This window comes from Schistocerca americana, chromosome 1 (assembly GCF_021461395.2).
Source record: "Schistocerca americana isolate TAMUIC-IGC-003095 chromosome 1, iqSchAmer2.1, whole genome shotgun sequence".
NCBI classification, from domain to species: Eukaryota; Metazoa; Arthropoda; class Insecta; order Orthoptera; family Acrididae; genus Schistocerca; species Schistocerca americana.
This window is the reverse complement of record NC_060119.1, coordinates 693420463-693708820: the sequence shown is the minus strand read 5'-3', so window position 1 is coordinate 693708820 and position 288358 is coordinate 693420463. Positions and strand designations below refer to the sequence as shown.

At 43.6% G+C, this 288358-nt stretch overlaps 1 protein-coding gene and 1 non-coding gene across 2 annotated transcripts; both read left to right on the top strand.

Annotated features, from left to right (window-relative positions):
- Positions 1 to 4457: 4457 nt before the first annotated feature.
- On the top strand, positions 4458 to 4530 carry Trnaa-cgc. The gene has a single exon. It is a non-coding gene; the product is annotated as a tRNA-Ala (tRNA).
- A 51173-nt stretch (positions 4531 to 55703) lies between these two features.
- LOC124592197 (potassium channel subfamily K member 18-like) lies at positions 55704 to 273039 on the top strand. Its single transcript, XM_047131817.1, has 7 exons — positions 55704 to 55710; positions 56119 to 56307; positions 220479 to 220634; positions 244099 to 244229; positions 244290 to 244345; positions 257599 to 257872; positions 272701 to 273039. Exons 1-7 carry the CDS (start codon positions 55704 to 55706, stop codon positions 273037 to 273039), a joined length of 1152 nt encoding a protein of 383 aa, XP_046987773.1.
- The last annotated feature ends 15319 nt before the right edge of the window (positions 273040 to 288358 follow it).

The following is a 288358-nucleotide window of genomic DNA, read 5'->3' as shown; positions in this document are numbered from 1 at the left end:
TTTGTTCGTCCTTGAGATCAAGAAGGCTGTAGGAAGCAGCTCCCAGGTTGATGCTGTGTTCCTTGATTTCCGGAAGACGTTCGATACAGTTCCACACTGTAACCTAGTGAAGATATTAGATTTTACAACACAGGACCAGTACTGTGGCTGCTTTTAGAATGTTATAGCAGGTAGAAGCTAACATGTTGTGTTTAAAGAGCGCGATATTTGTAGATGTAAATGCAACTTACAGAGTATGACGCGGAAATGTTATGGGCGATCTCTTTACAAGATATCTATAGCTGCTCAGGTGGATAACACCGATAGCTCCGCGAGGCCTTTGCGTATGGGAGCATCGCTACATCGGAAAACTATAGTGGGTAGCAATGACCTTCAGACGATCGACACTTGGTGCAGGGATATGCAGCTAACGCACAATGCCACTAGCTGTAGCAAACTGAGCATAAATGGAGGGGGGGGGGGGGGGGATTTACTACTTTTCCACCACATTGTTACTGGTAATAGAAGCAATTGTAAAACATGCGGGAGTAACAATCCATAGGAAACTTCACAGCTCGACGACATAACACTAGGCGTAGGAAAATCAGGATGAGATTCATTGCAAGAATCTTCAAAATTCCGTTTGACTGGTTGGCGAGTATTACTCGTCAGTCTAGGACCAATACTAGATATAATTAACAGAGAATATCCAAGGAAGAGCATCGAGATTCGGTAAGAAATCGATCAAGAGCGCGAGAGCATAACACAGATGTTCAGAAACATTTTCATGTATGTGCTTATACCAACAGATGTTTCGAGCTATCGTCCATTTCATTTGGTGTAATACATATACACGCCTGTGAATGCGGAAAATAAAAGCAACAACAAGGAGAATGAAAAGCAAGTGCATCTAACTGGTATTGTATTAGCCTTTTCTCTGTGGCGTTACCCAGGTATGTGTTTGACACATATATTGCAAGTGTCTCCTCCTCCCTCTATCTGTCCACCTCACTCTCCCACCTCTATCTGTCTGCCTTCTCCTCCCCACTCTCTCCATCTCCTACCTCCTCTTTTTGTCCATTACACCCACCCTCTCCATCTGACCATATCTTCTTCCACCTCACTCTAACCATATCTTCCTCCCTTTCTCTCTCTTTCCATCTCCACCTCCCTCTCTTTCTTTTCCACCAGCCCAGTACCCTTCTACACCTTCCACTTGTCTCAGGCATCTGCCCCTCCACCTCCCTGTTAGTCCAATTCATCCTACTGCTAGCTCTGTACATCCTCTCATGTCAACCGTTCGCTAGGCAGTCTCATCAGCATGTGTGGTCCCAGCAATATAGTTAGATAACACAGGCCAACATTACTCCCACAACATGCCCCTCATGCTAACAGGCTACTTATTAGGAGCTTGAAAATCATTTATTTGCCCCTGATGTACAGGCCGCCAAGCAAAGCAAACCTATGAGGCAGACTGATACTACTGCAAAACAACACATTCATCAAGCAGGGCATCCTATATGTCATGGTATGGAAAATTGTTTCTTAACCCTTGACACATAGGCTGCCCTGCAAAGCAGGATGATTTTTCAGACCGGTACTGTTTCCACACAATTGCTTGATGTGCAGGACAGCATACACTATAGGGGCAAGTGGAACAGAAAATAAGTAAATCTAACAAGTAATATATTGCAAATATACAACTTGCAAAGTGTAGAGGATAAATAAAATCGTTTACACAGAGCTGCTGCAGCATCCAGATTGCAATCGATGTTCTTAAATTTATGCCAATGGAAGATGTAACAATGCATTACACCGACCGAAGATGAACGAAAGTCCGAAAAGAGTATTAGTATAAACAAAAATATATTCGTTTCTACATGTTCAGAGGATTTTCTGAATCGGCAATCATTCCTTTAATCAAGGTAAAACACCTGAGTTGCTGTTGAGAACTCTACTGAGTACACTGTCAGTTTCAGCCTTTATATTAAGTCATTTTCAAGTGGTCCCGAAAAAGTTGTGCTGTTGAGAAACAGCGCCATTGTTTTCAGAACCACTTGAAATTGATCTAATGTAAAACTTGAAACCAGTACCGGAGACCAGGTGGAGTAATTTTCATTAAATACATGAAAATATGTAAAAAGTTCTGGTTGCTGTATTTCTTAAGGTAATATAATCCACAGCCACAGAGCTCACCAACGAGTAAAACAGATAAGTTAATGCTACAGAAGAAAAGAGGTTTATGGTTGCAGTTACAAGAGAGTATTTTCCAATACGAATGAAGTGACATATTACTTACTGCCATATACTTTTGTGAAAGAAGCACGACAGTAATACGAGGCAAATTGTAATTGAGATGGAGGCTTCCCGACAGCAATTCTCACTACCCATTATTTGCGGATGGGAGAGGAGACGAATGAAGTAATAATGCTATCACAGGTAACCTCAGAGATGATAATGTGCTTTTCGGAGTCTAGGTTCAGATATCAGATGGAGATATAGAGAAATTAAACGGGGCAGGCAGAAAGTGAACGACCAGTAATGGAGCTCGTTTTAAGCCTGTAACTGAGTCCCACCTTGTTTATCGAAATGATTCGTCACCCAAGGTCAGGACAGTCTGCATTTATTTCTTTTGTATCACAGCCACAACGGAAAGACAGATTTTTAAGAGACTATACAGGGTGAGTTATCTAACATTACCGCTGGATATATTTCGTAAACCATATCAAATACCAACGAATCGATTCTACAGACCGAACGTGAGGAGAGGGGCTAGTGTAATTGGTTAATACAAACCATAAAAAAATGCGCGGAAGTATGTTTTTTAACACAAACCTACGTTTTTTAAAAGGAACAACGTTAGTTTTGTTAGCACATCTGAACATATAAACAAATACGTAATCAATGCCGTTTGTTGCATTGTAAAATGTTAATAACATCCGGAGATATTGTAACCTAAAGTTGACGCTTGAATACCACTCCTCCGCTGTTCGATCGTGTGTATCGGAGAGCACCGAATTACGTAGGGATCCAAAGGGAACGGTGATGGACCTTAGGTACAGAAGAGACTGGAACAGCACATTACGTCCACATGCTAACACCTTTTTATTGGTCTTTTTCACTGACGCACATGTACATTACCATGAGGGGTGAGGTACACGCACACACGTGGTTTCCGTTTTCAATTACGGAGTGGAATAGAGTATGTCCCGACATGTCAGGCCAATAGATGTTCAATGTGGTGGCCATCATATGGTGCGGAATCATTGGCGACCACCTCATTGGTCCTCATTTCATTGCAGGGGCCCAAACAGCTGCAGCATACACCACGTTTCTACAGAATGATCTGCCAACGTTGCTCGAAAATATCCCACTGGAAACGCTTCGACGTATGTGGTATCAGCATGATGGTGCACCTGCACATTCCGCAATTAACACTAGGCTGACCCTTGACAGGACGTGGAGGACGCATAAATTGGCCAGCCCGTTCTCCTGATCTTACACTTCTGGACTTCTTTCTGTGGGGTACGTTAAACGAGAACGTGTACCGTGATGTGTCTACAACCCCAGAGGACATGAAACATGTGCGGTTAAAGGCGCTGCAGTCTGGAACCGCAAGACCGCTACAGTCGCAGGTTCGAATCCTGCCTCGGGCATGGATGTTTGTGATGTCCTTAGGTTAGTTAGGTTTAACTAGTTCTAAGTTCTAGGGGACTAATGACCTCAGCAGTTGAGTCCCATAGTGCTCAGAGCCATTTGAACCATTTTTGACATGGAACAACGTATTGTGGCAGCCTGCGGCGACATTATACCAGATGTACTGCGGCGTGTACGACATTCATTACGCCAGAGATTGCAATTGTGTGCAGCAAATGATGGCCACCACATTGAACATCTATTGGCCTGACATGTCGGGACACACTCTATTCCACTCCGTAATTGAAAACGGAAACCACGTGTGTACGTGTGCCTCACCCCTCGTGGTAATGTACATGTGGGTCAGTGAAAAAGACCAATAAAAAGGTGTTAGTATGTGGGCGTAATGTGCTGTTCCAATCTCTTCTGTACCTAAGGTCCATCACCGTTCCCTTTGGATCCCTACGTAATTCGGTGCTCTCCGATACACACGATCGAACAGCGGAGGAGTGATACTCAAGCGTCAACTTTAGGTTACAATATCTCCGGATGTAATTAACATTTTACAATGCAACAAACGGCACTGATTACGTATTTGTTTGTATGTTCAGATGTGCTAACAAAACTAACGGGATTCCATTTAAAAAAACGTAGGTTTGTGTTAAAAAACATGCTTCCGTGCATTTTTTTATGGTTTGTATTAACCAATTACACTAGCCCCTCTCCTCACGTTCGGTCTGTGGAATCGATTCGTCAGTATTTGATGTGGTTTACGAAATATATCCAGCGGTAACGTTAGGTGACTCACCCTGTATATCGTATTTTCAATTCTGCCTCTACCAAGCCAGGTGGCGCAGTGGTTAGCACACTGGACTCGCATTCGGGAGGACGACGGTTCAATCCCGTCTCCGGCCATCCTGATTTAGGTTTTCCGTGATTTCCCTAAATCGTTTCAGGCAAATGCCGGGATGGTTCCTTTGAAAGGGCACGGCCGATTTCCTTCCCAATCCTTCCCTAACCCGAGCTTGCGCTCCGTCTCTAATGACCTCGTTGTCGACGGGACGTTAACCACTAACCACCACCACCAATTCTGCCTCTCTTATAAGTTGTAATAGGGAAATCGTTCATTCGTGATCTACATCTGTAGTCAGCCAGGCAGCTGACGGTGTTTGCAGAGGGTACTTCTGGCATCATTATTTTATTCTCTCCTCCCCTGATCCATTCACGAATGGCAGTTGGGCAGAATGATTGTCGGTAAGCTTCTGTATTAGCTCTAATTTCTCCAATTTTCTCGTCGTGAACATTTCGTGAGATATGTAGTAAAAGCTCTACATGGTGTGTGTTAGGTCGATGTCACCTCATACTGTGGTGGTCGCTCATCGTAGCCGTTTTCTGTTTGGGATGAGACGAACCATTCTGACGTGAGGCCACGGAATGTTTACCGATCGCAATTTATCTGCTTCATTTCAACTAAATTCACATTACTCAGCTACAGTATTAAAAACCGCGAGCGACACCACAGGGTAATGCGAGAAGCGATGTGTTGATAAACAGTCATCCATCTCCGTCTTTCTCGTCAGGACGTGTATCTGCATCATATAGATCTGCATATGCCATACTCTATGTATTCGTGCCCTTAAGTACATTTTATTCACAAGAAATATTTAGTGGATATTCGATGACCTCGGCCAAGAATTCATCTCGAAGCGCATGGCCACCAACAGAGCTCCCAGCATACGCTGCGAGCTTAGCGAGTAGCCAGGGCAGCCCTACACGCAAGAATCGCCTGCGTTCAAAGGCAAAGGCCGTATGATGTTGCGGGCCCCTAAGGGGCTGGACACTGTGGCGAGGTCAGGCCACAAGCATAACGATAGGAAGGAGTACAGGACTATCCACATCTCTCAAACGAAGAAAAGCTAAGGAGTTGTCAATTATTTCGCCATTTTTGGCTGTAGGGAGAAAAGTGAGTCCCGAGGAATGGCCAGGGAATACGCCAATGCACAATAATTACGATGAAATGGTGGTGGTGGTGGTGGCTCTGAGCACTATGGGACTCAACATCTTAGGTCATAAGTCCCCTAGAACTTAGAACTACTTAAACCTAACTAACCTAAGGACGTCACACACACCCATGCCCGAGGCAGGATTCGAACCTGCGACCGTAGCAGTCCCGCGGACGATGAAATGACTGGATGCATTTAGTGCTGAAGACTAGAGACCGAACCCCCTCCCTCCCCCCAAAATCATGCGAAAATTCCTGTCACAGTGCTCAGACAGTCATTGTAGAGAGGGCACCAAACTTTCTTCAGGGTTAGCACACAGTGGAGAAAGCTAACTGTGTTAGCGCAGAGATCCTCTTACTGTAACTATTCCTTATTATGTCTCCAGTGTCCACTATATTGTCTGCTCTTCGATGTTCCTACAACTAGCTAGCCTGATAACTCGTACGTGCTGCTGTAGAACCGTTTCACTAAATGCAAGAAGTCGGACAATGTTTTTATTTTCGCAGTACGAGTCTGTAGTCACCATATCTGCCTTGTGGACTGTATCGCTAAACATGCGAAATTTTAAGAATATTTGAATGGTATTCGCTGTGGAAAGGCCTCTCTGTTGAAAAACAGGAAAAGAATGGACGAGATTACGACAGCCCAAGAGTTTACCGGTCGAAGACGCGTCAATGCTGACAGACGACGGGGCACCGGAGTTGTAATCCCATTACCAAGACAGGCCGAGTTTTGTTAGCTTGGGAGCCTTCACACAGCTGGCGCTCTGCGCCGAGTTTTTCAGCCGTAAGACGTCTACGAAACTGTACAGTGTCATAGAATGGCGCACTACCACCTTGGCAGTGTACCTTGACAATATGTTAATTCACTTAAGATACAAATATCTTAGAACAGATTTGATCGTGACATAAATATGAGTTGAAATAATTTATTGTGATCACTTGTAACACCGTTACCGATTGTAAGTAGTTTATACAGTGTTATTATGTGTATTTAACTATGGAATGATTGTTCTGTACTAGTTAAGATTTTGAATTGTCAGAGAAAAAGTGGAAGTTTATGATGTATATATTGTAAAGATTTAATAATGTTTGAAAATAATGAAACTTCATAAAATATGTATGCTCGTAAAAGACAAATTGTACTTTGAATAGCCAGCCGGGGTGGCCGAGCGGTTCTAGGCGCTACAGTCTGGAACCGCGCGACCACTACGGTCGCAGGTTCGAATCCTGCCTCGGGCATGGATGTGTGTGATGTCCATAGGTTAGTTAGATTTAAGTAGTTCTAAGTTCTAGGGGACTGATGACCACAGCAGTGCGTCCCATAGTGCTCAGAGCCATTTGAACCATACTTAGGGAAGTTGTATTATATAAAGGAAAAAGTGTAGGGAACCCCCTCCGCTGCGAAAGGGGCTTGGCACGTGGGAAAAGGTGGATTTAGCGGTCAATCTGGGCGACAAGAGAGAGAGCACATTACGCAGTCTGTGGCCAGCAGTTGTACAGTCAACACGATGGGTGCCAAGTGAGGCATTCGGAAGCGAATTTACGTTGAAATAGCCTCGGATGTGGTTTCGGGTATAATATGGTGCTCTTGTACAGGGCTATTGCAAATGATTGAAGCGATTTCATAAATTCACCGTAGCTCCATTCATTGACATATGGTCACGACGCACTACAGATATGTAGAAAAACTCATAAAGTTTTGTTCGGCTGAAGCCGCACTTCAGGTTTCTGCCGCCAGAGCGCTCAAGAGCGCAGTGAGACAAAATGGCGACAGGAGCCGAGAAAGCGTATGTCGTGCTTGAAATGCACTCACATCAGTCAGTCATAACAGTGCAACGACACTTCAGGACGAAGTTCAACAAAGATCCACCAACTGCTAACTCCATTCGGCGATGGTATGAGCAGTTTAAAGCTTCTGGATGCCTCTGTAAGGGGAAATCAACGGGTCGGCCTGCAGTGAGCGAAGAAACGGTTGAACGCATGCGGGCAAGTTTCACGCGAAGCCCGCGGAAGTCGACGAATAAAGCAAGCAGGGAGCTAAACGTACCACAGCCGACGGTTTGGAAAATCTTACGGAAAAGGCTAAAGCAGAAGCCTAACCGTTTACAATTGCTACAAGCCCTGACACCCGATGACAAAGTCAAACGCTTTGAATTTTCGGCGCGGCTGCAACAGCTCATGGAAGAGGGTGCGTTCAGTGCGTAACTTGTTTTCAGTGATGAAGCAACATTTTTTCTTAAAGGTGAAGTGAACAGACACAGTGTGCGAATCTGGGCGGTAGAGAATCCTCACGCATCCGTGCAGCAAATTCGCAATTCACCAAAAGTTAACGTGTTTTGTGCAATCTCACGGTTTAAAGTTTACGGCCCCTTTTTCTTCTGCGAAAAAAAACTTTACAGGACACGTGTATCTGGACATGCTGGAAAATTGGCTCATGCCACAAATGGAGACCGACAGCGCCGACTTCATCTTTCAACAGGATGGTGCTCCACCGTACTTCCATCATGATGTTCGGCATTTCTGAAACAGGAGATTGGAAAACCGATGGATCGGTCGTGGTGGAGATCATGATCAGCAATTCATGTCATGGCCTCCACGCTCTCCCGACTTAACCCCATGCGATTTCTTTCTGTGGGGTTATGTGAAAGATTCAGAGTTTAAACCTCCTCTACCAAGAAACGTGCCAGAACTGCGAGCTCGCATCAACGATGCTATCGAACTCATTGATGGGACCTGCTGCGCCGAGTGTGGGAGGAACTTGATTATCGGCTTGATGTCTGCCGAATCACTAAAGGGGCACATATCGAACATTTGTGAATGCCTAAAAAAACTTTTTGAGTTTTTGTATGTGTGTGCAAAGCATTGTGAAAATATCTCAAATAATAAAGTTATTGTAGCGCTGTGAAATCGCTTCAATCATTTGTAATAACCCTGTATTATAGAATGGCTCTAATGGTGCTCGGAACTGTTCCAAGGGTCGGCCTGAGAAGGTAGCTCAAAAGTAAGTTGAGGTGAGACAGGTACCCAGCAACTTAGTGACGCCAGTAAATCAAATAAGAAACGGGACGGCAGAACTGCAAAGACAAGATGTCAAGCAATAAACGGCCCGAACACGAGCCGCGCACGGCTCATTCACTACAATGTCTGGTAAGAACCTTAACCATGAACAACACTACTGTATTCTGGTAGCCGTTCTACCAGTCAAAGAGAAATGCAATTCTAATCATGTACATACCCGTCGATGGTGTGTACGTGTACGAAGTTAATTTGACATCCGACCTTGTCTTCTGGGTGCTTCACGTTTCTTCTCAGGCGGTTTAACTTCGTGTTGATAGATATGTCAGCTGCTGCAGAAAAGTCGTAAACTGGTCCCAAACCTTTAAAATCAATTTGAGCTTAACGTTCTCCTTCCCCGTTGAAGTGTCAAGCATATAACCTACAAAAAATTCAGAATGACTTTTTCGTCATTGCGCCCAAAGTGACGGTTACACTTTAGAGATACCTGATCTGTGACTGAAGGTTCATGATTGAAATAAGTGTTTCACAAAAGGTTTGACAATGTATTGTATCTAAAACGTTTCCTCCTCTTCCAGTTATCAAAACTGTTAGTGAATTTCTCTATAGAGCGTCTACAGCAGTCATTAGTACCTGATCTACTGTGTTACAGACCGGCGCTTACATATTATGCTGGAGCTCTGTAATGCAACATATGATTAGCAGAAATTTTATTTATTTTCTACTAACGAGACTGCTTACACTGCGCTTGTTCGTCCTCTTCTGGAGTGTTGCTACAAGGAATATTGGGACTCAGTTACATAGGGAGGAATGACCATCGCAAAAAATTGCGATAAATCGAAGCTCACACTGAAAGATCTAAGTGTTCGTTTCTCGAGAGTGCCATAGTAGAAAATAGTAAGAAGGTGACTCGATCAACCCTCTCTCAAGCACTTAAATGTGAACTGCAGAGTAGTCATCCAGAAGTAGATGTAGTTGAAGCTATTTACAAAATATCTTAGTTTATCTGCTTTGTTAATTCTTTAATTTCATTTTTCTTTTCTTTCTTCTTTTGCCTTTTAGCCCGTAACTTCACGTGGTCAGCACGCTAATTCATGTATCTTCCTGTGGCTCTTCCTCCCGTTTCTCCGGAAGGAATTTGTGTACTCTGTCTGTTTGTATCTAGTGTTATCCCATTCGAAAGTATGTGAGCGTTTTCTAAATGTTTGGGAATCGTGTGAGCGAGGCGGGACGTGGGTGCCAGCCCGTTGTTTATCTGGTCGGTTTTGAAAAACAGCTTAAAAACTACGTCCAGACCGAATAGCAGACCAGCCCTCATCGTTAATCCAGTGGGCAGGCTGCAGCAAGGACCGGTGCATCTTACGGAAACACGAAAGCGGCGGAATAACGGGCGCAAAGGAAGCAAGGAAGGAACGATGTAAGATTAGGGATAAACGTCCCGTCGACACAACGAGCGCGGCCATCCAGGCGGTTCTCATGACTCTCATTATGAGTCTTGAAATACACGTAGTGAATTTTGCAACTGACGGTCTGAGCTATGCCGGTCACGAAAAGCGACAACGGCTGGGAGAGCGATGTACTGACCACATGCCCCTACGTATACGCATCTAGTGACGTCTAAGGGTGAGGATGACACGGCGGCCGGTCGGTACCTTTGGACCTGTTCGGACGGTGTTTTTTCTTTGGTCCGGAGTATGAGAGACTTCTTCATGGTTATAGGCTTTCCTTCTACTGCATTGATGAAAATATATAAAAATGAAATTATTTCTTGTTGAATCCTAATAGGTTTGATTCCAAAAAAATGTGCTAGATGTCCCGTGTCATAAATATGTGAAAGAAACTGAGAGCAAAACAGTCATGATGCAAGATCTGAGGCGTTGGAGTTACGCATGGAAACTAAGGGTTCACATTAGTACCAGTTGTAAGTCAACGATTCATGTCATTGACGGATTCTACGATGACTCCATCCGTTTCAGGCACTCACTGTTTTTGTATGGCGAAATCCGCAGGTACCCCCAATGTTCTCGCTCAAGTCTTAAAGCGCATACGATGGAGTTTTGTGTGATGTCCATAGAAGTTTACTTGTCGTGCCAGAGGAGTGTCTTTGTTTTTTTTTTGTGGGCATGCGACTTTGAAACTACACAAATTCAATTACCACAAGCCTTTCATGATTGTCATAAGTATTTGTGGAAAGTTAAGGAGAACTTTGATCTTAAACGTGATAGTAAATAGGACTTCAAGATTTTCTGTGCATGCAAGTTTTTTTTTTTTTTTTGAGTCGCCATTGTTCTGACTGGTTTGTACAGCCCGCTACGAACCTCTCTCTTGCGTTAAACTCTTCGTCTAGAGTAGTATTTGCACCCATACGTCCACAGGTATTTGTTTGATTTGTTCCAATCTCTACCTTCCCCGAAAGTTTTTATCCTCTACAGTTCCCTCTAGTACATGGAGGGTGTTCCAAGATGTCCTGACCTAAGCCCTATCATCTTGTCCCTTTCTCTCGTCAGCGTTTTCCATATGTTCCTTTCTTCGCCGATTTCTCAGAGAACCTCCTCATTCCGCATCTTATCAGTCCACTTACTTATCAACATTATTTTCCAGCACCACATCTAAAACGCTTCGATTATCTTCTCTACCTGTTTTCCAACCGTCCATGCTTCAGTATGATGCAGTACTGTGCTCCAAACGTATATTCTCAGCTATTTGTTCCTCAGATTAAGGTCTGTATTTGATTCCAGTAGACTTCTCTTGGCCGCGAATGTCCTTTTTTTTCCTGTGCTAGTCTGCTATTTTTGTCCTCCTTGCTTCGTACATCAGAGGTTATTTTGCTTCCAAGGTAGCAGATTTCCTTAACTGGGTCTACTTCGTGATCACAAATTCTCACTTCATATGTTCCTTGACTTTAAATTTCGTATGGTACCAGGTTTCTTGAGAAAGACTCCAGAATGTGACTATACTATATCGAATAACTCTTTCCTATCTATTTCAGAAGCATCTTCTGTCTATTTTATGACGTGTGATTTCAGAGATATCAAAAGACTGTTTCATTTCCTAAAAAGTACTTGATCTATGACTATTAGCTCCAGTGGAAGGTCGTGATTTTGACGAAGATAAAAATTTCAAACATTTGATGTCTTCTTCCTCTTATGAAATCCAGTCCTCACAACTGCAAACAGACTACCTTGCCATCGACTTCAGCTTTCGGTTCAGCCTCATTAAAGTTTAGAATACCCTTATATTTATCAAGAAACCAACGCCTAATATCATTTGTGTAGTAAGAAGGAGCACAATTAAGAAATTGGCAGAGAACTGATGACCTTGGCAGATGAAATCCGAACGTGCTTGGTTTCCCACCTGTACAATTTTCCAGGATGACTAACTTAATGTCGGTTCATTGCAATGGAAATTTTGGACAAACAGTTAATTCCTGGCATTTACTGAAAGCTGCGTCACTGATAATCGGAACAAGATTACCTGAGTACAGTATTGCTGATAAAGAAACTTTTCCAACAGTAACTGACGTTATGGGGCAGTTTAAGATGTTTTGATTGTCTACCTTCTCCGCCAACAAGGTGTCTCTAATATTATCAAACATAATTTATCAGTCTCTCCTCTGAACTCATCTAACAAAATGTTTTTCCTACGAAATTGTCACAAAAGTTCACTACCACATCATTTGTTATGTTCCCTATTGCTTCTGAAGCACATCTGTTTCGCATTCACTGTCATCATCTGACCAAAGCATGTAATTAGTTACTCAGTGAAATACACTAATTTCTTTTAAGTTCTGCACTTTGACCTCATAAGCCCCGATATTCGCAAGATTTTTCTCTTTTTTAACAGACATTCCTCCTCTCTTTCTCATTCCGGCTATTAATACTATCACAATATATAAAATTTATGATGTGAATAGGGACTCCCCATGTCGACAAACGAGTCGTTTGCCGTGTGCGCCATCTGTCGTTTTTGTGATGGTCCACCACCCTTACCATTTTCACTTGGGTTTGGTGATCTGACCTCAGTACCTTCAGTGTTCCACTATAAAGTTTCTACTATTTCGCCTCTCCTGATTATTTCTTTCATCGTAATTGTTACGATCACACGAACCATCTCACTTTGATTGTAATGATAGTCAGATACTCTGAAACCTTTGTCCTCAGTTTCGCGATCCGGGTTAAAGTTTCGTCTTTCAAGCATTGCTACTATTACTTTTATTATACTGATTCCTGTTATGATCAGATCACGGCTATTATAAAATTGATAATTCTGTTCATAATTTTTGTTCCGATTCGCAGAATACCCATCATCTGATTCGTTGTGATTGGAAATTTTGTCTGTTGCCGTCTGTGTTTTAATTTCACGAGTAAAATTCCTCCTTGTCAACTTCGATTATTTGCAATAAATTTTGAAAAGCCCCAATGTCATGTTTACAGCAGCCTGTTAAAATAGCTTGTCGTAAGCGTATCGTAGTTCAGTCAAACAAATTCTTATTGATTCAAAAGGACTGTACGGATTCCCTAAGAAGAAATTCTTGCGTATCGTATGCTGCAAATACTCTGCCGTGCTAGAAAATTATGATTGTTAAAAACTATTTAGTATGGTATACTGTTTTCGATTCTGTCTTCAGTTGCTTCAGACCAGTCTGCCGATAAGAACGTGTGGTAAAATTAACCTTCCGTTTGTCATTCTTGTGTGGTTTTCTCATTCTTGCGACTGGTTCGGTTTCTAAACAGTCACACATATGTTCAAGTTTATGGCCAATTGTCCATGTAGATGGGAGACAGTACGGGAATTGTTGTACCCACTCTCTGGGATGCTTGTCATTGGGAGAATTTCGAAAACCCTTAAACTCTCGAACAGTGAGGAAATGTTTGTGATCAAATGAATCATTATGGTGGGAGGACAAATTACTTTTCGCGCTTTGTGAACCATCCGCACTATCTTGTATGTGAAACGCACTGCGTTCGCGTGTCAGTTCACCTACGTGGCACAAATTAGAAAGTTTGTCAGGAGTATTAAAACGCGAATTATGTTTATCGGTATCATCATACTCGTGACGAATTTTCCGTTCAGTTCGTAAAGATCAGTCATCTAGTTTCCTTACATCAGACTTGTGCTGTTGATTAATGGTCATCTGTCTCGGTTTAAAAATATGAAGAGAAAGATATTCTTCCGACTCTACAAAGGGAAACAGGGTGTATAACATCAGAATTTTTGTTTACATTACTGGTCAGTTGGGTCAAAGATACAGAAAGTTCATCTACCTGTTTGGTAACTGTATTTAACTGTTCTTGTGTAGCAAACTCTCCCTCTTTAGCCTTAAGCGATGCACATTCCTCTTCAAGACCTTGTATCTGGGTTTCAAACTGACTGCACCGCTGTTTCAACTGTGAAATTTCGGCCATTTCAACGTGCTCGACGCTTGACTTTAGATAATTTATTACAGGGTTTCAAGTCCCCACGTAAATCTTGCTTAACCTGTTTACTTTTCTCATTTAAACTGGCCAAAAGTTCCTCTCTAAACTTTTCATTACTCAGTTCTAGATTGCTAGCAATATCCCTTAACTTTTCTTTAACCACTTCTTTAAGAACTTTGTCTTCCATAATGTTTTGAAAGTCTGATAATAATATCTGAAAAAGATCGTTGTCCTGCCGCAAGGATTAGAGACTAGCTCAGTCTGATTATCAGCTGTAGGTAGAAAACCTGAATCTTGCGCCACAGGGGCTGACTGTTGTATCAAATTACGTCCTACAGACTCAGTATCCGAAGCAGAATCCCCAACTGCACTTTCTTGTTCCATGTTTGATATTGAAATATTACCCTGGTCATTCCTTTCACGCATTGTCCTGTTTGTTTCAGTTGAAACAGTATTATGAAAGGATTCGTATTCAGCTGTCCCTTCTCTGTCCACAGAATTATCATAAGATGTATCAACTACAGCTCTAACGTTTGACCTAGCTCTGTTAGCTCTTAACGTTTAATGCAGTTATAGTGAAGCAGCAAATAGAAAAGAGATCTCTCAGACACAGAACATCTACGCTACATAGACAACAACTAAAATTACTTCCGATGAATATTAATGAAAACAGGAAAATATTTAAGTTACCACTGACAGAATTCACTGAATAAATTCTAATCCAAGCTTGGGGTAATGTCATTGTGCAAAGAAATACATACACCTCAGTAAAGGACACAAAGTAGCATATACCATAAAACATCACTATCTGTCTCACCATACATTTCAAGACTCAGAAAACACAATATATATCGTTAGCAATAGGAAAGATCAATATCAAAATCACTTATTCTAAGCACAATCTGTAACTCTACTAATCCCCGAAAAAGAAAGAATCTGAGTTGCACTGCTCGCTGTAAAATACCTGTCACAGATCGGTGTTCAAAATTACAGAAAATGCACAAGACTGTATTCATGCTCAAGCAAGCCTTAACTGTTCTCCACAAAATTTATCAATAGTGTTGACTGGTAATAAATTTGAAAACAAACAGTGTATAATTATCAAATAACTTCCGGAAATTCAGCCAGGTAACACTATCAGCCATCGCCGATATTTCGGCGGGAGAACACCCCGCCATTTTCAAGGCAAACTACATAAACGGCACACACGATTACAGCAGCTAAGTAGATCTGCTGTTGCCGAACATTGCTTGGATACTGGTCACCCCACGTTACATAATAACACCGAGATATTGGCATGCACGTCCAGCTATTGGGACAGTGTTACTAAGGAGGCAGTTAAGATTAAATCAGCGAGCAATATGGATGGAGGTTTTTGTTTAAACTCTGTTTTGAGTCCGGCTCCCTCCCTTGTCAAAAAACAGAGGGACAGAGTCAATGCTACCTTACCTGCGAGTTCGTAGTCTCACTATCGGTATCTGACTTGGTCATCTTTGGTGGCACTAGTGTCCAACGTGTGTGTTATCTTTCCTGCATCAGTCCGAGAACCGAGGTTTTAAATTTGCATGTACGCCGCCTGTCCGTTGCAGTTTGCCTTGAGAATGGCGGGGTGTTCTCCCGCCGAAATATCGGTGGTCGCTGAAAGTGTTACCTGACTGAATTCTCGGGAGTTATTTGAAAGTTGTATACGTCAGGAGAAACTCAGGTATCACAGTGTATAATTACTTTAAGCGTTGCGTCACAAATCTTGAAAGTAACTGCTGAGTCAAAGCCTACAACTGAAATTTCAATATGTATATGGTTGCAATAGGAAAACTTATGCGAGTGGGAAAATCAGCAGACTACCATAAAAATACCCATCCTGCCAGGGCCGCCATGTGGTAGTTTCTTGTAGCTGGCATCTGAGAAACGTGTAAAACTTATTCTGATACCGAAATATATAAATCTCAGTGTAGCGCAACAGAACTAAGTGAAAATTTAATTTTTAAGGGAAATATGTGGAGGTCACACAACACGATGCAAAATCCAGACCCGCCAGTACATCAAACAAATCGTCCGCAGAAAGCAATCCGTTTTCAGTGAAATTTACATATACTATCTGACTGAAAAACAAATGACTCAATTTAAAATGTAGGCCCCCAATGTTGCTAACGTTTATCTATAGTCTCGCAAACAATCACAGTACCAGAACTGTCATTGTAATTACGCAGCAAATGAACATAAGAATTAACACATCTGACTTGACGATAATACTGCTTCAAAATTCACAAGATAGCAATTTACTTTGATCTTCTACCACAAATAAGCGTTTGAACTGAGGTGATATTTTTACAAATACACTCTGACAATCACTGTACCTTACATTGGACATAAATGTTGATTAATGCTCGTCTGCTCTGCAACTTGTTGTTATTAGGAATAATGGTGTTAATGTCAAAAATCAAATTTCTCTAGCCATATTTGCGATGTGCAACGCAAGACGGTATCTTACCAATTTTCATGAAAAATACTTCTCAGTTTACAACTCGCGATGTGCATTATGAGTGTGCATACAGAGTCATGGAAGCAAATGAAAATGGGGTACTGATCTTAATGACTGCTAAATGAAAACATAGACTCCAAGTTTAACTATGGTTTATTAAGCCATGACAACAGTTCACCTTTCATAAAGTTCTCACCCCTGGACAAGTTAGCAAAATATTTCCTGTGTACAGGTGCCTTTCTTGACACTCGTTTCAACTATGACAAAAAATTATGTTGCATTATAAAACTTCTGTAGCAAACTTCAACTATAAACTATGTTCTAACAATAAGAAGCTACACAGTTACAAATATGAAAAACTTAGATTACGTTAAAAGTTGCCTTTTATCACTCTTCCATTAATATAATTTTATTTCTTCAATATCTTTTCTGAAAACAGATCATTACAAAATTCTTTTTAAATAATACTGCCTCCACTACATGGCAGGCCAGCTTCCAGCCTTCTCAAACCAAGTACATTTCCAGACTGTCCAACGCACACTGTTACAGCACACTCTCTGACTTACTCTGTCCGACATCTCTCGGCTCAAACAAAGACCTACAAAGAATGTGGTTATATCGATACTACAGAGGTTGAGTACATTTATCAGTATCGCAACTTCATTCACATTTATGCCCAAAAACTTCCTGAAAATCGTTATGGCAAATAGAACAGCCCCCTTTCACACCACATACTTCAGTTCTCATCTTGTTTGAAGATTACACTCGCGAACATTATCTTCAGAAAAGACTGCCTAACACTTGTATTTATATTAGTATTATTGAGAAACGCTGTTCTTGCTGTTGCTAGTCTGCATTTCACTTCCTTTTTATTTCGGCTACCATCAGTTAGTATTCTGTCCAAATATAAAAAGTGATCAACCACTTATAGCGTGTCATTACCTAAAATAATTTCTTCTGGATCGCCTGGTTTAATTCGACGACTTTCACTTGTTTTACTCGTATTGATGTTCAACTTGTAGTCTCTTTTCAATACACTGTCGATACTGCGCTCTTACTTTCCCATGTCCTTAGACTTTTCTGATAGAACTACATTGTCATCGACAAATATGAAAGTATTTATTTATTCTCCCATTTCCAAATTTCTTCTTGTTTTTCTTTACTGCTTGCCACAGGTACAGATTAGGGTAACACTGGGGATAGGCAACAAGCCTGTCTTAGCTCCCATCACAACCACTGCTTCCCTTTCATGTCCGGCAGTTTAGGTTCCGTAATAGAGGTAAACAACCTTTCGCTCCCTGTATTTTATTCCTTCCATATTCAGTGTTTCCAAAAGTTTAGACCAGTCGACAATGTCCAAAGCTTTCTCTAAATTAGAAACGCTATAACGTAGGTTTACTTTTGTTCAACCTATCTTCTAAGGCTGTCATAAGGTCTACATCAACATCTACATCTACATTTATACTCCGCAAGCCACCCAACGGTGTGTGGGGAAGGGCACTTTACGTGCCATTGTCATTCCCTCCCTTTCCTGTTCCAGTCGTGTATGGTTCGCGGGAAGAACGACTGCCGGACAGCCTCCGTGCGCGCTCGAATCTCTCTAATTTTACATTCGTGATCTTCTCGGGAGGTATAAGTAGGGGGAAGCTATATATTCGATACCTCATGCAGAAACGCACCCTCTCGAAACCTGGGTGCAGAGCGCCTCTCTTGCACAGTCTGCCACTTGAGTTTGCTAAACATCTCCGTAACGCTGTCACGCTTACCAAATAACCCTGTGGCGAAACGCGCCGCTCTTCTTTGAATCTTCTCTATCTCCTCTGTCAACCCGATCTGGTATGGATCCCACACTGATGAGCAATACTCAAGTATAGATCGAACGAGTGTTTCGTAAGCCACCTCCTTTGTTGATGGACTACATTTTCTAAGGACTCTCTCAATGAATCTCAGCCTGGCACCCGCCTTACCAACAATTAATTTTATATGATCACTCCACTTCAAATCGTTCCGTACGCATACTCCCAGATATTTTACAGAAGTAACTGCTACCAGTCTTTCTTCCGCTATTATATAATCATACAATAAAGGAACCTTCTTTCTATGTGTTCGCTATAATTATATTTGTCTATGTTAAGGGTCAGTTGCCACTTCCTGCACCAAGTGCCTATCCGCTGCAGATCTTCCTACATTTCGCTGCAATTTTCTTATGCTGCAACTTCTCTGTATACTACAGCATCATCCGCTGAAAACCATATGGAACTTCCGACACTATCTACTAGGTCATTTATATATATTGTGAAAATCAATGGTCCTGTAACACTCCTCTATGGCACGCCAGAGGTTACTTTAACGTCTGTAGACGTCTCTCCATTGAGAACAACATACTGTGTTCTGTTTGCTAAAAACTCTTCAATCCAGCCACACAGCTGGTCTGATATTCCGTAGCCTCTAATTTTGTGTATCAGGCGACAGTGCGGAACCGCATTGAACACCCTCCGGAAGTCAAGGAAAACGGCATCTACCTGGGAGCCTGTATCTAATATTTTGTGGGTTTCATGAACAAATAAAGCGAGTTGGGTCTATCACGATCGCTGTTTCCGGAACCCATGTTGATTCCTACAGAGTAGATTCTGGGTATCCAGAAATGAAGTGATACGTGAGCAAAAAACATGTTCTAAAATTCTACAACAGCTCGATGTCAGAGATATAGGTCTATAGTTTTGAGCAATCGGCTCGACGACCTTTCTTGAAAACTGGAACTACCTGTGCTCTTTTCCAATCATTTGGAACCTTCCGTTCCTCTAGAGACTTACGGTACACGGTTGTTAGAAAGGGGGCAAGTTCTTTCGCGTATCTGTAGAATCGAATTGGTATCCCGTCAGGTCTAGTGGACTTTCCTCTGTTGAGTGATTTCAGTTGATTTTCTATTCCTTGGACACTTATTTCAATGTCAGCCATTTTTTCGTTCGGGCGAGGATTTAGAGAAGTAACTGCAGTGCGGTCTTCCTCTGTGAAACAGCTTTGAAAAAAGGTGTTTGGTATTTCAGCTTTACGCATGTCATCCTCTGTTTGAATGCCATTATCATCCCAGAGTGACCGGATATGCTGTTTCAATCCACTTACTGATTTACGTAAGACCGGAACTTCCTAGGATTTTCTGTCAAGTCGGCACATAGAATTTATTTTCGAATTCATTGAACGCTTCACGCATAGCCCTCCTTACGACATCGTTTAGCTTCTGTTTGTCTCAGAGGTTTTGGCTGCGTTTAAATTTGCGGTGAAGTTCTCTTTGCTTTTTCAGTAATTTCCTAACTTTGTTGTCGAACCACGGTGGGTTTTTCCCGTCCCTCACAGTTTTAATAGGCACGTTCCTGTCTAAAACGCATTTTACGATTGCCTTGAACTTTTTCGGTAAACTCTCAACATTGTCAGTGTCGGAACAGAAATTTTCGTTTTGATCTGTTAGGTAGCCTGAAATCTGCCTCCTATTGCTCTTGCTAAACAGATAAACCTTCCTCCCTTTTTTTATATTCCTATTTACTTCCATATTCAGGGATGCTGCAACGGCCTTATGTTCACTGATTACCTGTTCTGCGCTTACAGAGTCGAAAAGTTCGGGTCTGTTTGTTATTAGTAGGTCCAAGATGTGATCTCCACGAATCGGTTCTCTGTTTAATTGCTCGAGGTAATTTTCGGATAGTGCACTCAGTATAATGTCACTCGATGCTCTGTCTCTACCACCCGTCCTAAGCATCTGAGTGTCCCAGTCTATGTCTGGTAAATTGAAATCTCCACCTAAGACTATAACATGCTGAGGAAATTTATGTGAAATGCATTCCAGATTTGCTCTCAGTTGTTGTGCCACTAATGCTGTTGAGTCGGGAGGTCGGTAAAAGGAGACAATTATTAACCTAGCTCGGTTGTTGAGTATAACCTCCACCCATAATAATTCACAGGAACTATCCACTTATATTTCACTAGAGGATAAACTACTACTAACAGTGACAAGCACGCCACCACCGGTTACATGTAATCTATCCTTTCTAAACACCGTCTGTGCCTTTGTAAAAATTTCGACAGAATTTATCTCTGGCTTCAGTCAGCTTTCCGTACCATAACGATTTCAGCTTCGGTGGTTTCTAACAGCGCTTGAAGTTCCGATACTTTACCAATGCAGCTGACAATTACAATACCGATTGCTGCTTGGTCCCCGCATGTCCTGACTTTGCACCGCACCCTTTGAGGCTGTTGCCCTTTCTGTACTTACGCGAGGCCATCTAACCTAAGAAACCGCCCAGTCCACGCCACACAACCCCTGCTACCCGTGTAGCCGCCTGCTGTGTGTAGTGTCAGTGTATGCTTGTGTGTTCCTACATTTCTCCAGAACCGTAACAGATATTTCAAAAGGTGGTATATAAGATATAATCGTGTAGAATCGGATGAATCTTTTGAGCAGATGGTGCTGTAGCAGATGGTGTTGAAGAGTTGTGTTTCGGAACGTGAGAAAGAAAAGTGCAATAATATGTGATGCGTTACAGCGTGGAATGACAACAGTGGCTCTGTGCGTCGTGTGATGGATCCACCCAGCTGTGGCAGAGGCCGGGCCTGCCGCTGCAGTCGTGTGTTGTGGGCTCCCTGAGGCTTTGAGCGCCGGCCTGGGCATTCATCACGGGGCGCCGTGTGGTGTGGCGCCAGCAGCTTCCATCGCCGCTGCTCGCCGCGTGAGGCCACACGCAACAGCGGCGGGATTCCAGCGCTGCATTTATTCATGCGCACTTGTCACTGGCTAGCACAGTATTCGTATTTCTAGGCGAAAGCGCTTCTGCTCGTGTCCGTATCCACACGTGAATAGCTCGCTTGTTTTTACTTCCAAGATAAAACAATTACAGCTGCGAGGCAGACGATGTTTCAGCAACTTTATTTATGACTCTCAAACTGAAAGACTGGCATCTTTCATCCAGTACTTTGCGAAAGGACTCACGGAACAGTTTCCAGTACTTTGCGAAAGGACCCACCGAAGAGTTTTCGGCCTCATAGTGATAACGAAAAATTTATCCTTTCAAAGAATTTTATTTTTCCACATAATTTCCTCTAGCACCAAAACATATCATCCAGCGGTGTTCCAATGGTATTACGCCGTCTGTACAGTGTTCCACCGGAAGTGGTGCGTCAACAGCGGCATGGTTTCTTGACTGGACGAAAAGCGCAGACCAGTGAGGAATTTCTTCAGTTTTGAGGATATATTGATCTCCTAGGGAGAAAAATCGGGGGAACAGTGTGGATGTTCAAGTCTCCATGGTATAAAACCCTCAATTTCCCCATTACCAACACACTTCTGTGGGCAGATGCATTGTCCTGATGAAATACGGTTCCGTCTTCATTAAGCCAGGTCTGTTTTTACGAATGCTTGCATCAAGTTTCGTTAGAAATTGAGAGTAGTATTCTCCAGTTATGGTTTTACCCTTTTTAAGACAGTCTGTCAACAAAATTCCTTTTGCACCTCAAAACATCGACGCACAAATTATATTCCGCAAATGTCGTGCGAATGCGTTTGTGATCCACAGTGAGCACGCACGGTTTCCATCTTGCACAAAGCTTTCCCATGCTCAGTTCTCGGTGCTAGATGAGACCAACACGTTCCTTTGCTATCCCTAGGGCATTATCAGTTTCACACACCTCTACACGCCGATCAAAATCATATCATGCAGTTTGTCGATAATTTCCAGTGTGCTTGCGCGTTTTGAACGTCCTTCGTGTGGATTATCTTGGACTCTTTCACGGCCACATTAAAACTGGACCGCCAATTGGATATTGAAGGTGAAGAGTCGCCATCCACATGTACAAGCGACAAATGAAATTCACTGTTAAACCTTCTTTTAAGAAGAATTTAATCACTTTAGATATCACCACTTTTTCCATTTCAACACCACATGCACCACAACTGCTTCAGACAACTGCCTACAGTTGACTGCTGCTCGGAGTGACTTCCAATTTTACGTGATATCTATTAACAGGGGAAAAATTCATACGAGTAATGCTGAAATCTATGGTTGATGCCGAGAACTTTTTAGGCAGCCCTTGTAATTAACCAGAACTACTATTCTTGAAACGTCCAGACACATTAAAACAGTGAATTGAACCGGTGCTCGAACCTGGGACTTTTGCTTTACACATGCAGGTGCTCTATGGACGAGTCATCTAAGCATAAATCATACCCTATCCTCACAGCTCTATTTCCGCCAGTACATCATCTTCTACTTTCAAAATTTCACAGAAGTTCTCCTGCGTGCCTTGCAAGACTAGCATTCTTGCAAGAAAGAATATGTGCAGACATGGCTTATGCCATGTCGGTGGCTCTCGCCTAATACATCGGCAACTCTTCCGGCAGCTACATCAGGTGGGTAGCCAACATAGCTCATGTATGCCTCGGCATAGCAAGTACGACACGACACGACGCCGTCGAGACCGGTGTCTGCAGACGTAGCCACCAGCAACGAACCTATTCGCGTCCACGCCCTACATGACAGAAATCTTTCCAACAGTATTCCGCTGGAGGTAGCTATATGAGCTGGCCCCGTGACAGCACGGGTCACATCGGATTCGGGAGCTTCTCCTGGTCCAAGCCACGAGTGCTACTCTCCCCTTCGCACAGGATTGCTATCGAGATCCACCCTTAAGGACCCAAGTTATCGGCGGTTCTTCTTCCGGACTCTCACGCGGGCTAATGTACAGGAATGTTAGCTTCTGCGGCAGCACAGTGTGTTCATAATTATTGACGTTATTCTGAATAGTGCGTTCTGCCTTCGACCTCAAACTCTAAATGCTATCTTATTGAACCTAATCCAGAACAACAATCATTCTCGGGCTCATACTTACAGGCTACGAACTCAGCATACAGTCAGTGGCCATTCCTGAACGTAGCTTTCAAAAAGTGTGCGTAACCTACTTGGCTCCAGGCAGTGTTTAATTCTGAAAGGAGCATTCCGCCACCATTTTCTCTGCGAAATTTAGTCTCCGACAACTGACCTCAGCCTGACCTTATTGGGATCGGTAGTTTGCTTCCCAGTATCTGTGCCAGTACTATTGGAGCTATAGTGTTTCTCTTTACATTGTGTTCTTTTCCTTTATCTCCATACCGTTGAAACAGACGTTTTTGTGCAGTAAACCTGTTATATCCCGACCGGGACTTTAAGTGGGACCGATCGAGGTGGCTCAGTGTTTAGCACACTGCACTCACATTTAGAAGACGACGGTTCAAACCCCCGTCCAGCTAAACAGATTCAGGTTCTCCGTCATTTCCAAATATCTCTTAAGGGAAATGTCTCAGTGGTTTCTCTGAAAGGGTACAGACGATTTCTTTTCCCATTCTTCCATAATCCAAATTGAAGCTCCGTCTCTAATGACTCCATTGTCTCCGGGGCATGTAATCTTCTTTTCTTCCTTCGAACCAGGGACCTTTACCTTTCACTCTACCAAATGAGCTATCCACGCACGACCGGGATGGGGTATTGGCCGAAGTAAATTTGTGAACCTGGGGTGTGAGTTGTGCTTGGATAATTCATTGGTAGCGCACTTGCTTGCGTAAAACACAGGAACCGGGCTCGACTCCCGGCCGACACACAGTTTTAATGCTGCAGGGTATTTCAAATCAACGCACACTGCGCTTCAAAGTGAAAAATCATTTTAAAGTTCTTGTCCATTTTGCTATCTGTGGCCACCCTAATGATTGGCAACCGCTGGTTCGCGGTTTTACAGTTAATTTTAAATTTGTGTCTGGATTGGATGCATTCACTGTTGCACCCAAGGGTAACTGGTGTTCAGTATGTATTCCTTGGTGGAATTCATCATAATTTTTTTCTCGAAACAACAGCTTCGTTCATTAAATAAATGCTTGAAGGAAGAATGATCTACTTAGAGGTTTTAAGTCACTCACTTTAGTCCAGGAAGATGTCAGTTATTCAGGAACAGAAATTTATAACAACTTGATACCAGCCATAAAAAATTTAGACGACACTATAGGATTTGTTGGTGGCCAAGTCTTCCTGCTCCGTTGACGAATTTCTTAGTGGAACCAACTGATGTATCTATTATTAATAATTTAATATAATAAGAGAGGTATTAAAAATGACTATTTCACACTCTTAATGCAGTAATTTGATCAGTGTAAAAATGTCATAACCTATATTCCGGTAGTTGATTGTGGCTACAATAACCTAAGAATTGTCTTGTGTGTCTAGGTGTATAAAATTTACGTCTGTAAAAAGTTTTGTGCACCTCTTAAATGTAAATATACGAGGGTTGTCCAGAAAGTAAGTTCCGATCGGTAGCTAAATGGAAATCACAGTGAAAATCAGAAACATTTTCTTTGCTCATTTAGCTATACCTTCCAGGTACTTCTCTACATAGTCGCCGCTCTGACTTCGACATTTGTCGGAGCGTTATACCAAATTTCCAACACCATCGTCATGGAAGGCAGGCGCCTGTGCTTTCCAATAATTCTCTGCGCTGTTATAAAGCGCGTAGTCTGCGCCCACGTGCTGTCGTAGTATCCAGAGTTTCATGTGAACAGAGATGTTACTCAGGACGAGCCAATTAGGGCTGTGTTGTGGGTGATCGAACACTTCCTATCGAAAAGGCTGCAGGAAGGTCTTCACTGCCCCTGCAGAGTGCGGCTGAGAACTGCAATGAAGAAGAAAGTGCTTGGCACTTGTGTTAGGCGGGCTGCATTCATTGAGACGAAACCTCTCATCGGCCCCTCCAACTTGGCCGTAGACATCGTTGTTCTACGCACCTTCACTCGCTCACAGTGCGCTCACAACAGAAAAGAGCGTCTTGATGCGATCGACGGTTATATTAGCGACACTGTCCAATACATCTGTGCAAAGCTTCATCGGGTTTTCACTGTGGTGTCCATTTCGCTCCCGATCGGAACTTACTTTCTGGACAACCCTCTTATTTAAGATTTTTTGTGATATACCACAATTTAACTCAGGATCTGTGAAAGGAACGTAATATATTTCTTATTTTTGTTGTAAATAGGTTTCATATATTCATTTTTTATATTTACTGCTTCCATGAGGATCTCCTCGCTGGATATCTAACCTAATGGCTTAACCGGCGGTGTGAATGTCGCGTGAACCGTGTAAATTTTGTTCTGTGAGATGTGTACGTGAAAAACAATACGTGTATTTTGTTCCTAAGGTGACAGCGCGGAAATTTTGATGTGTCGCCAATTTCCGATTCATGTAATATGCGACAGCCCAATGGTTATAACATGATAACGCTAAGAAAAGTGTTTACACGAATTTCACACAGATGGCGCACATGACTTCTGTTCTTCAGGTAACCATAGACCACTAAACCATCGTAAAATTTACGATTGCAGGTGGTACGGATTCGTGGTTCCCACTAATGTGGTGTTCTCAGTATAGGGAGTAAAACGGAACATATTTCAATGTGACGTATTATGGAACATTATGATTTTAATGAACTAGTGCATAAACTGTAAGTAATGACATCCTTTGAATAAAATATGAAGTATGGAAGACCGGGGCACATTGGCCGTAGGTGCATGATGGCTAAGTGGTATTATTTCATTAAACTGGCGTGCGAATACGCCACCTACCAATGAGGATGGCGTCAACGACACCATAGCCTTTCCGCAAACCCGTGTGTGCAGTTAGATGTCGAGCGAAGAAAGGCATGCATTTTATATTTTCTTGTTAGTGAAAGATACTTTGTAGTGCATGAGGAGACAGCGGTGTTAGTTATCAAGTAAGTACAAGGATTTAAGTCCATAGATTAAGGATGATTTTGGCACTTAATACAGCGATGAATGTTTAAAACGTTTCCGAAAACGATCTAAAATAATTTCAGTGTGGTGATGGGGTACAACGGCACACTTAGGTAGGAGCAGGTTGTTGCACTTGGCCAACATGACCCTCTGTACTTTGTAAGTAATCTTATTTACTTCAATTTATCCAACGTCAAAGTCTAGATCATACCGAATACAATTTTTACTTCAGCAAATTGTGTCCTGCATTAATTTTAAAGCAGTAACCCTACGTTGTTCTACTTTATAATTCTTTTAGTTTCACCGATACCTTTGTACATAACAAACAGACTCGACCCTAATGCGGGCTCTTCAATTGCTCACGAACACGATGATGTGCCTATACTGTCAGTGACACTGCCTCTTCAGTTAAACGTCACATCACCTGACCAACCGAGCCTAACAGCACCTGAAGAAGTCAGACCATTTGATAAATAGCAAGGAAGGTAAAAACAAACGAAAAAGAACTTCAACAGTGCTGACAGACAGACAAGAAAGAAAGCATTTTAAAGAAAAATACAGATGTAAAAAAAGAAAGATTCCTCAAATGAAACTCAGAAGGGAAGTAGGCTTTCCTAAGAAGATTTTTCAAGCTGAAGAAGATGAGGATGTGGATGCCCTGTGACGTAGGTGCCTTTCGCACACCAGTACAGGTGTGTATGGATTCAGGTGTTAGAAATGACGTTGAATAAGTTTTTTATGAATGTTTTAACTCTGAAAATCCTGTTGCGCATTCAGGCGAAGACTGCTAAAATTAGTCTTGACGTACTTTCATCTCTTATTACAACGATTATAACACAATTTATGGTTGTAGTTTTCGTCATAAAACTGTAGGAATTTGTATTAAAATAAACTTTGAAAATTAAATTCGATATATTTTCAGTTAAAGAAACTAATGCCGTAACGAAATTAAATGACAAAATCACACCGCCAATTTGTCCCGACAACTGAGCCGGCTTGCCATGTAGGTGGGGTAGCTTGGCCCAGGTAGCATTACTGTACCAAATATCTTTTATGAACGGACAAGCAGGGAGACGACGTAATTACTTTGTTATGAAGGTGCTGAAACAATATATGAATGTTTCCACATAAAAAGATTAACACAAACATTTAAAATACAAGCTGGAAAAAGTCAAAGGAAACATTGGTCAGCATGCCACAGGCTCCCCTACTACAATTTACGATGGTTCAGTAAAAATGTTTGTGGATTAAGGGACCAAACTGCTGAGGTCTTCGGTCCCTAGACTTATACACTACTTTAACTTATGCTAAGAACAACACACACGTCCATGGTCCATGCGAGAGGGAGGACTCAAACCTCCGGCCGGAGGGGCGTTCAGTAACAGTGTAACATATTCCCCATTTAATGTTCGAGTTAAAGAAATTTTTACAAATTAGGAAAAAAGCAAACTCCCTAATATGGGATGAAGGTAAAGGAAGCGAGATTTTCACGTAGAGTAACGATGTCTCAAAGCCATCTAAAATAGAACCACTGTGTTTTTCCATTCTTCTTCTCTTTCTTTTGTCTTTATCCCGTACCTACACACGGTCGGTAAGATTATTAGCGGATTTCGCATTGTTAATCTCATAGCGTGGACGAATGCCCTTCTTGTCACCACATCGTCATTCGTCGTATCGTGTGACTAGGGCCTCCCGTCGGGTAGACCGTTCGCAGGGTGCAAGTCTTTCGATTTGGCCCCACTTCGGCGACTTGCGCGTCGATAGGGATGAAATGATAATGATTAGGTCAAAACAACACCTAGTCCCTGAGCGGAGAAAATATCCGACCCAGCCGAGAATCGAACCCGAGCCCTTATGATTCATCGTCATCAAGAACATATATTTATTTAAAAGCTAGCCGCGCGGGGTAGCATTGGGGTCTAGGGCGCTTTGCCACGGTTCGCTCGGCTCCCCCCGTCGGAGGTATGAGTCCTACCGCGGGCAAGGGGGTTTTGTGTTGTCCTCAGCGTAAGTTAGTTTAATTTAGATTACGCAGAGTGTAAGCCTAGGGAACGATGATCTCAACAGTCTGGCCCATAGTCCTTACCTCAAATTTCCAAATTTATTTAAAAACTGATTGCCTGCAAAAGAATCTAGTTTTTAAGCGTAGTTACATGAGTAGGACTAAATATGTTCCTTAGTGTTAACAATAATCACGTATACATATCCTGTTAACTGCTTAGTTCCACATCATTTCGATAAAAGATGTCGCTCAAATGATCTACGGAACATATGACTATTATTGTAGGAGTTTTGTTGGTTGGTAACGCTCTTCATTGGGTATTCCTCAAAGCTCTGTGCATAAACTTATTCATCACAGTAAAATGAACACTATCGGTTTTCAGCAAGCCTCTGTACCACGTGATTGACGGTTGAGTGAGAAGTGTGGCTTACTTTGTGTGACGTACAGTTTACAGGAAGTAAATATGTTGAAAATAATTTTCATGTATAAAACTGACAATCTTAGGAGTATATAAATACAAAGTCTGAATTATTTGGTGAGTAGGTGCCATAATGTTTACAGACATGTTACAGCCTTCGAGTTCTCTAAGGAAATCAGAATTTATATTATGCATCACGTCACGTTTGACGGAGACCAAATGGATATATTTTGGACAGTTGTAGCCCCTCTACCGTCATCTTACACTGATAACAACTGATACGTGGCCGTGCTTGAAAACCGCTATTTTCGCGTAGCTACCAATTATTGTCTCCAGATCAGTGCGTGTTATGACAATGTGTTACCTGTCGTACCTGTGTCACAGACACTCATTGTAGACAGTGTGCAGATACTTTCAGTTCACTTTGTGTAATTCCAACACCAGGTGAACAGAGTATAAGGCGCTGTAACCTGCAATGTGTACTCCTCTCAGAATATAATCCTACAAATGCTGAGCTAAAATTCTTACAGCCGGCCGCTGTGGTCGAGCGGTTCTAGGCGCTTCAGTCCGGAACTACGCTGCTGCTACTGTCGCAGGTTCGAATCCTGCCTCGGGCATGTCCTTACGTTAGTTAGGTTTAAGTAGTTCTAAGTCTAGGGGACTGATGACCTCAGATGTTAAGTCCAATAATGCTTAGAGGCAATTGAACCATTTGAAAATTCTTACAGATGGCTTTAGAAGGTCCGGTGTTTAATATCCATCACTTTGAATAGCGATCCTAGCACAGCGTTATTGTCGTTCAACGCTTCTTTTACGGGTTGCTAACGTGATTTATGCTGACAGGCAGACTACTCGCACTGCTGGGTGTAACATGTGGGGAACACCTGACTATCGCTGCGCTTCATAGAACAGGATGAAGCTACTTAGTTTTGCTAGCCATTCCTCATTGACGCTTAACACGCCGCTCTCATTACACGTACTTTAAATTTACCCGGAATCGTACCAGTAATCCAACCTGCGCTGCCTTTGTAGTCGAATAAAGTAGCCACTTGACTTCTAAACGACCTTGTTAGCAGAAAAAGCGATACGTTTCGTTTGCACTGGTCATAAGGCTAGTAATTCAGAAGAAAGGAAGGACAGGGTGGGCTCACAGAGTTAACATTGTTGAATATCAAGTTCATTTGCTAAAACTATCACAATTATTCCAATATGTTAAATTCCGCACTAAATATGAAACATACCGTAACGCTTGAGTCTGAGTTAATGTAATGCTAAAATGTGAAGAATGCTCAACTAAATGCAACGGAGGGATTTATGACATTATTTTTGCGATGCTAAGTAAAAAATATAAATTAAGGTAAGTTCGTCACTGTTACCAGGTGCGATACAAATATTTTTACATTGCTCAAAAGTAATTTGGATGTCAGTAGATCAACCCAAGCAGGACGGCATGTTTCTTGTCACTAAACTCTGAATACGTAGAAAGACCATACATTCCTCTGTCATTTAGATTGCACGTTAAATACCTCTTCCCCCTTCTTCCTTCCTTCCCCACTTCGACCACCAGTCCCACCAAATAACTGCATGAATCACGATCTGCGGTGTAGAGCGACGGTCACATCTCTACTGATGCACAAATTTTGTAACTGAAGCACTGTGATGATCAAAACTACTTTTTACTCTCATCAACGTGTGATGAAGCATATGTATAATTTACTCAGTGGTGTCATACATAACGAAAATATAATGTTCTTTTCTGGTTACTTCTTGTAATCCCTACGATATTAACTCACAGAAGAGTGGTAACTTTATTTGACATACATTTCGACAATATATTATACGCTCCCCTTTGAAACTTGTGTGTGACAGTGTACCTGCAATAAGATTAAATACTTCTTCGTAGAAAATGATGGATTATACTTTACTGTTCTGAATAGGTCTGAAAAAGCGGAGCAGGGCTAATAATATCTACAACAAGCCTGATATAGTGACATAAACACCCGGCTCGAATAGCAGTTTCAAAAAAGTAAAATACGTTGACGTGCAGAACATGTGAATTTATGCTGCCACACAAGGGAACCAACAGAACACACAGCCAAATCTGTTCTCAATATCACAATTATTCAGAATTTATGCTTGGTGTTTTAATGAAGCTGTATTCATCTGCAGAAATTACATTATTCGACCATATTAGTGCCGGCACTGGTTTTGATAAACAAATAACTCTTCATTAGGACGCTTTATTGATACAAAATCACTGATTACCAATGTCTTGCATTTGACAGTTGCGACACGCTTTCGGGTAGAATTAAACTGTCGCATCGGTTTATGAGCAAAAAGGGAAGTACGTAAGGCCTTGCCGTTTTGTCCATCATTATTTGGATTTTCTCTGCAAGACCGAGGTGGTTTCCTCTTAACGTATCTAATGGGAATCACTGCTTAATTTGATGTAATCTTCGTTAGTTTCGTATCATTTTAAGATAGCTCTGCTTAACGTTGCTGGACTGCGCTACCGTTCTGTTACTGCTGACTCTGGAAATAATTATCCATATTCTGCGGATATTACGTTGCAATGCACTTTTGCCAGATTAAGAGTACACAGACGTGTGTAATTCGCTTCGCGATCACTGCGTTTTCCGGGTGAGGCACCCAGGAACCTCATAAAGACTGGCTAAGGATGTCAGCCTGTCAGTGCTTCACCGCTTCTTTTCGGACGCTGAAAAAAAAATCTTTCCTACAGACCTTAACTACCACTCTAGGAGAAAGGATATAGGAAACGATGATTTACCACATCCAACGCATCGTTTTCAGAATAAATCCTTCACTATACAACGTAACGAACGGTGAAGTGAAAATTCATTACAGATTAATACACTCATTCGTCAGCGAAACATCTTTTGGCGGTTAGTCACAACCATTTTTTATTTTTTAAACTTTTTTGTTTGTTCTGAACGAGTGGTTTTGCCGGAAAACCGATTGTCATAATATGCAAAGATGACCAACGATGAAGTTCCTGAATGTGTTTAACTTTGTTTTGTACAACTGTTTGCTTACTGCTTGTAAATGATGAACAGAAAGTATGGTAGAAGGAGCGAAATTTGTTCCATGTTCACTATAGGACTGTGTAGGATTTCAGAATCTGCATGTAGATTAAATCTTCTTTTATTAATGTCCTCCATCATCCTTAACGTTTCATCTTAACATTTCAAATTACGGAGAACGTTTCTTCAGCTTGACTCATATGGAGTTTTCACACTCACATCAAGGTCACGACGACACCGGACAAGAATGGCGATAAAGAAATATTTATGCATACGTTAAAACACGCACAGTTCTTCAACAGATGAAAGTTCCTAAAACAATTAGGTAAAGCAAGAGTGCTTAAATCAGACACGACAGACATTTTGATGTATTTCAACGAAGAGAAAAATTTACGTTAGGGGGAAAGTATTGTACTATCAGTTCAAGTCTACCGTATCTATTCTTTCGATCTTTTAATTATATCGCAGGTTTAATAGAAATACGGAAATTGTTGTTAGATGCTTCATTCCGTCAGACCGGTCTCCGATTACATTCAAAACAGAAATGAATAAATTGCTGTTAGCCATGAATGTTGTAATGTTTCCTTTAGAGAGACGAAGAAATACGACTGTTACGAGAATTGCAGCCCCTCAGCTCTTAATTAGGAACGTTAGCATTTTCAATTCGATGTTATTCCGCTCGTTAACAAAATTAATGAGCTCGCTAGCATAGTCGTTTTATGAAATTTTAATGGGCGGCAGAGGAATCCCAAGATCAATTCCTAATTAGGACCTGACTGTGGCGCGTCGTTGTCGTCGTCGTCGTCGTCGTGTGCACGCAACACTCCCTGCCCGGCGCATTCTGGTATTATTATCGATGTGGCGCCTCCAACTCAGGGGAGCCACGGCGACAGAAAAGTCTTAATAAACGAGGCCTCCACGGAAGCTGCGCATTCCGCAGCGGAAGAAACCGTCACTGGCGAGGAGAACGCCTTTAAGAAACGAACCTTTAATAACGTTTTCTCTCTCGCTGCCAATTGTGCGCTTGTAGAATTTTCGCACGCCACTTTTAGCTTACGGAGCGACTCGTAAAGTGGTACTTTAAAGTGATCTTTTGTAATTCTAACTAATTTCTGTGCTTTCCAATATTACTTTGGGCTAAAAGTCTTAAGAATAATTTCAGGATTCAATTATTAACGCTGGTCCTTTCAAGCTGGAAATTTTACTCAATTATCTGTGCGTAATTTCTATTTCTTAGGGAGAAATTTCCGTTAATAGCTGGCAGCACTGAGGCACAGCCCTCTGACTACATTAACCCATTGCTCCGTCTCCGAGGCAAGAACGACTAACACTATAGTTATAAGTAAACTGTTTTCTAAATTAGATGAACAATTTCAGGCCGATATGAACTCACTGCGTCGCTATCCTTTAATATTCTTTTCTATTTTTCACTCATTTCGAACAACACTAACAGCAATACCTGTCATAAAAGATTTATCCAAGGTCTACCTCAGCGGATATCGAGTGGTCAAAAGATGACGTCTCCACTTGCAGTTCACATCGCAGAGTTCTGACATATTGTTATGAAAAACTGAGGAGGAATTCGTCCCATTCCATTGATGTAGAATGTTAAATATGTGTTTAAATTATGAGTCTGTCTGTGACTGGTGTTTATGCAGTATGCTATTATCTTACTTAGTGTCTCTAATGACACTCCATGGAGTTCCTCTACGCGGTACCAACGTTTATGCTCCTCTACAATTTTTGTGTAAATCCTCCACCAACAATGGGGAGTATATGGACAACTGGAATGTATGTGGCAACGGTATTACTTTCAGAACAGCAGTGGAGAAGACAGTTACTAAAGCTTTGTGTGGGGTACTATGGAATGATAATATCCGGCAGGACACTAATAAAGGAAAGTTTCCAAGTGTGGTGGAGAACACAGTCCTGTAGGAGCAGAGATGTGGCCTTGAACAAGGAAAGATCTAGAACAGCGGAAATCGACTGTATGACAAGATATCTCCAGGTAACAAGGCAAGGTAGTATACGAAATGAGGAGATATGGAGTCGAATGGAGATAACGCGCTCCATGACAAAAACTTTGGAGAATAGGCCTCTTCTGTACCACGGGCAGATACTCTTTTGCCTAGTCAATATGTGGCCAAGGAAGACTAAACTGAGAGCCGTCCGAAAGAAGGAGAGGAAAGCCACTGCCAACAGAGGAAAAGCAAATGCAGAAAGTATGGAAAACAGAAATCAAAGATCGAATTACTGGAATGAAACAGTTCTGTTAAAAGGGTAGCAAATGAAGTTCTGTGCACTTTGCTTAAAGTTTCCTATGAATGATAAATATTTCACTTTCCTTTCGAGATCACGATTGTAATATTATGCTCAGACTATACCGCTGATAGATCATCTGTAAAACGTATTCAAATACCAGAGGCCCCATTTTCATATCCTACAAATCGTAACTAACAATGCTGTGTATAATTTAATGAGTGGATTCACCGGCGTGCCATAATTTCCAGTCGGAGAAGAAATCTGATTTTCAACTGCGTCGGTAATCGAAACAATAATTCACTGTTTGTGTTGAACTACGTTAAATCTGGAACAACTCAGAGTTCAAAATTACTGTTGCTATTCACGCTAACATTTGTTGCAATTTCGGCCACATGATTTACAGTTCACCAGCGGTCTATAACGGCGTGCATGTATGCATTTCTGATAGGGCTGTCAATACCGGAACACGCCGCATATGTACTGGACGCTCCGATTCCCAGCCGTATTGACGGGTACCTGGTGACCCGTAAATATCACAACTATAAACGCGCGTGCATATACCAATATTTTCCTTATGAGGCTAAAAACTACTCGAATCCTGGCAGTGAATGTATAAATAACTTTCACAACCAACCGCACTTTTCTTGACTTCACCGGCATCTGTTATAAATGTCAAAAACTCCAAATACTCTTAATATCAAGTCGCGATCTCAGAACTCAGTCCTGTGCATTTTACACACTCTGAAAGCTGACTGTATGGTTGTGCCAACTGATGGCCCTTACTTAACCACAACACTAGTTACGTTACCGTGTGCATACGACCAACTCGTCGTGTGGCGCTATTGGGGCGCAGATGAGCTGTAAATTATCTTTCCAGAGTTTAGCTGCCGGCCGAAGTGGCCGTGCGGTTAAAGGCGCTGCAGTCTGGAACCGCAAGACCGCTACGGTCGCAGGTTCGAATCCTGCCTCGGGCATGGATGTTTGTGATGTCCTTAGATTAGTTAGGTTTAACTAGTTCTAAGTTCTAGGGGACTAATGACCTCAGCAGTTGAGTCCCATAGTGCCATTTGAACCAGAGTTTAGCTCACTACTTCAATATTTACCCTGAGATGGTAACCATACTGTGACAAACTGCCATAAGTTTCCATCTTCAACATCGAGAATGAGATTTTCACTCTGCAGCGGAGTGTGCGCTGATATGAAACTTCCTGGCAGATTAAAACTATGTGCCGGACCAAGACTCGAACTCGGGACCTTTGCCTTTCGCAGACAGGTGCTCTACCAACTGAGTTACCCAAGCACGACTCACGCCCCCTCCTCACAGCCATAATTCCGCCAGTACCTCGCCTCCTACCTTCCAAACTTTACAGAAGCTCTCCTGCGAACCCTGCACAACTAGCACTCCTGAGAGCAAGGATATTGCGGAGACATGGCTTAGCCATAGGCAAAGGTCCCAAGTTCGAGTCTCGGTCCGGCACACAGTTTTAATCTGCCAGGAAGTTTCATCCAAAATGACTTTTTCACTCTACAGCCGAGAGTGCACTAATACGAAATTTCCCGGCGGATTCAACCAGCATGTCCACGGTGGGACTCGAATTCGGGACTCTGCCATTTGTGAGCGAGAGCTCTTGCGACTGAGTAACCTATATCGGACCGACAGATCCTCTGCACAGCATTTCTTCCGCCAGTACTTCGTCACCTACCTTCACCACTACTGTGCAACTTGGAGGTGAGGTGGGCTACTGCCGGAAGAAAAGCTATGAGGAGGGGTTGTAATTCGTGCTTGGGTATCTCAGACGGAGCACTTGCCCACGATATGCAAAGATCACGAGTTTGAGACTCGGTCCGGCCCGAAGGTTTAATCCGTTTGTAAGATTCACTTCTCCAGCATTACTTAATTGATATACAACTCATTACAAGTATGTAAAGGAAAAGTAAGTGAAAAGACTGATAATTACAGTAGATGTAAGCAAATTGGAGCTGAATGTGAAATTTAGAACGGGGGGGAAATACTTGTAATATAACAATCGTTTTATGATTAATTCACATTAATTCCATGTATATGTAGTATGTTTGCTGTTGCACTTTCCTGTTATTTAATATCCAGACCGTTTTCGACCCGAGGCCATTATCTTGTATTTACATAGTATCAAAGAGTAAAGCAAGCGCATTTACTGCAGACATCCTGAAACCATTACCACAGTTGCGGAACCACCACCAAGATGTTATAAATGCAGGACAACAAAAGTAGTGTTATACCTGCAAGTCCTTCAACTATTTTGTATTGGTGTGACACTCATCTGCTAACCACGTAATAAAAGTCATGGAACTCTGAGCTGCTAAGAAACATGTAACTAATAAAAACAAAACTGCATATGTAAATAATGATAGGTAAAATATAAGAAAGGAAGATTAAGAACCATGAAACCATTAGTCATAAATTAACATATTAACGTCGACTAGAGATGGACGAGGAAGGAAATTAGCCGCATATTTTCAAACGAACTATTCCGACCTTGACATTTGTCAGTTTAGCGAACCAATGGTGGACCTAAATATATAAATATGGCTGGTGATTTAACACCTCTCGTTCCGAATACCGGCCCCTCCCGCCGCAGGTTCGAGTCCTTCCTTGGGCATGGGTGTGTGTGTGTGTGTGTGTGTGTGTGTGTGTGTTCAAAAATGGCTCTGAGCACTATGGGACTTAACAGCTGTGGTCATCAGTCCCCTAGAACTTAGAACTACTTAAACCTAACTAACCTAAGGACATCACACACATCCATGCCCGAGGCAGGATTCGAACCTGCGACCGGAGCAGTCGCACGGCTCCGGACTGCACGCCTAGAACCTCGAGACCACCGCGGCCGGCTGTGTGTGTGTGTGTGTGTGTGTGTGTGTGTGTGTGTGTTGTTCTTAGCATAGGTTAGTTTAAGTAGTGTGGAAGTCTAGGGACCGATGACCTCATCAGTTTGGTCCCTTAAGACTTCACACACATTTGAACAGTTGTTCCTAATGCAAGTCCATTGTCCTACCAAAGAAACAAGACGGAAAGTATGTACGTTTTGGCGTTAAGCACGCAAATGAAAGTGAGAACCAAAGATTCTGCACCAACACTCCAGCGATATCATAAGAACCTCGTATTGTTTGAGATAAATCTTTAACAAACTAATATACACTAATGAGGCAAAATATTACTACTGCACGTTGTGAGATCGAATTGCCGCTTGTCGAGGTTGCGGGCACAAGACGTTGAGAGAAAAATGCAGGGTGGTTATAACTAAAGATCCAGTTTCAAAAAGCTGTAAAGAAAGAACACTGCCAGAATGACGTCTAATTTGAACGGAATATTATAGTAAAAGACTGAAACGTTATGGGAAGAAAATTAACGAAAATTCTCTAATTAAATGGCGCTGTATGCGTTACAACGCAAATGTGTTCAGCTATAAATGATACGCAATACGACGGCTACGACATGAATTGCACATAAGACCAACCATACTATGAAATGTACGTGACCACACAACTCTGACGAGATTGCATCATGAATCAGTGGAAACGTGTCACCTCTGGGGGTGAATCACGTACCTCGGTACACAGGTTGGTGGTCGTGTCGAGATTGATCGTCGTGCAGACCAACTGCTATTCGAAATACGCGGCGCGCAACTCACACTGCCAGTAGATGCAGTGTCATGCTGAGAGAGACATTCATGTGAGTTTGCATTGGACCTGTGGTAGTAATTGAGCGCATCATGAAAGCTGTGTATTTGAGAACAGTATTATGTGGACAGTACCGCCAACCATCTGCATCCTTTGATGCTTAATGCCTTCCTCTACAGCAATGGCGTCCTCCAGCAAGATAGCTGCCGTGTCAAAGACCTGAATTTTCTCATATTGAGAAATTAGAGAGACCGACCTGTTTTACTTGGTAAAAACTTTCTGAAGCCTAGATTGCATAAATATTTCCTTATTTACCGATTTTACCAGACTTTGCTGTCATCTTCAGGTCATCAGAAATTTTTGTCGTAAATCGGGTTCATTTTCAATTGGTGGGAGGCTCCAGCTCAAAATGAACATGTTTCATAACAAAAATTTTTGAAGATTTGAAGATGGCAGCAAATTGTGTTGAAACCAGTTGTTGTAAATATAGAAATTTTCATGCGGTTTTGGCTTTGGAAAGTTTTTACCCCGTGTAAAGGCCATACAAGTGCCCCAGTGGTTTGAAGAGCATGACAGTGAATCGTATTTATGTTTTGACCACCAAATTCATCCAACTAAGCCCGATGGAACACATGTGCTTGCCAGCTCCGTGCCCATAAACCACCTGCTCATAATTTACATGAATTAGTGTGACCTATGTTTAGTTATCTTGTGTCAGGTACTTCCAGAAACATACGAAGGACTTAACGATCTGTGGCACACAGAATCGCTCCTGTATTAGTTCTGAATGTGATCCAACCTACTGTTAAGATCGTGGTTATGATGTTTTGGTTCATCAGTGTACGTACTAGTTGATCATACGTACAGATGATGGAAGATGGTGCAGATCTGTACATGCCTGTATCAGTGCGAATGATAATCCTATATGAAGAGCACGAGGCAAAAATGATGATAGTCAATTTTTTCCCATTTTCAGGTTAGGGCAGGAATTTGTAGCTCAAATACGGCCGAATTTGTAGGGGGTGTACACGGAAGAATGCTGGCAGTTACTAAGTTATTTGTCATTTTATTTTTGTTGTGCACGGTAAAACCGATGAATGTCATCTGTGTTCACGGCACATATGATGAGAGTCATTTCATAAGGTTGGCAAAACCTGATTGATCAGGAGTTCAACATGCTGTCTTCATTCTTTTGTTTACTTTGTGTTTGTGGTTAGAAAATTGCCAAAGTTTATAGCTTGTGTTCTCGGTAGTATGTTTTGTGAAAATGACTGAATTAAGTGAGTCAAGTGTGGATGAAGATTGTGAAAACGTCAGTAAACCTAGCACAAAGAAGAGAAAATCCCATGGAGGGGTAATAAATGTGATGAAAAAACTTAAAGTGTGTACTCACGAAACTGGGCCCGATTGCAGATGTAAAAGACTACAGTGTTTTGATAGAGTTTGTGAAGGTGATGGTTGGTTGGTTGGTTGGTTTAGGGATGAAAGGAACCAAACTGCAGAGGTCATCAGTCCCTTTTTGCAAAATGCTAAAAATACCCACAGAGAATGAAATATGTTCAACAGAATAGGAGACAGACGACACAGAACAAAAGAAACGTAGACAAGGACCAGACAAAACAAAATAAAATCACACGGAGTGGGACGGTGGTTGGCCGACCATAGGAACAAAAAAAAAAGGAAAAGCCAACCACCGAAAACACATTAAAAACTGAGTTTAAAACCGTAGGCCAAAGGCCAGAATCAACACAAAACAATCAATTAAAACAGAAACACTCAGATTAAATGATAAAAACGCCCTGCCCGAATAAAACGTAAAACTAAGTCAGCCATAGCAGAGTCATCTGTTAAAAGGGCAGGGAGCGAGTCAGGCAGTGGGAACGACTGCCTGAGCACAACTAAAAGTGGACAGTCTAATAAAATGTGGACCACTGTCAAAACGGAGCCGCAGCGACATAAAGGTGGGCCCTCACGTCGCAATAGGTGGCCGTGCGTCATCCATGTGTGCCCAATACGCAGCTGGCACAGGACAACAGACTCCTTACGAGAGACCCGCAAGGAGGACCGCCACACATCGATCGTCTCCTTAACAGCCCGCAGCTTATTCGGGGATGTCAGGCCACGCCACTCATCAGCCCACATCCCAAGCACCTTACGGCGCAACACCAACTGCTGATCGCGAGCCGTGAGGCCGATCTCCAAAGCCGGGGCGTCGATCGCCCCTTTGGCCAGCCTGTCAACACGTTCGTTCCCCGGGATGCCCCCTGGCGTCCAAACAAAGACCACCGAACGACCAGAACGGGTAATGGCGGAAACAGACTCCTGAACAGAGGACACCAGAGGAGAAGAGGCATAGCAACGGTCGATGGCCTGGAGGCTGCTCAGGGAGTCACTGCAGATGACGATGGACATACCTGAGCAGGAACGCATATGCTCAAGAGCGCGCAATATGGCCACAAGCTCTGCAGTAAAAATACTGCAGCCAGCCGGCAAGGAGCGCTGTTCAACATGTGCAGCGTGAGCAAAAGCGTAGGCAGTGCGACCATCAACCAGGGAACCATCAGTCTCACAGCCCAAAAATGAGGCGAGGAGCGCAAGAAAACGGCGACGCAGGGGTCCCTGTGCCAAGTCCAGACGGACGGTCGGCCGGGGCAAACACCATGGTGGCGTAGGTGCACGGACTCGAAAGGGGGGCAGAAGAGGGAATGACTCCAGTTCCGACAGCAGGGACTGGACGCGGACAGCTATGGAAAGCCCAGACCTAGGTCGCCGTTCGGGCAGATGGAGGACCATGGCAGGGAAAAGCAGGCGACGATTGGGATGGCCCGGCGAGCAATGCACGTGGACAGCATAGTCGGCGAGCAGTCGATGGCGGCGAATCCGCAGCGGGGGAACCCCGGCCTCCACCAGGAGACTATCCACGGGGCTCGTACGAAAAGCGCCAGTTGCAAGCCGAACGCCACAGTGGTGTATGGGGTCTAACAACTTCAACACTGAGGGTGATGCAGACCCATAGGCCAGGCTCCCATAATCAAGCCTGGACTGCACAAGGGCTCTGTATAATCGCAACAGCATGCAGCGATCCGCACCCCAAGAGGTGTGGCCCAGGCAACGGAGTGCATTGAGGTGCCGCCAGGACTTTTGCTTCAGCTGAGTAATATGAGGAACCCATATGAGCCGGGCATCAAAGACGAGTCCTAAGAAGCGGCAAATGTCCACCACGTCAAGCAGGTGGCCGTCGAGGTAAAGTTCAGGATGAGGGTGGACCGTCCGACGCCTGCAGAAGTGCATAACTCGAGTCTTGGCTGCAGAGAACTGAAAACCACGAGTCAGAGCCCATAATGCTGCCTTGTGAACGACTACTTGCAGCCTGCGTTCGGCGACTCCCGTAGCCATGGAGCTAAATGAGATGCAGAAGTCGTCGGCATACAAAGAGGAGACACCGACGACCCCACGGCTGCAGCCAGACCATTAATGGCCACTAGAAATAAGGAGACGCTCAACACCGAGCCCTGCGGCACCCCATTTTCCTGTATATAAGATGAACTAGAGGCGGCACCCACTTGCACCCGGAAAGAGCGGCGCAATAAAAAGGTTTGAAGAAAAGCCGGGAGCTGACCACGAAGACCCCACCCATGCAACGTAGCAAGGATGTTATGCCTCCATGTGGTGTCATACGCCTTCCGCAGATCAAAAAAGACAGAAACGAGATGCTGACGTCGGGCAAAGGCCGTACGGATAGCGGATTCCAGCCGCACCAAATTGTCCGCTGCAGACCGGCCCCGACGGAAGCCACCCTGGGATGGAGCAAGGAGACTCAAGGACCCAACACAAACGCCGCCCCACCATCCGTTCGAGCAATTTGCACAGAACGTTGGTGAGGGTAATGGAACGATAGCTGTCCACCGCCAGCGGGTCCGCACTGGGCTTCAAGATGGGGACAATAAGATCCTGTCACCATTGCGACGGGAACACGCCCTCACTCCAAATGCGGTTAAAGATGGTGAGGATGTGTCTCTGGCAGTCCCTGGAGAGATGCTTCAGCATCTGTGCGTGGATGCAGTCTGGTCCTGGTGCCGTATCAGGGCAGTCGGCGAGGGCAGCGAGGAATTCCCTCTCGCTGAAAGGAGCATTGTATTTTTCAGAACGACGCGTGTGGAATGATAACGGCGTCTGCTCGGCTCGCTCCTTGAGAGAGCGAAAGGCGGGGGGATAAGTTGCAGTCGCAGAGCTCTGAGCAAAGTGCGCAGCAAGGTGTTCAGCAATGGCGGCAACGTCCGTGCAGACAGCGCCGTCCAAGGAAATCCCAGGGACACCCATAGGGGCTGGTATCCATAAATCCGCCGGATCCGGGACCACACGAGCGAGGGGGAAAGACAGGAGCCCAAGGATGAGACATACCTCTCCCAGCACTCCTGCTTACGCCGTGTGGTAAGGCAACGGGCCAAGGCACGGAATCTCTTAAAGGCGATGAGGGTCTCTAGAGACGGGTGCCGCCTATGACGCTGGAGAGCCCGCCTACGGTCGCGAATAGCCTCAGCAATCTCTGGCGACCACCAAGGGACAGCCTTCCTCCGAGGGAGTCTAGAAGAGCGGGGGATGGCAGCCTCGGCCGCCGAAATGATTGACGTGGTTAAGACACGGACCACCGCGTCAATGTCACCCTGTGGGGGAGACTCAATGGTTGCAGCGGAAGTAAAAGCCGGCCAGTCAGCCCTGTGGAGAGCCCAGCGGGGCAGGCGCCCAGAAGTATGACACTGGGGCAGTGACAAATAGATGGGAAAATGGTCACTACCACACAGGTCAGGATGCACTCTCCAGTGGCGGGATGGGACAAGTCTGGGGCTGCAAAGAGAGAGATCGATGGCCGAGAACGAGGCGTGGGCCACACTGAAATGCGTGGGAGCACCGTTGTTCAAGAGGCTAAGGTCGAGCTGAGCCAACAAATGTTCCACGGTACGACCGCGGTCATCAGAGACAGTCCCACCCCATAGAGGGTTGTGGGCATTGAAATCGCCCAGCAACAAGAAAGGTGGCGGCAATTGGGTTACGAGTGCAGGCAGGACAGGCAGCGTGACATCACCATCCGGTGGAAGGTAAAGACTGCAGACGGTAATAGCCCGTGGCGTCCACACCCTAACAGCGACAGCCTCTAAAGCTGTTTGTAGAGGGACAGACTCGCTGTGAAGAGAGTTAAGAACATAGAGGCAGACACCACCAGACACCCTGTCATAAGCTGCTCAGTTCCTATAATAACCCCGATAGCCATGGAGGGCGGGGGTTCGCATTGCTGGAAACCAAGTTTCCTGCAGAGCAATGCAAAGGAAAGGATGAAGGCTGATAAGTTGGCGGAACCCAGCTAGATGGTGGAAGAAACCGCTGCAGTTCCACTGGAGGATGGTATTGGCCATGGATGGGAAAGGCGTGAAGGGACTGGGGAGGCAGATTACGCCTCCGGGGCCCCTGCTGCTACTGAGTCACCACCTGTACAACAGCCATCCATTGCGTCCGAGGGACTGGCGAGATCCAGGTCCTCTGCGGACGCCAGAATCTCCACCTCATCTTCGGACGCAGAGTGAGAAGGTTGCGGTGGGACAGGTGCCACCGCAATGTCAGTATACTTGGGAGCCTTTTTCTTGGTTTGCTTTGCGTGCTGTGCCTTAGGTGGTTCTGGCTGGGAGGGCCGCACCGGGTCAGTCTCAGGGACTGAAGACGACTGCGACGCCCTACAACCAGCGACCGGTGGTTGTTTCAGATACTTGTGGGTGTCTACTGTGCCGCTGGTCGGAACTTGTGAATGAAGGTCCCCAAGGGACCCCTTCCTTGCGAGAGTAGCCGAAGAAGTCTTACGCTTCTCCGGCTGGGAAGGGGGAACTGATATCCCTGATGGTTGGGGGGGTGTTGCTCCTGAAGTAGATGGAGCAGGAGCAACAGTGCGTTTAGTGCCCCCCACCATCAAGGGGGCAGGGGTGGGACTGCGACTCTGCGAGCCGACTGGAGCGGATGGAACTGTAGCAGGAGTGACAGTTGCGGCATAAGAAGCTGTCATGCGCGCTGGATGAAGCCGATCATATTTCCGCTTCGTCTCAGTGTACGTCAGGCGGTCGAGAGTCTTGATTTCCATGATCTTCCACTCCTTCTGCAGAATCGGACAGTCTGACGAGCAAGGCGGATGGTGCGCACCACAGTTCACACAGATTGGAGGTGGGGTACAGGGATGATCAGGATGGGATGGCCGACCGCAATCGCGACAGACGAGGTCGGAAGCACAGCGTGAAGACATATGGCCGAACTTTCAACACTTGAAGCACCGCATCGGGGGAGGGATATATGGCTTGACATCACAACAGTACACCATCACCTTGATCTTCTCAGGTAACGTGTCACCCTCGAAGGCCAAGATGAAGGCACCGGTGGCAACTTGACGATCCCTCGGACCCCGGTGGACGCGCCGGACGACATGGACACCGCGGCGCTCCAAGTTGGCGCGCAGCTCGTCATCGGACTGTAAAAGGAGATCCAAGATAATGCCCTGGACAATATTCAGACTTTTATGGGGCGTGATAGTGACCGAGACATCCCCAGCTTAGTACAAGCGAGCAAGGCCCACGACTGGGCGGAGGATGCCGTTTTTATTAACACTGATCCGGACCGCATCTTGGACAAGCCCTCCACCTCCCCAAACTTGTCCTCTAAATGCTCTACAAAGAACTGAGGCTTTACGGATAGAAAAGATTCCCCATCAGCTCTGGTACAGACAAGATATCTGGGCGAATACGTCTCACTTTCATTCAATGCCTTTCGTTCCTCCCATGGTGTGGCGAGGGAGGGGAACGATTTGGGGTCATAAACGTTACCTTTAAAATGGGCCCTCGAACGCTTAGAGACTGCTGGTGGCTGGCCACCAGCAAGAGAAGATGAGCCACACTTCATTGCGTGTCATCCACCCTGATGCCACCTACTCCGACCAAGGGCCCTCCTCACGGGCGCCACCCAGCTGCAGCAAGGGCCACCTGGCAGGACAGCCATTGCCGGGAGTCCCGATGCCCCAGGGAGATGGGCATCTACTCCTTGGCATACGTGGGGAGTTAACGGCGCAGGCATCAGTAGAGCGATCCCTGTGTTATCAGGGGGCTACAACCAAGAGGGTACATGGCGGCCCCACCACAACGGACTGGCTACCGTGCTGGATCTTAGGTGCAAAAATGTCCAAGGTCGTCGTCGCAGTTAAAAGCAACACCGCAGAGTGCAGCGTGGTAATCGCACCCGGGGACGTATCCTCGCCCAAGAGATGGAAAACGAGCGGGACACCATTGCAACGACGAAAAAGCCGGGTAAAGGTCTCAATGCACGACGGATACAGTGCACCATGTAAGGCGCCCTTCCCCAATTGGCTCGCTCTTCGGAATAATTTAGAAGGATGGAGGTCAAACCCGAGAGGGGACCATCATATAAGGCCGAAACATTTGAGACTCCTTTTAGTCGCCTCTTACGACAGGCAGGGATACCGCGGGCCTATTCTAACCCCCGAACCCGCAGGGGGATGTGAAGGTGAAAGAAAAAGATTAATTTCTTATTTCAATTGTTTAGAATCTAATGATGCTCAGTCTACATACTTAGCTGGGCTTATCAATGTTTATGACGTCAAAAATCGCAGACCAAGAACCCTCCCCTCCCCCCCCCCCCCCAGACAAGAGAGGAACGTATGACCACAAACATTGTAGGACCTCAGAAGAAGTTAAGCAAAGTTTCATTGATCACATTGCATCGTTTAAGGGCCGTACAAGCCATTATAGTTCTGATAAAACTAAAAAAACACACTTGCCAGACACTTTAAATCTGAAAAAAATGTACACATTGTACCAGACAGGTAGGCCTAGTGGTAAGATTGTGTCCTATGAATATTATAGACAGATATTCGTATCTAAGCTTTCGGATATCCCAGAAGCGACACCTGCAGTGCATGTGACAGGTACCAAGCAGAAATGAAAGCTCTAAACCTCCAGCTGGAAGAGACTAATGATGACAAGGAAAAAACAAATATTTTAAGCAGCATTAAGACAAAACAATGTGAAAATGAACTACACTTGAGGAAAGCTAACACGTTTTATGACAAAGAGAAAATGTAGGAAAATTTCAAGGAAAATGGAGGATACTGAGGCACTTACCAATGATTTTCAAAAAAATTTAAGCTTACCTAATTTGACAACAAATGGCGTTTACTACCCCCGTCAATTGTCATTGTATTTGTTCAATGTCCACAGCCCATCTACGGGAAATGCAACTTCTTTTGCTTACCCAGAAACAGAAGGAGGAAAAAGATGCAGACGAAGTAGTATTTATGTTGCACTATTATATCTTCATCATGTTACAGTCCAATGTCAAAAACTTGTACATATTTTGCGATTCTTGTAGCGGACAGAACAAGAAGTACACCATGTTTCGCTTCTGTCATTATGTGGTACAAATCCTAAAAAACTAGACTACATAACAATAATATTCCCTATTCGTGGCCACTCTTACCTAGAATGCGATAGAGATATGGCCCTGATAAACGGCAAATATCCTGCAGAGATACCAGAACATTGGGTGAATGAAATAAAGAATGCCAGAGTAAAGCCTTCGCCTTTCACTGTGATTGAAGCTGACCAAAACCTATTTAGAAAATGGACTGCTTTTTTGGAAAATCAATATCACAAAAAATGCCCATTTGCTACACGACCAAGTCGTGAAATAAAATTTTCAAAAGACCATTGTAGGTTAGTTGAACACAGATCATCTAACACTGGGTACTTTCTTATGTCACCGATCCTAACACAATACTACCTTACCAAGCTTTACAGAAAGTCAGAAGACCCTGGTGAAAATACGTCCTTCTCTTTACCACCAATTCTGCGTGAAGGTAAGAGAAAATGACTCAACACATAACCTTTGCTTTCACATATCAATAATCTACAGACCTTTAATGAGTTATAGAAAAATACCTCATAACAATAGTGTAACCTTGAAAGTAATAAAAACTTATTAATACAGGAAATATTTTTGCCGTTATTGCAACAGATATTTAGTTTGGTTACTAGTTAAATTCATAATACGCTATGTAAGTAGGTAGGTTACTGTTTTATGACAAAAACCACCAGCAGGTTCCCTTGTTTTAGCCCATAAGTTTGATTATTTCCAGATCTGATTAAACTAAAACCTGGAAAGTACCAAGACCTGCAGTACCTGAAGCAGTTTGGCAGTCCATCTGCTCAAAAGTACTTTGAAAAACTTGCTCATTGACAAAACATAAGTTGCAAGTAACGGTATTAAAATAAAATCAATATGGGCCTAATGTCTTAAAATCTAGAATATTATAAATCTTATAAAATAAACATTAAGCAGAATCTGTTTACAGGTTACAAGATCCACTGAAGAAGTACAGAGAGATAATGGACTTTCATCGTTTTTACCAAGTTTTTTATGACTACCATCACTTTTACCATGTATTTTGTGTACCTATTTAAGTTCATAATTAATAAAGTACCTTAAAATTGAATATGTGTTTACTGTATTACATTTATTACCTAAACAAATAAATAGGGAACAACAAAAATGTTGTTGTGATAATTATACGATGAACGTTTATGATATACGAGAGACTAGAGCAGAAAATTCGTCGTCCTAAAAAGTTAGAAGAAAGTGACTATCATCATTTTTCCCTTGTGCTCTTCATATAGAAATTGTTCAATGTTAATATGAGTTCAACTCTTTCTTACATGAAAACTTTTGTAATTCTCTGCCGTCCACTGTACCACTGAAGACTGTTTTAGCTCATTAAAGTGTTCTCATACAATGCCCGGTTCGAATATCTTCTTCAGATTACTGATATTTTGACTGTTGTAAGCTATTTAGTTTTATATATGGATAGTCATACTCCGCTTTTAATTCTGAAGAATAATACGATTTATCAGTTAAAATTTTATTTTTAACACAATTTTTAACCAACTCACCGCACAGTCTGTACCTCATACTCCTACAGGTTTTGTCTACATAATAATTTATGTGCACATCTGTTCCTACTCAGTCATGGAGCGAAACAGCGCACTGGACTCCCCTTTGAGAGCGTGACGTTTCAGATCCACCAGCTGAACTTTAACCCTTAACTTCCTTGACCCTTCCATTTTTTGGGAGTCAGTCAACATAGTGTGTCTGTAACGCCATCAGCTACGAAAACATCATGTTCCCAGAGATGATTCGACTCAGTTATGTAACGTTAATCCGGAATTTACACATTTATAAAACTGAATAATCGTATGACTTGTGGTCAATGTGTGTGATTTCCTATTATTTCTGGAACGCCGGAAGGCGGATCACCGCCCTTTCACGGTAAAGGTATTCAACTGTACGCATGAAATGAAGCTTTACCGTTTGTGTCAATTGGAGATGTGATATGTATTTCTTTTGATACATTTTACTCATCAGTATTGTCAACAAAAATATGTAATGGAGTATACTCTAATCACTGACGGACTGAACACCGGTTTAAACACATACACGCCCATAGTTCTTCAAAACATTGTAATGTAGAAGTAGCATGTTTGAGATGCCAACGAATGAACTCTGCTCTAAAAACGTCAGCTTAATTCAATCCCTCTTTTATCCATGATTTGTTTTTCATGTGTAATTTCTCCAGAAAATATTCCAGACTTAGATTGTTCAAACTAGGCGCATTACACGTTTTAAGTGCAAGTAAAATATTTAAAGGGAGACATCGGCTTATACGTTATAATTTGTCTTTCTGGCATCTGAGGATGCTCGAACATAAGAGGCTACCCATGTTTCTGGTGGTTGTGAGTCTATAATCAGAAAGTTGTTTCAGTTTCTATATTGTGCCAAAAAGGGGAGTCATTTTTTTACCGCGATCTATCTACACACATCAAAAAAAGGTTTGCATCACCTCGGTTCCAAGAGTTCCGGAACCTGTACGGAAAACTGGAATAGAGATCAACATAAACATCATTTCCGCCCTTTTATTTCCTCATGAAAACCACACATTGCAAGTTGTACCACCATACAGCGAGACCTTCAGAGGTGGTGGTCCAGACTGCTGTACACACCGGTACCTCTAATACCCAGTAGCACGTCCTCTTGCGTTAATTCATGCCTGTATTCATCGTGGATACTATCCACAAGTTCTCAATGCACTTGAAACGCCCGCTAAATCACGCAGGGCTAACAGGTAATTAGGATTGTGGAAAGGGCCAAGGGAGTTGCGGTCGGATTCATTTCACAATTGTAATTTAGTATCATTTAGTTCACAAATACACTTTTGAAAGAATTAAATTTGCTACGCGGCTGAAGGCCTCCAAACACATACTTTAGAATAAGTTCAATTTTGAAATGACATGACACAGTTAAATTTACGAATAAGATCAATCGTATACACATACGAGATCAGCATGCGGAGCGGCTAAAGGCCGCCGGATCAAAATTCCAAATATACTATGATGATTACTGAAGGTAGAAGGCCACAATGTTTTAAGATGCTAACAGGGCTGTGAATTTTAAAATTTTCCCGGCGAATTGACTGTTCAATCAAATTTCGGGCTTGCAGCCGGTCGTCGTTCAATACTTCGCACGATATTTCAACTGGGCACCTGCCAGTCATCTTCAGGTGAGCCAGCGACGGCTGAAGATGACTGGCAGGTGCCCAGATGAAATATCGTGCGAAGTATTGAACGACGATAAGTATTGAACAACAACCGGCTGCAAGCCCGAAATTTGTTTGAACCGATAACAGGGCTGATGGCACAGAAGGTTAAGGAAATATTTATTGCAAAAATCGGTAAAACAATACATTAAGTTTAAAAATTTCCTTTGTGCAACACCAACGGCGGAAGGCCCACAATAACTTGTAAAATCTTTCAGAGGAAATTACAATAACATTTCAAGAGCAAAAGGCGGCAATGTTTGGACTTGAAGGAAACTCTGAGAACATGTTTCCAGGGCTGAAGGCCCACAACTAACCTTGCCATATTAAAAAGGATAATGAAGAGAACGGCACTCAGGAATCTCCAGGTGATCGGACTACACTCCTTCACTTAGGCGAGACAGGCGGTGAGCCCAACTACACTCGATTCGTCCGAACCCAACCATGGGACAGTCACGGACCGACCGACCAACGGCTTGCTTGCTACGACGGAGTACACGAGAATTCAAAGCCCCAAAATAGTTACAAGTATCATTATACCCAAACAAACGTGTATGTGAATTGAGCTGCCAAAACTACTCACCATGTTGGGCAGCAACAACCGGTGCGGAAAAGCCACTGCCTAAAAATTACGTTAGCGGCTAGTGCAGTTAACCAGAACACTAACAGCCACAAGGCATAGAATTCCACTGGTTCACTTAACTACGAAATATAATACTGTTAACTTCACCCTAAATGAACACTGCCTGAATTTACGTTAGGGGGCCGGGGCAGGTAACCAGAACACTAACGGCCACAAGACAGAAAATTCCGCTGGTGCACTTATCTATGGATAAATTAATTTAATCAATTCCACCTGACGGCGGCTAACTCGAACACTTCACTCGTTCTTGCTCACAGGAAAACCTCCACAACAGCAACGCGTCCTGGGTCAGCGAGTGACGATGCTCGTACCGATCGGACAGCTCCAGACAGACTCCGACACTGCGCAGAGACCGCCAGCGGCCCAGTCGACTACGCCGCACGGAGATGTCCTCGGACCAACCGACCGACCAACAACACCAAAGGCCATGCCCGGCTTAAGCTACACGTGGCGTCAACGATCGGGCGGGCGATGTCCATGCAGGGCTCGCTGCTGCTGCAAGCCGGCGACTGGCTGGCCCGGGTTGAGCTCCAGACGCGCTGCACCTCCCTGACAGGGCCCAACTGACGACGCGAGCTGCCGCCGTGAACTCTCCTCCTCGAACGTTCCGACTCACTCCACGCCAGATGACAACCGGGAAATCATAGCAGCACAGCAAAGATCCTATCAGAGGGGATATATCGATACGCGCTACTAGCGCCGATGACGGTCGGGCAAAACAGCAACTCAGTAAAACGCTAGTAATTCAAATCAACGTGGTGAGATGGAAGTACGTAAAACAGGGTGTAAAATACCAAATGGTGGGACGGCGAACCACGCACGGCTCAGCACTGTTGGTCCAGATTGCCGATTCGGCGACGATCCCTCAGAGTGGTTGGTGGGTCCCGTCGTCCATAAACAGCCGTTTTCAATCTATCCCAGGTATGTTCGACAGGGTTCATGTCTGGAGAACATGCTGGCTACTCTGGTCGAGCGATGTCATTATACTGAAGGAACTCTTCACAAATGTGCACAATGGGGGCACGAAATGTCGTCCATGAAGACTAATGCCTCACCAATATGCTGCCGATATGGTTGCACTATCGTACAGCCATTACGGCGCCTTCCATGACCACCAGCGCCCTACGTCGGCCCCACATAACGCCACCCTAAAACATCAGGGAACCTCCACCTTGTTGCACTCGCTGAACAGTGTCTAAGGCGTTCAGCCGGACCGGGTTGCCTCCAAACACGTCTACGACGATTATCTGGTTGAGGGCATATCTGACACTCATCGGTGAAGAGAACGTGATGCGGCCGGTCCATTCGACATGTTGTTGGGCACATCTGTACCGCGCTGTATGGTGTCGTGGTTGCAAAGACGGGCCTTGCCATGGACGTCGGGTGTGAAGTTGCGCATCATGCAGCCTATTGTGCACAGTTTGACTCGTAACACGACGTCCTGTGCTGCACGAAAAGTATTATTTAGCTTGGTGGCGTTGCTATCAGGGTTCCTCAGCCATAATCCGTAGGTAGCGGTCACCCGGTGTAGTAGTAGCTCTTGGGCGGCCTGAGGGAGGCATGTCATTGAGAGTTCCTGTCTCTCTGTATCTCCTCCATGTCCGAACAACATCGCTTTGGTTCACTCCGAGACGCCTGGACACTTCCCTTGCTGAGAGCCTTTCCTGGCACAAAGTAACAATGCGGACGCGATCGTACTGCGGTATTTGCCGTCTAGGCATGATTGCACTACAGACAACACGAGCCGTGTACCTCCATCCTGGTGGAACGACTGGAACTGATCTGCTGTCGGACCCCCTCCGTGTAATAGGCGCTGCTCATGCGTGTTTGTTTACATCTTTGGGCGGGTTTAGTGACATCTCTGAACATTCAAAGGGACCGAGTCTGTGATCCAATATCCACAGTCAACGTCTATCTTCAGGAATTCTGAGAACTTGGGTGGTGCAAATTTTTTTTTGATGTGTGTATATATTCAGGAACTTTAAGTCGTCCATATCGCTACATGTTTTGGACACTAACTCGTTGGAAGTGCCTTTGCAGTCGAAGTTTGTAATCTATAGAAATGACAACGCAGTATGCAGAGATAATTGATTGGAGGTTTTTGCTGGAAAATATTTTCATCGGCAGCATTCCGATGCAAGAATTTGACACGGTACCCAACTGCAGCCTGTTACGGAAAAGGTTCCCAGCTATGCGAAGGCTAGAAGCTTTCTTAAGTAATAGAACCTGGTATGTTGTTCTCAATGGGGAGTACTCATCAGAGGCAAGAGTATAGTCAGGAGTGCCCCAGAGAAGTATGATAGAACCGCTATTATTTCCTGTATACATAAATGACCTGGCGGCCAGGGAGAGAAGCAACTTGCGGTATTTTGGTGATGATGCTGTGCTGTACGGTAAGATGTTGGTTGGAGAGAGTGCAGGATGATATGAGATGACTTAGGCAAAATTTCAAATGGCAGCTGCCTCTAAATGTAGAAAATGAAAGTTAATGCAGACAAGTAGGAAAAACAAACCCGTCATGTTCGGATAAAGCATTAATAGCGTACTGCTTGACCACATATAGGAGCCTAGGGCGACATATTGTGTACTACTCGAGTGTTTGGGATCCACAACAGACTGGATTAAAAGAAAATGTCGAAGCAATTCAGAGGCGAGCTGCTACATTTGTTACTGGCAGGTTCGAACAAAGCGCAGATGTTATGGAGATGCTTCGGGAACTCAAATTGGAATGCCTGGAGGGATGGTGATGTTCTGAGGTACACTACTGAAAAAATTTAGAGAACTGGCATATGAAGCTAACTGCAGAACTATCCTACTGCCGACAATATACATTTCGCACAATGAACACGAACATAAGACACGAAAAAGTAGGGCTTATATGGAGGCACACAGTCGTTTTTCCCTCGTTCTATCTGTGACTGGATCCGGAAGACGAACGACTTGCAGGGGTGCAGAGTACCGTTCGCCATGCACCGTATGGTGGTTTGTGTATGTAGATGTAGATGTAGAAGGCGGTGGAAGGCTGATGTACCACAAGCCCGAATCAGGGACCGTATTGACGGCAGTCTGTCAGTCATGTTAAATAATACAAATGCTTGGGTGCGTCAATTTATGGGGACTGATAACATACGCTCAGAAAGATTTCGGGCTTGCAGCCGGTCGTCATAGACTTCATTGCACTATATTTCGGCTGGACAGCTGCCAGCCATCTTCAGGTGAGCCGAACGAGGACTGGCGAAGACTTTTTTTTTCTTTATTGAATTTCAGTTCCCCATTGGGACGGGCTGGCAGCAGCATATGCGCTGCTCTTCAGCCAAAAGACATAGAACATACAATAGAAGACATTTAAAAATAACATAAAGGAGAAAATATGGTGTACATAGGTATAAAAAAGGGGGAAACTTTATGGAAGACAATAGACAAAAAGGGGGTGACTGTAAAATGGAGATTGTAAAAAAGTAGCACGCACAAAAAGCCACACGCTGCGACACTTAAAAGAACACGAGGCTAAATATGACCAGAGCATAAAAGTATCGACGGACTGCGTAGCACATAACAATCACTGACAGTAACACTATGCCCAAATCCAACACACTATTAAAATCACAGCTCTCGACGCACAGGAGAACAGCACCAAACACAACACTGATGTAGCACACTGATGATCATAAACAAAACACAGCATATACCAGGGGCATGGAGGTGAGGGGAAACGGATGAAGGGTGGGAGGGGGGTAGAGGGGGGTAGATGGGCAAGGGTGTGTCGAAGATGGCTGGCGAGGGAACGACGTGGGAGGACACAGTTGAGGAGGGATTGCAGGGAAACGAGTAAAATCCGCTCTGGGAGAAGGAGGAGAGAGGAAAAGGTGGCTCTTGGGACGGGAGGGAACAAGGCCAGGTAACAGTTGGAAGGGTAGATGTCACAGCGAAGTTCAACATCCAGGAGGGGGAGGTGCTGGAAATTACCCTGATGAAGAAGATGGAGGGTGTGAAGGTGGAGAGAGGGAGTGATACAGCGATAGAGGCGCGGCAACGGGCGGGGGGAGGGGGGGTGGAGAGGAAGGAGGAAACCAGAGGGCGGGGGGATCAAGCCTGCAGATAGTGTAAAGGATGCAGAGATGTTGGAGGAGGTGGGGGAAGGGGATGAGGTCGTACAGGAGCAGTGTGGGCGAAGGAAGTTGGATACGGAAGGTAAGGTGGAGGGCATGGCGTTTGAGGATTTGGAGGGCCTTGTAAAAGTGGGTGAGTGCGGAGATCCGGGCAATACTGGCATAGGAGAGGATAGGATGGATGAGGGATTTGTAGGTGTGGAGGATGATGGAAGGATGTAATCCGCATATCCGGCTAGACAGGAGCTTCAGGAGGTGGAGGCGGGAATGGGCTTTCTGCTGGATGGTCAGGAGGTGAAGGGTCCAGTTGAGATGGTTGAGAGCGAGGCCAAGGATCTCAGGGTGGGTGTGAGCTGGATGGGACGACCTTAAAGGGTGAGGTAGAAGACCACGTTCTCCACTCTGTCTTATATGGTGTGCTGATGGTACTGCCACACAGGCGTTACTGTCGCAGAGACAGAAGGACCACACTGCCCAGCGACAGCGCCCTCGCTGGTGGAACTGCAAGACTCAGCTGCCGTCGGTATTGTCGCTGGCCGCAGCTATCGAAGTCTTCTGGCGTCTTCGTCTCGAGCAAATTTCGGAGATGTCGAGATTTCACACGTTATTCAACTGGTAACCACTGTCACGGTTCATCAGATTTTCCGCGATGCGTATTTCAACGGATTCTTTGATAATAGAGGCCCAAAAAGTTGCTGCTGTGGCCAAAACCGAAGTTTTGTCGTACTCCATTGAATGTCCGTTGGAAATACAATGTTCTGCAATTGCAGACTTACTGGGCTACAGTAGGCGAGTGCAACGTTTATGTTCCGTACAACGCTCTTCCACTGTACTCTTTGTCTGTCCTATATGGGCCGTACCACACTGACACGAAATTTTCTAAATTCCCGTCTTCCGCAGTAACAAATCGTCCTTCACCGATCCCAGCAAATCCGAAATCTTAGAAGGTGGACGAAAAACCACTTTCACATGAAAATTATTAAGAATCCTCGCTATTTTGAGGGAGATATTTCCAACGAAGGGAAGAAAAGCTAGGGACTTGGCTGGCACGTTCTCGTCTTTATCCCCGGTTCCTGACTCTAGTTGAGAAGGCCCTGTTAATTTGCCGGGTCCAGTATCCATTGTCACTGAACACCGTCCTTAAAAGTGCAAGTTCCTTAGGCAAATTCTCTGTATCCGACATCGTATATGACCTGTGAACAAGGGTTTTAAGTACACTCATGGTGTGGGATGGGTGATGGCAACTTGAAGAGCGCAAGTACAAATCAGTGTGAGTGGGCTTACGATAAAGAATGTCCTATCGAGCCGTCACTCTTCCGTGAGACATTAGCAAAAGTTTGATCTCCAACCAACTTTCTATACTGCGATAACAGGGGATAAAAATCAAACTTATCGTCTGCAGACCTGATCTTCAATGAAGAACCCGCTACACATATCATAGAACTACTAGTAGAAGCTACGTTCGAGTCACTGGGAACGTAACTTCTACGGGCACTTCTTGCTTGATCAGATCTGCAGACCGAGTTCAGTTTTTAGCCTTTGTTCTGGCAGCATGGAAAGTTTGTTATAGGTCCAATTTTGCCAGTAGAGGGGCCGACGACGGAGCAGTGTGTCGCTGAAACCAGTCGCATTTGAATAACGAGATTGAAACACACAGCTCACACAGAACCTTTAAGCAGATATTCTTCCAGCGCTGCATACGTGAATGGAACGAGGAGATACTCTAATGTGTTTTACAAAGGGAAGTGCCCGCTACCATCCACTACATAAAGGTTTGGAGAGTATAGAATCAGATCTAGAAACAGTTCGAAAATTGGTCACGAAGTTTGGTTTTCAACTAATTACGCACACGTGAAACAGATCATGACCTGTGAACTTTCATGTATCGTGGTGTAGGACGCCCACGTTAGTAACAAAGAGCCAGGTTTTGGTGCAGTGAGAGTATGTTGTGTGGTGTTGTGTTGCAGAGCGCCTCAACGTGCTGTACGAGAGCAACTGGACGCGGCTGGTGCACGAACAGCTGCGCAAGTTCGAGAGCCGCGTCGTGGCGGCAGCCAAGATGGATGGCTACGAGGGCAAAGACCTCACCGACTCCGACCTCCAGTGGTCCTTCAGCGGCGCGCTCCTTTACTCTGTCACCGTCATCACCACCATCGGTAAGTCGCACTGTCGCTGGCGTATCGTAGCTCCCACGAGACGACGGTTGGGCGACAGCCTTACAGAGTGGCCAATTACTGATCGTTCTACAGGTCTCGAGTAGTTTTCAGCCAGTATGTTCTTTGGGCTGGAGCATATTACCGTACTTTCTGTGTTAGCACCTCTACAAATTAGAAAATTGTGTCTGTTTGCTAAACGAGTGCACGATTGGAAATATTTTAAGGGGGGTAGGACGTCAAACAGGCCGACTTGGAGCAGGAGAGGCACCACAGGACATTTTAATTTCCACTGTCTATACTTTTGCAACTAAATTCACAAAACTGTGTCAGCATGACCAGGAAAGATTCACGAATCACACTCATCGCAGTGGAAATTCGAAAACATAATAAAGTAAGTTCTTTTACATGTGAAATTTAATCATTTTTTCACTTACTATTGACTGCATTTGTTGTTAAAGCTACGCTTTTCTTCATAAGTAAGAGAGACTCTTACATGAATTTTGCACAGCATACAAACCATACTTACAGATGTGTGAAACACTAGAATTAATTTAATTTATGGAAAAATGAATGAGCTGTTACATTTCAAACATCATGTTTACAAAAAACTCAAACTTCATAGTTAATTATCTCAATTTTCCCACAGTTTCAATAGATTTGGAAAATTCTAGAGCTTCATACACCGGTATGTATGGTTTGTATGCTGCGCAAAATTCATCGAAGAATCTCTCTCAGTTATGAAGAAAAGTGTACCTATAGCAGCAAATGCAGCCAATAAAAAGTGGAAAAATGATGCAATTTCACATGTAAAAAAAATTATTTTGTTCTGTTTTTGAAGTTCCACTGCTATGTGTGTAAATTCTAAATCCTTCATGGTCATGCTGCCAAAGTTTTATGAATTTTTTGGTAAAAGTATAGACAGTGGAAATTAAAATGTCATGTGTTGCCTCTCCTTCTCCAAGTCGGATCGTTTGACGTCCTTTTTTTTTTTTGGTCATCAGTCTACTGACTGGTTTGATGCGGCCCGCCACGAATTCCTTTCCTGTGCGAACGTCTTCATCTCAGAGTAGCACTTGCAACCTACGTCCTTAATTATTTGCTTGACGTATTCCAATCTCTGTCTTCCTCTACAGTTGTTGCCCTCAACAGCTCCTTCTAGTACCATGGAAGTCATTCCCTCATGTCTTAGCAGATGTCCTATCATCCTGTCCCTTCTCCTTATCAGTGTTTTCCACATATTCCTTTCCTCTCCGATTCTGCGTAGAACCTCCTCATTCCTTACCTTATCATTCCACCTAATTTTCAACATTCGTCTACAGCACCACATCTCAAATGCTTCGATTCTCTTCTGTTCCGGTTTTCCCACAGTCCATGTTTCACTACCATACAATGATGTACTTCAGACGTACATCCTCAGAAATTTCTTCCTCATATTAAGGCCGGTATTTGATATTAGTAGACTTCTCTTGGCCAGAAATGCCTTTTTTGCCATAGCGAGTCTGCTTTTGATGTCCTCCATCCTCCGTCCGTCATTGGTTATTTTACTGCCTAGGTAGCAGAATTCCTTAACTTCATTGACTTCGTGACCATCAATCCTGATATTAAGTTTCTCGCTGTTCTCATTTCTACTACTTCTCATTACCTTCGTCTTTCTCCGATTTACTCTCAAACCATACTGTGTACTTTATTTCCATCATTGTGTCTTGATTTTATTTTAGCCTTGCTTCCATTATTAGCCGTAACTTCAGAATTGCCCCTCTCGTCCCTTTACTTTTCCTAAAGCCAAACTGATCGTCACCTAGCGCATTCTCAATTTTCTTTTCCATTCTTCTGTTCATTCCGTTCAGCAGATCATTTAATTCTTCTTCACTTTCACTCAGTATAGCAATGTCATCAGCGAATCGTATCATTGATATCCTTTCACCTTGTATTTTTATTCCACTCCTGAACCTTTCTTTTATTTCCATCATTGCTTCCTCGATGTACAGATTGAAGAGTAGGGACGAAAGGCTACAGCCTTGTCTTACACCCTTCTTAATACGAGCACCTCGTTCTTGATCGTCCACTCTTATTATTCCCTCTTGGTTGTTGTACATATTGTATATGACCCGTCTCTCCCTATAGCTTACCCATACTTTTTTCAGAATCTCGAACAGCTTGCAACATTTTATATTGTCCCTTTACTTTTCCTAAAGCCAAACTGATCGTCACCTAGCGCATTCTCAATTTTCTTTTCCATTCTTCTGTATATTATTCTTGTAAGCAGCTTCGATGCATGAGCTGTTAAGCTGATTGTGCGATAATTCTCGCACTTGTCAGCTCTTGCCGTCTTCGGAATTGTGTGGATGATGCTTTTCCGAAAGTCAGATAGTGTGTCGCCAGACTCATATATTCTACACACCAACGTGAATAGTCGTTTTGTTGCCACTTCCCCCAATGATTTCAGAAATTCCGATGGAATGTTATCTATCCCTTCTGCCTTATTTGACCGTAAGACCTCCAAAGCTCTTTTAAATTCCGATTCTAATACTGGATCCCCTATCTCTTCTAAATCGACTCCTGTTTCTTCTTCTATCACATCAGACAAATCTTCACCCTCATAGAGGCTTTCAGTGTATTCTTTCCACCTATCTGCTCTCTCCTCTGCATTTAACAGTGGAATTCCCGTTGCACTCTTAATGTTTCCACCGTTGCTTTTAATGTCACCAAAGGTTGTTTTGACTTTCCTGTATGCTGATTCTGTCCTTCCGACAATCATATCTTTTTCGATGTCTTCACATTTTTACAGCAGCCATTTCGTCTTAGCTTCCCTGCACTTCCTATTTATTTCATTCCCCAGCGACTTGTATTTCTGTATTCCTGATTTTCCCGGAACATGTTTGTACTTCCTCCTTTCATCAATCAACTGAAGTATTTCTTCTGTTACCCATGGTTTCTTCGCAGCTACCTTCTTTGTACCTATGTTTTCCTTCCCAACTTCTGTGATGGCCCTTTTTAGAGATGTCCATTCCTCTTCAACTGTACTGCCTATTGCGCTATTCCTTATTGCTGTATCTATAGCGTTAGAGAACTTCAAACGTATCTCGTCATTCCTTAGTACTTCCGTGTCCCACTTCTTTGCGTATTGATTCTTCCTGACTAATGTCTTGAACTTCAGCCTACTCTTCATCGCTACTATATTGTGATCTGAGTCTGTATCTGCTCCTGGGTACGCCTTACAATCCAGTATCTGATTTCGGAATCTCTGTCCGACCATGATGTGATCTAACTGAAATCTTCCCGTATCTCCCGGCCTTTTCCAAGTATACCTCCTCCTCTTGTGATTCTTGAACAGGGTATTCGCTATTACTAGCTGAAATTTGTTACAGAACTCAATTAGTCTTTCTCCTCTTTCATTCCTCGTCCCAAGCCCATATTCTCCTGTAACCTTTTCTTCCACTCCTTCTCCTACAACTGCATTCCAGTCGCCCATGATTATTAGATTTTCGTCCCCCTCTACATACTGCATTACCCTTTCAATATTCTCATACACTTTCTCAATCTGTTCATCTTCAGCTTGCGACGTCGGCATGTATACCTGAACTACCGTTGTCGGTGTTGGTCTGCTGTCGATTCTGATTAGAACAACCCGGTCACTGAACTGTTCACAGTAACACACCCTGAGCCCTACCTTCCTATTCATAACGAATCCTACACCTGTTATACCATTTTCTGCTGCTGTTGATATTACCCGATACTCATCTGATCAGAAATCCTTGTCTTCCTTCCACTTCACTTCACTGACCCCTACTATATCTAGATTGAGCCTTTACATTTCCCTTTTCAGATTTTCTAGTTTCCCTTCCACTTTCAAGCTTCTGACATTCCACGCCCCGACTCGTAGAACGTTATCCTTTGGTTGATTATTCAATCTTTTTCTCATGGTAACCTCCCCCTTGGCAGTCCCTCCCGGAGATCCGAATGGGGGACTATTCCGGAATCTTTTGCCAATGGAGAGATCATCATGACACTTCTTCAATTACAGACCACATGTCCTGTGGATACACGTTACGTGTCTTTAATGCAGTGGTTTCCATTGCCTTCTGCATCCTCATGTCGTTGATCATTGCTGATTCTTCCGCCTTTAGGGGCAATTTCCCACCCGTAGGACAAGAGAGTGACCTGAACCTCTCTATCCGCTCCTCCGCCCTCTTTGACAAGGCTGTTGGCAGAATGAGGCTGACATCTTATGCTGGAAGTCTTCGGCCGCCAATGCTGATTATTTATCAAAATTTAGGCAGTGGCGTGGATCGAACCCTGGGCCGAAGACGTTTTGATTATGAATCAAAAAGACGCTACCCCTAGACCACGTCCTACACCCCTTAAATAATTTAAAAGTTGTGGCTCAGTCGCCTAGAAGTGGCCCAGTGGTCAAACCGCTCGTTAGTATCTTAATTCGAATTGCTGTCTGACCATCCCGGTTTTCGTTTCATGTAGTTTCCCAGGGCAATATTGGAATGCGCTTTCCGACAAAGCCTGCGTTGTTTTCCAATCTTCTTTCATTGAACTCGTGCTTTCCCTCAAATAATAGCAACGTCGAGTGTACGTTAATTTTCCTTTTCTCTAGCCTGGCAGAACTACAAGGGCCGCTACAGTGTTAATACACGTTTTGCAACCCAATTCTTGTGGTTATACAGCTGCTGACCACCAAAAATTACAACCACGTAATGTCTTAAACGACTCCTGAGTCTGACGTCCTGCTCGCTGTTGCTTCGTCAGATCAGTTGCAGTCTGGGGGCAAGGACCAAATTATTTCTATCTGAAAACAGATCATTGCTTTTTTATTATTGGAATGACTGGTCACGTCACAACCAGTAATTCGCGTCTGCGAATTATTAAAATAGCTGCCGTAGGATTAGGAATGTTGCGAACTATGGGTTCCAGTCCATATGGCTGAACTATTCACTTCATACGAACATACATATCCTATGATACATTTATAAAATTTGTGTCGAGTAATGCACACCCACGAGAAACGACAAAGGCGACCAACTGGTACTGTCCCCACTTTTGCTCTTTAAGCATGCTGTTCAATGCTTTCAAACGTGTCTCCCTGGTGTCCATTGTCACTCAGGTATACGATTCTAAGGCCACACCTGTTCCCGTCAGATCACCGAAGCTAAGCGCTGCCGGGCTGGGCTAACACTTGAATGAGTGTCCATCCGGTCTGCCGAGCGTTGTTGGCAAGTGGGGTTCTCTCAGTCCTTGTGAGGCAAACTGAGGAGCTACTTCATTGAAGAGTAGCGGCCCCGGTCTCGGAAACTGACATACGGCCTGGAAAGCGGTGTGCTGACCACATGCCTATCCATATCCGCATCCAGTGACGCCCATGCCGAGGAGGACACGGCGGCCGGTCGGTACCTTTGGGCCTTCATGTCCTTTTCGGGAGGAGTTTAGTTTTATACGACTCCAAGGCATAATCATTTCCAGTAGCTCGATAGAACTATTAACCATTACAGAATACGGCGTATCAATAAAAATGTTGCGGCACTCCATATGTCGTTCAGGTGTGTTGCTATTGTGACCGTCCCTGTACCGATAGGAAGGTCACCCCTGACTTTATTTGTAAACACACACACAGTTACCAAGAGCGCTATCTACGTGTGGACTGCCGCACTCGAATGGATTACAGGACTTTATTCGAGGTAAAGCGGAAGTACCAGGGACACACTAGGACAGTTCCGATCAGTTATCAGGTTCGTACCATCACGTTAAGCGCAGAATGCTTGTCAACCTGGGAAGTTTCTCGATGTGTGCATTGCAGTAAAATTGATGTGTTGCGGCCATGGAATCAGTTCCAACTGACAGGGAGTGTTGAGGACTCACACCGCACAGGCCAGCCACGTTCGAGAGCGGCACGGAATGACCGACATCTACAGCTTAGGAGTGAAAGGAACCGTGAAGTGGGTGCTCCAGAACTGAATTTGGCGTTCGGGGAGGCTACTGAACGGGAGGCTACTGGACGTCGTGTATCGCATCGGACTGTTTGCAGACGACTGCATGATTCGAATATTCGTTCGGAATGACCATGGCGAGTAAGAGGTCGTACACCAGAATATATTACAGATGGATAACAAATCATGCAGAATGGACGCCAAAGGTTGGCGTCGTGTATTGTTTACGGACGGAACACGGATCTGTTCTTACCCCGTCAATCGCAGACAACGTGTTTGGAGGCATCCCGGTAGTAGCGAACGCCTCTAACACTGTCCCACATGTCCAAGGTTTGAAGCCACCGTACACGTCTCGTGGTTATTGAGGGCAGTCTCAATGTTCTACGGTACAGGGCAGAGATGTTGCAACCAAAAGTGGGACCGTATTGTTAACATTTGCTGGCAGTTTCATCATGGTACATGATAGAGCGTGTGCTCATAGTGCTGTACAAAATGAAGAAATGAAAAAAAAAGTTTATCTCTTATTACATTGTCGCTGTTAATAAAGTAAAATTTCAACATCAGCTTGACGTTTTTTTAGTAACTTCTTTACCACCGACGACATTCGCAACACATTTTCGGGCAGTATCCACATATATCATTGAATATTCAAGAGATAAGACGTCATAAACATTAAGATGCACGAAAAACCAGCTTCTGGTTAAGCTGTAACGCACTTTATAACTTAGCGACATCCAACAAACTTTAATTTCAAACTTTTATACAGTTTTTCTCGCTTGTATCCTTAACATAAAATATTTAACGCATTACTTCGTTTTGTAGTAAGAAGTGTGGAGCTCTTTTATACATAGGAGTTCGATTCTGTAAGGAATCGGGTGACGGACAGGTCATAATTCAGTGATCATTCAATATATATGTTAATATACTTGATCTGAAAATGATAATTTACCAGTGGATGAAGAATTTTGTGAGGCTGAAATCGCCTATGTATTGACAGGTATACAAACAACTAGTGTCTAGAATGAGATAGTCAGTCTGCAGCGGAGTGTGCGCTGATATGAAACATTCTGGCAGATTAAAACTGTGTGCCGGACCGAGGCTCGATCTCGGGATTGTGAGTCGTTCTGGGGTAGCTCAGATGGTAGAGCACTTGCCAGCGAAAGACAAAGGTCCCGAGTTCGAGTCTCTGTCGGGCACACAGTTTTAATCTGCCAGGGATTTTCATATCAGCGCACACTCCACTGCAGAGTGAAAATTCATTCTGGAAACACCCCCAAGCCTGTGGGTAAGCCATGTCTTCGCAATATCCTTTTTTCAGGGGTGCTAGTTCTGCACGGTTCGCAGGAGAGCTTCTGTAAAGTTTGTAAGGTAAGAGACGAGGTACTGGCAGAAGTAAAGCTGTGAGGACGGGGTGTGTGTCGTGCTTGGTTAGCACAGAAGGTAGAGCACTTGCCCGAGAAAGGAAAAGGTCCCGAGTTCGAGACGCGGTCCAGCACACAGTTTTAATCTTCCAGGAAGGTTCACATCAGCGCACACTCCGCTGCAGAGTGAAAATCTCATTCTGGAAATATCCACAGGCTGTGGCTAAGTCTTGTCTTCTCAATATATTTTCTTGCAGGATTGCTAGTTCTGTAAGGTTCGCAGGAGAGCTACTGTAAAGTTTGGAAAGTAGGAGACGAGGAACTGGCAGAAGTAAAGCTGTGAGGACGGGGGGTGAGTCGTGCTTGGGTAGCTCAGATGGTAGAGCACTTGCCCACGACAGGCAAAGATCCCGATTTCGAGTCTCGGTCCGGCACACAATTTTAATCTGCCAGGAAGTTTCAACAAGCGTCTAATTACGTTGTGTCCTGCCGAACAGTCCTCAAGAAAATCTATTTACTAGTGCTATCTACCTGGTCGTTATTTCTCCCTTCTCCCTGTAGAGTTAATTTAAGAACTGTTCAAGTATGTTTAGAAGTGGCTGATTGCCTGCGGAAAAGTCTAAATCAAGATTTTCGGTCCTCACATGTACAGTGTGAAGATTTTTAGGAGTTCACATACGTCAAATGGCTGTACTCGTAATAATAGACAAATCAAGGAAGCAAAGTTTTGATTTAGAGTTCAGTAGACGGCTTCGGAGATTAAATCAACCGGACAATAAAAGGAAAGAACGTCGCTCATATCCCAGTTGTAGTAACAATTCTGGCACACTCCTCAAGTGATTCAGTGGAACCAGAATCAGAATAATCGGACACCAATTTGCAACCCGTTCCGCTTATTAAACTGCAGACGTAACAATAATCCAAAAATATTATCGTTAAAGTGAGTCATTCTGCATCACTGTGTTTGAGAGTCAGACAGGGAATAATTCAAAAATTTATGGAACGTTCTTGCAATTTTGCAAACTGTTAAGGGCACCGGTGCGCATCAGAAAAGCGGAGAAGTTGTCAGGTGCAGCGAAAGGCTACTAAATGTGGGCGTAATCGCAACGTAAATGTTAAACATCGCAGAAGCGGTTTTACAGAAACACGAGGCTTCGACGTTTCATTAACGTACTGCAAATTTTTATGTTATCTGGAAAATGTCATCTGGGACAGACCTAACGCAAATACCAGGCTCCCGATGACGTAAATGAAGGAAGAAACTATATTTAGCAGACTGTGTAAGGAAGTACATGCGCTATCTCTATGTGAATCATATTTTCCTTCCAGAACGTCTGTGCTCTTAATATCTCAAGAAGTATACTGTAATGTAGGCACCCATTTTCGAATTTATTCTTGCGCAGAGAATTTCATTTCATAATGTTTCAGAAATTTTTTAACCGTGAACAAGAAAATACTGAACAAACGCTATTCTAACACTTCTTTTCATGTTTGAATTCAGAGTTTATCCTTCATTCCTCGGTTTCTTTAAATTAAACACACAATCACAATACACATAGCAAACAGAAATAAAATTTGAAGAGTGGATTGATAGATCAGTGACAGAATGTATTTAAAAATATACGAGTAGCGCTTCAGAAAACGATGTTTGAATTGTGCAATACAAAAACATAATCTGTTGTGGACTTGCAAAAAAGAAAAAACCGGTTTTTTTTCTACATGTATTAACTGACTTTGCGAGGACAGAAATATCGATTGGTTCAACAACAGTGACGGCATTAGTTTCGTTGCCCCTCCTTCCTTAAACGAAGTAGATCGTTCCGTTAATAAAATATAACGTGTTCTCCCGAGATAACAGAAGCTTCTAGTTTACTGAATATTTCACAAATATTTTTCCTTTCTTATTTTTCTCACAGCTCAATTCAGTGTAGCGGTATCAGTTTACTGAGAAATAATGTACTTCTGAAATATGAAGTCAAGATCTTTCTGAGGGTGAGATCAACATTGATTAAAATAAAAGGACAGTAAGGTGAATTCGTTTAACAATCTTATTATTATATTACTTTTATATAGAATTTAAAATTTGCATCCATACAGATTCGTTTTGTGAGTGAATGCTAATTCCAAAAATGTCCATTTTCCTTGTTAAGTATGAAACACTTAGGACTATGCCTTCCCTGCTTTGTAACTTTTCTCCTGAACGACCACTAAGCGCCATGGGTGTGCATGAAAGGATTATCATACATTGTAGAAGATATCTTCTTGAACTTGTAGGCAGATGTAGACGTTTCGGGCCATCGACTTGCTAATGCACCACATGGACAAAGACACGGTTGGCGACGAGAAATAAGTTCCGAGCTTCCAACGTTCTTCAGGGAGCTTCTACATAAATCGCAGATTAATTTTCTGAACCATTAGCTCTGGACAGAGCACATTTTCCTAGACATGGTGTCATTCATGGGGGCGGAAGTAACTGTAGTTGTGCTCCTAATAATTTGATAACAATTTAATGTTACGCATTATCGATTTTCTGCACGATTTACATCCAAATTAAGAACTCTGCACCAGTTAAAAACGTGTTGTCTATGAGTTATGGCTATAATTAGAAGCAGCATACAAATACTTGAAAAGATCATACGCAGGAGTGTGAAAAGACAGATGAAAATTAAAGTAAGCAGCAAGTTTCAAATCCAGTGAATTTTGCCATGAAGAACGGAAAAATTAGTTTCAGGTTTCTTTGTACCGGAGGAGAATATAGCACAATCAAAACAGGCAGAAATTCTAAGAAAAATTAATATCTGGGGAATTTCTGGATCCGGCTTCAAAAGCGACACCTATAATCTAGTAAAAATGTCTCAGAAAAATCCAGTGGATTATTTTCGGGAGCAGTGCGAGAATATCTTGCATATATCAACATTCCACGTATCTGGGTGTCATAAAGATGTAACTACAGGTTGTTACGAATAAATAAATGCCCCTAAATTTTACCAATTCAGATGTCATCTAAATTTCAGTTACTTGCATGATACTTACTGGAATTGTCACATCAAATACAATTTGAAAGCGTAATTTTCAAACCTCTTTTTTTTCATCTCGTATCTTGGTTTGTCAATAGTTCTAGCTAACAAGAAAATTTTAGCTGAAATTGTTTTCCTTTGTAATTTCACCTGTGATTTCACACACATTCAAAGCCATCCACAAGAACGTGAAACATCCTCCCGGCGAGGTAATAGTGGTGCGAGCTACTGTGCAACGTTGGGACCATGTGGACAAATGTTTGTACACAAGACTATCATGCCACACGGAATGAAACGCCCTGATGTCCTGATGATACTTCCAAGAGCACCAGGTCAAGTTACTCACGACACTTCAGAGCTCCCATTGCCTGTCCATCAACTGCAGCAATAAGACCCTGAGTGGCCACTCTGGAAGTCAGTCAGCTTGTCTGTGATGAGACCCTACCCAGTGATGTGTTGAAGGAGCCGCATGTTGTAAAGGCTGTCAAATACATTAGAGAGGGAAGGACGCAAACTGAGTGGCCAGTAGATCCGCACCAATCGAGGATCCTTGCCACTCTTTGGGATGGGAAGTATTTTTTTATGTTCCCACATGAAAGGGTAGATGCTGAAAGTAGTATGCTATTAAAAATGGTGGCAAGTGCGTGGTAAACATAGCAGACAGTTACTACAATCATGTTGTGGTGCCTGTCAGATTTCTGTTGTCTTGGGTTTTTAGACACTGGAGTACCCCGACCTCTTCCTCTCCGATAAGCTTAGTCACACGTTTTTCATCCCGGACCATGTGAAACCGTGGCAGCTGCTCCTCCACCAGACAGATATGCCCGTCGTCAACTGCGTCTGTTATGAATGTTAAGTTATCTACAAAGGCGTCAGCCAAAACACTGGCCTTCGTGTCTGCCTCATAAACATCGCTTGCCCAGTCTGCAGGGGTAGGATACTCTGTTTCTGCTAGAGGAACTGCTAGTAATTCTCCAGGCGCTGTCACCCCCGAAACGGGGCATGGAAAGTTTTCTAGCCCAGTCATGGTTGTGGGGCTCTTCCACAGCTGCCTAGAAGTGATGATGCAGCTGGTTATGAAGGCGCTTTGTTGATGAGTGATAGGTGACCTACCATTGGTGGAAGACACAGTTCTCCCTCACAGTAGCCTCTAGAAAGGTGCTGTGAGAATACCTGCATTCTTGGTGGTCGTCTGGGAGCACATTCAGCCACTGCTCATAGTGTCTGTCGGGTTTGGGGGGCAGAACTATTCAGCGCCGACGATGGTTGGATTCGGCTCTATCTCGAGTGTGTCGAGCACCTGGACATGGAAACGCACCTGCTCGATGCTAGATGGTCCTGTGCTGTCGACGTCCATGCTGAATACCACTGGAAGATGGTCTGAGGATAACACACAGTGCACTGAACCATAGGTAAGCTGCCTGACTTCCATGGTGATGATGAACGCGAAATCAGACAGACCTTGGCTAGGGTAGATGGTGGATTGGTAAGGCCCCACGATGATCTCGTCATCTGGTGGCATGCAAAAATGTTTTGGGGACCCATGAACTTCACTTGGCGTGCTGTGCTTTAAATTCACCAGTGACTAAAATTTTCTCATGCATCAACAGCAAAACTGTTGAAGTTCAGCTCCGCAAAGGTACCTCTGTGTGGTCGATAGGCCGCTGTAAACTGCTTAAACCATAGGCTGGCTTAAGTGTTGTACACAACACCAGTCGCTTACAGTGTGGTCAAGTCTGGCAGCTGCATCCAGTGGTGACATAGTGACCTTTAATGTAGGTCACAGTACCATTTCCTAGTGATAGCCTGTTGATGTGTTACCAGCTGTACTTTACACAGTGACCCAGGTTTCAAGTGAGCTTCACAGGTGAGGCAGATGTCGAAGCCTCACTGCGAAAACTCACCAGCCTTGGTGCAGAGTTTATTGGCATTCCAAGCACAAATGAGCTGCTGATCCATTCTGCTGCTCGTGATGTTTTGGAGTGATGTCCTGGACTGCCCAATGACTGCGGATCCAAGAACCCTTTAGCTTCCGGATAAGCTCGTTAAGAGACCACAGGAGGGAGCGGAGCTCATTGACATCGCTGCTACCAGCAGGTCCGACAACACATGCTTGGAGAGCGGTTGTAGTCACGTCAAGGGTCGAAACGGTTTGCAGTCTGTAAGGGCGGTTTTGGTCCAAGCCTGTCCTTGCAGTGTGCCTGCGCCTGGGAGTCACAAACCTGTGCTGGCTCCACAGCTCGGATGGTTTCGTCGTCTTCGCGTCTTTCCTCGAGACCTATTTCGCAAGCTATAACTTGAGGGCTCGAGCAGATGACCTGAAAGCAGCCTATGAGGAGTCCTCGTCATCGTACCCGGCGTATTCATCCACATTGTGAGCGACCCTCTGCCAGTCACTTAAATGTGATTTGCAGAGTATCCATGTAGACGATACGGTTGTGGGTGGCCTGTAACTCACCTACCTCAATGTCATTGTATTGACCTAATGGAGGTCCCATGACGAAAGCCAAGTGCAGGAGTATGCTCGGGTGAAATACCAACAACATGAGTTGCTGCGCAGGGAAGAGCAGTTTCGTCCGAATCACGGCGGCATTGTTGTCCACCGGTGGCGAGGCAGTGAGCAGTGGTGTTCATCATTGTTGACATGTGCCCACCATCTTCCGCTGGAAATGTGCTGCTGTGCCAGCGCATGCTGTGAAATAGCAGTTTGGTTCGCTCACTGTTCGAGGGATTATAATTGCGAATTCAACTCGTTGTTCATGGCCGAATGATTGTTCGCCGAATAATGTCCGGGAGGGGAGGTGGAGGGTGGGAGGTTGTGTGCGGGGGTGCAAAATCATGGACCGCTGGACGGCGATCCGCTACACCTTTCGCTTCCTTGCAGCAATCCATATTCTTCGTAACAGTGCCACAGTGCCAGTGTGTCTCAGTCCGGTCTCCTTATACAGAATATCGATGGGGAGCATTTAAATTCCGCAAAGCCCGCCCAGCAAACGTTTAACAGCGGCAGGGCCGATTGTATACGTCGCTGACAATTAGTACCGGCCACATCTCCCTTGGGCGTTGCAGACTGCTGCCTCTCCCGTTTTGTTACTTCAAAGGCTGGATTCCAAGCTGTGCTGAGGGAAAACCCCCTACGTCGGTTAATAAGCTTCTTCGACGCTTGTATCCTGATTGCCATCTTAATAGTTGACGACGTATGGAAGTTTGCATCTGACCGCGAGGCGTGTTCGGATAGCCAAATGGTAAGGCGACGCTCTCGATAAGCGAGAAATTTTGGTTAGTGTCCCGGTAAAGTACAAATTTTAACTGTCGACATTCCATTGTACTGCCGATGGTTGTCCATGCTCGCTAATACGAATACATTTAACGTGTTAATAAAGTAGTACAATGGCCGAAAGGTCGCTTGTGTTATGTGCTAAAGACCAACCTACTTTTATGTCAGTAGCGTAGAAGCAGGAATACAATAGCGATCTGTGCTTCCTTTGGCTGATAGCAATGTCCAGACACTAGCAGTCTACCTACACAGCCAGCAACGACCATTAAAATCGTATCTCCCGCCCTAGGTGTAATCTGAAGAAGTATAACTGGAGCATATTCTTTACGGAACTAGCCAACTGCTTAGTTTGAGTTCTCCCTGACGGCAGCAATTACAAAACTTTTGCCGGTGCCATAATTAGGACTGCCAAAAAGTTCATATCAAGACGCTATCGACAGTAGTTCATTCCTGACTGGTGCCAAAACAGTAACGAGTTGTACCAAAACTTCCTCTAAAATAGTGATCGAGAAACAGCAGATGGACTTCTATGCAGTCTAGAAACGGCGAGATGGCAAAAGTTGGTGGGAACAACAGAAAACCTGAATTTTAAGGCATCGAGCAGGCAACCGTTAATGTTATTGAGAAAAGGGCACGGCCAACTTCCTTCCCCATCCTTCCCTAGTCCGATGGGACCCATGACCTCGCTGTTTGGCCTCCTCCCTCAAATTAACCAACCAACCAACCGTGTTAAGCCAGCAATTGCTCCAGCGCTTGACATTATCCACTCTGTGTTGCTAATGAACTACGGATGGCTGATTTCTTCTTAGGCATAATGCGGTACCAGGTACTGATACATGCTGAAACACCAATATTAGAACGCAAAGGTACCTCTGCCTCCATGAGCGAAAATGCAGGCAGTGACTCTGGCATCCAGTCGATCGCACAGATGGCGAATGCTGTCGTGGGATACGTTATGCCACGCCAGCTCCACCTGTTCACGTAGTTCTGTAAGTTACTGGTTGATGAATGGCACGAGTCACTTCTCGACCCACCATATCCAACACGTGCTCGACAGGAGACAAATCCGGAGATCGTGTTGCCCAGGGAAGTTACTGCACATCTTGCAGACTGCGTTGAGTTTCACAGGCATTGTGTGGTCGAGCATTATTTTGTTGGAAACTTCTTGTTGTAAGAACGGCAAAGTAACGGGCCTAACAACTTTCTGCGCGTACCGAGAGCTGGCCAACGGACTCTTCAGAAACACTAAACGTAAATTAGAGCTGCAGGTTATCACACCCCAGTGTGGTGGGGCCAGTGTGTCCTGGACAAATGCGCTTTATGAGGGAGCGCTCATCCGGTCTACGTCGTATTAGCGAACGACCATCACTTGCGTGCAATCAGAATCGGCTTTCATAGCTGAAGACCGTGGCGCTCCATTACATCTTCAAAGTGATCCACTGGTGGCACCAGTAGTACTGTGCACGTTGATGCTGTGGCTTGACTGGGAGACGGGCTAATAACCGGTTCGCAACAGTTCGTGCTGACACGTGTGGGCCCACAAGCTCTCTTATCTGTGATGTGGTGGCCTTTCGAGCCACTGCTGTTTCCCTCACAATGCGACGATCCTGGAGGGCCTCTATACTTGGCGGAGGTGCGGAACCTCGTCTAAGGGTATGACAATGTCTGCATGTCCACTGATACCAGCATCGTTGCACAACTGAGCCATCACGTCCGACTTGTGTGCACTTCTCCAAAAAGACGATCCCGGTACTTGGAAGGCCACAATTCGACCCCTTCCAAACTCATTCATTTGGCCGTGGGAAACACGAGTGCGTCTCCGTGATATGGTTGCCTGCTTGCTTCACACATCTGCACCACACTGGGCCTATTAAAGGGTGGACACAAACGGGGCTCTGGTAGCTACGCGACGACGTTGAAATCATTATCAGTACATCTACTATCCTCCAGGTGGCATATATCGTCATTGGATCAAACTAACTTTTTACCCGTCAGTGCATCTTTGTATAACTCTTTTTCTCTTTGGTGTTAACAACTATTTAGAAAAAAGTTGGGACGTCTTACTTATTTAACTTTGAGATATATCACACACTTCGGTGCTGAAATGCGGGAGAAAGGTTGCCGCAGCCGACACGTGGAAGAATTTCTGCGAGCAACACTTTAGTGTTTTCTGACATGCCCCGAAATCATACTAAAGATTGATTCTGAAGAATAAAGGCGTTAAAATCTTTAGTGGAAGACGTCAGCGCCTATTACTGAGTCTTTGTTCCGGAGATATTGACCGCCTTTCCGGAAGATATGTGTCGTCACTGGATAATTCGCGTAAAAAGGCATAGCACCAGCAAAGAACACATTTGAAAGTTAATGTAGCTTTTAACGGAAGAAGTATATGGGCGGTCGTTACTCAGAAGGTCCACGGAGAAGTGCAACCAAATTCAAACTGGTACCATCCACTTCAATTCTTAACATTTAGTTTATAAAGTCTTCCGCTAAACGCAAAAGTAATAATGCTCAGGACTGCCAAACCCTACTCACGGTACAGGAACACCTAGAGATATTGAAGCCGTATAACCGCTGTCACCTTCGGCTCAAGCGCGGCCATATTTTTAAAAGTTGCATGAGGGAAGGGAAGGTTTTTCTGTTCATTCTTTAAAGGCAACCATCACATATCTATTTGTGGCCACATAGCATCTGTATATTCTGAACCACAAAAGAGTATCAGTTCAGTGAGCAATGTGAACACAGAACGCCCCAGCTTCACGCTCTGTATGTTGGCAGTCAGTCTCCCTTTGTTAACAGATCTTTGATTGACGGACTGAATTTTCAAGTGAGTCACACACGTGGCATGACGGTCAGTGCGTTTGACTCCACCTTACCGTATCTGAATCATGCAGACTCATAAGTCTGAATTTAAGGATTATATGGAATAACGAGCACATCTAAAAGTGGTTCAAATGGCTCTGAGCACTATGGGACTCAACTGCTGTGGTCATAAGTCCCCTAGAACTTAGAACTACTTAAACCTAACTAACCTAAGGACAGCACACAACACCCAGCCATCACGAGGCAGAGAAAATCCCTGACCCCGCCGGGAATCGAACCCGGGAACCCGGGCGTGGGAAGCGAGAACGCTACCGCACGACCACGAGATGCGGGCAGCACATCAAAGATTTCACATTCCCTCAGCAGCCTCCCGTATGTACCTCGATGATGATGATGATGTTGATGTCTGGTTTGCGGGGCGCTCAACTGCGCGGTTATCAGCGCCCGTACAAATTCCCAACCTTTTCTCAGTCCAGCCTCACTGCTTTCATTAATAATGATGAAATGATGAGGACAACACAAACACCCAATCATCTCGAGACAGGTAAAAATCCCTGACCCCGCCAGGAATCGAACCCGGGAGCCCATGCTCGGGAAGCGAGACCACGAGCTACGTACTGGGTTCCTGCAGATGCCACAATTAAGCAACACGCATGTAACGTATCACTTGCTGATTCATACGAATATCTTCGTTTCTTGTCTTAATGACCACGAGGCGTTTCAACGATCCACAACGCTATTAAACTTGTTAAGCGCGTGTCACAAGAATATACGTTAACGGCAGAATTATACCACTTAAGTTTCGCGCCAGAGACTATTACTCACTCGGAGGAGACGTTAGAATCACCTGTCACTCGATGCGGCAGCCGCCGTATTGATGACATATTTAGCTGCTTTGTATTACAACTTACTGTATGCCTTTTCAAAGTAATGGCGCATTGAAGATTAATAATGAACACATCAGTTTTATGATTAAATGTCAGTTGATGGCTCGTCAAGGATATAATCCCTCAAGAGATACTGCGATAACCGACATAAAAGGCGAAATTGGCATGTCGTCGGTGTATCTTTGTGGATACGGATGTGGACTGCAGAGTTGAAGGAAGTATGTTGATGTCATGCTATAAGCTAACCGTTTTTTTCATCTTAGCGTTCTTAACACATAGTAGGACTTTCTTGTGAATGTAATACAAGTATGTTATGCTGTATTCGATGTTATTTACATACAAATGTGCGATCTCTGACGAATGAGCTTTTTTCGATTTCATGACTTCAGTCTGATTAGAAAAGGTGGAATGAAACAGATATTTGGTTGTTTCTTTCCTAATATTTGGTGATTTCTAAGTGTGTGGCCAGGCATGAACTTTGGAGGACAGCTTAAATTGCTGCCAGCGAAACGAGCTATGTTTAGCGAACGCAAAGGACATGAAGAGACAGACACTTCACATTTTGCGAACGAGTACCGGCTCTTGCAGATGATACAATTATGCCACTAACGACATGTCATCACAGGTGTAATCGGATGAATTACTCGGGAGTTTCAGGGATTTGGGATCAATAAGTATTGGTTCTGAATAAGTACCATGAACGAGCACGACAGACATAGCAAATCTGGAATCATTCAGTGCATATTATCTTGTGCCAGATGGGTCGAGGGTCGCTCGTCACCCATGTAAATCCACGTTCGGTCTTCCTAATAATTTACGAAGCGCTGAAAGACGATTTGCTGCCTTACAAAAGCGTCTAAAAAACACAACGAGTTGAGAGACGCTTACGAAGCTCAAATGTTAGAATACATCAGATAACATCATTTTGGGTTAGCTACTTCTGAGGTATATAAAGACACATTTTATCTGACACAGTAGAAAAAGAAAGACAAGGTACTACAAAATGACAATTTGTTTGAAGGATCTGCTCATGAAGCTGGCGCGCCATCGCTTAATGATATTTTAGAAGTTGATCCTAACCTCCTACCAGTAGTAATGACTGTGCCTCTAGAATTCCGCCTCCGATGCTTTGCCTTTGTAGCCCATATCATTCAAGCTTTTCTTCAGCTTGCTCTTTACTCAGATGACCGAGGCCTTACGAGATTCCCTGTCACTGAAACTTTACAATCAGCCCCTATTATCAGCTACTCTCAGGAAACTGGCAGCCACTTACAATTAACGATTCCCCACAGCTGCAGCCTTTGTACATGGATGATGTAGCGACTGGAACCGCTGGCAAGATGGACTGATGTGTATGTGCTATGAGCGGATTTCGTTGATGCAACAAGTACAGTTTCCATTGTCAAATTGAAAACAAGAAATATCATTTTTTAGAGATGTGCGTTATAACCTGGAAAGCATCGGTATACACACTAAATTCTTCTTCACTGGATCTAGTCTTCCCAATCTCTGAATATTGTGCCCCAGTCAATGTCAGAGAACAGACATCACTCATATAGATTCATATGCTCCATGAAGGCTAAAGTGGTCATTCAGTGCAGACCAATATTCGTCCGACCTCTTGCGGGACTCCACGTGATGCGACGAGTGAAAACAGGAAAGAGGGCTAGGGGATGCTACTTTGGTAGTATGCGGCAAATGAAAACTTGGATTGATGGGGGAAGCGTACTGGGGTAGGCCGCGTAACTGTGTCTGACGTCGTCTCTTCTCCCGGCCTTAATACAAATAATCATTTGTAACCAATCAATTCCTCCTTTGCCCAAATGCGGCAAAGATAGGAATTTCTGCTTTCTGAACGTACTGTATCTCCGGCCGCGGGATCAAGCACAGAAATGTTCTTTTGAACATCAAGCACAGAAATAGTGTCTATTCTTTTGGACTTGTCCGAAAGATCGGACACCAATTATATAGTCGTAACGCCATTACAATGATTAGTAATGGTATCAAATCAGCACCTACGGAATGTCTGGCAATACCAAGCAACATTCCACCTTCTCAACTACGACTCGTAAATTCTCTCACGATGGAATACAAAAAGGCTATGGATAATAAAAATCTATAAATCAAGCAAGATATCGATGATGCAGGCCATAACCGACACCTCTATAGGCGACTACCAACAATAACAGCAAAGATCGCCGTGGCAGATGAGTTCCACCGTACTAGTGCATGGACTCAAGAATAGGCAACGAAATAATAATACGCAAACGGGATTGAAGCTGCAAGCAAAAAATGGTGAATGCTAACAGAACTAGAAACCGTAAAGGCAGAAGTGCATCATTTTTTCAAACAAATGAGGAAAGCAACTATCCAAACTTGTGATTGCGGAGCACCACAGACCTCCAGACAAGCCACACGAGAGTGTCCCACAAGATCATACTATGGCAGGCCCGAAGACTTCCTGTTGGCGACTCCGAAGTCGATAGATCACATAAATGTCTAGATATTTGTCCATAGGATTTATTGTAAATATTATGTTCTGTATTCTATGTACTTTCTTCAATGCATCGAAAAACCATGGGATAAGTAAATAAAGATAAACAAAACTGCGAAGAGAGATTTTCAATCGTTTCTACAGAACACAAACTGGAGAATTTCTGAAATACTGTAGCTAGCGAAGATCTGGAAGTAGCAAGGTACCAGTCCACAAAAATTAACATTTCGACAATTTTGTTTTTAATAAGATACCGCAAATGGTTATGTACTTCTTCAAAACGTAAAATTTGTAGCGAATACGAGCAAACGAACAATACAAATTTAGAAACAGAGATTGAACAGTTTATCTTGAGATATGAAACTGTTGAGATTCAGCCCACTGCGGTGGCCCTGTCGCAACAAAAATTACCCAAAGCACTGTATTAGGTAAAACAGAGAGCAAAATATTTGAATGAACAAGCGTTGCACAATAATAAATCCGAAATGAATGAACAATCAGATCATAACAGCCAATGAGCCACTATAAACAGTAATATGAAATAAGGTAGCCAACGATAAAACATTTGTAAATGAAAATTAAGAAACAAGGTCCAGCTACCTTCCTCAACAAGTAGTAAAATTAACCCTTCACAACAAAGCCAGAAAAAATTATATAGAGTAAATTACAAACTAGGCTCGAACCCGATGGACAGGAATGTCTGTCCCATGGACGGACATAAACGTTTAGCAATGAACATAGTCTGGTTTTACACTGGAGTTACTAATGCTGGTTGCGTAAAAGAGTGTAAGAGCCCACATGGCTTGCACTGAGGGAGGAAATTGAACTCGCATATACGCTGAGTGACAAGAAAGGTTCAAAATCAATAGCGAAATAACAGTGATATTTAAAAAAAGTATTTGCCAAGGTTAATGCGACCGTTAAACTCGTTTTAAAAAGCACCAGGGCTATCTCACCCGTAAAACAGACAGTAAAAGGAAAACTACGGCACAGCAGACAGTTCCGAATAGCACCGCGTGCAGTCTGCGCATTACGTTACTCACCGAACAAGCCCCTACTGCGCAAGCATTCCACTTTGCCCGTGATTCCTGTCGATACTGAGCAAACGTAAAACAACGGCCATTTTCCTAAAAATCAAAGGGATGTGTTTCTCAGGCATGTAAATTGAGAGATTAATATTCACACTCGTACTCAAGGTGTTTCATCGTGGAATTAAATAAATGCTAGTTAACCTGAAGCGTTCATTAATCTTGCTCTGTGACCCTCCACAGGGAACTTCCGTACCTCTGTGCCACTCTTTCGTGCTACAGTAGGTCCACATGAAGCTTCCACAACATTCGAGAAGGACTTCTTTACCTCTGTTCCACTCTCTCGTGCTACAGAAGGTCTTCATGAAGCATGCATAGCATTCAAGAAGAATACTATTTTCCCGGCCCACCCTATGCTGAAACCCATTTTGCACATGTTCGCTTACGATAGCCTTTCCACGTTTTAGCAGCATAACGCCTTCCGTACTTAAAGCTCCGTGCGTACCTACATCACACGGCTTATTTCGCTCTAAGAAACTCTCTTGGGGGAGAATTAATAAAAGTATTAATCTACAAAGCAACAACTGACATTTCTGACTCACCTCGCCTTATATGAACGTGATTCCTATTGTGTTAGGTTCAACTAAAGCCTTTAGAAACCTATTATTAATACTTGTTAATCAAAACAATTAGAACAAGATCTGTAGGGGAAAACACGTGTACAAAGGTAATTACAAAACTAATCGTAGTGTATATGGTACGCTACTAGGTGATAATTTTAATGTGAGAGCAGCATGCTGTTTCACGAAATCGAACAAGCATCTCAGCATAGGTTCAAGATCCAGTGGGATCAGCTGTGAAATTTAACGCAGTGATTTGGTTCAAATGGCTCTGAGCACTATGGGACTTCACAAGTGTGGTCATCAGTCCCCTAGAACTTAGAACTACTTAAACCTAACTAACCTAAGGACATCATACACATCCATGCCCGAGACAGGATTCGAACCTGCGACCGTAGCGGTCACGCGGTTCCAGACTGAAGCGCCTAGAACCGCACGGCCACGCCGGCCGGCACGCAGTGATTTGCCGCAGGTTAAATTAGTCACCTTCTCCATTTGTGGGCCATTGAAAGCAAGCACCAATTTAATGTTTATTTTCTCTTACTTCATCTGAGCAAACCATTGTCGCGTAACTTATAAACTAGAAAGAGCTGCAGAAGACTATGATACATCAACATAAGAAAACACAGTTAATATACGAGGGGTCTCCAGAAAGTAATGCACCGCATTTTTCTTTTCTCAGCCGAAAACAGTGCTACGAATGCGATTACGTATGTATTATTTGAAGTAGCCTAAGTGAGCGCGCCTAGTTTCCATCACTTCCGACAGATAGCGTAGCTGCAGGATGGTTTCAAAATGGCGTTTGTAGGTGACGTACGTTACAAGCAACGTGCCGTCATTTAATTTCTCAGCGCGGAGAAAGAAACTGTTGGGAGTATTCACAAACACTTGTGAGAAGTCTATGGAGCATCTGCTGTCGACAGAAATACAGTTAGTCGCTGGGCACGGAGGATGAAGTCACAGGAAGCGTTTCGGCGGAGCTCCACGATTTGCAGCGGTCGGGGAGACCATCCACTTCTGTCACGTGACATGTTGCAGCGAACTGATGTCGTTCAGGAGGACGGACGCACTACTACTCAGCAGTTGGCGCTGCATCTGTCAGTCAGCAAAGGAAGTTTGCGTGCAATTATCCGCACTCTGGATATTCAAAAGTGTGTGCAAGATTGGTCCTGCGGTACCTAGCGGTGGATCACAAATTGCACAGAAAAACATTTGTCTTGATTTGTTACAAAGTTTTGAAGCCGAGGGGGAGGCCTTTTTGTCCTGGATTGTAACAGGTGATGAAACCTGGCTTTACCATTTTTTGCCCGAAACAAAACGACAGTCGATAGAATGGCGCCATTCCATCGACCTACAGAAGAAAAAATTCAAAGCAAGGTCATGATCACCGTTTTCTGGGACGGTGAAGGTGTGGTTCTCATTGATGTGATGCCAAGAGGCAGTACCGTTAATACAGAAGCGTATGCCAGCCTATTAACAAAACTCAACTCGCGCTTCTGGTGACTTCAGCGCCAGAGCAACCCAGATGTTTCGTTACATCACTATAGCGCCCGGCCCTACACAAGTCTGAGGACTGCTGAACACTTGGCAAAACAGGGTTGGACAGTGTTACCCCGTCCACCCTACAGCTCTGACCTAGCCCCGTCGGACTTCCATTTGTTTGGGCCATTAAAATATGCCATTCATGGAAGACATTTTGAGGACGATGACGAGGTGATTCACACAGTGAAGCACTGGTTCCACCACCAGGAAAATGTTTCGCACTGGAGAAAGGCCACAGAACGGGATGGAGGTTAAGTGGAAAAATAGGATGTGTAGATAAAACACCATTCTATCGTGTGTGTAATTCTCATTATCTTCAATAAAAAACTGTCGAAAAAATGCGCTGCATTACTTTCTGGGGAACCCTTCTAGTTACTTTATCATCCATTGAACATGTTCAAAAAAACTGCTTTTAATGTGAAATATGTGAATTGCTTTTGTAAAAATTTGTACATGAAATCAATTTTTTTTAGGTTTATATTTATGACAGATTACTACAAACACTGCCTGCACCCGGCCGGGAGATTTAGGAGGCAAGCCTGCACCAAATCGAAAACACCTCACGGTTTAACGACGTTGGCTGGGCTGGTGAGCTGGCCACACCAGAATGTGGTTTTTAGGTGGTTTCCACATCCAACTAGGTGAATATGGGATGGTACCCAGCCTAAAAATAATTTAGAATACGATCTCAACTTGGACAAGAGATTTACTCTAAAAACAGACATATGGGATACACATATCTCTTCCTTGAGGGAGGTTGGGGAGGGGGGCGGGAATGTTAAGAAAAAGAAGAGCTGTAAATACTGCCTGTACCACTTTTCATATACATGGAGTGATTGAGCTGCCCCTACTGCTGTCATTTTACGCAACCTGCTGGCCATCATAAACCACGTGCTAGATTTTCAAATTATCTCATTCACTAAAAACGAACTATTAATCTTGCAGAAAAAATGAACAGGACCTTTCTGCAGAAAATTTAATATTGTTGAATTTTGAGCTGGGATACGTTTTCGCTAGACGCCTTAATTTTCGAGTTATTCATTAGAAACGTACAAAAGTGATCTTCAAACGAAGTGATCTTCAAACTCACCTCCACTCCCATATTCAGCCACCATCGGTCAGACTTTCTGGTATGTACTCCATGTCACCCTTCCTTCCACTGTACAAAAATTTGCGACTGGACGAGTTATTTCCCACATTCGGAATTCTTTGGTCTCTGGTGACTGACCTCATTAGGTCTCTTACTTAGTTGAGCATTTACACATTGTAAAACTTACGTTTGTGTAAATTTTATCTAAGAATTTTGTGATTACAAACAGCATAAAATAAATATTTACATATATGTATTCGTCAGGCATTCTGACTAGGAAACTACTGTGCTCGTAAGGATTAATATTGGATCGAATTCCCAACGTAATTAGTTCTAGCGTAACGGTTAAAAAAGTAAATTTTTTCGTTCATTACCCTCGAGGGCACTTTGAAATTAACATTTACGAGGTAACTATGCTAGTGGTATAATAGCCCAGTCAATATAGACCCAAAAATTTCGAACATCGGGAACACTTTGTACAGCTGGAAATTTTTGTACAGAGGTTGGACGGAGTGTCACGAACAACATACTAGGGATCCTGACTGGTGAGGGATGACTAGGGTTTAGGTGCATTTGAAGGTCGTTTTTGTACGTTTTTCTTGAATAACTCGAAAACTGTGGGCTCCCACAGAAATGTATCCTAGTGCAAAACTGAATTTCCCTCGACAAAGTCCTGCTCATTTTCTCTGTAAGACTAACAATTTCTATGTTGCTAGCGGGAGAATGTGAAATCTTACTCGTGGTTTATGAAGGCTAGCCATAATTTTGCGATATACACTACTGGAAATGGAAAAAAGAACACATTGACACCGGTGTGTCAGACCCACCATACTTGCTCCGGACACTGCGAGAGGGCTGTACAAGCAATGATCACACGCACGGCACAGCGGACACACCAGGAACCGCGGTGTTGGCCGTCGAATGGCGCTAGCTGCGCAGCATTTGTGCACCGCCGCCGTCAGTGTCAGCCAGTTTGCCGTGGCATACGGAGCTCCATCGCAGTCTTTAACACTGGTAGCATGCTGCGACAGGGTGGACGTGAACCGTATGTGCAGTTGACGGACTTTGAGCGAGGGTGTATAGTGGGCATGCGGGAGGCCGGGTGGACGTACCGCCGAATTGCTCAACACGTGGGGCGTGAGGTCTCCACAGTACATCGATGTTGTCGCCAGTGGTCGGCGGAAGGTGCACGTGCCCGTCGACCTGGGACCGGACCGCAGCGACTCACGGATGCACGCCAAGACCGTAGGATCCTACGCAGTGCCGTAGGGGACCGCACCGCCACTTCCCAGCAAATTAGGGACACTGTTGCTCCTGGGGTATCGGCGAGGACCATTCGCAACCGTCTCCATGAAGCTGGGCTACGGTCCCGCACACCGTTAGGCCGTCTTCCGCTCACGCCCCAACATCGTGCAGCCCGCCTCCAGTGGTGTCGCGACAGGCGTGAATGGAGGGACGAATGGAGACGTGTCGTCTTCAGCGATGAGAGTCGCTTCTGCCTTGGTGCCAATGATGGTCGTATGCGTGTTTGGCGCCGTGCAGGTAAGCGCCGCAATCAGGACTGCATACGACCGAGGCACACAGGGCCAACACCCGGCATCATGGTGTGGGGAGCGATCTCCTACACTGGCCGTACACCACTGGTGATCGTCGAGGGGACACTGAATAGTGCACGGTACATCCAAACCGTCATCGAACCCATCGTTCTACCATTCCTAGACCGGCAAGGGAACTTGCTGTTCCAACAGGACAATGCACGTCCGCATGTATCCCGTGCCACCCAACGTGCTCTAGAAGGTGTAAGTCAACTACCCTGGCCAGCAAGAACTCCGGATCTGTCCCCCATTGAGCATGTTTGGGACTGGATGAAGCGTCGTCTCATGCGGTCTGCACGTCCAGCACGAACGCTGGTCTAACTGAGGCGCCAGGTGGAAATGGCATGGCAAGCCGTTCCACAGGACTACATCCAGCATCTCTACGATCGTCTCCATGGGAGAATAGCAGCCTGCATTGCTGCGAAAGGTGGATATACACTGTACTAGTGCCGACATTGTGCATGCTCTGTTGCCTGTGTCTATGTGCCTGTGGTTCTGTCAGTGTGATCATGTGATGTATCTGACCCCAGGAATGTGTCAATAAAGTTTCCCCTTCCTGGGACAATGAATTCACGGTGTTCTTATTTCAATTTCCAGGAGTATATATATATATATATGACAGCGTTAGGGTCAGCCGACTGACCCTGCACATAAAGATCTCGAAATGACGATAACTGCCAAAACTGTAAAGCGGTGAATTCTATGTGATGCCGCATTCATATTGCTAGGCTCTTAAACCAATGACAGAAGAAGTTAGCGTCTCTCCACCATAAGTTTATTTTTCAATGAATAAAATACATCTAACCTTAGCAATATGGGTATGCTCATGTGGTGTAGGTAGAAATATTCAAGCAAAATGAAACATGCAAAACTGGTGTCTAGTGTTAGTGCCTAAGCCTTCAATTTCCTGCAGTAATCTCCAGAGAAATACTGAACACGTCCTTGCGAGAGGCGTTGTTAAATCCTGGCTTAGCGTGTAACGTCCATTTGAAGAGGCTCAGGTTGTCGATATGGAAGCCATTAGCAGTTCGCCTCCGTGTTAAGGCCGAGGTTATAGTCAAGCAGTGAAAAGGGAGCAGTGCGCCAAAGGTAGAGCCCGAGAGCGAAGGGGCGAAGGCACGAGAGCGCGTCGTATCTGTAGTGCCGGCAGGGAAAACTGGAGAATTGTAACCCTTTAATGGTTATTACAACGTTGTGCTCGTGTGCTAACGAAACCGACACCATTTTACCTGTAAACCACAGTACTGTATCTCTTCAAACATGCTGAATACACTGTTATCAACTTCTTGTAATATTTTGGTCAATAACTCACTCTAACATTAACACATATCGCTAGTTTAAACGACATAAAAGCTAGAAGCTTATTCTTCTGTCGCTCTCGTCTTACATTGCTTCCAGAAGAGTTCACTATTAAACTCACTTTATTAATACGGACAAATTTTCTCTACTTTCGATGTAAAATGGTCGCTCATGGTAACCTCAGTGTAACTCGTTACAAATTTTTCATATCTATCTATGAGACGGTTTTGTTTTTATTTTGTAGTTATGCTGAAACAAAGGACAGAGGTATAAGTGAAGCAAAGCCGGAATTGTTTCTTAACAGTCCAAATTTACACTACTGGCCATTAAAATTGCTACACCACAAAATGACGTGCTACAGACACGAAATTTAACCGACCTCGTGTAAGGAGGAGAAATGCGTACCATCACGTTTCCGACTTTGATAAAGGTCGGATTGTAGCCTATCGCGATTGCGGTTTATCGTATCGCGACATTGCTGCTCGCGTTGGTCGAGATCCAATGACTGTTAGCAGAATATGGAATCGGTGGGTTCAGGAGGGTAATACGGAACGCCGTGCTGGATCCCAACGGCCCGTATCACTAGCAGTCGAGATGAAGGCATCTTATCCGCATGGCTGTAACGGATCGTGCAGCCACGTTTCGATCCCTGAGTCAACAGATGGGGACGTTTGTAAGACAACAATCATCTGCACGAACAGTTGGACAACGTTTGCAGCAGCATGGACTATCAGCTCGGAGACCATGGCTGCGGTTACCCTTGACGCTGCATCACAGACAGGAGCGCCGGCGATGGTGTACTCAACGACGAACCTGGGTGGACGTTTGGCAAAACGTCATTTCTTCGGATGAATGCAGGTTCTGTTTACAGCATCGTGATGGTCGCATTGCGGCGAACGCACATTGGCAGCGTGTATTCGTCATCGCCATACTGGCGTTAACACCCGGCGTGATGGTATGGGGTGCCATTGGTTACACGTCTAGGTCACCTCTTATTAGCACTGACGGCACTTTGAACAGTGGACATTTCAGATGTGTTACAACCCGTGGCTCTACCCTTCATTCGATCCCTGCGAAACCCTACATTTTAGCAGGATAATGCACGACTGAATGTTGCAGGTCCTGTACGGGCCTTTCTGGATACAGAAAATGTTCGACTGCTGCCCTGGCCAGCACATTCTCCAGATCTCTCACCAATTGAAAACGTCTGGTCAGTGGTGGCCGAGCAGCTGGTTCGTAACAACACGCCAGTCACTTCTCTTGATGAACTTTGGTATCCTGTTGAAGCTGCATGGGCAGTTGTACCTGTACACGCCATCCAAGCTCTATTTGACTCAATGCCCAGGCGTATCAAGGCCGTTATTATGGCCAGAGGTGTTTGTTCTGGGTACTGATTTCTCAGCATCTATGCACCCAAATTGCGTGAAAATGTAGTCACATGTCATTTCTTGTATAATATATTTGTCCAATGAATACCCGTTTATTATCGGCATTTCTTCTTGGTGTAGCAATTTTAATGGCCAGTAGCGTATATTTACCACAGAGCTCCTGTGACACAGAAATTCAGCATTCTTCATGAAAAGGAAAGAAGCTGAACAATACTGCGACACTCTACGAAAAAATGTAAGTGGGTGCCTGTAATGAGGCTCAATATTTTTAAGGTCAACGTTATGAAGATGGTAGTGAATTATAGACTGATTATTTTGATATAAGGAACTGACAAACAATCCTGTCACATATGGCTCTTGTACGGTGACTGACAAAATAGATTTTACCAATCCTTCTCTTTGTTTCTACTGATGTTTCATAAACCAATGACTTCATGTAATTTCAGAGGGAAATCTCCATAATACTGAGATCCTGCGGTAGTGCTGTTCATTTGAGAACCGTTTCCTTTCCGATCCAATGATGAGCATATCTTTTGGTCAAGTGCTCACGAACTTTACAGTTCAATAGGATTGATGGACGGTCGCGTGGTAAAGATAAAAGAAGAAAACATTCTCTCGCGGACAACAAGATGTACAGGTTTCGACGGCAGTGGCAGCGTATTTCAGAAGAGTGACAGGTAATTGCACCTGTGCTACAGGGTGGGATTAAACAAGCTTCTTGTAGTCGATCATGTACAGTTTCAACCAACAAGCTGATAATGGATTCTTTGCTCGTGATAAAACGAGCCTGTCGTATTAATTTCCATCACCCCTGAAATTACTGTAGCTATTGCAAGACGCTTCATATACAAACAAAATAAACTGTAAGGCAACTTTCCTCAAATCGGGAATCATAGTTACAAATTAATTAAAAGAAAATTGCATTTTCCATCTGGGCTGTATTATACTACAATCACAGTCATTTGTTCCCCATTACCCGCATATTTCACCTGTGTGCCATTTCAAAGTGCTATTTTACTCATTTTGTTCGTAACTGCCGACAGTCGAGTTTGCTACGTGTGCATTTAAATGACAAAGGTACAGTGTAAACGCCCACACAGCGTGAGAGAAAAATTACGAGTATATGAGTGAGTAGTTGAGAATGGCACACTACAGAAATCATCTCAACGTGGGAAACAAATGACTGTGATTGTAATACAGGAATTGTGCTTTATTTAACTGTAAGAATTTTTGCACTGTGGTATTGCTATGAACAACTGACAGAGCTGAATGATGGTTGCAGTACTGCCTGGCAACACTGCCTGCGCGTGTTTACCTGAGGAGTATAACTGTTGCCCCACCAGTACTCTGCTGCCCCGCCTGAACCCTCCACTATGTTCTTTCAAGAGTGTACTGGAAGTGCAATTTGATTGATGATTGCTACCGAGTGTTCTCCCACACGATCCAACAGAATCTCCGCAAATTCAACTATGCGAACAATTGTTTGTGGGTGGATAACCTTGTCCAATTCTTTGTGGCTCGTACAACCCACATTATCGTAAGTATCTATCCAAGGCGATACATTGCTTCCAATTACGATGATGCTGACGCGAAACTCTTATTTTGCAACATTACATGTTCCGAGATCCATGTATCACACGAACTGCGCGTTCGAGACGAAAAATTCATTTGCACAATTAATTATTTGTATCAGTTGAGGATCCTCTAGTGTCCGCGTAATTTTGACCCTAATGGCTTGGGACACTCAACAAATTTGACTTTCTGTATAAACTTGCTGATATTATCCTCCCTATTTCCATAGCCACAGCAGTGAAAACGCATTCCATCCGAACATGTCCCATGATATTATATCCTGGAATAATTCTGTATATTGATACTGGACATTTTAGGAGGAAAATATTGCCATCAGAGCGATATGCGGTATCATTTCACAATTTCCGTGTAGTCCTGTTCTCAGCAGTCTCTGAACTCCAACTATGTCCTACCAGTACAATCGATTCTTAATTGAGTATGTGGGTAATAACGTGGTCTCATAGTCACTTTGTGAACAACAAAGAGAAAAAAGTTTTAGTCTGTCCATAACTTCACTTTAGCTATTATCCAGAAAAGGTGTACGGGTTTCGAAAGGCTTGCGCCAGAAAAATAACTTTGGGTTATAAATCTCCTGTGTTCAAAAATAAGATAAAAATCTGATATGTGACAATGCCATTTTGGTCCGGCTCAGTATGTATTGATATGACGCACGTGTTTTGGTATTATATATTATTTAGAAACTAATTAGTCAGTGTTGTTGTCATCTTCAGTCCGAAGAGTGGTTTAATGCTGTTCTTTATGCTAATGTATCCTGTGATTGTTTCTTCATACCTGCGTAGTCGGTTCTGCCAGCCTTGGTCTCCCCTTTCAGTTCACTGATGCCTCAGGGTGTGCCCTACTAACCCAACCGTCCTTTTTGCCAACTTGTGCCGTAAAGTGCAGTACCTGTATATCAGTTATTAGATCGACTTGAATAATCTTCAACATTTTTCAGCAACATCACATTTCAAAAGGTTCTAATCTCCTCTCTTCTGTGCTGTTAATATTCAGTGTGTCGTTGTTATTGTACGCAAAAAAAGACTACAAGTAAAATTTCCGTAGTTGTGAATTTACTAGTTCCTACTTTAACTAAAATAGAAATCACTGTTGTAACAATCTTGTACACAACTGTACAAGAGTTACTTTGCAATCATCAAAGAATATGACAGCTTAATAGCCAGATAAATTTAAAACAAATTCAGGCGAAGAGATAAATAAATATTTATCTTTAAGAAGGACGTAGCCGCTGGTTATTGAACAGCTCATTCTCTCCCTCTGAAGTCGAATCTCATTTAAACATGAAGGCAACTTACCGGATCTCTCACACTGGTCATTCCGGGTATAATTACGAATTATAAAATACTTAAAATGTTGAAATACTAAGATATTCCTCTTTTCGACCATGTTGCTGCGACCTTCCTCAGGCTGACAATGATTCTATATATTTATCTTCTAGGGACGGGATATCTTAGATGTTTTTAGCTCTTCAGCACTATACCAGTAGGAGAGGCTATTAGCATTCTTTGGAAATGAATGCTGCCTGATATCAGTTGCGTGGTGCGGTTATATTTGTCGTCGCCCTAATTCATCTGGCTTGGCAAATGTTATGAGCAAACTCGAAGAGAAACAATGGGATCCTCTCTGTCTCCGATTGCAGTGGACATTTTCATACAGTCTTTACAGCAAACTGCGTTTAGCTTCGTGCTATTCCGTCAATGTCGCTGTTATTTAGCCGCATGTAGAAGAAGAGCTGCATAATGTTCTTTCAGAAATTCAACATCCTGCGTAAGTGAGATGGTGGAGATCATGGGCTTGGGAAGTATAAAGTGCTGGTTTTTAACATGGGCATATAACGAAGTCAAAAATTTATTAATACGAACCAATATGACACTTCGCTGCAGGAACTAGGACACAATCACCGAAGAGTACGACAGCTTAATAGTGAGATATAAGCCAGCTGGGGCGACAAGACAAATAAATATCTTTAAGGAGCATTAAAGATATTTACAAAGCAGGAACAAGCATTTCTCAAATGTCTTAAAACTAGTCTTTAAAAAACTCCCTTTTAACATAAATTACAAAACGTACATGAATTTCCTGTACATATGCAGGGCTGCGCATGGCAGTGTGGTGCCAATGCCTGTGCTCGTCTTAACGCACTAAGAACAGTGGGACCATGGGAGAGGGTGAGGGGGGGTGGGGGATTAGCCATTGTTTGTTTAAAACATTTAAAATTTGTTGGGTCACAAAATTATTGTTATTACAAAAGCAAATTTGAGCACAAGAAAATTATTATGAATTAAAGTGATTTTAACACGGGAATCACTAGTTCATTGGAAAGAACATAAAACAGAACCATTAAAACTTACAAGATAGTTTACAGATTTGGATGCTCTTTCAACATTCGTTAAGTTTCATCCAAATGTCCTAATAAACAGGTTTAGGATTCTTTAGTTAAGAAAAAATAAACACACACATACACACACACACACACACACACACACACACACACACACACACACACAACAGCAAACTTTAAAAAGGCAAAAGATAGAAATACCAAACACAAGAGGAAAAATATAGACAGAACTGGTGCCTATAAGGCGTGCTCACCAGCAGCGTGTCCCAAGATTGGTCAAGGCTCCTAGCCGGCAAGTCAATCAAAACAGGCGTGCACAAGGTCCACTCAGGCAGTGCGGGCACACGCCAACGCTGGCGTGAGGGACCAGATTATAACTGATTTCTATAACACACCAAACCTCTTTAAGACGATTCAGGAAACACGTATCACACTTCCTCCTTTTTAACGTAATTAAAAAAAAGAGGGGTGCCTCGAGATGGGTTTGCAACTTTTAACAAATTCAAACGTGAAATACCAAAAGATAGCTCAGATGGCCAAACTTGCTAAAATACAACAGCTGAACACAATAAATCAAAAACGCCTGGCAATAGAAGCCAAAAGCGAAAACAAATTACATCCAAGAGGAAGGCTGAGTGAGCACAGCGATGCGAGATTCACATGAACACGCCAGAGGCACACTAAATAAACAGTACTGACACATATCGAAATAAAGAAGTAAGTGGTGCACCATAAGAGGGCAAACGGGCTAGCTGCCGAATAATATTCCAAGAACTGTTGAAAGTTTACCGTCATATCTCCTTGCCTGAGGATGAAAGTTGATGTCAAGCCTTGAATCAAAATTGCGCAACGGATAACTTGGGAGAGGAGCTTGAGAGCGCTACCTAGAGAGCGTGTCCTTCCTGTACGATACTAGGCAAGGGGCTGGAGGGCTCACACGCTGATGTGTGGGTCCCTGCATTCTATAGCTTTTATTTTAAATAAATTCCATTAACTTGACTTCTTTGTGATTTTTAAGGTATGTTAAGGATTGATGACAGTTGATTTCCTATTTATTTTAAACATTATCACTCGACTTTACAGAGATAGCAGCAATTGTTTCAGTTTACAGATATTACAATATTACAACTTATAGCTCGGTTATATTATATGCTAATCTGCACGCACATTTCTACGGGTAAGACGGAATTGCGTTGGCCAAATGTATACCACCAAAGTCTGCCAATATTTTACGTAGGACATTCACTATGTGAGGAGGATAACGGGCAAACTGGGGACCAGATACTTTAACACAGGGGGTCAAATTTCCGGAATTAAACGAGCACATTCATTACCATACACAATACGAAGCTGGAGATAAAACAATTAGTACAAATATTCAAATACCTCTCTTCCATGCGTGAACATTGAGACAGACGCACTGGGGGCACGTCTGCTCACTTACCCGTCTTCTGTAATACCCGAAGAATATGGCGGGCACCCGGAGGTCTTCCTGGGCCCCGGTGGAGGGGGTGGTCGAACCACTTGGCCATGAACAACCTCTCCACCCCAAATCTTGTGACACTGGAACGTCTTTGACTTTTACCTGTCTGTGCTGTCTGTCTGTTCCCCTACCCAGGAGTAAGGTTGGCACTACTATACTACAGAACTACTTCCCAACAAAGATGTGGCCACGCTTTACGGAAAGGTGTGAGGAGGATTAGGAAAGTTCATGTGCAGATTCACATTCACATACAAGAAATGCATAGTACACGACACATATAAATACGTATTATGAAGCCTGACACATTTCTTTCCACCCGTCCACATGGGTTCTGTTGCACCCGCGGCCGGCCGCGTCGTGTAATAAAATTGGCTGCGGAGCCGCCTCTGTTTCTATTTCCCGGTGCAAGCGAGCAGCGAAAGGTGCTGCTTATAGAGCGGAAAGTACTGCACCGTTTCACTGTGCTATACACTCCACTGCTCGGACCTGAACAAAAACCACCAACGCACGAGGGATGATTGCGGCGATCACCGAGTCTTAAGTCCAGCAGCAGCAGGGCTTCATCCTTCCGATAGACCAACAGCGACATCTGGAAAACAGAAATTGCCTCAGGTGTCGGCGCGTCCCTGCTGCAGGACTGTCCTTGGTGTGTTTACGCTATTTCTCCATACTCCCCTAGCGAGCTTTCGCAACGAGCGCCTCGTAGCCAAAACAGACCATTATCGATCTCTTTCAACGGGAACCACCAGAAATTTCCTCTGTTCGCTGACCCAGCCTGATCCGTCTAAGCAACCCATAGAGAGGCTCACATCGCGGCATCACAAACATAGCCGCAAGACGTGCGTGAGGTATCCATCTTGCAACACGCTCAGCCTCCTCCCCAAAACCTCGTCCACCAGGGCGAGATTGGCCCAACAAGCTTTGATCGGTTGGAGCCACAACTTTTGTCTTGGCTAATACGTACTCTCTCGACTTGCCCAGTCTCTTCGTTCTTGGTGCGCAAGTTGACAAAGATGCGCACCCCAAAGATGCTCTAAGGACTGATGAAGTGCGGCGCTAACTTCCTCGGTATCACACCTTCCTGCTTCTGTCCTCCAAAGTTTTTAACAAAAGCAATGTCCCTCTTTGCCCTTCGCCATTTATCTTGAAGAACATCAGGTGTTTTATAAGGGAGTAAACCCCCAATGTCCTGCAAGTTGACAGACTGGGAGTTAACTGGGTGGGTGAAAAGGAAGCGGTCTGATGGGACTCATGTCTTGCCGTGTTGAAAGCAAAATTCAACCTTGGCAAGGGCATGCCTCATTAACATTCTGACAAAGGTGCGACAGACTTCAGAACTCACTCTCAACGGCAGCTCTTCGGCCTTAGCCCACATCAGTTTGGTTTTCGACCACATAAATCCATCGACGATGCAGTAAAGGGGGCCATTGAATTGACACTGAATACATCACAAATAAATAGTAGCAATCCCAGCTGGTGGACCTCTGGTGGCTGGCACTGTCTTAAATTCTTGGAGAGATGAGATGAGTACTGCCCTGGCTCTGTACAATAGTCTTAGAGATTATTGTAAAAGCAGGGTAGTGGAATGGAAGACTGGTCGCGTAAGGTTACAGAGAGCGTAACAAGGGGTTGTCCGCAAGGATCCGTGTGCAGACCGGTTCTCTGGGACAGCCATAGAATCACTACTGAATGCATTTAAAAACAGCGACATGGCAAATTGGATGGCTGCGTGCGCTGATGACCTTATGCTTATGGTATCTGCAAACTCCAGGCCCCTATTCGAGTAAAGCAACGCGGCTCCTCGTGTTCATCGGTGAATGGTGCACCAGCAACACACTCACAATAGCAACTAACTAAACTGTTTAACTACTTCTAAGAGGCACACTGAAAAGAAATCCAATTATAAAGTCAATCAACAACATATCCAAAGAAAGGAAAACTATGTCTAGATACCTTGGCATTTATACTGACGTACATTTACACTTTAACGAACATGCCAGGCTAACAATTAACAAAGCTACGAAACTCATGCATAAACTTGCTAGACTGAACGCCTTACGATACAATGGCACAATGAGGACATATTACACTGCACTGTATGAGTCAATTATTTGTTTTGCGACTAGTGATTGGGCACATCGATTGCGCTTAGACACGCATGAAACTAATGTGAGGCGCGGCCAGAGGAGTGTTCTACTCAGTATCTCGGGGTCTTTCTGAAAGATCTCGATTAAAGCACTGTGTGCGGTACTGGCATTTTTCCCTATAGACGTTACATTTCGGCACAGAGCAGAGCTCTACTGGCTACAGAGCGGACGACGAGACAAAATAAGAGAAATAACAGGACAAGACATAACCAACAAATGGAAATTAAACCAGTGGAGAAGTTATACATGGCAGACGAATGGGACGTAATTGATAAGAAAAGACGGGTCTACTCTTTCTTTCTCAGTATCCGAGAGCGGATGGCTCAAATGGTTCAAATGGCTCTGAGCACTATGCGACTTAACTTCTGAGGTCATCAGTCGCCTAGAACATAGAACTAATTAAACCTAACTAACCTAAGGACATCACACACATCCATGCCCGAGGCAGGATTCGAACCTGCGACCGTAGCGGTCGCTCGATTCCAGACTGTAGCGCCTAGAACCGCACTGCCACTCCGGCCGGAGAGCCGAGAACGGATGAATTTGAAGTACATAAACCAAAAACGCAGCATGGCGCTCTTTCTCATTGGCCAGGGCCCCTGTCCTGTGCATCTCCACATGTTTGGCCTAAACAACTGACACTTGTGCCTGTGCTGGGAATCGCACACCTGAACACACAGTGCTCGTCTGCGATTCCCTAGGACTTATAAGACAGAGTTTAAGTAACCAAGACATAGGACAGTTAATGAGCAGACAAGATGACTAGTACTCTACAAAAAAAAAAAAAAAAAAAAAAAAAAAAAAAACCATCGCAGACAAAGTATCGTGGATGCTACATGTGGCTTACAAACAGGAGAGACCATACGCTAGAATAAGACAGGTTCCTCAACTGACAGATAAACAGTACGTAGTAAACGACACAGGTGCACTGTCAGATGCTATATCCACACACATGAAGTAAAGACGAGATACACACACAAACATAGCGAAAGTAAGCTAAGCTTCTCCAACACTAAATCGAATCAATGTGAAAATGCAACTCTCTATTTAGTTGGTTTCTATACCATTTGATACCATTTGATAGCAGTAACATTTCTTTCTCTGCTTCAGATGTGACTGGCTCGAAGTTTTACCGAGCCCTCGCACCTTATGCACCTGACTATCACATATGAAATCAACTCCCAATCTCCACTGTTACCTTATGTTCGGAAACACATTGTAGCGTACTTGATCAATACATTATTAATTATTACCACAGTGAAGACAACATATGCATCAGATGTAACCAAATAAATAGAAGGTATAACGAGAAGAACTGTCACATCGTATCTAAATCAAATTGCCATCTCGTATTTATTCCATTAAATACCCTTTTAACTCTAATTTAAAATACATCCATAGCCTATTAAGAATCTTATTTATCATCATTATCTAAGTTAACAACAAATTTAAACAAAATTGTGTATATACATTCGGACATTGTGTTTTTTGTTTTTTATCCTTTTATAAAATCCTCAAAAAAATTAGTAGTAATAAAACTGAATTTGTATTATCTAATACGTAAAATCACATAATGTACGACCTGCAATATAACTACAAGTAGCAGGTCTTTACTTGAGAAATAAATAGATAAATAAACAGGAGAAATCGGAAGAGATGTTAGCACCCACGTACAGAGCATGGAGCAGCACAACAGATGGACACTTGTACAGCACCATCGGGATTTTGGCCACCTTATAGACCTTCAGAAGACCCGTGTACCTGCGAGGACAAGCACACAAAGTAAGAAATACAGCTCAAAACCAGAAAGAGCCTAAGAACATCAATACAGAGAACGGCTACAGGCTCTCGGTATCATGGCTACCAGCAATCGAGGTACGATGGGTCTAGTGTGATTGTAGTTACAGTGCCCTAATCGGTCATTCTCGCAGCCGACTAAACAAACAGCGCGCACACAACTGGCGCCGAAATTCTGTGACTAACATAAGGAAAACCTTGCCAATACAATGTTTCCGACCATTCGTTGTAGGCTAACAATTATCAGACAGCCTCTCCCTCTCTCCTAATAACGCCCAGCTGTAGTTTGGTTCTAATGCCTAGGAAAATGGACTTCAATGGTCGTATGACATATTTATAAACTCACACCACAGTTAGATTAATTTATGAATATTTTAGTTCAAAAATGGTTCAAATGGCTCTGAGCACTATGGGACTTAACATCTGAGGTCATCAATCCCCTAGACATAGAACCACTTAAACCTAACTAACCTAAGGACATCACACACATCCATGCCAGAGGCAGGATTCGAACCTGCAACCGTAGCAGCAGCGCGGTTCCGGACTGAAGCGCCTAGAACCGCTCGGACAATTAATTTCAGCGGCCGCTGCTTGGACAACGATCGTTCTTTACTGCGTTTCACGGGAGACAAGATTTGTACCTCTCTGTCCGACAAGGATAATGAACTACATATCTCGACACCTGGTTCAATATCAGTTTCACTTGTTAAGCACGTGTCGTCATCGTTGCAATTCTCATGTAGACTGTCCGCACGTCGAGCGTATACGCCATCACACATTCCACTGATTCATCTGGCAGAAACGCTAATATTTCATCTGCAGCTTCCTTCTCACTCTATGAAATTGTTTGGGTTCGTTTCAGACGAAATGTCAACTTCGACGACAGTTGTTGTAAATATAACACAATGCTTGCCTTGTTTATTTTTGCCACAGCTTTGCTTTGTGTCAACACCACTGGAAGTGGCTGTGCTCATCATTGGATATCTCCAATCCGCCCCCTGTTGCAATTAGCAGACAATATTGTGGTTGCATGGTAAGCAATATGTGGGGTGTCGAATGTCGTAAACATCATTGGCCTTTTGATACCTCGTAGTCAGAGCAGCGGTTGCAACGCACGTCCTCAATTATCTGCTGGATGTCGCGCAATCTCTGTCTTCCTATACAGTTTTTACTCTCTACACCTCCAAGTAGCATGGAAGTTATTCCCTGACGTCTTAATATTCCTTACCTTATCAGTCCACCTAATTTTCAACATTTTTCTATAAAGTCACATCTCAGATGGTTCTATTCTCATCCGTTCCCGTTTTGCTACAGACCATGTCTCACTGCCACACAATGCTGTGCTCCAATCGTTCGTTCTTAGACATTTATTGCACAAATCAATACCTGTGTTAGATACTAGTAGACTTCTCTTGATCAAGAATGCCTTTTTTGACGGAGGTAGTTGCTTTTCATCTCCACCTTGTTCCGTACGTCATTGGTTATTTTTATTTTGCTGCCTAGGCAGCAAAATTAATTAATTTCATCTACTCCAAGATCATCAGTCACGGTGGTAGGTTTGGTTCAAATGGCTCTGAGCACTATGGGACTTAACATCTCAGGTCATCAGTCCCATAGAACTTAGAACTACTTAAACCTAACTATCCTAAGGACATCACACACATCCATGCCCGAGGCAGGATTCGAACCTGCGACCGTAGCGGTCGCGCGGTTCCAGACTGAAGCGCCTAGAACCGCTTGGCCACCAGGGCCGGCCAGGTGTTAGGTTTCTCGCTATTCTCATTTCAGATACTTTTCATTACTTCGGTATCTCTTCGATTTACTATCAATCCATATTCTGTACTCATTGGAAGGTTCATTCCTTTCAGTGTATCCTGTAATTCTTCTTCTGTTTCGCTGAGGATAGCAGTGCCATCAGCGAATCTGAACATTTATATCCTTTCACCTTGAATTTTAATGCCCCTCTTAAATCTTTCTTTTATTTCCATCATTGACTCTTAGACGTAGAGATTCAACAGCGGCGGCGTAAGATGACGCCCCTGTCTCACACATCTTTTAATTCGAGCACTTAGTTCTTGGTTTTCCATTCTTACTATTCCCTCTTGGGTCTTGTACATACTATAAAATATTACCAGTTCTTCTACATTACTAACCCCTCTTTTTTTCAGGATTTCGAACACCTTGCCCCATTTTGCATTTTTAAACGCTTTCCCATGTCAACAAATCCTATAAACGTGTCTTTATTTTTCTTCATCCTTGCTTCCATTACCAACCGCAACGTGAGAGCTGCGCTTCTCGTGTCTTTAGCTTTCCTAAAGCCAAACTGATCATCATCCAATACATACTCAGTTTACTTTTTCCATTCTTCTCTATATTTTTCTTGTCGGCAGTTTGGATGCATGAGTTGTTAAGCTGAATGTGCGATAATTCTCGCGCTTGTCGCTCCTTGCAATCTTGGTAACTGGGTGGATGATTTTTTCCGAAAGTCTGATGGTACATCGCCAGTCTCATACGTTCTATACAGTAACGTGAATTATCGTTTTGTTGCCTCTACTCTCTCAGTTATTTTAGAAGTTCCGGCAGAGTTTCCTTTATCTCTTCTGCCTTATTTAGATCTTTTAAAGCTCTTCTAAATTCTGATTCTAATTCTGCGTTCCCTAACTCTCCTTTATCTACTTCTGTTTTATTTTCCATCACATCATAAAAGAAGTACTCCCTCTCGCAGAGGCTCTCAATGTATTTTTCCCACCTATCCCCTCCCTCTGCAATTAACAATGAAATTCCCATTGTATTCTTAATGTTACCACCCTTGCTTGTAACTGCACCGAAGGTTGTTTTGACTTTTCTGTGTGCTAAATCAGTCCTTTCACAATAATTTCTTTTTCGATTTCCTTACATTTTTCGTACAACCATTTCGCCTTAGCTTCCCTGCAGTTCCTATTTATTTAAATCCTAAGTGACTTGTATTTTTGTATTCCTGAATTTCCTTGAAGATTTTTGTACTTCCTTCTTTCTTCTACCAACTGAAATGTTTCTGCTGTTACCATGGTTTCTTAGTAGTTACCTTCCTTATACATACGTTTCTCTCCAATTTATATTTCGCCCTTTTTAGAGATGTCTGTTCCTGTTCTAAGAGATTTCTGGACTGCAGCCGGTCGTCGTAAACTTCGCTCCACGATATACTGACAGAAGTGAAGTTTACGACGACCGCCAGCAAACCCGATATCTCTTCGTACACTTACATCGCCGAAAAAATTTTAAATTTCACATGTGCATTGCTCTTGAACTAAACTGCCTACTGAGATATTCATTATCGCAGTATCTATAGCCTAACAGAACTTCCAGCGTATCTCTTCATTCCTGAGTAGCTGTGAACTACGTGAACGTTATTGCTGACTCCCTTTATCCCTTGTTGACTAATGTCTTCCCCTACGGCGATGGCATCTTCCATGAAGACAAGTGTCCAGAATCGTCTTGCGGTGGCCTTAAGGGCATGACAGAAAACTCACGCTGATGTTTTGACCATCAAAATTCTCCTGACGTGAATCCAGTGAACACATCTGGTTCAGTCTGGAACCACGCGGCTGCTACGGTCGCATGTTCGAAACCTGCCACGGGCATGGATGTGTGCGATGTCCTTAGGTTAGTTACGTTTAAGTAGTTCATATGTTCAGATGTTAAGTCCCTTAGGTCTTAGAGCCTTTGAACCATCTGAACACATCTGGAACAATATCGGACACCAGCTCTGCGCCCACAACCCAGCGCCGTAATTTAAGGGAAATGCGTGACCTGCTCATAGATATCTGGTTCCACATACATACAGGAAGGATTTGTCGACTCCACCCTACGGAGATTCGCTGATGTATTTCTTTCCAAACGTGCACCTCTCACTTTAATTTTTGCACACCTTCCTTGTCCTTTAAACCATACAGACACGGACACGATGATTCCTTGTCCTCATAACAAATGGCGTATTTGATGTGCACTATGACGTACCATTTTCCCTGTTGAACACCTCGTCTACTGGAAAGGTACGACGGGCAATAACATGTCTGCAATTAAATGTCTCCAGTGCTGCGACGGCCTTCACTGTATCTCCTCGATAAGGCACATTCGCAGCAGTCACCCAACCATTACGTTGTTGATTTCAACGTTTCTGCTCCAGTGTAAAGTTAAGAACACATCCGCAAAACACGGAACAACTTGCGGTGCAACATTGCTACTCAAGGTCACTTGTGTATTGTCAGTGGCGGGAAGCCTCAATCTCCTCCTTTTCTTTCTGGTCATCAGTCTACTGACTGGTTTGATGCGGCCCGCCACGAATTTCTTTCCTGTGCTAACCTCTTCATCTCAGAGTAGCACTCTACAGCTCCTTGTAGTACCAAGGAAGTCATTCCCTCATGTCTTAGCAGATGTCCTATCATCCTGTCCCTTCTCCTTATCAGTGTTTTCCACATATTCCTTTCCTCTCCGATTCTGCGTAGAACCTCCTCATTCCTTACCTTATCAGTCCACCTAATTTTCAACATTCGTCTATAGCACCACATCTCAAATGCTTCGATTCTCTTCTGTTCCGGTTTTCCCACAGTCCATGTTTCACTACCATACAATGCTGTACTCCAGAACGTACATCCTCAGAAATTTCTTCCTCAAATTAAGGCCGGTATTTGATATTAGTAGACTTCTCTTGGCCAGAAATGCCTTTTTTGCCATAGCGAGTCTGCTTTTGATGTCCTCCTTGCTCTGTCCGTCATTGGTTATTTTACTGCCTAGGTAGCAGAATTCCTTAACTTCATTGACTTCGTGACCATCAATCCTGATGTTAAGTTTCTCGCTGTTCTCATTTCTACTACTTCTCATTACCTTCGTCTTTCTCCGATTTACTCTCAAACCATACTGTGTACTCATTAGACTGTTCATTCCATTCAGCAGATCATTTAATTCTTCTTCACTTTCACTCAGTATAGCAATGTCATCAGCGAATCGTATCATTGATATCCTTTCACCTTGTATTTTAATTCCACTCATGAACCTTTCTTTTATTTCCATCATTGCTTCCTCGATGTACAGATTGAAGAGTAGGAGCGAAAGGCTACAGCCTTGTCTTACACCCTTCTTAATACGAGCACTTCGTTCCTGATCGTCCACTCTTATTATTCCCTCTTGGTTGTTGTACATATTGAATATGACCCGTCTCTCCCTATAGCTTACCCCTACTTTTTTCAGAATCTCGAACAGCTTGCACTATTTTATATTGTCGAACGCTTTTTCCAGGTCGACAAATCCTATGAAAGTGTCTTGATTTTTCTTTAGCCTTGCTTCCATTATTAGCCGTAACGTCAGAATTGCCTCTCTCGTCCCTTTACTTTTCCTAAAGGCAAACTGATCGTCAACTAGCGCATTCTCAATTTTCTTTTCCATTCTTCTGTATATTATTCTTGTAAGCAGCTTCGATGCATGAGCTGCTAAGCTGATTGTGCGATAATTCTCGCACTTGTCAGCTCTTGCCGTCTTCGGAATTGTGTGGATGATGCTTTTCCGAAAGTCAGATGGTATGTCGCCAGACTCATATATTCTACACACCAACGTGAATAGTCGTTTTGTTGCCAATTCCTCCAATGATTTTAGAAATTCTGATGGAATGTTATCTATCCCTTCTGCTTTATTTGACCGTAAGTCCTCCAAAGCTCTTTTAAATTCCGATTCTAATACTGGGTCCCCTATCTCTTCTAAATCGACTCCTGTTTCTTCTTCTATCACATCAAACAAATCTTCACGCTCATAGAGGCTTTCAATGTATTCTTTCCACCGATCTGCTCTCTCCTCTGCATTTAACAGTGGAATTCCCGTTGCACTCTTAATGTTACCACCGTTGCTTTTAATGTCACCAAAGGTTGTTTTGACTTTCCTGTATGCTGAGTCTATCCTTCCGACAATCATACCTTTTTCGATGTCTTCACATTTTTCCTGCAGCCATTTCGTCTTAGCTTCCCTGCACTTCCTATTTATTTCATTCCTCAGCGACTTGTATTTCTGTATTCCTGATTTCCCCGGAACATGTTTGTACTTCCTCCTTTCATCAATCAACTGAAGTATTTCTTGTGTTACCCATCGTTTCTTCGCAGCTACCATCTTTGTACCTATGTTTTCCTTCCCAACTTCTGTGATGGCCCTTTTTAGAGATGTCCATTCCTCTTCAACTGTACTGCCTACTGCGCTATTCCTTATTGCTGTATCTATAGCGTTAGAGAACTTCAAACGTATCTCGTCATTCCTTAGTACTTCCGTATCCCACTTCTTTGCGTATTGATTCTTCCTGACTAATGTCTTGAACTTCAGCCTACTCTTCATCGCTACTATATTGTGATCTGAGTCTATATCTGCTCCTGGGTACGCCTTACAATCCAGTATCTGATTTCGGAATCTCTGTCTGACCATGATGTAATCTAATTGAAATCTTCCCGTATCTCCCGGCCTTTTCCAAGTATACCTCCCCCCCCCCCCCCCTGTGATTCTTGAACAGGGTATTCGCTATTACTAGCTGAAACTTGTTACAGAACTCAATTCCCCTACAACTGCATTCCAGTCACCCATGACTATTAGATGTTCGTCCCCCTTTACATACTGGCATTACCCTTTCAATTTTCTCATACACTTTCTCAATCTGTTCATCTTCAGCTTGCGACGTCTGCATGTACACCTGAACTATCGTTGTCGGTGTTGGTCTGCTGTCGATTCTGATTAGAACAACCCGGTCACTGAACTGTTCACAGTAACACACTCTCTGCTCTACCTTCCTATTCATAACGAATCCTACACCTGTTATACCATTTTCTGCTGCTGTTGTATTACCCAATACTCATCTGACCAGAAATCCTTGTCTTCCTTCCACGTCACTTCACTGACCCCCACTATATCTAGATTGAGCATTTGCATTTCGCTTTTCAGATTTTCTAGGTTCCCTACCACGTTCAAGCTTCTGACATTCCACGCCCCGACTCGTAGAACGTTATCCTTTGGTTGATTATTCAATCTTTTTCTCATGGTAACCTCCCCCTTGGCAGTCCCCTGCCGGAGATCCGAATGGGGGACTATTCCGGAATCTTTTGCCAATGGAGAGATCATCATGACACTTCTTCAATTACAGGCCACATGTCCTGTGGATACACGTTACGTGTCCATTGCCTTCTGCATCCTCATGTCGTTGATCATTGCTGATTCTTCCCTAGGACAAGAAAGTGGCCTGAACCTCTATCCGCTCCTCCACCCTCTTTGACAAGGCCGTTGGCAGTATGAGGCTGACTTCTTATGCCGGAAGGCTTCGGCCGCCAATGCTGATTATTTATCAAAATTTAGGCAGTGGCAGGGAGCGAACCCGGGACTGTAGACGTTTTGATTATGAATCAAAGACGCTACTTTTTTTTATCACATTTTGTTCGCTTTTGTTCGTTGCATCTGCTCATGGCGGATGTGGTAAGACATCCGTTTAAGTTCGGTGTTGATCCATTAACTCAGTTTTTTTTTGTTATTACAGAGGGCTGCTAACCCTCTGACCGAACACGCTGAGCTACCGTGCCGGCAGCCCGTAGACCACACTACCTCCTCCTATACCGTGACATTCCTGTTTGTCGTCAAATACTGTTGCACGCGCAGCTGCAAGACGACTCACTCTACACTGGAGCGGAAAAATACAAATCAGCAATGGTAATGATTGACTGACTGCTGCATTTATATGTTATCCAAAAGATACAGTGAAGGCCGTTGCAAGATTGGAGGCATTTAATTGCAGACTTGTTATTGCTTATCGCACCTTTCAAGTAGAGACTGAGGCCATGTCTGTATTTTAAAGGACAAGGAAGATGTGCAAAAATTAAAGTGACAGATGCTCTAACAACTGAAAAAAGTATCCATCCTTTCCCTATTTCCTATCTATTTTTTTTAAATAAAAAACTTCACATTGAACTTGCCAAAAGCTGAGAAGCGATTGTTGTTGGTGTTGTAGCTCTCAGAGGCACCCAGGGATGCTCTCCGTGTGAAGAACCTCTGGGCTTTCTGTGAGTCTCACTGCCGCACGCTGCCGGATGTGAGATGTGCGAGAGAGAGAGCCGCGGCAGGTGGTCACAATTTTTTGGCACACAAGCGTTTGGTAGCGCGGTAGGTCTCGAACTGATACAGTCTGGGAGCAGCGGCTTCGGACAGAATCCCAAACTGCTCTGCAGAGGTGTATGGAGCGAATACATACACCGTTCACTCACATTAATGTGACCACTGCCTATGTCCGATGTCAGCGAGCAATAATCACTGACAGACGACAGGTGGCAGCACTAGAAGTGGCGAGTATATAAAGCATGACGCGAAAACAGTGCAGTCGTTATCTCACATCCTAAAGTGCATGATCATTGGATTTCTGGCCAAGGGTGGAAGCATTCCCGCAACGGCTAAATTTGTAAACTATACGCCTGCAGAACTGGATAAATTCTACCGTGCATGGGAAAATGGTACTATCGAAAACCAGCGCTGAGACAACTGTGGTGCAACAGCGGCCATGAATGACAGGGGTGAACGACAACCGCGGAGATGTGTGCGGGCGAATATAAGGCAGATGTTGAGAAACTGCCCGCCCAGATGAAAAAGGGACTGCAATAGCGTCTATCCCATGATCATTCAGCGAACGTTGCTGCGTATGAGCCTCTGCTTCAGGCGTGTGGTTCATGCACCCATGCTCACTGCTGTTCATCGGCGACGAAAGCTGGAATTTGCACCGCAATGTTACAACTGGAGCTCCGCTGAGTGTCGACAGGTGGCAACTTCAGATGAATCAACTTTTACGCTCCATCGGACAAATAGCCGTTGACAAGTACTAAAAAATTTTCAATTCCTTTATAGTATGAACAGGTCTTACGTTACAAGCCATATGAGTGTTGCTTGGAATCGGGCAATAATGACTGGATTTCACCTCCTGCCGCGGTTAAATTCGCTGACTATAAGGTCTAGGCTAAGGAGAGTACGTTACTGACTAATAATAGGGTGAAGCGCGCGACTACGAAGCTTGTTACTACTGCATCCCTCTTGGATCCACATTCCAAGCCGTGGGAGGGAGCGTTATGGTCTGGGGAATGTTTCCGTGGCATTCTTTGGTTAATCTCGTCATTCTGGAAGGCATAATACATTAACACAAGTATGCATCCTTAGGGACCATGTCCTCTCCTACAAGCAGCGTGTGTTTCCTCGGAATGGTGACATCTACCAGCAGAACAATGCAACTTGTCAGACAGCTCTCAGTATACGTGTGGTGTTCTGAGATCACCAAAATCCACAAATTTGCACGGATTTAAATCCAATCTATAATCTGTGGGACCACCTCGATCCGGCTGTTCGCGCCATGGGTCCTCAACTGAGAAACCTAATGCAGCTGGCGAATGCGCTGGAGTTGGCGTGGCTCCAGAGCCCCGTCCGTACCTTCTACAACCTCAGTCACTCTCTTCCTGCAAGACCTGAGGTCAAAATGATGGTTATTCACGCTTTTGGCTGGAGGTCACATTAACGTGACTGGACGGTGTACAACGCTGTAGTAACATTGCGGTGCAAATTCCAGCTTTCGTCGCCGATGAACAGCAGTGAGCATGGGTGCAGGTCCGCAGGTATGAACATTAACTGTGGAGGTCAACTTGATGCTGCTTGAGAATCGTAAATCAGCTTTCACCTCCGTTCCTTTCACTCTATAGTCACCCTAAATTACATAAACATAGCGCTAAAAAATTTTGGAAATTTGTGATAAGGTCTTATGAGACCAAACTGCTGAGGTCATCGGTACCTAAGCCTACTCACTACTCAATGTAAGTTAAACTAACTTATGCTAAGGACAACATACACACTCATGCCATAGGGAGGACTCGAACCTCCGACTGCGGGGAGCCGTACGGGCCGTGACAAGACGCCTTAGATCGCGCAGCAACCCCGCGCGGCCATATCACTTCTATGTAGAAGCATTCCACAGATAATACTCGACACTAGACAACAGATCGAAGGAAAGCAGCAGCAAACCGTTCATACCAGGTTCTGCCCATGACAGTGATGTGGGATTTCCATATCGCTATAAGGGTTCATTGACATTTTTCAGCAAAAACAAAGAGTATGGTCATCAGTACAAGAGACAGACTGTCTAATGTTAAAATAGGACAATCTACCATTAGTCAAGTAAGTGAATTTAAATATCTCGGAATTACAATAACTGATGACTTGAGATGTCGCCAGGAGGTGAAAACTCGAATTGCCATAGCGAAGGAGGCATTCAACAGAAAGAGGAGACTCTTATGCGGCAAATTAGATAAAGGACTAAGGAAAAGGCTTGGCAAATGTTTTGTCTGGAGTGTGGCACTATGTGGGGCAGAAACATGGACACTGAGACGAGAGGATGAAAAAAGGTTAGAAGCATTTGAGATGTGGATGTGGAGGAGAATGGAGAGAATAAGCTGGATGGAAAGAGTGAGTAATGAAAGAGTAATGGAAAGGGTTGGTGAGAGAAGATGTCTGCTTAAGGTTGTAAGAGAAAGGAAAAAAACTGGTTGGGACGTTCATTGAGAAGGGCGTGCTTGCTAGTAGAGGCTTTGGAAGGATTGGTTTGTGGGAGAAGACTGAGAGGAAGAAGGAGATACAAGGTGATAGATGACATAAAGGGAAGAGGAAATTATGCAGACCTGAAGAGGATGGCAGAAGACCGGACAGCCTGGAGAACTACCATGTGAAAACCTGCCTTTAGGCAGAACACTGATGATGATAATGACCATTTTTCAACAGAGCTGAGGACAAACGAATTTTGGTCCACTAAAGATATCGTCAGAAGCTTGTTTTTCTATTTTGTTTTTCAATTTACAAGTCGGGTTGCCTTGATGGGATCTCCATAAGGAAGATCTGAAAACTGAAAGTAGCAAATACAATGTGAAACTGCAAATGTCCACTGTAGCAGTAATAATTTGTTCTACTATCGATCTCTGGATAGGTAACGTGCTTGGTGAACAGCTGTATGAGTAATCTGTACAGAAGGAGGAATGTGGATTTGCTTCAAAAATTCATCCGCCAAGCTGTCGGCAGCTACGGCACTGAAAGGTCTTAATGAAGTGGCGTAGGCTCAAAAAGGTAAGCGGCTGGATTAGCGGGAATTAGCGCGAGATCTCTCTGGAAAACGGGTGGAAAATACGTGCAGCTTTTTAAATGAAGTATGCCTTTACATCTCGTACAGAAAATAAAATAATTACGCGGGAGGACATCGTGGCAGGGCTGGCAGGTAACTCATTAAGGGCGCTCAACAAGTTGACGTTGACGGGAACGCTGCGTCTTAAAAACAGTGGATCCTAGAGGGATGCAGTAGTAACAAGCTTCGTAGTCGCGCGCTTCACCCTATTATTAGTCAGTGACGTACTCTCCTTAGCCTAGACCTTACAGTCAGCGAATTTACCGTGGCAGGAGGTAGAGATTCAGTCATTATTGCCCGATTCCATGCAACACTCATATGGCTTGTAACTAAGACCTGTTCATACTGTAAAGGAACTGAAAATCTTTTAGTACTACCTACCATCTTATTTCGGCTTATCTAAGAGAAACTGGTAGTCAGAGTAGAGACTGATAACTAAATTACTTTATGAGTTAGAAGTATTCCCAAAGTTTGCTTTGCGCCAACAATTTAAAATTTATTAGAAACGAAGAAAATGTTTGACACATTTCAATTATTACATTATTTCAAAGCATCATCCAAGAGAATGTTACAAAACTGCGCTTCATAGACTTCCAGATATAGTCAAAATACGGTATTCGAGTTTAAAACGACAGAAAAAAGGAACAAAATAAGTATCAAAATTACTGAAAGGAAGGTGTTAATGACGCAAGATGCCAGTGGGCGTTGATTTAGACCAATGGGGACAGTTGAACCCGTAACTCCTGTTTACTAGGCAGATGCGCTGACTACTGAGCCATCCAGATACAGTAGTCAGCGCAGTTGCGCAGACTACCCTAGCACGCCTCCTGTCAGATCCAAATTCTAAGAGCCGGCCGCTGTGGCCGAGCGGTTCTAGGATCATCAGTCCGGAACCACGCGGCTGCTACGGTCTCAGGTCGAATCCTGCCTCGAGCATGGAAGTGCGTGATGTCCTTAGGTTAGTTAGGTTTAAGTAGTTTTAAGTCTAGGGGACTGATGACCTCAGATGTTAAGTCCCATAGTTCTTAGAGCCATTTGAACCATTTTCAAATTCTCAACTTATCCACCGTGCCCATTATCCTCATTGGTCGCGGTATTTCGCCGAATCCTGTAAGAGTTCGAGCATCGTGAGCATCTGCACTTAGGTGATAAGTGGTCGTCCACGCCTTAATTATACGAGCGTTGGAACTTAAATAGTGGCAACTATTTATACACAACCGATACAAAAGACACAAAGCAGTCACCAGCGTTGTGCAGAACCCGTTGCCAGCGATGTGGAAGGCGCAGTATACCGTCAGCAGAGCCTGTTCTGTTGATGGTGCGAATGGAGCGGTCTACTGCCCGTCGAATCTCTGGAACAGTTCTGAAGCGAATGCCACGAAGTGCTCCTTTCATCTTTGGAATGAAGTCACAGTCACAGGGATGGTAAAGTAATTCCCAGTCCTATCGACCGAAAAGAGCAACCACAGCTTGCACTGAATGCGCCTGCGCGTTGTCGTGCAAAATGACGGGTGGGTTGCGCAGAAAGTGTCGCCGCTTCTTTCGCAAAGCTGGTCGCAGGTGACGCTCCAAAAACGAACAGTAAAACTGTGCATTCACGGTCTGCCATGGAGGAACGTAATACGTTAGGATAACACCATCATAGTCGTACACGAGAATCACCATAACTTTAGACCGCTCCATTCGCACCATCAACAGAACAGGCTCTGCTAACGGTAGATGGCTGATGGTTCAGATGGCTCTCAGCACTATGGGACTTAACAGCTGAGGTCATCAGTCCCCTAGAACTTACAACTACTTAAATCTAACTAACCTAAGGACATCACACATATCCATGCCCGAGGCAGGATTCGAACCTGCGACCGTAGCAGTCGCGCGGTTCCGGACTGAATGCTAACGGTATACTACGTCTTCCACATCGCTGGCAACGGGTTCTACACAACGCTGGTGACTACTTTGAAGGACAGTAAGAGGTGCAAACACTTAATTCTTTTGTATCGGTTGTGAATAAGTAGATGCCACTATTTAAGTTCCAACCCTCGTATATGTGGTGTCTGTTCTTTCGGACAGGTCCAAAAGAACAGCCACCACATATATAAAAATTACTGAGCACACTAAGGCGTTCAACAATTAACAAAGATAATTTTAAGCAATTAAATGAAAGGGATTTGCGCTGAGGAGGGCCTCTAATGTAGTTCATACATATTGATATCGTGTTGTTTATATTCTATGTTTATGCATCAGCTTGTGCACTAAACAGTTTGCGAAACTTACTGGGTTGCTGAAGACTCTTGGTGGCGAACGTCTCACGAAATGCATGCGAAGTCCTGTGAGATTAAAAGGAAGTTAATAACTTTAGAGCTGTTAACGTTACAAAAGCTCCTGTGATATAATTCAGAGTCATAATTTCCTCCAACGGCTGGATTAAAAGGGCATCCAGGCTGCAAAGGCGTTTAATCAAGCTCTTGCCGCTTTAATGGAACCTAAAATTTAACGTCTTTAATATCAGAATGCCACTCTTAAAACAATTATCAAAGTTTATTGTACGTTCTGAAATATTTATAATGGGTATAATTTTTAATGGTATTCTTGTCCTTAGAGCTACGAAGGAATGAAGTTACTTGCTCCGCAAACTATACACCCATGGCTAAATGCGCTAAAATGAGAGAATTAAGATCCTGCTGATGTACTTCTTTCAAATTATTGTGGCCAAACAACGATTATACTCTGTTGTATGTGAGCACACAAGTACATCAGTGCAGCAAAGAGTGACTCCGTCAGAGGCTAGTGTTTTATAATTTGTTTCTGTTTATTTCCATTTAAATTAGGGACTCCCTGGTCGTAATATCTGAACTTACGTCCGCAACTACTGATCTGGCTAGGTTGCCGTACACAAAAATTACAAGGTTTTAGCAATATTTCCATAATATTTGCACTTACACGTGGTACGAAGTCAGTATAGACTGCCTTTCTTGCGCACTAGGCACCTTATAAGTTTCTAAATAAAGAATTTATAGTAAAAACGTGGATAATCGTACATGGCAAACGCTGTTGTTACATATAAAGTTGAAAGATGAATTATTTTCCAGCGATGATACCCTAGAATACACGCATTAAAAAAGAATGGTTATACTGTCTAGATTAATGGTAATAATTTTAAAAGAGAGTTGCGTGGTTCGCCTCTGGTTGGTCTGTTCAGCGCGTGAGCGGCGCGGATATGCTAAGTAGTCTCCCGTTGGAGAAAGTATAGGAAGTGAGTTGTGCGGTACGTAAGTATTTGCCTTGAAATTTCTGACAGCTCACGTTCAAATAGAAGTAAAGAAACATAATACTTGTCCAACAAGTGATGTGTAAACACGTGATGGCAAAGTCACAAAGATTAGATTTCAGAAATAGGCGTAATGACGCTCTTTCTCCCAACTCATCATCCTCAATTGAAGTCGCACACTACGTGTTTTCCAGCACAGACGATGCGACAGATTACGAGGATCAGAAGTATACCTACACATAAATAAAACTGTAAACACAAATAATGTAAATGTGGTTATCCTCGTGATTAAATCATCATTAAACGAATTTTTATCGTAGGTGGGGGGTGTATTATACCACATGATATCCTTGAAATGCTAGGTACGGGCGCTGGCGTAGTGTCTCGTAGGACAAATGTTGCTAATCGACGGCCAGTATGACCGCGAACGAATTACTAAGTGAATTTTTCAATCTATGCTTTTGTTAGCCTGAATAATTTAACCACTGCTGTATGACATCATCGTAACTCAACATAAAACAACAAAAGTCATCGTAAATAAATCAAGGTAAATCGGAAAAGAAGCTAGAGACGTGCAGTGTTTGCATCTGGGAGTTTGCAATAATCTGTTGTACTTATTGTAACCGTAAAATCAGATGAGAGTGTCACAAAGTTAATCTCTGAACAGTTTTTAGCTACGACCTACGCTGCTCTAAAGAATTAAGGGAATATGACTTTGGACGTATGCCATACACCACTGAACAATAGTTCAGGAGTAGGTATCTTACCAAATTATATCCTCATCTTTCAAAAACTAAGCGCACAACAAGTCAACATTACATCCTCGATCGTTTACGTAAAAAGAACTGGAATGTCAAACAGTTGTCGAAATCGAATTGGAAAGAGTCACTTATCCACTCCTGGGTGCTTTTTCATTGGCGTTTGAGAGCATGAGTAATGTGTGTGCCTTTTGTGAACATTTATCACTGCTTGACGCCTACATGGCATGCTCCGTAGAAGTCTACGGAGGTCGCCGAGTGGTATCCGTTCTCATTCTTCAATCGCAGCCTATGAGACTTCTTGGAGAATCTGTGGTAGAACAGGACAACATGCTCGTCAAGCAAGTCCCACATGTGCGCGATGGGGATTATGTCGGGACTGACCGCCAGCCATTCCATTACTTCAATGACCTGGTTTCGCAAGATATCCCCGCTGACGGGCCGTGACATTAGGTGGAAGTCATGCCTGCTACCTAATGCAGCAGTGACCACATGGTCAAACAGGGGCTTTTGGGTATACTCTGTGGCGGCAAGATCTATATGGCTGTCAACACCGAAGCCTCCCGCAACTTAACAGGACCCTGGAAACCTGTCGATTTCTTGGACAATATTTGGTAGATACCGCTCACTAATGGTCTCCGCACATGAACTCGGCTATCACATTGTGTCAGGTAATATCTGAACTAGTCTCTCAACAACACATCTCGTCAGTGGCGAAATGCCAATTGACTTGGGAACGGCAGAGCTTCAGGCGAGTTGCAAGATGTTGTCGTGTCAAGCGGGGTATTCGAACAGGACGTCTGTGTGGTAAGGTCCCTTCTCGTAACCTGTTCATTACAGCCTGGTCGCACACAGCGGCAGCAGTGGCGCTTCTGAGATCGCCTTGCAGTGCTTTGGTGATATCCATACGACGCCAAAATGCAGAGATGTCGGGATACCGGTCTTCATGTGGGGTTGTAATGCGTCGGCGACCTTGTTCAACCCACCTTGTGTATTGACCTCTCTCCATGTAGCGTGTCCACAGCCTATGGATGACACATCGTGAGCCATTGCCATTGATAGAATGTCCATCATTTTTGGATGCAGACCGTCCTTGCAACTTTCACTGCATGAAGATGTGGCGTTCGATGCACTTGGTAGAACACAACGTTCACAAATGACTTCACTAGAAAATACTGGGATCTCATTACTCGCTTCCTTCTGAGGGGTCATCTGACACTGTAATACATCTACATCTACATACATACTTCGCAATCCACCATATGGTGCGTGGCGGAGGGTATCTCGTACCACAACTAGCATCTTCTCTCCCTGTTCCACCCCCAAACAGAACGAGGGAAAAATAACTGCCTATATGCCTCTGTACGAGCCCTAATCTCTCTTATCTTTGTGGTCTTTCCGTGAAATATAAGTCGGCGGCAGTAAAATTGTACTGCAATGAGCCTCAAATGCTGGTTCTCTGAATTTCCTCAGTAGCGCCTCCTTTCCTCCAGAGACTACCACCAGAGTTCCTGAAGCATTTCCGTAACACTCGCGTGATGATCAAACCTACCAGTAACAAATCTAGCATCCCGCCTCTGAATTCCTTCTATGTTCTCCCTCAATCCGACCTGATAGGGATCCCAAACGCTCGAGCAGTACTCAAGAATAGGTCATATTAGTGTTTTATAAGCGGTCTCCTTTACAGATGAACCACATCTCCTCAAAATTCTACCAATGAACCGAAGACGACTATCCGCCTTCCCCACAACTGCCATTACATGCTTGTCCCACTCCATATCGCTCTGCAATGTTACTCCCAAATATTTAATCGACGTGACTGTGTCAAGCGCTACACTTCTAATGGAGTATTCAATCATTACGGGATTCTGTTTCCTATTCATCTGCATTAATTTACATTTATCTATATTTAGAGTTAGCTGCCGTTCTTTACACCAATCACAAATCCTGTCCAAGTCATCTTGTATCCTCCTACAGTCACTCAACGACGACACCTTCCTGTACACCACAGCATCATCAGCAAACAGCCGCACATTGCTATCCACCCTATCATAAAAGATCATTTATGTAGATAGAAAACAACAGCGGACCTACCACACATCCCTGGGGCACTCCAGATGATACCCTCACCTCCGATGAACACTCACCATCGAGGACAACGTACTGGGATCTATTACTTAAGAAGTCTTCGAGCCACTCGCATATTTGGGAACGAATCCCATATGCGCGTACCTTAGGAGTCTGCAGTGGGGCACTGAGTCAAACGCTTTCCGGAAGTCAATACATAGCAGAGCCAACAGATGGCGAATGATTTTAATTGTTGACTACATTGAAAGCGAGGATCTCAAAATAGATTTATCATACCGGACGGTGATACACATGTTCCATTAATTCTTTTGAACAGTGTATTGCAGCTATGTGATGTTCTAAAGTTAGTCAGATGCTGGATTAATCATCCATGTGTCAATCATTACGCTATCTGTCAGACAACATTCAAAGGATGCAGAAGCGCAGTGAATAAGCCAGTGGCCACGCAATGAGTAGAACCTCGATTCACACGTCTGACAGGCCATCCCGTTTTAGGTTTTCTATGCTTTCCCTAAATCAGTTACGTCGAATACCAAAATGATTTCTTTTAAAGTGAGACGGCTGCTTCCTTCCCCGCTCTTCCTCAGCACGAACTATTGCCCACTACCCAGTCTCTGCCGTCACCATCTTTGACAAGCTGTAAAATCCTAATCTTTCTTCCTCCGGACGAGTATCCCCTGCAGGCCATTTTTCTCTCGATCCGCCATCCCCTGCCTCTCCCCTTTATAATATACAGATTTTTTTCTGTTGTCTACTTGCAGACGCTGTTATTTTGTTCACGACGTAGCTGCATCATGCAGTGTGAGAACCTCGGACGTAATTCTGCGCTTTTGACCGGAACGTTCTGTCTCGATTAACAGTTTTTAAATTTGTTCAGAACAACATGAAATCGAAATTAAATTCGGGAAACACTTTACATAGGTAACGAATACAAAAACACGCAACACTATGTATGAATGTCAAATGGCCCGTAATGTAGACGCCAGATATGAACTACTAGGGAGGAAAATCCTTTTTCAACAGTAATTACTTATGCTCAGTCACACCCCACGCGAGATTTTACATTCAAAATTTTTAGCCGCTGCAACACAAAGCAGCGGCCGCGTTGTTTTAGCCTGCCATAGATACTGTTTACGGGTCGCCGATTATGCATGCAGTGCGGGCAGGATTAAGCGGTCGGACGCGGCGTGACACGTCGCGGATGTGCGGCTGTGTCGCGCAGCGCCGAACACAGGGCCGCCACCATCGGCGGCGTGCGTGCGTGCGTGCGTGCGTGAGTGCGTGTTCCGAGTGGCGAGCGGGCCTCTACAGGTCGCACGCGGACGTTGCGTATTTTGTTACGTGTATCCCTCCACCTCAAGTGTATCGTTACAGCGCGGAGGCGCTTTAACAGATATGTCTGAAAAGGCCACGCGCAGAATCGCAGTTTGCGGAGGTCTTGATGCTCGGTACTTATTGGAGCTAGGAACGAAGGGTAAAAAGTTTTCGATTGAGCCCCGACCAGCGGCCATGTCTATAGCCATTCGAACATCTGTCTTACTGGCACCCAGGCAAACTACGAACTGATTAATTCCTTTTGCAAATTGTTGTGTTATGTCCGCGCTATAACACAACAAATATTCCGTGATAACCAAATTTATTTGACCTTCTATCACTCAAAACAAAACTTACGTTCGACTACACAACACCTCGCTGGCTGTAGCTCCAAGGAGAAATCAGAGTCACTAGTAGAGAATACAAGTCCAAACCACTGCCAACCAGTCGATACCGACGCGTCGCAAGTTTCCAGCTAGGGAGGCCACAGTACGGTTCGGTCGTCGTGAATCCAGCAACCGGATAGTAACAGTCATCGGCGAAGATTGAATTGGTTAAACGGGCTCAGGGAGCTCGCTTAAATCCGCCGGTCCGGCCAATCAGAGTGTTCGTAGATGCCCCCCCCCCCCCCCCCCCCCCCGTATACGGTTGCTCACTCTGGTGGCAAGCGCAGCGCCGCCAGGGTAATCCGTATCGATAGTGGTGTATACGCTGCCGCTAACCCCGCGACGACGCGTTCACTTGCGCCAGTTGTTGACATCGTGTTCGGCGCCAGCGGTACTCGCTGTGTGCCGCGCGTGATGTGGCACGCCGCGCCTAGTTGACGGCTGCTGTGCGGCGGCCGATACGACACAAATGGTCTTAATTGGGCGGAAATTGATGTTCATCTAATGGCACCATCTGTAAGTGTACCGTTCGGATTTCACGTACGAAAACAATCATCTTCGTTCGGATTTCACATGCAAAAACAGTCACTCTTAAATAACTCCGGCCTGGGGTGAGACTGTTAGTTGAACCTTGGTCAACCTGCGTATCGGGCCTTGGTCCAAGATATGTTTTAATTGTTTGAAAAACCATTGCTTCGTTTGTATTTTACGTATAAAAAAAACACGTTTATCGGTACGAATCGTTCAAATTTTGCAAGAAGGTAGACAGATGTGCTACGCCAAAACAATATTTTCTCATGCAGTAATCCTTATCCGTTGTCCAGATAGCAGGTTTAAAGTCGAGCTAAATACAGCACATAAAATTCATTCTTACATGAATTGAATGCGCGGAAACTGTTTAAAACGAATCAAATAAATAAAAAATGCGTTCTTGCAATAAAACTGAAAATTCTGTTTCAAAAAATCCAACTCTATTTGGATTGCACGTGAAAAAACACCTTTTCTTTATATAAGGAACATGTTTCGGGAACACAGTATATAAACCTACACCGGATCAGCCACCGTCTGAGCCCATAGGAATCTACATCGGTTGTCAACTTATGGCGGCATACGGTAAAAATTATGGTAGGCTAATAGTCGGGAACCAGAGTGAAAAATGATCATATCATAGAATAAAAAAAAGGCGAGCATATCCTGGGCAGAGTTACGGATGCAAAAGAATAGAACTAGTTTTTCGACTTATCTGGCAGTTTCAGAGACATTTAAGTCAATCTTCACATATTCGCGGTATTTTACGAGTTAATTCTTCTCCCCCAGCTCACAGAGCTTTCTTAGACCCACCCACTGTAACATGTATGGTGAGGGATGTAAGAACAAATAGACACAAATTTATGTCCTAGTAGAGAGTTGGATGGATGTTTAAATGAAGTATTCGAGAATGGGTGGTGCATGTGTAAGTACCACCGAGTGGGGATGCATGCATCCTCAACTTTAATGACATGTTGTGTGGGATTGCACGACAGGACAAATGCCATGTTAAATTAGAAATTGGATTGTGTTATACGACATGACATTGTGTGTCTTGTTACTTTACTTGACACGAAGCATTATATTACATGAGATGGGTACACTACTAACAAGTAAAAAAAAAAAAAAAAAAAAACGCGAAAGCGTCAAGACGTTTTGACTTAAATGTCTTTGAAACTGCCACATAAGTCGAAAATCTAGTTTCTTTCTGTTACTTCCCTAACTCTGCCCAGAATTATTTGCCCTTTTTGTGCTACGATAGGAACAGTTCTTATACTGAAGTTATCAAGGGGAGAAATATAAGGTGCGATATGTCTTCCCCAGCTCCAACAGAAACTATATTCTATTCACTTAGCGCATCTGAAAACTTCGGGCCGGGCAGAGTGGCCGTGCGGTTCTAGGCGCTTCAGTCTGGAGCCGCGTGACCGCTACGGTCGCAGGTTCGAATCCTGCCTCGGGCATGGATGTGTGTGATGTCCTTAGGTTAGTTAGGTTTAAGTAGTTCTAAGTTCTAGGGGACTGATGACCTCAGATGTTAAGTCCCATAGTGTTCAGAGTCATTTTTTTTAAAACTTCGGTGAACGCCTTCAGAAAATAAAGGAAATAACAATTACAAACAAAATACCTTTAATGACCTTCAATGTAATCGCCATAAGCTACGACACACTTCTGACGTCTGTTGTATACCTGTTGGAAACTGTCAGCGCACGATTCTAACCGAATCGCTCTACGCACACTGGTAACACCGTCTTGCATACCCGAAGCATTTGCGAGTGTTAGTGAACACCAGTACTTCCACTGTCTTTACTTACCTTCAGCTCTTCTGCTCTCATTCTGAAATGCAGCCGCCAACCATGTGAAAGCACCCGTCGCAATCGTACCATGGCAAAATTCAGCGCAAAGTGAAGCAATTCTTTGACATGAAGTTTTGCTTCAAATCAGGGAATGTGCCTATGAAGACTCATAGAATGTTTGTGCAAGTTTACGGCATGAAAGCAGCGTGTAAAACATGCCTGTTTGACTGGTTTAAACGCTTTAGAGACGGAAAAAAGGTGACTAGAATGAGCTACGTCCGGATGTACAGTTCCAGATAACATCAGTCGAGTGCCATGGATGCTTGCGAACGATCGGCAGCTATCTTTGTGAATAAGACAGAAGAATTGAAGATAAGCAAAGACAGTGGAACCACTACTGTTCAAGAACACGAACGTTGCGGATGTCTAATGGCGCGTGATCACTGTGCTTCGAGTGATTCCACAAGAAGCATTTGCTAGCAGTTTCCAACTGCTTTACAACACATGTCAGAAGTGTTTTGTAGCTATTGTTGTTTACTATGCAGTTTAGCGAAGGTATTTTATTTGTAACTCACGTTTCCTTTATTTTCTGAGACCACTGAAGGAACTTATCAGAAGCACAATGTATAAGAGTCGAAGGATCTCTTAGGCGAAGAAACTGTTTTGGCGGACGGAAACTATCCCGTGAAAGCCTACTTATAAAGTTTATAGAAGCAGATTAAAGTGAAGGATCTATGAATATACTACAATTCCCTGTGTAAGCACCTGTAAGACTCAGGAATTCAAGACTGACCTGCACGTCCACAGAGCCATTTATGATAGCATACGAGCTCCATACTTGAATGGAATGGGAAGAGCCCGTGATAGCTAGTACGGTTTGAAGTACTTTCTGTCATGCATTTCGCAGTGGCTTACAGAGTAGGAGAGGCAGTGGTTTATTAGGGATTTTAGAACACGTTTCTCAGTGCGTACATTCCGTATGTGTACCAAGCAGTAAGGTAAATTAACCGTAATTTACAAAATCAGAAACAAACTCATGTTTGCGATCATATCCTAATACTATTACTAGAAAGATGCACCAGAGCAGCTGCTTATAATAATCAATGTTTACTAATGACAGAATGCTTCAGGATTTATCGCTAATGTCAAGTACCTTCCAAAACAATTTCGATAAGAGCTTGTATAAACGTGGATGTCACTTATGTTAAAGTGGCTACATTTTATTCACATCTAGAATGATGTGACGTCCATATTACGTCGTTAGTGAACTGTATTATAACTGTCAATGTTTTTGATTAGATGGTAAATGACATAAATACATTGATAATAATACGTTAATTACAGATTGACAGCAATTTGACAGTTATACTCTTATGATGTTGTATGTTTACAAAGATTAGATTGACAAACAGCGATATTATTTAATCAACTAAATTTGTCGCGTTTAGTTCTTCCTTATGTTATTTTCGATTTAAGTTTTTCCGAGCTGTACAAGTTCAGTAAAGTATTTGAGGTACTATTTGTATCTAAATTCTGTATGCTGGTTTAATATTTCTTGTAGTGTTTTCTCGTGTTTAGATATTGTAGATTCCCAATTTTTCGGCAATGTTCATTGCAAGACCCTTTGGTATTTTCTGTAGGACTTGGAGTGTATTTTCGATTGTATCAGCAGTCCGGTTTTCATTTTTCAATTATAGAAAGAAGCTCGACTGATTGTTCTCGCAGTTTCTGATGTGTTGTTTATATCTCACGCTAAAATTTCATTCGCGGGTAGCTGGCAATGGTGAAAATGGCGAAACAGTCTGTCATCAATAAAGATTAAATATTATAAGCAGCTATTCTGGTGCATTTTTCTAATAATCATTCTCTGATATGTATTATGCATCAGTCCCAAACAAAGAAAATCGTAATTCTGTCAGAGACTGCGAAGGACTTGGAAAAGCAGTTCAACGTAATGCTTATTATCTCGAAAAGAGGTTGTGATGTGAAAGTAATTAAAAGGAGAACTGGGTTAATGGAGTGTATACGACCAGACAGTTCTGCTGTTTGTGCAGAAAAGTAGCAGTCGGTGTCAAAAGTAAACAGGACATAAAAAAACTTGATATAGTACAGCGACCTTTCCTGCAAAAGAGAAATATATTAACATCAAAAACAAATTTACATGCTGGGAAGCATTTTCTGCGGAGTAAGTCCGAAGATTAGAAGATCAGATTGATTCATCAAGTGTTGAAGTGGAGAGAAAAGGGGTGATGGAAAACTGTTTTTGGTGTGTGTAGTATTATTGACTTCTGGACTTGTTTCGATCGACTACCTTCTAGCACATTCACCAGAAAGTTGGCTATCTATATTCCCCCCGCCCCCTCCCACAGGCTCTTTTCGTATGGTGGTGGAATCACGTACTTCGATGTTCATACAATAATTTGAAATTACTTTGTGTATCTGTCACTAGGCTTAGCTACTCTGGACGATACCACCTGATTGCATATCCATATTATTGTAAAACTGTCTGACTATGGCTTGTCGAAAACAAGGCCGGGAAGTCTGTAGCAAAATATTTACTGTAGAAACCATGTTTTCTAATTGTTGTATCTTAATATTACATAAATATACTTTCATATAATATGGAACTACAAATCAATGAATTTTTCCTGTTCGCAAATTTATTGTTTCAATGTACCTATTTTTTGCCAACAAGTGGTAACGTTCACATGCATATGAATAGGATTGTCAAGCCAGATTAATCAGGCATAAGCACTTTCGATTATATCTGTAGTTTTTTTTAAAATATAACATCCTTCTCTTCGAGTGTACTATTTCCGTAATTCACAGTCACAACATCCACTAACGGACTAGTGTTACGTGGCAACGTACATGTCAAAAATAAAAACATTGGTTGCTGATACACTTCTTGACTAGATGAGAGTGGCTCAAATATAGAAATTGCAATTGTAAATAAAGAAAGCTGTACAGCAAAAGAGACAACATGACTTCATTTAACAAATTCAGTTGTGCTGTGTACCAAAACCAAGAGAAGTTGTTCGGTTTGCACTTCCTAATAAGGATTTATCGTACAGGATTATGTCTAAAGAACACTAGTGGTCCGTACTTAAGCGTTTTTCATAAGCACGGAGTTTATCATCCCGTAACAATAGAAACGATAAGGAGATCCAAAGAGGAGCTATATCTCAACAGGCGGTTCCTGGAAGAAGGCAGTGGTACAGGTATCGCACCCAAAACTTTCAATTTCGGTAACCATATCTTTCGATAGTTCTGTTTACTCAGAATCACTGAGTTAATTAGAACGAGAGAAAGACAACAGTGAGAAAGGTAAATTTTCATCACTTCCCGTTATATAGGTGTTGCACAAAGCAAGTGGAAACATTACAGAAACAGAATTTGTTAATTCATTCTTCCGCTGCTTCTTGACAAAATACCTTCACAAATATAAATGAAAACCTGTTAACAAAATAAATTAATACTATAGAATATAGTCACTATTGTGATTTTCATTGATAATTAGACATAGAGTATGTATATGTTCTCAATCTTACGATTATCATTGGAATAATAATTGAGTCCTAAGACTTACCTTGTTTTCTTTACAGTGGTTGTTCCTCGAGTATATGTGTATTCGAAATTATTATTTCGGCTGATTTAAATATTTCGCTCTAAAGAGGATTCCAGATTACCGGAGGAGAACATTACTTACTGTTAAATGAACAGGAAACTCCTTTTCATATATGAATTAAAAAGCTCTTAATGTTTTGCAATACCACTATTGCCGTAAATTATCATATAGGTGAAGAAAACAGCAAACTGTCTTGATGAATCTCCAACGGTTTGCCAGTTAAGTTGAAATTCACCATGTATAATTAAAAATTCGATACGGAAAGAGATACGTCAAATAAAAATTAAGGTCTAGAAGTAATGTCATCCCCAGGAAAAGGTGCGGGAATCTCACATTGCCGCCCTAGGCGAAGCAATAGTGGAGATACTTCGCTCATACCTTACTCCGATATGTTGTTAGTTATCATGAAATTACAACGAGTAAATGTTAAGTTGTTAAATGGCATTGCGTTTCCGATTTCATGCATGAAAGGAAGAGAAAGATGGAACGCAGATCAGAACTCAACCATCAAAGGGGCCATCCAAAATACACGAGTATTTGAACCTGCTCACCACATTCAACTACTGACCTCTCTCTACAGTTTTTCTCTCTATAAATCATTTAACCAGTCCTTGACGGCCTGGGTGTATCCTGACAACCAGTCACTTCATGATAACATGCTGGCCACTTTAGTCGAGCGATGTCGTTATACTGAAGGAAGTCATTCACAAGATGTGCACGATGGGGGCGCGATTTGTCGTCCATGAAGACGAATGTCTCGCCAATATGCTGCCAATATGGTTGCACTATCGGTCGGGGGATGGCATTCGCGTATTGTACAGCTGTTACGGCGCCTTCCACGACCATCAGCGGCGTACGTCGGCCCCACATAATGCCACCCAGAAACATCAGAGAACCTCCACCCTGCTACAATCGCTGGACAGTGTGTCTAAGGCGTTCAGCCTGACTGGGTTGCCTCCAAACACGTCTCCGACGATTGTCTGGATGAAGGCATATGCCACACTCATCGGTGGAGAGAACGTGATGCCAATCCTGAGCGGTCCATTCGGCATGTTGTCGGACCCATCTGTACCGCGCTGCATGGTGTCGTGGTTGCAAAGGTGGACCTCGCCATGGATGTCGGGAGTGAAGTTGCGCATCATGCAGCGTTTTGCGTACAGTTTGAGTGGTAACGCAACCTGTTGACGTTGCTGTCAGGGCTCCTCCGAACCATAATCGACAGGTAGAGGTCATCCACTAGCTCGCCAAGGATGTCGGGAGTGAAGATGCGCATCATGCAGCCTTTTGCGTACAGTTTGAGTGGTAACGCAACATGTTGACGTTGCTGTCAGGGCTCCTCCGAGCCATAGTCGACAGGTAGAGGTCATCCACTGCAGTAGTAGCTCTTGGGCGTCCTGAGTGAGCCAGGTCATCGACAGCTCCTGTCTCTCTATATCTGCTCCATGTCCGAACAACATCGCTTTGGTTGATTCCAAGACGCCTGGACACTTTCCTTGCTGACAGCCCTTCCTAGCACAAAGTAACAATGCGGACGCGATCTAACCGCGGTTTTGACCGTCGTGGCATGGTTGAACTACAGACAACATGAGCCGTGGACCTCCTTCCTGGTGGAATGGTTGGAACTGATTGGCTGTCGGACCCCCTCTGTCAGATAGGCGCTGCTCAAGCAAGGTTGTTTACACCTTAAGGCGGGTTTAGTGTCATCTCTGAACACTCAAAGGGGGTGTGTCTGTGATACAACACCCACAGTCAACTTCTATGTTCAGGAGTTCTGGGAACTGGTGTGATAAAAAACTTTTTTTGATGTGTGTAAAATAACAACCTATAAGAGAGGCTCGCAGCAAGCTATCATTCATCAAACGTTTTCGGGCTGTGGAGCACACAATACGTAAAGATTTCTGGAAAGTTAAATTTGGATTGTGACAGTGGAGTTCCAAATTCGCTAACTTTGAGTACGTTCAGTATCTTAAGCACTTCTGTAACTCGCTCATGATTTTGACATTACACAGAAATTTAATGCTATCTGTGCTAGTACACTGTAACTGTTTCCCCAAATGAGTTACGAAATTTTGCAGAAGCAGACGCCTGAAAATGTATTTACTTATTATGTAATTTTAGACTCAAGCACCCTGACTACGGATGAACTAAAAATATATTATTCGCCTTCTGATAATCGTTGGTTTACGGCGTTACCATTCATTTCATTGTGTTGTTGGTGGTCTAATGGATATAGCATTAGAATTTGAGCTTGGAAAAATCGAAGGAAGAAGAAAGATTGGTTTAACGACCCGTTGACTGGGAGATCATTTGGGCGATTGGTGGTCCGCGACGGGGGCGGCGTTCCAGTTCCTCCAGTGTCGGGGATCTTTACCGTGGGTAAAAGGCGGCCGGGGCTATAGCCCCGTCTCTACCCCTTCATAGTGCCACGGCAAAGAAAGGCTGCACTCTTACTGGAGGTAAGAAACCGGACGATATTACGTTGCGAGTTGCATACTTCAGAAACCAAGACGTCGCTGTTACATCAGTGCTAACGAAACTGAGATCTGTGAAGTTCCTATTCGTTGACTTTCCCTCTTACTGGAACCTACAGGAGTGAAACGCTAGTAGTGACTTTTTAGTATAGATGATACACGATCTTGCTGCTGTAAAGTCGTTTCACGCCGACGAAAAACATTGAAATTTCATCCCATGCAAACAAATGGTTCTATTCTTGTTTATGCCACCTCTACCATGAGAAATCGTATGTGCTGCGTCAGATAAAATGGTTCAAATGGCTCTATGCGCTATGGGGCTTAACATCTGAGGTTATCAATCCCCTAGAGTTAGAACTAGTTAAACCTAGCTAATCTAAGGACATCACAGACATCCATGCCTGAGGCAGGTTTCAAACCTGCGACCTTAGCAGCAGCGCGGTTCCGGACTGAAGCGCCTAGAACCGCTCGACCACAGTGACCGGCTGCGTCAGACAAAGTCTGGGCGCAGAGCATCGTCACTGTTATATCCCTGCGACAAAAAAGGGCGCTATTTCTGTATTCGTTTGGTCCTGACAACGTTTCTGAGCAAACAGCAGGTTATGTAGCTTGTTATTCATTTCTGTATTTATTTTAATCATTAATTTCCATTTATTGATTTCACTTCATCCTCATGTCATGTTTTCTTTTACTGTCGTTTCTCAATCGGAAAAGACTCGAAAGTGTGTATATGTCTACGTAATTGCTAGATGTACTTTGGAAACTTTTTTTTGAGTCATCAGTCTTCTGACTGGTTTGATGCGCCCCACCACGAGTTTCTCTCGTGCGTCAACCTCTTAATATCAGAGGAGCACTTGCAACATACGTCTTCAATTACTAGCTGGATGTATTCCAATCTCTGTCGTCCTCTACAGTTTTTGCTCTCTACAGCTCCCTCTAGTACCGTGGAGGTAATTCGCTGATGTCTCAACAGATGTCCTATCATCCTGTCCCTTCTCCTTGTCAGTGTGTTCTACGTATTTCCTTTCCTCTTCGATTCTGGCCAGAATCTCGTCATTCCTTACCATATCAGTCCACCTAATTTTCAAAATTTGTTTGTAGCGTCACATCTCAAATGCCTCGATTCTCTTCTGCTCTGGTTTGCCAACAGTCCATGTATCACATCCACACAATTCTGTGCTCCAAACGCACATACTCAGAAATTTCTTTCTCAAATTAAGACCTATGTTTGATATTAGTAGGCTTCTCTCGGCCAGGAATGCGGTTTTTCCCAGTGCTAGTCTGCTTTTGATGTCCTCTTTTCTCCGCCGTGTCATTGGTTATTTTGCTGCCTAGGTAGTAGAATTCCTTAACTTAATCTACTTCAATTCTGATGTTAAGTATCTCAATGTTCTCAGTTCTGCTACGTCTCATTACTTTCGTCTTTTATCGAGTTACTATCAGTCCATATCCTGAAATCATTAGCTTGTTCATTCCGTTCAGCAGATCATATAATTCTTCTTCACTTTCACTCAGGATAGCAATGTATTGAGCGAATCGTATCACTGATATCCTTTCACCTCGTATTTTAATCCCATTCCTGAACCTTTCCTTTATTTCCATCATTGCTTCTTCGCTGTACAGATTGAACATCAGGGGCGAAGGACTACATCCCTTTCTTGGACTTTAATCCGAGCACTTTGTTCTTGGTCGTCCACTCTTATTATTGCCTCTTGGCTCTTGTACATGTAGTATATTCCCTGTCTCTCTCGGTAGCTTACCCCTATTTTTCTCAGAATTTCGAACATCTGGCACCATTTTACATCGTCCAACACATTTTCCAGGTCCACAAATACTACGAACGTGTCTTGATTTTTCTTTATTCTTGCTTCTATTTTCCATTCTTCTGTATATTATTCTTGTCACCAACTAGAATCCATGAGCTGTTAAGCTGGTTGTGCGATAATTCACAATCAGCTTAACAGCTTGAATACATATTCACTATTGAAAAAAATGTACAGCAGTCTTCGACAAAGTTATATCTATGCAAATGTACGTATAAAAAGAACAGTTTTCACTGTTAACCTCTCAGTGGTTATGCTTGTATATAACTTGCATCTGTTATTTAGGCAGCTCGATCATTCTGTCACATTTCACCTTGCACTTGGGAATGACTATAAAACTGAAATCTGATTGTGTGAAATAAATCAACGGTAGTTTACAGTTTAATGGTAGAAATTTCTTTCAGAACGTTTGTTGCGCGGGATTAGCCGAGCGGTCTAGGGCGCTGCAGTCATGGCCTGTGCGGCTGATCCCGGCGGAGGTTCGAGTCCTCCTTCGGGCATGGGTGTGTGTGTTTGTCCTTAGGATGATTTACGTTAAGTAGTGAGTAAGCTTAGGGACTGATGACCTTAGCAGTTAAGTTCAATAAGATTTCACACACATTTGAGCATTTCAGAACGGTTGCGTATATAGTGGGAATGCTGCGAGTTCGCGGTATATACTTGCTTACTCGTGTACTCGCTGTCTTTTCTGAGCGAGTCGAGGCCACTTGTACCCTACAACAGAAGCATGTGACGAGTGGGAAGCGGTGGAGCCTCATGAGTCGAGCCTACGGTCACACTGAGATGGTGAGTTCGGAGACGACGTCGTCGATTCGCTAGATTCTTTCTTCGTGTGTTAATTTACTGGCTCTCAGGACGTTCCCATACAAAGCACTCCGTCTTCAGGCCACAAATGGCCCATAAGGACCATCCGACCGCCGTGTCATCCTCAGCTGAGGAGGTCATTCACATGAGGATGACGTGTTGTCAGCACACCGCTATCCCGGTCGTTATGATGGTTATCTTTGACCGGAGCCGCTACTATTCGGTCGAGTAGCTCCTCAGTTGTCATCACGAGAATGAGTGCACCCCGAAAAACGGCAACAGCGCATGACGGCCCGGATGGCGACCCATCCAAGTGCCGGCTACGCCCGACAGCGCAAAACTTTTGTGTACTGACGGGAACCGGTGTATCCACTGTGGCAAGGCCGTTGCCACGTTCCGATACAGTTGTCTCAATGATGGAATGTCAGTTACGACGATACGAACATGAGGACAACATCCATTCCCCGAGCGCTGGGGAGTTTAAAGCGAGTACACGGAGCTCATTTCTGTTCTCTAACTTTTACCTGCGGTCAGGCCAATAGTGTGGTCACGGATTTCCGACACTAATTTCAATGGTTCCGGAAGATTCAGTGTTCGGACTGTAACACTTATCCTCCTCTTGCTATATTTAAAATGTTCGTTTAGCGGTCGCATATAGCGGTTTGCTGGCAAAGAAGTAAAATATAGGTGATCAAAGGAAGGCCTGAAAACTGTGACACCGTTTCTGCTACCAGTCCCACGTCTCTGTTGGAATATTTAAATGCAGTTCGTGTACTGGAATCTATGAGATTATATAATGTCTTTGGTAAGTTGAGAATATATTTTTTTTTTTTTTTGGTCATCAGTCCACCGACTGGTTTGATGCCGCCCGCCCCGAATTCCTCTCCTGTGCTAACCTCTTCATCTCAGAGTAGCACTTGCAACCTACATCCTCTATTATTTGCTTGACGTATTCCAATCTCTGTCTTCCTCTACAGTTTTTGCCCTCTACAGCTCCCTCTAGTACCATGGAAGTCATTCCCTCATGTCTTAGCAGATGTCCTATCATCCTGTCCCTTCTCCTTATCAGTGTTTTCCACATATTCCTTTCCTCTCCTATTCTGTGTAGAACCTCCTCATTCCTTACCTTATCAGTCCACCTAATTTTCAACATTCGTCTATAGCACCACATCTCAAATGCTTCGATTCTCTTCTGTCGCTTTTCCCACAGTCCATGTTTCACTACCATACAATGCTGTACTCCAGACGTACATCCTCAGAAATTTCTTCCTCAAATTAAGGCGGGTATTTGATATTAGTAGACTTCTCTTGGCCAGAAATGTCTTTTTTGCCATAGCGACTCTGCTTTTGATGTCCTCCTTGCTCCGTCCGTCATTGGTTATTTTACTGCCTAGGTAGCAGAATTCCTTAACCTCATTGACTTCGTGATCATCAATCCTGATGTTAAGTTTCTCGCGGTTCTCATTTCTACTACTTCTCATTACCTTCGTCTTTCTCCGATTTACTCTCAAACCATACTGTGTACTCATTAGACTGTTCATTCCGTTCAGCAGATCATTTAATTCTTCTTCACTTTCACTCAGGATAGCAATGTCATCAGCGAATCGTATCATTGATATCCTTTCACCTTGTATTTTAATTCCACTCCTGAACTTTTCTTTTATTTCCATCATTGCTTCCTCGATGTACAGATTGAAGAGTAGGGGCGAAAGGCTACAGCCTTGTCTTACACCCTTCTTAATACGAGCACTTCGTTCTTGATCGTCCACTCTTATTATTCCTTCTTGGTTGTTGTACATATTGTATATGACCCGTCTCTCCCTATAGCTTACCCCTACTTTTTTCAGAATCTCGAACAGCTTGCACCATTTTATATTGTCGAACGCTTTTTCCAGGTCGACAAATCCTATGAAAGTGTCTTGATTTTTCTTTAGCCTTGCTTCCATTATTAGCCGTAACGTCAGAATTGCCTCTCTCGTCCCTTTACTTTTCCTAAAGCCAAGCTGCTCGTCACCTAGCGCATTCTCAATTAATAAGAAGCACTTACAGCTAAAGCCGCCGTTTACAGCGCTTCATTTCGCTCTCACACTCGTCATTGTCTTTAGGTCACAGTGTCATTCCCGCTACAGCCACTCTCAAATATTTCTCAAGAAATGTACTGAATCTTAAATCATATACCGTTTCAAGCATCACCGTTTCTCGTTATGCGTTGTTGTTGTTGTTGTAGTCTTCAGTTCAAAGACTGGTTTGATGCAGCTCTCCATGCTACTCTGTCCTGTGCAAGCTTCTTCATCTCCGAGTACCTACTGCAACCTACATCCTTATGAATCTGCTTCGTGTATTCATCTCATGCTCTCCCTCTACGAGTTCTATCCTCCACGCTGCCCTACAATACTAAATTGGTGATCCCTTGATGCCTCAGAACGTGTCCTACCAACCTATTTCTTCATCTGGTAAAGTTGCGCCACAAATTTGTCTTCTCCCCAATTCAATTCACTACCTAGTCATTAGTTGTGTGATCTACCCATCTAATCTTCAGCGTTCTTCTGTAGCAGCACATTTCGAAAGCTTCTATTCTGTTCTTGTCCAAACTATTTATCGTCCATGTTTCACTTACATACATGGCTACTCTTCATACAAATGCTTTCAGAAACGACTTCCTGACACTTAAATCTATACTCGATGTTAACAAATTTCTTCAGAAACGCTTTCCTTGCCATTGCCAGTCTACATTTTATATCCTCTCTACTTCGAACATCATCAGTTATTTTGCTCCCCAAATAGCAAAACTCATTTACTACTTTACGTGTCTCATCACACGATTTAATTCGACTACATTCCATTATCCTCGTTTTGCTTTTGTTGATGTTCATCTTACATGAATATTTATCTCACTTTTAATCATCCCACTAATCAATATAACTTGATTCACTTAGTTTTTATACCCTCAATACGTCACGGTTTTGTCCTCGCCTCTCGGTCGCTACCTTATGACTACTACTTGACAATACACGCGCTGTCAGCTTGAAAAAACTAGCACTGCCCAGCTGATAATACCTATCGAAAGACCAGCTCCCCAAAGAGGTTTGCACATGCTCGATACAGGGATCTTAGAGGAGATAACGCACGATGAAGTGAAGAAAAACTCCTTTATCGTTTATGACCCTAAAAAACCAGTGACAGAAGGGTGTCTATCGTTAATTACGAAACGCGTTAACTGGTGTCGATCGTTATATAGCTTTCGGTCATATGTTAAACTGTAGAGTAGCAACCCTTCCCATCTCTCCTTGTGACGGGTGGGAGAGTTTAGGGGTCGAGTGTAGGCTGACGAGGAGATGATGTAACTACGTACACCGCTTCCGCTTTGATGTCAGACTTGCGCCAGGAGACATCTGCTCCGGGGGAAAGTATCTGGGGCACTTGAGCCGAGACGAACATCAAAGCGGCGAGCGGGCACAGACAAGGCCCGCTAACGAGCGGGTGGAGAGCGGCGTCAAGCGCCGCGTCGCTACTGCTGAGGCACGGCCGAGAGTGAGCCTACGTCCCTACTGTGCTCAGACCTACACCCGTCCTCCTCTCCAGTTCCTTTTTTAATATCGTTATTGTCTATTTCGTACCTCTAATTTTGCTGTGGTCGGGAGCGCAACAAGTTTGACACTTAAGCGGTAGTTGACACACTGATAAGCCCGTGTTCGGTTATACTGCATGTTCAGTCTCTAAACGTTTTGCGCCATGTTGATTTTTGTGCAAACAAGCCGAGTACAAAGTCACACGAGTAAATTTGAGTTTGCACTAAGGCACATAGGCAGTCATTTCACCCTCACTCCATTTGCGAGTGAAATAGGAAAGGATTTGAGTAGCACTGGTATAATGTGCCCTCCACCATGCGCTGTATAGTGGCTTGATGTCTTGGTATGTGGCTGTGCCTGGAGCTGTCAGCAGTTAAACTCGGTTCTTTTAAAACTAAATTTTTTATTATCAGTTACTCCGACATTTTTGCGACTCGTTCTTGCCGACGGTTCAGATACACATCCATACAACTTAGATCTTCAACCAAGTAACCTCTTCGACCATGTTTGTCGTTCTCAGACATCGTGCTTCAGGTTTAACTTTCTGTATCTTCATATACCTGTGTAGCTATCTCGGAGCAGGAGTTACTAATTAGTTATTCTAGCTTCAATTTAGGTTTGAAAATTGCTCGTTTTCATTTTATTCCTGTTGTAAGAAACGGAGCTTCCCGTTTAAATCAACCGAAAATTTGCTATACTGAAAATGATTCATCGATCACGGAATTCATTGTATGACTGAGCATTATCAGAGAGCGAAATTATATTTAAATCACCACACTTTGTAAATATTTTCCAAGTTCAGAGATTCAGGTAATGTTTCTTTAGTTTCTCCTACTTCAATAACCAAAAGTCTAATATCTATGCATTTTGTAACAGATCTCTTCTGATGTGAGTTTCCTGAAAGTGTGTCTCTTAATCTCTTTCTAACGCCTGTGCCGATATTGTTCGTTCATTGCAAGTGGTCGAAAAAAACCTCAATCTAACTGCAAAGATCTGCACCCGTGGATTGGGGGTACAGTCTTTGATTAGTAATCGACGTTCTGGGTTCGAAACCCGTCACTGCTTAAATTTTGATTAATAATCAGCATTGGGGGCCGAATGCTTCCGACATATGAAGTTATCCTCGTTCTGCCAACGGTCTTGTCAAAGAGGGCGGAGGAGCTGAAAGAGTTTCAGGGCACTCTCTTGTCCCTGGGTTGGGAAACTGCCCCTAAAGACGCAAGAATCAGCAACGATCAACGGCGTGAGGATGCAGAAGGCATGAGGATGCATTGAAGATACATGACATGTACTCACAGGCCATGTGGCCTGTAACGGAAAGAGTGCCATGATGATCTCTCCATTGGTAAAAGATTACGGAATAGTCCCCCATTCGGACCTCTGGGGGGGGGGGGGGGGGGACTGCAATGGGGGAGGTGACATGAGAAAAAGATTGAATAATCAACGTAAGATATTGTTCTACGAGTCGGGTTGTGGAACATCAAAAGTTCCAAGTTGGTAGGAAAGCTAGAAAATTTAAAAAGAGATATGTAAAGCACAATCTAGGTGTACTAGGGGTCAGTAAAGTGAAATGGAAAAAAGACAAGGATTTCTGGGCAGATGAGTATAGGGTAATATCAACAGCAGCAGAAAATGGTATAACGGGAGTAGGATTCGTTAGGAATAGGAAAGTACAGTAGAGAGTGTGTAACTGTGAACAGTTGAGTTATAGGGTTGATCTCATCAGAATCGACACCAAACCAACACATACCACTATAGTTCAGGTATAGATGCCGACCTCGCAAGCTGAAGATGAAGAGATAGGGAAAGAATGTGAAGATATAGAATGGGTAATACGGTACGTAAAGGGAGATGAAAATCTAATAGTCATGAGAGACTGGAATGCAGTTGTAGGTGAATGAGTAGAAGTTTAAGTGATTAAACAGGAAGAATCAATACACAAAGAGGTGGGATACAGAAGTACAAGGGACGCTTGAAATTCTCTGTGGCTAAAGATACAACAATAAGGAAAAGCTCAGTAGGCAGTACAGTTGAAGAGAAATGAACATCTCTAAAAAGGGCAATCACAGAAGTTGGAAAGAAAAACAGCTGTCGAGAAGGTAACTGTGAAGAAACCATTGGTAACAGAAGAAATGCTTCAATTGATCGATGGAAGTCGGAAGTACAAAAACGTTCATGAAAATTCAGGAATGCAGAAATACAAGTAGCTGAGGAATGAAAAATATAAGAAGTGCAGGGAAGCTAAGACGAAATGGCTGCACGAAAAATGTGAAGAAATCGAAAAAGAAATGATTCTCGGAAAGACTGACTCAGGATATAGGAAAGTCAAAATAATTGTCCGTGAAATTAAAAGCAAGGATGGTAACATTAAGAGTGCAACGGGAATTCCAGTGTTAAATCCAGAGGAGTGAGAGGATAGGTGGAGAGAGTACATTCAAGGCTTCTATGATTGTCTGCTGTGATAGAAGAAGAAACAGGAGTCGGTTTAGAAGAGAGGTTCAAAATTCTGAGAAAAATAGGCCCAGCCCATAGGGAAAAACGATGAAGTACAATATGTACTAGCCAAGAGAGAAGTGCTCGGACTAAAAAGGGGTGAAAGAGAGGGACGTAGTCTTTCGCCCGGCTGTTCAATCTATACGTCGAAGAAGCAATGACGGAATTAAAAGAAAGGTTCAGGATTGGCATTAAAATTCAAGCTGAAAGTATATTCATGATACGATTCACTGATGACATCGTGAGTGAAAGTGAAGAATATTTACAGGATCTGCACAATGGAGTGAACCGTTTAATGAGTACAGAATACGAATTGAGAGTAAATCGAAGAAAGACGAAAGTAGTGAGAAGTAGTAGAAATGAGAACAACGAGAAACTTAACATCAGGATTGATGGTCACGAAGGATGAAGTAAAGCAATTCTCCTACCCTGGCAGCAAAAAAACCAATGATGGACGGAGCAAGGAGGACATCAAAAACAAAGTAGCACTGGGAAAACGGCATTCCTGGCCGAGAGAAGCCTGCTAATGTCAAACATAGACCTTGATTTGAGAAAGAAATTTCTGTGAATGCATTGCATGGTAGTGAAACAAGGACTGTGGGAAAACCGGAACAGAAGACATTCGAAGCATTTGAGATAGGATGCTACAGACGAATGATGGAAGTTACGTGTACTGATAAGGTAAGGGATGAAGAGATTGTATGCAAAATCGGAGAGAACGGAATATGTGAAAAACACTGACAAGGAGAAGGGTCAGGTGATAGGAGATCTGTTAAGACATAATGCAATGACTTGCGTGGTAGCAGAGGGAGCTGTAGAGGCCAAAAACTGTAGAGGAAGACAGAGTTTGGAACACACCCAGCAGATAATTGAGGACGTAGGTTTCAAGTGTTAATCTGTAACGAAGAAGTTAGCACAGGAGAGGAATTCGTGGCGGGCCGCATCAAACCAGTCAGAAGACTGATGACTCGAAACGAAAGAAAAGATCTGCTTGAATATCTATCGATAATTGAAGTGAATAGCTGCAAACTACAAAAACGGGAACGTACATGGACTGCAGGAACCCAGAATCGATGAGCTGATAAAGTACATCTACATCTACATCTACATTTCTACTCCGCAAGCCACCCAACGGTGGGTGGCGGAGGGCACTTTACGTGCCACTGTCATTACCTCCCTTTCCTGTTCCAGTCGCGTATGGTTCGCGGGAAGAACGACTGTCTGAAAGCCTCCGTGCGCTCTAATCTCTCTAATTTTACATTCGTGATCTCCTCGGGAGGTATAAGTAGAGGGAAACAATATATTCGATACCTCATCCAGAAACGCACCCTCTCGAAACCTGGCGAGCAAGCTACACCGCGATGCAGAGCGCCTCTCTTGCAGAGTCTGCCACTTGAGTTTGTTTAACATCTCCGTAACGCTATCACGGTTACCAAATAACCCTGTGACGAAACGCGCCGCTCTTCTTTGGATCTTCTCTATCTCCTCCGTCAACCCGATCTGGTACGGATCCCACACTGATGAGCAATACTCAAGTATAGGTCGAACGAGTGTTTCGTAAGCCACCTCCTTTGTTGAAAGGACTACATTTTCTAAGGACTCTCCCAATGAATCTCAACCTGGTACCCGCCTTACCAACAATTAATTTTATATGATCATTCCACTTCAAATCGTTCCGCACGCATACTCCCAGATATTTTACAGAAGTAACTGCTACCAGTGTTTGTTCCGCTATCATATAATCATACAATAAAGTATCGTCGAACAGTGACGCTTCATAAAAAACCTATGTTGATTAGGAAAACTAATATCAGCAGCAACATACACAAATCGCGTTGCTAGAGATACGGTCAGTATGGACAGTCCCCCGCCTGCATTTCCACTAAATACACAATTTGCATTACCCCGTGTTTTCTTTTCCTGTCTTTGTCTCTCTGTGTTTATCTCTCGGTCTTTCCGAATGTATCACGTATCTATGGCCGTGGCCTCGTTGTCGTATACAGCAAGACAAAGATGGCGATAGGAAGCTTAGCAATCAGATAATCGCTCTACATGTACGGAAATAAGCACATGTAGATGTGTATTTCAAGTGACTAAGTTTAAAGACCTGTTCACGTTGATTCATAATTCCCAAAAGTTTTTAGGGGTCGTTATGCTCAGCCGGCACTGTTGGGAGGCCGTTAATTAGATACTTTAAGTGCTCCCATAGGATAAATTCAGTAGAATTAAATTCGGACTTCTGGAACGTCAGACTATGGGGCAAATTCGGATAATCCGTCTTCTCTTTAATGTTTCTTCGGTATTACTTCTCACAACTCGTGCCGAATGTGGGGGTGCATTATATAACACACGGCTGCATTTTCTGGTTGACTACTCCATCAGAAATGCTACTAAATGTATTTGATTTCATTTTAATATCATCGTTGCAACAAAAACCGAATATTTACGTACATGAGACCACATTCACAAACTCAATACGCTATTACCACTCATTTATCTACTGTTAGCACGAGAATTTATTAAATTATTTCGAACCATCTAGTTGTACCCACTTGGAAAAGACTTTACGGTAATCTTCCTAAACGTTAGTTTATTATAATCAAGCAAAGGAGTATGGGATGAATTCTAAGGTGCTTAGATTCCACCTTATAAGGAAACAGCTCCGAGATAGAGGCGTTTAAATACTGGCTGCCAACCTCCATCACCGAAAAATGTATTTCCAGTAGATAGAGGATGAGACACCCAATCGTTTGTCTACACGGTAAGTACTTAGTCACTGGAATTGTTAATAACCACCGATTACATTCTCATATTTAGGATTGAACATTAACAGCAAAGCAGAGACAGCAATGAACCAAATCATTATGACCACTGCACACCGAGAGACTAGGATTCGGACGGTAACGTTGCTGCCACCTAACGCGGTTAGGAAGATATATAATCGGAGCAGAAATGGCACGAGCCATAAAAGGAGAAATTCGCAGACATTAGGGACTGAAAAATGTGATATTCCAATGTCTGGTGCTTGGGGACAAGCATTGCGGATACCGCGAAGATTGTCGGCTGTTCTCGTGTTACTCTCGTGAGCATCTGCTAGAAGCAGTTGAATGGCGGTGAAGCCATGATTACGCGACAAGGTTTTCGATATCCACGTCTCTTAACAGAGCATGGAATTCAGAGACTCGCCTCTTAATGAATCAGGATAGGTGGCGGCGATCCGTAGCAGCTCTGACGACAAATGCTGGTGCAGACACAAGTGTATCAAAACACACCGTTAAGCGTACGTGGTCGAACATGGGGCTTCGCAATTCGTGTTCCCACGGTGGCGCAACGTCATGAAGATTGGACCACGGCACGATGAAAACGTGTCTCCTCGCCAGACGATTCACTTGTTGGAAAAGGTCAATGATCGTGCCCAGATACGGCGTCACGCAGTGAATAGCTGCTCTAAACAACTGTTGTGCCACTGACACAGGTTATTAGCGGCAGTACTGTGCTTTGAGACCTATGACAGTAAAGAAAAGTTCCGTGACAAATATGGAATACGTGAATATTATTATGCATGATCTGCATCTTTTCACGCTTGTTGTCTTCCTCGACTGCACTGGCACCTTCCAGCAGGATAACTATCGATTTCCAAAGGCCATAATCGTGGTACAGTGGTTTGAAGAGCGTGATAGTTAACTCATGTTGATACCTTGGCCACCAGATTCACCTAATTTCAAGCAGACAGATCATATCTGGGTCTGTATTGGGCACCATCTCCACACTTACAAACCAACATTGCGAAAGTTATGGGAATTGCGTCTCTTATGCAAAGACATGTGGTTGGGTGAAACCGCCAAGTAACTTCTGGCAGCAGTTGTCAGTGGTAGTCAGCCCCGTAAGCGTCAGGACTGTCCAATAATCACTAACACAGGATGAGCAGGGTAATGGGCTTGAAGCAACAGCTCTCCGGCGTCTTTGAAATCATATTTTATTTAACAAGAACATGTACAGCAACAGTTGGTGGCGTTTCGATGCTGTGTGTTGACCCTCGATTGGAAAATCCCATCTCAGTATAACACGGGTCGGCGTGTTGACACAGCACGAACGCCGGTAGGTGGCAAGGTGGCTGCGGTAGAGTCGCTTTGCGAGCGCATCGCTACGTCTGCCGACAGCAAAGAGAGGACTCTTTGGACATGCTCCAGTAATAGGTCAGATGTGGGATGCACTCAGGCGTGGGCTGCGAAGCCGGGATCTGTAGGAGATATTGTGGAGGGAGGAGACCACAGCCGCGCGGCACCCGTTCAGGCACCGGCATCATCAGGTCTAAGAGCGGCCCGTAGACCAGTAGCTGGTGGAGGCGGTGGCTAGTTGTAGACGAGGCTTGGTAGCACACGTCAGGTAAACAACTGGTGTGGAGTAGTTCTCGACGTAGGCACTGCCGACGACAGATACTGCTAGGCTGGAGCGACTAATATTTACACTCACTCGTTTATTACGACAAGGCGCCACTTTTGGTCACACAGAGGGGCTAATACAGCACAGGATTAGACCGGTCGTCTTGCACCACGCTGTCTCAGCAGTATTTTGGACCTGGCAGCAGAATTTCATAGTCGACTTGTTGGCCTACGTGGGCACAGGTCGCGATGTCAACTATGGTACGTCTTAGGGCAAAACTCCAATCTCCTTTACAATGGACACTCCCCCGAATCCCAGGCAGCTGCTAAATCTGTACACAGTACAACGCAACTACCGTTTTCTTCTCTCCTGCCCACGTATCAGTGCTGCTATCGTAAATAAGTCTAGTTTTATGGTCCCTGTCTGAAAACTTATTTAAGTCTACGCACAATGGAAAGTTTGACTGACTGATCCGAGTACAATTTAGATGACATTAGTGGTAACTTTTATGAGATGAATTTACTTGCATATGAAGGATAATTATTATTCCTGCACCAAGAAATCAGTTTATGTATATCCCAATTTTAATCAATTTATGTTTATCTCAATTAAGATAAAACGTCATCTCACTATGTGAAGAAATATGTTGTAAAATAATAAGTAGTTGTTTGGTTTCGTTTTTTGTGACACGGCAGTGTGATGAGTTGCATCGTTCCTAGCTGTACTAAAATTATGTATGATGGGATACGGTGGAAAATTGTAATAAATATTTAAAATAACTTAGTTTATTATTCTCTTCCTGATTTCACTTTAGTTATGACAACAACTATTGCTCACACACGTTATCATCCGAATGAGATTTCCACTCTACAGCGGAGTGTGCGCTGATAGAAACTTCCTGGCAGATTAAAACTGTGTGCCGGACCGAGACTCGAACTCGTGCTTGGGTAGCCCAGTTGGTAGAGCACTTGCTCGCGAAAGGCAAAGGTACCGAGTTCGAGTCTCGGTCCGGCTACCCAAGCACGTGCTTGGATAGCTCAGTTGGTAGAGAAATTCCTCGCGAAAGGCAAAGGTCCCGAGTTCGAGTCCGGTCCGGCACACAGTTTTAATCTGCCAGGAAGTTTCACGTTATCACCTGTTTGCTACTCGTTTTGTTTCACTTATTCAAAAATAAACTTGATCACAACACTAGTACCACACGTATTCCATTAGTTACTTTTTATGTAATCTTTTCCAATCAATTATTCTTGATCTGCCTCCTCTACTACATATCTGTCGTAATATTTTATTACGGAAATAACTGCACCAGATACTGCGCTGTGTTTAGGAACCAAAGACGTTACTCATTGCATAAGAACAGAGAATAATATCATTGCATCATCTTTGATGTTTATTCTTTTGTTGAATGAAATGTTAATGACTGCATATTTTTGCTCTGATAAAGACGAAGGAAACTTATAATTGTAATTATATCTCCGACAAATAATTAGGTGAGACTCGAACGCAAATATCACTCTCTCTAGCGGAGTTGGATAGGAGATCGGGACACTAGCAATATACCTCATCTGTTCAGGCTGCGACCGCCTTCTGCCGTTGTCCACTCCTGTCTGCCTTCTGCCGTTGTCCTCTCCTGTCTGCCTTCTGTCCCTTTCTGCCACCATCTCCGACCTGGCATGGATCTGGATGTACGAGGGTTGGAACTTTAATAGTGACAGCTCTTTATTTACAGCTCGCACAAAATGGATACGTGTTTCAAAGTTTTACTGACCTTCCGAGTAGTCACCAGCATTATGTATAACCCGTTGCCACCGTTGCCAACGACTAGGAAGGCGTAGGATACTCTTAGCAGTGGCAGTTGTGCTGACAGTTCGAGTGGCGCGGTCTATTGCCCGACGAATTTGTAGCAGCTCTGAAGCGAATGCCGCGAAGTGTTTCCTTCAGTTCAGAAACCGAGTTGAACTCATGAGGGCTTAAGTCAGGGGAGTGCAATAGGTGGTACAGCACTTAGCAGTCCCATCAGTCAAATAAATCAGTAACAGCTTGCACTCTACGTGCTTGAGAATTGTCTTCCTGACGTTTCGTTGCCAACTGTGGGCAACATCTTCCAAGGCTGCTAGCCGTGGAGGTCCCGTTTACACTCGTATAGAGCGCCTAGAGGGCGCCACCACTCGTCACATGCTGTCGGCACGGAAACTATCTCTGACTAACATCATTACTCTCGATCACAGGTAATCGATCGTCACATAGTTGGTACAAAGTCGACCGCCTTATCACATCTAATCTTAAGTCTTCTTCTTTTCTGTTAAACTTATTGTGGTGCTTATAAATCTCTGTGGCCTCTTTGTACAAACGTGCACAATAATGCGATGTCTTTGTTAGCACTCTCGACTCGCTAAATTATATTTCACGAACACCGTCTTCAAAAACATGTTCTGATGCAGCCGATTTGTCGGTGTGTCCCAGGCGACAGTTCCTTTTGGGTGCGACTACGTGGTTATTAACACTTCTTTTCGCTGTTCCAGTATAAACCTTCCCACAAATACACGGAATTTTATACACCCCAGGGGTTGCAAAAGGGGTGTCGTGCGTGTTTCTCCCATTTTAAATATTCACTGTTCATCTTGGTTGGTCAAACGATTGTTTCAACTCAAAACTTGACTAAAACGTTCCCAATACATTCCGTGATATTGTGGATAAACGGAAGAAAATCTGTCCTAGCGGACGATTGTTGTTGTTGCATGTTTTCGGACACTGTTCCTCTTTTTATGGAGTTTTTTGAACAGCAAGCGCTACAGACAGCCAATGAAGTCCTTTGAAGTGGTATCGCTATGTCTATGACACTTTCGTGATATGGAATCACGATGAAGAGGAACTGAATGGTTTATTCGTTCCTTTAAATCGTATTAATCCAATGATACAATTTACTATGGATGTCTCAGTAATTCAACGGACAGATGGTACTTTAGGTCATAAGGTATAAAGGAAAGATACACATATCGAGCGTTAGCTCCATAAGGACGTGAACCATAATCCCAGGCAGAAGACAGATGTTACTAAAACATTGGCGGAGAGGGCTAGTAAAATCTGTGAGTCAGTTTACTTGCAAGAAGAACAAAATCAACTGCGAATAGCTTTTAAGAAAAATGAATACGCTGACAATGAGGGAGATCGAGTACTCCATCCCAGAAGAGAAGTTTCCGAAAATATGCAACAACAACAATAGTCGGCTCGAGAAGATTTTCTTTATCCACAATATCACGGACCGTATTGGGAATGTTCTGGTTAAGTTCTTAGGTGATACAATCTTTGGACCAACCAAGCGAAGAATGAATGCTTAAGATCGGTGAAAGACGCATGACACCCTTTCGAAAACCCTGGGATGTATAAAATTCCATTTAGTTGTGGGAAGATTTATACAGGAACAACGAAAAGAACTTTTAATACTCGCTAACCGAACACAAAAGAAACTGTCACCTGGGACACAACGACAAATCGGCTGTAGCGGAACACGTTTCTGAAGACGGTGATCGCGAAATAAAAGCTAAGGCATCTCATTGCTCTGCACGTACGTACAGAGAAGCCATAGAGACTTAGAAACACTACAGTAAATTTAACAGAAAAGAAGAAGTCTTAAAGTTAGATACGATATTGCAGTCGACTTTGTATCCACGACGTGACTATCAATTACCTGTGATCGAGAGTGATGTGGTTAGTCAGAGATAGTTTCACAGTCGACAGCACGTGACGAATGGTGGCACAGTCTATGCGCTCTATACAAACGGGACCTCCACGGCCTAACAGCCAGTCGTTGGCTCACCTCGAAAGATATTGCCCACAGTTGGGAACGAAAGGTCAGAAGGAGGAATTTTCACTGTTCTACCACGGCGTCTTAGACCGGAAGCTTTAATTAACGAAGACGTCGGCAGTGAAAGCCTACACGTTATGATGTCCATCTACGTCCAGTCCATTTCACAAAATTCGAGGATGGTATACTTACAACCACTCAAGGTATGACTTATTGTGTTGTTGTATGGCGGACAGGAAGTTCAGAAGGGTGGTCAGTTCTCTTCCATAGACAGACGTAGGGTGTACAAGTGAGAACCAGAATAAGATGTTACCTGAAGATGAGATTCCCATCATCATGATTTTGTGGTAGTATGTACTAAGATACGGTTGAATGTGTCTAAACATTTCTCTTCACTAATGTTCCCTTTCTTCGTTGCTATGAGCTAATCCAGCGCTTCCAAGGAATCGTTCAGGAAGCTTAGCTTCTTGGCTGTTTCCAAAGGTTTGTCCGGCAAGTATAGTAGTGGATATTTTAGGTTCAGAGCTTTAGCCCCCAGTTATAGTTTCTGGAAACGAAAATATCGATCCCTAACTGTGACACGGTCTATCGCTCATTAATGTTGCGCTGTCCTGCAACCCCAAAAACTCTGCACAATTTGATCGCCCTTGTTCATAGCAATTTGTTATAACTACTACTAGAATGTGTAAAGAGTATACCCATTAGGGATCAGCCTTCTGAATATAAAGTTGCGGTACAAAGATGTTCTGTGGACATCATTCCGCTTCTGTCCCTCTAAAAACAGTTCTGTTTCACACATCCCTCTGGTGGTCTGGATCATCCTGGACAGCATTACACAGAAATCATTCATTGTACATTACATCTTCTCCCAAAGCTCTATGTTAATGCCTACCTAAAGTTACATACAATTAATAATTAATTACAACCAGCTTTTCCACTGTTTTTTATTTATCTACAAATTTTATAAATAATAGTCTTTATCCTGCACATCCTGTTTTCAAAAATAAAATCGGTGTTGCCACAGCCTTACAACCAGAAAAAATTGTCATACTTCACGAACACTATATCGGCGACGGTTTCAGTTCAGATGTTTAATCATCCACTTCTGTTTGACGAACTGAATTAGGCGTGACGCAGCACAACTATTAGGTGACAATTCGAAAGGAAATATAACGAAACATCCATTTATCATTTAATCACATTTGTTTGTATTAAAAATTAAACATTACATGTTTACGATATTCTAAAACAAAAAAGAACCCAACGTAGTGCACATACAGAACAGTAGTGATGTATTACAACAGCGGCTCTATGTGGCGGCCACCAACGTAATAACAGATATTTTACACGTCATCCTGTCTATCCTATTGCATACCAGGGCAAGCAGCTCTGAGACCTTTCTCTTGCCCTCAGCAGACGTGGACGCGTTACACATGTGAACTGAGACGGTCCTAGAACGGAAACGGGTCTTATCCGGACGTGAGTTCCTATTCAAAATATTATGTACTCACTCCCCTCTACAAGTAACAGAAGTTTGTAACGGTAATTTCCGACCACCCTGTTTACACACGATCGCTACCCCATCATCCAACTTCAAGTGGAGGAACAACAAAATAAATCCCCCAAATCACTACACTAACAAGATGCCTGATGTCTCGAAAAACTGTTAACCACAATAATGATACTCATCCGCACATCATAACACCTACATTAACATGTAATTATCAAACCACACTTGACTACACATCAGTAACCATATGGAGGTATAGCCATTCCTGTGGTACCCAATTCCTGTATATGCTCTACCAAAAGGCATACGAGGACATATAAACAGAAAAACTAAACTCGGTTCGAACAGGCCTTGGAAGGCCCGACGGTACCGACCGGCCGCCGTGTCTTCCTCTCAGCCCTGGGGCGTCACTGGATACGGATACGGAGGGGCATGTGGTCAGAACACTGCTCTCCCCACGGTTGTCAGTTTTCATGACCGGAGCCGCTACTTCTCAGTCAAGTAGCCGCTCAGTTTGACTCACAAGACCTGAGTGCACCCCACTTGCCAACAGCCCTAAACCATCCAAGAGGTATCCCAGCCTGACAGCGCTTAACTTTGGTGATCAGACGGGAACCGGTGTTACCACTGCGGCAAGGCCGTTGGCACATAGAAACAAGGCCCTCATAAAAATGCAATGAAATAACTTAAAAACCCTGCATCGTTTGTACAACAACCACTATACATACCATACAACTCATTACCGTGGTACATGACATGAGATTACCATAAATACACCTAATAAATGACGAATCATAATCCACTTTCACTTCCGAGACCTTAACGGAAACAGCGATACGCAAGTAACTCGCGCAGATGTAGGCTGTTCTACTTTCTTGTTACTATCCCCTCCTCCCTTTTTCGAGGTTGGTGCTGGTACGGGCGGTAGCGTATCTAGTGCATCCCAAAAAGGACGGAAACATGTAAGTTGTAAGATCGTTATATGCTTTGGCATCTGTAGTTCAACTTTCACTTGTGAGGTCAATTCAGTTGATAAATAGACCTTGACATTAGATGACGAATTGCTTCTTTTACCCTTTGAAGTGTACGGACTAGTAAAATTTAACTATCGATTGTCTCCTGCTCAGCTACTATCCATAAGTCATTGAGTGTCATGTCTTCTTTCCTGTTATATACACTGAAGAGCCAAAGAAACTAGTACACCTGTCTATTATAGCGTAGGGCCCCGCGATCACGCAGAAGTGCCTCAACACGACGTGCCACATACTCGACTAATGTCTGAAATCGTGCTGGACGGAATTGAAACCATGAATCCTGCAGGGCTGTCCAAAAATTCGTGAGAGTACGAGCGGGTAGAGATCTCTTCTGAACACCACTTGTGAAGCAATGCTTGTCCCGTGTTTCGCCCACATACAGCGGCAAACCTCTGCCTCTGCTAACGTTCCGTCTGATTTTGTTTCACATTCTCGCTTCTCTTCCACCACTTGCTGCCCCCAACAAGAAACGCTGTCATCTTTCAGTCGTCTTTCGGTCTATTCATTTACGTCAGTACTGTTGCTCTTCGCGTGGTTCAGAATAGTAAAAAAAATTAGTGTTTACTTTCTGTTTCTAAAATACACTGAGAAGCCAAATAAACTGGTACATCTGCCTAATATCGCACAGGGCCGCCGCGAGCACGCAGTAGTGCTGGAGGGAATTGACACCATGAATCCTGCAGGGCTGTACATAAATCCGTAAGAGTACGAGGGGGTGAGGCTCTCTTCTGAACAGCACGTTGGAAAGCATTCGAGATATGCTCAATAATGTTCATGTCTGTGGAGTATGGTGGCCAGTGGAGGTGTTTAAACTCAGAAGAGTGTTCCCGGAACCTCTCTGTAGCAATTCTGGACGTGTGGGGTGTCGCATTGTCGTGCTGGAATTGGTCCGTCGGAATGTACAATGGACATGATTGGATGCAGGTGACCAGACAGGATGGTTAAGTACGTAGCACGTCAGAGTCGTATCCAGACGTATCAGGTGTCGCATATCACTCCAACTGCATACACCCCATACCACTACAGAGCCTCCACCAGCTTGAATAGTCCCCTGCTGAAATGCAGGGTCCATGGACTTATGAGGCTGTCTCCACAGCTGTACATGTCCAGCCGCTCGATACAATTTGAAACGAGACTTGTCCGACCAGGCAACATGTGTTTCCAGTCATCAACAGTCCAGAGTCGGTGTTGACGGGTCCAGGCGAGGTGTAAAGTTTTGTGTCGTGCAGTCATCAAGGGTACACGAGTTGGCCTTCGGTTCCGGAAGCCCATATCGATGATATTTCGTTGAATGGTTAAAAAGCTGACACTTTTTGATGGCCCAGCACTGAAATCTGCAACAATTTGAGGAAGGGTTTCACTTCTATCACGTTGAATGATTCTCTTCAGTCGCCGTTGGTTCCGTTCTTGCACCATCTTTCTCCGGCCGCAGCGATCTCAGAGAATTGATGTTTTACTGGATTCCTGATATTCATGATAAACTCGTGAAATGGTCGTACGGGAAAATCCCCACTTCATCGCTACCTCGAAGTTTCTGTGTCCCATCGCTTGTGCGCCGACTATAGCACCACGTTCAAACTGACTTAAATCTTTATAAACTGCCATTGCAGCAGCAGTAACCGATTTAACAACTGCGCCAGACTCTTATTGTCTTACATAGGCGTTGCCGACCGTAGCGCCATATTCTGTCTGTTTACACATCTCTGTATTTGAATACGCATGCCTGTACCAGTTACTTCGTCACTTCAATGCATATCATTATAGTGCTATTTAGTAGTCTCCTATAAAAGGTTATATAATAGCATAAAAGGTTTCTGTTTCAATTTGCCTGTGCGGCTTTGGGATGATGACAGGCGTTTTTCCTAATGTTAGTGACTCTTGCCACAGCTTGTATTTACTTATTGCGGAGGGCGTAGATCTTTGTGCCCTTCAGTAATATTGCAACGTATTTGATAGCTCTGAAGAAAAAAAAATGTTATGTCAAAATATAGCGGAACAGTTACACCTGCTTTGCTGTAGTGTGAAAATTAATTTTGTTTATTGCAGTAATTCAGTCTACACTTTACTCTTGCGCCGACGAAGAATCCACATCAGACAAAAACACTTTGTCCTATGACTTCACTAAGTAATACTACAGCTGTCTGATCCCCATAAACCTCTCTCATCAGAATTTTCATTCCTCTCACATTCAAAATTCCATCACTCCAAGGACTAAATTGTAAAGGTTATCATTATTTAACGTCCTTCCGACAAGTGAGACCTAAGCAGTATCCGAAAGAGGTATAAAGCTCACAGGTTCCTGCAAGGAAGCAACCATTAGACCTATGACAATAAGAGAATCGCATGCCCAGAGAAAGCATTTGGTTGATTGCAGTTGTTTCAGTTTCCTTCACTTTGTCTGTCTTTGCTTCTTTTTCCGTCTTCAGGCGAAATTTTTCGCCCCAGTGACAAGAGGATACCTTTCATCTCGGGATACTTCTTCGCTCTCTAATTAGTAGACTGCTTGCAGAATGGAAAACCTTGAGAAGCCAGAGCCAGAAGAATCTCAGAAAAAATTACCACTTAGAAAGAAGGACTTGTGTTCGTATTAGCAATGAACGACTGAAGTCACTAGGTCCCCTTGTCTTACAGTTCTCCACGATCTTTTTGGGCACTCGCTCTACAATAAGTAGGTGTACATGCTTCACCGTATACTGAGGGTGCCGTAACATGTCACTTGCTCTAGGTTGCACGCAGGTCAGCCACATCCGCAACAACCTAGGAGGTACAGTATTTACTCAGGACATTACCTCACCGTCTTTCATTCAACCGGCTGAGAATCAAGTTGATTGCTGCACTTTGCGGAAAGATCCGTAAGCCGGTGTGTTTAACGCAGATGTCGCCAGAGGATCAAGTCTCGTATATGGTGAAATCTAATACAGGTGGAGAACCATAACATTATGGTGCTATAAATAATCACTTATCCCTCTACTCTCATATCCTCACCTACTATCTAATTACCTATGATTTATGCACATAAATTTTCCTGCTTTATTAAACGCGAAACACCCCACAGTGTGCGACTCAATCCAAATTAAATAATGATAACGTATTATAAACGTATAATTAATCATAGTTTCACAACAAGAACTATTATTTTTGCTTTTATATTTCATTCAGTAACCGTCTGCTTTACTTAAGATTACCAAAGAAATGCTACAAAAAAGTCTGCGAAACGAACAAAATTTATTTTCTATATTTACATTAAAAGAAAATGAAATGAATGTTTGAAAGTTTAATCTAATACTAAAGGAAATACCTGCAAATTAATCTAAATTCGTTCTACACATACATCACATACTAAAGAAAGAAAACGAAGGTATTACAATTCATACCTTACATTACAAAAATTCTCCTCATTTGTGCATATTGCTGTTAACAAAAAGTGAAACACACTGACGGAAAAAAATCGCTAACTCAAAAAGGAGTTGTGCCACATAAACGAAAGTTGGTACGCGTCTTTCTACATTTCGAAGATGTCGTCTGTTCGAATTTCGGGGCAGTCGCATAAGAGTGGCACTAATAGCACCACTATGAGGATGAAAATCAGGTTTCCTTTAAGCACACGCTGTAATAGTAGAGAGTGTTAATTAGCTATGAGATTCGACGTGGTGAGTTGATGTTAGTCAAGAATGCCCTTAAACAACAAAGACGCCTTTATCACCACACCACTAAATTCCAGCGAGGTCATATACACTCCTGGAAATGGAAAAAAGAACACATTGACACCGGTGTGTCAGACCCACCATACTTGCTCCGGACACTGCGAGAGGGCTGTACAAGCAATGATCACACGCACGGCACAGCGGACACACCAGGAACCGCGGTGTTGGCCGTCGAATGGCGCTAGCTGCGCAGCATTTGTGCACCGCCGCCGTCAATGTCAGCCAGTTTGCCGTGGCATACGGAGCTCCATCGCAGTCTTTAACACTGGTAGCATGCCGCGACAGCGTGGACGTGAACCGTATGTGCAGTTGACGGACTTTGAGCGAGGGCGTATAGTGGGCATGCGGGAGGCCGGGTGGACGTACCGCCGAATTGCTCAACACGTGGGGCGTGACGTCTCCACAGTACATCGATGTTGTCGCCAGTGGTCGGCGGAAGGTGCACGTGCCCGTCGACCTGGGACCGGACCGCAGCGACGCACGGATGCACGCCAAGACCGTAGGATCCTACGCAGTGCCGTAGGGGACCGCACCGCCACTTCCCAGCAAATTAGAGACACTGTTGCTCCTGGGGTATCGGCGAGGACCATTCGCAACCGTCTCCATGAAGCTGGGATACGGTCCCGCACACCGTTAGGCCGTCTTCCACTCACGCCCCAACATCGTGCAGCCCGCCTCCAGTGGTGTCGCGACAGGCGTGAATGGAGGGACGAATGGAGACGTGTCGTCTTCAGCGATGAGAGTCGCTTCTGCCTTGGTGCCAATGATGGTCGTATGCGTGTTTGGCGCCGTGCAGGTGAGCGCCACAATCAGGACTGCATACGACCGAGGCACACAGGGCCAACACCCGGCATCATGGTGTGGGGAGCGATCTCCTACACTGGCCGTACACCACTGGTGATCGTTGAGGGGACACTGAATAGTGCACGGTACATCCAAACCGTCATCGAACCCATCGTTCTACCATTCCTAGACCGGCAAGGGATCTTGCTGTTCCAACAGGACAATGCACGTCCGCATGTATCCCGTGCCACCCAACGTGCTCTAGAAGGTGTAAGTCAACTACCCTGGCCAGCAAGATCTCCGGATCTGTCCCCCATTGAGCATGTTTGGGACTGGATGAAGCGTCGTCTCACGCGGTCTGCACGTCCAGCACGAACGCTGGTCCAACTGAGGCGCCAGGTGGAAATGGCATGGCAAGCCGTTCCACAGGACTACATCCAGCATCTCTACGATCGTCTCCATGGGAGAATAGCAGCCTGCATTGCTGCGAAAGGTGAATATACACTGTACTAGTGCCGACATTGTGCATGCTCTGTTGCCTGTGTCTACGTGCCTGTGGTTCTGTCAGTGTGATCATGTGATGTATCTGACCCCAGGAATGTGTCAATAAAGTTTCCCCTTCCTGGGACAATGAATTCACGGTGTTCTTATTTCAATTTCCAGGAGTGTAATAGCGCTACGAGAAGCTGGGTGTTCCTTCTGTGATATTACTAAAAGACTTGGCGGATATGTAGCCACTGTACATGATTTCTGGCAGCGGTGATCACGAGGATGTACGGTCGCAAGAAGATTGGGCTCTGGACGACCAAGTGGTGCTACCGAGAGAAGCGCGTCGTATTCGGCCTATGGCCCTGGCGCATCGTACTACCTCTGCAGCAGCAATTTGAGCAACAGTTGGCACCACAGTGATACAACGAACTGTTAAAAATCGGTTACGCCAAGGACATCTCCGAGCCAGACGCCCTGTAGCGTGCATTCGACGGACTCCAAGGCACCGTCATATACACTATTGGCCATTAAAATTGCTACACCGAGAAGAAATGATAAACGGGTATTCTTTGGACAAATATACTAGAACTGACATGTGATTAAATTTTCACGCAATTTGGGTGCATAGATCCTGAGAAATCAGTACCCAGAACAACCACCTCTAGCCGTAGTAATGGCCTGTGTCCGGGCATTGAGTCAGAGTTTGAATGGCGTGTACAGGTACAGCTGCTCATGCAGCTTCAACAAGACACCACTGTTCACTAAGAGTTCTGACTGGCATATTGTGGCGAGCCAATTGCTAGGCCACCACTGACCAGACGTTTTCAATTGGTGAGAGAACTCCAGGGCAGCAGTCGAACATTTTCTGTATCCAGAAAGGCCCGTACATGACCTGCAACATGCGGTCGTGCATTATCCTGCTGAAATGTAGGGTATCGCAGGGACCGAATGAAGGGTAGAGCCACAGGTTGTAACACATCTGAAATGTAACGTCCACTGTTCAAAGTGCCGTCAGTGCGAATAAGAGGTGACCGAGACGTGTAACCAATTGCACCTCATACCATCACGCCAGGTGATACGCCAGAATGGCGATGACGAATACACGCCTCCAATGTGCGTTCACCGAGATGTCGCCAAACACGGATACGATCATCATGATCCTGTAAACAGAACCTGGATTCATCCGAAAAATGACGTTTTGCCATTCGTGCACCCAGGTCCGTCGTTGAGTACACCATCGCAGGCGCTCCTGTCTGTGATGCAGCGTCAAGGGTAACCGCAGCCATGGTCTCCGAACTGATAGTCCTTGCTGCTGCAAACGTCGTCGAACTGTACGTGCAGATGGTTGTTGTCTTGCAAATGTCCCCATCTGTTGACTCAGGGATCGAGACATGGCTGCACGATCCGTTACAGTCATGCGGATAAGATGCCTGTCTTCTCGACTGCTAGTGATACGAGGCCGGTGGGATCCAGTACGGCGTTCCGTGTTACCCTCCTGAACCAACCGATTCCATATTCTGCTAACAGTCATTGGATATCGACCAACGCGAGCAGCAATGCCGCGATACGATAAACCGCAATCACGATAGGCTACAGTCCGACCTTTACCAAAGTTGGAAACGTGATGGTACGCATTTCTCCTCCTTACACGAGGCATCACAACAACGTTTTACCAGGCAACGCCGGTCAACTGTTGTTTGTGTATGAGAAATCGGTTGGAAACTTTCCTCATGTCAGCACGTTGTAGGTGTCGCTAACAGCGCCAAACTTGTGTCAATTCTCTCAAAAGCTAATCATTTGCATATCACAGCATCTTCTTTCTGTCGGTTATATTTCGCGTCTGTAGCACGTCATCTTCGTGGTGTAGCAATTTGAATGGCCAGTAGTGTATGATTTTAGTTATGTCAAGCGAGAGCTCACCTTTCAGCCCCACACTTAAACGTTTAAGATCAGACCGTCTTTATCTCCGCTCAACTCAGATCTCTGCAAGAGTTGTCACGTGTGGCGTCTGATGATGTGTTCTACCTCTTGTGATACTATTTTCAAGATAGCCTACGGGTATCCCACGAACACTACAGGAATTCTTTGGTCACCCGCACTCAACTTAATTTTATCCAAATCAAACGGTCACAGTGAACCCGTCAGGTGTACTCTTACACACATTTGTTTTTTCATCTTAGGGGTGACTCTCTTATACATGAAACAGTCTCCCGTGAAATTAAGAATATTAAGCAATACTGAATATCTTTTCCCAATATCATTTACAGAATTTAAAAAAAAGGATCTTCAATGTTTGGTGTTCCGCATCTTGTAAACGTTTGTTAAAAGGACATCTAAACTCAAGAACTTCGCTTAAATTGTTTAAGAGCCAAAGCCATATTCGGCAGGGTAACACGTCGTCAGTAGTATATTAAGTATATCTATATCAATGACACGTGTGTCTCACAATGTACAGGTTGCCGTATACTTTACTGCTGTCGATACCTAGCCAATGATATTTCTTGGTCACATTCGTCATAACTGTCATATAATAGCTTGTCAGTTCCATGCTTACATTTATATGACAGTTATATCAAATATGACAGAGAAATGTCACTGCCTAAGAACTGACTGCAGTAACATACACGATAATCTGTGTACAGTGAGATGAACATCAAGTTGAACACCACAAAGCTTTTATAACTAAAATGCATGTCATTGATAGAGAAAGACATAATATGCCACTGGCGATGGGTTATAAAATCGAACACTGGTTTAGCTGTTAAACATTTTCAGTACAGCTTAGTCCTTTAACAAAGACAGAGTTTTTGTTGATCTGTTTACAGATTTTGTTTATGGAAAATCCTCAGATATTTCGATTTACCCAACATCACACGGTAACCTAAGGAATAAGCATAATTGCAAGATGTATGACGCTATTAAATAATACAGCGCGAAAGTTTATTTATCTTTATTCCACTTACTTCTCAGTAACTTCCGTTCTTGTGACTAAAATGTTGTCATAAGCTGGGTAGGATTTCTTTTTCATTCACTGTCGTATCCTTTCGAATAATATTCAGAACATGATCTATCCATATCAACTTCCACTTGGTACTGTGAATACTTGAGCTCGCAAACTCTCCTGTTCGCTATTTGATACTGAAGCATTGATAGTCTCCATATATGGTCCACTCCTTAATTCCATAATACCTAAGCTTTGCATACGAAACACTCGTTTTCAGCTATATCGTTCACTGGTCATATCCAAGTTCCTCTCTCGTCTGCCATTTACCTGCAGTTTCCAAGGTATCAATTGAAGTAGATCGACTACCAGTCCCTTGACAGTGTCTCGACGGTATCACTGATAATAATCGTATCCCTCATAAAACAATACAAGAGAAGAACTGTCGTTGATCAACTACAGTTGGAAACAAGACACAGAAAATAAAGTGACGAATCAACACTCGAAGTCGGATAGCATCAGCACTGACAATCACTCAGTTACACAATAACAGATTCAAAATAAATTAAGATGATTTCATTATAATAACGTTAGAAGACACACACCTGACGAATGTGGTGATATTTTTAACTAGCGTAAAATATTTGATATTAAATTCTCTAATATTGCTGCAAATAAATCTTAAGGAAAATTATTTTTTCGGTGATTAATTTTGTCAGGGTGAGCTAGAAGTGCCATAAACGTTACATTTCAGCTTCTGTTAAGAATGGGGAACTGACTATGGAACTGCACACATTTACTTACACTTTTTCCTATATTTTTCTGAAATAATAGGATTTGAAGTGAGTGGTTCAGATTTTACAAGTTTTGGTCATAGTTTCAATAGCCGGAGCAGCAATATGAATTTTGGCTTCAAAACCAATAATAGAGTGCAGAGCCTCTAACCTTCTTTGCCATATGAAAAGACAGATAGTCAATGAAATTACGTAACTGACGGATCACCTTTCTGCTGACTGATGGACACCATAACTCGACATCAGGTAGAGAGCTAGGTGGTGCAGTGGTTAGCACACTAGAATCCTATTCGGGGGGATGCGCGTGCGGCCATAAGGATTCACGTTTTCCATGATTTCTCTATTTCTCTAAACCGTTCCAAATGTCCGGATGGTTCCTTAATGACGACACAGCCGATTTCCTTCGGCATCCATGAAACAATTAGACCTTGTCCTCTGTCTCTGATGACATCGATGCCGACGGGACGTTGAGCCCTAATGTTGCCTCCTTCGACATCAGGTCTAATTCTTCACGTATGGCAGCTACCCTCTTCAGAAGTTCCTTTGTTTACTGAAGAGTAATGAGCACAAGCCGGTGCGATTTTTTAAATCAATGGTCATCTGCAAAACTGATAATGCCCTGATATGAGCAATGGTACAAAACGGTGCTGTCTTTTTAACAATTCCTAACGTAGTGGTGTATTATTTTACTATTATTATGGGATGTGTCTTTTCCATGACGATGCGATGAACTGTCGGATGAGTAGTTATCCGATATCAGCTTCAGTCCATAGAGTAATTTCATGTGCTGACCTGTGGTGAAGCAAACTGTTTCACATGCTGTATCTGCAGTGCAGCAAATTTTCGTAATAGTTGAGACTTTTCGAAGATAGAGACTTTTCGGAGATTTTACGAACTGCTCTGTAGTTTGGATGCAGCTTTTCTGAAATCCGTACAGGGGTTAGAGGGATTTTCTTCAAATCCGAGTTTAGTATGACCTTCTGAAATGTTCCCACATCATTGAATACGAGTGTATCGAGAGTTTCTCGTGATGAGGACTAGCTTTTCTGATTTGGCATATTTGGTTACGAGTCTGATATTATAAGACATGCACAGGTCTCTAAACCACTGAGAGTACCCGTTCGTGATAAATAGGTCAAGCTTCCCGCTGCAGCAGTGATGATTGCCTACGCGATTAAAGCATTTGTTCTCTGAAAATCCAGGTTAAAGCAGCGATGCTGACGGCTATTATCGAAACCTGTCTCTCTACTACACTGCTGCAGAGAGCTGATATGCGTCCACCGATTAACAGTTGCTTTCGACGAAAGTGGTGCAGTGGAATTTCGTGTATCGCATACACGTGAAATAATTTAAAACGTGTTGTGTTTCACGTACACGAAGTGTAACAATGGTTGCTTGAAAATTTAAATATAGTATGTAAAACTGAATGCAGCATTCGAGATCGATGTTAGGAAACAGCTTAATCCGCTTCCTGCGGGCGACAACATATAATAGAGTGATATACGCTGTTACTTACACTTGTTGTAAAAAATCAGTGTGAAAATGAAAAAAAGTACTTTGTATAAATGACATAATATGTAGCTAAATGTAATGCATCAGCATCAATAGCTGGACTTAAGATATTTGCAACAATAGCGTAAAATGTTAAATATACGAAAGAGAAGTGCATTTTTGGTTAAAAATTGCAAGTAAATGAAACAAAGTTACGAGTATTGATCGTACATAAATAGTGAACCGCTTTCCATCTAGAGGTATCTCATGATTAAAGCCTTCATTCACTATGGAGGACAGCTATGGCAGTCATATGGGAGATGCTATGTGTAAAACACGATTACTGTAGATTTTGCTAGTTTAAAAATGTTCGAGTAACATACTTCTGAACACTGCAGCCAACGGATGTTCTTCTTTGGAAACAAAAATGAATATTGCATAACGTATTATGGTTAGGTCAGTATTCTCACTGATCGATATTCATAAGAGTGGCAAAATAATGTACCTCTATGCATTTCTGAATAACAAATTTCATCGATTCTGCAGTGCAAATCTCGGTAGCACCAATGTGGTACACAATGAATAACAAGCCATGAATTTCGGAATACAGTAACCTCATTTATAGGCCAGACACAACGATCTTTTCAGTAGATGACTGAGACGTGAGTGCACTAAACGTATTGCGTTTTTGAAGAGGAAAATTTGACCTGCAATTCTGAGAAAGCTCGGAATTCATGAAAATCATCGCGTCAATCACCATATTTGCAATTTATCTAAGCACCATAATCCTGTTACTGTGTATTCGAAATACAATAAGTAATATAATTTTACTAGCGTTTCCAAAATTTGTCTTTAAGATTCGTCTACTTGGCGGTTTACTGTGGGTGATGTGAAACCGTATACAATCGGGAAAACATTAAACAAATGAGGTGACACTGAAATAAAAAGATCTTCTCTGCTTCGATTCTCTTAGTGCTCAACAACAGCTGTTACTGGCAGATAAAGTGACAGAAAATAAAGTGCTATAGCTCCAGAAAAAAAATTGTCTTTATGCTGGGAATCTTGTGTGGGCGACGGAACGTAACAGTTACTGCTATCCTAGCTGCTATTCTAAACTTCATCCCATATGAGCACAACAGTTAAGTCTTTACCTAAGGTTGCTCGTACTTTAGGTACTTGGGCTATGCTCAGCTCTGTTTAAAAAGAATAGCTCAATGTAGTCATAGACTCGAGCCGCACAGCGCCTACTTTCATGCCACACAGATAATTCACTGCAAACAAATACCTGTAGCTGTGATCCTGCCGTCAAATAGTCTATGCATTGGCTGGAATTGCAAGTTAATAAAATACACAGAAATACAAAAAGCTAAGTTAGTACTTTCATAACTTGTGTTCTATTCTGACGTTTGTAATTGATGCAGACGACAGAGAATTTTGTTGAATAATATTTATTTAAGGGGGGTAGGACGTCAAACGGGCCGACTTGGAGTAGGAGAGGCACCACAGGACATTTTAATTTCCACTGTCTATACTTTTACAAATAAATTCACAAAACTTTGTCAGCATGACCAGAAAGGATTCAGAATTCACACTCATAGCAGTGAAAGTTCGAAAACATAACGAAGTAATTTTTTTTTTACATGTGAAATTTCATCATTTTTTTCACTTCGTAATGGCAGCATTTGTTGCTATAGGCACATTTTTCTTCATAAGTAAGAGAGATGGTTCGATGAATTTTGCACAGCATGCAAACCATACTTAAAGGTGTATGAAACTCTAGAATTTTCGAAATCTATTAGAAACTGTGATAAAAATTGAGGTAATTAACTACAAAATTTGAGCTTTTTCTAAATATGAAGTTTAAGATACAATAGATCATTCGTTTTTTCATAAATTAAATAAATTCTAGAGTTTCATACACCTGTAAGTATGGTATGTATGCTGTGCGAAATTCATAGAAGAATCTCTCTAACTTATGAAGAAAAGTGTACCTGTAGCAGCAAATGCAGCCATTGATAAGTGAAAAAATGATGAAATTTCACACGTAAAAAAATTTATTTATTTTTCGAACTTCCACTGCAATGAGTGTGAATCCTGAATCCTTCCTGGTCATGCTGACAAAGTTTTATGAATTTATTTGTAAAAGTATAGACACTGGAAATTAAAATGTCTTGTGATGCCTCTCCTGCTCCAAGTCGGCCAGTTTGACGTCCTACCCCTCTTAAGGAACGACATCTCAAATAAATGGGAAATGGTCCTACGATATTCATTTAAAATGTAGACAGCAAATATCCTTATCAAATGCAATGAAGTTATGTTGAGAATGTTACGAGAATATAACAATATCCTCAACCTAAATAGTCATTAAAGATATACGAAAATTAAGTTTATGTCGTAATCACAATGCAGGGAATATTCGCCAGCTCCAAACAGTTCAGACTTCAACATTATGACATAGAAATTATCACCTGTGATACAAGGAATAGTAATTCACATTCTGTCTTTCCTTAGTTGTCCGTCCCGATAGCTGAGTGGTCAGCGCGGCGTTCTGTCAAAGCCAAGGGGCACCGGTTCAATTCCCGGCAGGGTCGGAGATTTTCTGCGCTCACGGACTTGGTGTTGTGTTGTCCTCATCATCAGCGAAAGGCAACGGGAAACCACCACTGGAATCACATCCCTAGACGCTCATGCGGTGGACCTCTCTGATGTGGCTTTCCGCATGACAAGATCTGCCGAAAGGCAGAACACAAAGTTTTTTCTCCTTAATTATGTAATACATGCCGAAAAAGTGAGAGCCCTACTCTGGAGCACATTCAGACCTCTCGAAATATAAAACCCTTTCAGAAGTTAAGGTACGATAGCGCCCGTTCAGCGCCCAGAATCAAATATCTGTATGACCGAATACCACTCATTACCACAGGCAAGGCTGCCTCGTTCAAAAAGTAGTGCAAAAGTGTCAGAGCTCTTCACTGGGAAAGTCCCGGTTCCAACTTGCCTCGGTGTTCCACTGCCGCCTGCTTTCCATTGGCTGAAGGCTGTCCCCACCAAAAATACGTTCTCAAGGTCTTTACGCATGATTTCATTCAACTTGTTCGTTTCCTAGACTAAATTAATATATTACAACAATATTTAAATAAAGAAATGTTATAAATATTAAATCACACTCAGATATTTAACAATAATTACAAATAAAGGTTTGTTCATAAATAAATAAGTTAGTACTCTTGCGTAACTGCACACGGATTAAATGACAACGAATCTTCGTTAAATATTGTCAAACATTTATTTATTCCTCCTTGACAGCAGAAGCGTCTTTTGGTTCACTTTTCAACTGTGTTGTTCTCTAACACATACGACTGACCACTTTGAAATTAGCACAGTTCTTTAATAGCACTTGCAATCAACATCTGAATATAGTTACTGGCAAAACAGTTCATTAAATAAATACACAAGTATAACAAAATATAAGATATTCATGCTGTATTCAGTTACATGTAACTCAGGAGAAAACGATTTTCTGACAAACATTTGTGTAATAAAAAAGATATAAAATACGTCATAAGTTAATATATCAAATAGATACTGATGAATAGTTCTGAAGAATGACAGCTGTCATGCAATGCTGTCATCTGAGTTATCGTGTGCATGAAGTATTTAAAAGTTGTTAATTCAGGGAGTCATTGCGGAAATATTCAGTCACTGTAAATTATTAACTTTTTTGTTTTAAGGTCATTGAAATTATTGTTGCATCATTGGATGCGCTTCATTTTTTGGGATCACCGATGTATTCAGATTCGCATTAACATACGATAGTAAATCATTATACAGGGTGCTTTTTCTATCATGTAGAAACTCGAGGGATTGATCGATGAGAAATTTTATCTGGAAATGCATGGTTTCCATGGTAGAGACCATTTATTCAGTTACACTTTTTTACAGAGACTGTGGTCTAAAAAAATGTTCAAATGTGTGTGAAATCTTATGGGACTTAACTGCTAAGGTCATCAGTCCCTAAGCTTACACACTACTTAACCTAAATTATCCTAAGGACAAACACACACACCCATGCCCGAGGGAGGACTCGAACTTCCGTCGGGTTCAGCCGCACAGTCCTTGACTGCAGCGCCCCAGACCGTTCGGCTAATCCCGCGCGGCACTGCGGTCTAATACGCGCTGTATCATGCAGCCGTAGTTACAGATGTATGGTATCCTCCTAGAGGGTGGTACTGTTCCTCATACGTCATGCTTTAGAGCCCTTATCTGCCATAGTAATTGGTAGCGTTGTGTCCGATTCACTTCCGTTTCCGGCTCACCTTGTAGTGGATGTGATACAGCATGGTGCACGGAAACGAGAGCTTGCCGACATGGTGTTTTCTTACGAAAAGAGAAATGGCAGTGGGCAGCAAGCAACAAGGTTGTATGCCGGCCGTTGTGGCCGAGCGGTTCTAGGCGCTTCAGTCCGGAACCGCGCAACTGCTACGGTGGCAGGTTCGAATCCAGCCTCGGGTATGGATGTGTGTGATGTCCTTAAGTCAGTTAGGTATAAGTAGTTCTAAGCTCTAGGGAACTGATGACCTCAGATGTTAAGTCCCATAGTGCTAAGAGCCATTTCAACCACTTTGAACAAGCTTGTATGAGGAGACCTAGCCCCGTCGACAACAACCACAGCATTCAATGTTTGCAACAGTGTATCGCCGATTATCTGGGACACGGCCGATCCAGGAAGCAGGAAATCATGAAGGACATATCCGAAAAGTTTGGCGACCAGACTTGGAGGAAAATCTGATTAACATTGTGGAAAGCGACCACCGTATCAGTAGCAGGAAGTTGACCTTCCAGTACAGGGTAAGCCTGACTACCGCGTGGAACATTTTCCATGACAATTGTTAGTACCCGTATCACTCACAGCGTTTGCAGGGTTTACTAGCGTCAGATTTTCAACATCAGGGTCAGTTCTGTCATTGGTTTCTTCATCAGGAAACCACCTTTCCGGGATTTGTGTCATCCATCCTATTCACATATGAGGCCATCTTTGTTCAGAGTGGTATCTTCAGCTTTCATAACAGTCACCTGTGGGATAGTATGCAGAACTCCCATGGTATGGTGACAGTGAATCATCAGCATCGGTGCAGATGGAATGTGTGGGGATATAATTGGCGAAGGTATTTCGGGACCAGTCTTCCTTCTGCATCGCCTATCGGGTCAGAATTATCGGCGTCTCTTGCGGGTGACGTTGCTTCCCCTGCTGGAAGAAGTGCCATTATTGATTCGAAGGGTTATGTGGCTGCTATATTATGGTGCTCCAGCCGACGGCGCCGTTAATGTCCGGACCCATGTCAGTAGTGTCCTCCCAGGTTGATGGATGGGACGAGGGTGTCCAGTTGCGTGGCCTGCTTGTTCACCGGATCTCAACCCGTGCAATTTCTGATTAAGGGGCCATCTAAAAAGTGTCGTGTATACACAGCCCAGATGTGGAGAAACTGGAGCAGCGTATTCATGCTGCCTTTGACACTGTTCATATGCAACCTGGTCAATGCGAACGTGTGAGACAGAATATGTTACGGCACGTACTCGCATTCGTTGAGGTACGTGGAAACCATACTATAACTGTGTCTGCATGCTACACCGCGTATTAGACCACAGTCTCTGTAACAATGTATGACTGAAAATCACGCATTTACGGACGTAAGATCATTAGAATTTTTTGTTCGTTCCTCTCATCGTTCAGTCCCTAGAGTTGGTACACGATACAAAAATCAACCCGTAGGTTCTCAAAGAGCTGTAAGAAGCTCTCGCAGTTTGTCTGACACACCGCTATTTCTTGGAGTACCGTCTGTCCTCTTAAGCGATCGACGTGTCAAAACTCTCCGTAATGGAACTTACCCACATGTGGCCACGCTACTAGTCTTTGTGCCTGGCTCACCTACCTGGAATGGTCATCTAGCCACGGCGTACCCTGAACCCCGTGCTCGACAGATTTCAGCCGTCCAAAAATTCACCTGACCTTGTACTACTTTCAGGCGGCAAAATCGCTCGCCTATGTACGCTTGATGTTACATATGAATCCGACTAAATGAGCTCGTCTCACCTGGAGAGTTCTACAGGAATCATAGTCTGTCACAGTGGGCAACCCAAATGCTGGTTCAGTCTCGCTACTGGGAAGCGATGAGTCTGTGAGAATGTGATTGACAGTGCAGTGGGCTAATCCAACTGTCCAGCAGTATGTATCTCACATGGTCGTAGCCTTCCCACACTCTTGGGGACTGTTACACTATATGATCAAAAGTATCCCGACACCTGGCTGAAAATGACTTACAAGTTCGTGGCGCCCTCCATCGGTATGCTGGAATCAATATGGTGTTGGCCCACCCTTAGCCTTGCTGCCAGCTTCCACTCTCGCAGACATACGTTCAATCGGGTGCTGTAAGGTTTCTTGGGGAGTGGCAGCTCATTCTTCACGGAGTGCTGAACTGAGGAGAGGTACCGATATTGGCCGGTGAAGCCTGGCGCGAAGTGGGCGTTCCAAAACATGCCAAATGTGTTCTATAGGATTGAGGACAGGACTCTGTGCAGGCCAGTCTATTACAGGGATGCTATTGTCGTGTAACCACTCCGCCATAGGCCGTGCATTTGGTACTCGATCGTGCTGAAAGATGCAATCGCCATCCTCGAATTGCTCTTCAACAGTGGGAAGCAAGAAGGTGCTTAAAACGTCAATGTAGACCTGTACTGTGATAGTGCCATGCAAAACAACATCGGGTGCAAGCCCCCTACATGAAAAACACGACCACACCACAACACCAACGCCTCTGAATTTTACTGTTTGCACTACACGTGCTGGCAGATGACGTTCACCGGGCATTCGCCATACCCACACCCTGCCATCGGATCGCCACATTGTGTACCGTGATTCGTCACACCACACAACGTTTTTCCACTGTTCAATCGTCTAATGCTTACGCTCCTTACACCAAGCGAGACGTCGTTTGGCATTTACCGGCGTGATGTGTGGCCGCTCGTCCACGAAATCCAAGTTTTCTCACCTCCCGCCTAACTGTCATAGTACTTGCATTGGATCCTGATGCAGTTTGGAATTCCTGTGTGATGGTTTGGATAGATACCTGCCTAATACACATTACGATCCTCTTCAACTGTCGGCGGTCTCTGTCAGTCAATAGACGAGGTAGGAGTGTACGCTTTCGTACTGTGCGTGTCCCTTAACGTTTTCACCTCACCATCACATCGGAAACAGTGGACCTAGGGATGTTTAGGATTGTGAAAATCTCGCGTGCAGACGTAATATACAAGTGACACCCAATCACCTGACCACGTTCGCATTCGGGAGGACGACGGTTCAATCCCGCGTCCGGTCATCTTGATTTACGTTTTCCGTGATTTCCCTAAATCGCTCCGGGCAAATGCCGGGATGGTTCCTTTGAAAGGGCACGGCCGACTTCCTTCCTCATCCTTCCCTAATCCGATGAGACCGATGACCTGGCTGTCTGGTCTCCTTCCCCAAACAACCCCAACCACGTTCAAAGTCCGTGAGTTGGCGGAGCGACCCATTATGCTGTCTCGCGAAGTCTAATGACTACTGATGTCGCTGATATGGAGCACCTGGCAGTAGATGGCAGCACAATGCACGTAATATGAAAAACGTTTGTTTTTGGGGGTATACGGATGCTTTTGATCACATAGTGTATATTTGTTAAGCGCAGCTTTACACTCCAGCAGGTCTCCCATGTTGAAGTATCTGTGGCTTACAGAGCAGTGAGTGCCGTATTTTAATAGGGTGTATTTTACACTTTGACAAGAGAGTGGACGGAAAGTTAAAAAGTTATTTTGCTTTAGAAGAAAAGGAAGTATGTGTGGAGCAACTTTTAAAATTTTGTGAATAGTAGATCTCTTAACGTTTTGTCCAATGATTAGAGACACGCGTTCCCTTTTGTAGTTCTTCAGATACTTCTGCAATGAAATTTTATTTAAAGAATGAGTAGTGTCAAACGTGACTAACACCATATTTTCCATAAGTATATGTGGATTTGTGTGTATGTGTGTGTCTGTGTGTATGTGTGTGTGTGTGTGTGTGTGTGTGTGTGTGTGTGTGTGAGTGTGTAGCGTGGGAGAAGTGTTTTATTGTAGTTTGGCATTAAAAATTTACCTTTTCAACACACATGTCACTAAGTTGTTCACCTGTCATCACCTTATTCGCACAAGCACTCTGCACTGGATAGTTCTGTTGGACGAAGTTCTTGGAGGTGAAGATAAGAGTCGTATTGACTGGCCAGTGAGAATGTGAATCTCATAGAGCAAAGTTGGAACTATTGCGCTGGTCAGTTCTAGCTCATCAGCTGCACTCCACTCTCATCGTCTGCAGAGGTTCTGAAGCTCATGAAGGCGTTCGGTGGCATCATTGCACCTTATGTAGGTGGCAGTTGGTAGTTGATAGCTGCAGACACAACATCGCTGTTACAGTATTCTACGGAAGCTAGTTGATAGATGTTAGCTATTGACGGCATCGTGTATACGATTCGAGTATACCCCTCAGCGTCAGGCAATGCCTGAAGATGCTGCTGAGTCACCGAAACTGTTTGCGATGTAATAAAATAACATCAAAGCAACGTCTGCAGGTGTTTCATTTTATTACGAAGCGAATAGCAAAATTCCCAAGCATTACCTATCACAAGGATGGACATAAAGAAACTAGGGTCCATGGCTTCGTGGGTCTGCGCCACACTCGAAACCTACCATCAGCTCCTACCAACTGAAATCGGAACTGATCAGATCAAACTATCGTCTCCCAGTCGTCTAACATCCAAACGGTTTCGTCACTAGCCTTGGAGAGATGCTGCACCAGATGTCTATTAATTCCTGTCGTGCGACCATAATCAAATAGGAAACGTTTCCACATGAATCACCTGAGTGCAAATGACGGCTCTGACAACGCACTGCCCTTTTATACCTTGTCTAAGAGATACTACTGCCATCTGTATAAGTGCATGTGGCTATCCCACGACTTCTGTCACACCAGTATACAGGATGGTCCATAGATCGTGACCGGGGCAAATATGTCACGAAATAAGCGTCAAACGAAAAAACTACAAAGTACGAAACTTGTCTAGCTTGAAGGGGAAACCAGATGGCGCTATGGTTGGTCCGGTAGATGGCGCTGTCATAAGTCAAACGGATATCAACAGCGTTTTTTTTTGTTTTTTTTTTTTAATAGGAACCCCCATTTTTATTATATATTCGTGTAGTACGTGAAGAAATATGAATGGTTTAGTTGGACTACTTTTTTCGCTATGTGATAGATGACGCTGTAATAATCACAAACATATGGCTCACAATTTTAGACGAACAGTTGGTAACTGATAGGTTTTTTAAATTAAAGTACAGCATGTAGGTACGTTTGAACATTTTATTTCGGTTGTTCCAATGTGATACATGTACCTTTGTGAACTTATCATTTCTGAGAACGCGAGCTGCTACAGCGTGATTACCTGTAAATATCACATTAGAGCAATAAATGCTCAAAATGATGTCCGTCAACCTCAATGCATTTGGCAATACGTGTAACGACATTCCTCTCAACAGCGAGTACTTAGCCTTCCGTAATGTTCGCACATGGATTAACAATGGGCTGACGCATTTTGTCAGGTGTTGTCGGTGGATGACTAAAGCAAATATTCTTCAACTTTCCTCACAAAAAGAAATCCGTGGACGTCAGGTCCGGTGAACGTGCTGGCCATGGTTTGGTGCTTCGACGACCAATCCACCTGTCATGAAATATGCTATTCAATGCCGCTTCAACCGCACGTGAGCTATGTGCCGGACATCCGTCATGTTCGAAGTACATCGGCACTCTGTCATGGAGTGAAACATCTTGTAGTAACATCGGTGGAACATTCCGTAGGAAATCAGCATAGATTGCACCATTTAGATTGCCATTGCTGAAATGGGTAGCAATTATCCGTCCTCCCATAATGCCCCACCATACATTATCCCGCCAAGGTCGCTGATGTTCCACTTGTCGCAGCCATCGTGGATTTTACGTTGCCCAATAGTGCATATTATGCCGGTTTACGTTACCGCTGTTGGTGAATGAAGTTTCGTCGCTAAACAGAACGCATGCAAAAAATCTCTCATCGCCGCGTAATTTCTCTTGTGCCCAGTGGCAGACTGTACATGACGTTCAAAGTCGTCGCCATGCAATTCCCGGTGCATATAAATATGGTACGGGAGCAATCGATGTTGATGTAGCATTCGCAACACCCACGTTTTTGAGATTCCCGGTTCTCGCGCCATGTGGAGGACATGGGATCGATTATTCCCTGTCCGGACAGAGATCATTCGTTGGTGAAAGGGCTGTAACAGGGAGCACTCAACCTCGTGATGCTAGGAGAGGAACTACTTGACCGGGTATTAGCGGCTGCAAGGACACGAAAACTGACAATGGGCAGGAGAGTGGTCTCATGTCCCCAAGCCCTTCCATTCCTTTTTTTATTCCTTTTCTTTTAAGCCATCAGTCTTCTGAACTCCTCTCCTATTCGAACCTGTTCATCTCAGAGTAGCGACTCCCAACCACAACCTCGTTTATCTGCTGGATGTATTCCACAATCTCTGTCCTTGAGGTCTTACCCTCGATAGCTCCCTTAGAACCGTGGAAGTTAATCCCTGACGTCTTAACAGATGTCCTACCATCTTGTCCCATCTTCTTGTCAGTGCTTTCCATACATTCATTTCCTCGTAGATTCTGCGTAGAACCTTCTCATTCCTTACCTTATCAGTCCACGTAATTTCAACATTCGTCTGTAGCACCACGTCTCAAATGCAACGATTCTTTCTCTTTCCGGTTTTCCCACAGTTCATGTTTCACTACCACCCAATGCTCTGCTCCAAACGTGCGTTTTCAGACATTTCTTCCTCAAACTGAGGCCTAGGTTTGATACTAGCAGACTTATCTTGGTCAGGAATGCTCTTATTGCCTGTGCTAGTCTGCTTATTACGTTCTCCTTACTCCGTCCATCCTGGGTTATTTTCCTGCTCCAGCCCCCAGAGTCAAACATCACTACCTTCTCTGGTTTCGGTTCATGAAGAATAATGGACTTCTATTCCTCCACAATTCAGACACCCCTCAGAAAGCGTCCCCACCAGAGTTGAAGCCAAAGTAAAGGGTAGGATGGACGCACCCCATATTAATGAGGGCTAATAAGTGTCCTGATACTTTTGATCAGATAGAGTAAAGTTTCCTTATACACGGAACACAGAAAATGCTACTCTTACCTCCTTTGTGCGGTTGCGCATAAATGCTAAATTTTTTGCGTAGTTTAAGATACGCGAATTTGATGTTTGTTGGATCCAGCCCTCACGACGTTGCAGTTAATGACCGGTAGTGTAGTGATAAACGTAGATAGTGCAGGTGCTGTTTCCCATCACACTACTAATATAAGAGGGAGGTTAGGAAAGTCTGTTAAAATCTCATGAAAGAATGGAACATGTTTTTGCACCTTCATGGTTGGTAAACTCGATTATTCCAAGCATCGTATAAAGAATTTAAATAAAGTACAGTTCATTGTTGACAGCCGTCTGACTTAGTCAGTGCGTCGACTGGGAATATAAATAGAGAAAATTGAGTTTCGTGCTGTTGTTAAACGTTTTCATTTGAAAGGTTGGCCTGCCGAGCAAATCTAAACAGTATTAGATGAAGTTCATGCTAATTGTGCGCCGTCACTGAAGACTATTTACTTTTGGAGTAATTAATTAAACGTGATCGGACTAGCACTGATGACGAAGCACGCTCCTGCCGTCCAGATGAGGTCACCACGAAGGAAACCATTATCAAAATCCATAATACGGCTATACAAGATGGCCTAACACCATTCTTGAGGTTGCTGAGAGTGTAGGCATCTCAACTGAGCGACTGCATGTTATCCTGCAAGGAAAATTGACTATGAAGAAGCCGCGTGCGAAGTGGGTGAAACAATTGCGCAAAGCCGACTAAAACCACGTCTTGCAGAGCATTTCAACACAATGTCTGGTGATGTTTAATCGCAATCCCCTTGCCTTTTTGCGCCAGTTTCTTACTGTTAATGAAACATGGATACATCACAACACGCCAGAATCAAAACAACAGCCACAACAATAGATAAAGACTGGCGAAAGTGCACCGAAGAAAGAAATGACCATTTTGTATGCTGGTAAGGTGGTCGGCACTGATTTTTGGGATTCCGAAGAAATAATCGTGATAAATTACTTGGAAAAAGGCAGAACCCTTCTATGCTTCATTGTTGGATCGTTTGGAACTGCATTGTTTGAAAAAGAGACCCAGGTTGGCAGGCAAAATGTATATTTTCAGTAGGATAATGCACCATCCAAAGTATCAACGATAACAATGACGAAAGTGTATTAATTTGGCTTTGAATTGGTTCCTCATCCATCCTGTTCACCATACTTAGCCCCAAGTGGATTCTTCCTGTTCCCTAACTTGAAATTTTTATCAAATGAGGAAGCAATGGTTGCAGTCAACGAGAATTTTGCAGAGTTTGACAGACCCTATTTCTCTAACGGGATGAAAAAGCTGGGGGTTCGCGGGACTAAGTGTGCATCTGTAAAAAGAAACTATGTAGAGAGGTAAGGTGAGCTATTTCCGAAACAAACGTTTTTTTCTTGCTTTTTTACCAGTCTTATCAAACTAGGCAACGGCCTTGCCGCAGTGGCTACACCGGTTCCCGTGAGATCACTGAAGTAAAGCGCTGTCGGGCGTGGACGGCACATGGATGGGTGACCATCCAGGCCGCCATGCGCTGTTGCCATTTTTCGGGGTCCAGTCAGCCTCTTGATGCCAATAGAGGTGCTACTCGACCGAACAGTAGCGGCTTAGGTCAAGAATACCATCTTACGAGCGGGAGAGCGGTGTGTTGACCCCACGCCCCTCCTAGCCGCATCCGCTACCAAGGATGACACGGCGGTCGAATGGTCCCGGTAGGCCACTCGTGGCCTGAAGACGGAGTTACATACCACCGCAATCCATCCTGATTATTTACCGCAGGGCATGATTCGAATAGAGAAAATAGTTTCCGCAAATTAATTTGGTATACGGGTGAGCATTTCTTTTCATTTTCCAAAATTAAAGTCTGTAAAACACATGTCGTGAATTGCTATTTTTTGCCAGTGACCATATAATCAAACAAAGTGGCCTCGATAAACTTTCCATTCTGTTCTGCATCGTGTTAAACATTACGAGATTCTCAAATGGTTCAGGCCGGCCGGAGTGGACGAGTGGTTCTAGGCGCGCTACACTTTGGAACCGCGCGACCGCTGCGGTCGCAGGTTCGAATCCTGCCTCGTACATGGATGAGTGTGATGTCCTTAGGTTAGTTAGTTTTAAGTAGTTCTAAATTCTAGGGGACTGATGACCTCAGAAGTTAAGTCCCATAGTGCTCAGAGCCATCAAATGGTTCAAATGGCTCTGAGCCATATGGGACTTAACATCTGAGGTCATCAGTCCCCTAGAACTTAGAACTACTTAAACCTAACTAACCTAAGGACATCACACACAGCCATGCCCGAGGCAGGATTCGAACCTGCGACCGTAGCAGTCGCGCGGTTCGAGACTGAAGCGCCTAGAAACGCTCAGCCGCAACGGTCGGTAAGAGCTCCTCAGTTTTCATTTTTAGTGTGCGTATGCGTGGGTGGGTGGGTGGGTTTTGGTGGGTGGCATTGAGCAGGAGGATCGAAATGACGTACATCACGAAGTTGCTGGGTGAAACACGCCGTCCAATGGCGGCAACTCGTCGGTGGAATTATTCCTCGGGGCGACACCAGTGTGTCGCCTCGGTCGGCTGGTAATCAGAAGCGCGTCGGAAAACAGGCTGCGTGCCGGCGCCGGCGGCAGTATGCTGTGGTGCGGCGCCGGTAACCGTGTTTGTGAAACTAATCCCGCGCGGCACGTCGGCCATCCATCAGCACACGTGCGGCCCGCACTCGCGGCACACTCCACGTGTCAGACGGTAGCGCGCCGTGATTAACGCTCGCTCCGACACCCGCTTGTCTGCGCGAGCCGCCACGCGTCTGCTGCCTGCCAGCATACTTGCCTGCGCGTTAATAACTGCTCCTCCACCCCACCAGCGCTGCTCTCCAAAGATGACACGAAACACTGTCACAACTCGCATTGCCAACGTATTAAGTGAGAGGGATTTCATTTGGTACTACACGTTGTAAGAAGCCGATTTTCGTAAGCTGATCATACCATTTTCCGAAACTTGTCATATGAAAAGTAATATCAACGATCTCCTTGCAAGGACGTTGTAGTGCTTCGTTCTGGTGCCGCTGGGATGGAATGGTACAGCAAAAATGTCGTGCCTAGGGTCGTTGTAGATTTCCGCTCATTATAGCATGAAACAAATAGAAAAAAACCCATTAGCACACACATATAAGCTAGTCCTCTCAATAGGTTGCCACTGAATTGCCCTCTCTGTTTATTGATTGGATAGCCACTGAATTACTATTTCCTTATTTAATGGGATAATAATAATTATTAAAAGGTGGCAATTTTATTTAAGCACTGTTTTTACTCTTTCAATTGTTGCGAGTCAGCGATAGTGCAATGCTGCTCGCTTTGGAGAATACACATTTTTTAAGAATTATTTGGTCCAGGAAACACTTTTGCGATCACGGTTGCGATTTAGACGGTATTCGCGTAATTGTACTGATTAAACGTTATCGTTTCCGAAAGACGCAGGTTCGATTAAAGCTGTGTGCACTTTTGCGCGTATAATGAAAATATTCATAATACGTCGCGTAACAAAAAGAAACATGCGAATTACAACCGTGATTAAACGAAGAAAATATATGACAACATAAATGTTCTTCGCTGTTATTCAGGACAGGCTCAGATTAGACCATGCAATTTTTAGTTATAGGAAATCACAAGACGTTACACTTTAGAGATATTTGTTTTGAATAACTTGTATTTACCTTCTCTCTCTCTCTCCTTTTTACAGCCTTTATACCTTCATATCGATTAAGGAACTTTACCTTCTCTACCGACCAGTACGAGAACAAAATTTAGACTCAACAAAATGTCTTACATCGAATTATTACATGCTTAACCCTTAACAATCATATATAGTTTCGTAGTACAAACAATGCTAATTTATTCCGTGCACTAGAAAGTCTTTGATACACTGAGCACAAAAATGAAAATAATAAAATTATAATTACATTTTTAATGTCATGAATACTTATTTAAATCATGAAAATAAGGTTTGACATCGTCGTAATATTAATTTTCGTTGTTGTAGCACTGCAACGTGTCAACCGGACGTCGGGTCATCCTCTGTTTTGAGGTATCTTTCGGACATGTAGTCAGCACACTCGCTACTACTCGGTCATGCACCTCCTCAGTTGGCATCAAGGGTCTAAGTGCACGCCGTATCATTCTTCCCATCAAGGAAATATTCTTGGCAGTACCGGGAATCGAACCAGAATCCTCCGCATACCAGCCGTCTATATTGATCACTCAGCTAGGGAGACGGACCGTGCTATGATTCGGCCAACAATTTTCAAAAACTTGCTTCAGTCCCGAGCTCCCGTTTTTTAAAAATAGGTAAAGTCGATAATAAGTTTCAGTACATAAAAACAGAAGAGTGAGTGACACAGAGCGATAATTTCCAATTAAGTATAGACGATGATTGCAAAGAATATAATTACGAGGGTCGTTCAATAAGTAACGCCTCACATTTTTTTCTCTGATCATATTGACTGTTAAGAGTCAGAATTTGTTGACAATATACGTCAAGATGTCTTGTTCAAATGGCTCTGAGCACTATGGGACTTAACTTCTGAGGTCATCAGTCCCCTACAACTTAGAACTACTTAAACCGAACTAACCTAAGGACATCACGCACATCCGTGCCCGAGGCAGGATTCAGACCTGCGACCTTAGCAGTCGCGCGGTTTCAGACTGTGTAGCTCCTAGAACCGCCCGGCCACTCCGGCCGGCAAAGATGTCTTGTCCATGTCGCATTTGTTTCTACGTAGTCTCCATCACGTTCCATGGCCGTACGCCAACGTTGTGGAAGAGCATGTATTCTCCTGGTAAAAGCTCTTGTCCTGTAGGCGTAGCCGTGGTTTCAATGCATGACATTTCTGGCGTAAAGTGGTGCACCCAGCTTTTGTCCCCCGTAACGATCCGTGACAGAAAGGGCTCTCCGTCGGTCTCAAAATGTTCCAACAATTCAGATGAAATGGCTTTTCTTTTGATACTGTGGTCCGCTGCGAGCATACGTGGAACCCATCGTGGGCACCTCTTTGAATATGCGAGAGTCTTGATCATTGCAGACGCACTTCCAATGCTGACCGACAACTGTAGAGCCAATTGTCGAGTTGTGATGTGCGGGTCGGCACGAATAATGGCGTCCGCACGATTCAGCATGTCTGGAGCAGCGGCTGTGACAGGACGTCCCGTCCGTGGCTGACCATGCACCTCTGTTTCTGCAATCCCTGAGGCCGTAACTTTCTTTACCGATCACCCAACTATACTCCTATCAACTGCAACATCGCCACTGCGCATTAACATTTATGGATGTTCACCACTGTTTCTTTTTCTGCATACAAGAGTTTAATAACAGCCCGCTCCTTGTAACGTAGACGCCATTTTGACGCTGTAATACGTCTCTGCCATCTGCCAGAAGGGTTCGAAACTTCACCGGTGCAGAGAAGAAACGTCAAATGTGAAGCACCAAGAAGGACGTTTGTCTATGTATATTAAGGGCTTTTTAAAAAAAATGTGCGGTATTACTTATTGAACGACCGTCGTAGATGATTTCATAGGCTGTCGCGTTATGGTATATGTGATTTGCAAAAAGTTCACAGGTCCTAGCGGGCCCATCAGTTCCGACAGGCTGCCGCGTCATCTTCCGCCAGTGGCATCATTCGATGCGATTTGGAAGGAGTAAGCTATACGGAAAGACGGGTAATATACTATATGTACAGAAACCAAGAAGGAACAAGAAGACTGGAATACCAAGAACGAAAATGCTCGGCTTAAAAAGTGTGTAAGATGAGGATGTAGACTTTCGCTCATACTGTTCAACCTACACTCCTGGAAATTGAAATAAGAACACCGTGAATTCATTGTCCCAGGAAGGGGAAACTTTATTGACACATTCCTGGGGTCAGATACATCACATGATCACACCGACAGAACCACAGGCACATAGACACAGGCAACAGAGCATGCACAATGTCGGCACTAGTACAGTGTATATCCACCTTTCGCAGCAATGCAGGCTGCTATTCTCCCATGGAGACGATCGTAGAGATGCTGGATGTAGTCCTGTGGAACGGCTTGCCATGCCATTTCGACCTGGCGCCTCAGTTGGACCAGCGTTCGTGCTGGACGTGCAGACCGCGTGAGACGACACTTCATCCAGTCCCAAACATGCTCAATGGGGGACAGATCCGGAGATCTTGCTGGCCAGGGTAGTTGACTTACACCTTCTAGAGCACGTTGGGTGGCACGGGATACATGCGGACGTGCATTGTCCTGTTGGAACAGCAAATTCCCTTGCCGGTCTAGGAATGGTAGAATGATGGGTTCGATGACGGTTTGGATGTACCGTGCACTATTCAGTGTCCCCTCGACGATCACCAGTGGTGTACGGCCAGTGTAGGAGATCGCTCCCCATACCATGATGCCGGTGTTGGCTCTGTGTGCCTCGGTCGTATGCAGTCCTGATTGTGGCGCTCACCTGCACGGCGCCAAACGCGCATACGACCATCATTGGCACCAAGGCAGAAGCGACTCTCATCGCTGAAGACGACACGTCTCCATTCATCCCTCCATTCACGCCTGTCGCGACACCACTGGAGGCGGGCTGCACGATGTTGGGGCGTGAGCGGAAGACGGCCTAACGGTGTGCGGGACCGTAGCCCAGCTTCATGGAGACGGTTGCGAATGGTCCTCGCCGATACCCCAGGAGCAACAGTGTCCCTAATTTGCTGGGAAGTGGCGGTGCGGTCCCCTACGGCACTGCGTAGGATCCTACGGTCTTGGCGTGCATCCGTGCGTCGCTGCGGTCCGGTCCCAGGTCGACGGGCACGTGCACCTTCCGCCGACCACTGGCGACAACATCGATGTACTGTGGAGACGTCACGCCCCACGTGTTGAGCAATTCGGCGGTACGTCCACCCGGCCTCCCGCATGCCCACTATACGCCCTCGCTCAAAGTCCGTCAACTGCACATACGGTTCACGTCCACGCTGTCGCGGCATGCTACCAGTGTTAAAGACTGCGATGGAGCTCCGTATGCCACGGCAAACTGGCTGACACTGACGGCGGCGGTGCACAAATGCTGCGCAGCTAGCGCCATTCGACGGCCAACACCGCGGTTCCTGGTGTGTCCGCTGTGCCGTGCGTGTGATCATTGCTTGTACAGCCCTCTCGCAGTGTCCGGAGCAAGTATGGTGGGTCTGACACACCGGTGTCAATGTGTTCTTTTTTCCATTTCCAGGAGTGTATATACTGAGGAAACAATGGTGAGAATAAAAGAAAGGTCCAAGATTCGGACTAAAATTGAAGGTGAAAGGATATGAATGACAAGTTTCGCTGATGACATTGCTATCCTCAGCGAAAATGAAGAAGAATTACAGGATTCGTTGAATGCAATGAACAGTGTAATAGTTACAGAATATGGACTGAGATCAAATCGAAGGAAGACGAAAGTAATGAGAGTAGCAAAAATGAGAACAGTGAGAAACTTAAGATCAAAATTAGTGATCACGAACTAGATGAAGTTAAGGAATTCTGCTATATACTGACCGCAACTCCTATGAAAGACCTTTGCACATTATATACGCTCAGTGAGGGTCGCTATTGCTGTATTGCAGGAACTGGATATATGGCTTGTGAAACTGTTCAGTACTGAAAAAGCATATTGTTGAACAAAACGAAGAGTGACTCAGACAATGCATTGCACAGAGAGCACCATTTTCTTTGGGACCGCATGTGTGAAATTCCAGGAGCAATGCTATCTTTTGGCGAGTTGCGATGTTACGTTCCTTGAAGTTTCAGCAACACCTGTGTAGAAAGCCAAAGTAGGCGACCCGGCCGCTAGTGTAACAGGACGCGTCTGACACTAGTCTGAAAATGGCAGTGCAGCATTAAGGAAACATCAAGATTTTTGAGTCTCCCAGCGTTTGCGGTCGAGAATTCGTCGAGTTCGACCCCAACATGATGGAGGCATGTTCCTAGGTCATCGTCCATGGCGACATCCTAGCTCACAAAACGAAGACTGTACCTCGTTTTTGGCCAGAAAATGGATCACGGTCCTGGATCATCCCAAATTTTCGCCGAATTTGCCCCGAACCGACTTCTGGTTGTTCCCCAAATTGAAGTCGGCAATGAAAGGTTACCGTTATGACGCAATTGAGGACATCCAAGAAAATTACATTGCAGTATTAAATGCAATACGAAAAATGGACTCCAGTGACTGTTTTAAAACAACTTCAAAACTATTTCAGCTGTGTTTTGATTCGAGGGGAGAGTTTATAATAAATAAGGTGACTTTGTGAAAATCATCCGTGACTTTTATTTTTCATAGCCACAATGCTAGCGGAACTAATATACAACGGGTATATGGTGAGGGGAAGGTACCACGATAAATCTCAGTTCGCATCTGAACAGTATTTAAGGGTTTTACTTATGTGATTGGATACAGACCGACCTTCACTGGACGCTCTAAAAAGGAGAAATCTAGGTTCTTGGAGCTACTGAGCACGGTTGTTTCGTGTCTAGATACTCCTTCTGACTGTCACATAAACGAATGAAGTGAAAACTTAAGTGTCTGCGGGCTGCGATTTTGACAGGTTCTGTGTCTACGGATCAGTCTTCTCTCGTCAGCGGTGATTCCTCAGATGGCCTTCGACTTTTGATCGCAGCGATTCTCTCAGGAAATAAAAACTCTTGAACGCATACTCATGTAATACGAAACAAGATCATCAACGATACCAAAGTTGATAAGTATTACAGTGTTTTGTATCGCAGGTAAATTTTTAAATAAAATTGCCTTTTTCCACGCTGAAATGGAAATAATCTTGTTTGCTTCTGGCTTCTAATGATACGCTTGTGGCCATGGTACTGATATGTGAATGGTAGCGAAACATTGACTGTGGGAAAACGGGAACAGGAGAGAATCGAAGCATTTGAAATGTTGGGCAACAGATGAATGTTGAAAATTAGGTGAATTGATAAGGTAAGGAATGAGGAGGTTCTGCGCAGAATCGGAGAGGAAAGAATATGTGGAAAACAATGAGAAGCGACAAGATGATAGGAAATCATTTAAGACAATAGGGAATGACTTCCATGGTACTAGAAGGAGCTGTAGAAGGCAAAAACTGTAGAGAAGGACAGAGATTGGAATTAATCCAGCAAATAATTGAGGACGTAGGTTGCAAGTTCTAATCTGAGATGAAGATGTTGGCACTGTAGGGAAATTCGTGGCGGGTCCCATCTAACCAGTCAGAAGACGGATGACTCAAAAAAGAAAATTATATATATAGCACTACGCAATTGTTAATATAGTATATAGATGTCCTTGTCTTTTGTTGTTGGTTGTCTTGCCTGTTCTATATCCCCAAAGATTCCTATTTTCAGCTGGATCTATGAATCATGATGAATGGAAGAATGAATAAATGAATAGTATGCTACGACAAACAGGTAACGGACTATTTCCAATAATATATACTCCTTTCGTAGCTGCCTGCCTCCTTCGTGCACAAAGTGTCGTTGTAAGCCAAATCACAGTCTCTACACTTTTGTACGAAAACATACAAGGTGCGTCTGAAAAGTTCGATTAATTTTCTCAGAAAATGAAGGAAAAAATAGTAAGTAAAAAAACTTCACTGGCATTCAAAGTAATCACCATTAGCTACAAAACTCTACTGATATCGGTTGGAATCTGTCAACAGCCGCTTCTTGCGGAACTGCTAGAAGCACTGTAGTCATGCGCTATTGGATATCAACAACATCTACGAAGAGCAACTCTTTCGGGGAGAATTTAAGGCGGGAAGTAAAAGATGTCCGCCGATTGCAAATCTGGAGAATAAGAAGAGTGTTGAAGAAAGTTACCTTGTGTGGAGCGAGAAAGTTGAGCACGTGGAAAGCCATGTGCGGACGGGCGCTGTCGTGGAGGAAATCCTACTGTCCACTCCGGTACATTTCCGGTCGAACCCGCCGAACGCCTTGAAATAGTTGTTTCCCAACTCCCTTGTTAACTTCCTCGTTGACAGTTTCACCCTCGGGTAGAAATTCGATATGGATGAAGCCCATGCTGTCGGAAAATGCGATGAGTGTCGTCTTAATCTTGAAACTTGTCAGCCGACATTTTTGTAAAGCGGGGAAGACGATGACACCAGGCCATTGACTTTCACTTGGCCTCCGAATTGCACTGGTAGCGCATTAACACGTTGGTCAATTTTGAGCTCCATTTTGCGACGACAGAGATTCCCACAGACTCCGTTATCTTGGTCGCAACGGACTCTCTGGTGATGCGGGCGTATGTGTGGGCGACTCATCATGATAAACATACGAGACCATTCACCGAATTTTTCACACACTCCTTGTATTATAAGCAAATAGGATCACCTACATATTACATCATTTCACTATTACATTTACTACCACCTACACACATTCATGTGGCGAGGACACGGAACTGCTACGACCTTAATATTCACATAACGCACTTGACTCCTATCTTCTTCTTGTTGTTACAACGTCAAAAATGGGTCTGAGCACTATGGGACTCAACTGCTGAGTTCATCAGTCCGCTAGAACTTAGAACTAGTTAAACATAACTAACCTAAGGACATCACAAACATCCACGCCCGAGGCAGGATTCGAACCTGCGACCGTAGCGGTCTTGCAGTTCCAGACGGCAGCGCCTTTAACCGCACGGCCAGTTACAACGTCGCATGTTATGTTACAGGTGGAAAATTGCACTCACTTTTGGCAGCAAAACTGCAGGTCTTCGCCACTGAATGGCCGATACTACAGATTACCTGGCTTGCGCGTTGGTGTCACATGTTGCCGACCTATCCTATCTTTGATATTGTTGGTCGGTAAATGCTTTTAACGGTTGTCCGGCAAACTCGTTAGACGCCTTATTGGCTAGCATATAAACTGTGTAGAATGTTATTCAGTCACTATGTTAATCCAAGTCTCTCCTTGCTCAGCAAGCGTTGGTTTAATATCTGACTGAATCCTCAGAGATAATTTGTGTTTTTCATGTACCCACCCTACGATATAAAGTTCATTTCAGTCGCATGAATTCTTCATCACTGTGCAATTTTCACGAACACTAATGTACATTTTTCTTGAAGATACCTGGAACATCACTGACACCAAGTCTCTGTTGGCAACATTTACTATACTATGGTAAACACTTGTCTCATTTATCAACTACGAGATAGTTTAAAACTATGTATGTATTTTCTTTTTTTATTACTGTACTGTACGAGCAATGTTCCACATCACATAGCCGCGCGGGGTAGCCGCTCGGTCTAAGGCGTCTTGTCACGGTTCGCGCAGCTTCCCCCATCGGAGGTTCGAGTCCTCCCTCGGGCATACGTGTGTGTGTGTGTGTGTGTGTGTGTGTGTGTGTGTGTGTGTGTGTGTGTGTGTGTCGTCCTTAGCGTAAGTTAAAGTTAGATTAAGTAGTGTGTAATCTTAGGCACCGATGACCTCAGCAGTTTGGTCCCATAAGACCATACCACAAATTTAAAAAAATTAACACTATATATTTATATTAATCAGTTCAGTAGCAACATTCCTTGTTGCATATTGTGAAAGTCTACACAGTCAGGCAATGAAGTGTATTTGTAATTACAACAGATTTCTGTCCCGGAGAGACGTTCATGATTACATTTAGAAAAACCAAATATAAAATCGTAAATGTTTCCCGCTAAGCTGAGAAAGAAGTTGGAAGAAGTAATAATTGTAAAGGGCAGTTTCTCCCTCTTGCAAACCTACGACCAACTTCCTCACTGTTTCCTTCTTACAGGATACGTTCCGGTCGTTAACGGGCCCATTAGGACTGGATTAAGCGCACGTAATTTAACACAGTGGAATAATATTGCTGCAGTTGCTGCTACTGAACACTGCAGGTCCAGTATATTCCATAATTTATCAAGCTGCATAAGCTGAGAGGCATAGTTATAGCTCGAGAGATAGGGTGGAAAGAAAATTCTGGAAAACTACATTTCCTCCCAGTGCCCAATACTCTGGACGCCCATACAATCGCAGGCTTTCAATACTTCTGCTTGAGTCAGCAACGGAAAACAGCGTCTTACACAGAGGCCCTCTGAGGTCAGGTGATAGACAGAAAAAGAGACACACAGCTATAATTTTTGTTCCGTAGATTCATACTGTGGAGAACTGCAACGATGTAGCACATGGCAAAAAATAAAAGACAAATCCTAAGCAAAGAGGCCTTCTACAAAGTGGAACAAGTCCATAACTTTCATTTAAAAGATAATAGTTAAGATACGACAAACATATATATGTATTTATGCCGAAGCGTATAATATATTGTCCGTGCTACACAGGCCGCTGTACTACATTGAATCTGTGCGGAAATCAGATTTTATGTAACTTCATGAATTTTGACATTATTAATAATATACAGGGTGTTACAAAAAGGTACAGCCAAACTTTCAAGAAACATTCCTCACACACAAAGAAAGAAAATATGTTATGTGGACATGTGTCCGGAAACGCTTATTTTCCATGTTAGAGCTCATTTTATTACTTCTCTTCAAATCACAGTAATCATGGAATGGAAACACACAGCAACAGAACGTACCATCGGGACTTCAAACACTTTGTTACAGGAAATGTTCAAAATGTCTTCCGTTAACGAGGATACATGCATCCACCCTCCGTCGCATGGAATCCCTGATGCGCTGATGCACCCCTGGAGAATGGCGTATTGTATCACAGCCGTCCACAATACGAGCACGAAGACTCTCTACATTTGGTACCGGGGATGCGTAGACAAGAGCTTTCAAATGCCCCCATAAATGAAAGTCAAGGGAGTTGAGGCCGGGAGAGCGTGGAGGCCATGAAATTGGCCCGCCTCTACCAATCCCTCGGTCACCGAATCTGTTTTTGAGAAGCGTACGAACACTTCGTCTGAAATGTGCAGGAGCTCCATCGTGCATGAACCACATGTTGTGTCGTACTTGTAAAGGCACATGTTCTAGCAGCACAGGTAGAGTATCCCGTATGAAGTCATGATAACGTGCTCCATTGAGCGTAGGTGGAAGAACGAAACTAAAATGAGCTCTAACATGGAAACTAAACGTTTCCGGACACATGTCCACATAACATCTTTTCTTTATTTGTGTGTGAGGAATGTTTCCTGAAAGTTTGGCCGTACTTTTTTGTAACACCCTGTATACATCCATTAGTACTGCTAAGAAATCAATTCAGTAAAAGTTTGCACCATTAAATCCTTTAGGCTTCTCTGAAATTGTAGTCCGTATCTATTGTCCACGCCGTAGCTGGGATGTTAGACCCTAAACTTCCTCCCTTTCTTATTCTTAAACGAGGTTTTACTAGTTGCTAGTTGTTTGAAATGCATCATTACAAATTTCGCAGACGTCAGCACGTTGGAATTTGGAAATGCCGAGAAGTCAAACAAGACCGTCTAGATGGGTATTGGACTTTTAAGATATTTGATTACATTGTATAAATGATAAGCACCGAGTACGAAATTATACTTTATCAATCCTTTTTGAGAAAAAAATTACCAAAAATATGTACGTGAGAAATTATTCTCTCTTGAAACATGCAGTAGTTCTGCATACAGCAACCAGTGAACTTTGCTGGGATAAGACAGTCAAATCCGTAGCTGTACTGCCTAAAAATGTGGCAGGCTAGGCGGACAGAAGAACCTCGTGAAGGCGTGTCCTATGCAGAGTGTCAAGTACCACATTATTAGAGCGCGACAAGCTTCGACATTGTCGCAGTAAACTTTTTTCAGTAATCCAGTAATGTATAAAGTGTGATTCAGCTGTCCATATCGATGTCGATTTTTTCAACCCGGAATATTATGTCTGTCCTTCAAAAGTCTCAAGTGAGATTTTTACACTCTCTCGCTCGCTAAGCGCAAAGTATTGGTTCTACAGAAAAAAACGAACACTATCTCTCCGTAGGAAATTTAATATATATAAATTTGATACTGGGGTATGTTTTCGTGAATTTTAACTGCACAAAATAAACAATTACATCGTCGCTTTCGTCAGACCTTCTGACTACGAAACTGATGTTATCGTTAGGGTTAAGTCTGGTTGCAAATATCAACGTAGTTAGTTTTACACAAATCGTTTTCTTTCATTACCCTCACTGTATGTTTAAATTAATAATGCTAACGAAATATCTGACTATGCTGGTGACGTATTAACCCAATAATTAGAGACGAAAAAAGGTCCAATATTGAGGGTAGTTCCTGAAGTGGAAAACTTTTGTTGACTGATAGGAATGAGCGTCACGAACAACACACAAAATGTTCTGACTGGTGAGGGATGAGTGTGCGGGTGGAGATGCGTTTGAAAGTCACTTTTGTACGTTTTTCTTGGACAACTCCAATGAAGACGTATCTCAGTACAAAATTTAGGCTCGCCGGAGTGGCCGAGCGGTTCTAGGCGCTTCAGTCTGGAACCGCGCGACCGCTACGGTCTTGCAGGTTCGAATCCTGCCTGGGGCATGGATGTGTGTGATGTCCTTAGGTTAGTTAAGTTTATGTAGTTCTAAGTTCTAGGGGACTGATAACCTCAGCTGTTAAGTCCCATTGTGCTCAGAGCCATTTGAACGATTTTGAACAAAAAGCTACATTAAGTTCCGTACAAAAAGTTTCCGCTCATTTTTTCTGTAGATCTAATAGTATGGCGTAGCCACTGAGAGAATACGAAAATCTCGGGTGTTGTTTTCGAAGGCCAGATAAATAACGTAACAAATATAACGCCGCGGGTTGAATAAAACAGCAGGATAGCTGAATCGTCCTGTATATATTTTATTCTGTTTAGGTATCTATTTTTTGTATAGATCAGGTTATTAATTTCAGTCAGTAATAATTATTTTCAGATCTGATTACCCACAGTTTTCTGATCATATCGAGTCGTCGTATGAAAATACGGTAGTCACAATAATAAGCTAAGCAAGTTTTTAAATGTGGTGTTATAGAAGAATACTGAAGACTAGGTGGGTAGTTCGAACAACTAGTGATGAGGTACTGAATCTAATTGCAGAAATAAGTAATTAATGATGCAGCTTAACTAAAAGAAGGAATCGCTTGAGGACATATCCTAGGGTATCAGGTAATATGCAGTTTGGTAATGGAAATGTTTCTGAGGGCGAAAAGGGGGGGAGGGTTGTGGGTAGGTTACCGGTTGCTGTATTTATAGAGTAGCACGAAGAACATGATTATGGCCGCAAGACGGGAATTAACTGATTTTAAACGGGAAACAGTAGTTGGAACTAGACGCATGGGAAATTCCATTTTGGGAACAGGCACGAATTCAATATGCCGAGATCCACAGTGTCAGGTGTTTGTCGAGAGTACCAAACCTGAGGCGTTGCCTCTCGTCACGGGCAACACAGTGCGCGACGGCCTTCACTTAACGACCGAGAGCAGCGGTGTTTGTGTAGAGTTGTCAGTGCTAACAGACAAGCAATACTGCGTGAAATAGCACCAGAAATCAATATGGAACGTACGATGAACGTATCCGAAATCTGATATTAGCGAGCTATGGCAGAAAACGACCGGTGCGCGCACCCTTGCTAACAGGACGACATCGCCTACAGAGCCTCTTCTGGATTCGTGACCATATTGGTTGGACCCTAGATGGCTGAAAACCGTGGCCTGGTCAGATGAATCCCGACTTCATTTGGTTTGAGTTTCACGCAGACCCTACGAAGCTATGGACCAAAGTTATGAACAAGGCACTACGCAAACTGGTGATGGGTTCATAGTGGTGTAGGCTGTGTTTCTATGGCCTGGACTGGGTCCTCTGGTGCGACTGAACCGATCATTGACTGGAAATGGTTACGTTTGGCTACTTGGAGACCATTTGCAACCACGCATGTTCCCAAACAACAACGGAATTTTTATGAAGGACAATTGGCCTTAAAGAACATTCAGGACAATTCGAGCGAATTATTTGGCCATCCAGATCGCCCAACATAAATCCCATCGAACATTTACGGCACATAATCGAGATGTCAGTTCGTGCACAAAATACTGCTCCGGCAGCACTTTCGCTATTATGGGCAGCTATAGAGGCAACATGGCTCTATGTTTCTGGAGGGGATGTCCAACGACTTGTTGAGTCCATGCCACGTCGAGGAACTGCACTAGACGGGGAAAAAAGGAGGTCCGATACGATGTCATCTCAGCATATAACTGAGATTACCGCATGTAATGGTTTCTGAGACAATGGCGTAAAATCACTACGTGAGACGTCACATATAAATTGACGCTGGCGGAAAAATATTTAGCAATAAATCTACACTGAGACTGGCTGATGTCAAAGAATTCTGAAAGATGTTTCTGATACTCTCCTTCAGAGTAACACTGTCCTTCAGAGTAAGGAACTGAAATTAGATTATGGAAAAACGAAGAAGAAAGACGTTAGAGACAATATGTTTCAAGCGTGGTGCTAGAGATAGATGTTAAACATTAAGATAAATCCTAAAGAAGTGATAGACAAAGTGATACTGTACATACGGACTTCAGAGAGTCCATGCTTCCTCGACACGATATTACGAGCTATTTTAAGACTTTTGTCACCTCAGTGTAATATTTATTATTTATAAGATAACGTATAGCCCTCTGTTGAGACATACTTAGAACAAGCAATAGCGTCGTCTATGAAAATCAGTACGGCGCTGATTTCCAAGCTCGGGCGAGGGCTGCGGTTAAAAAATAAATTTCCGGCAGAAGCTCATCGCTGAGCGACGACTATGGAGCATCGTGCATGCTGTCATAGTATTACTGCGTTTATGTCGCTGTTCCTCGCTGGTGCTGTATTTCTACTGCAAACGTTATGACATCGCATGATCTTGTCGATCTTGTCATCTCAGGTGACGACGTGAGACGCGGCGTGCAAATAACGCCTCAGTAGATGAGGTGCGCCCTATATGGGGACGTTTTAAAGCTGCTAACGTAAAGTCAGCGGAGTTCGTGCCGGAGTAATGTGTCGGTTACTGCAACCCAGTGAGCGTCTTAGGCGTTGGTTGGTAGTCAGAGGATGGGTAGGGGGGGGGGGGAGGGAAGGAGCAGAGACACTCAAGGCGTCTCCATTCCGCCAAGCTGCAACGCAGCCCTCCGCTAACCTCATTGCAGGCGGCAGAAGAAAGCCGTCGACAACGCAGGCTGTGTGACAGCAGCCTTTATGGGAGCAGGGGGGCAGGGGGAAAGCACAGCGATAAGCTGGGACAAAGGTCCGCTAAGCGGAGCCTCGGCTGGTTTTCTACTGCAAGGCGGCGCCGACGTCGCGCTATCTAGCGCTTCCGCTACACAACAGACCAGATGAGCCCCGCTCTTGATGATGCCTCTGCTGTCCCATGAGCGATTTATCGCCCAGGAGAAACGGCGCAAATTCTAATACAAAACTCCTTTTACGCCTTTACTTCCTTTAGTCGTTGTGTGTTTATGAACCTCACAGCAACAAAAGTAAACCCATAAGTAGACATTAGCACTATGGCTTACACTGTACGCATTAGTAACTGCGAATGTACCTTTTAGTTACTATCGGTACAAGTACAGCATTAGTAATTTCGTCCACTGCCCATATCATCACATACCCAGAATGGGGAAAGTTCTGAAAACTGATACTACAAAAAAAAAAAAGGTTCCAATGGCTCTGAGCACTATGGGACTTAACATCTATGGTCATCAGTTCCCTAGAACTTAGAACTACTTAAACCTAACTAACCTAAGGACATCACACAACACCCAGTCATCACGAGGCAGAGAAAATCCCTGACCCCGCCGGGAATCGAACCCGGGAACCCGGGCGCGGGAAGCGAGAACGCTACCGGACGACCACGAGCTGCGGACAAGCTATTACTACACATAAACGCTAACGGTGAGATGCATACACATGTAATGGATGCAAGATTTGTGCCTGACGTAGCACCACCACACTCACAGTAAAGGAACTGAGATCAGCGCACTAGCCAACAACAGATTTCTTCGTTGGTAGTATGATCTAGATCATGCGATAATATTTCCAAATATTAGCCACAGCCCCTTTGGCAGCGCGTCTGTTGAGTTTGGCACACCTATGAAAACAAGTTTCGGCAAAGCGCGGCAAGATTGTATCACATCAGCACATTTAATCATTGCAGATGTTGTCCACACGTCCTGACCCAAACATGCACACACACCATCTACATCTACATGGTTACTCTGAAATTCACACTTAAGTGCCTGACAGAGGGTACATCGAACCATTTTCATACTACTTCTCTACCATTCCACTCTCGAATGGCGCCTGGCTAAAAGGAACGTCTAAATCTCTCCGTCTGATTTCTCTTGTTTTATTATGCTGATAATTTCTCCCTACTTAGATGGATGTCAACAAAACATTTTCGCATTCGGAAAAGGAAGTTTCTGATTGAAATTTCGTAAATAAATCTCGCCGAAAATAAAACCGCCTTTGATTCAGTGACTGCCACCCCAACTCGCGTATCATATTAGTGACACTCTCACACCTATTGCACGAACACGAAACGAGCTGCCCCTTTGGATGCCATCCGCCAATCCCACCTGGTAAGGATCCCACACCGGCAGCAATATTCCAGCAGAGGACGGACAAGTGTAATGTAGGCTGTCTCTTTAGTGGGTTTGTCGCATCTTCTAAGTGTTCTGCCAACAAAGCGCGGTCTTTGTTTCGCCTTCCCCACAATATATCTATGCGGTCTTTCCAATTTAAGTTGCTCTTAATTGTTATTCCTAGGCATTTAGTCGAATTAACAGCCCTTAGATTTGTGCGATTTATCGTATATACAAAATTTATCGGATTTCTTTTAGTACCCATGAGGATGACCTCGCACTTTTCTTTGTTTAGTGCCAATTGCCACTTTTTGTAGCATACAGAAATTCTCTCTAGATCATTTTGTAATTGAAAATCATCGTATGATGACTTTACTAGACGGTAAACTACAGCGTCATCTGGAAACAATTTAAGGGGGCTGCTCAGATTATCACCTAGATCATTTCTGTAAATCAGGAACAGCAGAGGGCCTATGACACTGCCTTGCGGAACGCCATATATCACCTCTGTTCTACTCGATGATTTACCGTCCATCACTACGAATTGTGATCTCTCTGAGAGGAAATCAAACACACACACACACACACACACACACACACACACACACACAAATGCATGCATGCATGCCTGCAGCATCCCTTGCTTAACCGAATGCTCTATTGTTGTACGTGACTTCCGTCTAATGACACGAGTCACAGAGTACTACATGAGCTACATTAGTGTGCATGGGGAAGGTACTTGAGGTAACACTATCATGGTCCCACCTTCTTCTTCCACGCTTGCGAACAGCGACTGTCAGTAAGCTGACGAATGTGTCCTAATTGCTGTTATTGTCCCGTCGGGATTATCATAAACACAGACCCTGTTCTACTCTCTACACACGTATCATATGCCTCCGCAGCAAACATCAGATATATCATTTCTCAAGTCAACAACCCCTTTCCTCGAGACATACTAATCGAACAGCCATGAATGAGTTATTGTTAGAAAGGTTTCGTCACCGTCCTCTAACATTACCTACAGATGTTGCACTAAAACTTACTATTTATGGAAAATTTTGACATAAAAGAGGCATACAATTATCGTAGGCCAAAAGGCTTCCTGGGTGCCCAGCTTTGTCCACATACACTCCTGGAAATGGAAACAAGAACACATTGACACCATACTTGCTCCGGACACTGCGAGAGGGCTGTACAAGCAATCATAACACGCACGGCATAGCGAACACACCAGGAACCGCGGTGTTGGCCGTCGAATGGCGCTAGCTGCGCAGCATTTGTGCACCGCCGCCGTCAGTGTCAGCCAGTTTGCCGTGGCATACGGAGCTCCATCGCAGTCTTTAACACTGGTAGCATGCCGCGACAGCGTGGACGTGAACCGTATGTGCAGTTGACGGACTTTGAGCGAGGGCGTATAGTGGGCATGCGGGAGGCCGGGTGGACGTACCGCCGAATTGCTCAACACGTGGGGCGTGACGTCTCCACAGTACATCGATGTTGCCGCCAGTGGTCGGCGGAAGGTGCACGTGCCCGTCGACCTGGGATCGAACCGCAGCGACCCACGGATGCACGCCAAGACCGTAGGATCCTACGCAGTGCCGTAGGGGACCGCACCGCCACTTCCCAGCAAATTAGGGACACTGTTGCTCCTGGGGTATCGGCGAGGACCATTCGCAACCGTCTCCATGAAGCTGGGCTACGGTCCCGCACACCGTTAGGCCGTCTTCCGCTCACGCCCCAATTTCGTGCATCCCGCCTCCAGTGGTGTCGCGACAGGCGTGAATGGAGGGACGAATGGAGACGTGTCGTCTTCAGCGATGAGAGTCGCTTCTGCCTTGGTGCCAATGATGGTCGTATGCGTGTTTGGCGCCGCGCAGGTGAGCGCCACAATCAGGACTGCATACGACCGAGGCACACAGGGCCAACACCCGGCATCATGGTGTGGGGAGCGATCTCCTACACTGGCCGTACACCACTGGTGATCGTCAAGGGGACACTGAATAGTGCACGGTACATCCAAACCGTCATCGAACCCATCGTTCTACCATTCCTAGACCGGCAAGGGAACTTGCTGTTCCAACAGGACAATGCACGTCCGCATGTATCCCGTGCTCTAGAAGGTGTAAGTCAACTACCCTGGCCAGCAAGATCTCCGGATCTGTCCTCCATTGAGCATGTTTGGGACTGGATGAAGCGTCGTCTCACGCGGTCTGCACGTCCAGCACGAACGCTGGTCCAACTGAGGCGCCAGGTGGAAATGGCATGGGAAGCCGTTCCACAGGACTACATCCAGCATCTCTACGATCGTCTCCATGGGAGAATAGCAGCCTGCATTGCTGCGAAAGGTGGATATACACTGTACTAGTGCCGACATTGTGCATGCTCTGTTGCCTGTGTCTATGTGCCTGTGGTTCTGTCAGTGTGATCATGTGATGTATCTGACCCCAGGAATGTGTCAATAAGGTTTCCCCTTCCTGGGACAATGAATTCACGGTGTTCTTATTTCAATTTCCAGGAGTGCATGTCGTGAATCTAACTTATTTGTCACTCCCTTTTCATATGATCATATTACAAGTACAATTTTACTTATTTGAAAGAACTTAATAACATGATAATTTGTATGCAGCATTGCATTAGTTCATTACATGTGCCCGTCGTATAAGCTGAATTTTCTAAACTAATATACTTTCCGAAACGACAATCATATTTTGTCATTGTCACCCTGATTGTGATTTACCTGTTGATACTACGGCCTAATCTGCTTACTCTAAATGAAAATGTTTGCCGAGTTGAAGTTATAGGTTATGTGGTCTTACAGACAGTCTTTGCACTCTGCCCGTCGTACAAGCCGGGACAAACAGTCTGAATGCAAAACACATTTTTGGACACATGGAAATGTGTCTACAAGGATTTATCATAAATTCGTGATTATTGTTTCACATCATTCGATTCATTTTCTAAAGACGCTTTCTCTTCATTCCCACAACTACCCTGATCCCAACGACTACATTTATTCCAAATACTGTCATTATTTATAACTGTAAAAGTGCGAAAGTTTCGTACAGCTCCCCTGGTTTATATCTAAAACGGATTACGATTGCGATCCAATAATACTTGAGCTCACGACATAAGGGGCAATCAAATGGAAAAAAAATGTAAGTAAGCTCTTTATTATTTCAAAAGCAATAGCCGTAATTGTTAATACATTTATCCTCCTATGATATAAGACTGTCAGGGCCTTCATGGAAAGATGTTTGCGCTTGATTACGGAACCCTTTTTGCACCAAGGTGTGCACCTCTTCGTCCGAAGCACATCGACAGCTACGAATGTCTTTCTTCAGGGCTCCAAAAATGTGCAAATCGCACGGGCAGAAATGGGGACTGTATGGAGGCTGTGTAAGGACTTTCCAGGGAAACCTCTGCAGCCTGGTGGAAACAACAGGAACGCCAGGTCCGGGAAAGTCGTGATGACCTTTTCCTCGAATGCAAAGACCCGCTGCTTATTGACTTTCTAGAAGACGGTGCCACTATTAACGCGCAGCGGTACATGGACGCTTTATAGAAATTGAAGAGCACAATCAAGTCCAAACGCCCAGAAGTGATGAGGGACGGCATCATTCTGTTGCAGAACAATGCCTGACACATGTCTCCAAGGTTGTTTCGGCTGCGCTGGAGAAGTTTCACTGGGCAGCCCTTACACATCCTTCATACAGTCCCGTTCTCTCGCAATGAACTTTCTGTATTTTTCTAGCCCCGAAGAAAGACAATCGTGGCCGTCGATTTCCTACAGACGAAGAGGTGTAATCCTGAGTACAATCATGGTTCGCAAGCAACCGTAAACATTTTACCATGTAGGCACTCATTGTCTTGTCACACACTGTGTGTCTATTCTTTCGGGTATATCCGAAAGAACAGACACCACACATTCATATAACTGATTCTTCCAGATAGGCAATGGATCCATTTTCAGTGCAGGTGCACAAGAACGTCCGACCGCCTGCGAGAATCACTGAGTAGCGAGCATGGAGGAAATGGACAAGGACTGTGGATAGATGACGCTAGGTGGAGGTAGGCACTTTAGGCAATGCGAGGCTGAGTGTTACGTACGGCGCAGCATCTCATCGAAGACATAGTGACCTGAATATCAGGCAGTGATAAAGCGATTAGCTGATTCCAGGATCGCTGCATTCATTAAGGCATTAGAAATGCAGCATGAGTTTGTTGCAGATATTTTAGACGGTACTGGTAGACATAGAAAACGCTAGTGACAGTGGATAGGAAAACTCAAGTTGCACCAATTCTTGAAGAGAGATTCCTTCCTCTGAAGTAGCGCAAGCAAATACCAAGCTGTTTCACTTCACACTTTGAATCACGTTTTTATTTTAACACTTTGTTTTACAACATTTTCATTTGTATACATTTAATAATTGTAATCATGTAATTATACATATTAAGCAAATAAAACAAAAATGAATTACAGACCTGTGGACCCTACCCCCAGGGAGGATTTTTGAGAATAGTTAGGGTTTTTTTTATGGTAGAGTTAAAGTGGCGGTCCCAAGTAGGGGTAGATTACGTTTCCGTTTCTTTTATTTTTGGAGATTAAATTAGCTCGATGAGAAGATAGGTTCACGAGCAAAAAAGTGATTTGGCTGACGGCTTACGAACATAAAGGACGAGCGTTCGAATCTAAGAATCTAACTGGCAACTGGCGTTAATTGTCATTTCTCAATTAGATCCTTGCAGGTAATATTTTAAAGCTCATTTCGCTACAAACTGTGCAGTTGTAGGATTTTCTACGTTCCATAATAATTTTAAAAAAGGCAAAAGAAGTGGTTAACGCACGTGCCTAGTAAGCAAGAGATCCCGGGTACGAATCGTGGGCCAGTACACATTTTCTCTCGTCGTCGCTGATTCCGCTTAATGTCCAGATGCAGCTGACTTCTGTGGACCCTTCCCCTTTCTTTCCTTGTGCTCGCTTCACCGTCAATTTACATGTAATATATTAACTGTTATCGGGATAACTTTCGAAATAATAAACAGGTTACTTACTTTTTCCACCTGCCTCGTTCTCATTGACTGGATCTTATACTATTCCATTGTGGTTGAAAAGCCACTCGGTATCTTTCACACAAAAAGCAAGTCGTAATCTGCTGCAACTTACACACTACATAGCAACAATTTAATTCAGAACTTTAAGTCCATCACTCAGTTTCCAATTTACTTTGCAAAAATCAACCAGCTTTGTGAGTATCGCATGAATCTCCCTGTAATGATAGTCTGCAACGTATTAGCATATGCATGGGAGGTTTCCTGACTGGACTAAGTATCCCATTAAAACTTTGCTCCAAGCGAACGGTATGACTTTGGCAGGTGCTTTCTTCTTTTGTTTCCAACACAAATTTAGGAGATACAAATACAGCGACAGGTTAGTTCTGTATTAGCCGTTTTCGGTACAATTTGTTTAGTCCATACAACATCTGCAACTAGAAATAATTTCATTCTCAGTAACGATATTTTGTTTCAGTGCCTATTGTTAAAGGCGAAACGCGTGTCATAACTTCTGTATATGTGGGCTCTAAATGTTTTAGGGGTAAAATAAATATGTTTCACGGCCCTTCCAGAATCAACAACAGAAGTTGTTCTGCTCGATATTCTATCGCCTGGAGCCAGATTTATTGCAGCTCGCTTATAACTGCTCGCAGTGTTTCATTGTTTATAACATCGTGAGTCGCCATAAAATTGCGGCTGTTCGTCTAAATAGATATATGTTACTCCGTGAAAAAAGTTACAATGTAGCGATAGGAAATACACCATATCATATTTAAAAAATCCTGACGTTTTTAACACGTCGTCCGCTTTATCAGAGTCGCATTTATGAATGTGAATGAAACGAAAAGTCGTTGCTTTTCAGAATAAAAGTTATTTCTGTCCTCTGTATCCTATCGTTTTGCATAGTGACGTGCTAAATCTTTAGATTCAAATTATATCGAGGGTAGAGAATCTCAATCTAAGAAATTTGAGATTCGAAACTAATACTTGTGAATGATTATTAACACATACATACACATATTACATATGATACCAAGATCTTCAGTACATAGCAACTGTTCAAAGAGGTGGTCGCCGGAGTCAAAATGGCGCTTGGGGGTTTTGCTACACTCTTTTAAGTAAGGCGCTTGGGCAGTTTCCACCGCTACATCCGTACCTTCTATGTTGGTGAGCTATGGAGTGAGGACTTGGCAATGGGGGATGAAATTCCTGATACACATTGCCATTCTCTCCCAGCTGTCAACCTATCAGTGCGGTAACACCTGTTGTCAGGAGCATTTGCACGAAGTTCCGTAGGACGACGGTCCAATCCCGCGTCCACTGATGACAAATGGTTCAAATGGTTCTGAGCACTATGGGACTTAACATCTGAGGTCATCAGTCCGCTAGAACTTGGAACTACTTAAACCTAACTAACGTAAGGACATCACACACATCCATGCCGGAAGCAGGATTCGAACCTGCGACCGCAGCGGTCGCGCGGTTCCCGACTAACGCGCCTAGAACGGCTCGGCCACTCCGGCCGGCCACTGATGAGAGAACGCAATGATATTGACTTCCTCAAATTTCGTTGGTGACTATTTTTTTGATGTTTTCAAAATACACACTTTAGGGTTCTTTATTGTCTGCGTAAATTTGAACCTGTTGACTAACGACGCTCTGGAAGACAAATCTTTCAATTTCATGAATGTAGACTGAAAAGACGAGTGAAACTTTGTACCAAGGCCCGGAAGCGAACCCGCCGTTTCATCCTACATACATAAATTCATATCTTTATGAGACCAGGAAAGTCTCTGAAATCTTGTCGTTTGATTTGTGAATCTTTAAATGTTTTTTAAAAAAAGGAATTAGTGTTTGTTGCTAGTGTTTAACAGAAGATCACTACAGGTGAACATGGATCTTGTACTTTGCCAGGCACATTCTTCATTCTTCAGTTAAGTATTGTAAAACCTCTTTGAACAGCTCATATAAATTGTCAATAATCTTTGTTGCCATACCTTCTTGGGATAGTTGTTATCTAACCCTGTTTGACCCTGCGAGAAATCTGTACAGTCGTTGCGTGGAACAACTACTCGGTGGTAGGGGGTTCCCTTCTGACACATTTATATGTTTGACGCCGACTGCATTTGGTGGATACAACAGAAGTGCTTCCTGATTATATGACAAAGAACAGTAAACAACCCTTTTAAATGAGACATCTCTAGTCTACCTTCCAATAGTCTAATACTGTCTAGACAGTTAAGTTCGCAGTCGTATCTCACTTCTTTCAACTTCCTCGGTCAGGATGCACCACTCACACTCCCGTCACTTATATGCACATCCTTTACTGAGTCGTATTTGTAACAGAAGCTAGAATCATTAACCACATGTGATATGATGAAAAATTTAAAAAAGAACCACTACGAAAGACGTGACACGAAAAAATGACAGTCCCATGAGGCAGTGCTAGAGGAAGTAAAAAATTATTTAATGCGATGTTCTGTGAACAAGAAAAGAACTACGTACTGGGCACGAAATGCACTTGCACGTAACAACTGTGTTTGGCTTGCTGAGAGTGGAGCATCGTAGTAAATAAACGGCTCTAAGTACTATGGGACTTAACATCTGAGGTCATCAGTCCCCTAGACTTAGAACTACTTAAACCTAACTATCCTAAGGATATCACACACATCCATGCCCGAGGCAGGATTCGAATCTGCGAGCGTAGCAGTAGCGCCGTTCCGGACTGAAGCGCCTAGAACCGCTCTGTCATAGCGGCCGGCGCGAGCATCGTAGTTGTTTGGTACCTATTCTACAGGGTGTTCCCGAGATTATGTTACAAATTTTGATGGATAATGGAGGAGGGTAAATGTATCAATTTGGGGCAAGAGACCATGGTCCGGAAACAACCGAATTGCAAGTTATAAGCAAAAATCGTCCTAATATTCTGACAGTGAACTACGTGTAGTGGTACTGTTGTTGAAAAGACTGTAGGCTACGGAACTTCCAAAGGTGGTAGTATGGATCGATATAAGAAAAAAAAGACCATTAAAAGTGGGCTCTACAGTGCGCGCGTTAACAGCTATGAGCACTTGTTCAGCAGAAGAGGCGTGTTTGACAGTAGTGGGCCGGCCGGTGTGGCCGTGCGGTTCTAGGCGCTTCAGTCTGGAACCGCGTGACCACTAAGGTCCCAGGTTCAAATCCTGCGTCGGGCATAGATGTGTGTGTTGTCCTTAGGTTAGTTAGGTTTAAGTAGTTCTACGTCCTAGGGGACTTATGACCACAGATGTTAAGTCCCATAGTGCTCAGAGCCATTTGAACCATTTTTTGACAGTAGTGAAGCTGAACAAGTGCTCATTTGCTAGCTTCTACCTTGCGACTTGGCCCTTTACCACAAACAGATACATCTGTTTGTCTGTATGACTGCCTCCCTCTCTGAGTGGTCAGGGCGTCTGAGTGTCATACTGTGGGCCCTGGTTCGATTCCCTGCCGCGTCGGAAGTTTTCCCCACTTGAATGTTGCTCTCATGATCATTTCGTCCTCACCGACACACAAGTCGGCTAGTGTAGCCTCGAATGGGAAGACTTGCAAGTGGGACGGACAACTTCCCCAGGACTCTCGGCCATCAATTCCATACGATCATTTTATATCTCTCGCCTCTATCATTCCTGGAAATTTATAACGTCATCACGGAATCACCCTGCACAAGTGTCTATTCGATGTTCACGAGCAAAGTCGAATGACTCATCTGAGATAACATTAATTTCTCTGTTTCTCAAGTTTATGTTTCATGCATGTACAAACGGTTACAGATCTTGTCTCGCGTAGACGGATGAAGAAATCTGTAAATAGCTGCGATGATGTTCTGTGTCTGACAGGCATTTCAGGCAGCAGATTAGTATCAGAATTTACAGCGATCTGTTATAGCGCCGTGTTCTTTTTTTCATTTTCTGTTGGCCTAGCGAGTTATGTTGAAACAAGCCTGAAATACTGCCACAGAAAGTAGAGTGTATGACTCCACTTAATATTAAAAACGCACTGTTCACCTGACACCTGTACACACCCCAATTTATGTTTCACGTAAAAAATGAGTAAATAACCTCTTAATATAATAACATGCGAGTAATCAGCTATTTAAAAAACATTCCGGACCCATTTTTGGTATATTTCTGTTTACGTCTTTTTTACAATAATTTATCTATGCAATTCAATGTCAGTGGAAAGTAAGTTGACTTTGCCTGCCCGGCTAGCCGTGCGATCTAACGCACTGCTTTCCGGGCGGGAAGGCGCCCGGCGGATTAGTGTCGATGTCTGGTGTGCCGGCCAGTCTGTGGGTGGTTTTTAAGGCGGGTTTCCATCTGCCTCGGCGAATGCGGGCTGGTTCCCCTTATTCCGCCTCAGTTACACTATGTCGGCGATTGCTGCGCAAACCCTTTCTCCATGTACGCATACACCATGGGTCCACTGGGGACCGAACCGCACAAAAACCCTGGGTTCGGTGTGGGGCGACGGTAGGGTGAGTGGACTGCTGTAGCCTGTTGTGGGGTTGTGTAGCACTGCTGGCTACCGAGGGGACGAATCCTCTCCGCCGTTTCTAGGTCCCAAGTTCCATACAATGAAATAAAATACAAGTTAATTTTTATTTTCGCTGTAATTTCACATATTTTCGAAGTAGTCGTTCTTCAGAAGTTCTCGTATCTGATATAAATTGTTGAGATTAATTTTTTGTCTAACATATCATTTTGACATTATCTTGCTTCTACATTTGCCAGAAAGTTTGACAGGTTTCATTTATTAAAACAGCGTTTTGACGTCGATGAAGATACTGTATATAAGGTTGCGTTTAATTAACAACCGTAAATATTTGCGAGACAGCATGCGTAGTTTATTTAGTTTGCTTTGTGAAGGAACGTCCGTCATCGAGTTTTACCGCAATGAACCACTTGTAAATTTATATGGGGCAGGCAAACGGAAACGTGACAGATAGAGAAAAGTAAGTAACTTGTTTATTATTTCAAGACTAATCGTCATAACTATTATCACATTTATTCTAATGTCAGACTAGCAGTTTATGCCCTCATGGAAAAATGTTTGCGGTTTCCTACGGAACCATGACTGTACCTAGGAGCGCAGCTCTTCGTCCGAAGCAAATTAACTGGGACGAATGTCTTCCATCAGGGCTTAAAAAATCGCGACCGGCACGGAACTTCCTGCACCATTCAACAACGGTGGTTTTGGACGGACAAGCTGCCTCATACATATTCTCCGTTCTCCGATGGATGCCTACCGGTTTTGTCCTTCAGCAACCAAGGAAAAAATAACAGCACACTGATCCTGGCATATGGTAATAACGTCGCCGTAGTTCATGTTTCCCCATTTATCGCACGCACGTCGGAATGACACAAACGCCACACTAATCCCTTGCCTACATGTCGGTGGTCACATACCTGCTACTGAGTCTCGCTACGTTACATGTACGCTGCAGCAACGCCCTCAAACTGAAGCTTTCTGATCGCCCCTTGTAATGTATTTACGCACTTTAGTCACCTTGGTAAAGCTGTTAACTTACTTTCTCAGTGTTTGCTCGTCGAAATTGATTTCTTGGAATACTGAGGATAATATGCACTAATGTTGCTATCTAAACGTATTTCGGTACAGATGTTTCATATCAATATAATTGTTTCTACTATATTTGTCTGTAACGTGGATCGTCAGAAATAACACGTATGCTGTTTTTCACTCATTAAACGTCTGTGTAATTTGGTTTCTTGCATACACTGACAAAAGAATAACCAAAGTTTTCAGAAAAGGAACTTTGCTATTACCGATGTTCAATTATTATGTGGTGATGGTGATTCTTCAATGTCATGAGAGTTTTGAATGGTGGCATTGAATGTGTGAATAGGAAAATACCGATGTGTGTATGTGTGTGTGTGTGTGTGTGTGTGTGTGTGTGAGAGAGAGAGAGAGAGAGAGAGAGAGAGAGAGAGACGGAGAGAGAGAGAGAGAGAGACGCATTAAAATAAAGAAATGCAAGAGAAGTAAACGAACATGTCCGTGTGCAGAGAGATTTTACTTAATGAAAGCAAACTGCAGGAAACCTTCCCTGAGACTATAAGGAGCAAAAAGATATTATGGTCATATGGTCGCAAATCCATTCAATGGATGTGCCCCCAGTTAGACGTGGAGATAAAAGGTCTTTTACAGAAAAAGTTTCTGTGACTGAAAGTGCACATGAGAACGTCTCAGGCAAGTGGGCATTTTCTGTGTACGCTAGTGTTACAGTGAAATTGTGACAGCAAATAATCAACACCGTTTCAGCTTGAATTTGTGGTGGGGGTAGATGTTGCTGAGACGGCTGCACACGGAAATACGGAAGTGAGTTGGGCCACGATTATGTTGTGGCCACTTTACCCTTTGTACCACCAAAGACACGTCTTCCAACAGCCTTGCAGACAGAACGTTCCCATCTGTCCGGTATTGTGCTTTCAAAATTATTGAAATCTACTAAGATCTTTTACCTCAAAATTCAAATGGGTGTAGCTCCCTCGAAATGCATGTCCGTATGATCTATTGTACTCCTAATCCTCCTAGGGTTCCTTCCTCGTTTACCAAAATTATCCACAGTAGATGATTTTGTGCTCTGCAGAACCCTGAATCCCCGAAACTAATCCGTACTATATCACGGCTTGATTGGATATATTAACGGGTTTTTCCATACTACGGGGAATTGTCATGAACTCACAAAATTTAAAACGACGTCCACCGCTTTAGTTGGGGCAAACCATTAGCTTATCGTGGAAGTGTTTGGATAAGAAACGCCAACTTGCATCATTTACAGGTGTACAAATCCTTCTGATTATAGTCTAAACTGCAGAATAATCACGTATTGTCCGTCAATGGACTCGTTCAAGCAGATTTTCCTTTATATACATGAAAAATATTACAAACCCAGACATAGCAAAATATGTTTTAAACGTTTTCGGGAAGAGGACATAGACCGAACATCAGTTTTGTCAGTCCGTATTAAAGGGAAATGCTGGGTTACGAAAACAGCCTTTTCGCATCATATAATTAACTTCTTAGTTATTAGATACGTGTAACAAAAAGAAAAAAAAAATCACTAACAAGGCCAAATCCACTTATTTCTGGATCAACTATTCCTTTAAGACCGGTATAAATCAAAACAATATTTCCTACAGCACAAAGAAAATAACTGACCTATTTTAAAGGCGTTAGGGTTACAAATGAGCACATATACGCCAATAAGTATAGTCACAACAGCCGAAATTCGCCGTGCAGTTCAACAGGGAATTTAGTTATCGCAAGTTATAGGTATTCGTCCCACGAAGCGCAGTTTGAGCGCCCTCTTTAGAATTCAAATCTTATGCGAGCATCCCTTGGCAGGGGGTGGCTGGGAGCGGATGGGCGCGTGATGGGATTCTGATAGCGGAATCACTGCCCTGGATGGCACCGCGGGGACACCGGAAGCTGAATATAGGGCTATTCGGGGACTCGGCTGCGTTCTCAGTCTGCAGTAACGATACGTGCGATGAGTTAGCAGTAAACACATACAGAGAGGATATTGCTCCATTTATATCATTTCTGTAGCCTGCTGCGCTAACGGCAACATCGGCAGACGACTACGTACGTTAAAATGGTCCATTTTTCCTTCAGGCGCTCATAAGATTTTATTTGCAATAGATTTTGCGAAGTTTTTGGCAATCGGTTTCCTTTTTAGTTCGTTGCCGTTTGTAAAAACGGTTATAGTGTATCTATGTGGCTCCAGAATGGGCTGTGCCTACAAATGATTCACATGAACGATAACTCAACTCAGAACGTGACACGAAAAAAAGAAAAAGCGCGGGAAGCTTTGAAAATAAGTTGTGTCACTGCTGAGACCACTGATGTCTGTCAATCTGAAATATTTCACATTATGTGAATAGACTATTGTATTTCCTACAAAGTGAGCAGCAGCATTCTTCTTAGGTAATGGAAACCCCTGTTGCGACCTTTCCTCATGATGTGCCCAGACAGTCTCACATAATTATTATAAATGCGAAAGTTTGTGTGTCAGTATGTACGTCACTACTTCACGCTCAAACGGATGGACGGATTTGGCAGAAATATGGAATGGAATAAACTTATACCCTGAATTAACACACAGACTTCTTTCAAAAGTGTGTAGTACAACATATTCATTGATTTGAAGAACATAACGCGAAATGTACAACAGTAATTACACTTAGAAAAAAGCTGTTTGCTCTTTGAATTTTGAACTGTATCTTATTTGTGAAAATGCTTTTATTGTGTAATATTCAGTTAGTAATGTAATGCTTGTACAATCCTCAAAGTGTATAACGCATACTTCCATACAAGCCCGTTACATTTAAGCCGCTGGGCCTCTGGTGCATCTGGGTCGGCCACAGGATACTTCGCCGCGGTATATGGACGAAACCATCGAGGGCGATAAAAAGCATCTTTGCCGCTGTCGGCGAAGTTAATGTTGTTATTTACAGTTATTGTTTAGTTTCCCGTACATTGCTTTTCTATACTCGTATAGTAAAGTTCATTATCGAATACTAGACGATATTTATTGCGAAAGTGAGAATAAGCTAGCGTCCCCACATATCTTGTAACTCCTGAGACGCTTGAAGCCACACGACGGTACGGTGACATCTAGACCCTGTACGACACAGAGACGACGTGCCTCTACATGTAGAACTTGATTGGCTTTTAGTGAGGCTGGGTGTTACTGTTATATGCGAGCTTATTTGCAGGTAATAGGTACACGTGTGAGGGAACATGACGTTGTTGCACGTATAAATAATATAAAATTTTCGCTGCAGCAAACTAGAAACTGCTAATTTCCTTTCTTCATTGATTTAATATGTTTTTTACTCCTTCACGCTGAAGCAGCTTGTTGGATTTGGATTAAATTTTGGAATGGAGACAGCCTACACCTTGAATTAACACGTAGGCTACGTTTTATTACGAAAAAAATCACTGTTCACATGGGATGGTCAACGTGACGACTATTCCCATGGGATCGATGAAGTGATTAAAATGTCATAATTGAAACTTATTATAAAATGAACGCATTAAGTTTAGCGCAAAGATATTGGCGCCCAAAAACGAAACGGTGGGATACATCAACGAACAACTATTGATAAAGAACCTGGTAAGGTGACCACACAATGTCAATCGATGCAGTCATGGCAAGAGATAACGCTGCTACATAGTCTCTAGAGTTTCTAGTTGCAGCTGAAGGGCCGGCCGAAGTGGCCGTGCGGTTAAAGGCGCTGCAGTCTGGAACCGCAAGACCGCTACGGTCGCAGGTTCGAATCCTGCCTCGGGCGTGGATGTTTGTGATGTCCTTAGGTTAGTTAGGTTTAACTAGTTCTAAGTTCTAGGGGACTAATGACCTCAGCAGTTGAGTCCCATAGTGCTCAGAGCCATTTGAACCATTTTTTTGCAGCTGAAGGTGGGTGTACCTGTCATACTGATACATAACCTAGATGCACCAAGATAGTGCAGTGGCAGGTGTTGACACATGCAAAAAGAAGACCATAGCTGAGAAGTTCTTGTGAGGTGTGAGATGGGTTAGTGAAGTCACATTGGCACCACATATCACCACATTTCTACCCAGCGCCAGTGCGGATGAGTCACTCGTTGGGAAGGTTGTCACACCCGTGTTACCTATATTTCACTCCTTCTTTTGCCGCCTTTGCGATGGAGCTCATAAATGCGACGTCCAGTATTCAAAAAATGGCTCTGAGCACTATGGGACTTAACATCTATGGTCATCAGTCCCCTAGAACATAGAACTACTTAAACCTAACTAACCTAAGGACAGCACACAACACCCAGCCATCACGAGGCAGAGAAAATCCCTGACCCCGCCGGGAATCGAACCCGGGAACCCAGGCGTGGGAAGCGAGAACGCTACCACACGACCACGAGATGCGGGCAGACGTCCAGTATTGAAATCACGCTATTTTCTAATGGGTGTCTAAGGGAAACATATCAGACACACGGTCGCTCAGAATAAACACGAAAATACCTCACCGGGTGGCATAATGGCCGTCAATGAAACCACCCCCTTCCTTGTGGCGTTCATTCCCACGCTTTTCGCTGTCGAAAAAGACAGTTCTCAATGGAATAAGCTACAGGACGGCGTCCTTGACTACCTTTGACACTGATGACACCCCTCACCCCCCCCCCCCACCCCCTAGACGATTCAAACCTCCTACAAGGAATCATAGTCCTACAACCCCCGTGAACATGACTGTACCACTTTGAGATGCAGTGTGGCCGCAATGTTTGCTCTTGTGAACCGCCAGGGACAGTAAAAAACTAGTCGACGAAATTTCAACTCGATATTCACTCATATGTCAGTGTCACACTCATGTGCCAATGTCACACTCCCCATGCTCGCGCCACAGGAAGGTGCAAAACAGGAGTGTTTAAGAAGGATAAGCAACCCTACCGCTTCTGATCGCGTTCAGATTTCGTTCAATATTTTTGAACTTTCCTTAGTGGTTTCATGTACACCAGAGCAAAAATTGTGGTCGCACTGTACACCACCGGGGTATCACGTCCAACTGTTTTGACCAGAAGCGAGGTGGAATCTTTCTACACGTTGGTCAGGGGCCTGAAGATTGCGTAGTAAATCGCCAAAACTGGCAGCCAAATAAAATAAGTTTGGTATTTAGACAGCCGAAAGGTGTTTAATTTAACATTACAGAGGAAGGTCTTAGGTATCTTTGAGCTAAGTTTAAAACTTCTACGTCGCAATGGGAGACAATTTCGGCATTTAGAGAAAGTGATCCTTTAATTGTGTTACGCAGCGAACACCCACATCTACAAGATCACTCTGCAATTCGCACTTCAGCGTTTGGCAGAGGGTTTATCTAAACACTTTCAGATTATTTTTCTACCATTCCACTCTCGGTTAGCACGTGAAGGAAACGAACACTCGGATTTGACATCTATTATTTTATTGTAATTTCCATTTCTTGGTGATTTAAATTCCCTGAAAAGATGTTGTTGCAGTGAGAAGTGCCTCTGTTTCAATGAATGCCACGCCAAATTGCGTACCATATCTCTCCCTTTTTAGGTGATAGCACAAAACGAGCTACCCTTCTTTGAACTTTTCTGATGCCCAACGTGAGTCATATCTGGGAAGCATCCAAGACAGTGCATCAGGATTCCACAAGGTGACCGACAAGCATAATGCAGGTAGTGTCTTTAGCAAATTTGTTGTATCTTCCAATTGCTGTGCCACTAAAAATTACTATTTGGTCCTTCTCCACAAACTTTCCCTTGGCTACGTGCACTGCTCGCCTCAATTTATTTTCCATTAGCTCTTTAACTCCAGTCAGCTGGCTGATCAATATGTTTCTTTTTTGTATATATACATAGTTAAGGCTCACCGGCCATTTGACCATCTTCTTCTGTGCGGATGCTCAAACAGTGCCCGAACTCTTACGGGAAACTGCAAAATATAGTGCGATACAAGAAGTTGGGAATATGGGTCTCACGGAATGCGTGCCAGAGATACGTAGCTGCAGTCGCACTGTCCTCGGTGGCTCAGCTGGATAGAGCGTCTGCCATGTAAGCAGGAAATCCCGGGTTCGAGTCCCCGTCGGGGCACACATTTTTAACTGTCCCCGTTGACTTATATCAACGTCTTTATGCAGCTACGGGTATTCATGTCATTGTAATTTCTTTTTTGTCTCTCTCTTTGTGCTTCCGAATACGTATCTCTCATTTTATCGCTCTGGATAATCCAGTTTTGCAATAGTTTTCACACTGAAAGTTCGTGCCTTACTGCTGTAACTCAAAGTGGTAACACACATTGATTGCAAACTTTCATCTCAGATTCATCGGAACCCAAGCTTCGAATACCATATTCAGTTATCAAAAGCACTCCCACTCGTTTTTCCTTTGTGTTTATTTCTTTTCATGTCCATCGAGTCGTTGCGTTCATGCTTAATACACAGTTCTCTAGCGTATGATACAAGGTGTGAGTGACGAGGGGTGGAGTGTTGAGGTCGAAAGGATGAGCGACACTGACGACCGTTGGGCTGCTCCTTCGGTCGGCCGGAGTGTGGTTTTTAGGACATTTTGTAATGGTGGGATGGTATTCAGTCTTCGCCTCAGAAAACACGATATACAAACAGTTAAAATTCGGTGAGCCACGGAACAAGGTTTACACGATTCACCCTTATGTTAACTGACGGCTAGGGGGACAGGGAGCACGTCCGGACACAAGGTTAAAATAAAGAAGTCTATAATATTGTAGAGGTACATGTTTGGTAGAAACTGAATCAGGTTATTTATCGAAACCGTTGAATCTCATGCAAACTTCCTTCATAGAATTGCATGGAACTTTGCGTGTCAATTGAGTGAGAGCTGACTCTATCCAAAAATCTCTCAGCCTTGAAGCATTGCAGTATTTTAGAATCTGAGGACTGTTTAATGTTGTAACAGGGATTAATTAATATCAAATGAATTTGTGTTCATTTGGCCTTAAATGTAATTATTTAGCCATCAACAATTACAAAAACTATTTTTTTGAAACATGTTAACGAACATACTACTATCAAATAACTAAAGAAACTTTACTTCACTAGCAGTAAAAGGTGAATAGGTTTTCAATTTCTAGGCGCAGAAGTAGTGATTAAAGTTTTCTTTACTAGAAATTTTCACAAACAGGTTTCTACAGTCACTATTCTTTGAGGCACAAACAGTTTTTTCAATAACCACTAAAATGTAATCCTGTCTCATCTGCAGATATGTGGTCATATTTTAACATTTTTTATTAAAATAAATCTCATCAGAATCTAAGAGCCACTCTATCATTCGTTATTAAAAGTCCGCTTAGGCTTGCAGGGAATGGAACCCAAAATTCTTGCAATTCTGTATGTTTCTGGACCTTGGTACAAGTGGAGATTAAATGCCTGAGTCTGCAACTTTTGAATTATTCCAGTTTCAAGTGTCTGAATCTATAGGCAATAAAATGAAAAGAGAAGCTGTCACGATTGAATCTTACCCGATTTATTGTAGACAGGGCTCTGTGATATTGTGACATGTTATGAAACCAAGGTAAGCGAGGTATGTGACGTTGAAGCAAACCATAACACTTTCTTTTACTGCTATACCTACAGAGACCTAACTTAAGATTTTACTTGATTAAATCAGATGTAATGTTGGAATGTAATATGGTTATCAGATGGAAGGAAGGAAGAGCAACACAATAATAATAATAATAATAATAAAAGTCATAGAACTTTTAAGGAATTAAATATTTTTTGTTTATTCTGAGCTCTTTATTTATTCAGTCGTCTATGGTTCAATATTCCGTCATTCGGTTGTAGGTTTGCAACATCCTAAAAATTCCGGCCACATACGTATTTGTCAGGTGCTCCTCTCGGGTCTTTCCATATTTTATAATTTGCATGTAATCAGAAAGGCTACATAGCTCTAGAAGTTTCAGAGCTCTTCACGTTTCCTCCTATGCAATGAGTTACATCCAATCACAGTTTTAAGAAACCTTATTTTTACTTTTCTGTTCCGTCATTTCGTTTCGGTTGCATTATCTAATAAATTAATATTTTAATAAATGCTATCGAAAGCGACATTTAGTGAAATGAGCTGAGCTCTTGTGCTTGTGCTTGATACTGGATGTCAGCTGATACAAAAATGTTTTGTGTCAAAAGTTTGGCAGACCTTGAGGTACAGGATGGCCTGTCAGAGTGATATGAACATCATGGGGAGGGTTACTGGACGCTGGGGACACCTGCTACGTATTTTTCTCGCAAATTGTGATAGACACACTGTTCGAGACTTCCACTTTTCTCATTCGGATGGAGTTAGGAATCTTCAAGCAGCCAGTTTCCGCCCTGAAGTAGTACCTCAAGGTTAGTAGAAGAATATACATTAGTCTACTATGCTATGAACGCAGATCTCAAAAGCCGAAGAAATGTGCTGTAGTTAGGCAAAGCAACACAGGGAAAAATATGAGTTATTTAAACGAACCCTAATTTATTCGAAATAAAATTCGTTACTCTTGGGCTTTAAAAGGTAGTTTCATGTGGCTTAAACAGAGACAAAATCTACTTGGCATAAATATGCTCCATATTCGAGCACTTGCATCTATTGCTACAGGCACATACAATGACATTTTGCACTTAATCATTGTAGTTCGATGAGAAAGCTTGCCTCTACTTTAAAAATTAGACCTGGAAGCGATCCAAGAATACTCCGAAAACTTCAATTTAATTTGTTCCAAATTCAGACTCCTAAGGATTGTGTATTCCATGCAAATTTGTGATCAACTGTTGACTGACGTCAGTGAAGGTGCAAACATAAAATATCTGGACGTCCAACGAAGTTGAGTTTCATTTAAGTTGATGGTCAAAAAGGAGAGCTTGGCGATTCTGGTCTGCAGAAATCCACTCCATTTCGCAGTATCAGAGTTATCGTATGGTGTCTAGTGTAGTTGTATGGGTTTTTAGGCCCTTACGTCTTTGATGCTGAAAGACGCATTGAGGTCACGGTGACGTCTCAAGTGATGTAAACTTGTTACAAACATTTTTCACTCAACGACTTCATACTTTTTCACATTTTGACATCGAGCACAGTTGATTTCAAATAATGCAGCCACCTCGAACACTTCTCAGTTGCCTGTCGCTAAAGTGAAACGTTTGTTTTACAATCACATGTACGTTAGTATGTTTTCCCGAAATGATTATCATTTTAGTCACCTCGGTTCAGCATGTATCCTGTTGCCTAGGAGGCACAGAGTCCACCATGGGCCATGGTAACTTGTTCCACGCGTGATGCCATCGACGCATATAAGACGTGAATGGTATCCTATGGTACCCACGCTGCATTCACCTGGTTCGAAAGTTCATCTGTGTTGGTTGGCACTGTGTCCATGTACTGCACCTGTCGTTTCAGCATATCCCACACACTGTCGATTGGCGACAAGTCTGGTGATCTGGCGGGCCAGGGCAGAAGGCTGACATACTGTGACACCAAGAGGGCACGTGTCCGCGCAGCAACATGTGCTCGCGCATTGTCTTACTGGAAAATGTTGTGCAGAAGTGGTGTGACTAGATGCACCAGAGCCGACGAGGACGCAGATCCTTCCTGCAATGCCATTCGGGTGAGGTGCCGATCTTCTCGGGGGGGGGGGGGGGGGGGGGGGCGGGGCGGGGTTAACCCATATCGTCGCGTTCTCGTCCGTGAACCATTCTGCACGCACCCGTTACACTGCCGAAACATTTCGTCCCACATGAGATGCAGTTTCCCTGACGGATGCATCAAATCCTCTCATGCCCATAAAGCGCTCTCTTTCAAACTCACTGATGTAACAGTGACATCCTGCACGTCTGCTCAAGTCACACTGATCCTTTACCTTCGGTTTATAAAGACAATGAAAGCCCCTGGCACGTATTACCGGCAGTTGGTATTGCGCCGCGATATCGACATTGACCCTGAACCCGTGGGCCGAAATGGTTCAAATGCTAATCATTTCTGCAGAACATACTAATGTACGTGTTCTGTGATTATGAACATGCTGTCTCTAGTAGTGCAACTTGTTCAGTTACTTTTTTTTTTATGAACGTGAGTGTGCAGAATGTAGCTTGGCAGTAGTAAGACTACCTATCCTGAAAAAGACAAACATGCTAAAATCAAATAAAATTTAAATATCACATACTCTCTTCAGTTAATACTTCTCTAGGTAGCAGCGTTGTACGGAGGTGAATGGTTCGAGTGGCTCTGAGCACTGTGGGACTTCTGAGGTCATTAGTCCCCTAGATCTTAGAACTACTTAAACCTAACTAACCTAAGGACATCACACACATCCATGCCCGAGGCAGGTTTCGAGCCTATGACCATAGCGGTCGCGCGGTTCCAGACTGAAGCGCCTAGAACCGCTCGGCCACACAGGCTGGCTGTACGGAGGTGAAACGTGGATGATAAACAGTACAGTGAAGGAGGGATAGAAGCATTTTCAGTGTGGTACACCAGACAAATCAAGTTTAAATGGCAGTTCGGATAAGGAATGAACAGGTAGTGAATGGAAGCTGGATCTAAAAAAATGGTTTAAATGGCTCTGAGCACTATGGGACTTAACATCTGAGGTCATCAGTCCCCTAGAACTTAGAACTACTTAAGCCTAACTAACCTAAGGACATTACACACATCCATGCCCGAAGCAGGATTCGAATCTGCGACCGTAGCAGTCGCGCGGCTGGATCTAAAGAGCGTTTTGGTGCAGCGAGGTTAATAAAAAACAACTTAGGTTGAATGAGGCAGTTAATTGGATAATTGAGGAAAGTATGAAGACTAATAGTTATGAAGGCAGATCAAGCATAAAGAACAGCATGCCGCATCCAATATACATTGTCATGTCACATTAATGGGACCACCTGTTAAAAGTCGTAGTAATCATTTTTGTAGTGCGGACCGATGCGAAACGTGCTGGAAGAAACTTCTGGTAGGTACCGACAGGGATTTGGAAGCATGTAGTCTCCAGTGCCATGACGAGCAACGCTATTTTTTTCGGTTGAGGCTCCATGGCGCGAACAGTCGGATCGAGATTGACCCACAAATTCTCGATTGGGTTTAAATCCGGAGATTCCGGTGACCAGGAGAATATGGTAACTCAACCTGATGGTCTTCGAACGACGGACAGTTTTTGCCCTCTACAGCTCCCTCTAGTACCATGGAAGTCATTCCCTCACGTCTTAGCAGATGTCCTATCATCCTGTCCCTTCTCCTTATCAGTGTTTTTCACATATTCCTTTCCTCTCCGATTCTGCGTAGAACCTCCTCATTCCTTACCTTATCAGTCCACCTAATTTTCAACATTCGTCTATAGCACCACATCTCAAATGCTTCGATTCTCTTCTGTTCCAGTTTTCCCACAGTCCATGTTTCACTACCATACAATGCTGTACTCCAGACGTACATCCTCAGAAATTTCTTCCTCAAATTAAGGCCGGTATTTGATATTGGTGGACTTCTCTTGGCCAGAAATGTCTTTTTTGCCATAGCGACTCTGCTTTTGATGTCCTCCTTGCTCCGTCCGTCATTGGTCATTTTACTGCCTAGGTAGCAGAATTCCTTAACTTCATTGACTTCGTGATCATCAATCCTGATGTTAAGCTTCTCGCTGTTCTCATTTCTACTACTTCTCATTACCTTCGTCTTTCTCCGATTTACTCTCAAACCGTACTGTGTACTCATTAGACTGTTCATTCCGTTCAGCAGATCATTTAATTCTTCTTCACTTTCACTCAGGATAGCAATGTCATCAGCGAATCGTATCATTGATATCCTTTCACCTTGTATTTTAATTCCACTCATGAACTTTTCTTTTATTTCCATTATTGCTTCCGCGATGTACAGATTGAAGAGTAGGGGCGAAAGGCTACAGCCTTGTCTTACACCATTCTTAATACGAGCACTTCGTTCTTGATCGTCCACTCTTATTATTCCCTCTTGGTTGTTGTACATATTGTATGTGACCCGTCTCTCCCTATAGCTTACCCCTACTTTTTTCAGAATCTCGAACAGCTTGCACCATTTTATACTGTCGAACGCTTTTTCCAGGTCGACAAATCCTATGAAAGTGTCTTGATTTTTCTTTAGCCTTGCTTCCATTATTAGCCGTAGCTTCAGAATTGCCTCTCTCGTCCCTTTACTTTTCCTAAAGCCAAACTGATCGTCACCTAGCACATTCTCAATTTTCTTTTCCATTCTTCTGAATATTATTCTTGCAAGCAGCTTGGATGCATGAGCTGTTAAGCTGATTGTGCGATAATTCTCGCACATGTCAGCTCTTGCCGTCTTCGGAATTGTGTGGATGATGCTTTTCCGAAAGTCAGGTGGTATATCGCCAGAGTCATATATTCTACACAACAACGTGAATAGTGGTTTCGTTGCCACTTCCTCCAATGATTTTAGAAATTCTGATGGAATGTTATCTATCCCTTCTGCCTTATTTGACCTTAAGTCCTCCAAAGCTCTTTTAAATTCCGATTCTAATACTGGATTCCCAATCTCTTCTAAATCGACTCCTGTTTCTTCTTCTATCACATCAGACCAATCTTCACCCTCATAGAGGCTTTCAAGTATTCTTTCCACCTATCTGCTCTCTCCTCGCCGGCCGAAGTGGCCGTGCGGTTAAAGGCGCTGCTGTCTGGAACCGCAAGACCACTACGGTCGCAGGTTCGAATCCTGCCTCGGGCATGGGTGTTTGTGATGTCCTTAGGTTAGTTAGGTTTAACTAGTTCTAAGTTCTAGGGGACTAATGACCTCAGCAGTTGAGTCCCATAGTGCTCAGAGCCATTTGAACAATTTTGCTCCCTCCTCTGCATTTAAAAGTGGAATTCCAGTTGCACTCTTAATGTTACCACCGTTTCTTTTAATGTCACCAAAGGTTGTTTTGACTTTCCTGTATGCTAAGTCTGTCCTTCCGACAATCATATCTTTTTCAATGTCTTCACATTTCTCCTGCAGCCATTTCGTCTTAGCTTCCCTGCACTTCCTATTTATTTCATTCCTCAGCGACTTGTATTTCTGTATTCCTGATTTTCCCGGAACATGTCTGTACTCCCGCCTTTCATCAATCAACTGAAGTACAAATGGTGCAAATGGCTCTGAGCACTGTGGGACTTAACATCTGAGGCATCAGTCCCCAACTTAGAATTACTTAAACCTAACTAACCTAAGGACATCACATACATACATGCTCGAGGCAGGATTCGAACCTGCGACCTTAGCGGTCGCGCGGTTCGAGACTGAAGCGCCTAGAGCCGCTCTGCCACACCGGTCGGCCATGGACGTACACTATGTGAAGTGTGACACATTACATTGTTCTCCTGGTAGATGCCATCGTGCCGAGGAAAAACAAATTGTATGTAGGGGTGGGCATAGGAGGAGTGGATAGATGCATACTTGCTTTTATCGGTTGTGCCTTCCAGAGTAAAAAGATAACCCAGGAAGGACCATGAAAAGATTCACCAGACCTTAACATATGCAGGGTATTTGCTTTTCAACGTCTCGCACCGTACAAAAAACGGCCACCTGTCGTATAAGGAAGTCACGGTCGTCAGTCAGTGGAAGTTCAATTGAAGCACTGGCGGTCGAGTTCCAGCTTTCGTCGATGATGAACAGCAATCAGCATGGGGGTATGAAACTGCCGTCTGCTGCGGAGACAGATACGCAGCAGCATTCGCTGAACGCTCGTTGAGGAGACACTGCTGGCAGCCCCTTGCTCTGCAGTCAGCAGTCAGCTGTCAGCTGCTCAACGGCTGCACATCTATTCGTCCGCGCACATCTCTTTAGTCGCCGTACACCCCTGTCGTCTATGGCCCGTGGTGCACCACAGTTGCCTCGGTGCCTGTTTTGAATAGCTCCATTTTGCAATACACAGTATACTTAAACCACGCCGGCGTGCGAACAGCTTACAAACAAAGCCGTTTTGCAAATGCTTCCACCCTTGACCCGAGTGCAATGGACACGCCCATTTAGATGTGAGATAAGTCACTCCCTTTTCGCTCATCCCCTCCTCCTCCCCCAGGCCACCATTGTTAGAGGTGCCATCAGCCGTCTGCGAGTGGTTAGGGCACCGTGGCGGAACATAGGCGATGGCCACCTTAATGTGTGTGGACCGTGCAATGGTTACGAAACTACGAATAGATAGTCTCCTGTGGAGAACAGCGCAGTCCTCTCTTCGGAGACATTTTTCATGATTTCCTCAATTATTTTATAAGGAGTTATCATTTATGTTAAATTTAAGATGTTCCTTAGTTCTGCGTGATCTGATGACTTACATAGTAACTGATAGATAGTTAGGTGCATTTTAGTGTTCTGCTTGTGGTGTTTCGCATAAACGTCTCATTCTTGTTGGAACGTGACCAGGTGACGAGAATATCATACGTCGTACTGTGTTAACCACTCTGGTTTTCCATGTAGTCTATGATTTTGACAGTTGCACCAAGTACAGTTTGTGTCTACTGTGCCTACGCTGTGAATATATAAAAGCTTTCGAAAAATGTTGCTACAGAAGAATGCTGAAGATTAGATGGGTAGATCAAATAACTAATGAGGAGGTATTGAATAGAATTGGGGGGAAGAGAAATTTGTGGTAAAACTTGACTAGAAGAAGGGATCGGTTGGTAGGACGTGTTCTGAGGCATCAAGGGATCACCAATTTAGTATTGGAGGGCAACGTGGAGGGTAAAAATCGTAGAGGGAGACCAAGAGATGAATACACTAAGCAGATTCAGAAGGATGTAGGCTGCAGTATTCGTTTTCGTTACTTGTTCTTCACAGTTTTACTGCTTTAAAGTATTATTCTTATGATGAAATAAAGCTATTTGTCTGACAGATTGCAGATTAACTAAATTATACTACATTCTTTACAGAGATTAATGTTCTCTTATGTGTCACATACATTAATGACAGTTTAATAATGTTTTAATGTAATCCACGGAGCCTCACTATTTGTGCCAGAAGTATCAAACTCACGGCCTGTGGGCAGCATGGGGTCTAAAGCAGGTATCAGTGTTGCCCAAGAAGTGAGCATCCTTCACACGATTGACAAAAGAAAAATCCATTGCATTTCGTTTATGTAAAGATAACTTCTGCTACACGATGGTAGTCTCACCTTGGTCCATCCCCCTTTTTTGTGTCAAGTGTATTAAGTATGGCCGAACAATACTCATCTTTTTCGGGTGTAGTCGAGGTGAGCTAAAAGGTTGGACGAACCTGTTTTATGCAGTATTTGTATACAGGAATGCTTAAGAATGGCGCTGTGACCCCTGAAGCTACAGTGGTGTGCACACACGAAGGCAGGTGTTCGGGCGATGTGCAGTAACAAGAGGCAGAGTACCACGTGACACGATAGTGAATAGCGTCCGTCTGCTGCGTCTGCCTGTAGCGTGTACTATGGGTCACGCGTATAACATATAGCGTAAATTTTCTTGTTAATTTGTGAGTGGTGCGCATATTTGGCCATTGCGGTGCTCATTACTGGAAGCGTAAAACAAATGTGAGAAGTATACCGTTAATAACTGCAGCACTAATTTTCCGAGCATATAAATTATTCTAGGGAGAGTAAGAAGCAGAAACGGTGGTGCAATGTGGCGCTTATAGCCCTACTTTGCCTCTTACAAAAGTATACAGCCGCTGGCGTAGGAGAGTGGGACAACGATAGCGTTATATGAATGTATGGTGTCTGTTGTCCGAAAGCGCAGACACCACACATTCATACAATTTAATAGGCCTAGCTGGGAAAGCCGGCCGTTGTGGCCGAGCGGTTCTAGGTGCTACAGTCTGGAACCGCGCGACCGCTACGGTCGCAGGTTCGAATCCTGCCTCGGGCATGAATGTGTGTGATGTCGATAGGTTAGTTAGGTTTAAGTAGTTCTAACTTCTAGGGGACTGATGACCTCTGAAGTTAAGTCCCATAGTGCTCAGAGCCATTTTAACCTAGATGGGAATTGAATCCACACTCTTCAGTGCGAATCCACAAATACATCCGACCTCCTGAGGGTGGAATCTCGTAAGAGTGAATGTGGAGGAAATAGCCGCAGTCTGCGGATAGGTGGCGCTCGATGGGAGTGTGGATAGACCGTGAGGGGAGCTGAGTTAAGCCGTGCGGTGTCGATAACGCTGTGTCCCGGATGGCGCAGTGGTTACCTCACCTAGTAGAAAAACATTGTCAAATAAAGCAAAGAAGGCATTGGGCACAAAGTAATTTTGCCAGTTAAGCAGTTGGTTGGTTCTCTATTTTTTTGCTTTATAAATTTCAAGCTCCTCTAAAAAAAAAAAAAAAAAAAAAAAAAAAAAAAAAAAAAAAAAAAAAGTGAGCAGGAGGTCACGGGTTCGAATCCCGGCCCAATACACATCATTTTTTACTCGTCGCCTCCGATTCCGCGTAATGTCCCCACGCAGCTGACAGCAGTGGTCCCTCCCCTTTCCTTTCCTTTGCTTCCTTCCCCTCTCCACCTTCAGTTTACAGACAATGACAGGGGATACACTGGCGCCGCTGCAAAGCCGTCTCCGCCTGCGCACAACGCGTCACGCACCTCTATTTTCCTTGCACGTCGCTGTAGCAGCTGATAACAACAACAGTTACAACAACAGTGCTCTTTCATTTGTACCAAGTAATTTCATTTTTCTGCGTCGTATTCCGTCCACTCGTTTCAGCTTTATGGCTTTCTATTGATTTATTCGTGTTTGACAGCCCTGTAACATATTTATTTGGCCAGGTGCGCCACTTTCATTTTCGGAGGCTATCCTCGTAACGTGGGATCCTTTGTCCCTCCTTTGAGGCTGTTTACAACTGGCAGAGAGGTAGAGCGGCGGCGCTCAGCGTCCATATCCATTAGCCACGTTCGCAAAACCGCCGGGCGCAGACCCGGCGCAGGTAACGGCGGGCATTATCGCCCATTCCGATGCGCGGCTGGAAGCGGCCGTCAGCTTGCTGCGCCAGCGGCTGCCGGTGGTCCGCTAATGACGGCCAATAATTAAAACACGCGTGGCCTTTGATCGGGACAAGACGCGTGGCTGCGCCCAGGGCGGAGCGCCGTAATGGCACGCGGGCGCGCCGTCTCCAGTAATGACCGCTGCGCCGCAGGCGTCGGCTGCGGCCTGGCGTCGAGTGGCCTTCCTTTTGTGGCAGACGCGCGTGAGAGCGACGGGGCCTTTCACGTGAGCCGATACTCTCTCCTCTGCCTCCTTTATTCTCCCCTTTTATTGTCCGCCCGCCAATGTTGCGCTTTGTGTGGCAGTCGGTAATAATATACTAGCGTGGAGCGGCGCTTGTTGCTGCCGCCAAGTGTGCCCCCGCTGTGTGACGACGCGTCACTTTCACTCCAGTCGGGCCGTACACCGACAACGACAGTACCAGCAGCAGATCGCCTTGCTGCCTCCAAGAGAAAAACCGTCGCAACTCTTCCATCAACCAATAGCTCAAAAATGTTCAAATGTGTGTGAAATCTTATGGGACTTAACTGCTAAGGTCATCAGTCCCTAAGCTTACACACTATTTAACCTAAATTATCCTAAGGACAAACACACACACCCATGCCCGAGGGAGGACGTGCTTGCTGGATGTCTTTTGCTAGCTCGTTTTGCAGTAAGGTGATCCGACTCTACTCTTCTTTAACCTCTGATATTTCTGCCTGTTTGTTGTCGATATGTTCAATGCACTTCGCGTGCTGGTCGATCTTTCGATCGCTTTTGGAGCATGGAAAGAATCTTTTTGGTTTTGCATATTTCGTTTATGCCATGTTGCACTCGTTCTTTGGCTAACAAAGCGTCCTTGCGTGCACCTTGGGCTACTAATATTCCCGAAGTGGGATATCGTTTTGCCTCATTCGCAACCTCTCGCTTGTCTATTGATGTTTTCTTGACTTTTCTACCTCTTCCTTAACACTCGCAACTTCCTTCTTAATCTGTTCTATATTTTTGACAAGATACCATCCGTATCTCCTTGTCTCCTTTGTGACCAATTCCTTCATCTTCTCCATTTCCTTGGGATTAATTGCTTTAAATCCTTCATAGCTAACTTCTCTCTCTCTCTTGTATATTCTTCTCCACTTCCTATCTCTTACCCTCCGCTTCCTGTGTGTATCGCATGAGGGCCTCAAATTGAGATGCCCCGCTAATACCTCTGGGACTAGACGAACTCGATTACTTTCCTCTTTGTGGTTTTCTTCGTGATCTTCCACTCTCACTAACGTTACGTCTTGCTGTGCCTGCAGAGTCTACATGTCGATTTGCTGCTTTGTATGACCAAATTACTCGTAATGAACAGAAAATTCTGCTTTCGACATATCTGCAATGTCAGCTGCTACATTCGAGTGAGAATTCTCCGCAACTTTCTCTTGATTAGTGCTAATAGTCTAGCAATGGTCCATCTGTGACGAATTTCGAATATGCACACTACTTTGGACCAAACGTGCCTTGCTTCTAGTGGGCATGTATTCAAGGTTTTACTCCCGCGAGATTTCAACTGCTCCTCGTCGCAATGCCACACAATTCTACCTTGAAATTTCCTCTGGTGTGCCACTGATTCTAAATCCCCAACAACGCATATCAAATGAAACAATCCTAATCTACGATAAAATACAAGAGCCACAGATAGTCTCCCATCCCACGCGTTCTTCGTCAGGAACTATCAGCAAGTGACACAGAAATCACAACAAAAAATGAATGAAAATACGAACAAACAATAAACACATATTTACAAATCATCAATGTACTGAGCGCCAGAAATTCGCATGATAGCGAGAAACTAATTTACCTCGGTGCACCAACTGAATTTCAATAAGTGAAAACAGAAACCTTGTAGTAGAAATGCATCTGACGATCACAGAAGATGCCATCAATTTAGGATTCTGGTAGCGGTCGCCAAACTTCAAGGCTGCACTGGTCGTGCAGTACGATTTTAAAGGCTACAGGCGACTGTGAGTTTACGTCCTGGTAGTAACAATTTTACTAGTAAACGTTCCACTTCACTGGCTGGCCCATGCACCTATTAAATTTATTTTTCCCTTTGACTGTGGTTGTTGGTGTTGTTAGCCTGCTTTAGAGGTTATCACTTTTATCGACATCTAAATGACTTTGAATGCCAAAATAATTTAATTGAACTGTACCCCTGTTATTATTGTAGTCAAATGTTGATACGTGATTTATTTGATCGACATGGGCTTCATCCTTTATAAAAAAGTGTGGCACAAGTTTATTGATCATAAAATAGGACACACTATAAAAGTTAAGCGTGATGACAAACAAATCATGATCTGGTGGCAACACCAATAGATGCAACAAATACTTAATACTTCACTGGGCGGCGATTAGTTGGCAAAGACTAACGTGTGTCTGACTGAATTATTTACTCTGGTTCAAAACGTGGATAACACAATCTGACATTATCTAACGCTGAAAGACTTTTATAGATTTATTCTACACAGAAATCACACTACGTTGATGCAGCTGAGAACAAGTGGCGAGACTGAAATTCTGCTTGCCCTAACAAGCTGGAGCAGGAGTACTATACCCCTTTCTGTATGTGTAGCGTTGTCTCCAGTGTCGGTCGTGGTTCAAGCGTCAGCGGAGCAGTGATACGCGGCGCCTGTAACTTTTTATCATGGGGTACGAAAAATGCAATAACAATAATCATGACCAGAATCCTCTCGAGACTGGAGTCTGAGTTAGGAGAACAAGTTTTCCTTTTCCTCGCATTCCATCAGATCTCGGTAAACACCACAATGGTACTCATGCAGCCGCCCCCAGAAGGGTTTAGTCGTTTAGTGTCCGAACGTACCATTTCAGAGCTGCCATAAATGTTGCGTTACATAGTAAAATTCCTTAGAAGGCCTGAGTCTTCCGAAAAGAGTGTCAAGTAGAGGGATGACACAACCTGACGGCTACAAATGGCTCAAATGGCTCTGAGCACTATGGGACTTCATCAGTCCCCTAGAACGTAGAACTACTTAACTAACCTAAGGACATCACACACAGCCATGCTCGAGGCAGGATTCGAACCTGCGACCGTAGCGGTCGCGCGGTTCGAGACTGAGGCGCCTAGAACCGCTCGGCCACACCGACCTGCCCTGACGGCTCCCTCGACAGCGACCAGTCCTCAGTGAACATGGAAACTCGCGAATTCACAAAGATATTTAAGACATTGTCGAAATACCTTGGTCGGGCAACCTAAATTTCCCTCATGCCCTTGCTCCTGCTGTGGCTAGATGTGACCAACAGGTATGTCGAGATAGGTAGTTTTCCGGAGTCTTCAGCCGAAAGCATTTTCTGCATTCTTGGGAATAGTATTCTGTGCCTGGTAAGTGATTCGAGATGTACCTTTTCCTAATATCTACATGTGGATTCCAAGCTGCATACCTCCACTGCAGGATTTACTATTAAATAACCAAACTGCCTGCTTGTTCTCAACTCCAGAAAACACTATTCGAAGGAGAGCCACCATGAAGATCCAAATGCATTAACAACGTCGATACTCCCATCAACGCCTGCTCATGTTGATACTTCCTGTCGCCTCGCTAAAACGATGTTTTGGGTGTAAAATCAACATTAAACAATAGCCTTGAATATGAAAAATAGTGGGTGAGTGACTCGTCCTCTCTCAATGTTTAGTACAGGAAATTTACTAGTAATTGTGAAAACCTTTAGTAAATAATCACTTGTGTGTTACCAAATAATAAAATTCAAAGAGTAAAATTCAATAAAAATCATCTCACACAGTTGATAAATTGTACAAGCTTCTTCCGATCTCACAAAGTGAGAAATTTTTATTATTTACATTTCACAAAAGGATCGCCTTTTTCGTCCATCGCCTTTCTGCTGATGCATCAACAGTCCCCCAGTTCACGCTGGAATAGGCCGAATCATCAACAGAGTCGCCCTGCCAATTAAGTCACGCACCAGGGTCTTCTGGCTTGTGACATGGATGGCTGTAGTAGGCGTCTAGGAGTTGCTGCCGCAAATCGCTGCTCTCTTCTGTTCGTAGTCGCCGTCAGAGGGACGTTCAGTGGTCTAGTCTCCTTTGCGTTTCCTTTCTCCTGCGTTTCCTTTCTCCTGCGAGATGGGCTATTGGAATCACGTTATTTCGCTTCCCTGGCAACCCTCAACTCGTAATCCCCTTAAGAATAAAAACCGATACAATCTCTTTTTTTCTGAACGTAATCACTGTATGTTATTTACAAGCTCACACTGCTTTTAAATCCTTACAATACCTCAGCTCACCAAGCGGTTGTACAAAATGAAAACCAAAAGAAACTCAATAATTTTCCTTGTGTTTTACAGTTTCTTGTACAAATTATCAAAAATTCACGGGCAATCCATTAATTTATAGTGAATGAAGAAGGTGTTAGTTACTATTAAAGCGCATGAGACTCAGTACAATAAACAACATTATGACTCGACAATTTAAAGAAATTTTAATGAATCTGTAAATCAGGTACCCGCTTCTGCTGCCCTTATAAATTGTAAGTTACATCTGGCGCATCCTTAGCAATTATCCAGCAGTAGTCTGCCGAAATAGCAGAAGGCCAATTTCTTGCATATCTCCTCTCCACGTCTGCAGTATGCTGGTGAAATTGCTCGCCAATTTCACTAGCAACTGATTCGCGATTTTCAGTGAATGAGCATGAAGAAAGTGTATTTCAGAGAAACGTTACGGACAAGCTTTTATAACATGACAACAGTTCACCCACATGCTCCTTATAATTTTCTTCCATTTCCTAGGAAATTGAAGTGATCTAGGATCACAGGATAGAGTAGCATGGAGAGCTGCATCAAACCAGTCTCAGGACTGAAGACCACAACAACAACAGGAAAATATCGTCGACAAAAGCACTCTTATCCCTTCGGGACGAGGCTTGGGTTCTGAGGGAGAAATCAAAATAATGAGAGAACACAATAACTTGCAGAAATACTGTTACATGAGTATTCAACTTTGACACAGAGCGTCCCGTCCATGTCCAACTCCATGTACAAGTTCTTCGCAAAGAGGGGATAATTTAAACGCTTTGACAGTTCGCAGTACAGAAATAAACGCAATTCTTGAGGCCAGTTCTTACGTGCAATATTCGTAGAGGGAAAGAAACCGAGAGCTCAGAAGTTCATTTGACGATGTGACGTATCGGTTAATGATATCACATCGGCACCAAATTTTACCACAGTTCTGCACAACCCCATCGTGGACGCCTCACACGATTTACAGATCATCACAGCCACTTCTGCCCACATTTCAACCCTTGTTTGATGGCTGTACGGCGGAGTTCAGTACCGCGACGTCCAGCGTTGAAATCACACGGTTTTATTATGAGTGTCCAAGAAAAACATATCAGACACACCGCCGCTCAGAACCGGCAGGGAAAAGCCCAAGCGGTTGGCATGAAGGGCGACAATGAAACCACCCCTTTCCATGAGTACCACGTGTTTCGCTGTCAAAAACAATTCGCAGTGCTATGAGCTACAGGGACGATGTTCTTGAGAACCTTTGACACTTCTGACACTTCCGACCATTTCAACACTTCTATAAGAATTTTGTGAGGCTCATTCCCACTGAACGTGATTGCACTCCTTTGGAGTGCAGTGTGACCGCAATTTTTACTCTAGTGTACTGTTGGGAACTACCAGGGACCGTCCAAAACCATTCGGCGAAGTATGAACTTGATCCCAATCAGAAAAGGGTGCTTACGCTTTTCCAGCCCTGCTGATTCACGTTCTCATGTAACAAGATCACGGGGGTGTGTGACATCCGCACACGCATCAATAAAACGGCAAACGGTCTCTCTCAAAGGTCATCCAGTATCAAAGGCTATCAAGGATGTGGTGCTGTTTGTTCATCATACTGCGAACTGTCGTTTCCGACTGCTAAAATGTGTGGAAACCAACACCACAAGGAAAAGGGGTGATTTGATTGGCGCCCTTTATGCCACTCTCTGGGGCCTCTTTGTGTCGATTCTGAGGGATGGTGTATCTGAAATATTTTCGTCGGCCAGTCATAGGAAAACATCGTGACTGCACCGCTGGGAATAGCAGTTCTGACCACCGTCGCGAACGCGTCTAAAGAAGGGGTGAAGTGTGGCCAAGACAAGTTATAAAAACTTTCCCATCGTGTGACACGTTCACACTGCCGTTGACTAGAATTGTCGTGAGATTTGGTGCCAATGTGACATCATTAACGAAACTTACAAGTCACTGAACTCTGGCGTTGCTGTCTTGCTCTTTGAAGCGTCGTTGAGCCCGAGGGTGACGTCACAGGGCGCCACGGTTTCGCGCAAATACAGAGGAAGGTTGAAGACAACTTTGAACAAAATTTCAAACGTGTATGTCGCAACGGGAGACAACAACGAGGTTTCGAAAAAGTGATCCTTGCATTTTGTTGCCCAATGTAGTTTCATACAGTTAACACTTTCACAGTTGCATAGTGTCATAGAAGTATTACTGTCATGATATTTATATGGAAATGTAAATACTTTAGAAATATGGAGATATATTTTTGTGAATTTCCATACATCACTGAAATGGCACCTTTAAATAAGCGACGACCGATTTGCTTCTGCATCGTACAGAATCGTGTATGTGTAGCGGAGTTGGTAAATGCCTTGTGGGAGAATGGCAGGTTTTCTGGGTGAAGAAACAGTCCGACATACATGTTTAATTAGTCAGAAGGTTTCCAATTGATTCTAATCGACTGTGAGAAGCATTACTTGTGAATTACAAATACCGTCAAACTTGAACAAGGCATTGTAACATTATTGACTACAATTTTTAATTGACGTAACTAGTAACTGGAAATAGAGATTTTTGAGGCGTCACACTACACGCGATTGGCATGTATTTTTTTCTCTGACATGTCTGTGACCTCTGAAATGTTTCTGATTAATGTTTTACATAGTTTTCCATTTTTTACTCTGAACCAGTAATCCCGCCACTCAGATGCTCTAAGGAATCAGATTCCCACGAATAAAACGCTAAAGGATTCCACACAGCTCGACATTCATGGCGTCGTATCTTCTGAACTACGTGTCGTTTAGTAACATGTGAGTAGCTCTTGGCCTATTGGCTAGCGGAGCTGCCTCTAGAACGCAGAACCTCGGGTTTGATTGCCGAACGGAATGGAGGTTTCCTTCGCTCGGCATTGGCTGTTTGGCCGACAAAAGTCACCATTCTACAGGGCACGCGAAATTTTCACCATCCTTTCACTCTCTTACGCCACTGTCTCAGTCAGCTGTCTCGTTAACATTATTGATTTCAATTTTGTTGTGAGGGCGCTCTGTATTTAACCCTTACAAGCACAGTAGTTTCGTAATAAGGCCTGAAAAAATTAATTACTAGGTTTAATGCTGTTAGAATTCACACTGTTTTGACTTAGAATTTACACGAACGTCATTTTTTATATTTAAAAGTGCTGTGAGAGGGGTTTTTAATATTCAAAATCTCGCGCTTCACGCACGAGGTGTGGTTTAGGTGGCTTTTGTAGCCCAGTTTGAGGCTTTTTAACAGTTTCACAGACCACACAACTTTACAAGCTGTACATGAGATGAGGTACCGAAATAAATACTTATTTGAAACTACTCAAAATTGGTGAGACGCATACCTAAGACGAACGGCTATTTTTTTAAATAACGGTGCCAACCTGTTTTCAGTGAAAAAGCTATTTTCTTCGATGAAAAACTTCTTAATTAGCTGCTGTTTTTACTCGTCTTGAAATTTAAAGATACTATTAGCCAGATTACGGCATTTTTTTCGAACGCAGATATCAATATTGCGTTATAAGTTAGTATATACGCGTTCCAAGATGTCACCATCAGTTTTTACCGCTTCCTACTTGATTACTTCTTTCAGGTCGGCTAAGGGGAGAGAGGGCGGGCTCCTAAACTTAGGTATGTGGTTGGAGCTATCACTACAGAAACACCCACAAGTGGTCAAATTAAGGAGCCTGGGGGCCAAAGGGTGTCACCAAAACATGAAGTGCCCCTTCATGGAAGCATGTGACGACTCAGATTCATTTTCAATGGTACAGTGTGTGAGGTTGCACCAGAATGTGGGAAATAAACATTTTTATGTAGTCGTCTTCTCAGTTATGGGAACAACGAAGTGTTGGGCATGTGAAATAGTGTTCAGAAATGATTGTAACGTAAGTACAAATTTAATTTTAAAAAATGGACAGAAAATGCCAGTCCCTCAGCACACTGTTATTCGCTGTATTGGCTGTGAATAGAAATGTTTTCGTGGCATTCACGAGGATTTCCGTTGGCCTAATATCAGATATTCTGTTTGTTGACCTCCCTTTTGAAGTGACAATGATGTTCTTTATTAATTATGATTATTGTATTTCCAATTTTGGAAATCAGAATTTGCGTTGAAATGGAAACGTCCTTTAATTAGTCAGAAACTGGTACCTTACACTGGTAAACAACGCACATTACTTGTGGGTTACATTTCAAATATTTCCGCGAACTAATTTTACTTTACGTGTGTGTCTTTGTGCAATTTGGTTTCGTCATCGCATTAGTACTTGTCTTACCCTGTTTTCTGGGGGCTTTAGTGTCTTGCTTAGACACGATGGATTCCTCTTCACTATACTTCCTATTGTTGTCTGACGAATCCTCCTCAGAGTTGTAATGTGGCTGGGAAGAGTATCTCAGCGTCCTAGGCTGAAACGAAAGCAAAAAGGTCACTAAACGGCCAATCACTTACCATATACGCTATGTGCAAACATGTCGTGCCCTGCTATGCACTTCATCTCTGCTGAAACGTGAAATTGTCACTAATTCATCGACTCTACTTACCCAAGCCACATCATACTAGCTACGCTCAAGGAAATGAAAATTGTTGCACTGTGACCATCTTAACCAGCCGTTACGAAATACTCCATTACCTCCATTCCTGCGCTATATGTTGATCAAAATCACATCCTTATTTTCAGTGTAGTAATGAGGTAAGGTGAAGAATAGGGTGAGTCGAAAGTTGCTGAAATTTTTCAGCTGGAGACTAAAACATAACAGGCACAGACGGCGCACACGTGCAGCTTAATGCCATTTCTCGGACTCTGAGAAAGGTCGAATCACTGTCATGAGGTCATAGAAGCATCACACCGTACATCAGTTAATTGCAGTTCAATGACTGCAGACCGAGTGGGGACGAGGTGGAATAAGGACTACTGTGTGGCAATAAATGTCAGCGGGTCCCTCCGGAAGGACTACACAATGACAAGGTGTTGGGTTGATCGATTGCCTTTCACGAGTATACGGATGGCAACAACTGTAATCCGAACAGAGGTCACCGGCAAAGTGCCTCCACGTACCGATGGGAACAGGTTACTGGAAGCTACCACTAACAGCATACCACGGACAACAGAAACAAATGACATATTTCAGCAGGATAATGCGAGCCTCCACACTGCAGGTCACGTAACTAACTCCCTGAGAAATTTGAGGTGACTTATGCCTCTGCTGAATGGGTCGCTAGACTAGCTGATCATTTTCCGTTCAAAAATGTTTATGTAGTGACGTGTTTCGGGCACAACCCATCATGAGAATATCGAAAAGAAAAGTCTTCATGCAACATATGGAGTCACATGTTGAAAAGCGTCAGAGCTTTTCATGTTTTTAATTAAAGGAGATAATTGCTTTTAAAATCAGTCATTAGTTTATTGCAATATATATTAAGTGTGATGGAGGGAATTATTGTGTCGTTAAGCAAAGGGCTACGATTCTTCTCTTTGCAAACTTCGTACACTTTGAGCATGAAAGGAATTCTTCTGATGCGTTCCTAGCTGGGAAGCCCGGCGACCAGGTGGACACAGGTAGTGCGCCCACGGGCGAGCGGCGGTCGCGCGCCCATGTCGGCACGCTTCACAGAGGGCAGGCCCCCAGAGGAATAGCGACAGGCGAAGACGCTGTATACATCAACACGCTGCCAAGGGAAGCCGTGGACATTCGCACGTGTGCCCAAGGCAGCGGAAACTATAAACCTGGAGCGAAAAACAGCTTTGCCACGATTCTAGATAACACGGACAGAGCGGCGAGTTGAATACCAACAGCACGAATTGGGTGTCCAAGAATCTCAAGTGGCCCGGGGAATTTTGGCCGTTTCCCGCGAGCAGAACACCTGGGAACGTAGCGGCATTACTCAAAGGGAGAAGTCTTGGTTTATTTGTATACTCTGTCTCACACAGTGTATGGCTCTCTTTTCCTCGCGGAATGCGACGGCAAGGAGGGAAAAAAATTTGAAACGGACCTCTTCAATGGCAAGAATCTCATGTTCGCTTTGAAAAATAGTACGAGCTACGTAATTTACGGAAGGGCGGAGACAAGACACTGGAGGGGAGCGGCTCTCTCTCTCTCTAGGTGCGAGGAGCGCACTAGTGTTAGGGATTCCGAATTTTGCTTCTGAGGAGGCAGGATTTCACTCTTGACTGCTTCAGATAAGTCGCAACAATTCTCTTATCGCTTGTCATGAGACAATGCACTTTGCATTCGTTGCAAACAGCGTAGAGAGCAAAGTTTGTTAGATCCAAGTAGGTGAGCTTCACTCACTGTGCGCGTTATTAAGAGCTTAACTCAGGATCATTTTGATTTACCACATGTCCGATGACGGTAGTACTGTTAGAACAATTTTGAGCTTTGTTTAATGCAGTTTCACGTAGGTTTTCACTTTCAGATGGGCGCATACCGTCGTCCAGTAATGATAACTTCCAATAGCAGGTTTTGGTCACTATTTTCAGCGTAGGGCATGTTAGACGCTATCAACTACGTCGCCGGCAGAGTCTCGATGCAGCCGCACGCAATCAGCCGACTCCACCGCCACGCCGACCACGCTATGAACATGGTAATACAGAAAACGCCCGCTTTTCTAGCTGCACATTCTTCTCTTGCTTTCTTCAATTACCTTGCAATGTGTTAGATGCTCATAAAGACGCAAGGCACAGTATTCACCGTTTGCCCGCTAAGAGAGTCATATGTTCAGCTGCTTTTTTTATTCCTTCCTCATTTATTACACCAGGTCAACCCATCTCGTGTAATTTATTTATATGTTAAATTATAATGAAGTCGTACAATGCTCATGTGAATAAGCAAATACCAGGGCAGGCACCTTATATAATTCACTTGTTGTGAGCTCTTGGTGTCAATTCAATTCTATTTGTCGTTTTTTTTTAATACTTTCTACAGTATCTGGCGACCCAATTTTCTTTATTTTTGTTTATCATTATTTGAATAATTTGTGACTGAACGTTTACTGAATTTGATAAAATTTCAATAATTATTGCATATACAGTTTAATGCAGTTTCACTGAAAAAACCACTTTTATGTTGAACAACACTCCCTGCATTTCATTTATAAAAATCTAAATAAAATTCACACCTCTTTCTCCCTTCCTCACGTGGTATCTTGCAATGTGTCAGGGGTCAGTATCAGTTCTCAACTAGCGTCAAGTACGGATCCTTGACTGTCCTGTCTATTTGTCTCATTTTTGACCTATAGAGCATGGATAGCAAAAGGAAACGTATTATTTCATACCAGCCTCCAATCAGCAGTCTTCATGATCGGAACCAGCGTGCGTTTCAGATATGGAAGGGAATTCCAAATAACTTAAGGTGACTTGCAGAGATTATTTGTCTTCAAATCACCACTAATGCAATAGTGTATTGATTCTGGGGGGAATGGGGGGGGGGAGGTGGCGGCGGAGAGGTGGGAGAGTGAGGGAAGAGGAAGGGTGCGGTTCAGGGGAAGAAGAGTTTCACATCTTAAGCTGATGTTGATTATGGACTTCAATTCCAAAAGGAAGAAACACTTAGTCATTTAATATCTGTAAAGTGATGAACACCTCAATAACGTTCGGTAAGAACGGTTTTCATCTACGCCACTGTATTTCACAAAGAAGACCTGTTTCTGTCGTCCACACACCTGTTTCTATTCGCTACATTAGCTGTGCGGCCAGTGCAGCCCGCATCGCCTGTGTTGTCGGCAGGGTACGGCAACCTGGCGCCCAAGACGGCGGCGGGCAAGGTGGCGACCATGGTGTACGCCATCGTGGGCGTGCCGCTGATGCTGCTTTGCCTGTCCAATCTGGGCGCGCTGCTCGCCGACACGTTCCAGTTCGCCTACTCGCAGGCGCACGCCTGCTGCTCGCCCCCGCCGCCTCCGCGAGTCTCGGCCCAGCCGCCCCCGGCCGGCGCCGCCCAGGCATCGGCCCCCGCCGCCGCCTCGCCGCCCCCGCCGTCGCGGCAGCCACCAGAGAAGCCCCTAGTGACGGCCACCCTGCGTCGCAACCGCCCTATGGCTCCCGAGGTGAGGCGCGCATTGTCTTCGCACAACTTGCGTGCGGTAGAGTTCTCGGATTACTTAGGAGCTGACCCTTTAGAGAGGCAGCAAGAAGTATTTAATTAGCCTCTACCACTGACGTGCGTCAAGCAAAGTATCGGATTTACTATGGACTAATTTAGCTCTCCCTTCACTTGCTTCATTCTCAACAAGATTTTGGTAAGAACTGTTTACGTAAGTTACTAACTTAGGAGTTCGTCAGATCATTTCTTGTATATGTCATGGTTGGGTTATGTTTATACTTAAATGATTAATTTGCTTACTGTTGATTTAACTGCCACAGATTGCTTTTTGCATACAAATTTCTTGAAAACACATCAGTGGGGTGAAAAACCCATCTTTGAGTTAGTAGATTTGTATAGAAATTAGTGCACCATAATGTCGTCATCAGAGCACAGACTGCCGGATATAAACAAAATTTTTCAACAGTAAAGCAGAAAAAAATCCCGACAAACTTTCCTACCGAATTTGTTTGCCACTGCTCCAACAGTGTAATATTTTACTGCATGTTACTGGCCACTATTTCTCTTTTATTACTATGGTCTTTTATTGGCGCCATATATCATTAAATAATCTGTGTGCAATAGACAAAAGACTGAATGGTTATTTATATGCATACGTCATCTTTAGCTTGTCAGGTTATCACAAGAACCCATCGTGTGCGAGGTCGCAAGCTCAACCTTCAGTAAGGTCATTTGAAAGTGCTATGTTAATAATCATGACAAGAAAAATTTTAGCTACTATTGATTCACCATTTGCATCAGGAGGGCGACGGAAAATGAGTGTTCGAGAGATGCGGAGAGTAAACTATTATGGGACATATGTATTACTCTTCACAATACGGACATCGTCGACATTCACGAAATGTTCAAAGCAAACCATTAACTTGCACCATGAACACCCAGTGAAAAATGATGCGCCACAGTGACCACAAAGGTTCGCACCATTAACGTCGAAGGTGAACTTTTTGGGAGTTACAAACAGTGCAGGACATTCAGCTAGGTATTCACTCTTAAGGAATGCATATAGAACCATATTGGTACAACGAGGTGATGAGAACTGATGGAATGTGATGGCAAGCAGCCGAATGCGAAACAGTCTGAAGAGAACTTATTATGAAACTGGCTATCTTTGAAGGCGTGGCTTCAGACAGAGAGATAACATGTTTTATAGGTACGGAGAAAAACATTCGGAGGCTGAATTTGTCCAGTGGTTACACGTGATATGAACTGCAATGTCACACACATTTTAGGAAGGATAGTTTGCTCTAAAGAAGGAAGATTTCTATACGCCGACCAGGAATCAAGCAAAAGCAACTTATTTTCACCAGATATTGACCAAAAGCAGTGCCCATACCACAGCTGTCGTTTTCTTATGACTACTTTCCCACTCTTGTTTGCTGTAACATAAACATTTCCCCCTGCCCTTGCAAGACCACGCACACTAGAAAGAGTCTTAGAGAACAGAACATCTCCGACTTCTCACAGCAAAATAAATAGCTTTCCAGACAATTTACCATCCCGATTATCACTCGGCATAACTGTATACGATTGAGTTGAGGCATTCATGTTAGTTGCTCTTGACACAACTCTCTTGGTAAGTGTAATTTCCAGGGTTCCTTTCGTGCACATTTCCTCTTCAAATACCGCGTTCAAAACAAATTCCCTACTGAACGATGGAATGGGTTTGTTTCTCACGTACAAATTTTCGGGCCGACTCCACGGTTTACTATGCATCGCCAACTTAACACATTGTTTGAAATTTCATTATCTTGCGTCTTCCAACTCTGTACAACTGTTTGAAGTTATGCAAGCATCCACGGCTCCTCTTCAAATCACTGTAATCTAGTTCACGCAAAATTTGATGTGCACCGTAGTAGGTCGCTGTCATGCGCACCGTTAATCTTATCAAGCATCCTTGAAACGCGTAAACACCAGTTTTGGTAACAAATGCGCCTTGTCCTCCCTTGAATATCCGTAGTTTTTCTGATGGTCTTATGCACTACACAGTCATATTGTTGCAGGCTTATTCGAAATCTCTCTCTCTTTTTTTTCCACTGCGCTGCGGCTGATGTTCAACGTACGTAGTTATGCGTAGTACCCGTCCTTGGAAACGGTTGCCTGTTAGTGTGTTTCACTGGAGACGGGATTTGTGACTCCCTGTTCGACTAGGGTAATGAACTACATGACTCGACACCTGTTTCAGTATCACTTTCACTGCTTAAGCACGTATCGTCATCATTGTACTCCTCTTGTAAATTGTTCACACTGTCGAGTGCATACAACACAACGTATTCTACTTACTCACCTCGCAGAAATTCAAGTATTTCACCTACCACTTCTTTCTCAGCGAAATTCCTTGGATTCTTTTCTGGCGAAACATAAACTTCGCCACGCCGGCTAGCCGAGCGGTCTTAGGCGTCTTGTCACGGTCCGCGTGGCTTCCCCCATCGGAGGTTCGAGTCCTCCCTTGGGCATGGGTGTGTGTGTCGTCCTTAGCGTAACTTACTTTAAGTTAGATTAAGTGGTGTGTAAGATTAGTGACCGATGACCTCAGCAGTTTCGTCTCTTATTTATTCAACAATATTACACTATTCCGACTTCAGCTTAGAATAAACCATCTCAGCATAAAACTAATAACTTCGATAGGTGCAAAATACTCGGTTTGGCCCAACCATGGGTTAAAACTGGGTGCCCATTTAAATTATTGGAAACAAACATGAAAACAAGAAAAAAGTCTTTTCAGCGATCAGAAATCCTTCAAGATGCTACCAATCTATTTTAGGTACCAAAATTTATTTTTTTCGAGAATTTATAATTTTCGAAACATTACACTAATACAGAAAAAAATACACTAATACAAAAAAAAAATTTATAAAACACAGAAACCACAAACGAAGTGGTTGTCTTCTCCCACAACACTGGGACATTGTTCTTGAGCCCAGCCACAAATAGACTGGCTGTTTTTTTTCCTTCGATAATGAGTTAAGTTAAAATATAACCCACTTCAAAATATGAAAGCTTCGTTTGGGCATTCCTCACCTGATGAAATCGAAGAATTTTTTGAGTCAATTTAGTCTTCCCAAACCGCCATTTTCCTGCTCCTTCGTCTTATTTACGGTTTGGCCTTTTTGGTTCTTCCACATAAAAAGCTTTCGTTTTGAATGTTTCTACGCTTCTTTCTTTCCTGGCTGCCAATTTAGTTTTGTATGGATAGGAGGGCAGTATTACTGTTTTGCCCTTTTTTCTATTGATGTTTTTCTTTATACCATATCAACCTTTGGAGGAGGCATTAGAGACTTCGATGACACAGATATTGGCGATGGCGTACGAGAAGTTCCAGCAAGCCAAAAGCAACCCGCCCAATGTCGTTTTCAAAGTCCCAAGAACAGCTACCAATACATATTGTGGTTTCTTTTTTGGAATTTTTCGGTTATAGAGGATTGAAAGATTTTGTCTTGAAGGACACTGACTCGAGGGACGTCATCCTGAAATACTTCCCGTTGTGATACTTTGATTTGTGGGCTCTTATTTTCTTTAAACCACTGGTATACCAGATTTCTCCCCACATTGCAAAACTGAACAAAAGGTTGCGTTGGAAAGCTAGCATTTCCAATATGTGAATGATAAAAACATCGAAATCTGATGGAAAACATACTAAGTCGAAATAATTGCTCACCTATTGCTTATCAGGTAATGATTCTCTGCCGGCTGCGGTGGCCAAGCGGCTCTAGGCGCTCCAGTCCGGAACCGCGCTGCTGCTACGGTCGCAGGTTCGAATACTGCCTCGGACATGGATGTGTGTGATGTCCTTAGGTTTAAGTAGTTCTAAGTTCTAGGGGACTGATGACCTGAGATGTTGGGTCCCGTAGTGGTCAGAGCCATTTAAACCATTTGAATATTTCTCTTCGAAACACTGCTCCAACATCGGAGAATATTTCAGAAAAACATTAAAAATGCCTGAAAGAAAAAGAGTAGGCGTCGACTGTTGATGATTATCTACTGATAATAGTTCCTAGCGTTATGAGACGCGCTGGTCACTGAGATCTGGAGCTACCTGGTTTGATTCGCATAGCCGGTTCTGGCCCACTCTTCCTTAAAGCCTTTTCAAAAATGGTTCAAATGGCTCTGAGCACTATGGGACTTAACATCTGTGGTCATCAGTCCCCTAGAACTTAGAACTACTTAAACCTAACTAACCTAAGGACATCACACAACATCCAGTCATCACGAGGCAGAGAAAATCCCTGACCCTGCCAGGAATCGAACCCGGGAACACGGGCGCGGGAAGCGAGAACGCTACCGCACGACCACGAGCTGCGGACAAGCCTTTTCAGAAGTTGTCATCAGTTTCTGTATAAACAGACGAACCAATCTGAAACGACGACGTTCGTGGACTGTACTCATGTCTCTGCGTACAAAGTTACAGTGATACTTCTAATGGTTTTATTATGAATGATCAGTGCGTACCCGTTGAAACTCTTATTTCCACTGACGTCCAAGATGAATGTTGAGTTAACACGACAACTATATGACACGCTACACTGAAAACGTTAAACATCAAAGCAAATCGGGGGGGGGGGGGGGGGGCGACCAAATTCGTATTTAAGATAATAAATAGGCTAAATCTTCTGTGTGAACTGTTGAACGATGTTTGAATCAGAGCCAAAGATTTGCAGTTTAGTCGAGAATACCAAAAATAGATTAACAACGGCTGTCATGTAGCAACCTTCACAGTTTTACTACCATAAACTTGATAATAGCGACTTCGGCATGAAAGTTCAGAGGGCAAATGTTCTACGATCATTACTGGAGGAATCTAAAGTAGGTGTAGAATAGTACAATCTAGATAACATTTTTCTGTCCTATAAGTTTATCCATCGGAATGAACGGCTCTCTTGAATGTTTTTGTTAACTATTCTTCCGTGAAGATCACATTAATGTAGGTGATAATTTTTCCCTTTTAGGGTAGGATCTGTCAGAAACATAAATAGCGTTCCCAGACTACTAATTACGTCCGAATGTGACTGGAAGATCCAGTACCTCAGTGTACTTAACAGATAATTAATTTTTCAGAATACTTTGCTCAGAATGTTATTTATGTGGACACCTTAGCCATTTCAGACAATATAGTCTCAGACCTATTTGCAGCAACTAAGTGACTTACAGCTCTTGCAAATACCAAAATTCTATATCTGTATAAAGTCGTAATAATGTGAACTGAGCGTGTATACAGTGTGATTTCAAATGGTTCAGACCGAGCGAGGTGGCGCAGTGGTTCGACACTGGACTCGCATTCGGGAGGACGACGGTTCAATCCCGCGTCCGGCCATCCTGATTTAGGTTTTCCGTGATTTCCCTAAATCGCTTCAGGCAAATGCCGGGATGGTTCCTTTCAAAGGGCACGGCCGACTTCCTTCCCCATCCTTCCCTAATCCGATGAGACCGATGACCTCGATGTCTGGTCTCCTTCCCCAAAACAACCAACCAACCAAATGGTTCAAATGGCTCTGAGCACTATGGGACTTAACATCTGAGGTCATAAGTCCCCTAGAACTTAGAACTACTTAAACCTAACTAACCTAAGGACATCACACACATCCATGACCAAGGCAGGATTCGAACCTGCGACCATAGCGATCGCGCTATTCCAGACTGAAGCGCCTAGAACCGCTCGGTCACTACGGCCGACATACAGGGTGAGTCAAGAGTCATGTCCCAATCTGCATTGGTGACTCAAAAGCACTGGCTCTTAAGAGAAAGTCGTAATTAGTGAAGACGTAATACAAAGAGATGAACGCATGTTGCAGATGTACTTTAACCGTTCACACAAAATGTTACGACACTGGTACATCGCAACAAGGATTGGGATAATATTCAGGAAAAACACGTGGAACGCGGACCCACATATTTCGTCATTTGTTGTTTCATGGAATACACTTTATTCCTCGACAGTAATATTATAATTAAAATTTGGAAAACCTAGTTAGAAGAACAACAAAGCTCACAATAATTTAAAAGACTTGAACAGCCGCAATTCATGAATAACAGACTTTAACAGTTTATACCATTAAGAACAGGGCTTGAAACCAGAAATATACAGTCTCCAAATACAAGTAAGAATTCACACAACTAAAAGTGGCTGGAGGCGGGTTCAACAATCTGTTTTATCAAGAATGAATTACGATTGACTACCACTAAATATATTAACAATTCCCAAGCATGGATGACGTGTTAAACAAGTGGGTAACACCCATCGAAAATACAGAAAAGATAACAAGTCATGCCACTCATTGTGGCTGTTGGAAAGCCTTTAACAATGTATAAGACTTAATAAAATCCCTTAAGCAATAAAATACACAATGCTTGGTTCAAATGGCTCTGAGCACTATGGGACTTAACTTCTGAGGTCATCAGTCCCCTAGAACTTAGAACTACTTAAACCTAACCAACCTAAGGACATCACACACATCCATGCCCGAAGCAGGATTCGAACCTGCGACCGAAGCGGTCGCGCGGCTCCAGACTGTAGCGCGTAGAACCGCTCGGCCAATCGGGCCGGCCACAATGCTTCAAAATACAAGAAAAGCTGGGAAGGTATACAATTTAAATGTGACTCCCAGCTGTTACACATCAGCAGGAAGATTAAGAATGAAGCTTAAATAAATGTACACTTGCTGAAAAAGCAAGATAAGCTGGGAGGACATGCAATTTAAATGCGACTCCCGACTGGTACACACCAACAGAAACATTGACAATGACCCTTAAATAAATATACAATCCCCCGAAACACAAATAAGCTGCAAATACAATCAACAGGGAACAAGCAGGCAAGTTTCACAATGAGTGGAGTTAGCTAATGACTGTGGATAAAAGGAAAAGCTCAACAGTTCACATTCATAAGTAAAAAGCCTTAAAACTTAATACGCTCCAGAAGTAGCAATAAGGGTGCAGGGTTTAAGCGAGTGGTTAAAGAGACGGTACAGTGAGGAGGATCTTCCCTTACAGGACACTGTTTAAGCCTCATGAGCTTACTGAACGCACCAAATAGTATAGATTAATAGTTCCCAGTCAGTTGGTGACGCTCCACCGTGACACGTACCAGACGATCAACTTTGCCTGACTTGAGGTAAGACGAGGCGGCTGATAGAGGCACCAGATTTCGGGACAACCAGTCGTGTGACGGCGGAAGTGGTGCCACAGCAGAAAGAAAACATGTCTCTGCTCTGAGCCCAGAGAACAGGAATGCGTGGTCCGCTGTCAAAACTACCCTGCCGACACGCATCAGATGGGAACAGTTATCTGCCCAAATAAGGGTACAGATGAGAACGCCTAAGATGCAGGGAATATTAAAATGCTGGGCATTGATTGCAACAACACTGCTGGTATTTCTGTATAGGCTCAAAATGATAATCTCCTGCAGGTAGATTATTGTCCTTGGTTTGTCGGTGTACACTGTAGGCTTCAGATGCCCCCAGAGAAAGACTACAGGTGAGCTCTGGTGACCTAGGTGGTCATTCCAGTGGACCGCGTCTTCCAGTCCAGCGCCCAGAAAGAATCGTATCCAAGAGTCGGCAGACGTTGCGTCCGAAGTGTGGAGGTATGACATCCTGCAGGGAGAAAAACCTACGTCTCCGTTCCAGAGGCAGATCGTCCAAATAGAGTAGTAATGTTTCTTCAAGATGATGTCTGTAGCGCCTAGCACTGAGTGTGCCGTAAAGTACGTGACCAGTGAGGACATCCTCATGTATGCCACACAAGACATTTAACGTAGGGTCAGTCTGAAAGTATGCTTCGGCAGTGAGATGGGGTCTGTCGTTTGCCCAACAGACGGCGTTATGTCTGTTCACCCTCCTTATTATATGGAAACTAATTTCATCGCTGAAGAAAATATCAACTTCAAAGTTCCCCAGGTGTATGCCTATTTCTTTAAGTCATTGACGGAATTGCACCCGCCTGTCAAGTATCCAGTAAAAGGGCCAATTGGGTTTACGTTGGTTTGTATGTCGCCTGTGATATTCTGCTGCTGCTTCCCGTTTATCCATGCTTGCCGCATGGATGAGAACATCCTTCTCCTGATGTGTATACGTTGCTATACGAGTCACTGAATTGTAGAACAATGTTACACTAGATGGTTATGGTAACTGGCACATCTTTAATATCCTTCCGTCGGACTACATCAATCTATTGCCTCACAAACGACCGTATGGTACTTTGCTTTGCGAGCTACTAATCTTGTCGGCGGTGTGGTAATGGTAGGTCGTTCCTCTCGTTGTAGATTTCGCTGTTTCGAGTAATAGCCAATTTGTCGTATGGCACGTGACGTTTGAATCTCCCCGTATGTTACATACATTTCCAGCTGCTAGAGATTATTTTCTGTATTTTTGAAAAACAATTTCTCAGCTTTATTCAGAGAGTTTTATTCAAACCTTAGAGATACAGGCTCTGTGTTTGATTCTGAGACTATATTAATGTTTACTCACTAGACAAAATATCAGAAACCCTCTGAAAATGGCACACTGGTCGCTTACGAGTGCTATAGAGCTGTTAAGAGGCGGCCATGCGATGTCTACCGCTGACTTAAGTCATGGCTATGATGTGTGTGTGTGTGTGTGTGTGTGTGTACTAGTTGGTTGTATGGAAACAGCGCAGTAAGATGGATCGACGTGGAAACGTGACGGAATGGCAGAAATATTTGAACGTGCCGCTGACCACATTGCGAATGAAGTGTATCAACTCACAGCACCACGTAAAACTGTGCGTATTCACTGGAAAAAAAAAAACAGTGTAGAAAGTGGACAAGAGACGTGTTATGTTATCCAACCTGTCATGAATTCGTATTTTTTCAAACGAGGCGAGGCGTTGAATGGACCAATAGCGCTCTGAGGCTTTTAATTTCGCAGTATTTTGAGGTTGTTGTTCAGGCTGGAAGGGTTTCATGATGTTTTAGGGGTATTTCCCATACAGTGTCATGGGCCCATTCAGGTTCCCGCGATGTTTGTTTCAACTTTCTCGGCGACCAACTGTTGCCCTTTCTTCTACATCTCTGCGATGAATGTGCTGTCGACACTCCTGTCCCCGAAGGTGATAGCAGCAATTGTTCACACAGATGCTAGCATGTATTAATAGTTTGATGAACACTCTGGCAGGATACAGCACTTCGACTGTCCCACGGTCACCCAATATTAATTCAAATGAAATGAACTTAGCAATCAACGTCTCCACATCGGCTGTATACGACATATCTGACGAAACCTGTGGACCCTCTTCATAGCTGAGTTGAGACCATTACCAAATCAAGGTTATAGATGGAGCTACATGGCGTTAGCGTGATGTCTCATGTACTCTTACATTCTAAGCATGATTTCAACATTCTGATAAAGACTTACGCAAATGATTGGAAGACCTCTGTCAACGTAAGCCTTTGTTATCTCTCAATTTGCAAAACCTTAAGTGAACGTCTTTTCGATCATTTTACATGTGTGAGTCGTCTTTGAAGTGGAGACAAATGCTGTAGGTAATATGGCGCTGTAATTTCAGTGTCCTGTTTGGGTTACTTCCAATTCGCCTAGCTGTGGCGTACAAAGGCCATTGCTGTCATTAGTGTCGGATCGTTGTAGTGTTTCTTTGACAAGTGACGTAGCAACCCATACAGTTGCTAGCCCACAGAATAATTTAATCATTGTCGCTCTAGTTTAGTAAGGACAATTTCGCGTGATTCTATTTGCGGAGCTCGATGTGTGAATGAGGAAATGATCCTGCGAGAAATATTGGAGTATTTTACCGCACGTGCACAGTCTGACAAAATGCATTCAAAAGAAAAGAAGGAAACGAGGTAAAACTAAACGCGTCGAGAGGGTATGTGATGTTAGTGCGGAATTATAAAAATGGAGTCAAATTTGTAAAGAACTTGGCAGTATGGCTCAGTTATCAGCATGACGTTGCACCCGTCTGGCCTGTCCTGGACAGATGATGATGTCATGAAGCAGCTGTGTCCTCAGCTGAGGCAAGATAGCCCGCAACTATTGTTCCGTCGGGGACAGATCTGAGGATCTTACTGGTCATGCAGACACGTCACGGAGACACGTGTCGTCTGAGGATGACTACCGTTCAGTTGAAAAATTGAACAGTATACTGTCGAATGACAGGTAACACATGAGGACGCAGTGGAGTTCCCTAAATAACTATCAAGCATAATCTGAAATGCCCCAAGGCACCCACACCATGTCGTCGTGAGCAACATCAGTGGGCCTCTCTAAAACGTTGGAGGAATCAGACCTCTCCCCACGTCGCCGCCGTACTCGGCGGCATTGGTCATTCAGGGTAGTGCGGAACGCCTATTCATCAGTGAACGTAGTGCGATGCCATTCACCAACTGTCCAAGCGTCCCAGTCACGGAACCATTCCGGACGCAGACGTACGTGTTGTGGGTTTACGGTAATCTATGCATGGAACTGTAACTCCCCAATCCGGACACTGCTAACCTCCGATCGGTGGACCAAAATGACACAGAATGTTGTAGGGAATTCATTTCTTGCTGTCGGATGACAGGTGCAGATGTGAAGGTGTGACTGTGATGGACAGAAAACTTGACGACGACTATGATTTCCTTCAAGTTCCCACGCAGTTCAACATAGGGACAATGTCACATCCAAATTCCCAAGAAATGCGGACATCGCACGGTTCTACCAGCTGGCCAAATAGGGACCCAACATTGTCAAGTGCTGATAACGCCATGTGTCAAGAGCATGTGTCATCTCCGTGTTCTTCACAGTGATGATTTTACATCTGACACTGATCACGTCTACATCTACATCTACATCTACATGGATACTCTGCAAATCACATTTAAGTGCCTGACAGAGGAATCATCGAACCAACTTCACAATTCTCCATTATTCCAATCTCATATAGCGCGCGGAAAGAATGAACACCTATAGCTTTCCGTACGAGCTCTTATTTCCCTTATTTTATCTTGGTGATCTTTCCTCCCTATGTAGGTCGATGTCAACAAAATATTTTCGCATTCGGAGGAGAAAGTTGGTGAATGGAATTTCGTGAGAAGGTTCCGTCGCAACGAAAAACGCCTTTCTTTTAATGATTTCCAGCCCAAATCCTGTATCATTTCTGCGACACTCTCTCCCATATTTGGCGATAATACAAAACGTGCCGCCTTTCTTTGAACTTTTACGATGTACTCCGTCAGTCCTATATGGTAAGGATCCCACTCCGCGTAGCAGTATTCTAAAAGAGAACAGACAAGCGTAGCGTAGGCAATCTCCTTAGAAGGACTGTACATTTTCTAAGTGTCCTGCAGTCTTTAGTTAGCCTTCCCCACAACATTTTCTATGTGTTCCTTCCAGTTTAAGTTGTTCGTAATTGTAATACCTAGGTATTTAGTTGAATTTACGGCTTTTAGATTAGACTGATTTGACGAGTACCTTTTAGTAATGTGGATGACCTCACACTTTTCGTTATTTAGGATCAACTGCCACTTTTTGCACCATTCAGATATCTTCTAAATCGTTTTGCAGTTTGTTTTGCTCTTCTGAAGGCTTTATTAGTCGATAAACAACAGCGTCATCTGCAAACAACCGAGGAAGGATGCTCAGACTGTCTCTAAAATCATTTATATTGATAAGGAACAGCAAATAACACTGCATTGGGGAACGCCAGAAATCACTTCTGTTTTACTCGATGACTTTCCGTCAATTACTACGAACTGTGACCTCTCTGACAGGAAATCACAAATCCAGTCACATAACTGAGACGATATTCCATAAGCACGCAATTTCACTACGAGTCGCTTGTGTGGTACAGTGTCAAAAGCCTTCTGGAAATCCAGGAATACGGAATCGATCTGAAATCCCTTGTCAATAGCACTCAACACTTCATGTGAATAAAGAGATAGTTGTGTTTCACAGGAACGATGTTTTCTAAACCCATGTTGACTGTGTGTCAATTGACCGTTTTCTTCGAGGTAATTCATAATGCACGAACTCAATATATGTTCTGAAATCCTTCTGCATATAGACGTTAACGATATGGGTCTGTAAGTTAGTGGATTACTCCTACTACCTTTCTTGAATATTGGTGTGACCTGTGCAACTTTCCAGTCTTTGGGTATGGATCTTTCGTCGAGCGAACGGTTGTATATGATTGTTAAGTATGGAGCTAATGTGTCACCATACTCCGAAAGGAACCTAATTGGTATGTAGCCTGGACCAGAATACTTGTTTTTATTAAATGATTTAAGTGGCTTCCATACTCCGAGGATATTTACTTCTACGTTACTCATGTTGGCAGCTGTTCTCGATTCGAATTCTGGAATATTTACTTCGTCTTCTTTTGTGAAGACATTTCGGAAGGCTGTGTTTAGTAACTCTGCTTTGGCAGCACTGTCTCCGATAGTATCTCCATTGATATCGTGCAGAGAAGGCATAGATTGTTTCTTGCCATTAACATACTTCACATACGACCAGAATCTCTTTGGATTTTCTGCCTCGTTTCGAGACAAAGTTTCGTTGTGGAAACTGTTATAGGCATCTCGCATTGAAGTCCGCTCTTAATTTCGAGCTTCTGTAAAAGATCGCCAATCTTGGGGATTTTGCGTCTTTTTAAATTTGGCATGCTTGTTTCGTTGTTTCTGCAACAGTGTTCTAACTCGTTTTGTGTACCAAGGAGGATACGCTCCGTCGTTTGTTAATTCATTTGGTATAAATTTCTCAATTGCTGCAGATACTATTTCTTTGAATTTAAGCCACATCTGGTCTACACGATTAATTTGGAATGAGTGGAGATCGTCTGTCAGGAAGGCATCAAGTGAATTTTTATCTCCATTTTTGAATAGGTATATATTTCGCTTTTTTTTCGAGGATTTGAGCATTACAGTATTCAATCTCGCTACGACAACAATGCGTTCACTAACCCATAAATCGGTTTTGATGCTCGTTATTAACTCAGGATTATTTGTTGCTAAGAGGTAAAGTGTGTTTTCACAACCATCTCTTATACAGAGTAGCTAGGAATAACAGTACGCATTTTTGAATAAAAATCTCTCGGTGTTCATGCCACGTCAATTCAGGGTGAAACTCCAAGCTTTCGACCACTACCTCCATGGTCGTCGTCAGGGCTAAAACTGACTGTCGTGAACTATTTTTTTTTCTTTATTGTGATTTCATTCCCCTGCCCCATATGGGCAGGGGAGGGCTGTCAGCGGCACAATCCGCCGCTCTTCAGCCGAGTGACACGACAACTAAAACAAGAATAAAATGATACATACATAAGGAGATAAGAAAGAGTAAGGGGAGAAAATGGAGGTAAAAATACACTGACATGTAGACGTTCATGGGGGACGGTTAAAAAAGTCACTAGAAAGTTAAAAAACACAGTTGGCGATTCTTAAAACACAGAGAAGACACTGAATGCGCATGCACAGGTTAAAAGTTGGCCACAGTATTAAAAACACTCTGAAACAACACACTTAAAACCCATTTGGAGCACACGTGACGAAGAATAAAACTACCAGGTGGGACCTGCCGAGGGAAAGGTCAGAGAGGATGGAAAAGGAGGGGGAGAATGGGGCAGCTGGGGAAGCGGCGGGATGAAGAGAGGAGGGGCAACTGTGGCTTCATGAAGAGGCAGGAGAAATGTGGGTCGGGGGAGGGAAAGGGAAGACAGGGCAGGAGGGAGCGCAGAGACACTGAAAGGAGGCACAAGAGATGGAGGGGCAGTAGGAGGGGGAAGCCGCTCAGGAGGAGGGAGGGGGAGGAGAGAGAGCCCTGAGGAGGAGGCAGGAAGAGGGGGTAGAGTTGGTAGGAAGGGTAGATGTCAGGGCGAAGCTCATCATCCGGGAGGGGTAGATGGTGGAAGTTGTGTTGGGAAAGGAGATGGAGAGAGGGAGCGACACAACGATAAAGGCGCGGCAACTGGTTGGGGGTGGAGAGGAAGGGAGACACCAGGGGGTGAGGGGGATCAAGGCCGCGGACAATATATAGTGTGCAGATGTGTTCAAGGGAAAGGAGAAGGTGGGGGAAGGGGATGAGGTTGTAGAGGATGTGCGTGGGGGACGGTAGGCGGATGCGGAAGGCGAGGCGGAGTGCATGGCGTTAGAGGATTTGGAGGGCTTTATAGAACCGGGGGGGGGGGACACGGACACCCAAGCGATGCTGGCATAACAAAGGATGGGGCGGATCATGGATTTGTAGGTGTGAAGGATGGAGGAAGGATGCAGACCCCACGTCTGGCTGGACAGGAGTTTCAGGAGGCGGAGGCGGTTGTGAGCTTTGTTTTGGATGGTTAGGAGATGGGGAGTCCAGGTGAGGTGGCGGTCGAGTGTGAGGCCAAGGTACCTGAGGGTAGGAGTGAGGTGGATAGGACGGCCATAAGTGGTGAGGTAGAAATCATGGAGGCGGAAGGAGTGGGTGGTGTGGCCTATGATGATCGCCTGGATCTTGGAGGGATTAACACGGAGGAACCACTGGTTGCACCAAGCGGTGAATTGGTCAAGGTGGGTTTGGAGGGTACGTTGGGACCGTTGAAGGGTAGGATAAAGGGCTAGGAAGGCGGTGTCATCAGCGAACTCGAGAAGATGAACAGGACGGGGAGGTTTGGGCATATCAGCAGTGTACAGGAGATAGAGGAAAGGGGAAAGGACAGAACCTTTCTGTCGTGAACTAGCGAGGCTCCCACTTTTATATGCAAAGGACGGCTTCTGATTGGCTGGAATATGTCTTAGCAACAGCGATATGGCGCGTAGTGACGTGGTGCCCTCTACTTCCGTAGATGCAGTTTCTATCCTGCGTTGCTTGCAGCGCCATCCCTTGAATCAGGAGGTAAAGTGGGGGAAGTTTTTCTCTGCGATTTTTCTTTATCCAGTGCACTCTTCCAAGTGTTCCTAAGTGAATAGCCGTTGTCTCTATTAAAATTATTATCGCTAAGTCTAATTTCGACTGCTTCCCGGATCACAGAGTCCCAGTAATTCGATGCGTGGGCTATTATTCTGGTTTCTTCAAATAAAATCTTATGCTTGTTGAGCAGGCTATGTTCGGCCACCGCTGATTTTTCCCAGTGCCTGTATTTCAGGTGGCGCTGGTGCTCGATGCAGTGGTCGGCAACGGTTCTTACGGACTGGCCCACGTAATTCATGCTCAGCCTCGACGTGGTTTCTCTGTTCACCAAAGTACCTGTGGATGACACATTACAACTGTTGGCTGCTCATTTTTCCTCAGAAATTTTGAAGTTGTTCCGGCATACCTTGACGACCACTTACTTTTTATACAGTGGAAATTATTATGAAATGACGGATGGAACAGCCATGGGTTCGCCACTGTCACCAACAATAGCGAATTTTTTCATGGAGGATTTTGAAGAACGAGCGTTGAGCAGTGCTCACCTCCGCCCCTCATGCTTCTACAGATACGTCGACGACACGTTTTTAATCTGGCCACATGGCAGCGACACGCTGCAGCAGTTCGTCGAACATTTAAATGGTGTACATCCAAACATAAAATTTACATTGGAGGTAGAGAAGGAAGGGAAGTTACCTTTTTTAGATGTGTAGGTGAAGCGAAAGCCGGATGGACGACTGGGCCATTCCGTGTACAGGAAGCCAACCCATACAGACTTATATCTGCATAGCCACAGCTTCCATCATCCGTCTCAGAAGAGAGCTATGCTGAATACTTTAGTACACAGAGCCAGGACTATTTCCGACAAGGACCACCTCGGTCCCGAGATTAACCATTTGATGACTGTTTTCAAGAGGAATGGTTATTCTGCCGGTGAAATTAAATCAGTATTGTCCAAGAATGTAAGACACGATGCCGGCCATATACAAGAAGAGGACCAACACATAGCGCGGCTTCCTTTCTGCGGTGCTACAACAAGCAAGATAGGCAGAGTCCTAAAGAGGCAGGGAATAAAATCAGTTTTCCGACGACCTAGGAAAATTAAGGAAATGTTGAGACCAGTGAAAGATAGTCTCGGCTTAAGAGTGCCGGGTATTTGCACTATTCCTCGCGAATGCGGCAAGAATTACGTGGGCCAGTCCGTAAGAACCGTTGCCGACCGCTGCATCGAGCACCAGCGCCACCTGAAATACAGGCATTTGGAAAAATCAGCGGTGGCTGAACATAGCCTGCTCAACAAGCATAAGATTTTATTTGAAGAAACCAGAATAATAGCCCACGCATCGAATTACTGGAAAAACTTCCCGCACTTTACCTCCTGATTCAAGGGATGGCGCTGCAAGCAATGTGGGATAGAAACTACATCTATGGAAGTAGAGGGCACCACGTCATTACGCGCCATATTGCTGTTGCTATGACGTATTCCAGCCAATCAGAAGCCGTCCTTTGCATGTAAAAGTGGGAGCCTCGCTAGTTCACGACACGGACCTCAATATCCACAGCTGTGATCCTGCCGACCTCCAGCGGTGGTATCAGTTTCTCACCACCGTCCAGGGAGACCTGGTTCCCCTGCCTCAGCACACCCGACCCGAATCCAACACCACTCCTGATGTGGTCCTTGCCCTTCCCAACCTCGTTGGGCGCATCACTGCAGTTGTCCTTGACCTCATTGGCAGTGACCAAGCTCCTGTTCTCCTCACTATCGCCATCCCTGCAACGCTCCTCGCCCTGACGTCCCTCCTAAACTTATCCATGATTACTCCCGTGCCAACTGGGATGCCTACTGGGACTCCTTCACACCCAGGTTAACTGCCACGACCTTACCCTCCAATCTCCTGATGACATCTCTCACACTGCTGCCTTCCTGCACCAGACCTTGTCTGCCGCCGTCGCCACCCATATCCCCACCAAAGCCATCCATCCTCACCGCCCCACCCTGCCTCCACAGGCCGTCCTTCTCCTTCGAGAGTTCCGCCATCTCTACCGCTCTTTTCTCCACACTCATGATCGGGATACACTTACCCGCCACTGGCAATTACAACGACACATCCGCAACCTGCTTACTGCGAAGAAACGCCGTGCCTAGCGCCAGACATGTACACAACTCAACACCACGCTCCCCATAAACTCTTCCAAGTATTGGTCTGCTTTCCACCGCCTTACTGGGACCCGACCCACCCCACAGTACCCTCTCCTGCTTAATGACAGTCCCTTTCCTGAAAACCTCAGTAAGGCCAACCACTTTGTCTCTCACCTCTCCAATGTTTTTTACATCCAAGATGATCCCCACTTTGATTATTCCCTCTTCCCTGACGTCATGGACTGTATGAATACCTCTGTTCCTCCCCTTGCTCCTAGCTTCCAGTACTTGGGCCACACACCACCATCTGAACTTAACACTCCCATCACAACACAGGACATTAGCCTCACACCGCACACTAAATGCAACACTGCTCCCAGCCACGACTGTATTACCTACCGCCACCTCAAACACTGCCATCCCTCCTTCCTTTCAATCCTTGCCACCCTCTACAATGTCATCCTTGCCACTGGCTTCTATCCCGACCTGTGGAAAACCTCCCGTATCCTGATGTTCTCCAAACCCAACAAGGCTCCATCTGATGCCTCTTCCTATCGTCCTATCTGTCTCACATCAGTGTTCAGTAAGCCCTTGGAATCCATCCTTTCCCAGCGCATCCATCACCACCTCCGCCAAAACCACCTCCTCCCCAACACCCAATGTGGCTTTTGACCTTTCTTCTCTGCTGATGACCAACTCCTCCGCCTCACTCATCTCCTCTCCCTCCAGCTTAACTCCCGTCTCTCCACCATTTTTGTTTCCCTTGATCTCGAAAAGACCGTGTCTGGCATCCCGGTCTCCTGTTTAAACTCCAAACCTACGCCCTTCCTATCAACTACATCCGTCTGATGGCCTCCTTCCTCGCCCACCGCCCCTCCTATGTTACCATCCATAATGCCAATTCCCATTCTATCCCCCTGCAGGTGTGCCCCAGGGCTCTGTCCTCTCCCCTCTCCTCTACCTCCTGTACACGGGAGATATGCCCCAACCCCCCCCCCCTCCAGTACACCTCTTGCAATATGCTGATGACACCGCATTCCTCGCCCTCGCTCCTACCCTCCAACGGTCCCAACACCTTCTCCAGAATCACCTTGACCTTTTTGCTGCATGGTGTAACCAGTGGCTCCTGAAAATCAATCCTTCCAAGACCCAGGCAATCATCGTACGTCGTACCACTCACTCCTTCCGGCTTCTGGATTTCTCCCTTTGCGCCCGTCCTGTCCGCCTCATCCCCACCCTCCTTGTCCTCACCATTGACCGTCACCTCACCTGGATCCCTCATCTCCGCTCCATCCAGTCCAAAGCCCACAACCACCTCCGACTCCTCTCTGGCCGGACATCTGGGTTGCACCCCTCTACCATCCTCCACACCTACAAATCCGTAATCCGTCCCATTCTCTGTTATGCCAGTCATGCCTGGATATCTGCCCCCCCCCCTCAAATTCTATAAAACCCTCATCCTCGCCTTCCGTATACGCTTCCCGTCCCCCACGCGGATACTCTATGATCTCATTCCTTTTCCGCATCTGCTCCTATTCCTCGAACATATCTGCATCCTCTACACCTCCCACCACCTTGAACCCCCTCACCCCCTGGTTGCTCCTCTCCTCTCCTATCCCCGCCCCAAGGTGGCTTCCATCAACTCCCCCTCCTGGATAATGCCCTCTCTCCCTCCATTTATCCCTCCTATCAACTCTGATCCTCACTCTCCCTCCTTTCCTCTGTCCTTTTCCCGGACTCCCTCTCCCCCCTTCCATCCTCTTTCTTCCCCACCTCCTCTCTCTTCGCCCCCTTCCCTCCCCAGAGTCCTTTTACATTTCCCTCCTCTGCCTTCTCTCATTCCCTCTCGCATCTGCCCTTCTCCCCCTTTATTAGTCCTCTCCCTCCTTGGTTCCCCCCCTTTTCGTTTTTTTCCTTCCTCCCTCCTTGTTCTTCCCCCTCCTCCAGGTCCCTCCCCTCCCCCATCTGCCTTTGGATCGGGAGTGTCATCTTTGTGCCGCCACTTTCGTGCAGTGTTCTACAGTGAGTGTTCGACAGTGAGTGTTTTACAGTGAGTGTTCCGTGTTGTGTGTTTTGAGAAGTGTTACGAACGGCCATCATACTGTCGCTGGGTGTGCCTTTTATCTCTTGCGAACAGAAACCAGACTGTCGCCGTGTATTTTAATTGTGTGTGTACTATTTTACTTGTCTGATTCCTGTGTCTTTTATTAATGTTGCCAACCCCTTTTGCTTTCTGTTTTAACTTTCCGCCTTTTTCTGCCAATTTACACTTGACGTCACCATTTTATCGCCCGTTTTTCTTGTTTCTTTTCTTCTTCCGCTTTTTAAAATGAAAGTCTGTAGGCTGTAGAGCAGCGTACTAAAATCAATAAAGGGGGAAAAAAAATAGTTCACGACAGTCAGTTTTAGCCTTGACGACGACCATGGAGGTAGTGGTCGAAAGATTGGAGTTTTACTCTGAATTGGCGCGGCATATACACCGAGAGATTTTTATTCAAGAAATACGTCGCGAAAGACTTCGTAGCCATAGTACGCATTTTTGTTTTACCAAATATTAAAAAGAAAGCTCTTGCAGAAGCATTAGATCAGTTATGCATGGAAAATGTAATTTAACATGTTGGTAACATCGTGTAAAATTTCGTTGTCATCCAGTTATTATTAGAGGAGTAATAAGTATATTCCAAGAAAATAACTTTTCATACTCTTACGCCATTGTGTGGGGTAAGAGTACTGGGGCATGGGGCAAGAGAACGCAATACGTACTTTTACCCCTAACTGGGGATTAAAGAAATATACGGAAAGACAAATTAAAAATTCTTTATTATTCGGTACTAGTGAAAAGTAAATGTCATAGTTGCAATAAGCCCGAAAAAATGTCTATCGAGTGAAATGCAGTGCTGCTATTGCTTGTTCTTCCTCCAAAGAAACAGTTGTCGTGAATCGGCAGAGGTGATCACTGTCTTTACGAGTTTTAAAACTTTTTCCTAAGGCTGGCTTTGAAAACTCAGTACCTTTGAATGCTTGCGTATAGAGCACCCATTTTCAACATTGCCAAGAGCTTGATGGTAATGGCTGTCGAGTTGGCATGCATGGCCGGCTTTTGGAAAAGAAAATGCACTATGGAAGACGTGGTTGTATTCGAAGTGTACTTCAGCGGTACTTATGCCTGAAACACCCACTACCAAACGAAAGAACAGAAAAATTAATTCAAATTTTTTAAAATGAATAATGAGGCATCCAAGGTAAACAAACACAAACAAAAAAATGTATGAATACCCTGGAAGGGATTAAATAAGTCGAAGTACAGTTTATGGGGTGAAAACTCGTTTCTTGGTGCGGTATAAGTATGCGTTGCTAACTTATACTCCGTAAGACCTGCGTGCTTTTATCCCCTTCCGCTATTTTGTTTTTCGGTAATTGGCAGCTATCGCACACAACTAAAGTCATATTGGAAGCTTAAAAGCGCCAGTTTCGATACCGAGGTTATCTAACTTTTAAATAGATGAAGGTTCATGTAACCCTCAGTCAAAACTATGCAAATTTTGCATCGAAATCGTAGAAAAGTGACATACCGCTTTTTCTGCAGATGTAAGAGGACGACTGCCAGAGGTTCCAGAGTGAAACTGAGGAGGTGATGATTTCTGCGCTGCCTGTGGGAGAATGGTGAACTTCTGCTTTAGGGACCTGTATGTCCGATGAGTACGCTTGACCCACACGTACTTCTCCGTAAGAGCCCAGGCAGTAATACTAAAAACAAACAACACTAATGTATTCTGGTGACAGTTCTACCTGGCTCAGAGAAATGAAACTCAAATGATTTACGATATTCGTCGACGGTATGTTCGTATACTAAGCCAGTAGAAAGACAGGCAATAGTGACTATGTTGTCGTCATGGGGACAATGGTTATTAAAATAAATAAATCAGTTAAGAAGGCTAAGAGATTATTTCTGGTAGAAAGAGCAGATAAGCAGTTGTTAGCACCCCACTTACACAATGAATTTACCTCATTTAGTTCCAGTGCGATGGACATAGAGGAATTATGGGCATAGTTTAAAGGAGTTGTAAATCGTGCTCTGCAGAGGTATGTGTAGATTAAGTAGATTAACGACGGAAAAGACACACCGTGGTTTAACAACGAAATTCCGAAATTGGTGAGGAAGTAAAGCCTGTAGCACTCTCGGTTCAAAAGAGAATGCGCAAATAAAGACAGACTCAATATGTTGGAGGTTCGTGCATCTGTAAGAAGTTCGCTGCACGAAACACAACAACTGTGACCGTCATACCTCAGAGAAAGATCTTATGGTTAAGCTGGTCTAAGGCTCGTGTCCATTCAGTAGTTGACCAGTCTGGCGTGGTAACAGAAGGTACAAAAAGAAAAACCGAGTTGAAGAAATCGTTGACGCAGGAAGATCGTATAAACATACCGTCGTCTGGCAATCACACAGACTCCCGTATGAAGGGCATAGTGATAGGCATCCTTGGCGTAGTGAAATGAATGTAAGAGATGAAAACAAATAAATAGCCGGGTCCGGATGGAATCCCAGTTCGATTGTACAAAGAGTACTGTAGGGCATTGGCCCCTTACTTATCTTGCATTTATCGCGACTGAAGTAAAGTGACTCCTATGTGCGAGAAGGGTAAGAGAACGGACACGCACCATTAGAGACCAATATTCCTAGCATCAGTTTTCTGCAGAATTCTTGAATATATTCTCAGAATATAATAAATTTTCTTGAGACGGAAAAGTTTCTTGATATATATTAACAGGGTCACGGCGACCAAGGGTCCTTTCTTTCAGTATGGATACACCCCATGTCCGATGGCAGGGGTTCATGGGTAGGTTTCACTACGTCAGTAGTGAATAACAGGCTGGGAGGTTGGGTTGCAAGGGTAGCGTGCTCGAAGGTCGAAGTGGTTAAGGTGACCGCTCACGTAAAGTAGGAGATCGGGTTCGAGTCCCGGTCCAGCACAAATTTTCAATTCTTAAAATCGACACATTTCAAGGTCCAAAAGTTTCGAAAGTCATTAAAACCTTTGAACGAAAATTTTCTGCCAACGAATCAGCGCTGTTTTAGAAACTATCGCTCAGTGAACATGATATCTTGTGAACTGTGGATGAAGGCCGACAGGCAGATTTGATATTCCTAGATTTCCGAAAAATATTTGACACGGTGCGCCACTGCAGACTGTTAACGAAGGTATAAGTATACGAAATAGGTTCCTACATATGTGATTAGCTGGAAGACTTCTTAACTAACAAGACCCACTACCTTGTCCTCGATGGCGAGTGTTCATCAGAGACAAGGGTAACGTCATGAAAGCCCCAGGGAAATATAGTATGAGTGTTGTTATTTTCTAAATAAATGATCTGGCGGACAGGCTGGACAGCAATCTGCGGTCACTTGCTGATGATGCTGTAGTATATGGGAAAGTATCATGGTGAATGACTGTACGAGGATTAAAGATGTCTTAGGCAAAATTTCTAGTTGATGTGATGAATGGCTGCTAGTTCTATGTGTTGAAAAATGTTAATGCAGATGGATAGGAGAAACAGGCTCATTAGGTTTGAATACAGCGTTAGCAATGTGCTACTCGAGAGAGTCACATAGATTAAATGTCTAAGCAAAATGTTGGAAAGCGATGTGAAATGAGACGAGCACGTAGTAAGTATTGTAGTAGGGCACGTATAACAGGAGAATTTTAACAGGAGAATTTTAAAAAAGTGTGAAAAGTAGACCACGTATAGAATACTAGCACGATCCATTCTTGAGTACTGCTCGAGTGTCTTGGAAGACATCGAAGCAATTCAGAGGAGGACTCCTAGATTTTTTACCAACGGGTCCGAACGACATGCAAGTGCTACGGAGATGCTTTGGGAACTCAAATGGGAATCCTTTGGAGGGAAGGCGACATTCTTTCCCAAGGAAACTATTCAGAAAGTTTAGAGAACAAGCATTTGAAGCTCACTGCAAGACAATACTACTGCTATCAGCGTACATTTGGCGTTAAGTCGAAGAACATGAAATACCAGAAATTAGGGTGATATATAGAAAGTTATTTTACCTCGCTCTATTTGCGAGTGGTACGGGAAAGACTACTAGTGGTATAGGGAACCCTCCACCGAGCACCATAAGTTCCCTTGCGGAGTATGTAGGTGTAGAAGTTATACTGACTTCTGACCATACGCCGTGGGTGATTGGTTTTCCCTTTTTCTTCATACAGTGTAAATGACGTCCCTCTTTTTGTTGTGATGAACACTTGGTATCTCGGATAACAGTGGTGGTGGTGCTGGTGCAGGTGCGTCAGCTGCTGACGGAGTGCGCCGAGTACCAGGTGTCGCAGGCGGGCGGCGGCGCGCCGGACGCGGCGGCGACGCGGCTGCTGCGCGAGCTGCGCAGGCCGGCCCCCGTGGGCGGCGGCACCGTCGCACTGCTCGTCACGCAGCGCCGCGACGACGACGACGACGAGGCGCCCGGCGCTGACGACGACGACGACGACGACGAGGACGACGAGGAGGAGCGCAGGTGCGTGCTGTGAGGGCAGGCAGCAGCTACGACTGCGGTCGAGCTGCACTTCCCGTCGGTGTTGACATTGTTACACACTGTGAATCAGCTCACTTCGCACTTGTGACAATTCAGCGTCATTAACGGTGAAGGCACAAAGCAATTAATGACATTATCTGTCATTGCGCATTGATTTAAATCGAGACACAAAGAAATTAACGAATTAGCTGCCAGCGGGCATTGGTTTAAATCGATGGAGAAACTTGAGAATTTGTTCCAGACCAGGATTCGAACTCGGTTCCTCTTATTGCTAGGAAGATCCTCTGACCACTGCGCAATACGGACACACTGGCCGTCACAACTGCACAGGCAGCCCTAGCACACCATGCGTCAGACTCATCTTCTTAACTTATGCACACACTACTAACGTAGCGCCCCTTCCCCATTATAATCATTACTCGGGCCATTTAGCCTATTCCTGTAAGAGTTCGAGCGTGGTGTACATCCGCAGCGAAGTGATAATTTGGTCGTCCTCACCTTAATTTTATATATATGTAGTGTATGTTTTTTCGGACATGTCCAAAAGGTGAGGACAGCCGATTATTCAGTAGGGATGCACGCCAAGCTGGAACTCTTAAGGGAATCGGTGAAATGCTGCGAGGAATGATGATAATGGGGAAGGTGCACTACATTAGTAGTGTGTGGATAAGTTGAAAATTTGGGTCTGACGGGAGGTGTGCCAGGGTAGCCCGTGCAGCTACTATGACCTCTGTGTCCAGATGGCGCAATGGTTAGCACATCTGCCTACTAATCGGGGAACCACGGTTGAAATCTCAGTTCGACGCAAATTTTAAAGTCCGCCATCGATTTAAATCAGTGTCTGCTAGCAGCTAATGTCATTAACTGCTTTGTGCCTTGACTGTTACTGGAGCTGTATTGTGTCTTGACCCCTGTCTGTTCTTTCGGATATGTCTGACACAACAAATACCACATATATTATTATTATGATACATTTTTGATCTTAAAACAGTGATTGAACTTCAATGTGATATATTTATTCAATTTTCCTCTTTTTTCAAGTTTTCTTATTCTTTTTCTCTTCCCAAAATCACTTCATTCTTTGACTGTGTTCCTCTTTCCTTTGTTATATCCATATTTACCCTGGTCTCTTCGTTTCTTTTATTTCAAATTTCGTGTTCATAATTTTGTTTCTGAATTTGTCTCTTTCATCTATTGATTTCTGCTTGTTTTAGGTCTTCCTCTATTTCATGAAACCAGTCGGTTTCTTTGATTGAGCTGTTGACTACATCAAAAAGTCTCTTTGTGACTATAGTGTTGTTCATCGACGGTTTCTCATTATGTCTTTGTCTGTGTTTTCGTATAGTTCTTTGGTTGGCCTCTTCATCCATATACCGTCTCCATGTACTGCTCCACACATTTTTCAAAGGATTTTACGTTGTACCTTTTCTGTCTCTCTGATGCCTGTTTGTGGTAGTTTCTGATGCACAGACGGCTTCTGGTAGTACAATTGTGTTGTAGTGCATGAGTTTCGCCTGCCTTGAGATGTTTCTTCTATTGTAGTGCGTCCATGTGAGTTTGTACGCTTTCTGAAGTTTTTCTGTTCATTCTGTACTGGAGGCCTTGTTTTATCCTTCTATTTGTGTGTATTTCCCTAGATACTTGAATTTTTCCACTCTGTTAACCAATCCGTATCTTGTGTGCATGACTTACGCACTGTTGTTCCTTCTTTCCATATATTGTCTTTTCTAGTATGATATCTGTAACTCAGTTTTAGCAGAGACTTCATGTAAATATGCCAGGGCTTCCTGCGCTTCTTCCCTGTTGTTGCTGAGTATTTCCAAGTCACCTGCATTTTGTCTTGTTTGCACGTGTTCTTCCTAACTGAATTCCTATTACTTTTTCTTCCCACTGCTTGATAATTTTGTTCAGGACTATGTTGAATGGATGTGGTGAGAGACCATCTCCTTGTCTGACCCCTGTATGTGTCACAAATGGTTCTGAGATTTCTCCCATAAATTTTATTTTGTATGTGGTGTCGGTGAACGTCTGTCTATCAGTGCCTTGTTTTTCTGCCTATTCCATGTTCTTTTAGTGTGTTAAAGAGAGTTCGCCTGTCAATGGAGTCATAGGCCTTCTTAAAGTCCTGGGACCTCTGCTGTTCCTGATCTATGTAAATGACCTGGGTGACAATCTGAGCAGTTCTCTTATGTTGTTCGCAGATGATGTTGTAATTTACCGTCTAGTAAGGTCATCCGAAGACCAGTATCGGTTGCAAAGTGATTTAGAAAAGATTGCTGTATGGTGTGGCAGGTGGCAGTTGACACTAAATAACGAAAAGTGTGAGGTGATCCACATGAGTTCCAAAAGAAATCCGTTGGAATTCGATTACTCGATAAATAGTATAATTCTCAAGGCTGTCAATTCAACTAAGTACCTGGGCGTTAAAATTACGAACATCTTCAGTTGGAAAGACCACATAGATAACATTGTGGGGAAGGCGAGCCAAAGGTTGCGTTTCATTGGCAGGACACTTAGAAGATGCAACAAGCCCACTAAAGAGACAGCTTACACTACACTCGTTCGTAGTTCGGGATTGACGGAGGACATCGAAAGGGTCTAAAAAAGGGCAGCTCGTTTTGTATTATCACGTAATAGGGGAGAGAGTGTGTCAGATATGATACACGAGTTGGGATGGAAGTCATTAAAGCAAAGACGTTGTTCGTCGCGGCGAGATCTATTTACGAAATTTCAGTCACCAACTTTCTCTTCCGAATGCGAAAATATTTTGTTGAGCCCAACCTACATAGGTAGGAATGATCATCAAAATAAAATAAGAGAAATCAGAGCTCGAACAGAAAGGTTTAGGTGTTCATTTTTCCCGCGCGCTGTTCGGGAGTGGAATGGTAGAGAGATAGTATGATTGTGGTTCGATGAACCCTCTGCCAAGCACTTAAATGTGAATTGCAGAGTAATCATGTAGATGTAACTCCAGTATTGTTCGCCTGTCTGACCTTCAAGAGTGTTCGCAGGTTCCAAATTTGTTCAGTACAGGATCTTCCCTTTCTGAACCCTCCCTGTTATTCACTTATCTTTGTATCACTTGTGGTTCCAGTCTGTTCAATAACTTCTTGAACAGAATTTTGTGAGTGACTGGTAGAAATGAGATCCCTCTCTAAATTTTAGGGTCTGTCCTGTCTCCCTTTTTGTGGAGGGGGTGAATCAGAGCGCATTTCCATTCCCGTGGATTTTTCTCTATTCTCCATATTTCCAAGAGAATTTTATGGATTTTCTTTGTAATATTTTCGTCTGTGAGTTTCCAGATGTCGGCGATAATGCTATCTTCCCCTGGGGCTCTGTTGTTCTTTAGTTATTTTATAACCTCCTCTACATCTGTGATTATAGGCGGCTTCGGGTCTGGGTTTGATAGTGTTTTCGTGAAGTGTAATTTTTCTTTGGGTTTCTCACAGTTGCCGGCTGGAGTGGCCGAGCGGTTCTAGGCGCTTCAGTCTGGAACCGCGCGACCGCTACGGTCGCAGGTTCCAATCCTGCCTCGGGCATGGATGTGTGTGATGTCCTTAGGTTAGTTAGGTTTAAGTAGTTCTAAGTACTAGGGGACTGAAGACCTCAGCTGTTAAGTCCCATTTTTCTCACAGTTGAGGAGTCCACAAAGTATTCTTTAAGAATATTGTAATTTTCTTTAGTGTTTGTTTCTAGAGATCCAGTTGTTCTTCTGAAACAGGGATTTGGAGGCTGATACCCCATTAATTTTTTTCCTGCATGTTCTATAGAAATTTCTGGTATAATTTTTCTTGAAGTCTTCCTCTATTTTATTTCGTCTGTTTTTGTCGTATGCCCTATTCACTGCTCTAATCTCTTTCGAAGATTGTTTTAGTACTTTGTGGAAATCGTGTCATGTTTCCGTTGTTCTGTTGCTGCTGAACCTCTTCCATGCCTTAGCTCTTCGTTCAACTGCCTAATCAAAAGTTGCATTCCAGCATCTATGTTTGCTTTTCCTAGGAGGTTGACCCCAACGCATTACCTTCTGAACTGTCTTCGCCAAGTCTGTCCAATTCTCTGTTGTATTATGATTAACTTCTTAATAAATTCGTCTTCGTTTATGTATTCTGGATGTGGTCTTATAATTTGGTTCTGTTTTGTGGCTCTAAATGGCTCTAAGCACTATGGGACTTAACATCTGAGGTCATCAGTCCGCTAGAACTTAGAACTACTTAAACCTAACTAACCTAAGGACATCACACACATCCATGCCTGAGGCAGGATTCGAACCTGCGACCGTAGCGGTCGCGCCGTTCCAGACTGAAGCGCCTAGAGCCGCTCGGCCACTACGGCTGGCTCATTTGCTTGTGCTTCTTCTCTTTGCCTAGTTGTGCACTGAAATCTCCTAGTGCAATCTTGACGTGTCTTTCTGGTATTTTGTTTGTTATTTCTTCCATGTCTTCCCGAAAGTTTTCGACTCCGTGTGGTCTCTTCCTGTTGTGATCGTTTATAGGTGCATGTGCGTTGATGGTTGTGCATCTTTTGTTTCCTGATTTGATGATTATTGTGAAGATACTGAACTGAAATCTATGATGTTGTCTGTGACATATTTATGTACTGCAAATCCTGTGCCAATTATTGTCGGTGTTCCTCGCCTGACAGTAGGTTTTCCTTTGTATATGCCGTAGTTTTACATGTTGAAATGGTTCTCGTCAATAAAACGCGTCTCTTGTATTGCGAGGTTCTTTTATGTTACATTTTTCGAGTACATCAGTAAGCGGTTTAAGTTTGCCTATCTTAACCAGAGTATTGGTGTTGAGTGTGCCAATAAAATGTTTGCGAGGAGGTTCCGAGAAGCTCAGACTCTTCTCTATTTCATGATGTTCCTGGTCCCCAGAATCTGATGACCAGGAAAATCCAGTAAATTCGCTGAGGCCTGTGGTTGTGGGTATCGTTCCCGTTGTTCCATCATGATTTTTTTCAAGTTCAAGGTGGTTGTGGTAACCTCTGTTGGTGGTCACAATTGTTAAAGAATTGAATGTCGAGATCAAGACGTATTTGTAGCAGCCGGTGAACAGACGCTGACCACTAGCCGCTGTATGCCAGAACAGACACTAATGGGTTTAGGCCTGTGTTAGTATTTGGTCCGCAATGGGTGTTTCATTTGCCCAGTACCATCATATGTGGAAAGCTTTCCCCTGTCCGCCATCTGGGGAGGCGCCTCATGGGTAATCTAGCAAACACACACACACACACACACACACACACACACACACACACACACACTTAAGTAGTGGACAAAATACGCAATCATTTCCAGCACTTACCTCTGTTTTACATTCATTCTTTCTTCATTCTTTCGACGTATTCTGTAGATCCCAGCAACAAGCAACAATGAACATGGAACGAGTGAAGGCATACACTGACAAAAGATCAAATCATAGAAATTCTGATATTATCCATCTGAAGGATTAGAGGTAGCGCTTGGGAAGACAAACGATACCGTTATTTAGCGTACAACACAAACGTGTGGAATGTCATGCACAGTTCCACGCCACATTTCGGGAGTACAGTTCCAGTGGCCTGGTTGTCTGTGTTCAACCCTTCTTACACGCGCACTTTAAAAATCACATTAGTCATGAAACAAAATTAAATAACAATCATAAACATGGCTGACCTTCAGCATCCATATTTAAGCTTTAATGAAGGATACAAGAATTCAACAAGTTGCACAGATTTTATTGCAAGTTGACTTGCTTTCGATACCGCCTAAGGGTATCTTCATCACAATGCAGGCGCCACCGCGTGTTCATCGTGATCATGTAATATCCACACACAGACGGCAGGCCGTAGCATTAGCAGTGGAGGATATATAAATCGTGTCGCGGGGACACGAAAAACAGTGTAGTCGTTTTCGTAATATTTAAACGAAGCGACTTATTTTACGACCAAAAGTACATGATCACTGGTTTTTGGGCCAACATTTGAAGGATTTTGGAAACGGCTAAGTTTGTAAACTATTAGTGCTAGTGGTTACGGTATACCTTGCCTGGTAAAATAGAGCTATCCAAAACCGGCACTGAGGCAACTGTGGTGCACCACGGGCCTTAGATGACAAGGGTGAGCGACGGCTATGGAGATGTGTATGGGCGAATAGACGTGCAATTGTTGAACAACCTACAGCTCAGATGAACCAAAGGGCTACCTACAGTGTTGTTGAGGAGTCAACAACCTTTCAGCGAACGTTGCTGCGTAAGGGCCTCCGCAGTAGGCACCTGGTTCGTGTACCCATTCTGACTGCTACACATCGGCGACGAACGCTGAAATTTGCACTCCAGTATCGCTACTGGACGTCCACCGAGGGGTGACTGATGGCCTTTTCAGATGAATCACGTCTAATGCTTCATCGGACTGAAGGCTATTGGCCTGAACGACCTGAAACATCTGAAAGCAAACACCCTTCAACAATCGTCGGAAGGGTCAAGACCGAAGGGCTTTCCCTAGGTCATCTCGTCATTCTGGAACGCACGATAGATAAACACAACTTGGTAATAATGTCGAACCCTACATGCAGTTTGCTTTTCCTCCGCACGATAGCATCCACCAAGAGGACAGTGCAATGTGTGACACAGCTCGCACTGTTCAAGAACATACGTGGCTCGAAGAGCATCAGGACGAGTTTCCCGAATTCCCCTGGCCACAAAACTTTCTCAGATTTAAAGCGAATCCAGAACCCGTGGGACCACCTCGATCGAGCTGTTAGAGTCACGAACCTAAAATTCTCGCGCAGCTTGATACGACACTGGAATAGGGATGGCTCCACACCCCTGTCAATATCTCCCAGAACCTCACTAACTCACATTTTGCACATTTCTCAGCGGTCGACGCTGCTAGAGAAAGTTAGTCAGGATTCTGACAGATGGTCACATTAACGTGACTGGACAATGTAGTTACACAGATTCACATTGCATGGAGATAAAACGAAACCACATAAGCTGAAGTTCTCATGTCAAATAAATAAAAGTTATCTTGTAAAGCCAACATTAAAACCACTGGCATAGCAAGCCACTAGAACTGACATCAGACTGAAAAATTTGTCAACTGATAATGTCGCTACGTGGAAATGGGCAGTTTAATAATTTTCTTCTTACGGCACTCTAGGTCATATGGTTTTGTTATCTCTCTGTGCAATGTGAACCTATGTAACAAGAACTTATTCTGATGAAGATCCCATTAGTTGGTATCAGAACCAAGTCAATAAAATTAGTGCAACCGATTGGCAGTCTTTAATCCTTCATTAAAACTTAAACGTGGTTTCTGAAAGTCAGCCGTGTTCAAGACTAAGATTTTTATCATCCCTTGTATCTATGATTCTGACAAAGTACAAAGATGTAAGAAGAAAATTTTAAACACAGGTTGCGCGCACTGCTCTGTTTCCACTTATGTGCGTAATCAATTAACAAAACTTTCCGTCTGACGTCAGTCCTAGCAGCTTTCTATGCCTGTGGTTTTAATGTTCACTTTACAAGGTAACTTACATAGCGTCCTGTCTTACTTTAAAATCAGCAACACCTGATTTTCAGTTTTTGCTTCTTTAAACTGCCACCGATTCACTAAGTGCTCCTCTCTGGCGCTGTTAACTCCGGCCACATCTGCTTCAAGTCACACCAGCTGCTGCATTCACGTACCCTGTATAGTTCGGTAAATATGCACACGGTTCCAACTGTCTACACTGAGCCAGCAGCCATTTCGCTATGTTCCAGAGATATTACATGCGACACGAAATAAAAGCATAACAACTGTTATCTACAAACCTCTCACATGTCGTATTACTACTAAACTCATCACATATCTATGAACACACTAAAGAATGCGTCACCTCTCTTTCCCTTTTACGTAAATTTCCATTGAATAAAGCGTTACAACTCCTTCCCCGTCGTACATTCAACAGAATAGCTCTTTCGGAGCTCAGTGACTTATCTCTTTCTCTGACTAGGGTATACATCTTTTGCTACATTAATATCAGCCTTCTTTACAGAACCGATAGTCTAGGGTATCGTAGATGTTGTATTTGTTCGTAAAAACACAGTTTTCTCCGCCTTCTGACTGATTTGACTCTCCCGCCACTAATTCGTCTTCCGTGTGAGTCTCTTCAACTCAGAGTAGCGTTTACATCGAACATTCACATTTATCTCATGTACACTTCACTCTCTGTCTTCCCCTAAAATGTCTACCTTCCATTAGCGCGCAAACTGTTCCGTAATATCTTTTCAGATGCCCTATCATGCAGCCCGTTTCTCTGATTCATGTTTTCGACATTTTTCTGGTCGATTCTGTAGAGAGTCTACTCATTTCTGACCATCTTAAATTTTCAGCATCCTCTTGTGGCACCTCGTCTTAACCTTTCGATTCTGTTTTCCCCACAGTTCACGATTCATTTTGAAACGTTCTCCGATACTTCCTCTCGTATTTTACATGAATTTCCTTTGAGATGTTTTGATGCCTATCGAAGCAGTGCACACTGCTTAACAGCGAGAGAGAATAACTGATGACCAAACCGTCACAAACAACAAGTCATAAGCAAACTACCTGCCTCAGGAGGCGCAAGGCTAACAGTGGTGCATGGCTCTACTGAATATCAGACCTGGCTGTTGGCTCTACGTCTTTGAAGTCCAACCACACATCCTCAATCTTTTAACCTTACCTGATCTTACCTGCAGTGCAACTGTTACAACGTCGCGCTCCCACATATGAACTCTGACAGTGAATAATTGTAAAAGAACATCACTTTGTGGTTGGTAAACCTATAAATAAGTACCAGAAAAAACTGATGAAAACTTAATATATTGTTGAGGCCCAGTGTCCTCCAGTTTTGCAGGTGTTCATTAATTACATCAATTGCACAAAGTTACCAGTCACTTTTATTAGAATTTACAGATCTCAGACGATCGAAACTCATCCTTCCCGACGCGACGCTATCCGTATGGACGATGATTTATTCGCCCTTGAAGGTAAAGTTCTAAGCTGCCACAGCTCTGCTAAGTTATGCAGAATATACTTCATGCTCTCTGCCACACGGGACTTCAAACTACAACGCCAGGATTGTTTAGGATCTGTTGGCACTTAATAAGTCGATATTCACCAAGAAACAAAAATAAACTAACCCACTAACCCCACCATTGTAACCAAGTGGTCATCAGCAATGGTATAAACACAATAATGAGACAGTGAACACTGGGACAGTCAAAGTATGCTACTTATTGACATGAGTTGGACTGATAGCTTCTCGCCTAGCATTAATTGTGCTTGTTACCTACCTTCGCCTAAGTTCATTTGTTCTCACGAGTGAAACTACACTTTGTAAACACCAAAAAATTCACTTTCTGTGCGTCAACAATTGATTAGGCGTTATTGACTCAATATGATCAAAGACAAAGCTTATCGTACCGTAACTGTGGAGCTGACGTTCGCTGCACATCCAAGCTCCTCCAACTCCAGCCGCGTTCTTCCATAACAATGGAGCGTCTGCCCCATTATTGGCCGTCCTGGCTGTCAGTGACGTCACACCATCTACTTTAAAAAGTATTAATGCTTTAATATAATGGTAGATTAAATTGTTGACTTCATTGGAAATACTCTTAGAACTGCCAGTATTCCTCCTACCACTTAACTATGACGATCTGTAACTTTATCATGTACTATTGTCCTTCTTCCCATCTTCTGCCCCTTGGACTCTTCCACCAAGTAGTGAAGGGGTGTCCATCCCTTCATTCTATGCATATTAGCGTTCCTCTTCCATACTTCGAAAGCTTCTCATCATCGAAGTCTGAATTACTCTAATGCTTTGTCCTCGACAATGGCTGCTCGCTCTCACCACTGGCTCGAATTAATTATGATCATCAACATAAACTAAAATTAAAATATTTCGTGATTCTTCACTCGTGATTTTTCTTATTACCAAATTTAATATTAAATTTTACATACATCTACACATATTAGACCCGATAACTTCTCTCCATTATTTTCATGTAACAACATACTACCACCGAGATGATACAGTGGGATAACATATCACTGCCTCATTTCAATCTGCATACTATTATTTGCTCCAGATGCATACTGTCAGAAATTTCTTTCTAAAATTAAGTCGGATTATTGATAGTAGTAAACAACTTGCGGTAAAGAATGCTTTGTTTGCAAGTGCTAGTCTGTTTATGTCCCCTTTGCATCACTCTCTATGTGTTATTACGCTTCCATGGTACTGCAAGGAGACTTCAGTAACTTGGTTACACGTCCCTATGTCAGACCAAGTAACTTTCATTGAATGCAGCTCTACACTTTAAACAGACACAGACAAATGAGAGAATTTTTCAGCATAGTCACCATGTCTCTATAAACAATGGTCGAAATGTCCTCTCAGTCGGTCAGTCCTTCGAAGACAGAAATCCACTCCTTGGTGAAGGCACCATTTGAGGACCACTGTGTGAACATCCTCATTGTTAGAAGAAAATCTCATTCTCCGCCAGGTGTTCTTCGTCGACTGCCTGGGCATTGTCCTCGGTGATCGATGTCGACGTCCCCCCTTCCGCATCAGCGGCAACCACGTCTGTGCGGCGCTCATCATATTGTTTGCTTACTAACTGTAAGACTTGACGCAACAACGCGTTTGGCCCGTAAACCGCCAGAATTTCGTGATGAATATGTACGCAAATTAGATGTCTTACGCACAAGACTCCTCTTACGTACTTCAATGAGGACTACCTTTCAGTGACCGTGCTACTTCGTTCACACACTGTGATGCATCTATTAACAGTGCCGCAGCATAATTTCGTCTGCAGCACCCGGAATATGTACTCTCTTGTGACAATGTGTCACTCTTGTTACGGAAAAAGCGTGGGACAAGATGCGTAACTCACTCTCTGAAGTTCGTACGTTGAGTTTCACTTGGTTTATCACTTCTTTACCATTCAGCTTAATGTTTCATGTCTACCTCTAGCACCACGCTTGAAATACATTGTCTCTTCGGTGTTACATACTCTAAATTTCAATTCCTTACGGTGTTACTTTGAAGGACAGTATCCAAATCATTTCACAATTCTGTGTCGCAGTGGAGTTTTATTGCTGAATATTTTTCCTACATCCTCAATTTACATCTGACGTCCCACTTAGTGATTTTGTTCCATTGTCTCAGAAACCATTGCATGCGGTAACCTCAGGCATACACGGAGATGAAAAAAGTCATGGGATACCTCCTAATATGGTATATCGTATCAGACCACCTTTTTTCCAGCATAGTGCAGCAGCTAGACGTAGCATTGCCTCAACAAGTCGTTGGAAGTCCGCTGCTGAAATACTGAGCCATACTGCCTCTATAGCCGTCCGTAATTGCGGAACTTTTGGGGATTCAAGTCGGGCGATCTTGATAGCCAAATCATTCGCTCGGATCGTAACGAATGTCCTTCAAACCAATCACGAACAATTGTGGCCTTTGGTGACATCGTTGTTTGGGAACAAGCAGTCAATGAATGGTTCAAATGGTTCAAATGGCTCTGAGCACTATGGGACTTAACATCTTTGGTCATCAGTCCCCTAGAACTTAGAACTACTTAAACCTAACCAACCTAAGGACATCACACACATCCATGCCCGAGGCAGGATTCGAACCTGCGACCGTAGCAGTCGCGCGGCTCCGGACTGAGCGCCTAGAACCGCTAGACCACCGCGGCCGGCAGTCAATGAATGGCTGTCAATGGACTGCAAGTAGCCGAACATAACCAGTTCTAATCCATGATCGATTCAGCTGGACGAGAGGACCCAGTGCATTCCACGTAAACACAGCCCACACCATTATGGGTCTTCCACCAGCCTGCACAGTGCCTCGTTGACAATTTGGTTCCATGACTTCGTGGAGTCTGCGCCACCGTCGAACCCTACCATCAGTTTTTATCAACTGAAATCGGGACTCGGCTGACCACGCCAAGGTTGTCCAGTCTCTTTTGGGTCCAACCGATACGGTGACGAACCCAGGAGAAGCGCTAAAGACGATGTGCTGTTAGCGGAGGCACTCGCGTCGGTCGTCTGCTGCCATGGCCCATTAACACCGAGTTTCGCAACACTGTAGTGCTTGTCTGTTAGCTCTGACAACTCTATACAAACGCTGTCGGTCGTTAAGTGCAGGCCTTCTCCGTGGCGAGAGGCAATACCTGAAATTTGGTATTGTCGGCACACTCTTGACACTGTGGATTTCGGAATGTTGAATTCCCTAACGATTTCTGAAATGGAATGATGTCGCATGCGTCTGCCTCCAACTATCAATGCGCTTTCAAAGTCTGTTAATTCCCGTCGTGCGGCCATAATGAGGTCCTATATATTTTCATGTGTATGGCCAGTGTACAAATGACAACTCCGCCAGTGCACTGCCCTTTTATACCCTGTGTACGCGATACTACCTAATTCTGTATATGTGCGTATCGCTATTCTATGACTCTTGTCATCTCAGAGTAAATCTACATCTACATCTATATCTACATGACTACTCTGCAATTCACATTTAAGTGCTTGGCAGAGGGTTTATCGAACCACAATCATACTATCTCTCTACCACTCCACTCCCGAACAGCACGCGGGAAAAAACGATCACCTAAACCTTTCTGTTCGAGCTCTGATTTCGCTTATTTTATTCTGATGATCATTCGTACCTATATAGGTCGGGCTCAACAAAATATTTTCGCATTCGGAAGAGAAAGTTGGTTACTGAAATTTCGTAAATAGATCTCGCCGCGACGGAAAAGTCTTTGGTTTAATGACTTCCATCCCAACTCGCGTATCATATCTGCCACACTCTCTCCCCTATTACGTGATAATATAGAACGAGCTGGCCTTCCTTGCACCCTTTCGATGTCCTCCGTCAGTCCCACCTGGTAAGGATCCCACACCGCGCAGCAATATTCTAACAGAGGACGAACTAGTGTGGTGTAAGCTGTCTCTTTAGTGGACTTGTTGCATCTTCTAAGTGTCTTGCCAATAAAACGCAACCTTTGGCTCGCCTTCCCCACAATATTATCTCACACTCTAGTACCGAGGAGCCGCTTGAAGCTCGGCGCCCACTTTGCAAGGCAGCCACGCTACACTGTGTCCAAACGGTGTCTCTTAGGTCTGCTGTCACGTGTAGTTTAGCCTCCTCTTTGTGATACGTGTAAAGCTGTGACAGGTTGCCGCCCCTGTAGCTGGCTCGTGTTGCCTGGTGTGTTACACAGCGCGGCGGCGCACGACACGCCGTCGCGGGTTCCCCTGATCTGGAGGCCGACCGAGCAGCAGCAGCAGCAGCAGGCCGGAGGCGGTGGCCCCCAGCTGCACCTGCAGACGCTGCCCCATAAGCGGCCGCCCACGCCGCCCCCGAGGCGCGTGTCGCACGCGCATGCGCACGCGCACCAGCCTGACGTCACCGCCGACGCCACGCCGGCTTCCTGCACCGCCACGGCCGACTCCGCCGTCTCGGGCGCCAACCACGACGCCGCAAGGCACCGCAACGTACGTCTTAATGGTCGACCGCTGCAATCTGAAACAGTCTCTTTGCCATCATTTACAATTATTTAAAACTGTCCACATAAATTTCTTAATGCACTGAACCAACAGTCAGACAGTCACGCTTGAACCGCGTTGTTACGATAAAGATTGTGGATACTTCAGAACGAAGGAAGGAAAAGCACATGGATGCTCCAGCGAGTACCATTATAGTACAATACTACAGCAAACGTTCAGCTGGGAGCAGGAAGGTCTCAGGTCAACAGATCTTACATTTCAAACAGAAAGACAGCTTTATTTTCAAAATATCCAGAATGAATCTATCATTCTGCAGCGGAGTGCGCGCTGATACGAAACTTCCTGACAGACAAAACTCTGTGCCGGACCGAAACTCGAAATCGGGATGATAGGAGATAAGGTATTGGCGGAAGTAAAGCTGTGACGACATGTCAGTCGTGCTTGGGTAGCTCACTGAGCACTTGCCGGGAATGTAAAGGTCCCGAGTCGAATCTCGTTCTGGCGTACAATTGTAATCTGCCGGGAAGTTTCGGTACTCTAAATAGTTACATATACTCTGATAAATTCAAGTGAATGCAAGCAAATGAACAATGTAAGTTTAGTATTATAAATTGAACAATTTACCTTGAGATACCAAGCCGTTGAGCCTCACACCCTCTGGTGGTTCGCTTCCAAAATAAATAAAGCACAGTATGAAGTAAAAAGAGAGAGAAAAACTTATCACTTAACGAATGTTCAATAATAATAAATCCAACATGAAAGAAATTTAGCTATTAGAACATGCAGTGCGCCACTATAAAGTAGCACTGAAATAAATAGGTAACGATAAAAGGTGTATGCATAAAATTTAAAAGGACGACGCCTAGCTGACTTCAAGAACAAGTAGTAAAGCCGTGAGTACCAAAGACAGCACAAATACTACTGACAAATTACAAACCTTGCTTGAACCCGACTGACAGGAATATCTCTAGGACAGGCAGACAGAAACTTTGGCATTGTACATAGCCTTAAATTGAGATTATTGAGGTTCATTGCATTTACGAGCGTATGAATAAAATTTGAACGTGAATGCCCAAGTGGCTTCAACTAAGACAGGAAAACTGAACTTGGATTTATGATGAGTACACAATAGATTGCGGAAATAACTCGTAATATTCATAAATTATCAACTGTCCTCAAAGCCAATAGAAATAAATAAGAGTGGCATAAAATAATTTATCACTGTAATTTAGGGAGACCCACAAACTCATTTTAAATAACAAGCCAGCTCAAGCCTAAAACACACAGTATATTGGTCCCTACGACCTAGCTGTTTCGAATGTTCACACAGTATGCATACTATTGTGCCCACCATGCACGTCCAGCGTGCGCCAATGCATTAAGTCCACTCTTTAGGCATAAGTAGATTAAATTCCAGAACTGTCATCCACCAAATCCGAACGGCTTGGTTCTCGTTCTTATAAACAGATAGAAAGGCGTCACCCACTCCATAAGAATAATACTTAGCTCCGGCAGTTATTCATAACATCCTTGTCCCACATGACTGCCAGCACTTGCTCTCGGATGGCCATCCTCCAGGTATCGACTGAGACCAATCTGATGTTGGCTGCCGTTAAGTCGCGTGACAAAGTCTCCCGCTTGGTGGGACGTGAAAGAGACAGTTGCTTACCTACGAGCAAAGACGTTACATCGCACTTTCGATTACATATCACTCCGGTCAATTAATGTAAATTAAAAAGAAATAACGTGACAAAGATCCTGCTTTCCTGCTTTATATGATTTTATTAACTGTTCAAAGTCATCCATGTTGATTTGAGTTACATGATGACTACACCGTAATATAAAGTGTGTTTTGTGCCTAACGTTACGTTCTAAAATACTACAGACATTCTAGAAGGGTTTAAAGACTTTGTTGGTTCATTTTCGAACTCCGACTTGCCCAACGGTGACAACTGTCATATCATTAATATGCTAGAATGTACAGAGGCCATAGAAATTAAAATAAAAGAAACATTAAACTAGCTTTGACAGAAAATAACTGAAATTAGGTAAACTGTAATGCGTATCTACATACATCGTATGCATTTCCCTCTGGTAAATGCTATTCCTGGATCATTATCTTCACCTGATGCCTCAGTTTTTCGTTTCTAGCGTCATTTCCTCATTCATCAAAGATACGGCAAATCTCTTGTAAAATTCTTTGAACTCTTGTTTTCCTTTAACTTTGTTTATGGTAAGGAACGTTTTGGGTTTTTCTACATTTTCAGTTGTATTAAAGCTTGTCCATATTTTCGTCTTCATGCTTATGTGGAAAGCATTTTGAGTACTGCACTGCTAGCTCATTACGCGTGTGTCATGCAGACACTTACACACGTTGACATACAGCTGCAACGTAGAGTTCAATACGTGGTGCCACATCTTGACAAAACGCTTAATGGTGGAGGAAAGAGTTAAAGAAAACAACAACAATAGCAAGCCAATTCTTGAATATGGATAAAGTCTCCAAATAACGTAAGGCGGAGCAAGACGTTGGAATTTTAGGTAAAAGAATGAAATACTGGGGTAGAGCAGTGACCGAAATGTTCAACAATATTCAAACCCAAGCCTCTGATTCTTTGAAATGTTTGATCAGAGCAACTGCAAGTTGCTTTTCCGTGCACTCTGCTTGTTGTCACAATTGTTGTACTCAAAATTTTGCTGTCTTGGTCTCACTTTATTTTTTATGATTACACTTTTTGGCATTCAACCATCCTCAAATCTCATTTCCTCGTTCCACTATATAATTATTATCGGAGTTGCTCACGTGTAGCTTCCAGAAATTTATCCCCAAACAGTCTTGCCACAACTGGGTGCAGTGAACGCTCATTTGTTCGTGGCATCAGGCCAGAGGCACTTGATTCGCCTGATCAGGAATGTAGCGAACTAGATCACGCTCACCAACAAGAAATGATACCTTCTTTGGTGGCAATGGGGACTTTCAATCAGACCTTTCGCTCCCTAGTTGTTACAGAGTTTGCAATGGTTGGAATAGTACGACCAAGTTTCAAAGCACTTTCCTAGTCCTCAATTTTCATCAGCGGCAGTAAGTCATGTTAGCTTTGTTAAATCTCTGTCAAGTAACCTTCAGTTACGGACGGTATAGCGTCCCCTTAGAAAAATTATGAAAGACTGTGCTAGGAAACTACGTTATTTGATTTTCAAACAGCTGAGCAAAACACAACGTACTCAAACAGTTTTATCTTTACGTATTCTGATCATCACTAAACTGAAACAATATTTTTAGCGCAACGCAATCTGACTTTCAAAATTCCCTACAAAAGAATGGCCCTGACTAACAATAACCTATACCTTTCATGAATCACTTACCTCACAAAAACCTACGTAATTCGAACAGTGAGCGTCAATACTGCCAGCTAAATAAAAGATTCTAACTACTGAAGGTTCTAAGTATGGATAGCAATAGTTAGCAAATGAAAAATTTTCATAGAGAACAAACCATGTATTTACCATAATAGTGTTCAAAAGGCATCATATATATATATATATATATATATATATATATATATATATATATATATATAGCCGCCAGCAGTGGTGGATGTGGAGAGAGAGATGCCAGAGTTCTGAGAGGTTGCTGTAAGAGGACGATATATATATATATATCAATTCATGACATTCATCTTTACAAATTTCCTTTTTCTGGCGGACACACGTCCAGATCGTCCTCTTACAGCAACCTCTCAGAACTCTGGCATCTCTCTCTCCACATCCACCACTGCTGGCGGCTCACCTCCGACTGCACAACGCAACGCGCTGTTCACATCCAACTGCCCAACACTACACAAGCGAATATTCCAACAATGAGTCCAACCAGCCACAGACTTCATACAGCACAGTTAGTGAGTTTCATACAGAGCGCTACGTGGCGTTACCAACATAAAAACCTAACCCACTACTTACAACGGTTCATACTGGTTGCCGTGCAGGATCCGTTGCACTGATGAATTCAGCAATACGTTTTCGTATTCTTTGAAAATATTATTTTACTTCCGCGTAAAATGTGAAGATAATGTCTACTTAAATTTTGTTGCACTTCTTCAAGCCATAAACTAGCCTTTCACGACTCCATAACAAAATCGAGATATAATTTTAGTACCCATGGTGCGTATTTACTGAAACTAAGTGACCAGATGTTCTTACTGTTCCTTTCACTAAAAAAATGACTAAGATAACAATCGTCCCAGATTTTTACCATCATTTGAATTATCAGCCAGCAGAGCATACTGTTTTGGCTGTGAAGTCTTTCGCTACCTAGTCCTTAGACAAAAAGTTATCGGGAAATTTGCCCTCCGTTTTAGATACTGGCTTGTATAGACTCTCTAACTGGTTATGAATTGAAACTTCCTGGCAGATTAAAACTGTGTGCTGGACCGAGACTCGAACTCGGGACCTTTGCCTGCAGAGTGAAAATCTCATTCTGAAAACATCCCCCAGGCTGTGGCTAAGCCATGTCTCCACAATATCCTTTCTTTCAGGAGTGCTAGTTCTGCAAGGTTCGCAGAAGAGCTTCTATAAAATTTGGAAGGTAGAGTCGTGCCGTGAGTCGTGCTTTGGTAGCTCAGTTGGTAGAGCACTTGCCCGCGAAAGGCAAAGGTCCAGAGTTCGAGTCTCGGTCCGGCACACAGTTTTAATCTGCTAGGAAGTTTCATATCAGCGCACACTCCGCTGCAGAGTGAAATCTCATTCTGGTTATAAATTATTAAAGCTCGGGTTGAAAAGTAAATCGCTTAGTATTATGAATGTATTACGTTTAGACCGTACAATAAAGAAGAAGAAAAAAAAAGGTCGCGCCGAAGGACTTAGCTACACTGTAAAACGCCGCGAACAACTACGTTTTGCTTAGTGGTGGAAGCTGGACACCTAACTGTGCCACAATGAGAGGGAAATAATGAGCGCACTGGCCTGTAGGTTGGGTTAAGGATTAAAATATGCATGTAAACTTTACAGAAATGCATTGAAACATCTTAGAAGAACCCACTTTGAAGACACTCTGGCTGAACCTAAAATTAATGACAGGAATATGGAACAAAGATTGACACTACCGTTAATCTGGGGTGACTCCGACTTCCTTACTTTCACTCACCGACCCAAGTCATCTGGTGAGAGAACATAACAATAAATCATTTTTAGGCGTGTTCTATACACAGCTTCAAGCAAACTTTGTCCGTAATATTGTGTTACACGTTTGAAATATGAAAATAAAACTATTGTACCTCTTTTTAATAACTAAAATTAGGCTTAATAAGTAGAATTTGGCCAGTACATCCTTCAGAAGTTCTAAAAATCCAGACAATACTTTGTCAGTGATGACACCACGGCAACGGGGCCACTTACGTGCGACACGTGCCGTATGGGTAAACTCCCTCTGCCATCAGTAGTTGTGGCAATTACTTCCAACTCGTCTATCTAGTGTGTGTTACTAGAACTTGTTTATCTAATATGTAGATTTCAGCCATTTCTTCTTTCTGAAAGGCGTAACTTGCTTTTATTCAAAGCGGTTTATTCACGCCTCGGAGGTGGAGTGGCGGACGGAGGTCGCTGTTATGGCACACTTGCACGGAAAATGTGACGGAAGCAAATTCGTTCCGGGCGGTAAATGTGCCCTATATCAGCGAAGGATTAGGCCGTTGTGTATGCAAACGAGGGTATCGAGAGCACGAAGGAAAGTCTCCGCAGCCAGTTAGGCATAAAATGAGTTTCGTTATACTGAGTTAAAAGCCGTGATTTTTGCGTGAACGTGAGTACTTGAGTTACAGGAGGAAAAAACAGTCGTCTTAGAGTTTTATCAGAGCCTAGTCCCAACATCAAACTCAATTTACTTTTGGTGTAATATACAAACGAAACCTTTCTATCAGCCTTCAAATACATAGCACCTCTCCCGGAAGTGAATATTTGAAACTTATTGAAAAACAATGACAGACTCCGTTCACAAAATTTGCATTTGACCGATATGAACCGATTGAATAAAATGCCGTAGGAGAGAGAATTTGGAAGCACAGTATCACGTCCGTTCCAACGTTAGATTAAGGAAACTTATCATTTTCGTAGCTGTGTTCATACCCACTTGTCACGAAAAATTGGAACAATGCACGTAGCCGTTTATGTCACATTTTATTACATATAACAAGGTCTTTGGATACTTTATGGGTCTTTGGATTCTTTATGAGCTTATGTTTCGTGCTACTGTTTGCAAGTGATTTCTTCGTTCCTTACTACGTTCAAGATAAACTCTATGGCAGGCCAGACAGGACTTCAGCTCTCTGCCATTCTTCTTGTAAAATATATCTCAGACATGCGAGGCTCGTTTTTTATGTGCTGACACTTCTACGTGTCACATGGATTCTTCACTTAGTTGTCAGCTAGTTTGATATTTAGGTGCGCGGCGCTTTAGAACTCAATTCCTTAGTTTTCATATTTCAATACTGTGCTCTGTTCCGTATATACTATTTTGATCTATTTTACTGGAAAGTCGGGGACCGGAGTTCAACTCCCAGTACTGCTAATTACTTCTCCCTTGACCTGAAGTGGTGGTTGTGGGAGAGGGGGGGGGGGGGAGACTGGAGAGTACTCAGCCTCAATGAGCCAGACAGGGAGCTACTTGACGGAGAAGTGGTCGCTCCAATGTCCAGAAAGCTGACAACGTGCGTACCCATATCGCGTCCAGAGACGCCATTTGTCGAAGGATGACAAGTATTAGTTTGGACTTCAAGTGTGACCGCAGAGTTGCTTTCCCTTCTTAATTTCCTTAACTGCATATATGGAAATGACTCTCAGACAATTAAACATTCTTTTGTTTATTCACAAGATGAAAAGTTTTGTGACATACTTTCTGCAGAAGGACCTGGGAAAAAAATCTGCGATGTCATCAGGATTCGTCTATTGGCAATAACGGCTAGAGAGATTGGCGAATTGTTTATCGCATGTCCTACGATTATAGATGGCTGCTAGTACTGCCTAGTAGGTAGGAGTTGCCAGTAGGAACAGGCGTAAAGCGTAATCTTTCAGTTGTCCTTACGTTTACTTCTCTATCGGAAGTTTAATGAATTTCGTAATCTATGGATGACAGTCATGCGTTCGGAAAGTTCTCCTTCATTGCCAGGTTCATTAACAATGGATACCCTAACACATCTGTTCCTTCAATGAGTGAGAATTTTCTCGTGAAATTCTTTTCTCGTCTGGCGGCGCTTCCTTTCGTTCTTGATGCAATGATTTGTACCATAACAGATTACTCTGTTTCCGGGATTTCTTACCTGAGAGATCCACGTTTTGCCATATAGTGTGTGGTACGTTTATTCTTTGCCATCGTTTGTCAACACCAAATGTCTTACGTTTCTCTCTTGTGTCTCATCTCCTAAGTTTTCCTTCCATTAGCTTCATTTTTTTCATATTACGCTCTAGCTGTTAAGGTTATTGCTACTTCATCTTACCACTTCTTCATGTTAACCGTGATTCATTTTTACAGTTAACTCCTGTCACCTAATTGTATTTGTCGTAACACTAATTCTGAAGGAAGTAATATTTATTACTGTTTAATGAGTCTCAATTCTTTAGAATGATTGCAATATTTGATCAAAAGTATCCTTACACTTATCTGTGGACATTAATTTGGGGTGTGACCAGCCTTCGCCTTTCTGACATATTGAACTCTGCTGGAGGCGCTTTCAATAATGTCTGTGAATGTCTATGGAGGAATGGCAGCTGAAGGGAAGTCGATATTCTAACTCGTCCGAAAGGTGTTCCGATGCGTGCAGATTTGGATTTTGGGCACGGCAGTCCAAATGTTGTCCACATATCATTGCCTCACAGATGCTGCTGTACGACAGGATGAATTGTTATGCTGATACAGTTATCGTCTCTGAACAGTTCCTCTCCTTTACGTAGTACGTAATGCTGTAAAATGTATTCGCATCCTTCTGCATTTGGCGTTTTCTTAAGTGCGGTGAGGGGACTACACCGTAACACTATACTATAACATTACCTCCTTCATTTCGGAACCACGCGGCTGCTACGGTCGCAGGTTCGAATCCTACCTCGGGCATGGATGTGTGTGATGTCCTTATGTTAGTTAGGTTTAAGTAGTTCTAAGTCTAGGGGACTGATGACCTCAGATGTTAAGTCCCATAGTGCTTAGAGCCATTTGAACCATAACATTACCTCCTCTGTACGTAACTGTTGGCGTTGCACTTGATGGCACTCGAAGCACTCATTAAACCCAGACCCTTCCATCGGATTGCCACAGGGATCTATGTGATTTATCACTCCAAACCACTGTTTTCCAATCATCCACTGCCTCGTGGTTCAAAATGGTTCTGAGCACTATGGGACTTAACATCTGTGGCCATCAGTCCCCTAGAACTAACTAACTAACCTAAGGACATCACACAGATACATGCCCGAGGCAGGATTCGAACCTGCGACCGTAGCAGTCGCGTGGTTCCGGACTGCGCGCCTAGAACCGCTAGACCACCGCGGCCAGCCTGCCTAGTGGTGTCGCTCTTTACATCTCCTCAAGCGTCACTTAGCAGTGACTACAGAAATGTGTGACTTATGAGGAGCTGCTCGATCATTGTACCACATTACTTTTAACCCTGTGCACGAAGTCATTGTGCTAGTTGGACCGCTGGTAGCACTTGGCAATTCACGACTGTAAATAGATGGGTATCATTACTGTCAGCTGCAGCAGGACATCACGCGGAATCAGCCGTGACTAGTGAAAATGTGTACTGGACCCTGATTCGAACCCGGGATATCCTACTTACTAAGAGGTGCCTTAACCATTGGGCCATATAGAACACACCGTTATAGAAACTACGTGGACTATATCGGCACGCCTCATGGCCGATCCAAATTCCCACAGAGCGCCATCTATCCTCAGTCCCTGACCATTGTACTCCCATTCGCTAATCTGAGTTTCCCACAGGAAGTCGGACGTATATGTGCATCAGCACAGAGGAAGGTGGATCCATTTCCCAGCTAGACATATCAGTTGTATGAATGCGTGATGTCTGTTCTTTTATCTCCCTTTTCATACTGATTTACTGGTCCAGTATCCTCATATACTTTCTCTATCTTCATCTTTGGCTTGCGACGTCTGCATGTATACCTGAACTCTCGTTGTCGGTATAGATCTGCTACCGATTCTGATGGGAACCCTATCACTGTATTTTCACAATAACACCTTCTCCGTCCTAATTTCCTATTCACTCCAGATATACCATTTTCTGCTGCTATTGATGTTACCGTATACTCATCTGACCAGAAATCCTTGTTTCTTCCCTCACTATATTGACTGAGCCTTATCATTTCCCTTTTCAGATTTTCTAGCTTTCTACGACGTTGAAACTTCCAACATTCCATGTCACGTGTCGTAGATCGTTATCCCTCGTTGGTTATTCAATCTTTTTCTCCTTGGCAATTCTGGAGATCCGAATGGGGGGCTATTTCGAAATCGATTGGCAATGGAGAGAACATCATGACAGATTTTTAATTACAGAACTTTCAGCATTGCAGTGCGTCAGCAATCGTAAGTATCGAAATAATTATAAAAATCCGTCTCTATTGCACAAAGTACCTGGCGTTTACCTAGGTTTCAGCGTGGGTAACCCCTTCTTCAGAACAATTATATAAAAATGGTTCAAATGGCTCTGAGCACTATGGGACTCAACTGCTGAGGTCACTAGTCCCCTAGAACTTAGAACTAGTTAAACCTAACTAACCTAAAGACATCACAAACATCCATGCCCGAGGCAGGACTCGAACCTGCGACCGCAGCGGTCCCGCGGTTCCAGACTGCAGCGCCTTCAACCGCACGGCCACTTCGGCCGGCGATTATATAAAATAGCTTGCCTAAATGGGCATAGTCAAAGGCTAAAATAAATACACGGTATTTGTAAAAAAAAGTTGTGGGGTCTTGCCCCCGTAGGTGTTTATTTTAGCCTTTGACTATACCCATTTAGGCAAGCTGTTTTATAAAATTTTTCTGAAGAAGGCGTGGTTAACCACGCTGAAACCTTGGTAAACACCAATTTTTATAATTATTTTAATTACAGGCCATGTGTGGTGGGGACACACATTGTACAATATGTCTTTAATGTAGTGGTTTCCATCGTCTTCTGCATCCTCATGCCATTGATCAGTGCTGATTCTTCCATCTTTAGTGGCAGTTTCCCAACCCAAGGGCAAGAGATTGCACTGGACCTCTTTCCGCTCCTCTGCCCCCTATGACAAGGCCATTGGCAGAATGGGGGTGACTTCTTATAACGTAAGTTTTCGTCCGCTATTGCCGTTAATTATTATTCGAAATTTAAGCGGTGGTGGGGATCGAATCCGGGACAGAGGACGTTTTGATTACTGATCAAATACATTACCACTATGGGTTCATCATTGTCCGGTTATTTCGTGATTAGGTGACAAATATCGACTTGGGGACTACTTGGGTGACGTAAGGCGGAAGCATAACATTCTCTTTCTTACGTGCGCCCTCAGTAGTGTCTGACCGTAACTACGTTGCACTTCTCTGGAAGCTGGTGATGCCGTGTTGTGCCCTCTATGTGTATGGCTACATCTCGTTTATTCTGGCGGACACTAGCTATTTATAGAGGATATACAAGAAGGAATAGTCAATATTCAGGGATACGACAGGAAAGATTATTCGATATGAAAAATATAGTAATCAGGGGCGCTAAAATGCATACCTTAATAGCTATGAACCATCTCCGCTACTGTGAAATACATCTATTCTACTGAAATCGTTTCATAGCTCTTGAGTTACGCTTTTTAGAGACAAAGTTCAGACCACTTCGTCAAGAAATCTGGAAACCGAACAGATATTAGTAGACGCGGCCCACTGTCTATAAGAACGATATTAGCTTTTAACTTTCGACTCGCTTACGGAACAGGTTCTCTTACCTCAAATTGATAAATTTATGTAATATCATGACAGAATCATTTCGGCTCACCTGAAATAAAAGACACTAACCTTCCGTACTACGCACATGGGCTACGTAAGCATAGTTGAGACTAGGACAGTGTCCTGTTAGGAAAAACGATATGCACTGACCCACTTCATAGTGAACTCTCTCTTGAGAATGCCATAATAGGCCAAAATCGCGACCATGATGAATACAAACATTTAGTAACAGCCCTAGTGGAAAAGCTTGTCCTGTCTAAAATATTGAAGGCCTGTGGATACAAGTAAACGGAAAATAATCCTCCTCTTTTTCCCTTGCCTTTTCAAATTATTTTGGAAAATATTGCTGTGTTTAGCGTTACATTACTGTATATTGAGAAACTGTAAACATCTTGAGGGTTTAAATTGCTTTATCAACTAGGAGATGTGGTGTTTGACATGTAATCACAGTTGACTCCTACAGTGGTTACGGTTACTACAAGCCACACCACAAGTTGGGAAATGGGCCCAAATTTCCAGTAGTTTACTGTCGAGTTGAGATTTTCACACACAAATGTTTTATTCATATCTTACAGAAACTAGCAGTACGGCAATAAACAGCCTTTTAAACACGCCGCTAACGGCAATCAAGTAATTTACAGCAATGCAACAGTTTAAAAATTTCTTTTAAAAACGACAATTAAGTCATTTATAGCAATACAACAGTTTAATATTCTTTTTTTAAAAAAACACAGAAGCTAACAGTACGGCGATAACAGCCTTTCAAAACACGCCGCTAACGGCAATCAAGTAATTTATAGCAATGCAACAGATTAAAAATTTCTTCAAAAAAAAGCACACACACACACACACACACACACACACACACACACACACACACAGAAGCTAGCAGTACGGCAATAACAGCGTTTCAAAACACGCCGCTAATGGCAATCAAGTAATTTATAGCAATACAACAGTTTAAAAAATTTAAAGATCATTAGTAAACAGGCTACTAAAGTAAATACAGAACTTTGTTAATAAAGTACAGTGAGGTAGTGAAGCTACCAACACCGCTATTAAAAAAAATCTAAGGTCTCAGCAAACACACGATTAATGGCAATAAAGGAATGGAGGAATTTAAAAGATTTTTAAACAAGAGTGTCCTGGAATATCATTAGAACATAACAGATTAGACGGACCCGTGTAAGGCGGCCACAAATCATCCACTCAGGGATGCTCAGGCTAGACAGAGTACTGACCAATTTAAATACGCCCGTAAACACCATTTCCACTCTCAGGCTGGTCACTGCACCGACTTTTATCCAGCTAAAACTTGCAATAAGATGGCTTAACTTGCTGACAGAATTAGAGCTAACCTCGTGCAAGGAAACATTACACCACACAGTCCTGAATGAGCGACCACATGATCAACCAACAAGAAGCATAAATTTACTCATAACACATGACAGAATAGCGACACAATTAAACTGCCAAAACTACACCTCCCATCCGGCAGTAATGAGAGGAGGAGGGAAGATCACTGTCTTCAATTACACCGGTGCCGGGGACAGGAAACCCGATCGCCGGAGGCCACAAGGCAGAAGAGACACTGGTTACGCAAACTTATTACTTAATGATTAAAACTTCCACTAACTTAGGTTGCAATTATGCTCGAACAGGCAGTACACGACCTCCAATAGCAAGGATCACACCTCCTACCGCGCACGCGTCGCCAGTGTACCCAACACGCCACGGTCACGCGACAACACGCTCTGCCACCGGAGTTCAGGTCTTTTCTGCAACGTTGACGGGTAGTGACCGCTCCTTCATGTTAGTTGTCTCCTTTTTAAACTCCAGTGTTGAAACGGAGGACTTAAAGAAGCTTGTTAACGTCCCACCAAGGTGAAAAGAACAGCAACTACTCGTGGGTCGATTCTGTGTACAACCAACCCGCGGGTAGCTCTTCCGTCAACTCCACCCGCTCGTTACACCCAACCGATATACACTCCTGGAAATGGAAAAAAGAACACATTGACACCGGTGTGTCAGACCCACCATACTTGCTCCGGACACTGCGAGAGGGCTGCACAAGCAAAGATCACACGCACGGCACAGCGGACACACCAGGAACCGCGGTGTTGGCCGTCGAATGGCGCTAGCTGCGCAGCATTTGTGCACCGCCGCTGTCAGTGTCAACCAGTTTGCCGTGGCATACGGAGCTCCATCGCAGTCTTTAACACTGGTAGCATGCCGCGACAGCGTGGACGTGAACCGTATGTGCAGTTGACGGACTTTGAGCGAGGGCATATAGTGGGCATGCGGGAGGCCGGGTAGACGTACCGCCGAATTGCTCAACACGTGGGGCGTGAGGTTTCCACAGTACATCGATGTTGTCGCCAGTGGTCGGCGGAAGGTGCACGTGCCCGTCGACCTGGGACCGGACCGCAGCGACGCACGGATGCACGCCAAGACCGTAGGATCCTACGCAGTGCCGTAGGGGACCGCACCGCCACTTCCCAGCAAATTAGGGACACTGTTGCTCCTGGGGTATCGGCGAGGACCATTCGCAACCGTCTCCATGAAGCTGGGCTACGGTCCCGCACACCCTTAGGCCGTCTTCCGCTCACGCCCCAACATCGTGCAGCCCGCCTCCAGTGGTGTCGCGACAGGCGTGAATGGAGGGACGAATGGAGACGTGTCGTCTTCAGCGATGAGAGTCGCTTCTGCCTTGGTGCCAATGATGGTCGTATGCGTGTTTGGCGCCGTGCAGGTGAGCGCCACAATCAGGACTGCGTACGACCGAGGCACACAGGGCCAACACCCGGCATCATGGTGTGGGGAGCGATTTCCTACACTGGCCGTACACCACTGGTGATCGTCGAGGGGACACTGAATAGTGCACGGTACATCCAAACCGTCATCGAACCCATCGTTCTACCATTCCTAGACCGGCAAGGGAACTTGCTGTTCCAACAGGACAATGCACGTCCGCATGTATCCCGTGCCACCCAACGTGCTCTAGAAGGTGTAAGTCAACTACCCTGGCCAGCAAGATCTCCGGATCTGTCCCCCATTGAGCATGTTTGGGACTGGATGAAGCGTCGTCTCACGCGGGGTGCACGTCCAGCACGAATGCTGGTCCAACTGAGGCGCCAGGTGGAAATGGCATCGCAAGCCGTTCCACAGGACTACATCCAGCATCTCTACGATCGTCTCCATGGGAGAATAGCAGCCTGCATTGCTGCGAAAGGTGGATATACACTATACTAGTGCCGACATTGTGCATGTTCTGTTGCCTGTGTCTATGTGCCTGTGGTTCTGTCAGTGTGATCATGTGATGTATCTGACCCCAGGAATGTGCCAATAAAGTTTCCCCTTCCTGGGACAATGAATTCACGGTGTTCTTATTTCAATTTCCAGGAGTGTACATCACGCGGCGGCTCGGTACAACCGACCACGCCTGGTCCGCGCTGGCGAGCCACACTGCCCTCCCGTGTCTGAGCGCACGCCCCTACTTCCGCGCCACCACACGAGGTTACAACCGGTCAAATATCTCACATACTCCATAGCAGTTTCCCGGAATCAAACGCAGATATTGATAGCAGAGGGAAAAGACAACCAAGCAGCCACTTAATGACGGACAACATATCAAACAAACATGTCAGGGGAAGAAAAGGAAAACCAATGCAATCTAAATGAAAGGTGTAGCACGAGTCGATACACAGGTCAACAATGTTGCGTTCATCCACAAAGAGAACTTTTTCCCTGTGCCTAACGCTGTTCGGAAAGTAATTAAAGCAGGTGACTGTTGGAGAGCTGTATGTATATGTGTAGACTGTAATGTGAGTGGTTGTGGTGTGGGCAGGAGGCGCTGCAGAGCCGGGTGCCGGTGTGGCTGGTGCTGGTCGTGCTGACGGGCTACATCTGCCTGGGCGCCGCCATCTTCGCGCGCTGGGAGGACTGGAGCTTCCTGGACGGCGCCTACTTCTGCTTCATCACGCTGTCCACCATCGGCTTCGGCGACCTGGTGCCGGGCAAGTCGCTGCGCACGTTCCAGCAGCGCGCCGAGCTGCAGCTGGTGGCGTGCTGCGCCTACCTGCTGCTCGGCCTCGTGCTGATCGCCATGTCGTTCAGCCTGGTGCAGGCAGAGGTGGTGGCGCGCTGCCGCCAGGCCGCCGCCTCGCTGGGGCTGCTCAAGCGGTAGCGCCGGCCCCCGCGCCCCGTCACACGGTCGCCCACCGACCAGTGGCTCTAGGGCGCCCAAGTTCTCAGACCCCACCAGCACTCGCCAGATGCAAGTGAAGTGCCGGCGAGATTATTGACTTTGTTCCAACTTGAAATATATCTTCTCATATAAGGAAGATCTACACACCCTCATGCTTCAGTTGGATCAAAACACTGTCGAGATCAATGTCTTCCCTCATTTAAGAGAGGTCTTTATTGAATCTTGTTCCAAATGGATTGGTGTATTGGTTGTCATTAAATGTTAATCCTCACGCAGGCCGTATCTAGACTGTGTCCAGAGAGCACACAGTTAACATATGAGGACGTAACTAACATCAGGGCTCAGTGTTTGGATCTGTTCCGCACCACAATGTCGCTCGGCCTCTCTAAGTATGTTGTAAGTGTTCCCTATTTGGTCTTGTTTGCTGTAAGACAAGTTTTGACGTTACATGTTTTACTTTCACTTTTCTGCACAGTTTTTTATTCGTGTCAGAGGCATTAACACAGAGAATCTCAACAAGAAATCACAGAATTCAAAACAAATAACTTAATGAAAACATTTCTAAAAATTCGTCTGAGATGACACTATGGATGACCAAAAACAGGTTGTCTCAAGAGCATTTGGATCTGCCTGAACATGACCTTCCTCATTTCGGGATAGGGGGCAAATCCAGGTGCAATGCAAGTTGTCCCTGGTCCGCCTTTCTGCGAGTTGCCGCGCTTAGTGACAGGAAATCACATTTTTGGTGCGGATTATCCGACTCACAGCGTAAAATATTGAGAGCAAGCAGTGTAGTCAAATTTTCTTGGTGGGCAGCGGAGAGATTTTCAGGTGACTGAGGCCAATGGAGAAGCTTTTAGCTCGTGATTTACACATTTCTATTCTTATTTCGGATGTAATAGTTTGAAAGATGATGACGATACCTCTTGTGAAGTTTTTATTTGACCATCTGTGGAAGGTTGGTATATAATCATGCAATGGACAACTAGCTTTCAGAACAGATTTTTAGTTGACAGAATGAGATTTTCACTCTGCAGCGGAGTGTGCGCTGATATGAAACTTCCTCGCAGATTAAAACTGTGTGCTGGACCGAGACTCGATCTCGGGACCTTTGCCTTTCGCGGGAAAGCGCTCTACTAACTGAGCTACCCAAGCACGACTGACGCCCCGTCCTCACAGCTTTATTTCTGCCAGTACCTCGTCTCCTACCTTCCAAACTTTACAGAAGCTTTCCTGCGAAGGTAGGAGACGAGGTACTGGCAGAAGTAAAGCTGTGAGGACGGGGCGTCAGTCGTGCTTGGGTAGCTCAGTTAGTAGAGCGCTTTCCCGCGAAAGGCAAAGGTCCCGAGTTCGAGTCTCGGTCCGGCACACAGTTTTAATCAGCCAGGAAGTTTCAGATTTTTAGTTTCTGCACTTGCATCAACCTCACTAAAAATGTCTGGAGGTGCAATCCTTGAAAGATGATATATCTTGGCAAGTAGTGTTGGACTCAGACATCCAGTAATAAGCCTCAAAGTTTCTTTTACCGCCTATTCGATTTTTTTGTTGTGGCCATACTTCTACCAGACGGTCTGACAGACTTGTAATGCCGTTGTTCTTAAAATTTGTGGGTGAGAGCCGAATAATTTTATTACGATGTTATTTCTTGTTTTTTCTTTCAGCCCTGTCTTACGGCAATGTTGCTTTAATTCAAGATGTCATCAAGTACGCACACATTCTAAAGGCTAATGCCTTGTCGGTGCAACCACTTTCTTCTGTCACTGGCTGTTCGTTTCAGTTCCTCGTAATTGTCTCATCCTACTATCTCCTCGATGCCTTTCAAATACTTCATTCTAAGCCCTCCTCAACCTTTCTTTCCCTTGAAAAATATGAGTGATAATGGTTTTTGTCTCATATATGTCCAAGAAATTTTATTTGTCGCTTTTCTGGTTTCTTTAATAATCTTCTCCCTTCGCCGACTTCCTCCAAGGCACCGAGTTGGTTTTTCTCTCCGTGCAGATAGTTCTCGTTATTTTCCACCATATCTACATAGCACCAGTTTCAGGTCGATTCCTTTCAAATCCAATCAGAATTCAGCTTTCACTTCCTAGAGCAGAGTACTCCATTCAAATGATATTGCAAGGACTTTTTAACATCTTACATATGCTTTCATAAGTTTGCTGGTTAAAATGTTTTTCTTAGTCGTTAATGTCTGCTTTGCCAATGCTATCGTTTTCTTCACTTTAGTTAATCATGCATTGTCCTTTGTGACTGTACTACCAAGATAACAAAGTTGATTCACCTGCTCAAATCTGACCGTGTCAATTTCCATGTTGGCTTCAATTTCTCTCATATTTTTCTGTACTAATATTACTTTTGTTTTACATATGTTCACTTTTAATTTCTGAGTATCTGATAATGCTTGCAATATGCTATTCATTTCTTTTTCGGAGCATGCAACTCTCATGATGTCATCAGTAAATCTAATATATTGAAATGGACACATCTTAATTTCCGCATGAGAGGCTAACATTTGTTAATTCTGTACCATGTTTACGTCGCAGGTTACAACTGCTGTTTAATGCGGCGATCATCTGCCTGGAACAGCACTAGAGATTGCTTTACTGCTGGCCGAAAAATCGCAGGTGGGATTTTGGTCATCTCTTACGCTCTCCTCGTCTACGACCTCCAACGTGTGTTAGTGTCCCGTTCATAAACCCTAACTTTCAGGTAAGACACGATTTCAAATGTGGCCATGTAGTTCGGAATGATCGGCCAGTGATTTAGTTTGCTCCAAATGCTTTACGGAGTCACCGAGTGCTCTCATGAGCAATTTGAGGTGGTACTCCATCGTGCATCAAAACTATTGATTCCAAACCACTGTTTTCCTGTACACGAGGGATTGAATGTTGTCGAAGCAGGTCACACTAACGTGTGCCATTCACGATGTATGTCCTTGGTCCTGGAGGTCCCACTTCTTTCTACGTCACCGTATCAGTGTAAGCGCCCAACAGCAAGCCATGAAATTGAACACTACCAACAATGAAAATCCTGCAGCGCACAGTCTGACCATCATTCGTATAAAATTGGGTACCCGTACTGGAAATACTTTTCTGTCTACTCTGGTTCTATTACTGAAAGTTTAAATATAGTCACCCTTCATTTAGTGATGTAGTTGTGTACAATGTACATAAGTTTCGCTAATTATTGGAAATCTGATTAGTGAATCTAATGCTGAGCTCACTGCCTTACATTTTTTTCTTTTTTTCGTTTCCTTTAGTTCATGAGACAAATCCTAATAACTTTGGGGTGACAAAAATGAATTTTGCATACATAAAAGTGTTTAACTCTAATTTCTATTATATACTACACGTGTAAGTGTATTATTTTAATAGACTAAGAGCAAGTGATACATTTTAATTATACTTGCCAGAAAAACTGAAAGTACATTTGACATTTTAAGGGACAGGCACATTCTAGGAATTCTTAGCTGGAGGGAGAATATCCTGCAACTGGTTGGATCTGAAGATAATCATGTGGTGGCTTTATGAGAGCGTTGTCTTTTGACTTGACTGTTGTGGCTTCCAGAGAATTCCTACACACAGATTACAAGTAATCAGTCACTCTGATGTATTTGATCCATTACAGAAATATCCTGTTTCAATCTTTCTCTGTGTTCAACACTAACAACTCGTCAAATAAGAGGGAAAAGTCTAGATGTTAATGGAGTAAATGGACTTTAGGCGACATGTTGCATTCAAGTTGATGTTATTTTCGCAGAAGTATTGTCACTAACTGTAATTTTCATCTCCTTTGATGTCTGAAAATCCATCAATAGCATGAAGGTTTCCTGAACTTTCTTTTCTTTGCATTCCAAAATTTCGTCAAATGCAAGATCCTACATGATGTCGAATATGTGTTCCAACGAAAATACCTTCTATGGCTTTTGCAACAATTAATGTAGAAAAATTGTCTCCAACCGCCCGTCCGTCTCGGATCATACTTAAGACAAAATTTTTCATGAACCCTAGGTCTGCAGAAAGGGATGGAATAAGAACATCTTTTGGGTCCACCAAAGACTGGGCAACGTCATTTTTCTTGCTGCGTTTCTTATAGGTCAGTCTGACTGAATATAGTGTGATGTAGAACGCACATAAGAAGCATCACAATATAGTGAACACCGATGACATTGAGACTATGACAGAGTTCCCAGTTGTATTCAGAGTATATGATGGAGTCAAGGAGGACTGAAATTCTGGGGCAAGTCTCCTTTATGTGAACTGCATCACCAACAGGTAAACGAGAAAGACGGTAGCCATTGTGAAGTATCACACCTTGCAGACTAAGCTTGGAGGACTCTTTGAATAGCTTCCAGTCAGTTGGATCATGATAAAAATTCAAGTTTTTTAACAGTCCATTAACGTCGCAGCAAACAACGAGATTTTTTATTTTTTTAACTTTTTTAAGAAGAAAACAAAGTTTTTCTTCTTCCACGGTGTCTTAATTTTCTGCTTCGAGTGCATAGTTTTGAGGTGGAGTAAGAGCTGGCAAACCATCTGAATGGAACACCTCGTCTTTTGTTCATTGACAGTCCTATCTTTATAAGTGGAATCAAGCAGAAATAGCAGTTATCTGTATGGTTTGTAGACTCTCGTCAAACCACAGGCGCAGCACAAGCAATAGGTGGTTTTCTTTTATTTTTCATCCATTGTCGCAGTATAGCTGAGGAAGAGTTGCAACAATATGCAGAGTTCATGATTTATCCCGGTCCCATACCTTCATACTAAAATAATGCTTCACAAGAGGCGTCATATTGCGTTTCTGTGACGAAAATATTATTCCTCCACAAATATATAAAAAACTATTCACTAAATTTACGCATTTTCGTGTCGTTTTGATTTAACAAGTTTTACACTTCAAAAGCACTCTAGTATTAGAAATTCTGCACTAACTGGAACGCAAACAATACGAACTGAAAGTAAAAGCAACAGTAGTGGTGTTGATAAACTACAAGCAGCTGGAGAGATTTGTGTTTTATCATTTAACTGATGTGGCAATTTCAGAAACAAAATTATTTCCAAACTTAAAATGTTGATCGGGAAAAATGGCATGTCATTGTATCTGGAATGCAAGAGCTAACCTGTCATTTCTACAGTGATTTCTGAAATGAGCAGTAGGAAATAAATGAGAATAGTCCGAAACATTTTCATTGTTGGGCAGTATATTTTGTCACACTATTGAGTAACACCAGTACTGCGGTGTATCAGATTTAGTTATTGCTCCAGGATTACTTGCAATACCACGCCAGCTTGCTTTTAACATCACCATTGTGTTGTGGAAGGCACTATTTGAGGATTATATCAGTTACGGCTGCGAAGTGTTCTGCTCGATGCACCATGTACAGCCTCAAATAATAGTTCTCAGGTGGCATTCAAGCAGTTAATCTGAACCGTTAATTGTCATCCCTGTAAGTTTTGTTTCCTGGAACTCTTAGAGAAAATGTCTATACACTGCACTAAAAACTTACCTGCAAGGAAATTTCCGGGCCCTTTAAATAGCTCTGGACAAGAGTCTGATGTGACTCGTTCTGCTTTCTGTTACTAGAATGGTGGGCTACCTCCAGGATATTTTTCTGCACAAGAAAAGTGCCCATTTCAGAACACAGTAAGCTTTCCAGAATGTCTTTTCACTCTGTAGCAGAGGTGCGTTGATTTAAAATATCCTGGCAGTTCCTTTCTTTCGCGAGTGCTGTTCTCACAAGCAGTGCAAGGGAGCTTCTGTGACGCCGGGGAAGGCAGGAGGTGAGGTCCTGGCGGAAATAGAGCTGTGAGAGCTAGTCGTGAGTCGTGCATGGATAACTTTATCTACAGAGCAACTGCCGATGAAAGGTAAAGGTCCCAGTTTCGAGTCCCACTTCCTCGCGCAGTTTGCCAGGAAATTTCAGTGAGCTTTCGTTTGAGCTGTTAATCGTAATTTTCCATACCTTTCAGGATGCAATTATCTGATCTTTCTGGCTGATACCGGTAAGAGTTGCTAAATACGAAAGACACCGACTTTTATTCTTGATCTGAAATAATGGTTGCTTTCTCACAAATATGTCAGTTTCTCCGTCCATTATCAATTAAAAGTAATAGACAGCTACTCTGAAGTACTGGTAATAGTTTCCGTCGAATTATTTTCTAACCCGAGGGAGCCCCGATAACAGTACAAAAAATTTCGTTATGCAGTTCTAGACACCACATCTTTTTATCCATACATAAAACCATGATCTCTCACCCATCCCATCCTCCCCCCCCCCCCCTCTCCCCCTCACCTGCCACCTTTCTGTCTCCCTCTCTACACCACATACACAAACTTATACGATATTTAAATTACATTCAACACAGCAAATGTCTTTCCCTAATTTCACTGAGTAGTTGTTCCTTTGAATATAGTTGAGGAATGGTAAAATAATCTTGATTCTCCTGCGAATTTTAAACCTTGAATGATGCAGCTGCAGTGGACAACTTAACTATCCATTCTACATTCGAGTGCCATGAAATCATTAAAGAAATTTAACAAGGTTTCTCCTTTCAGAGCTACACTGCTTCTGTTGTACATTCAGAACCTTCCATTCATCTATACCTGCTATTAATAGAACAAAACAAACGATCTCGTTAAAGTTTTAAACACAAAACGCTAACTTTTAGTGTGCAGGTTTAAAATATTCAACATATATTGAATAATTTCATCTGGAGGTAACAGATATCTGCGTTTAGAATAAGATTTCTACTGTTTCTAGGAAGGAAATGGAATACATTAAGCCAAAGTTCCTCAATACGGAGTCCGAAAGAATTAGAACTGAAACCAACTCAATTGTCCAAGGGAAGGTTTATTTTCCCTGTGCCTGCGAGACAGAACTCTTAAAAATGTCCGGTGTGCCGAATGTGTAAACAAAACAGTGGTTCATCTGAGAACCCATTGAAGACTTTGTGGTATAGCTCAACGTCTGTTTCGTGTGTAATAAACTGCTACAGCTTCAGAGCGAATGCAATGGAAATAATATTGATGTAAGTGCTTTGTGACAAGTATTTTTGTAAGCAAAATACGTTATCGCATGTATTAATAATAAGTGTCACTAGCTATGTAGGATGTAGAATACACTAACAACAGTAATATCTTCAGCAACTCTGCTAATTGCCAAATGCATTAAAAAGTTCCAATTAAGCTACGTGCTAATTAGAACGTTGAGTATTAAGTGACAAATCAATAGCATAACACTACTGTTGCTAACAGCATTCAGTGTTAAAGGACGTATGTCTTTCTGTTCAGTTTCATAATAATGAATGTCGGCATACAGTACTGATTTCGTGTTCCTACTTTATGTTGCTCTACCCAGAAACTGGTTGACCTGTAACTCTAAAACAGTAATTTATCCAATGAAAATTATCAGGGAAAGGAGAAAATATAGTCCGGAACAATAAACATTTTTGCTTTATGCATATTGTGTGATATTAAACAAAACACTAATGTACTTGGTTACCAACGAAAACTCCTTTGCCTTAAGTACTCTGATTTTGCTAACATGTCTAAAGATGTTCAGTAGGCTAGAGAACTGCTCTTATCTCATCTGGAATAACTGCGTGATTGATACTTGTTTCTTTCGTTAAACCTTTTCAGCAAGAACAACAGGCTGCGCTTGCAGACTTTTAGGCTGTGTAACTGTTACGTTCTCATGATTCTGCAAGTTTATTAAGCTCTAAGAAGCTAACTGTATGTGAAAAACCAAAAGTGTGCTGGTAGTAAGTCTGCTCTTTGATGCTTTTGCTGTTGTTACACAAGTATTTTGTATCGACATTGTATCGTCATTACTGGCACCGCCTTAATAAACGTGAGAAAAGAAAAAAAGTCTCTTGGATTTTTACTTTTAAGTTGCATATGTATGTCCTATCCCAAAACTGTAAATTTTGTGCAAAATATTTGCTGAAATTTGTGGAAATAAGTCACGAACTACAAGACAGAGTTCGTCATAAACACAACACCAAGATTAATAAGAATTTTTCCTTGTATATACGAAGGAGAATGTGCTTCTGAAACGTGGTAAGTGTTTTAGCGTGATGAAGTCTCTCTGTATTGTGCTACCTAGACAATAATTATGTTTGGTTGAATGTTTAGAAGAAATATCCCTAAAATAATGTTGCTCTTACGGAACATTTGGTGAAACAGGTATCACAGTATTATAGAACAGAGATTAACGCACATACGGAAAAGTTTAAATCTTCTCGCAAACGACTTGTGTGAGATATCTTACCAACTTACAATGTCGGCCCCTTGCTGACACCAAAGGAATACTCCACATAATGATTACTAATAGCTCCTTTTTTCGAGTTTAGGTCTCTGATTCAACTCGTGTTGATATTTTTTGAGCAAAAACTTCGTGGAACAAATTACCTATGATCGTTATAAGTATTATAAAAGTCTCTTGCGTAAGAAGTTTAACAATAAATAATGACATAGACAGAAAAGATAAACTCTGATCACAAGACTGGAGCTCCCTCTGGCGGTAACTTTCTATCTGCAAAATGACAGGTCCTAACATTCTCTTCAGCTGATGGTAGGTTTCCGTTATTTTTAACAGTGATACCTATGTATGAGTGCGGTAAGGTACACGGTATGCTGTTAAAATGAATGAGAAAGGACTAGTAAGCTACCTGTTAGTAAAGTTTTTGTCTAAATGACTTGCTATGGATGTTACGTTTTTAAATTGATTGGTATTGGTAACATTCAACATGTGTATATGTGGGAAGATGTGTCGCAAAATAACAAGAAACAAAATTTTTAAATGTGACTCACACATCACATCAGGAATTTAAACAGCAACTGTAATAAGCAAGTGTAATGTCGTCCACTAGTGTGTCTCACCTATTTACTATACTTTTTATATTATATTGCAGATATTTGAAAATGACGTAAGGCTGAAACTTGCGAATAATGTAATTTATATGCATGGTTCATTAATGGAATAAAACTGACATCTTCGGTGGTTAGAATGGTTCCATCATTTCAACTTTTTAACGCAAGACGATTGTTGTTTCTTATTCTAATTGTTGCATTGATGCTAGGTTGTCGCATTACACCCTTTTCTTATAGGCCACATTTTTGTGTGACTTTGCTGAAAATAGACTCATGCTTATTGTTATTACAGAAATCATAAATCCCACTACTGTTCATTACACAAATCATGAAGTGGTACACCATTACTGCCCCTCGCCACTGTAGTTAAACTATACTGATATTTGATTATCCTATGTCACATAAATCAGTAAAGTTTTAAAATTATTACAGTACTGTACAAATATTTACAGTATTGTTAAATACTAAAATAATTTACATTCGTTATTACAGTATAAAATAAGTGTCGCTCTGGTAATATGTTGGTTGGTTGATTTGGGGGAGGAGACCAAACGGCGCGGTATCGGTCTCATCGGATTAGAGAAGGATGGGGAAGGAAGTCGGCTGTACCCTTTCAAAGGGACTATCCCGGAATTTTCCTGAAGGGATTTAGGGAAATCAGGATGGCCGGACGCAAGTTTGAACCGTTGTTCTCCTGAATGCGAGTCCAGTGTGGCAATAAGATCAGTCATTCATGTTACCTAATTCACATAGAACGTAAAATACCATTAAAATTGCCTAAAATCTATTTCGGAAATCTGTATGCTCATTTAAAATTTGTATTGGCTGCTTTATGAGGTACTAATTGTGAGATATAATTGCCGGCCGGGGTGACCGTGCGGTTCTAGGCGCTATAGTCTGGAACCGCGAGACCGCTACGGTCGCAGGTTCGAATCCTGTCTCGGGCATGGATGTGTGTGATGTCCTTAGGTTAATTAGGTTTAAGTAGTTCTAAGTTCTAGGGGACTGATGACCTTAGAAGTTAAGTCCCATACTGCTCAGAGCCATTTTTTTGAGATATAATTCAAGCTCTTCCAAGATATCTATGGTTTTCAGGGTTCCATGCATAACCTGTAAAATCGGCACCTTTACAGGATCGCTTTGTTGGCCCTCTGTCTATATGTCTAGCTGTTAAGAAGCCTATTTCTGACAAGCGATTAGACGTATGAAGTTCAAAGTTATGTCACATACTAAGGTCTATAGTGGCTTACAGGTGTAAATAATTAAAGCTTCTAAATGAAACGATACGACAATTTATGTCACATATTTTTATACTCGAAAACTCTCTCAGTAAAGCCTACAGGATGCTTCCCTGTGACACAGAATCACTATATTTGACAAGAAGCAAAATTTCAGTGTAGGTAAATGAAAAAAAAAAATCCGAAAATCGTTAACTTGTATTACATAACAAGAAAAAATATTTTTACTCTCATTTTTTATCAGCTTGTCTGTCTGTCCGTCTGTCAACACCCTCTTTCTCTTAAATATTTAGGCGTATCAAGTTCAAATCTGTCGCTTACTAAAATCTATGGACCGTTGCCGGCATACAAAATTGTAAGCTTCTTAGTCAATGCAATCAAAAGATACAGCCATTTATGTCACACGTTTTAACACAAACTCTCTCATCAAAACCTATAGCGTATTTCCCGTTGACCTAGGAACAACATATTCGGCAGGAAGAAAGGTTTTCAATATAAGTAAAGTAAAAAAAATCTGAAACTTGTTAAACAGTGATTATATCATATAAGAAATAACTTTTGCCTGCAGAAAATTCGTTGTATTCATCATCCGTCAAAAGTATACTAGACGAACTCACTGCATGTAAACATAAAATGTAAGTTGTAGTCATGTTTTAGCTAGCAAATAAAATAATTTATTAAATCTTCCCTCTCTACACATACAAGCTGAAATCCCCTGCTCGCGTTTGTTTGTGTGTCTGAGCTAGTTTGAGGAACTACTGTAGAGATTTTGATACGGTCTTGGAATTCCTGGGACCAATATCTTGTTAGTATCGATATCGATAACACGCAAAAATCTTTGAAATCTCGATTCCAGGAATGAGTTAACAGAATGTACATAATTAAATTTGTACGAACCCTGAGTGAGCGAGTCCTACTCGCACCTCGTCAACTTTTTTTCCTTACCTGCTCTGATTAAAAAAAATGTTTTGTTTACGACTAATGCGGAGTGAATGCTTTCTCTCAAACGTATGCGAAACTTGGACGAACTACTTTCACCCTGTGTGATGCGATCTTTAAACTGCGCGTTAAAATTTCTCCTCATTAGGCCAATGTAAAATCATAGTAATCTCCGTAATTCATTTTGTAAATTCCGGATTTACAGAAATGGGGCTCATTCTCCATTTTGCGACGTATAGTGTCACTCATCGTGCTGGAAACTAATCTGAAAGTTGAGCTTATGAAACATACACTCCTGGAAATGGAAAAAAGAACACATTGACACCGATGTGTCAGACCCACCATACTTGCTCCGGACACTGCGACAGGGCTGTACAAGCAATGATCACACGCACGGCACAGCGGACACACCAGGAACCGCGGTGTTGGCCGTCGAATGGCGCTAGCTGCGCAGCATTTGTGCACCGCCGCCGTCAGTGTCAGCCAGTTTGCCGTGGCATACGGAGCTCCATCGCAGTCTTTAACACTGGTAGCATGCCGCGACAGCGTGGACGTGAACCGTATGTGCAGTTGACGGACTTTGAGCGAGGGCGTATAGTGGGCATGCGGGAGGCCGGGTGGACATACCGCCGAATTGCTCAACACGTGGGGCGTGAGGTCTCCACAGTACATCGATGTTGTCGCCAGTGGTCGGCGGAAGGTGCACGTGCCCGTCGACCTGGGACCGGACCGCAGCGACGCACGGATGCACGCCAAGACCGTAGGATCCTACGCAGTGCCGTAGGGGACCGCACCGCCACTTCCCAGCAAATTAGGGACACTGTTGCTCCTGGGGTATCGGCGAGGACCATTCGCAACCGTCTCCATGAAGCTGGGCTACGGTCCCGCACACTGTTAGGCCGTCTTCCGCTCACGCCCCAACATCGTGCAGCCCGCCTCCAGTGGTGTCGCGACAGGCGTGAATGGAGGGACGAATGGAGACGTGTCGTCTTCAGCGATGAGAGTCGCTTCTGCCTTGGTGCCAATGATGGTCGTATGCGTGTTTGGCGCCGTGCAGGTGAGCGCCACAATCAGGACTGCATACGACCGAGGCACACAGGGCCAACACCCGGCATCATGGTGTGGGGAGCGATCTCCTACACTGGCCGTACACCACTGGTGATCGTCGAGGGAACACTGAATAGTGCGCGGTACATCCAAACCGTCATCGAACCCATCGTTCTACCATTCCTAGACCGGCAAGGGAACTTGCTGTTCCAACAGGACAATGCACGTCCGCATGTATCCCGTGCCACCCAACGTGCTCTAGAAGGTGTACGTCAACTACCCTGGCCAGCAAGATCTCCGGATCTGTCCCCCATTGAGCATGTTTGGGACTGGATGAAGCGTCGTCTCACGCGGTCTGCACGTCCAGCACGAACGCTGGTCCAACTGAGGCGTCAGGTGGAAATGGCATGGCAAGCCGTTCCACAGGACTACATCCAGCATCTCTACGATCGTCTCCATGGGAGAATAGCAGCCTGCATTGCTGCGAAAGGTGGATATACACTGTACTAGTGCCGACATTGTGCATGCTCTGTTGCCTGTGTCTATGTGCCTGTGGTTCTGTCAGTGTGATCATGTGATGTATCTGACCCCAGGAATGTGTCAATAAAGTTTCCCCTTCCTGGGAAAATGAATTCACGGTGTTCTTATTTCAATTTCCAGGAGTGTACGTTCTGCTTTATCTGAGATCGTTCCGATGTATGGCATGACAGTGTATTTGTGATTTTCTTCTTTGATGTTTGTACCTAGCGTGATTTCGTTATTTTTTGTTAATTGTTTCGGATTCAGCTTCTTCTGGTGCATTTGGTTAGCAGTGTTTGGATTGTAAAGGTTATTTATAAATGTTCAAATGTGTGTGAATTCCTAAGGGCTCAAACTGCTGAGGTCGTCGGTCCCTGGACGTACATACAACTTAAACTAACTTACGCTAAGGACAACACAGACACCCATGCTGAGGGAAGACTCGAACCACCGGCGTGAGAGGCCGCGCAATTCGTGACATGACGCTTCTAACTACGCAGCCACTCCTTGCGGCTTTATTTGTTCTTACTTCTTTATCAACTTCGTCTTTTTCTAACTGAAGGTCTTGTAATGCGATGCAACATGGAGCAGAAAATCGGAAGAATGAGAAGAGCGGCTTTTAACTACCGTATATGTTGTTTTGAGCTTTCGATAAACTCCAAATTCCAGAATGTGATTTTCACTCTGCAGCGGAGTGTGCGCTAATATGAAACTTCCTGGCAGATTAAAACTGGGTGCCCGACCGAGACTCGAACTCAGGACCTTTGCCTCTCGCGGGCAAGTGCTCTACCATCTGAGCTACCGAAGCAGAAGTGAAGCTCTGAGTACCGAGCGGGAGTCGTGCTTCGGTGGCTCAGATGGTAGAGCACTTGCCTACGAAAGGCAAAGGTCCCAAGTTCGAGTCTCGGTCGGGCACCCAGTTTTAATCTGCCAGGAAGTTTCATATCAGCGCACACTCCGCTGCAGAGTGAAAATCTCATTCTGGAAACATCCCCCAAGCTGTGGCTAAGCCATGTCTCCGCTGTATCCTTTCTTTCAGGAGTGCTAGTTCTGCAAGGTTCGCAGGTGAGCTTCTGTAAAGTTTTGAAGGTAGGAGACGAGATACTGACAGAAGTAAAGCTGTGAGTACCGGGCTGAGTCGTGCTTCGGTAGCTCAGATGGTAGAGCACTTGCCCGCGAAAGGCAAAGGTCCCGAGTTCGAGTCTCGGTCGGGCACACAGTTTTAATCTGCCAGGAAGTTTCAAACTCCAAATTGCTATTTACTTTTTTAAAATCATTGAATCTGATACTCTTTTCCGACTAAACACTTAGAAAGTGTATAAATTTAGCAATGATTAATTTAAATGTGTTAATTTACGGTAGAAGTAAACCAGAAGGTACGTGACTTGCAAGAAGCCGACTTTATTTTCATACATATTTTCCATTCAATAGGCCAAGCTTGGCGTTACTACGACCTGTTCTTATTAGATGTTGTACACTTCTCATGGGGTGCTGTTAACACAGTCATTAAGCTGTATAAGATTTAATAAACTCTCAAATGTCCTAGTCTAACAGTTCATTAAAACGATACTGGGAGTGTAAGTGTCAAGTATGACGCAATAGCCTTAACATACCAAAGCAGATCGTTGAGCTGGTATGTAACTTAAAGTCCGCTATTCCTCGCTCGATTGCAATACTTCTTAACAAGAGCAGACAGTGTGACAAGACACAAACCAAACTTCAAATTATAATATTAACAGCGGACCGTGTAATGCAAGGCTTTGCTAAGACTAAAGCCTACTAAAGAAATAAGTAAATAAGCTAAAGAAGTGTTAGAGTAACATAAAAGTTGCAGGCCTGTTTCAGCCCCAGCATGCAATAGATACGGAAGTAAATAGTGGTAAATTAATGAAAAAAGAACTAATGATTTTTTCCTTCACTTGCATTTTCAAGACAAAAACATACACCTCCCCCCCCCCCACACACACACAAATACACACATACAGACAAAAACACAGTACAAGCACGCAGTGATACTTTTCCTGAATGACTGAAACACGCTGAAGTTAACCCTTTGTATAAGAAAGGAGATAAAGAAATGTCATCGAACTTCCGTCCCATTTCACTTTTACCAGCGATCACAAAATTTTTCGAAAAGAAAATATGCAGTTGTCTGCTTAACCATCTGAGCACAAACAAAATATTATATAAGTCACAATTCGGGTTTCTAAGAGGTTCCAATTCTGAGAAGGCTATCTACACTTACAATGAGAATGTACTTTAATCCATTAGACAATAAATTACGGGCTACTGGCGTATTTAGCGCTACGTCAAAAGCATTTGATCGCGTAGATCACAATATCCTTTTCAGTAAATTATAATTTTACGATGTGACAGGAAACACTGCTAAATAGTTCAAATCCTACGAGTATATCTCTGCCAGAATAGAAAGGGTGCCAGTAGGGAAGAGACGTGTATTAAGCTTTCAGGCATCATCCACACAGGAACCAAGAACACGTTTGTTTTGTCCCCCAAGGTTATTTTCGGGCCTTTAGGTTTTGTTGAGTATATCAATGACCTTTCATCAGTAACATTATCAAATGCCAGGTTTGATTTGTTTGCAGATAATACAAACCTTACCTTAGAAAGGTCGGCTGATGAAGCTTCCATGGATATTAATAAATGTTCACTACCCAATTCTTTCA

Bases quoted from the DNA above. Each gene is read 5' to 3' on its own strand.
- LOC124592197 (XM_047131817.1), top strand. The intron at 244,230-244,289 runs GTGGGCGGCGGC...GACGACGACGAG, and splicing joins AGCTGCGCAGGCCGGCCCCC to GCGCCCGGCGCTGACGACGA. The intron at 257,873-272,700 runs GTACGTCTTAAT...TGGTGTGGGCAG, and splicing joins ACGCCGCAAGGCACCGCAAC to GAGGCGCTGCAGAGCCGGGT.